The sequence below is a fragment of the Colletotrichum costaricense genome, assembly GCF_030867565.1.
Source record: "Colletotrichum costaricense strain IMI 309622 chromosome Unknown Scaffold_1.1, whole genome shotgun sequence".
NCBI lineage: Eukaryota > Fungi > Ascomycota > Sordariomycetes > Glomerellales > Glomerellaceae > Colletotrichum > Colletotrichum costaricense.
The window spans coordinates 3,568,315-3,785,163 of record NW_026848230.1 but is presented as its reverse complement, the minus strand read 5'-3'; the positions used below and the strand labels follow the sequence as shown (position 1 = coordinate 3,785,163).

Sequence of the window (216,849 nt, the reverse complement as noted above, 5' to 3'; positions counted from 1 at the left end):
GACCGAGCCAGCGTTGAGGCATAGCTCCATTTGAGCAGGGAAGCAGACACACTAATCAAGCCCTCCTACGGATACGCTACCTACCGTCAGAAGGACTAGAAGAACCATCGACTTCTTCCTCGGGAGCCCGCTGTCAGAGCCTTCTTCTCCCGCATTCGTTCCAGGTCAGGACACCCACGCAGCGCCAGCCTCAAATTCCGTGCATTACTGGGTTGCCCTCCCCTGCACAAGTGTACACTACACACACACACACACACACACACACACACACACAGACACTCACATACGCACACTTATACTCGCACACACACACTCACACACTATAAGCAGACGCTGCAGAACCATCAGAATCCACTTGTAACCCTCGTTCAGCCAGCCTTATCCAGATACAGGCGCAGACACTCCCCCGTCATTGCTCGTCAACGCGTTTCCAACACGTCCAACTCTCCATCCAAAAGGTTCGTGATTTTTCGTCTTTAATCTCCGTCTTTTCTTTGCTTCCCGTGCTCCCCGCCGCGTGTCGAATCTTGTTCAGCCTTTACGAATAGTCGTATTTCCGATGGGCTCCGAAATTGCATTTCGAGATGCATCATCTGAAGGCGTTGCTGTTCGGCGCCTATCCGTATGGGGCTTACACTACGCCCAAGCGCGTCTTTGTTTCAATTTCGGTAACGTCCCATGTTGCAGTCTGCGCATGAACATGGCCTGCACGACTCATCGCATCCCCCTTGGGCCTCTCTCCTTGTGTGATTGCCGTCAGGGGGGGAGGGTCACCATTTTATTGGGGCCCTCTTGGGACCCGGTCGCGTGTTCTTGACGCGGTCGCATGAATTTGCTCCGATCAAAGTTGGGAAAACAAAACACTTAAGATGCTGACTTGAGTCGATTTGCAGCAAGCTGGGATATCTTTGTTTCACAACGCCGCCAACCTCGGACACACCTGCCCAAGATCACGGGTTCAATCTTTGCTCAACTTACGCCCGCACCAGCAACGAACTGAAGTACACGGAACGCAGCGATCGCGACATTTAGACCAGTCTACCTAAGCACAAAAAAAAGTGAGTACGTACGCGAACAACAGGCATCTCCCAGTCGATTTCTTGCCAGCAAAGCGCTGGCCAACCTCCCTTTCTTGCCACGGATATTCCTGTTTCCTTGCCCACGCGTCCATCAGCCGTGATGACTTGATGGAAAAACCTTGCACCAAGAGGTGCGGGGAATTCAGCGAAGGTTGGGCATCAGGATGGGCCATCTCTCGGCGATCTCACCTCATGCCAGCCTGGCTGGTAAGGGACATCGAACATCCCCGTTGGGATGAATTGGAGTCTGTTCTGATTCCAGGGAGGCCTGGAAGAGCCTGGTTCAAGGTTCATTAGCTACAGATGACAGATGGCTAACCAAGACGCACAGAAACATCAATATCAACTCATGACTGTCAGAGCCATGGCGCAGAACAGGCAGCCCTCGGGTGGCTACAAGCAGGAGCCTGATCACGTAAGTCACGCCTTTTCCATTATTCTACAAACCTTTCCGTTTGGTCGTCATGTTACCGAAAGAAGTCGTTCTCCTGTGCTTTCCCCCTTGTCCCCATTTCAATTACTCAAGTTCGTTGGTCGCGCATAAGGGTGTCTGCCTCAGCTTGAACGCTTGCTGGCCCTAGCTGCCGGAAGACTCGTCACTCGGCTACATGCTTGGACGGCGAGTCGTGACAGGCGGTCCCCACGGACCTCGACTGAAGCTCTCAAGCGGGAGTTGCAGAAGAGGTCAAACATGGATAGGGTTTGAGCTACGCGCACAGTTGGCGTCGGCAAGATGAGTTTCCTGGGATTCCCGTGGCTTCCAGAAGATGGCAACGCTGTCGCAAGCTTGACCAGGTCAGGAATCCAAAAAGTCTGTGAGATTGGCAGGGTGGCTCCTGTTTCACCAATGACCGGGGCCGTCGCAGGCTCCATTTGCATGAGTGGGACCTCCCGACCAATGTACTACGACGCTATTCCCTTTTGCACCACTTTGATTTTATTTTATCTTGAATTTTCATTTTCGCTCGTCGAAGTTGGGGGAGAGGAAAGTTGGAGAGAGGGTGAGGGGACAGGCGTGGGCAGCCAGACCAAACCAGCCGGGGTTGGGCAGGGCAGGGCAGGGTGAGTGCTACCCAACCTGGTTCAAGCTCCGGGAGGCTGGGTGAACATTGGATACCTTGGGAAAGCTCCCAGAGACACGTTCGTGGTTCTGCCCTCTACGGAGTACGGTCGAGTCTTCGCGCGCCGTTGACCGGGGTCTCACGCGGAGGTGCAGCCTGTTGCCTCTCTGGCGCGCACCCCTTGCGAGCCGCAGCAATCGCGACATTCCTCTTGTTGCTGGCTTTTGGATTTGCGTTGTCTGTCTGTATCAGTATGTTTCCTCATGTTGTTCGTCGTCTTCCCTCTCACGCTGAATGGAGGTGGTGGTGACAAGGCGAGAATCGATGGCGCAGGCACCAAGCCAAGAGGTGGCTGGTTCGTTGGAAATGAGGGACACCACGCAGGGCAAAACGGCGGCCAACGGCTTCCCGGGCCTGTCTAGATGCCTAGTGTTGTCTCGAGCACAACGGGTACCGACCTTTCAGCTTTTTAAGCCTTAGTGAGGTTGAGCTACGCTATGGGACGCGCGCGAAAGAAAGCGTGTACTTTGTGCGCCTCCCCCTCGTTACTGTCCTCTTCCTTGGGCCCGTTTTCCCGACTACCTACCTACCCACTCACGTGGACTTTGAAGACGGGAGTGTCACGAGCTCCTTCTTGTCATAATGTACACGTCAGAGCGAGGAGAAAAAGAAAAGAGATTCCACAAGCTAGCCGAAAGAAATCGGCTGAAGGAAGAGCTCATTCTAGGTGATGAGCTCTGTCTGTGGATGTACGGCAACCACACTCGAGTCGAGGTATTCGTAGTGGTGTACTGCTCTGACGGGCCTTTCCCTGGCAAAAGCAAGATGAAGATGAGGTGACGATTGTGGAGATCTGGAGGCGTCCGGGTGGGGTGCACTCATCCTCTATCTCCCTCTCTCTCTTTTGCTCTGCGACACACGTTCTTGGTGGGGGCTGCCATCAGCTTTCCCCAATGACGGGTGGCTGAGCAATTGGGGGGGGGGGGGGGTGGGGGCGGGTGGGGGGGGGGGGGTCTTCATCTCCCCTCTTCCCTTCCTCTCTGCGCGCGGGGGGGCCGGGGCGGGGGGGTGGGGGCGGTGGGGGGTGCCGGGGGGGGGGGGGGGGGGGGGGGGGGGGGGGGGGGGGGGGGGGGCAATGGGGGTCGGTGCTGACCTAGCCGATGCATTCATCACTCTGTTCGTTTGCCAGAATGATTCGGAATCGGCTGCTGTTGGAGGGAACATCTGCGCGAGTTCTGAGTTCACTCTCCCCCATCGATTGCGCATTGATAGGGGGCGGAAATCGGGAATCTGGTGGATGATTGGCAAGAGAGGCAACGTCTGTCATGGCCGGTTGTTCTTGTTTCGACCCGCGCGCCGGCAAGGAGGAGAAGATGGGCAAAAGGCCTGCAGACCACAGTACTCCGTACAATCGTTTGCCATTGTTCCCACCAGGGGGCAAGGGCGGCGAGGGTGACTTGTGCTGCCGCTAGTTGTGGAGAGTCCAAACCAACGTTGAACGACGAGGGTGAAGACAGCCAGAACGCGTCCCCCGTCATCTTCTCTGAGCTGGTTTTGGGGGACGAAACGAACGTATCGATGACCTCGGAGCAGGCTTGTCAGGCGCCTGTTGCAGCGAGTACTGAGTACGGCGCTCCCGCAGTGCTGGGCAAGCAGAGCTCCGGGTTCCTGGTTGTGCCTGGGACGTGGGTGATACATGGGCCAGCGGCAAGGTCTCAAGTGCCAGTGCGAGTGCCATGCCCATATGCCCACCACCTCACTCCATTCTAGATGCCAGCAGCGCATTAGCAGCAGCAGGCATTGGAAGCCGGACCAGGAGGCCAGGAACGGTCAAGCAGCAAACGCGGGGGGAACATGCCAACGACAGCGCGGGAGTGAGTGCTGTGCCAGGGCTCCCACACCAGCCGGGTCTCCGCAGGCATATTTTCCCAGGGCCGTTACAGAGAGTACTTAGTTACCTACTTCTCTTCCCTCGTCTCTCTTTCTCTCACACACAGACTGTCTCCGCCTCATGGGTTCCCACACCGCCTTGCGCCAAACAAGTGCAAGATGTTGCCAGGACCGGGGGTGAGGACAGGGTGAGGAGGGAACCCGGGAATTGAAAGTGGGAAGCCTCTTTTTTGGGGGTCGGTGGCTGGAAAAAAGGTACGACCAGGGGGGCCAAGCAAGCAAAGTTGCAGACGCCATGCTTCTGGAGTCGTGTTTTTCACAGTTGCGGTCTGTCGCCCTAGTGGATGAGAGACTATGGTCCTCTGAGAAAGAGATGAGAGATGAGTGAAAAATCATCACACAAGAGAGAGAGAGAAAGTACTGCGGTACACACGAGAAAAAGAGAGACTTGAGAGAGAGTGGCAGAGAGAGAGAGAGAGAGAGCAAGATTGAGGGCCCGCGGCGGCATCCCGGTAGTATGCTGGTCTGCTGGCTAGCCCCGGATGAGAGATGCCTGATTGGGTAGTTGACCCTGCTCGGCCCTGCAAGCGCGTGCCGCCATTGGCCATTTAATCTACAATGCAAGAGACCCCTGTCACGTTTCTTCCATGCGCTGTCCCATACACCCTATTCAGCACTCGCACGCCCCTGTATCTATTCACACCCCACCTGCACCTTTTTTTTTCCTCTTTTCTTTTTTTTTTTTCCCTTCTTATTCTTTTCCCAGTACGTACCACACCTTCACACACCAACACCAACACCAACACCACACACCCAGAGCAAATCCCGCCTGTCTGCCGTACTGCGCACACGCCCCCTTTCCTTCCTCTCCAACACTACCCAGTACCTACCTACCTGACTGCGTAAGGTCATGTACACCTCGCCTTCACCTTGTCTCTGACTCTCTCTCCTCTCTCCCGGCTCTTTTCCACGCACGTTGGAACTTGGAGACAGAGAGAGAGGAGGCAGTCGCAAAGTAAGGCTCACCATGATACCCTCACGCCCCTACCTTGCCTTTTTTTTTTTCTCTCTCTCACAACGACACCAGCCCCTCTTGTCCCATCTTCACGTCTTCTGCGTCCTTTCCTCATCTTCCTTGCCCTCGTCCATGCCCACCACCACCACCGCCAATCCTCCTTCTCCTCCCAACACCCACGCCCTCCCCGGTCGTTATTATCCCCTGTCCGTCCTCCCACGCGCAGCTTCTGCTCTTGCTCTGGGACCTCTCTGCAAGTCGCAGCAAGAAAAGCATCGAGAAGCTCTCTCTCTCTCTCTCTCTCAGTCTTGCTCTCTCTTGTATGGGACTACTACTTGCGTACGCCCAAACCGAAAAGATTTCACTCATTGGTGCACTTTTATCTCTCTCTCTTCTTTCTCTCTACCTACCTCTCTACCTCCCGCCGCCGACGACGCCGCCGCCGTTACTAGTAAACGACTTTGCCTCTTGTCCTTTCCTGCACAAGTTACCGAGTAGCAAAGACCCGAAGGCGAATTCACACGCGCGCGCACGTACGTTCAAAACCCTGACAATTTTTTATTGCTCTGTTTTGCATTTGCTGTCTATTGCTGCTGCTATTGCCTGCTTTCTTGCTTTATCGTATTCTGCCTCCTGCTTCTTCACCTTACCTCTCACACACTTTCGCACGTCGTTGCTTGGGTGGCGCATATCATTTGTTGAGTATGTTCTGGCGCTGTCTTTCCTTCAACCGCATTCCCTATTACATACACCTACACACATCTCTTCTCTGACGTCGAGATATACACGGATATATCCTCCCGACCCTGGGCCTGGCTAGAGGTGTGTGTACAAGCGCATACTATGGTATGCCCTCGTCGTCTCGCCTCCAATTTGCCCCACGGCTTTGGTAGCGCGCTTACAAGGGCATTGCCGTCGACATCGCCATCTCCGTCGATATCTCGACTTTCGTCGTGCCGTAACCTCGCATCGGGTCCAAGGTCTCGAGGTACCGTGCCATTATATCGCCCCCCCTTGTATTACCTTACATTGCACTTTCTCTCTACCCCGAACAAGAAGCCGCACCGGTGCCGTATCAAGCTCCACCGCGTCTGCGCCCCCCTGACACTCTGCTTTCCTGTATCGTCTGCTTTTGGTCTGGCTCTGGCTATTGCGTTCCCATTTTTGCTTTCACCCCCGGTTGGGCTGCTGCGGGCTGGCTGGCTGATCGTGTGTACGTCTGCCTGTCTGTCTGGTCCTGGATCCTCTATTGTCGCTTCTCTTCACATTGCTGCTGCCTTACAAGTGAGAGCGGGAGCAGCAAGTGCGAGGTGTGAGACGGTAGAGTGAAGAGGATTTCTCTCTCTCTCTCTCTCTCTCTCTCTCTCTCATACTCACTCTGCGCGAGTGAGAGAGAGGAAAAGAAAACAGCTCTCGTACCAAGACGGACGCCTCCTGTCTCGTCCCCTGCCTCTTCCTTTGCTGCCCATCCCATCCTCCCCGATTCCCAGACATATCACTCCCCATCATAATTACCCACTTTGGATCCTACCCTGCTCCAATGTTCAAATAGCTACCCTGTTCCTCTCTTGTACCCTCACTCGCCCAATCCCCTCAGCTGCCCATATTCCTGCTGCACCCTCGCTCCGATCGCCATCTCTCCTCCGTCCTTCATACTCCCTTGTCATCTCATTGCACCATCCATCGTCTCTTTCTGCCTTCTGGCCTTCCGGTCGCGTCTCCAAACCAAGCTTGGGAAGAACCCGCAGTAGGAACCAGGACCGCAGTCTAAGTCGAAGGAGAAGAACCCTCTTGTTACTCTTTCGAGTACTTCATCTACACTCTACACCACTACTCTTTCTTCACCTACTCGTACCGCTTCTCCGTATACCTCTCCCACTCATTCTCCATCCTTCAACTTTTCGTCTCTCTGCCCCAGTCGCGCAAATCTGCCAGAGCCAGGCCATCGCATTCTCGAAACCACTCGGGTTCCGCTTCCGAGTATCCTCGTCGCAGTACCTGCCCATTCTCTCTCTTTACCCGAAGCTCGCTACTTTGCTTGGGTAGTTATTCAGGGGTAAACCAAAAAAATCCGCCCCTCCCATCTTGTTCCCAGATCATCCTTACCCAGCTTGTACACAATTCCACTGGCAGCTCACTCGCACTCTCTGTGGTGTGTATGTTAGTGTATGTGTGTGTGTCTATCCCCTGCCCTCGCTTCTCCGATCTGCCGGCGCCGTAGTACGGCGACCTTGCATCTGGTCTGGAGCCCATCCATCCATCCATCCTGCTGCTTGTCTATTCGTACCTTGCCTGCCTTGCCTTGCTCCTCTTCTTTTCCCCAAAAGAATATCCACATTTTCTTTTATCAGAAAGGGGTCCCGAACTGGGTCTAGCACGCCTCACCCGCCTGACCCTCGTCGACTCCCAGGACTCCCAGGGGCAGCAAGGAACCACTTCTCACCACACGCACCTGCCTGCACCTGGATGCCCCCAGTCCCCTGACAGTGTCAAGGTGCAAAAAATAAAAATACAGACGCGCCGCGCCTTGCCTTGCCTCACTTTGTTTTTTCCTCCTTCTTGCTTGTCACCAGTCAACTTAATACGTCGAAGCGTTTCTTGGACGAGGGACTAATGGGTCTTTTCTCTATGCAGCATCACCCCCACCATCAGCCCCAGGGTCACGCACCTACACAGCAGCAGCAGCAACATCTGCAGCAGCACCAGCAACATCCTCGACCCTCGAGCGTTGTTCATCAACAGCATCATCCCCAGGCCCAGTCGCAGCAGCATCCCTCCTACGCCTCCGCCGGACACCCAATTGCTCCCGCCTACCAGCAGCAGCAGAGCCAGCCCTCCAACGCCCAGCAGCAGCACTCCCAGGACGGCCTTCCCTACTACGCGCATCCGAGTCCCTACAGCACCCCAGGCGCGACAAGCGGATACACATCCGCTGGTGAGTTTTCCTTCTTTCCTTTGCTATCCTTACCTTGCTCTGCGTGTGTGTATGTGTCTGCGCCTGTCACAAGAGAGACGCGCCCAAAAGACGCGCCAGACACTGAGAAAAAGACGCGTCTTTTGCTGCCTTTTCTCTTCTCGCGCGACAACTTACTCTCTCTCGACAGCTTCAAAAGTTCACAACCGTTGACCACTGAATAGCAGACCAATCCGACATGATGGCCGCCGCTCAAATGCCGAGACCACCTTACCCTCCCATGTCCTACCACACACCGCAGTCGAACTCGCCCGCGTCGGTAGCCTCGCCTTCCCAACATGACCAGCACAGAAGCATCTACGGCCAGCCGCCGTCTCAACCTCTCCAGCAGCACATGTACTACCAGACGCCGCAAGCCCACTACCCGTCGATGCAGGCGCAACCCCAACAGTCTCCCTACGCGCAACACCAGGCCCAGACCCACCAGTCCATGTCTTCGCAGCCCAACATGATGATGTCTGCGCAGTCCCAGCAGCAGCAGCAACACATGCCCCAGCACCAGGCGCAACAACACCAGGCCCAGATGACCAACAGCCCCCGCGGCCAGATGAAGACGGAGCCCCAGGTGCCGCTGCAGCTCCAGAAGCCTCAGACGACTCCCATGCAACACCAGCAGCACCCTCAGAACGGCGCTGCTCTCAACACCCCCACAGGATCGACTCCTGGCGGTGTCAACCCCAATGCGGCGCCTGGACCCATTCCGGCCACTACGCCCTTGGTTGTAAGACAAGACCAGAACGGTGTTCAATGGATCGCGTTTGAGTACTCTCGCGACCGTGTCAAGATGGAGTACACCATCCGCTGCGATGTTGAGTCGGTCAACACGGACGAGCTCTCGGCCGAATTCAAGACGGAGAACTGCGTTTACCCCAGAGCCTGTTGCCCCAAGGACCAATACCGAGGCAACCGCCAAGTATACGAGACCGAGTGCAACACGGTCGGATGGGCTCTTGCTCAGCTGAACCCTCCTCTGCGCGGCAAGAGAGGTCTTATCCAGCGCGCCGTGGACAGCTGGCGCAACAGCAACCAAGACCCCCGGCTCCGAAGCCGAAGAGTGCGCCGAATGGCCAAGATGAACACCCGGAAATCGGTTCAGGGCGGCCCTCACCCTGCTCACATGGGCGGCCCCAGTCCGCCAGGGATGGCTCAAGGTGCTGGTGGCATGGGCCCCGCGGGTGCATCAGCCAAGATGCCTGGAATGAACATGGGTCATATGCCGCACACCAACGCTCCGGGTGGAGGGGATGAAGTCGGTATGTTTCACCAGATGTGATTAAAGAAGCCCTCCGCATCTGCAGCGTTTGCGAGCCCAGTCGTTGTTTGTTGTTGATTGTCGTTGCATCGCACATACACACCACTGCCCGGCACAACCCCCAAAGATCGTTGATTATGTGATACCTTTCCCCCCTTTTCATCATCACCAAGTCTTGTCGGCCGTGATCCTAGAGCGGACACGAGCTTCATCACCACCAAACACATACAAATTTTTTACCTCTGTGCCTTTATTACATTATTACTCTGCTAGTTGGTCAGACGTCTCGGGAATGGGTTCGTTGCACTTTTTTGTCATTTTCCTTGCGCTCCTCCTGTTGTATAGCGCCGGGCTTTTTCGGCCGCATCAAAGCAACTTGCCACCACGATACAGCAAAGCTCGCCGCGGGTCGAGAGGGATTTCCTTTTCTCTACGGCACAGATCTGTACATTACCATAGTTGCGCTGCACGCAGTTGCTGCTGTTGCTGTCGTTAGTCACCTGACCCGAGTTTGTCGGGCAACAAGATGCGATGCCTCTTAGAAGAGTCATCGGCAAAAAGTCGCATTGCTTAGCGTTTTTGGCATTCCATCCCCAATCCTTCTGCGTCCCAATAGCATGGCTTTGGATGAAAGAGGGGGGCTTTTGTTCTCGTAAAAGAGAAAATCGTCCTGCCTGTCCCAAAGACCTACTCTTATGCCACTCTTGTACCTCCAGGGGGAAAAAAAGCAACAAACCCATCCCGATCCTCCCTTTGTCGTCTTGAGCGTTTCGCGTTGCCGTTGGCTTGTGTTGTCAGGGTTGTCGATCAAACATGTTTACCCCTCCCACACTCCGCTCGTCTGCATACGTCCTCCCGAAACCAGTTTCCAATCTTTCTTCATTGTAACGTTGACTGACATTTGCTGTCTTGAAATAGGCGATGGCGAATACATGGACGAACACCATCACCACCACCAGGCCCCCGCTGGCCAGGAGGGCGGCGACGTCAGACAGTCGCAGGTCTTTTCCGGAAGCTACGGCGGTCACGGAGGCTACCCGGCATCCAGCTCCGGCTCGATGCCGCACATGGGCAGCAGCTCCCACGCCGGCGCCATTTCTGCCCGTCGCCACAGCCGCAGCGACAACGGCGAGCCCGAGGATTTGTTCCCTAACATCCCCGAGGCCAAGAAGCGTAAGTTCATTCTCGTCGAGGACAATGTCCGCGGTTCGCGTCTGCGTGTTAGAGTCACGCTCGACGGTGTCGATACCAAGGAAATTCCCGACTCCTTCCGCAAGGGCGCTTCCGTCTTCCCGCGGTCGTACTTCCCACGCGAGATGCAGAGCCCCCCGCCGTCTGCCACCGGCACCAAGTTCTTCCAGGAGGATGCCGATGAGGAGGACGATGGTGTTGAAGACACTGAGGGCCGTAGCTCCCGCCGAGGCCGTGGAAACAGCAAGTCCATGGTCAAGGTTCCGATTGGCGAGAACACCGAAGGCGAGGTCGCCATTCCCCGCATGAGGAAGAGTGTCCGAGGCAAGGAGGTCCGACTCAACGACCTCGGATACCGCATGGCCTGGCTGCAGAGCAGAGTCTTTGCGGGACGGACAGTCTTCCTCCAGAGAGCTCGTAAGTTTTCCGTGTTGAGTACGAAACAGAGATCGAGCTGACATGAGTTATAGTGGACTGCTACCGCAACAAGACCCGTACTGCCATTGAATCCATCATGCAGGATGTCAAGACGCTCGTTCCTCACTTTGAGACGCGTGTCGGCAAGCGGAAGTGGAACGAGAGAATGAGAAAGGGAGAGGCTGATGAGTAAACGTCTTTCGATGTTGGACTCGTAAAAAGCATTTACTCATCTACTCGACCTCGCGACTATACGTTTACTATTGTGGGTTTCTCACTACGCACATAACTGCATTCTTTTTTTCGCCATGGACCCCAACATTCAGCATCATCAAAGCGAAAGTCACCATGCCCGCCCGTCAAAACGTTTCCAGTGCCTTTCAACCTCGTTTTCGCGCATTGTTAATACCGACGTCTCACGACCACACACACATCGCACACCGCACACAGCTACACGCAACAAAAAAAGGGTGCCCATTTTGTATCATAACGTGCCCGACACTACGACAAGTTTATAAAAGAGAGGCTAGGACCAGGAAATGACGTAAAAAGTAACACCCTACTTGCAAAAGAGGGTAGATGGATTTCCTAGGTTGACGACTTGACGATGACAAAAAACAAAACTTTTCTTCTTTTCTACGATGGATGACCGATTTTCTTTTACTTTTCCTGAAGGGGTGGGAGGACGCTGTTTTGGTCAGAAAAAGAAGCATCTTGTCACGCAAAAAATTTCCGTTCCTTGACACAGCGAAGAGTATACGGGCTTTGCTACGACGCCTTGGACCCCTACGACAAGACATGAGGAGGCTTTCTACTCTTTTTTTTTTTCCTTCTCATGAGGCATCAGTCCGTTGATTTTTGTCAGTCTGTTGATCATTTCTGAGTATGAAAGGCGGATGGAGTGGAATGGAGTCTGCGACGCTTTTTCGACTGCCTCTCTCCTACTTCTCGGTACATTTTTTTTTTCTCTTTCCAAGGTAGAGGGGGGTTTCGCTTACCGCTTTCTTCCTTTTCCACGGTTCGATTTTTTCCTCGTCTTGTTTGTTCTTTTCCCGATGCTGAGAGGCGTCGGAGAGCGTACTTGCTGGTAAGGATATGCTTGTTTCCCGGCGGGCATTTTTGGGAAGTGCGGATGGCACAAAGTCGGATGATGAGGAATTTTCTTCGTGGATGGTGTGTTTTCATTTGGACTGTTTTTATCTCGGAGGGCAATGGGAATGAAAGGCAATTATAGAATTTTGGTAGTTAAGAATCACTTCTTTCGGTTTACCGTCTCTCTACTGTCTACTGTGAATGATGTTGGTATGAGATGTCAAAGTGACTATCGGGTACTCTCTCATTACCCTACACCTACGCATCCTTAACCCCCTCGTCCTCCTTTTTCAATGCCTCGTCCCTAGGCGGCGCCCTCTCCCCCCTCTGGAAAACAAACAACGCCTCGTCTTTCCCCGCGAAACTCGGCAGCGGAATCTGCACGACCCTCACCCACTCGGGCTGTTCTTTCGCCATGTACTCCGCCATCGTCATCCCCCGGAAGCCGGTATACCCGTTCCCGTTCTGCGTGCCCACGACGGCGATGGTGTCGCCCTCGTAGGCCTCCACCAGCCCGCGCGTGAAACCCCCCTCCGCGCCGCCCGCCACGGAGCCGCCCACGACGGGGTAGACCAGCAGCATCACCATGTCCCTCCCCCCCGCGCGGGACTTGAGGAACGAGACGCCGTCGGAGGGGATGGTGTCGGCGACCCAGTTCGTGCGCCACTCCGATTGGAGGTTGTCGACGGGGTAGACTGTGAGGTTGTAGAGGCGGAGCATGTGCGTCCAGTAGCCGTTGCCGGAGCCGATGTCCGCTATGGGCCGGGGGCCGGCGAGGAGGCGGAGGACGGAGAGGGCTTCGTGGGAGGGCGTGGCGCAGCCGAAGTGGTGCATTAGGATCGGGAGGACGTGGTGGGATCGGAGGGGGAGGTTGGGGAGGGGGCCGAGGTATTGGAGGGAGAGGGCGGACCAGGACCAGAAGTCGAGGGAGGGGTTTGGGGGGAGGGACGCGGTTGGGTTTTTGCACTTGGGGATGGCGGCGAGGTGCGGGAGGGACGGGTGGATGTAGCGGTGCGCGAGGAGGTGGGAGGCGGAGAGGAAGCGGAGGGAGGACTTTTTGGCGTTTGCGAGGTGGGATTTGAGGGCTTGTGGGGTTGAGGTTTTTGGGGAGAAGATTTGGATGTAGGATTGGATGTCTGCTTGGGGTGGGGGGTCGAGCTGGTGATGTTAGTCTTCTGATGTTCTATATGGGGTGGGAGGAGAGGGTTGGTGATGGCTGATGATGAGGGAGAGGGGGGGCTGGTGGTGGAGGCTCATGGAGACTGGTGATAAGGAGAAGGGGGGGGGGGGGGTTGAGAGGGAAAATTGGGGGGTGAGGGTTAAGATGAATGTAAGAAGGAGTGATGGCCGAGCACTACATGATGGGTGGCATAAGGAGGTTGGGGGATAGGGGAGAGACCTGTGGGAAGCGGGATAAGGGGGGGGGGGGGGGGGGGGGTGGCGGGGGGCGGGATGAGAGGCATGGGGGTGGCGGAGAGGAGGGCGAGGTGGGGCGTCGCCTGGTACGGAAAGGGGGGGGGGGGGGATGGGAGTGTGTATACGAGAAGACCGAGCTGATATAAGAGGATTCTGATATCTTGAAGTAGGGAAAGTAAGGAAATATGCAGAGCATAAAAGACAATCGACAACAGAGACCGCTCAAACATACCGGCTTCCCCTCCTCGTCGCGATACCACGCATGCAACCCGTTGACGCCGCCCATGCTGACGACGCGCTGGACCTCGGCGAGGCGGACGGCCGTCATGGCGTGGTAGACGTAGGTGTCGCGCTCGGGGAGGTTGAAGGTGACGACGGCGGCGGCGTAGAGGTCGTTCTTGGCCAGGTGGTCGAGGGCGCGCTGGCGGCGGGTCGGGTCGCTTGCGTATTCTTCGGGGGTGAAGGGCGGGTTGGAGCCGACGCAGTAGGTGAAGGTGCCGTTTGGCTTGGGGGTTTTTGGAGGCATTATTTTTTTTTTTTGGAGAGGGTTTCCTCTTGGGGAGGTGGGTGTGGATGATTGGATTGTGGGTGATGAATGAGGTGAGAGTGCGATGTTTTGTTCTGTGATTGTTGTGAGTGAGGGGTTCAGAGGTGAGGAATGAGAGATTTACAGAGGTTCGGGATTTGAGATTTGTAATACAGTCGAGATCGGTCTGAGGCCTGGGAATTCAAGGGTCTACCGGACGTTGAAGATTAGGATTTTCCGTTGTGACTGGGTCGGAGTGGGAGGACGTTGAATGGTGGCCGGAAGGATTCGAGATTCGGACCCCCTTGTCGTCAGCACTGGTGCCGAGTTTTCGGGGCCGTGGTCTCGGAGCGGACGGCATGACGTCGTTGGTTTTTTGGTTCGGTGAGTGCCTGGGTCCCGCTTTTCTCGGTGTGTATCGGAACGGTGTAATTAGATCAAATCAACGGTGAATGACACAGTACGGGGTTTGGTGTTAGCCGACCCGACGAGCCGACCAAGTTTGGTTTCTTCCATTACGAATTTCTATTTTCCTTAGTCTACATTCTAGAAGAGTAAGACTAATACCCAATGATCAATTTACTAAGAACAGTTGTTGAAATAGAAGTTGCCCATTAACCCCAAGTCAGCAACTGTCCCTTTTGGTCGCCAACTAGAGCCAATCTGTCGGGACGTCGGGGGCCAAATTTGACTGCCGGATTCTCCACGACGAGGAGGCGGAGAAACGCGGAGAAATGCTGTGGCTCCAGCCTGGCACCTAGGCTATGCATACCCTAGGTAGATAGCTTAGTCGAGTACTTCTTCGGCTCAAAGTCTTGATAGACTTGACTCGAGGAGCCAAGCCAGCACTGACAAGACTATTCATCAGAATCGATTTTGCTGGACTTTAGCCTAGTGAATCGAGCCACCAGCAGAGTGTTCCCTCAATGTAGAATTACACAGCATCACAACGCGACTTCTGAATGTTCGGCATGTGGAAATGGGCGACTCGGAACTCGAATGTTAAACAAAGCCAAACACCGTCCCGGCATCGCAACCCGTTCGTCTGGTATCCATGGTCCCCTCGGGAGTTGACCGCACCCAACATCCTGAACCATTCCTCACGAGTCTTGTCAAAACTTCTCTAATTCTCCCCCACACCACCCAACCCCAAATCCCTCCACAATGCTCCCCAAGTGCCAGGGTAGGGCCGATTCTTGCGGAGCGTTTGCGTCTGCGGGGTAGGCCAACCCAGCCCATTGGATCGGACCTGTCATGCCATGTTACTCTGTACCCATCAACGACAAATAAGCTACTGATTTTTTTCTTCTTGACCTTACCGACCACGGGCCTTGGCATTCACAGCTTCAATACCACGGTAAACGACCGCTTCGGACTTCGTCTTTCTCTTGACAAAGTGACGTAGTCCACTACACTAGCCTGGAGGCCATCCCCTGCCACCCCCGGCCGGCACTGGTCTCGTGGCATGACGCCGGGATCATCGTCCTCGAGGGGTCGAGCCATGGTGGACTTCATCTCGCAGCATGGAGAACAAAGCAGAGGTCCAATGTCCGACCTTCTCCCGGTCCCGCAGTCCATGGCTCAAGTACATAAAGGCCGAGAGCTGCCCTGCTCCTTGGTGACCTGACGGGACGACAGCTGCAGCGTATGCTCGTCAAGACATCGTCGGTCACCACAGCTTAGCTCCCGGACGACGACAACATGACCCGACTCAACCTGCTCGCCACCCTCTCCACGGCCTGCGCCACGGTGTCCGCCCTGGTACCGAGACAGGCCGTCCCGGCAAACACCACCACCGGCACCGTCCCCACCGTCGACCTCAAGAACGGCTCCTACTATGGCGTCTACAACGAGCCCCATGACCAGGACCTCTTCCTCGGCATGCCGTACGCCCAACCCCCCGTCGACAACCTCCGCTTCCGCGTCCCGCAACCCCTGAACTCCTCCTGGGACGGCACGCGCAACGCGACGGAGTACTCCCCGCTCTGCTTCGGCTACGGAAGCGACACCTGGGTCCTCGGCAACCACGTATCAGAAGACTGTCTAACCATCAACGTCGTCCGGCCTCACGGCGTCGCCGCGGACGCAAAGCTCCCTGTCGCGGTCTGGATCCACGGAGGCGGCCTCACCAACGGCGGCAGCGCCGACCCGCGCTACAACCTCTCCTTCATCGTCGAGCAGGGAGTCCGCATGGGCTCCCCCTTTGTCGCCGCTAGCATCAACTACCGCCTCCACGCCTGGGGCTTTTTGTGGAGCGACGAGATCAAGGCCGAGGGCGCGGGCAACCTCGGCTTCCGCGACCAGCGCCTGGCGTTGCACTGGGTCCGTGAGAATATTGCCGCGTTCGGGGGCGACCCGACGCACGTTACCTTGTGGAGCGAGAGCGCCGGCTCCCGCAGCGTGGCGTCGCAGATGCTGGCCTACGGGGGGCGGGACGAAGGGCTCTATCGCGCCGCGATCCTGCAGAGCGGCACCGGTCTCGGGACCGACTTTGGCGAGTTGGAGGCGTCTTCGTCTGCGGCCACGTGGCAGGATTACTACGACGCCATCGTCAATAAGACAAACTGCTCCGCAGCGTCCGATACGCTCTCCTGCCTTCGTGGCGTCCCGGCCTGGACCTTGAGCGACGTGCTCAACACCACGACCACGAACCCGGCCTTCACGGGCGTCGTCGACGGCGAGTTCCTCGAGGCGCCGCGTCACGAGCTCGTCAACGAGGGCAAGTTCACGCGCGTGCCGCTGCTGATCGGCGCCAACTCGGACGAGGGCACGCAGTTTGGCGTCAAGGGCGTCAACACCACGGCGCAATGGCAGGCCTACCTCCGCTCCGGCGGGGCGGGTAATCTCACGATCGAGGTGCTCTCGGCGCTGTACCCGGATATCCCGCGCCTCGGCACGCCGGCGACGCTGCAGGGCCGACCGAGCGGTGCGCAGGCGAATTTCGGCGCCATGTGGAAGCGCGTGAATGCGTTTGCGGGCGATCGCGCGCAGCATGGTCCCCGGCGGTTCTTTGCGCGCAACTGGGCTGGACCGAGGGGGAACCAGAGCGTGTACTCGTATAACTTCAACGTGCTCGTCAACGGTATGACGCCCGCGGAGGGGGTGAACCACTTCCAGGAGGTTGCGTTTGTGTTTAACAACACGGACGGGTTGGGGTACGAGACGGCGGTGGCGGTGAATCCGTTCGAGGGGAAGCCCGAGACGTTCAAGGCGCTGGCGGAGATTATGTCGCGGATGTGGGTTGGGTTTATCGCCAAGGGGGATCCGAATGCGAATGCTGGGGCGACGGGCGTGAAGTGGCCGCGGTATGATGTTGAGAACCCTGAGATTATGGGGTTCGATGTCAACGTTACCGACTTGGTTCATGTTCAGCCGGATACGTACCGCGCTGAGGCGGTTGAGTATTTGATTCGGAAGCTTTGGTCGTAAGGTCGTGGGGTTGATGATGTGGAAGCAAAGACGGTCATCTTCAATCAAAATAGATAATACATGATCACACCAAATGCTCACGGTATGGACAACACCCGAGCTTACTGAACGATACTTGAATTCACTATGACCTAACTCACTAAGCGTACTTAAGGCCGAATAGACTGCGCCAGCTGGAAAGCTGGTAAACAAACCTCCGGGTACACCATAAGTTTCCTCATTAACCTAGGCTTCATTACACCTGAGGAACAAACAAACGAACACCCATATTTGGCACTCCAACAGAACCGCGCTTAAGCTCTGACCTTGCGGAAGGTCGTCGGGTACGGCTTCAGGATGTAAGTCGGGGCGTAGGTCGGGTCCGCGGTCACGGTGATCGTGGTGGTGCGCGTAACAGCGCCATCGGGTGCGTTGGTGGAAGTGGAGGAGGATGAGGAGGATGAGGAAGAAGTGCTGGTGGAAGAAGAGGAGCTCGAGCTGGTGGTGGCAGTCGGCGTCACGGTGACAGTAACGGTGCCGGTGCTGGACGAGGTGGCAGACGAGGTGGTCGATGAAGTGGTGGAAGAAGTAGGAGTCGCCGTGCTGGAAGCGGTTCTGCTGTGTCTGCCCTTGCACCTCAAGCGACGGGTGCGAGGGGGCGGCATGGCGTAGTACTCATCATCCTTCTCCTCCGTCTCCTCCTCTTCGTCCGCAGAAGGCTCGGCAGTGCTAGTCGGCACGTACAGCTGCCTGGGCTCAAGAGTCTTGCTGGCCCACGGCTTGACCAGGCGTCCAAGCTCATGAGGACATTCTCCGTGCGTGCAGAGGGAAGAATCGGCGTACTTGTCCGCGGAGGGCTCGGCAGAGTCAGTCTCCACAGCCGGCTGCCTGGGCTCGAGGGTCTTCGCGGCCCGTGGCTTCACCAGACGCGCAAACTTATGAGGGCAGTCTTCGTGTGTACAGAGGTAGGAATCGACGTCTTCGCCGGTAGAGGGCTCGGCGGCGGCAGTCTCTACGACCAGCTGTCTGGGCTCGAGGGTCTTGGTTGCCTCCATACTCGCGATTTTGGCCTTGCGCGAGCGCCTCTTGGGACAGTCTCTGTAGGAGTCGGCGTCATCCTCGTCAGCGGAGGGCTCGGCGTCGTCCGTCTCCTGTTGCTGTCTGGGCTCGAGGGTGCGGGTGACCTCCATCTCCTTGGGGCACTTGTTATGCGTGCAGAGGGAGGAGGACTCGGCATTCTCATCCGCCTCACCGCTTCGCTGCTCGCGCGCCTGAAGGGGGGCAGTAGGCTGAGGAGCATCTCTCTTGAGAGCAGCGGTCTTGGGTGCCTTTGGCTTGATGATCTCGTGGTGTGTCTCGATGATGATTGGTAGAGAAGGGGGGCGTTTCGCCGGGTTAGTCTTCTCGCTTACTACTGCGGTCGTGGTCTTGTTCCCCTTTCCTTTCCTCTTCTTCTCCATGTTGATGATCTCGAGGATTAACATAGGGGGGAGATTCGAGAGGGAGGAGTCCTCGGCCACGGCTGTGGTTGTCGGACGCGGACCCCGAATGGTATCAGCGTTGATGAGGGAGGGGCCGACGGAGACCAGCAGGATGCCGGCCAGGAAGGTGATGCTTTTCATCTTGAGAGTTTGTTGTAAAATATGGTCTACAAGATTGATGAAATCACAGATGTGAGAAGTTGACAGAAGAAGCAAGGGAAGAGGGAAAAGTCTGGCAAAAGATGAGTTTATATACATTGGTGGGAAGAAGCAGGTTCAAGCTTTGGAATAGAAAATTCGTTGAGAAGTCCACAAGGTTGCTTTCCCAGATTCAGCCTTTTCAAAGGAGTTTCCAGGGCGGTGCTTAGCGGAGCAAGGCCGTCAAGGCTCTAAAATTCCATTTGCTACCTATCCACAAGCAAAGCTTCAGTTTTGAAGGACCATATATGAATGTTACATCATAGGACAGATCAAGGCATCCCGAGCGGAACATGACTATGGTAGAGAAAGGCTGTCAGAGGCATTTCGACGGGACAGGGATCTGCGGGACATATATCTTTCTTCGCTTCCATACAGCCAGACGGTTCGTGGCTTTCAAGGTAAGAGGCTGTCGATGATGGAGACCGGTTGACACCATTGTGACCACGATCATTTGAGTTTTGTGGCAGACACAATTCGTCAGATCATCAACCTCAACGAACTTCGTGGCTTGATTGATGCACTAGTGACTTCGTATCTTCAAGGCGAAACTTTATGTCTTCGATTCCAGGCTGTGGAAGTTTTTGCACCGCTTTCTGTTCCCTTCAACCTCCCGTTTTTGCCCGCTATTGAATTTACACATGAGCCGCTCCGGCATCAACCGCTATGGTTTTATCAACAGTAAGGGTACGCACTACGGGTCTCTAGCGATCCTAAAGAAAGATTTCCGAAATCCTTCGTGTGGCTTAACTGGAATTAGAGTACCAGGAGGTAGGGCTTAAAACCGAGGAAAGAACAAGGGCTCTCTTCGAGGCTAACGAGAGCTCACATCATTCTGCAGGAATGACCTTTTGGCGATACTGTACTGACCAAAATGGACCTTGGAAGATTCTGATATGTTGCTGAGGGACACAAAGGTCGACAAGGAGGCGCAAGGTTGGAAGAGGCCAGTAGAGCGGCTTCCTTGTGGAGTTGCATCATCTTGCTATGAGATTCCCCCGTTGATAGCTTCTATGAGGCCGGATCATGCGACAGGCAACTCGGTATAACTCGGGAAACGGTACTGACCACGAGGCTGGACATATATTTGATCCGGAAGGGTGAGAACCCTGCTTGAAGGTCTAATCTGAGGCGTGGTACTTGTGAATGAACATGGACCTTGCGACGGAAAATATCCTTCCACTACCTATATGAAACGAATCTCTTTACTTCTCAAGGCATACGATTGCGCGACTAATGCCGCGAATGCTCCGTTCCAAAACGCTGGTATTTGTAGTGAGCCACAACGTTAGCAGTTTCTGTCATCAGTGTGACTTCTCGAGGTATTTTGCAGATTCGACAGTGCTTTTCGTTTCGTTGTTTACAACGAATTCAGTGGCCAGAAAGCTTCTGTTTGACGCACGTTGAGAGCAATAAAGAGAAATCGGGACGCAAATCTCGGTCAGAAGTGGTCATCTTTCATGTAGTCTACACTGAATATATACAGAGTGATGCCTGGGGATGACTTCCATTGCGATCCTCGATGTTGTGGGTGGGTGAGACCCACTGGACCAATTTGGAAGCTCCGAGGGGGCTCGGATGGGATGTACATATGGGCCTCGTGCCACAACAATCCTAGCTAGCAATCCAACCTCCTACATACACATCTTGACCCCCCCCCCCCCCATCTGAGCGGCATCTTACTGATGTGAGCTGCGGCTAGCCACATCCGCAGCCACAGGCAAGGCACAAAACACATAGCTAGACAGACAGATGGAGAATACAAGCTTAGTTCACACCACACATCTAGCCCCTACGTGGCCTCGATATGAGTAAGCTCACACTCGAAATCATTGAGAAAGAGGAGGGGAAAGGGGAACAAGACCACGGCCACAGGGGTAGGCGAGAAGACGAATACTGCAAAACGGCCTCCTTCTTTGCCTATTATCATCGAGACCCAGTACAAGGTCATCAAGCCAAAGGCACTGAATACCGGTGTTCTCGAGGTATCTATTATATAGTGAACATCCGGGCCAACAACGATGTCAGAACGTTAGGAACAGCGGTTGCGGCATCAATCTTAGCTTATCAATAGGTTCCCTTACATTTCGAACAGTTTGATTGACTAGCTCAAAGTACACGAACAGGGAACCCTCGTTAGCTACTAGATCATTCAAGAACCTGTCTTCCCCTTTATCACGGCTGACGGTCGGATCGTGGCTTCCTCATATGCGTGGACCACACCAACCATGCCAGGCAGTCGACCAGCGATGACAAGCTTGGATTCCAGAAGTGTTTGGAATCTTCTACCATCTAGCGTAAGGTGATGTAGTGTAGAACAGCATTTCAAGCGACTGTAGAAGACGTTGTTTGTCAACCACCTATGTCGAATTCCTCAGCTCTAGCCATGAGAGAACAATTCCAATCACGCGGCTGCTCCTCTACCCTCTAAGCGAAGAGAAAGAAAGACAGAAATGAAAGCCCAGACGACCTTCCGAGGACCTATGAAATTCCTACGCATGTATGACACTCTTGAATAGCGATGCGAGGACTCTCCACGAGACTCCGCGCAGCAATTCGGTGGCGACCCGGCATTCCCCACTACACTTAACATGAGCCGGTGATAGCATCAAACAAGTTTATTGGCTATAGAGGGTATCGAGACGAGCGGGAGGGTTATATGTTGCGCGCGTGTGAGAGTGAACATAGATAGGCCTGGTGGTGACTCGGACATATGCAACTAGGGACCCCAAGGCGGCACCTCAACAGCAAAGCGGGCATGATTACTGGAAGATGTTAATTTCTTCTGCTTATAGTAAGGGCTGTCTTGTAACTTACTCTGCGTTCTTAACCGCCTTCTCGGGATCTTCAAGGGCAAACTGCTTGCAGTAGTCGACATCATACCCATAGTCAGTTGTCCCTAACACATCTCGAAAGTGCGTCGCCTCATGGATGATAGTACTATAAAAATCTCAGTCAGACACAATCCTTTGACTCACGATCATGAGAAGACACAGGTGCCCTCAAGGTCGAGACATGAACTCACTCCCACTGATTGCGATGCCGCCCAGCAGGCGGAAGCATCGCCTCGTTGAAATACACACTACAAATCTTGACGTCGCCGTACGTGCCGCCAATAGTCGCGTATACAGCGGTGCTGGTACACGAGCAATCGTATGAGAACGTAGTGGCCAAATCAGGCGCGAATTTCTGTTTTAAACATTGTTAACTCATATATCCATCGTCTCTCTCCCTCTAGGTACCATGAGACTGAAAAGCCCCGCCAGACGTACCTTGAAAGCCGTCAACACGCGATTATAGCGGTCGGTGCTGAACTTTCCGTACCACGTTGTCTGGACATCGCTACCATTGGGGTTATCCTCCAGGTGCTCAATCGCCGCAAACGACTTGTTGGTAGCTCGCTCGATGGCCGCTTCGAGGGTGACGATTTGCGCGGCGGTGCAGGACTTGAAGGTCGCGGCTAGGGTGCCGGACACGATGGACAGGAGACCTGCCAGGTGAGAGATTCTCATCTTTGCCCTTTGGTTTGTAGTCCGAAGCAGAAAGCTGTCTACGATGTTGAATCAAGTCTATCAGTCTTCAAAGGTTGAGGGTTCGCGAAACCTTTATTACGGGTAGAAAAGCGGATGTGGTGTAATCGCACCATGTCGCTAATTCTTGGCAGACATGCATTAGGAAGGTACAAGATTGCCGGCTTCCAAGTCCCTCTCTGCACTTTCCGTTCCAAGGTAGCGAACCGCGCAGGGATGCATTATCTCGTATTTTCGCTGTCGAGTTGCATGACGATTTCTGCATGGCTTTACTTCAACATCACCCTTCCATGACTCCAACTTTTACTTCCCGCTCATCAGTTGCAAGTATTCCGACGACTTTCTGGGCCTTGCGTACTGGAAGATGGAGTGATCTTTGATAAGTGGATGAGTTTCTCAAGGAAACGTGCCCAAGTTCTGTTGAGATCATACATCGTCGGAAAGCCGCTTCTCAGCGATGAAGTCATCGATGCGGATCGGAGCTTCATCTGCAAAAAGGTCCTCTCACGTCACCTCTGAAAAGTCAGAGTGGGATAATTGCCAGAGGGCTTCTCATGAGCACTATCGCCAATAGTAGTAGTCACGACGACATGCGTCTAAAAGCAACCGGCCGGCACGCTCAATCCCCTTCTAATTCCTCAGCCAGTCTAATATAAAGGCACGATTATCTCGCCGTGTCCGATCTCAAGGCCAGAAACCTGGAGTTTTTGAGCTGAAATGGCACCGCAAATTTCCTGGTGACTATCGAGTCTTGAAAGAGTGGGTTAATTAGAAAGAGAAGATCCATTACGATGCAACTTGTTGATGAAAAATAACTTGGTATCAGAGAAACGCCACGTCAACAGCCCAAACAGTAACAAAAGACCAAACAGATACGCCGATTGACTCAAAGCAAGGCCACGAGCCACAAACTAACAAGCTCCAACCCATCCCGTACCTAGTCAAAATTCTCTAGGCAGGATTCGCCTGTGCTATAGAAGAAGTTAAGTCGGGCAATGCGGATAACGGATCGGCGAACTCCTCTGCAAAGTGTATCCCGCGCCTCTCGGAGGTCCCGCGTCCGCACCCGTATATTCGTAGACCCACACCCGGCCGGAGGGCAGCGGGCTTCCCGGACAGGGACACTTTACCTTAAACCTCTTCATCTGGCGCTATCTTCATCTTGCACCTTGTCGATCTTCCCATAGACAATAGCTCCGGTGAAATGAATCAACAAGAAACATATGCGATGCGTCTGTTTCGCTACCTTTTACACGACTTCTAAACCCTGCTTTCCTTAATTACCGCCTTATTGAAGTAAATGAGTGTCAGGCGCCGCAACTCAAGGCAAGATCAAAGCAGCCCCCGAACTGGAACCAGCTAGACGATCGTATCTCTGAAACGATACTTTGAGAATGTTATGGCTAGAGCTGGTCAGTCATAGTGAGGCAAGGCACATTGACAGGAGACGCCCCCGTCCGACACGGATTAGATGAGCCCTCGAACCCCTTCTCCAACCCTACCAGCTGAGGCTCCCTCAACTGCTTTCCCAACCTCACGCGACCTCACTTAATGAAAACAATGAGAGAATACTCTAGCCTTTCAATCAGCTCAAAACAGACATGAGAAATAAGCAGATATAAGAAGCATAACAAATCGTTAAACCCAAAGTGACGTCTCTCAAGCTCATCCCGCAACGCCTCCTCCCCAAAGTCGCCCCAACTAGCCAGCCGGCCGGCCACACATCTCCGGACGAGACCGAGCACGAAACCCCTCACCCTCGAGGCTAACCTCCGTGCGTAATGGTGTTCGCGCCAACTCTAAGACCAGTTCGCGCAAACCACCTCACGGGACCATTATTTCTGGGTCCTTTACCCCCCAGAACCTCTGGTCTCACTCCTTCAGGACCCGATCCCCTTCCCAGAGGCGTCAATCGTTCATGGCCAAGCACGCACAAAGTGGATGGGATATATCATATGCAAATCCAATAGTGCTTTCTTTTTTCTGAAATTGACATGATAGCCGCTGGGCCCAATCACTCCACACGTAAAAGTCATAAATATCTCTCGCTTTCCCAAATCTGTGAAAATGATAAAAGATGTATAAATTCAATGTAGAGATTCGCTTCTCGCTTTCAAGGGCTCCTCGTCCAATGCTGCCGTTAGATAACCAAAGCTCCGCGCATACAAGTATCATCATCTCCTGCTACATGCTTCCTCTTACATCTGCCCCCGCCGTACTCATCAGCCCTCAATGGCAAGAGTCTCGCGGTCACGCTCTCGGTGGCGGTGGTGATGGTCATCACGTCGCCTCGAGTCGTCTTCATACTCGTCTTCGTCTCGACGGTGTCTGCGGTGGCGCTCTCTGTCGCGCTCCTCGTCGTACCGGTCATCATCGCCGTCTTCCCTCCTGTGATGACGGTGCTTCCGCTTGTCATCATCTTCGCCATCGCGGTCACGTCCACGGTCCTGGTCCCGGTCGCGATCGCCGCGGTCCCGGTCCTTACCAGTCTCTTCACGTCTCCGTTCTATTCCACTTGTTAGTCCATGCCAGAGCAAGTGCTTCTAGTTTCCCAACATACCTCTCAAGACCTGTGTTGCGGCGGCATAGGCCTGGATCTCCTCCTTGCTGAGAACGCGAAGGACAATGACGAAGTCGTCTCTGACTTCGAACCGCTCCTTGCCAACGGTCAAGGCCTCAGGATTTACGATCTTCCGGCTGATCTTGGTCCATCGGGCACCAGGAGGAACTTCCCTCAGTTTCTTGTCATCCTTGTGAGGTGCCACACCCTCACGAATTGGGTTGTCCTCTTCGGGATACTTCTTGGGTGCCTTCAAGATACCCTTGAGAGGCTTTGCGTCTGACTTGTCGCGAGGCGGAGACACGACGCGGACCTGCTTCTCGTCACGAGGTGGTGTGAGATCGCGGTCGCGGTCACGGTCGCGATGTTCATCTCTAGATGAAGTAACGATCGAGTCGGCCGAAGGGAGTGAGACGGGCGATTCCCTCTTTGGTGGCGGTGACTCCTTCTTGGGTGAAGGTGTGCGTTCCTTCGGCTCCTTGTGTGGCTCGCGGAACGGAAGATCAGCGTATGTTTGCTTGTCTGATCTATCATCTCTTTCAGGTCGTTCAGGCCTGTCCAATCGGTCGGATCGTTCGTATCTCTCAGACCGCTCTGGACGTTCTGAGCGCTCCAACCGGTCAACGCGGTCTGACCTGTCGACAGGAACCGGAACCCTTTCTGGCTTGTCATCCTTCATGGCTGCCAGTTGCTCCTTCAATTCCCGAATGTCGTTGGTGTTGGTAGGATTGAAGCCAATCTGCCGCTTAGGACGCCTCGACTTTTGCTCGTCATCTTCCGGGGACACATCTCGTTGTGCAGCTGTAGAATCGCCCGTGAGCTTGGCTTCAGCATCCCGGCGATTGCGGTCGCGATCACGCTCTCGGTCACGCTCTCGGTCACGCTCTCGATCGCGCTCCTTTTCACGCTCCTTTTCGCGATCACGGACATCTGCCTCTTGCTCGGCGGCGGCCCTGCGAGTTTCAACAATGACGGGTGCACGATCACGAGGGTCCCGAGACTCCTCCCGAGGCTTGTATCTCTCGGCAGCACGCGCTCCGGAATCCTCTTCATCGCTTCGGCGCCGGGGCTCCCGGGACTCCCGCTCCGACTTTTCGGGGCGCTCGTCCTTCTCTTTCTCCTTCTCCTTTTCCTTCTCCTTCACGGCTGAGCCGAGGCCAATCGCGGTGGCGGCAAGACCAAGTCCCGCACTCAACTTATCACGCAGGCGCTTCTTCTCGGCTTCGTCCTCGTTAGCTGTGCTAGTCCGCCGCAGATGGCGATCCTTGTCCGTCTCGAGGCGGGCTGAATCACGCTTGGAGCGATCCTTTTCGTCCCGGCGCTTAGATTCATCGTCGGATCCTCTCTTGACATCCGGAGGAGATGTTCGATGACCACTTCGAGACTCTGGTCGGGGGCCGCCGCGCGACTCTGGTCTATATCCAGTGCGCGAGTCTGGGCGATAACCATTTCGAGACTCGGGTCGTGCCTCTCTACGTCGGTCCTCGAAATCGCCGCCAACGGGAGCTGAGTCCGTACGGATACCGAAACCACGGCTGGTGACTCCATTATCGTAGTAATCACCACTGCCGTAAATGGGATCATACTTGCGATCAGGCTCCCGGGCCTGCCGCTGAGCCCGATCATCATCGCGACTTCGGTAGTAATCCTCGTGATGGCTGGATCGAGGGGGCCCCTCATTATACACGGATACAGGCCGCCGAGAGGCAGCCGCTCCCGCGACAGTCGCTGCCGCTACGGAAGTTGCTGCGGCGACATCCATGGAGGAAGGGATACCACCAGTGGAGCGTCGGCTGGTCGGGCTTGGGGGCACTGGTAGATGGATAGGCGCCGCAGGGGCTGCCGGAGGAATTGAGCCTTGGGCTGGGTCGTATACGTTCGTGGAAGAGCGATTAATCTTATCCAAGCCCCAGGTGGTGGGCGGAGGGCCTGCTCGCTGTCGACCAACATCATATGCACGACTAGTGCTTTCAGTTGTCGTAACATTAACACTCGGTCGGTAATAGCCACGGTCGATGCTCTCTCGCCTGCGTGATCGTGAAGGTGGCCGGGTGTGATCCAAATCGTATCTTGCCAAGTCGCTTGGAGTAGTGTATTCGTAGCCATCCGTGCCGCCAATGTCGACTGGGGCATTTCCATGGCGGGACATATTGGTATAAATGGCCGAAGACCTCGAAGGGCGGTACGAATCGTGCCTAGACGATGTAGGATCGAGGGTTCGCTCGCGCATGCGGGTGAATTCTTCGTTGTCCATGGTTGCGCTGTAAGAGCCACCGCGGTGATGGCTTCGGGAACGTATGGATGACGCAGGCTGCGTGTAAAATGTCGAGTCGCTGGAGCGATACTCATCGCGAGTCGGGCTGCTATGTCTGTTGCTCGACGAGTGGTGCGACGATGAACTGGCCTGCGGCGGTCGGGTCGTCGTGGTAACAATGACTGGGCGGGCAGAGGTAGAGTCGAGGGTCGATGAGCGATGAGAGCGATTGCGGCTCGCTTCTCTCAGGCCTGGGCCGCGGGCGAGGGGGTCTTTGGTGACTGCATAGGTAGTGGTCGTGGTTGTGGGCGTGCCAGAATGATGGCTTCGAGAACTGCCAGAGGCATATCTCGTCGAAGACGTGGGCATGACATGGATATCACCCCCGTACATGGAACTGTAGCCAATACTGGTGGGAAGCGAAGCCCTGGCAGGATTGAAAGTCGGCGACCGCGGCCGAGCGGTAGTGTACCGCGATGAGGAGTAGCGGTGATCCATGGCAACGTCCACTAGTCGAGTCGTCGACAAATCGTGCTACTTGTAGCTATCGCTTGTGGCCGCCGAGGTGCTTTCTCTTCCGGATGAGTTGAATGAGGCAGAATGCTCAGCGCCTCGAGGGTGCACGTCGAGGGAGGAAGATGAGGTGAGGAGGGGCAGTCGGGAATTGGGTTGGGCGCTGACCACCTTGAACAGATGGATATGAAGCGGGACGGCCGTAGCGGCAGGACGCACGTCGCAACCACGTGAGGAATTCCGCCCTAAGGAAATTTGGTCTCGTCTTCTCTCACTTTCCTAATTTTTTTTCTTTCCCCTCTCGGTCGCTTTGACTTGGAGGTGCTTTGGCGCCCTTTTTCGGGTTGTCGCTTGTTTGGGCGTCGATGTGTCTCACTTTGTTTTCTGATTTTGGGCGATAGAGCTACCAAGTGGACGGTCCCCTATTTGTTCGCTTTTTTTCCCCTTTGCACGGAGAGTGAAAGAGAGAAAGAGGAGGGGCAAGTCGTTGGGATACCCGCTGAGATGGGATGTGAGGTGGATTCTTTTTGGTTGATGAGAGATGGCGGGGTTCCAGTCTCTTCTCAGATCACTTCAGTCTGTTCTCTTCCCGTTCCTCTGGTCGTGTTTGTGGTGGAAGACCCCCGTCAAATGGGCTGGGTCAGGTCGGGTTCTCAGGTCGGGCTAGCAGGTCGGGCTGGAGTTGGGTGGACTCTGTCGTCGGATCGCTGTCGAAACGTCCCAGTCTGTCTGTTGTGGACTGTACTCCGTAGTGGAAATCCAACTGCATGCATCTGCAGTACCGTCGGAAAAGAGGGGCGAGTCAGCTTTGTTAGGAGACTCAAGTGAAAGTTGAATGGGCGGGCGTAGTCTCAAAAATAGGATGAATGAATCCATGCAAGGTCTCCATATGGTTCCATACACTGTGGATGGTTGTGCCGAGTATAGACCATATGCATAGCGTGTTTGTGCATACAAGAAAGATGAGGTGAAGAAGTGGGATGTGTGTATGTAGGAGGAAGGGAGAATTACTTACCAGATATTGTAGTACAGAGATAACGTCACTGAGGCTGAGGCATCTGAGAAACGCAAAGAGAGAGAGCCAGAAGAGAAGGGGGGCAAAACTTGGGCAGTGGTTGAAGACACTGCGACGTCGAGTAGTCTGGGAGGGGGATTATCCCGGGCGCAATGACGGAGGGAGGAGTCGACTGATCCCTGTCGACTCAGCAGCAAGGATCGCGGGGGGTTCGCTTTGATGATGGATGCTGATGAATGGATGCACCGGACCCTCTCCAGGCCGCGTATTCTTATCCCCTTAGCAGCAGAGAGCGGGAAGTCAGGGAGACAGTCAGCAAACAATGGGACAATACGACTGGTTGCCCGAGAGCTTGTCTTCGGTGTAGCGGGGAACCGGCTGTAGTGTATCCGTACAAAGTACGAATTACTGAAGGCGTCGTGTCGGTGGTATCGGTACGGGCGTTGGCGAATTCTGCGAAAACCAAGGACTTGGGTGATAAGGCCAAGGATGTCACTCGGTCGAATGGTGTAGTATACGGGTTACTCGAGGCGCACAATGTTCCTCCAGTAGGGGTCTTTGGAAGATGGCGAGTGGCTGCGGTTATCCGGGCTTGACGACGGCTGGTCGCTTCTCGTCGTGACAAGGCTGCATGTAGCGCAAATGCCAAAGAGCGTCTTCTTCTCGGGTGCTGACCTCTGGACGTGTAGTACTGCAAATGATCACCAAAAAGTATTTGGTTGTACCTTGCCCCAAGCTGACGAGAAATATTGGTAGAAGATGGGCGGACGTGCGTCAACGTCAATGCCAATGCCGTGAGGTAGCGTCGCCGTCAGTGATGGGGCAGCCAACGAGATGACGGCAGACTAATCACACCAGTGCCGGGTGGCATGGCCTTTACCTTCCACTGTTAGGTAGAATTCTTAGCCCACCACAGTGACAGTCAAGCGCGTCGACAGCTGGATTGACAAGCAGCCACAGAGCCTAAGTATCCACACCTTGGTTGAAGGTGCTCAGACTCGAGGTCGAAGAGTTAGGCCAGTCAGAGGGTACATGCAGGAGCAGTTTGCTTGGCTAGGGCCGTTTCGTCTGCAGTGTAGATGGTTCTCACAAAGTTCAGATGAAAACCAGGCGGACGTCGCATGAGACGGGGGATTTCTGAAGTTGACATGCAATGCCTATCTCGGTGTCTGCTTTTCTGTGGCGTGTGGTGCTCATTCAGGCACCACAGCAGAAAGCCAAATTTTGCTCGGAGAATTCGTTGTCAAGCTATGAATGTCAAAACGGATTGTGGCTTTCCGACTGGCAGAATCAGAAGGAGCCTGGCTCCGTACCGAAACATGCAATTTGTTGCAAGTGACTGTTGATTTGTTGGCAACGACGCTGCTTGCTGACCGCTGACGTCTCGGGATGCGCAATGTGGAATGTGTCCTCCAAAGACAATGATGATGATATTGTGCAGAGGACTACGGAGCAGGTACACAGAAGATAACATGGATGGCCGCCTCGATCCAAAGTGCAAAAGTGTCCCGAGACAAGGGAGAGACGAGGGCGCAGGTGCCGCAGAATGAACTCAGCCAAGATTGGTGTAATTATTCCGACCCAAGGGTCCGACCTGATGGCGTTGGCTCAGGAGAGTGAAACTTCAGGTAGCAGAGCCTTCCCGCGGAGGGATATGAGACGGTCTTCCGTACCTCAGAGGCGAGGCGAAAAACCCTGCCATTGGTGTGAGCAAGCATGCAGTTGACGGGTTGATGGCTGTTGGCAAGGTGTTGATGGTGTGCAAAACGGTCGCTCTCTTGCCGTTTTGGGAAGCCGGTTGTCGTCCATGTCGATCACGGCGATGACGTCCTGCTGGGCTGGACGTGAATCAGGACTGAGGAGCTAATGTGAGGCCAGGATTAGGACCGTACCGGACTGGTCAGTTGGCGTCTGGCGCTTCTCAGGGCACGGCGAAGTTTCCCATCCTAGATTTCAATCTTTCCAGGCAAGATATGGAGAGTTTGGCCTCGTTTCTCCGGTGCTTGGTGGAATAGTGTTGAATAACTCTATTGCCGATTGGTAAAGAGAGATCCTGCTGTGATAGCACATCGTCAAGAGGCGCCGCTCCAGGGTGCTTAATTCCGAGACTCCATTTGTCCAAGATCCTTCATCGACTCGAATATTGAAGTCGCAATTCGTCTCTTCTGCGGGATGAACGGAATATGGCCCATTGCCCTGGAGATTCGACGGCGCCGAACCGACTGCTGATGCCTAGGGCAGGGGAACTGCTCGGGGTCCCTGACTAACAGATACGGTCGGTGGCCAGTGACAACTAGAAAGGCAGGCGGGAATTTGACCGACGTCAGCGTCAACGGAAATGATGGTGACTGGACCTGAAAGATTGTGTTAGCGCGTGGTGACGACGGGGAGTTTGTGGCCGAGGGACGTCGACGTCCCCCCAAAGACCGTTCGGGAGACGGTTGGCGAATTATTGTCTTTGGCTAGGAATGGCCTGTACTGGGGCCAATGGAAGATGCTGTTTGGTGCATAAACATGAACACGTAGGGCGCCCACGGCTGCGTTCTCTCTTCCTCTCGATTACTTCTTCGTTTGCATCGATCAACCGGGTTGGATGTCACAGAAAGAAATTGCTTCATTTGCAACTTCAAGAGGCCAGAAAGTCTAGACCGCGCCGTTGTCATGGTTGAAGATGGGCCATCTTGAGAAGGCAGGAAGAAGGCAGGAGGAACTTCGGAACTTGCAAACTCGCTCTTGCCATTGGAATTTGAGGTACCTGGGTACTTATTACTTCCAGATTGCTTTGTCAGGAAAGGAGAGGTACGTATTCCTCAGTGGACTACGCAGTAAGTTTGAATGGAAGGAGAGGAACGTTCAACAGAAAACGGGAGGGCAGGAGCAAGCCAACGACATGCTGCATCGTCGACGGTTCGTCAAAACTTCAACGGTCAACCACAGCCAGAGAGACGTCGATGTTGCGCCCTTCCAGATTCCTTCAACATCGAGAAAGGCAATGTGCCCCTCCAAACATGCACTCATGAGCTTCAGAAAACCATACCGGCCTGTCGCTATTGGTTGCCTCGTCGCAGTCTCTGTTGCTTGCCACACGCTCATCCTCCACTTCTCAAACCTTAACTACCACGATCCCTTCCTCTCGCGGACATTGAGGCGCCCATTGTCGTCCAACGTCGCCTGTCGTGTGCTCCACCGAGCCGGTAATCCGACATTTGACTCCAACCATGTCCATGTTCAAGTGGGTGTCTCTGAGCGACCTTTCACAGCCCCTGGCCCGTCGGGCTCAGTCCCATACATCAGGTTCCAGTGCCAGTTGCAAGACTCTATACTCTGGTGTCTGCACTTCGTACACTGCGAATGCTGTGGCATTGTTTGGCCAGCGGCATATCCAACACCATGCCCCGTTTCAACCCAACCAACACCTCCTGCATCTTCGGCCTCAGTTTCCCTGCATCTACCCGCCTGTCGTGCCTCTTTCCCTGATGGTTGTCAGTCGTCGACAATGCAACCGCCAAGCACCAAGCCCAACTATGGGACGTGTCGAAAACTCTGGATTCCTCTCCGCGCCGCCGTCCCCCGGGCTTGAGTTCAACACCATACGACACTAGGCGTTCGGAAGTATGGATATCACTACCATTATTGACTGGGCGATGCCGACGGAATACAGCGGCCGACGGCAGACCACCCCGCACCACCTCACACACTTTCAACCCACCTCAACTTCTCGTCAACACCTTGGCTGGTCAGATGCCGCCACCGAAACCTGACTTCGCCCTTCCCTCTCCATCGGACTACATCTGCAGCATCTCGCCTTTCTGCAAGGCGCATACCCATATTATCTGCATACAAAGGCCACGCCACAGCGCAAAGCATACTACCAAACAAGCAATGACTTGCGTCTGCCCGCCCTGACTCGATCCTCCTTGGGCCTTTCTGCGTTTACAAACCGCAACTGCCGCGTGGGGTCAATGGGGCTGATCTTTGAGCCCCAAAGATGCGATGCAACTCGACATGTCTCCGTTGCTTGCTCACCGCTATGCTCTGGCGACACCCGGCTGTTGTCGCAGTATTTCCCTCACTCGCAGGTTGCGGCGTTTCTTGCAGAGGCAAGCCGCAAACGCATGGAAGAAGGCAACAGGTGCAACGTCCCCCAGGCTGCCTTACCTGTGAAAGGCGACGAACGATACTCAACACAAGGGATGGCTGTCTTGACAGCCACGCCGACGACCAAAAAGAGGCAACGGCGATACTCTTCCCCGGTTTTCTTCCGTTCAGACAAGGAGCATCCCATTTCAGTTGCTTCGCCAAACAGCCCTGCCGAAAGACATGATCCTAGCAGGCCTGTCGTTGACGGTGTACTATTCATTGGCCTTGCCAAATGGCTTGACTTACCCACCTGTTCAACGCGTTCCTTCGGTGAACAACCATGGAGACCATTTCGCTCTGGACACTAATTCCTCTGGAGAAGCTTTTACTCTCGTCTGCTGTGGTCCCCGTCAGACAACGTTGACACTTGGACAGGGGCAGTCCCGGAGACCCGCCAACAACGTCCGTTCCGGCGAAGCCCAAGACGGGGATTCCCCCGTCCTGACAATCCCAAGCCCCTAAACAGCGCCGTTGGGTTCACACCCGACCAATGTCGGGCACATCCGTCCAAAGGGCATTTGCTGTTCATTTCAGGCCGTTCCGCTTTATTGACCCACGAGTGACCTGTTCTAGCCTCCGGAGACCGTCATCTCGGTGAAGGAAAGAAAACTCTGAGATGCTTATTCTCGCATCTCGATCTCGCAACGTTTCATCCAGATCGGCCGACGATGGCGGACCTTGATGTGCTACGTGCGCGAGTTTGATACGAGATGATGCTCTCCACGAAGCTTGGAAGATGCATGCAGCAGACACAAGATTCACGCTGAGTTCTCCACGGGCAGGTCGATGAGGTTTGGAATGGTCTGTTTCCCACGTGGTTCACTACAGTGCCAAGAAAACACCGTAACGTCATCTGAATTGAGGCCATGTAGCCTCCGTAGATTAAACCTGAGCTGGCGACTGTGCGGCTGAGCGTGCTGACCAGTCGCGCAGATAATGGCACTCTATATATCGTTGGCGCTTCTAACCAAGTCAATGCCCCGGGAGCTGCATTGCCTAGCAAGACAGGCAACGACACCGACTACAGTGAATAGTCGACCTGAGCACTAATGTGCCCTCAAGCGGCACTTGGCCATGCGTGATGGAACTAGTTCTCATCCAAGCGTAGTCCGTTCTTCCACGTGCCGTGATTGGGCTCGATATTGTCGACCAGCTTTTGATCTAGTTCACGAAAGGCTTAGACAAGGCGCAAACAGATGGACTATGCGGCTTAGCTTCGCCTCTCTACCATCTCTCGTCATCTCATCAGAACACGTCTTCTGTTCTCAAGAGTATGCCTCAAAGTAAATGGCAGGATGCGGTAGGTTTGTGGCAGGTAGCAGCAAACTCAGCAATTGCCGAAGATGGCGCCAAATACGGACAAAAACTCTGCTCGTACGCAAGGGCCCGCAACCGGGACCCTCCTTCGCCTCACTTTTGTCCTTTTTGAGGCCAACAACCCGCCGAACCAAAGTATACAGAAGGCGTCCGGCCTTGGAAGATAACTTTCGCGGGCCGGGGAAGACACAAAAGTGTATAGCCTGTGCGGCTGCTTACATTACTGAATGGACCCTTTGTCCCGGACACCCGGACGAAACTGTTCTCGGTGAAGCGAAGTGGGGTTGGCCAAGAAAGCCTGTGGTGAAGCGGGATAATAACCCGGGGTTCGTGGTCGACCGCTCCGGGGAAGGTGTCCGGGTCTTCAGGCTGTGTCCGTCCCGGAGACGGTGTGCGGGGGCGCGTATGTTGACGTTGACTAGAGTTAGAGATGGAGCAGGAGTACAGGTCGACGGAAACTCTGACTGAAGTTGATGAATGATGAGTTGGCGTAGTCCACATTGTCCACTTCGTGCGTCGTTGGTCTGACGCCGGTCCGGATTGAGCTAGACGACCGTTGATGGCGCCGGACCCAAAAGAGTCTCCATTCCCATGCTGGGTTATCCCGTGGGCAAAAGCTGTCAAAACCACGGCCGCGGATGGAAGTGATGGCGTGCACATCTTTTGAGACTGGCTTCGGGTGAGTTGATATTTCGAAACGAGTAAATAGACACGCTGTCCTGCTGAGTACGTAAAAGAATCTAGACCATCGTCTGCATCAACCCCAGAAGAAAACGGGGAGTGGATGAATACGCCATCCACCAATCTCATAACCCCCCCCCCCCCGGGCCTATCTAACACGGCACACGCGGGATCTAACCAGATCTCTACGCCAAACTTCCCATGGGATCCCACAGCGGCAGCACAGTCGGCTCAGTCCCAATAACCCCGCGGACCTCCTTGCTCAGGAACCGCGGATCAACAACAGCCTGGTAGACAAACTCATCCATCCACGCGTCGCTCATGACGAACCATCCCTTATCGCCCGCGCTCTCGCCCCAGCTATTCTGCACCCTCCACCGCACGCTCTCGCCGGTCTCCTCGTCGATGTGCACGGCAGTCAGGACCATGGCGTGCGTCATGGCGCTCTCGCCCGTCCGGAGGCGGCTGGCCTTATCCATGCCCAGCAGGGAGACGTTGAAGCCGAGCTCGTAGTCGATGAGGTCGAGGTCCATCACCCCGGCGGCGGAGTTGCTGAATTTCCCGACGTCGGAGCCGAAGAATACGGGGAGGCCTGCTTTGATCATGGCTACGCAGGCGGATTTGAGGGTGGGCATGGAGACATTTACGTAGGTTACGCCGCGGCCGCCTACGATGTTGCCGAGGCGGTCGACGGTCAGGAGGGTGAGGGGTTCGTGGCGCGGGTCGTGGACGAGGGAGACCATGGAGTCGATTACGGAGGAGGTGATGCGTAGGTCGGAAGAGTAGATGTCGCGGGCGAAGGCCTGGGGCGTTGTTTTGAGGGTGTGCGGTTTGGAGGATTTGTCGAGGTAGGTCCAGGTGAATTCGTCGCGGGGGTTGGGGGGCGGGCCGAGGGCGAGGGTGAGGATGGAGAGGATCTCGCGCATCATTTTCTCTTTTGTCGCCGTGAGGGTCTCTGCTGTAGTTGACGGGGAAGATTGGACGAGCTTGCGGAGGACGAGGGCGTATTCGCGGAGCTTCGTCTTGACGATGGAGTTGAGCACACCAGAGTTCATGGCGTTCCACGAGTCCGGGTACAGCGCCTGCGGGACGAGGCCGTACTTTTGGACGAGGTTGTAGACCATGTCCCACTGCCCGCCGTCGCTCACGATATCGCCCAGCAGAGCCTGGACGAGGCGTCCGTCGAGGTCTTCGCCCGCGGCGGCGGTGTCGATGATTTGCTCGAGAAAGTAGTTGCTCTTCTCGAGCTTGTCCCAGAAGAAGAGGTAGGACTGGGAGAGCTCGAACGAGTCGAGGGCGTAGCGGCGCATGAGGGCGACGCGGAAGACGTTCGTGGAGGCGAAGAGCCAGCAGCGGCCCGAGGAGCGCTGGTTCGTGATGGGACCGCCTTCAAAGGGGATTCGGGTGTTGAAGATTTGGGGGTCGGCGAGCTTGGTTGCTGTTGAGGTTAGGACTGTGCGGGGGTCTGCTGTGCTCAGGGCCGTGAGGGCGAGTCTGCGGAAGACAATGAGTTAGCTTTTTTGTGTTCTGAGATACCTTATCGTGGAGAATGGGGCTTGGTGAGTGTGTACTTGTTCTTTGGGTCGGCGAGGAACCTCGACTGCCAAGACTGCGTCTGCTGGACGGGGAGGCCCTCTGGCTCGCGGACGAGTCTGATGTCTCGCTTCTCGTCATCGCTGCTGCTGGAGGCGACGTTGACGAAGTCGTCGTCGGTTACTTGGAAGCGGCGGAGGCGCTCGAGGAGAGCCTTTTCGTTGGAGGCGTCCACGGCGGGTTTGGATGCTTGGGAACCCATCTTGGCTACTCTATCTTGTGTTGCGGACTAGGTCGTAGTTGAGGTTGTGGTTGTGGTTGAGCTTGAAGCTGAATGTGAAGTTAGCTTCCTCACAAGCAATGTAAGGGAAGCTGAGCGCGGTAAAATAACGGGACGTCACGGATGTCGACGCCTATTGTTGCAGAAGAGAAACACGATCACGCAATCGTTAGAGGTCAGAAAGCTTGGGAGGTTAGATGAGAGCTCAAGTCCAGATCTAACTACCGATGAAGAAGGCTGGGCTGAGGTTGTGCTATTTAAGACAAAGGAGCTGGCAGCACGAGTCGTAGACTAGAACCCCCCGCGACCCCTCACACCAACCATCCTTCGTTTCGATCCGCCTGATACCGGCCTTAGAGAAGGGGGTATAGTTGTCTCTCCGGGTTGCTTCGCTTGTGCTTGCTAGTTATCTTGGTAGGGAAGGTCATGAACAAGCTTCCTGGGGTAAAGTTGGGTGTGTGGTGCCCGCACTTGCGCGTCTCTCTTCTCTGTCTCACTCTTTCTCTTATCAGTTGGAGTCGAGTCCGAGAAGGGATGGAGGGGTCGGCGATTGCTCTAACGTGCTTCATGGGGGAAATCCAGCCATACAGCGACGAGGGTTTGGGGAACTTTGGGGTTGGGTCGACAGGGATTAGGTGCCCACGAGGGAGCGATTGGAGAGTCACGCACTCGCAGGCCGGGGGAATGGGGAACCATCAAGGTGCTTACTCTGATACGGAATGTCGGAGAGAGGACTACATGATGAGGTGGGCTTGAGGGGACTGATTGGGTTGTTTGTCGTGTTATTTAGGATTGTGAGTTTTTGAGTGATGGCGACGATGATGCGGAAGCACGCCATAGGGATCCACGATTGTCAAGTGCAGAAACGCTGGTTTACGTGTGCATCTTTGTTGCAAGGTAGTTATCGCCTATGGGATCTGATTTCCAGATGAGCATCGGTTGCCTCCGAATCCTGTTGGACTTGTTTTTCGAAGGGGATATCTTGACCTACTCCGTCTTCCCGATGATGAAGTGGTGCTACCTCCTGTTTGGCGTTATCAACAGCCTAAGACACATAAGAAGCGGGGAGCAGCATTACATCTCTTCGAATTTGGGAAACAGGTCAAATTTGATCAAGAAACGCGTGGGAGATAAGCCCAGCACTGCAATCGAGTCCAGATTCGTGCGCGGCGAAACGGAGGGTCCACTGATGCGGGAGGACCGGGAGATGACCGGGAAAAGCGGGGCCGAAATACGGTGCCGTTTGAGGCAGCTATCACGACTGGAAGCTTGCGTTGAACATGAGCTGTTGATCCTTCGATACATCTTATGCATCCTTTGAGTCAGATTTCATCCACGCATCAAGGTGTTGGGCCTAAGTCGGCCAGAGAGTACGAGTGCGGAGGAAGGTATATGGTAGCTGCCAGGAGACGAGTAAGGTTAGTATAGAACAGGACTTGGGACTTTGACGGACGAGTAGAGCATAATACGTCTTGTTTTTAGGAGGGAGTGGAAATGAGATTCGTTTGCCTAGATGATCTTTGGATTCTTCATTCTATCTGAGAAGCCCTCCTCTGCTTTCACACAGATCATACTACCTCACAGTCACGAATCCCCTCACCTACTTCATGGCGGTGAGGAGCTTATGGGGTTTAACTCTGGTTATCTTTTGCTCTTGACTTGACCAGCTGTAACTAACCGTAAAATATACGCACTTAACCTATGATAACAAGTAGGATTACTTGCAAGGTAATGATGAGAACACACATTCGATTTAATGTGTTGAAGTAGACATGCCTTGACGGGATATGGTTGACTGCCATTGAAGCTAACCACCATGAAATTCCCTCAACTAACCTTCGCATATTGCGTACAGGCCGCAACCCCAATTTGACAAGCTGAATAAGTACCGCGACTCTAAACCCAACCATCTTCTTTAAGCCCAGTTGTGCTGGGATATCGGATGCAGCGTTTACTTTCCGAAGTAGATCAAGAGGCGGATCAGTCTTCGGAGAGGTGGTCGACGGGAGAGAATAAAACAAGTTGGAGTTGCGAGTCGTTCGGGAGGTTATTCTCTTCTAAATTAGAAAATGGAAGCCATTCGATAAGTTGGGGATGCGAATCGCCCAGGAGGTTATTCTCTTCCGCATTGGAAGATGGAAATATTTCCAGCAGATTATCCATAGCCCCCTTAAGTTTTCTCGACTCTTCAATCGTCTCCGGCGGCGCATAATAGGTCTCAGGTTTGAGGAGATCGTCACACACTAAGGCAATTTACTCAAATCAGCACTTCTGTTAGCCAATGGCTTTGGAAGTAAAACAGATTCACCTTTGACGAGACTTGATTTAAAAGGCTCCAATGCTTCAAGTGCATCATCTACCTTGGGTCTGAACGAAGAACCTGATAGCTGCTTGGCTCGCCATACCTCGATTCTATTTCGGACTGCTTTCCAGGTTTCATGCTCAGCCTCAATCGTATCTTTGAATTCGAACCATGCCGGCGGAGTCGTCTCCGAGCCGTGTTTCGTCTTGCCTTCGAATGTGGTATAGACTCGGTTGCATTCTTTCACCAGTTCTACTACCGTGCCAATCGATCTTTTCAGATGTATGCTCGCCATGATTGTGGAACGAGGTTATTACGATATCTCTGAGCTTTGAAGTTACGTGTAAATCGGTCAGGCCATATGGAAAGGAAGGAAGAGTGACCTATAAGTAGGCCAGAAGCCCTGCGTCAGCCTGCAAATACCTTACCTGACACAAAGAGACCAGCTGCATGAACCTAGCAGCAACATGGCAGAACCGACAGAACAGGCTTCACTGTCGGCAAACCAAACTTTTCTTCTTCTTCTTTGTCTACCCGGTTGTATGTTCACCTGGTCTTTTGGAAATTGGCAGAATCTCAGAACGTCCTTATCACTGGCCCCAGCCGCCTGTGGCGGTTTCCTCGTCCTTTGTACTTCAACCACGGGCCAACGTTCACTGTTCAAGAGGAAAAAGAGTATGACGAAACTCGAGTTATGGCTTGCTCAAATTCGCTGCTTCAGATTTGGTGACTCAGTGGTTGTAGTTGAACAGATGCCGGTATACGACTGAGGGGACGACTGGTGGTGTACTTGATGATTTGAATCTGAACCTCATGTGGCACTGTCACAAGCACGCGATAAAGAAACCAAGAACATCATAGGAGTTTCCTCCTGGGATATGTAAACCATCGGCCCGAAGACACATACAAATCACTGTCTCTGCTTTTCGTTTGCAGTCTTACAACAGAAAGAGGCCATGGAGGCTGACCCAGGGGGTACTAGGGGTGCACCTCATGAAAGATAAGTTCTTAGGCACCTGTTCAGTGGAAAGGAGGGGAGGTGAGGTCTGGGGTGTTTGAATGCTGGGCACCCCTAATGTCCAAAGCGAAAGCGTGTTTTGGTCCTTCTCAAAGAAATTTATGGAAAACCGCATCTGTGGGAATTATGCCTTGATACCTATGGGCACATCTTTAGCATCGCTCTCAGCGGCCCTTTCGGTGTTGGGTGGGGCTCGCTACAGGGACCGTCCCGATGAACCCCCAGGCCTAGGCCCGATATGAGCCGGGAGGGCTACGCCGAGCCGGAGAACCACCGTCGTGGCCATACATATGCCGAGAAATTCTTCCCAGTTCACTCAAAGCGGCAAGTAGTTGTATGGCGCTTTCTAGTCGTGACGACATGCATCGGCACCTACAGTACTTAAATGAACTTGCGCGGTCTCTTGCCGCGCTGAAGGTAGTGCTCCTCGTAATGCCCTCCGTAGAATTGCCAGAAAGCATCAACGGGGGTTATTATACTTGCATGCGATGTTGCTCTGCAATTTCCAAAGGAGGAATTTCTGATTTAAGCGTTATGTTTACTCACCTGTCTTCAGCTGCGAGCTACCAGCTACTACCTTGCCTTATGCTCAGGCCCTTCCGCTCTCCAGAGCCGGCGACGAGTACCTTAGACACTGGGTGCCATGTCAATTTTGACATCGTCGGCACGTACAACTAGAAGAATATCCCAAATCAGACGCTTCTTGTTGTAGCGTTAGGAGGCAGATAAAAGACAAAAGCAAAGAGCATGAGAGACGGGGTAAGCCAAATCTATATGCCGCGACCCGGGACCCCACCCTGCACGGGAGGTCCGGGCTCGGGTCGGGAAAAGAGGGTCCAAAAGCTACAACCGCCCGGGCCTTTGTGAGTTGCTTTCTCGAAAGCTTCAGGCGTGTTGTTGTATCGACATGACTTTCGCGAATACTAATGAATGATGCAAGAGTATAGTGCGCGCTACTCCGTACTTTTAATCGCTCATGAATGCACGGGGCGCCGTATTGTGTCGCGAGCATGCTCGTTCAATGCCTTACTCCTAATTTACCTTACCCAGAAGAGAAGCATCTGACAGGAAGATGGCAAGGTTTGGCTAAAGTCACAAGGTCGATGATCTGTCATCCTGATCGAGTGGCTTGAGCCGAATAGTTGACGGAGCTCATCAAGTCCCTGAACCATGGTGGCAATAACTATTCTAAGCGGTCTACACCTAAACATGCGCGGGCACCCCCCCCCCCCCAAAAAAAAACAAAAAGGGCGCTGGGCGCTGGGACTTCTGTCAGTACATACCTCACTCTTATATAACAGAGGGAATTACTTGATTTATGAAGGATGCTCGATTGTTGATTGTTGAGGAGAAAGCCTGCAAGATGCGACATCCCGTTTCGCGAGCCCTTTCCTGCATCTGGCGTCCAGTGTGACATCTCGATGCGTCTTTTTCTCATGAGCGGAACATATTATTTGATAATCATGCTGTATTTTTCAATATTTATGATGTTTTTCTTCTTCCTTTTCCAGAGCCCAATAGTTATAGCTATTTGTTGAATGAACGACAAGGTGAGCCACATCTGTGGTAAAATCTGTCCAGAAACCTTCTGACCAAATGAACGAGCCGGAAAGCGCCCCATTCTTCGTAGTAGCTCTGTTTGTCGTGTGCCTGTTTTTCCCAATTTCCGTGCATTCTGAGATGCAACAATCTTCCCCTTAGACAACAGACGACATTTATATCTGCGGGGCTGATCTAGGGACTGAAATTGGCGAGGGACATCGACGAGTCATCCTTAAAGGTAATGCCTCTGTCGGCGAGGGACATAGGTGAGCCTTCCCCAAGATTCAGTTCGATATTTTTTAGCGATTGGTATAACTCTGAATCGTGACCTGGCATATCCTCGCGTTCGACCTTTTCCCTGTTATTGGCTGCTCCCGTGAGTATGTCTCTCACTGCATTACCTCAATCAGCAATCTTTCTAATATTGCTTTTTAAATTTGGCACTATATTACCTTTTTTGAAATCGGTTATAATGTACTCCAACCTCGCCTTCTCGAGTATGTTGCACTTGTCTTCGTATTGAGTCTTTCGCGCCCTCAAGACCAGCCACATGTGGGCATATGTGTACCAATCCTCAGGGTAAGCCGCAGTGCGTTCGAAGATCTGTTCAATGACTTCTCGGCAATCATCTAAAAGAGCCACTGTATCTTCGCCGGTTGATGGAGGAGGTTCTTGTTGGCTCTCCCCGACGACTGCCTTAATTGCGATAGGAAGAGAGTTCATGGTAGAAACGTTGGTGGTGCGTTATTAGCCTAGATACCTGGGAAGCAGAAATGAGTCCTTTAATAGACTAAAACACGAAAGATTCATCTCATTGCTTCGCCCATAGACATTCAGGACAAAGAGGCATGTTCAGCGAATGCCCTCAGCCGACCCGACTCGTCGCGCCTATGACGATCGAGCTTGAACGCACATACTGGTCACTTGGCGATCCATTCTCTTCTTTCTCTTTGTCGACCAAGCATTGTACTGAGCAAGGCAAGAAGTCACAAGTCTACCGACGTAAGCGAAACGCTTATTTGAGATCGTCCGCGGCGGTTCTCCCAATCCTTTGTGCTTCGACCCAGGATCCCAGTACGACGTTGGCGGTCGGAATTCCAGGTGTCTGCAGTCACATGCAACGGTTCCCTATGGGCATAGAGATCTCACAATTACGAATATCCTGGAGTCACAAGCAAAAATTCGTATTAAGTGACTGCTGGAATTTCCCTGCCTATTTTAACCTCGATTTTCCTCCTTATTCATTCAAGGCAATGTTGTAAGTGCATTTGCGGTACATTAGTGACGGCGGCGTGACGGAGGCGGAGGAGGAGGTGGTGTTGGTAGGCCTGGCTGGCAGTGGCACACTTCCAATATAGTCAAACTTCACAGTCAAATAGAAGAAGCTTTTAATAATAATGGTCTTTTTTTTCCTTTTTCTAAATGTCTTTTCTACCTTTTTTTGGTCGTTGATAAATTGAGCTTCACGCGGCAGGGAGAGAACTATAATAATGCTGGGGAAATCTTCAAGAAACAAGATGCAAGCCGGATGAGAGATGGAACGTGTCCAGACCCACGTGAAGGAAAGACACCAGCCGAAAAGTGCCGCATTCTTCGTAACAGCCCAAAATTCTTGATTCATATTCTTCAAGTCCGGCGGTGCTGCGGTTGCATACCTTATACAGCGGTTACTCCTCAATGCTGATGTTGATCTCCTCACAGCTCGCTTGGTAACCCCGCGTTATGGTTGCCCACCGTTGAAGTGACACTACGTGCCCGCGTTGACTGTTGGAGATTTACGGATGGATTGCTTCAACCAGCAGGCGTTTTGTTTGCTTACTTTGCCGGCCGCGGGGATGGGTAATTTGGAGGGTCGATTCGCTGGAGAGCATCCTTTGCTTTGCTCTGCAAGTACTCCGGGGAGTAGGAGGGGACGAAGCTTTCCTTGAAATCGCCCGAGAATTCGGCATAGTGGTTCCTGATAATTTTGCAAAACATTGGAATCCTTTCGAACAACAAGGTGCCCAGTGTTGACTTCGGACCGAGGCATGCCTCAAGATCTTCCTTCCCGGAACTAGATTTGGAGTCGATCTTGCCGAAATCTTTCGTCGTAGGCTTCTCGCCCAAAATTTTGTTACCCACTGTGGGATTTGCCTTCAACATCTCGCGGACTGTACCACTCCCGTCAGCATTGAATACCTGAATATCGGACCGTCGCGATGAATTACCTTGGATGAGATCATACCACAGTAAATCTAAGCACATTTGGATTCTCCTACGGAAGTTCGGGTCTGCGTCAGGCTTCGCCAGGTTTTCGTCGAATATTTTTTCTCCCTCTTCTGACAAGTCTCCGTTGTCGTCCGCACCCATGATTTTGATAGCCCACTGCATAAAGCTATGCTGAAGGTTCATAAGGGCATCTTTGTAGCCAGTATCGGAAGTCTCCGTGATGGCGCTGGCGAACATCAACAAGCACTTTTCAACAAACTTTGATGTCTTCTCATGTCCAAAGCGGAATATGCTTTTTTCGTCTTTAAAAGGACTGTAAATCGGTATCTGAGCCATGATTATGGTGTAAGGCGGTGTGGTTTCGATTCGGTTGCAGAGATGTTTTGTGAGAAGTGACCAAGCAATTTTGGAAAATGAAGATGAAGATGACGTCTTATGTATTCCAAAAGATATTTAGCAAATGCCCTCAACCGGCTTATTCCATAACGGGCCCGCGATAACTGAGCCTGACAGCACCCACTGAACAGTTGGTGATTCAGACTCTTTATCTACCTTTGTCTAGCTAGTCATCAGTTTGAACTTCTGAGGATTGATGCAGTTCAAATGTGATTCCAGATACATTTACGTCCAAAGGTTGAATCCGACGAGATCGTGTGTGGCGGTTTACTCAGTGCTTTCATCGTTGTGGTACAACCAAGGACCGGGCCCCAGCATGCGAGAGGACAAAAAGCGCAACCGAGTTTTGAGAGACTGGCGGCATGTACTGTACGGGCACGTATGACCGGTAAGAGAACAACTGCTTTACTGCGATCCCGTGTAGTAACGCTAATGACAGCGATAGGAGGACTTGTTACGCAATCAAGCCTCGACAGTCTTTGGTTAGGTGGAACGTGTTCAATACGAGCTCGAATAGAGGCACTAAGGACAGCTCGTGGAATTTCTGAGGCGGTAAAACTGCCATTGAGAGAGGTAACCACGATTGAAGCCTCACCTGCAGTAGCTGAAAGAGGCCACAGAGGCATAGCTCCCATGGGGCTGGTGTTGCTGTTGATGAGGAGGGCATGTATGAATTTGGCACCAGTCTCATGATCCATTCACTTCCCGCGAGTTCGGGAAGCGAACAAGGTCGCCTGTTCAGTGGCTTTCGTTAAGGAGCACATGAATCTGGCAGCTATGAAGGCGGCGAATCGTAGGCTTGGTACTTTCTTCTATTCGATGTCGCCAGAAGATTCTTCCACAGCCATTATTGTAGGGTTCTCAGTGGCTCATACATGTCGAGTACATGGCGCTACCTGATTGCAATAGTTAAGCACTCACGACGTTGCGGCAGCATATAGTTACCTACCTCCAAAGTACAATTAATCCGGATGTGGGCATACAACACCATCACGCGGAGCAGACGAGGGCTCACATAGAGAAAGCGAAGCGCAACTGCGCTCTTGAACAATTGCTGGAGCAATGTCGATGGAGATCATGGGATGAAAGTCTAATGAGTACAGACGTGCCAAGGTCTGGATCTCAAAATCATAGTATAACGGCATCGTCGGAGAGCTCTGGCGTAGAGGTTTGATGGCCAACACGAGTCTTTAAAGGTTCCCTCTGGAGAGCTCAGCTGGGGGTTTCTCCCGGGCCTTTCCTGGCCATGACTGAGTTCATTCTGGGTATGATGGCGGTGATAACGATGACAGGCACTCAAAGCCCTGCTGAGGGATGTGTAGTGTGGCGAGAAATTATGGTGCCGCTTGACAAGCGCTGCCCACAGATGTGTCCCACAAGCTAAACCTTGTTATCTGGGTATAGCTGTTGAATGAAGCGGCCAAAACCAAATGAGACAAAATCAATCAATCAATACGAACGACTTGCGTCCGAGTGGGTCGGTTGACTGTCATCTTTGTACGGGTCGTAACATCTAGTCGGATCTTAAGTCCGCAGCGGCTTTTAACTCTTAGCTCCGTAAGGTAATCGAAGCATTCCACCTTACAGCGATGTAGTTTTCCTTCCCTTTCTTTCGTTATACTGAATGATTGGAATCAGTTCAAGTAATATCAAACGGCAATCTGGCAAGCGCAGCAATGGAAGGAGATCATTCAAACACAGTGTTGATCATTGGTGGAACTGGTAAAGTTGGCCGCCAGCTCACCAAGCTCTTTGCGGCGACGCCAGTTCAGGTCTATCAAGCCTCCCGCAAAGGGTCGACGACGACAGAGGCGGGCGCCGAGAACATCAAATCGATTGCCTTCGACTGGGACGATGAGAAGACATGGAACACGGTTCTGGAAGTTGGCGCGACGAGCGTATTCCTGGTGGCGCCACCAGGGGGTCCTTTGCCGCCGGTGGAGTTGTTCATTGATCAGGCGCGACTCAAGGGGCATGTGAAGCGATTCGTTCTGCTGAGCGGGAGTCCAGTCGAGCCGGATATCAATAGTCAGGGGATGGGTCGACCTCATGCCTATCTGAAGCAACTTGGTGAGAAGGGCGAAGCGGAATGGGCAGCGATCAGACCGACATGGTTCCAACGTAAGTGCGCGCCTATTCCTAGGTAGGATCTGGGGAAGTGCTATTGCTGATCGCTGGACAGAGAACTTTGCGGAATTAGAAAACTACCGCGACTCTATTGTGAAAGAAGGTGTTATCTACTCTGCCACCGGGGACGGAAGGATTCCCTGGGTTGCGACAGAGGATATTGCTGCGTGTGCTTTCCAGCTACTTACCCAGAAGAGTGCTCCAAACGACGAGTATCTGATTCTTGGGCCCGAGCTACTCAGCTACGGCGATGTAAGTGCAGTTGTCTAACTAGACCTTCTCGCAGGAGGAGTAACGATGTTATACAGATCGCCGAGGTCCTTTCCAAAACTCTCGGCCGCGAGATCACGCACAAGAACCTCTCAGTTGGCGAGCTTGTGGATTACTATGTTCGACAAGGTCTACCTACGCACATTGCGGAGATGCTAGGCAACGCAGACTTGGCTATTAAAAACGGGAGTGAGGACCGGATGAACAGCGTTGTTGTCGAGTTGACAGGGAAACGCCCATCACGATTTTGTGACTTCGCGGAGAAGAATAAGAAGACCTGGGCGTCACAAGCCTGAAGGATTTGTTGATCTAAACATGATCATCCAATATGAATAACATGAGATGGATGATTATTGTACGCCAACCGTACTTGAAGGGAGATGCGAATTTTCCCCCTATTTCACATACTGGCAGTGTACCGGAGTCGTGTCTCACGCACAGAGCCATCGCTACCGAAGTGCTCCTAATTGCACTAGAGGATATCCTAAAGCCAAATAGACGTGAGGCAAATCTTCCCTTGTTCGATGCCTCTCTTGCTCTTCTTTAAAGCTCATGTGCGCCGACTCCCTTAGTCTCTTCTTTCTCCATGACAAATATAGTAGTGTTTCCGCCACGCTCTATCCACTCCCATCCGTCGATGACATATGCGTAGCCGGATTCAACGATTCCTCCCTGTCCGTTGAGGGAAACTACGCTGGCCGTCAAGTAAAAACGCGAGGCCATCGCGTAGGCATTGAAAACCGACTCTGATGTTGAATACGTAAGAAGACAGGTAATCGGGAAGCCCGCATCATACACGTTCATATACCACGATTGATTCTGAGATAAGTGAAGAATTCTATTCCGGAGCTGCCTGGTCTAGGTAAACCAGCCAAAAGCAATAGTCGCATTCCTCGCAATTACCAGTGTTCCACTGTGTTTCCCAAGTCGCGATAGTACCGTACTTTCCCAAGGCCGACGATGGTTTCCTGGCAGCTGATTCAAGAAAGCCCGTCGGTATCGCTGTCTCCTCCTTTAGAAAGCCCCGACTATCGTTCCATCCACTTCTCTCTGCCTAACCAAAGGAGAAAAAGGAGATGGATGCATGGACTTCCGGGAACCGAACTTTTCGCAGGACTGGTTCAGTGAATATGCTGGTTTATCAATCCACCCTCTATGGCACCTTTGCTCACAGTCTCCGCTAGGTAAGCATCGGCTGCCTCATCATCCTTCTCGGAGAACACGAAAGACGCGGACTCGAGGAGCAAGAGGCGCATCGGAATACCGAAGAACATGTACCAGCCGAGGTCAGATCGTGGACCCAGCCTTATGTCGTAGTCTATCTCGATCGGTGAGCCTAGCGGCAAGGGATCTTTTCGAGTGGCTTCGTCGCCCCTCAGCCGGTTCTCAGCTCCGCGGAGGAGTATTGATGTCACTTGATTCGGTCGGTCAGTACTCCAAACCATTGCTATTAGGATTGGTGTGGTGATGTACTTTTCTCGAGATAGTGGTAGAGAACTTTCAGGTCGTGGACGAAGTTGGTTTTCTCGCGTTCGCCTCCCATTGAGATTCTCTCATCGATAGCTCTCGACCCGGACAAGGGCTCAGGTCGATCACAGTTCGTCTTAAGGTGCCTATTGAGCCAGTTCCTAAAATGAACCCACAGATGGTCGACTATGATCCCCGCTAGGTGATAAGGGATCTCGCCAGAATACCTCACGATGGATTTGAACACTTCGTCGCATTCCTGTATCATTTTGGAGGGCTGGTCGGCAAGGACCTGGGTGTTGAAATCACTAGGAGCCATGACTATCGTTTGGGATTCGGTAGTTTCGTTGCCGGGTACAGAGATGTTTTTGAAGAATAACGAGGCTATTTTGGATAGAAACATGGCATCTTTTATAATCCAGGAAACTCTACCACTCTTTGAGCATTCGTTGTGTCCCCGTAGGTATGACTCTGTTGATCATGAGTTCACGATCATTGAGCTTGATAGCATCACCACCGAACACGCCACGATTCATATTCCTCTCCTTCTTTGTCTATATAACGATCTTTTAAACCGCCCTACTCGGAGGGAACGATTGATGAAATCCAAAAAGTGTTCACGTCCTGGCTTAAAAGGGTGGGGGGACCACATGTGGCGGTTTCCCAGACCTCTGTGCAACCACACGATAAATTCACCAGTCTTTCGACACTCGCCTTCTGACAATAAATACGAAAACATTCATCCATTCACCACAACTCGAGCCCCTACCGCCACAGGATAGATATAGGCTTGAAAAAGAGGCAAAGTTCCCACACTCGCAAGTTCAACTGAGGCATTTCCCAAGATATGATTGACAGGTGACGACGCCACGACTTTGACGGTGAATGACGGTCACAATGACTTCTGTTCTTCTCATGATGAGGTGGTGTATCGAGAGGTCGAATGATGCCTGTAATGTGCTGCCCATGAGTAAACATCACTACAGGAATCACACAACGCTCTGAAGGCGTGTGAGATTTAGTGGATGAACATAGTCAATTGGTCCATGTACTCTTGATGACTGGATGGGAGACAGTAAGGAGGGAGAGCAGCAACTCGCGCATGTCTCTGAAGATGCCTTGCTGTACGACAAGCACGCACTTCCAACCACAACTCCTCGTCCCAAAGGCTTGGTCAGAAGTATGACAGAGGTGTGACGTACTGCTACGAGCTGCCATGCTGAGCTTGGGTTATACCAGGTATATGTAAGACTTAGTAAGGCACTTCTTGAGAAACGAAAACAAGAGCACAGAGCATGACCAAGATCACAGGGAGCATATTGAAGACAGTATAGTGTAGTACCCAACATATGGATTACAGATCATATACAGAGCTACATATCTACGTAAAAGACTCCTGGATCCTTTATCCGTTCTGTTTTTATCCAAAAATCGACTTCAATTTCTTCCATTACATCTGATCATCTGTAATTCGTACATGACATGTTTGCTAGATAAACCATTGACATAGCGTGATACGCTTACAGACGGGAGCCGTGGATGACCTTGACGTCGACGGCGAGCTCACGGCCAGCATCGTTGAGGACAAGGACGCGGACGGAGCCACGGCCGGACTCGAAGGCGTTGTTGAGGCGGGACCAGAGGTCGGACTGGTCAATGACGGGCAGGCCCTGCTTGACGTCGCCGGTCTCGGTCATGGCAGTGACGTGACCATCGGAGAGGTCGAGGACGCGGTACTGCTTGAAGACGGGGCCGAGCATGGTCTGGACAACGACGCTGGGGGCGGGGTTGGCGATGAAGGAGGACTCCTCGTGGAGCTGCTTGGTGAAGAGGTCGACACCGAGGTAGCGGTACTGGCCGGTGGCGGCGGAGGTGGAGATCTTGATGACCTGGCAGGGACGGCCCTGGAGCATCAAGAAGTCGCCGAGGCGGATGTGGTGGCAGGGGATGGTGACGGTGTTGGGAATGCGAGGGGCACCGGAGCCAGAGCCGGAAGACTGGCGGCGGGGGGCGGAAGCGGCGCGAACCTCGGAGACTTCGTAACGGTCAGCATGACCATGATGATGATGGTGGTGATGATGGGGGTGAGCAATCTTGTCCGCCAGCTTGTGAAGGCCTTGACGGAAAGAATGGTAGTGGCCTGGTGGTGCGAGCACCCTTCAGTGTCGGTCCATAGATTGGGGGGACGAACGGCGCAACCAAAACACACGCACGCGCACACACACAAAGCCCAACAAGCATTGGACGGACAGACAAGCCAGCAAGCACACGCACGCACGCACAAAAGGGGGTCAAGCAGAGCACTGGGGAGGGGGATTTCTCGACTTACCATCCTCGTCGTAGTAACCCATCTTGGAAGACTTGTGTTGGGGCTTGGAGACGTGAGTAGGCTCGATGGTCTCTTCGGTAACCGTGATGGTTTCCTTGTACTGCTGAGGACGGGGGCGCTCAGACTCGACGGTGTACTCGTCGACGTGGGAGTGCTGGTGGTGGGAGTGGTGATCCGAGTGGTGGTCGGAGTGAGAGTGGTGGTGGTGGTGGTGGTGAGGAGCCGGGTAGGTCTCGACGGTGACTTCCTCCTTGTGGTAGGTAGGCTGGAAGCGTTGACGGTACTGGCGTTCGATTTTATCAATCGGGTTTACCAGGTGCTCGTGGTGACGGGTGTCGATCTCAACGCGAGTGTCGTGGTGGTGGATGCGAGTGTCGTGGAACTCTTGCTGAGTGGTGTATTGAGAGGGAGCAGGAGCAGGAGCGGGAGGGGCAGGGCTGGATAGAAGGAAAAGAAGAGAGAAGTCAGTTGATGTTTTGATGGGGGAGCTTGATGGGGAAGCTTTTTCGCTCTGGTTGACATATTTGACGTGACAAGTGGTTACTTGGCCAACATGGGACTAGGGGGGCCGGGAGGAGGCGTCCAGGGTCCATGACTGGTGGCTCGTAATGGGCAAGGAGGGAAATTTGGCGAAATACCGGGGCCCGAGCTGAAGCGGTCCCGAGCCGGGGTGCCCAGTGGGAGGAGAGGTAGGGGTGTGTGGAAGAAGGAGGAGGATGGGTAGGTAGGTGAGAGACGGTTGCCAAGGGGAGGAGAAGGGGCGGTGACCGGAGTGACGCGAGTGGGTATGTGTTGTTTTGAGGTTGCATGGGAAGAGGGAAGCGGGAGTGAGGGGGGGAGGCTGGATGAATCGATCGATGCCATGCCATACATAAGCTGTGATGGGCACATCCGGCCGCAGGTAGAGAGAGAGGGTTGGGCAGAGAGAGGAAGAGAGAGTGATGGACAGATAGACAGAGAACGGATAGAGAAAGACCAAAACATACCGGTACTCCTCACGATAGTTGTGGGACTCGTAGTGGACACCGGGACGGTGGTAGTGTTCTTCGATGCGGACCTCTTCTTCGTAGCGGTGCTGCTCTTTCCGAGGGGGAAGAGGCTGCTGCTGCTGCTGCGGCTTTTGCTGCTGCGGCGGCTGCGGCTTCGACTCGGCGATGGTGGTGAAGGAAGAGTATTGACTTTCCTCCCGTCCGGGCTTGTTGGGCTTCTTCTCGGGAAGTTTGATCTCAAGCTCTTGATGTGTCTGAGTGACTGTTTGGGTCTGGGTTTGTGTCTCACTCTCCTTGTAGGTGGAGGGAAAGACGCTAAAGGGGACGGGGACACGAGCTTCAAAATCCAGATTGGCGGCTCTGGGGGCGCAGAGAGGAGAATCTTCTAAGCGTTCCTGAAGTGAGGAAGGCAAAGAAGAGTATCCTCTTGCTTCGTTTTCCTAGAAAAACAAAGGGGAAGAAAAAGGTGGAAGAAGCCGGTCGTTCGAGTGACACGCGCTTCTGCTTTTCTCTTCTCTTTTGGATTTGGAGGAAAGGGGGTGTGCCGACAGAAGGGTGAAGTTGGGCAAAAAGGGCGATTGAAGCTTTGAAGATGGATGGAGAGGAGAGAAGAAGGAGGGAGAAGAGGGTCGTTGGAGATGTGCGATGCGGATTGGGTTTTGAAGACGGGGGGTTTGGGGGGTGATGGTTGGACCGAGCAGCAGAGCAAGCGGCGAGCGAATGCAGTCCTGCAGAAAACGAGGGTTGCGAAGGGTTGCCGGGGCAAGGGGTGAAATGTTGTGAGTGTGTCTGTTGTGTGTCTGACTGTCTGTTGTGTGTGAGAGTGTGCGAGTGTGTCCTCTTGAGACTCTGGACTGGTATCTTGGATCCAAGTGGGACTGGAGACTGGGATCAGTGTCTTTGTGGGTGGATGGACGGCTGGGAGTGGATGCGGAGGAGGCGGGTTGGATGATCTGGATTGGACAGGATTAGATCGAGTGTGTCTCGTTTTCTGAGAGAAAGATATCAAAAGATGTGAGAGGAGAGGAGAGACCAACCGAGAGTCTGTGTTCTGTCTGATGTGGGTTCAAGTTGTGATGGATGGTGTGCGAGGGTGAGAGATGAGGAAGATGCCTGCAGAATGGCAGAAATGGCAAGGTACGGATAATAGTGAGAAAGACGAGTAATTCCCAGCAAGAGAGGTGGTCAAAGTGCGCCGTGTGTTGTGAGGGAATGTTGACATTGGCTCCCGTCTCCTGCATCAAACCAGCAGTGGATATTCCGTTTGTTTATTCCGCCCCGAAGAGGACTAGTCTGGGGGATGGGAAGTGGAGACTTGACATGGGGCGAACTTGGGAAGGAGAAGCTCGGAGCTGCAGCTCGAAGCTTTGACGCCCTGGAAATGTGTACATCGGTACAAGTTGCCTTGAACGCCTTGCTTCTGAGGTGTCCAGGCCAACGGTACCCAAGTCAGGCACCAGTTTTGCTCCGGCGCAGCAGGTACCGGGCACCACTGCACACTTTCCCATTCTCCATTTCGATGGCGACCTGCCCGACTGTTTGAGGTGAGGTGGAAACGTACTTTACCGACCAGTACAACGCTACGTTCCTGAGCTAATGGAAGGAACCTCGGATACGTACTCCGTACCCGCTGTCTCGTTCCTCCCGTCCTTCCTTTCCCATCTGATTCTGACTGCCCGTGCCCGCACATGTCGCACACCTCACCTCGAAAAGCTCTCTCTTCCGAGTCTCACCATTCAATCACTACGCCTAATCACCTCAATTGTCAGCCCGACAACTTCGATATGGGGTCAATTGATTCAATGGCCCATCTTCATGCAAGTAATAACTATTCGAGTCATTCACATGCGATGGAATGTCATCCTACTGCATGCAAGATGCTGCCGACTCGATGGACCACCACAGCATCAAAGCTTCCACAGAGCAGAGCTCGGCTCTCCCAAACCACGCACTAGGTACACATGCGCACCCACACATCTTTCCCTAGCGCTGCAAAGTGTGCCAGGCAATGTCGGCAGTAATCGCACCTCCAAGACGCCCGCTTGCGCAAGCTCCAGCAGTGGACCTGCCAGCATTGATTATTGACAACCGTCCTGGACAAGCTAGAGCTGCTGGCCCGACCGCCGCCGACCAGCTTCCTCCTCGGCTGCTCGTTTCTGGGTCCTTCCCTTCACACCAAGATTACAGGCGCCGTGGTCGATCAGCAACAAAATAACCCCAACTTTGCTGGCTGAGCTGGCCCTGATAAAACACCCGAGGCTGGACCAGAGAAGAGGAAGAAACTGGGACCTTGTGGTGCCGGGAAGAGGGAACCCCGGATTCTCACAATCGGCCAGAATCTGCAAATTATTATGGTATCCCATGGCCCACAGACATTCCCACTCAGGCGCCGTGATGGGCGCCACAAGTTCGAGAGGCGCCAGTCTATGGACTCATTGGCTGTGTTCTTGAGCATGAGGCGACGAACAAACACTAACGATGGGCCGTGTCGAATGCCTCCATGCGTCCAGCTGCATTGCTGACGGCTGTCGCGAATTGCGCTGATGCTCCCGACCTTACGAACTACGCTCTGTGTATGTCGCCTGTCACATCTGGCAGCTTGTTGACACGCTCGTCAAGTTACGGATACAACAAACAAAACACCGACTTGGGGCTGGGTACGAAGATCGTCGTTTCGCCCACGGCCCAAATGCCCGCTATCGACCGTCTGCATGGTCCGCATAGCCTGACCGCGGCAGCCCGGAAACTCAATTGGCCAGTCGTGGAGCTTCCCCAACCACTTTTCAGCTGCAATCGCCCTTCCCGGCCACTTGTTTCCAGGGTTCTCAGGCCGGCGGCTGCTGCTGAGGCCCTGCGAAAATCAGCAATCGACCACTTCTCAAGTTCTCACACCAATACGGGGGATCCAATACTGGGTCTCACACATCGTGGAACACCTCCATTGGACTGTCTGTCTGCAACCGCCGCACAACTCATGCAAGTCGACGGTCGCACATGCAAAACGAGGCTGGCTGGCGGCTTTGCTTTTTCCAGGGAGGCCTACGACGTGGCCAAGGCAAAGTACCCTACCTGCGGTCCTGCCTACCTCACGGATCCCGCCCGCAGCGCCCGAGTGGGGCTTCAAACCATTGATGGATCTCAGCAGTCAGATTCCCCATTTCCCCTGGATCCATCAGAGAGTCATGGAGACGCTGCTCCGTCCCAGTTTTGCTCTCCCATGAGACTCTGGCACTCTTCAATGGGAGAGGTTGGAGCTATTCATAATCACCAGCCTCCCCGTCCTTGGATCATCCCAATTGGCATCATATTGTCAATGGTTTCAAACCAAAGCCATCAAACCAGACGAACCGGTCGGGGCACACGGGCGGGAGCTCCCCTGCAAAGCACCTGGTTGCCGTGACGACTGACTGGCCCCGGCTCCCGCGCTAACTGTAATTGAGTACCCTTTCTTCGGCACTGGACGACCATCGCTCTCCGCCGCCGACGGGATCGAACAGAGGATAACAGATGTGATTATGTGGATGGATCACATGAAAGTCAAAAGAGCTTGGGAATATTTCTTGCTATTGGCGGTTAAACAACAGAGTCATGGGGCCGCTGTAGGGAGGATGCAGGAGATCGTCGCTGGAAGAGGTCAGAAATGGCAGTTGGTCAACGAATTTGAGGCCGAAACCTCAAAGTGAATGGCGATATCAGCCACGTCTCTGCGAAAGGCATAGCTGATATAGTCTATGCCGGCTGAATGTCCATGGCAAACATTCTTCCTCGTTGAAGGCCAAGACTGGTGAACAATGGCTTCGCTGCGCGGGTTGACGCATCTAGTAGAGTCCATGCACTGCCTGTGTTCAATTGTGATTTCGAGTTGCTTTAGAAAGTGATCGTCGACCTATAGATTTGAAGACCGCACTGGAAACTGCCATTATCAAGTACGCGCTTGACCGGTTAGGCATGGGCATTATATCTATCAAGTTCTTGATACTACTTTGCAGTCCTTTTAAGCTGCTGAGCCGCACCACCTATAGAGTGGCATGTCATAGTGGCATGCTGCCAAAACCATCATCAAGTGTATTGTCTTGAATGATAGCCGTCCTTTGATGGAAGGCGTATAGCCTATTCCATGATTCAAGGCTTTGTTGGTCCAAGCATAAGGACCCATGTGGTTCTGAGGAATCCATCGAAGATTGGCAAGCCTTGGACTGGCTGTATGATTAATTCACTTACAACGTTTCGAGTGAAACTTCAGAGACAAAGACCTTGTTGCATCTTATTTGAGTTGGCATATGTCACCACGAACCGGTGGCACGGAGCTCTATTTTAGTATGACAGCTCTTCGTCTTTGCTTGAAGCTCGAAATGTGGCGCTAGAAGCTCGGTGTGCGTCATCACGGCCAGCTCGGGACGAGAGATGAGAAATCATAGTGAGGCCAATTCCCATCAATGAAGCCTATAATCCTAATTGAAAGCACCTGAGTCTCTTATCATTTAGGAACAGTCGCATAAGACTGAAAAACTATTTGGATTTCCTAACAATTGGCAGAAAGGCCCGACGAACGTGGAGTGAAGTCCCCGGTGACAAACCAAGCACGTGACGTCATCGTGGCGCATTCCATATTTTCAAAGCTCTTCAGCCACGAATGCCCCGCGATTATTCATTTGCATCACATATTCCTGCCCCTCACTGGCAACGTATTCATTTCTTTGCAACACCAAAGCCGCCACAAAGAGACTGGCGCGCTCACTTTGTTAAACCGGCCCTATACCAAACCTCTACGACTCGCCTGCCGCAGACATGAAGCAGCGTTTCTCGTCCATCGACGTCAAAGTCATCGCCCACGAGCTCCAAGAGAGCCTGACGACCCTGCGACTCGCCAACGTCTACGACCTCTCCTCCAAGATTCTACTCCTCAAGTTCGCCAAGCCCGATAATAAGAAGCAGCTTATTATAGACTCTGGTTTCCGATGCCATCTTACAGACTTTACGCGCACGACCGCTGCGGCGCCCTCGGCTTTTGTGGCGCGGTTGCGCAAGTTTCTGAAGACGAGGCGGTTGACGTCTGTTAAGCAGGTTGGAACGGACAGAATCTTGGAGTTTCAGTTTAGCGATGGCCAGTACCGTCTTTTCCTCGAGTTCTTTGCTGTAAGTGGCTTGATTTATCTACCTGCGACAAGAATCAACCACTGACTTTGTCTTTACGCAGAGCGGAAACGTCATCCTGACCGATGCCGACCTCAAGATCCTCACTCTCCTGCGCAACGTCCCCGAAGGAGAGGGCCAGGAACCTCAACGAATCGGGTTGAACTACTCGTTAGACAACCGGCAGAACTTCAACGGCGTTCCCGATCTCACAAAGGAGAGAGTACGAGCGGCACTGGAGTCGTCAGTCAAGAAGAGCGCGACAGCTGTCTCTGCGGGGAAGAAGATCAAGACGAAGCCTGGTGACGAGTTGAGGAGGAGTTTGGCGACGACGATCACCGAATTACCGCCTATTCTCGTCGACCACGCATTCCAGATTACCAAGTTTGACGGCACCAAGAAACCCGCCGAGATTCTCGAGGATGAATCGCTTCTGGATGCGCTTCTGAAGGCGTTGACCGAAGCCCGCAGTATTGTGGAAGTTGCCACTAGCTCTGCCACGGCCAAGGGCTACATTTTTGCAAAGTACCGATCGAAGCCGGACGGCGCGCCAGCAGCAGAGGGAGAGGAGGCGAAAAGATCGGATCTTCTCTACGACGACTTCCACCCCTTCTTGCCTAACAAGTTTGCAAACGACCCCACTGTCAAGGTCATCGAGTTTGATGGCTACAACAAGACTGTCGACGAGTTCTTTTCGTCTTTGGAGGGCCAGAAGCTGGAGTCAAGACTGACTGAACGAGAGGCCGCGGCAAGGAGGAAGCTTGATGCAGCGCGAAACGACCAGGAGAAGCGAATCGAGGGTCTCCGGGAGGCGAAGTCACTAAACGTCCAGAAGGCTACCGCGATAGAGGCCAACGTCGAGCGTGTGCAGGAGGCGATGGACGCGGTCAATGGGCTTCTACAGCAAGGCATGGATTGGGTCGACATCAGCAAGCTCATTGAGCGCGAACAGAAGCGCCGCAACCCAGTGGCTGAGATCATTAAGCTGCCGCTGAAACTTGCGGATAACACGATTACCTTGCTGCTGGGAGAGGAGGAAGAAATTGAAGACGACGAGTCCAACTACGAGACCGACTCTGATGCATCCGATAGCGACGAGGAGGAGACCAGCAACAAGCAAAAGACCGCAAAGCATCTGGAGATTGATGTTGATATCACCCTTACGCCATGGGCAAACTCCAGAGGATACCACGAGCAGAAGAGAAGTGCCGCCAAAAAGGAGGAGAAGACGGTTTTGCAGTCTCAGATTGCGTTGAAGAACGCCGAGCAGAAGATCCAGGCTGAGCTGAAGAAGGGCCTCAAGACGGAGAAGGCTGTTCTTGCGCCAATCCGGAAGCAGATATGGTTCGAAAAGTTCACCTGGTTTGTCTCGTCTGACGGATACCTGGTGTTGGCAGGCAAGGATGCGCAGCAGAACGAGATGCTGTATAAGCGCTATCTCCGCAAGGGCGACGTCTACGTTCACGCGGACATGCACGGCGCCGCGACCGTCATCATCAAGAACACCCCCAGCGATCCCGGTGCGCCTATTCCTCCTTCAACGCTGGCGCAGGCAGGCACAATGGCCGTGTGCAGCTCGAGTGCGTGGGACTCCAAGGCAGGTATGGGCGCGTGGTGGGTGAACGCCGATCAGGTTTCCAAGTCTGCTCCTACCGGAGAGTACCTCCCCACGGGAAGCTTCATGGTCCGGGGCCAGAAGAATTTCCTTCCTCCGGCACAGCTTCTGCTCGGTCTCGGCATCATGTTCAAGATTAGCGAAGAGAGCAAGGCTAGGCATGTGAAGCACAGACTGTATGAGACCGCTGATGTTCCGGCTTCGGCGGCCGATAGCGCGGCACCAGAGACTGCGACTGATGCCGCTCAAGCTGATGATGACGTCCCGGATGATGCTTCTGATATTGGCTCCGAGGACGATCAGGAGGACGAGAAGCCGCGCGACAACCCTCTGCAGAATCTTGGACAGAGTGGACAGGATGACTCAGAGGAGCAGCTTGCATCTGAAGAGTCCCCTGCCGAGGAGTTGTCAAACCTCAAGATTGAAGAGGACAAGCCTGCGGAACAGTCTGCGGAGGATGAAGCCGAGCCGGCAGAGAAGGAAGATGAGGACAACGAGGAAGAAGACGGGGATGACGACGAAGAAGAGAGCGACAAGGCAGCTACAGGACAAACATCAACCCCGGCAGAGCCGTCCGGTGCACCAAGCACCGCCGCGACCGAGAAGCAACAACCAGCCAAACGAGGCCGACGTAATAAAGCCAAGAAGATTGCAGCCAAATACAAGGACCAAGACGAAGAGGACAGGGCAGCAGCCGAGGCCCTCTACGGCTCCGCGCGCGGCAAGCAACGAGCCGAAGCCGAGGCGCAGAGTAAAGCCGACCGCGAAGCCCAGCTGGCGTACCAAAAGGAACGTCGCCGCGCGCAGCATGAGAAGCAGCAAAAGGAGACTGCCGAGCACGAGGAGATCCGCAGGCTGATGAACGAGGAGGGCGTAGAGGTCCTGGACTCGGATGAGCTGAGCAAGATGACGCTGCTCGATTCACTGGTGGGTTGGCCTCTCCCCGGCGACGAGATTCTCGAGGCGATACCTGTTTGTGCGCCGTGGACCGCCATGGGCAAGTTCAAGTATAAAGCCAAGCTCCAGCCTGGGGCGGTGAAGAAGGGTAAGGCGGTGAAGGAGGTGTTTGAGCGGTGGAAGAGCGATTCGTCCAAGAAGGGCGCGCTCGACGAGCGGGCGCAGGATAAGGAGAAGATGTGGCCTAGGGAGGTAGAGCTTATGAAGGCGCTCAAGGCGGAGGAGAGTATCAATGTCGTGCCGGTTGGCAAGGTACGGGTTATGATGTCTGGTGGGAGTGGTGGTTCGGGGGCCAAGGGCCAGCAGGGCAAGGGGGGACGAGGCGGGAGGGGATCGAAGAAGAAGTAGAGACTGATGAGTTCCGAGGTTCGGCTGCGAAGATGTAGATCTAGGTATTCATTAATTATATCTATAGAGGGGTCCTCAGGTCTCTAGGGAGAATTTGAGAACACCAATGGCATCCATCCACGCGCTTCTTCTAGTCATGTCCGTCTGTCGATGAACCTCGCCCATCCACCACCCCCCATGTTATGAACCTATTTCTTTCCCCTCGCAATCTCAAAAGCCCTTAAGATGTCCAGCTTCTGATGCTCCGAAGTCCACTCAAAAACCCTCTCCCCACACCGATCAGCACGCACCTCCTCCTCCGTGGCCCAGACGAAATCGTCGTGCTCCTCGGGATCGATCTCAACCTTCACCTCCCCTGTCCCAGTGGCCTCAACTTCCACGAGGTAAGTATACTTTCTCCACGCATCTCGTCCCTTGAAGAACTTGTGCGAATCCTTCATCACCCCATCTCCCACACCCTCCGAAATCCCAGCATCATCAGACCGTCGTCCAACCTCGATAATCCCGACCCCACCCCTCGATAACCCCCACGCCTGGTCCCCAGCCACGGCCTGCGCTTCTTCACCGGCCCCGGCACCCTCCCATTGATAACATCCCACCAGCGCCGCGAATTTCACGGCGCGGAGGGCAGTTTCTTCCCAGAGTTCGCGGGCGGCGGAGGCGAGGGAGTTGGAGTCGAGGGATTCCGCTGCCCCGCCGGGGAGTTCCCATTTGTGGGGGAGGGCGGATTCTCTTGCGGAGCGTTGGAGGAGGAGGATTTTGGGGGTGGTTTGGGAGGAGGGGGAGAGGACTGCGGCGCCTACGCAGAGGCGGTGGGTGTGAAAGACCTCTTGGGGGTACGTTGACGATGATGGGGAGGTAGGCGGTGGTTTGTTGTAGGGGTGGAAGCGAAGGGTGTAGGGGAGGAGGGAGGGGGATGTTGTGTAGTTTAGAGGAGGTGTTGGCGCTGCGGGAGGCATTTTGGTGGATGAGTTCTGTTGCGGCTTTTGGAGTTTGGTTGATTTGAGGGAGCAAGAAGATGGGAAATGGGATTGACGCTTCGATGATGGCGACTTTGTAGAACGTGGGTGCCTGGATGGCGTCGTTAAGTTTAGGTGCCTGGTTGTGGTGGTGCGGGTGCCTGGTGGTTGGAATGTCAGACGGAAGGCGAGGTGCAGGTGCACTGATGTTGGGACCCGTTCCGAGGACGGAGGCGGTGGCGCGGGGGATCGAGTCACTTTGCCGATGTGGGGCACGGGCTCGGCGCCGGCGGCCGGGTGTCGGGTGACTAGCCGGATTTGGCAAGTAGTTCTTACAAGACACTGTGTGTTTGAATCACACTCCTTGGGTTTCTTGTGATGCTCCACGCGGCGATGAGACGAGTGGACTTCCTGTGGGACTACCGACGTGACTGATGAACATTTGCTAGCTAATGATGTCTCTAGTTGTGAGGTACTTGGAGTATGATCTTGAGCCATTTCCTTGGCTCATTCTCGGCGTATATTTGACCTCGTGGTGTCAACTTTTTGATTCCTCAACATCTTAAAATCCTTAGAGAATGTTTACAGCCTAGGGAATGATTTTCCCGGCTGTCCTTATACGCCTCATGATCCTCGTCGTCAACGTCCCCTTCGCGCTCGTCCCCATCGCTATCGTCCCCATCGCTATCGTCCCCATCGCTATCGTCCTCGTCGCTGTCGTCATCGTCATCGTCGCTCTCGTCATCGTCGCTCTCATAATATTCTTCCTCATCCTCATCGCCCTCTTCATGATCGCTCTCATCGCTTCCATACCCCTCCAAATCCACCCTAACCCCCCGCATCGCCTTCCACCGCTCCAAAACCCACAGCACAGCAATCGTCAACATCCCAACGATCATCCCAAAGAACGCCAACCCTCCGTACGCCACAGGTACATACTCCCAAACCACCAACTCCACCACCGCATCCCAAGCAGCCATAACACACAGATACATCATGGCCCGACTCAACACACTCCAACCCCAGAAGCGGAAACCATACCACAGTCTCCTGAGGCACTCGTACTTCCCGTCCTTGGGTGCCGTCTGGGCATCGAGCTTCGTTTGCCAAATGTGCTCCACAAACGCGCCGTTTACTTCGCGGAGAACGAGCAGTAGGGAAGCGTAGTGTCCCCACGTCATCCGAAACTCCCCATCCTCGTTGGAAGGAGTTGCCGAGGCCGAGTCATACGCGGCAGAGAAGTCCTGTTTAGGCGCCCACGGGGCAAGGTATACGACCGCATTAATCCCCAAAGAGATGACCTCCCACGCAGCAATCCACTCCCTCCTCGGAATCCGTCGTCTCCTCTCGCGAAAGAAGTGTACCGACACGATAAACCACAGCACCACGGCATCAACCCAAATCGCAGTCACCGACTTTACCAACCCGGTGATCACCATATCCACGATATGTTGCTTCGCGTATGCGGAGATTGAAAAGAAGGCAAAGATCAATGGATGGGGCGCGATCTCCGCAATCAAGACCAAGACTACCGTGGTGAAAAAGACGTAGCTTATAAAGGGTTTGATGAAGATGGAGGTGATGCTGTGGAGAACGATGTCGTCTAAGCAGCCGCAGATGAAGTTTTTCGCGCGTCGGGGGATGAGATTGGGGAGGGATTGGAAGTAGGTGTATACACCTCCCAGTTTGCCGGTCTCGTTTTTGGATTCGTCCATTGTCGATGGTCTTTTTAGTTGATTTCTGGTTAACTTCTGATTGATATTTGTAAGGGGGTTGAGGTTGACTTACGGTTAGATGATGCTGTTTCTAGTATACTGTTGCAGACTGATGGTGAAGTACAATTAGATGACACTGCCGCTGAGTTTTTGTCGTTAGCTCTAGTGTATTCGATGGTTCATAAGTCACAGCTGGGAAAAAGACCTACGGGAAACCTGATTTGACTTATGGCGTTGGCACTTTCCATCTCCGAAACGAAGATGATAGTCGCGAGGCACGGTGTCGGAGTAGAGTCATCGGAATGACCAACACGTCAACGGAGATACCTCAAGCATTTTACGGTTCGAAGGCCATTCTTGCTAGGGACTTTCCACTTGCGCCCGGAGATCGCGTGCAATATGGCCTATCATAAGCATTGCCGTACACTGGAGGAGGAAGAACAGCGGCAACCGCGTTCTTCTCAGGCAATATCATCCAAACCAAGCAATGAATTGTGTTTCTTAACTGGCTCCCATGCTTCTCCGGAACTGTAGAAATTATGAGTATATCTGAGAGATATAACCGTCATGCCGTCAAGCTCACGTACGGACGATCTTGGTCCCAAAATTTCGTGATGGGACGAGGGAGGACGTCTATAAAGGCACATGCGCAACCTGGGGCGCCACCAACGACAGAACTCCAAGGTCAAGGTGCCTGCACGATTTCTTGTACCATGGATTCACATATTATGTTAGGAAATATCTAGAAATTAGGATCGTGACCGCGCGCAAAGATAAGAAATGGAAATCCAACGACAAGCAGAGAGAATAAGAGAAAGGTGCACCAGAATCTCAAGCCCTCCAACTTCATGTTACCGGATAACCTCTACCGGAGACCGATAGAGAACAGGCTGCCGTCGATGATTCTATAGAGCCATTGACTTATTAACGTTATCATGTTTACACAGGTGCTTAAAAGCAGCAGATCATCATGGCTCAGCGTATCTTGAGCTCCCTCCGTTCCCACCCGAAAGCGTCCGGACATACGTGGGTCCTACAACCTACGAAACTGATCGTGAACATGTTCAATCTCTGCCAAGTCGACCCGCCATCGGACGACACCAATCCCAGACAATGGAGTTGACCGTGTACCCCATTGAAGCACGAACTAATGCAAAGGCAGAGAGCTCGAGACTCATCTAACAATTCATCCTGCAAAATGCCGTAGGATTCCCGTGCAATTTCGTCCAAGTCATCCAAACATGGCCAGTGAACGATGGCTCTCTTAAGGCCTGGGCTGGTGTTCGCCCATGACCTAGCCCTGGCAACATATTCCTCTCGACTAGACATGGACCACAACGCTTTGAATCCGAAAGTCAGTCCCGTCACAAGGATGAACTTTATGGTGCCCTCATCTCGGTCGTCCATCAACTTGTAGATCCGCTCCTTCGTCATGGAAGCCCACTTGAAGGTGAACCCATCCGCATACCGAAGTGAAACTTGTACAGTAGGCACAAAACTCGCATACTGGCTCCCATGCAATTCGTAGCATGGAGCCCATGGGGGACTTAGCGATAACTCGGAGTCCCGTGAGACATGCCATCCCAGCCACGTCCAACTCTGCCCCCCAGCGCGTCTTTGCGGCCGAGACGAAGATGCTGGCATTTCCCAAATCAAAGCCGACGAAAATTCGCAATCATTTCCTATCCTTACTCCACAAAACAAGACAGATGTCCCCATGTGGACATGGTTGTAATGAGACTGACATCCCTGAAATGCGCGAAAGACGTCTGCCTCGAAAGAAAGCTCCCGGGTTGCATAGCTTCCCGCGTGGGGAATAGAACCTAACGTATTCATACCATCCCATGCGGTCCCGTTCTTTGGGCAAAGTTGATTCGGCAAGCCTTCGATGTAGCTTTCTCCCTTCTTTCCATTCTCCAAAAGGGCAAAGTGGTCGGTGAAGTACAGTCGCCTCGTTGATAAAGCTGCCTCCTGACAAGTCCAAGCTCTCGTATTCCACTTGGAGTGCTGGATCTGCTGCTCAACCCATTTTGCATCGGTGGGCATTCGTCTGATGGTATGAGATCCGATTTGGAAAGTGTCAAGTACTTTTCGCAGTGTCTTCCCAACCCCAGGAAGACCGTAGTCCGGACATTGGCCTGCTGCAGCAACGATGGTGATGCAGGACCGGGCATAGATGAGGTTCATGTTGCAGATCTGGTCGTGGGCTTCTTTTGCACAATGTTGAGGGATACAATAGCGATCGACCCAAAGATACCGGAATCCTAGCGAAGCCGTTACAGTCTTTGCATCTTCGATGACTCGAGGCACGGATGCGGGCAGTTTACGACCAAGCCTTGGACAATCGCTCTGTGCGGACCCCCAGACATAACTCAGGGTAGCGTACTCGACTGCATCGAAAGACCCCGCCGACGCAACGCAATCCTCGAGGTTGACAATTTCGTCCGTGAAGCAGTCTATGACACTCCACCCAGGTAGTCCCCGTCGAAACAATGCTTCCCAATTCTGACCTCCCTCTGATTTGAGATGATGCCGGCGAGCCTCGCGCGCCAAGGCAGACTTGATGGATAACAAGTCTGCTGACAGTTTGGGATCGGGCTGGCCAGGTTGGACCAACTTGAAAGTGCGATCCGAGCGGGAGGTTCTGATGGTTCTCGCCGTTGGTTCGTCACTCGGCCTCCACGTACGGTTGAAATCAAACAATTGACACACTTTGAGCTGTGGACGTGTAACTTTCTTGTCCTTCATTCGTAGATCATACTGTTTTCGCGAAGAGTGCAAGTAATACACAAGGTAAGTGTGGCAACCTATAACTTGACGATCCTTGAAAACATCGTAACAGGGACAAGCAGAGGTTCTCTCGACGTGATCGACTTCAATGCCTACCATCTCGACCGCGCCGTTGTCATCACATATCAGCAGCGCAAATGGGGAGTCTGGAGAACCTAGTCCGAGATAGCGCTTGTCGATGTCGTGTGACGATTTGCCCACCACATTTTTGGCATGATGAATGAAGGCATCAAAGTCGATGGACGCACAGGCTAAGCAGAGGTTGTTTTCACTCCGTAAGACGGAGATGGCGCTTTCCGACATTGCTGCCACTGGAAACATTCGAATTTGGTGAATTTGGTGATAGCGGTGGGTTGATGGCGAACAATTGAAACCTGGAACTGAGCTCGAAACGACGACCAACAGTGAGGCTGTTGGATTGCTGCCTTGGCCAAGCACCAATCATGTCGCAGATGACTTCACGCGAAGCCTGACCTAGCCCCTGAGAGCTTTGAGTGGTCCGTCCCATCGTGTCGAAATGGTGATTCGTGGAAAGGAATGTTTTGATCATGATTTCGAAGGACGGGATTCGTCTTGCGTCAATTGATGCGCGAACGGTGTTCATCCGAAGACAATGGAGGCAACCATCAGCTGTCCGACGGCCCATCTTTGGACAAGAGGTCGATGGGCATAGCTGAAGCCTCGAAGGAAAGGATGCAGATCCAAATGCGAGCGAGAACTTGGTTGCTCAAGATCCAACCAACGAATCGAGGGACTAGAGAAGAATGGCCATTGTCGCTTCGCAAACCTGCATCGATGCAACCTTCCCCACCCCGCCCATCCTCCGTCAAGTCCGTCCGCAAGTCAACCAGGACGGCGGCTCGAGAGCCAGTCTAGGCCCCTGCAGCAGCGTGTTCGATCTGGGATGGGCCGCGGGCGGGACAGGCAACCTTGTCACATTGTTAGTTGTTGCGGCGCAGAGATTTCGCACCGACCAGGTAATTGGAGCTGAACGATCTATCTGTACTGTCAAGTTGCAGCTCCAGGGAAGGCCATAGATTGCCTGCCGTCTTGGCGAGGGGTCGAGCCTTTCCGTACCCACTGTGGGGGAAAGGAAAGAAGAAGGGAAAAGGCCTGGTTTGAAAACGATATTGAGGGCAAGCCACAAAGAGCAGGCCAGACCAACGGGCCCATGACGGATCACATTCAGACCTGTCCACCCAACTTGCATGTATTGGCGAAGTCAAGTAATTGACGCATGGGTGGCCTGAGCTGTCATTCCCTCCGTCATGCCCTCAAATAAAGCTCCAACGTGCTGTACTTTGGAGTTTCGCCAAGCTCCTGTTTGTGCGCCACGGCCGAGCGTTGGCTGATGGTGAATGACCAGTGCCTCGTACAACTGTAGCTGCAAGTTGCCTCCTTATTCGTCGCATGATACAAGTTCAGGCTGAATCTGCGCTTTTAAAGATCGGGCCATCTCCCAGAATACTCGTCAACTTCTTGATGCTCGAGTGGCACAGAGGCGACAACAAAAGAGTCTGACAACATCAGAGCAAGCTCTGATCGGAACTGACCGAGACTGAAGCATCGAAGCGCAAGGCGGTGGCCGTTCCTTACTGCGCACATCGTCCAATGACCGCAATGACGGGGCTTTCGACAGCAGATGAGCAGACAAGCGAGACGCTGTTGGCATCTGGTGGAACCGCTAGAACACCGTCTCTAGAAGAGCTCCGAGACAAAGAACACAAGGCTCATATCTCTATGGGCATCGGATCTGAGACACTTTCTGCGAGCAGACACGAGCTGCCAGCCGCTTTTGCGACGCGAGAGGATGATGGCATCCCTGGTCAGGCATGGACCTCAAAAAAGCAATATGTGGCGCCCGACGGTCAACTCGTGCTCCCGCAACACGAGGAGCGAAACCTCGGGCTCTCTTCTCAACTTGCAGAAAACACAACAGAACCCGCCATTGCGCATTCAAACCAGCAACGAGTGATCGACTCAATGACGGACGCGACAGCATCGGCGCCAGCTAAGAAGGAGAAGCCGCCCAGGCTCGATCGGCTATCCGATGACCCCGCGGCGGCCAAGACAGACACTAGCGAACCCGTGGGAAGGACTCAAGCAGCACCCGATGTGGTATCTGCCAACCGCAACGCATATGAGGCGAACCAACACCTGCCTCGCGATGTATTTCCTGCGCTGCGGTCGCCTTTGACGCATCCCAATGGCGTCCCGATTTTCCCAGATCTGTCGGCCGAGCAAGAGGTCACAGAATCGTCGGAAGCTGCAACGCAAGCCGAAAGCTCCATCGTGGCAGACAGTGACGACATGGCCTCGATTTTCGACGGCACAGAGTCGGATGGCGGATACGGAAGCGACAGTGCGACAAATGCCAGTACGTCCGTCACGTCATCAGTTCGAGATTATATGTACGAGAATGGGCGACGCTATCACCGCTTCCGAGAAGGACTGTACAACTTTCCCAACGACGAGGTGGAGCAGGAGCGTGAAGACATGAAGCATGCCATGGTGAAGCTCCTGTGCAATCAGAAGCTGCACTTTGCACCCATTGGCGAGTGGCCGCAGCAAATTCTGGACATCGGGACGGGGACAGGCGCATGGGCTATTGAGAGTAAGTTGAGAGACTCTTTTTTTTTTTTTTTTTTTTTTCTTTTTTTGGCAGAGTTGGTGAAGAGTTCGTGATGCTAACGACGATGTAGTGGGCGACCAGTTTGAGAGTGCAACAGTGCTGGGAGTCGATCTCAGCCCCATTCAACCGGACTGGGTACCGCCAAATGTCAAATTTGAGGTCGACGATGTGGAAAGTTCGTGGTTGTATCCAAGGAATCATTTCGATTATATCCATTCTCGACACACGGTTATGGCCATCAAGAACTGGAGAAACCTGTTCCATAGGGCATACGAGTAAGTCTCATGTCTACGACTTGTCAATGGCAGGCCTAATACGTTAATAGGCACCTGAAACCCGGCGGCTGGATCGAATTGCAAGAGATCCATCACTTCCCGTCATCGGCATACAACGCCATGCCGCCCTCACACCCGGTGGCTCAGTATTGGAGTTTCGTAACCCAGGGACTCACGAGCCTCGGCATCGACTTTAATGCTGCCGCAGGTGACCGGCTGCCTAATATGATGCGCGAGGCCGGGTTCGTCAACGTGACGGAGAAGATTTTCCACGTACCGCTTGGTACGTGGCCGCGAAACAGGGTGCTCAAGACAGTAGGCATGTACTGGAGGACGATTCTTCTCGACGGACTGCAGGCGATTGCCCTCGGCCCACTGACCAGAGGGTTGCTATGGACACCAGAGCAGATTGAAATGTTCCTCGTCAGCGTGCGGCGAGCGTATCACGATAATGCGGCGTTGATGTACATGCCATTGCGGATCATGTATGCGCAAAAGCCGGCGTATGGGGATTTCCCTAGGTATTCGTAGTGCACTGAGGAAGAGCTCCTAGGTATTAGTCCTAAGGCGGGTTTTGCTTCGAGATAGGGTCTGTGGCTTCGTGGAGGGCCATTAGCGTTCAGTATTGAGCGAGTGTCTGTTCTGGAATTCTGCAAGCGGAGTGGGTTTGTGCGACTTTGACGAGTTTGGTGATGTGTAGGTTCGGTATGGTCGTCATTACGGACGTATCATGTATGGGTTTCTGCTTGGCGAGGGGATGTGAAGAGTGACGAGACGGTCGGCTAGAAGGTGCACATGGGTAGCCGCATCGTGGTCGGGTCTTGGCGACAAGAGGCGAGATTGCAAGAGGAGCATAGTTTTCGTGATGAGGTGACATGGGCGAGCGCTAGACAACGAGCTTCTGCGGTGTCTGATGGAAGGGGAATAGGATCAAGTAATGTGGTGCAAGCCGTGGCTTGGGAGGAGGAGAAAGGAGGGCGGAAGACGGGCGGCATTGGCTGATGGAGCACGTTGCCGTTGCATTGCAAGAAGACGACCAGGGATTTCAGGACGCCATTTCCCAGGTTCGGAACCTCGGGTACCCTCTCTCGTGCTTTGCAGCAGGGGGGAAAGGGATGGAACTTGCATGGAAGCCGTCAATGGTTCAGTTGTTAGGTTCCTTCCGAAAGAAAAAACAGAGAGACATGTCCGTAGCGAGGGCCAGAACCACTTAATTCCCGCTGCAGTTGCTGGTTGAGACTCCACCTGACGGTAAGCCTCAAGGTATTGAACAAGTCCATTGGTCAATGGTTGGTCAGGTCTTTCCACGTTGTTGACGGGATGGAAAGACCGGGTTGTAATGGTGCTGTGCCGCACCTCCCCAACACTGTCAACTTGTCAAGCCCAATTGGAAAGTGCGCAGGACAGCCACGCTTGCCCCGTCACCGGTGTCGTGGAAGCCGCCCGTGGGAAGGTGCCCACCGCCTGTGTGGTAACGAGGCGGGGGATACCTAACTATGGTACTTCGGTAAGGTAGATGGAAGGGAAGGGACAGCCCGTTGTGGTGCACCCACACTGCAGGAAGTGAGTGACTGGCAACTGCACTCGTCTGCACCTTCCATGTTTTCCCCTCCTTGCCTTCCTCCCCGACTCGACAAAGCTCAGGTGTCACTGGTCAGTCTGCCATGCTGCCACCTGCCATGAGACGAGACGCCAGACGGGACCCGGGAGGATTGCCTTTCCTCCCTTTCCTAACCAGGAAACATCCCACACATCCCAGGCCGGCCGCCGCCTGCCATCGATCAACCGGAAACTTGACATCTGACCACGGCAACTATGCGAGAAAATGTGACCAGTCTCTTTCCCGTTCCTTCCTCTCACGTCTGTTCCGAACCCACGCCGGTCAATTGACGAACAGGTTCCCAAATCAACGGCACTGCAGAATTCCCCGTTCAACGGCGGGCGGGATTCGTCAACGAATTGATACGACGCTGCCACCGGTCAAACTACCTCGCCTTACCTCTCGTCACAGTCCTTACTGCGCAGGGTCCTTAACGGCGACCACCGCTTTTGTCTGCCCTGTCCCATTTGGTTTCAATTTACCCGTTCGACTCCCGGCCGGGCCCCTGTCCGTCTCGCTGATCCCACTTCTCAGTCATCAGTCATCAGTCCTCACACGGCTTCGGTCTCGGTCGACATTCAACTCTGAACGGAGAGCTCATCATGACATTTGTCGACGATGCCAATTCAGAACTGCTTCGCCACGGGGGCTTACGAGCTTAACAGCCATGCAGCTTAGCTTGGGGGAAGCTTGGGACCCTGAGCGATCGTCGATGGCTCCGCGCCGGCGCATGGCCTTCGTCCGAACAGACTCTTCTAGCCGCCAGCCACTCCCAAGCTTAAAAAGCCCAGCGAGTCGAGGACAAGGAGAGACTTGGACGCAAAAGGCACGCAACGCAGACGGCAATCCTAGCCCATGGCGTCGGATCCCAAAGCATGGACCGCCGCTAGCTAATGAGGTGTCGTCGCAATACTGAGCGATTCAGCGCCCATCCCAGTTCCTGTTCCGTCCAAGGCCCACGCTCGGTGAACCAAGAGTTCCATCCTCTCTCTACCTTGGTCTCTACCTCCCGTCAGTAACGTACCTCTTTGCCTCTGCCTCTGCTCATCTACCAAGTATTAGTACTCTGGGTCCCCTAGGTACCTTACCTTACCTTCCCAGTACCCATCGCCCAATGCCGTCCGTCGTATTAAACTGGGATGTATCCCTCCTTGCCGTCCCCTTGGGTCCCTCTGGTGTTTTGATGAGAGTTTTCGATTGTTTCCCCCCAAACTTCTCGGCGCTCACAAACTCATCGCCGCAAACTCACTGCAAACTTGTTTACCAGACAAACCGATTAGACCTCGATTTCCCGTGTCCGTACTTCACAGCCATTGGCGAACTTGGTATAAAGCCGTCACCGTTTCTTTTGCATGCCAGCTGGCCCTGATTTGTGTCAGTCGAGACCGAGTCCGTGTCCTCGGGTCCCTCTGTGTCACAATCGTTCCGAGCGTCGCCGCAACCCTGTCTGTCACCTCTATCCGCGGATTTGTCGCCCAACCTATTTCAGAGGATCGCGGGAATCGACTCCCGTGTAGTTCTGAGACATTGGAAGGTGTGTACAAGTGCCTTTCTTACCATCTTTTTCCCTCATATCGAATGCATCTCCAAAGTAGCCTCCCGAATAGTTCTTTGCCCCCATATCTTGTTGCCCCGCAGCTTCATCGTCTGGCGCGTCCCTTCACCATGTACCTGCCTTAGCCCAATCTAGCTCAATCTCAAGCTCGAGCACAGAGGGCTAATGAAGGCGGAGTCTGCGATCAACGATGCTAGTGCTCCTGTATCTCAAGCGGGTGAACCGCCCCCTTACCTGGCGCGTGCAATTCCCTTCACCCATGCTAACTAGAAAAGCACAAAGTCCTCGCGACACCCGCAGACCATCAACATCTTTGTTCTGACTGCCACCGCAAAGATGAACAAATTCAAGTTTAGCAACTGGCTGGGTACTAGCCCGTCACCCACCGCCGCAGAGGTTGAGCAGAAGAAGCAAAACCGACGATCGTTCACCCCATTCATTACTCGTTCTGCCGCCAAACCCAGAGACGATGTCCCCAATGGAGCGCCGATAGCAAAGCCCGCGCCTGTCGCCTCGGAGAAGCCTACGTACACGCCGTCGAGGTTAACGGAGCTTGCTAAGAAGATTGCATCCGAAACAGAGAAGCTGGAGAGGTACATGCAAGAGAACAATCTTCCAATGCCTTCCTTGGATCCAAATGGCCCCGGCGACTTTCCCAAGCTTCCCGAGGACATCCAAAAGAGTCGTATGGAGATTATCTTTGCGACGAGAGAGCTCGAAGCATTGGCTCACGGCCCGAGAGAGGACGTTCGGTGGAAGACGTGGAGTGTGAGTAGAGAGGTCTGGAAAATGGTAAAGGTCGTAAGCTGACTAGTTGGGCAGTTTCAAGACAGTCTGAGCCTTCAGCTTGTCAACCACTTCGGCATCGGTAAGCCCAAGACTGCGGAGCTGGGAGGTTTCTCTACCGTACCCGAGACTAACATTTCCTAGCCAAGCTCGTACCCATCGACGGCACTATCACACTGGCAGAGCTCCAAACCAAGACGACACTGGATCCCGTTAACCTTGCCCGTGTACTGCGTCATGTCATGACAAACCGTATCTTCCGCGAGCCGTCCCATGGAGTGATTGCGCATACCGCGGCATCACGCCTCCTGGCCGAAGACCAAGCTCTTCAGGACTGGGTGGGCTACAACCTCGAGGACAACTTCCCAGCGTCTGCGCACGTTTTGCAGGCTCTCAAGGCCTACCCAGAAGCCACGTTCCTCACACGAACCGGCTTCAACTTTGCATTCGACACCGTAGACAAGGAGCCAATGTTTGTCACCTTTGGCAAGGACCCTGCTCGCGCCAAGCGATTCGGCGGTGCCATGCTTAGCTTGACGGGCGGAGAGGGCTACGAGGTCAAGCATCTCGTCGACTCGTACGATTTCGAAGAGATTGACGCCAGGGGAGGAACCATGGTCGACATTGGCGGCAGCCATGGGTTCGTGTCGATCGACCTGGCCAAGAAGTGGAAGAACATGAAGTTTGTGGTTCAGGACCTCCCCAAGACTGTGGATTCGGCGCCAAGCCCGTTGTGTGACGACGCTCAGGTTGCAGAGCGCGTTCAGCTCATGGCGCACGACTTTTTCAAGGAGCAGACCGTCAAAGATGCCGATGGTGAGTTCTTTGTCTCTATCTTTCCCAGGATTGTGTTGTGGGGAACGCCCCAAGTCTAACTGAGCCGCACAAACAGTCTACTTTTTCCGCTGGATCATGCACAATTACTCGACGCCCTACGCCATTTCCATCCTCAAGAACCTCGTCCCGGCACTGAAACCAGGCGCCAGGGTAGTCATCAAGGACCACTGCCTCCGCGAGGCTGGACAGGAGACGCCCTGGGACGAGCGCATCATCCGCAGCATGGACATGGTGATGCTGGCGGTGCTCAACGCACAAGAGCGCAACGAGGACGAGTACCGCGAGCTCTTTAGGGCCGCGGACGAGCGGTTTGTGTTTAAGGGCGTCATGAGGCCCCCGGGCTGCAGGATGAGCATCATTGAAGCGGTGTGGGCTCCCGAGGCGGAGAGCGAGGGCGATGGCGAAGGTGGCAGGATTGAGGCAGATACCCAGACGGACGCGGGGTCCGCTGATTCTGCTGTTGTTGTGGAGGTGAAGTGATTGCGATTGCGATGCGATTGCGATACGATGCATGTATTCCTACCTTACCTTTGCCCGGATGCGCGGGCCTCCCCCCCTGTGTGCGATACCCAGTTCGTTTGTTAGATTTGTTTGTTTAGATTTCTCTTTCTGTCACAAAGATCCCCGATATGATCGATCTCGGGGATCTAATTTTAATGCCTGCACAAACAAACAAAAAAGCAATATGCGAGATCTTTGTCTACAAAGTAGTGTTTGTGTTGTATTGTTTGTCGAGGGGATCGGAGGATCGGACCCCACATCGTGGGGCAGCTTCCACTCCTTCGGAGAGCAGAGTCCCCACCAGAATGAGGTACATGAACTGTTTGCTGCGCTTTCTTTGTCATCAGTCAGCGTTGGCCTGCTGGCGAAATGGCATCGCGTCACATTTCGGCTTCTGTCTTAGTCATACTGTGAAGATTGTAGGTTCGATCCCTACGTAGGTCGCAAGAACTTCATTTTTGCATTTTCCGTGGTTCATCATGAGGTCGTTATTTAGTTGAGGATAGCGATTTGAACATGTTTATTTCGATTTTGGGGTACTCCAATACATAGTCTGGGTAACATCCGATCCTTTGAACTCAAATTTGGGATGGAAACTCAAGCCCACCAAGTACCCTAGACCACCACCACCTTACTTATTCATGCCTTCCAATACTTCTCCAACATCTCCCTCGCAGTCAAAGGCTTAATCTCTGGAAACAGCTCATTCAACGACCCCTTCCCGCCCTCGACTTTGCCCAATCCAGTCGCCATCCAAAGCTCAAAGATCGACAGGAACCACTGCAACCTTTCCTTGGGGAACTGCGCATACGACGCCTTGTGGCCGGGCAACTCTGAAATCTCAGACCTCTTCAACTTCTCCACGTCATCGTAGACCACACTGAACTTTTCACCCTTGATTTCCTCCGCAAGTCTGACGAATTCGTTAAAGGTGAGTTCGTCGCCCACGATGCGGAGTTCGTGGTCTGCGGGCCAGGTGGGCAGGTCCAGCGCCGCGACGACGTAGCGCGCCACGTCAAAGGTGTATGTGAATGTCACGGGGGTGTTGCCGTCGCCTGGGATCGCGGCGGCGGCGTGGGCGATGTCGAGAACGATTGTGCTGTGCGGGTGGTGGGATTTGAGAGCGGGGGGAGCAAAGTATTCTAAGAACGTGCCGTTGTGGACGGCGGCGTATTCGAGGTTTGTGTTGGAGAGGGCGCGGAGGGAGGTGAAGTAGTGTTCTAGGGGCGGGAGGAGGGCGACGCCGCTGTGATGGTTTGTTAGTTCACCGTTACGAAAGCACGATGTTTGATGAATAAGCTCACTCTTCAGGATACCGCATCGCGAACGAGCTGGGGATGAACCGCTTCGTCGCGGACGACAGGTCGGCCGCCTTGATGAGGTTCAGCTGCGACGTCGCGAGGGATGTGGCGGTGATGCCGAACGCGCTGATGACGGTGTGGATGTCGTGCTCTTCGAGGAACGTCTTGAGGGCGTCGACGTTGGAGTAGTCTACCTCAAACGTCGGTGCCAGGGGAGCCTCCTCTGGATTGGGGGCCTTGCGGGAGAGGATGAAGGCTTGGTGTTTTGTCTGCGTGGATAGGACTTCGATGAGCGTGCGGCCTACGGCGCCGGTGCCGCCTGCGATTGCGACGTTGACCATTGTTGCGAGGTTGGTAGTGTTAAGATGGATGAATGGGATTAAGGCGCTGTTGTGAGGTCTTTGGGGGAGTTGGTGATTTAGGACTTATATCTCGAGAGAGTGCCTCGACATTTGTCGTAGTGACATTACCATGGTATGATTTCCAACATGTAAATCATTGATCTGCTCACGGTGTTAACGGACGTAAAGCACGTTTGACGTAGTTTGCTGACATTTCCCCAGAATCGTCGGTTATAAGACGTGTTGAGCACCCCGTTGACGATTTGACTCCATTTTCTCGGCGGCCGCGGACAGCTTGAATTCATTTGTTTTCGCGGGCGGCGTTGAGGGGCGTTTCTTTTGGTCCGGTTGGCTCTTTGCTGTGAGCCCGAGCCCGGGTCCGATCTGACGGAATTGTGGGCATGTTGTTTCGCCGAAAACCTGCCTATTCTGGGTACGAGCGGGCGGGATGTGGGCGGCTTAGGAGAGCTGCTTTTGAACTACCTGCCATGTTTTGGAAATGGACGATGTGTGTGTGATTGAGAAAATGACGATAATAGAATTTTGGAGTTTCCAGAATATTGGAAGGCTTCGAGGATGGGGGACGGAATTGCTGCAGGTGATTGCTACCGACTCTTTTTTTCTAAACGGCCTTTAGAAACGAGGGGTAAGGAAAGAGAAGAGGCTCTATCTTCCCTTTCCTTCCTGCCACAAGCGTCGAGAGGAATGCGTTTAAGAGATTGTGAAGAAGCCATAGGTACGATCTCAACTTCCTCGGCCACAGAGATCCCACGCTTTTGGTTCGGTTCCTCCAAGGCCAGAATTCCTTCTTCTTTGGTCTCGTTCGGTACACGTAAGGTAAGTAGAGGGACATAGAGCGGAGGGATAGAACTCTTGGCCCGGGGTGCCTTCCCCTCCCCTACTCTGATTCTTCTCTTCTTCGCGATAGCTTTGTTCGGCGTGTAGTCGAGCCCCTTCAACGCGGAGCGTTAGGTGACGACTTTCAATACCTCAAATCAGCTGCAATTACGTCCACACTGGGTCTGAGCTGCTCCTACATATCTAAGCTTTGGGGGAATGTAGATCAAGCAGTTCCCAAACGACAAGTAAGCACTAGAGACGATGGTATCATTACTTAAGTATGATCACGGTCACAAGCACATGGTTCCTGATAGTGAAACGCAATGGTTCTTTTCTCTGATATAAAGGCAGGCCCTCAGAACCAGAACCTGACCCTCACCGGCCAGGCTCCGGCTCCGAGAGCCCGCAAACACGCAAACACCCCCCTTTCCCCTCCCCCCCCTTCCTTCCCCTCCTCCCCCTAGTATCCATTGCGCAGACACCTCCCCGACGATACCTAGCTAGCTATAATAGCTGCTAGGTATCGCCGGTGGTGTCTGCAGGGAATAGGCCGAGGCCCAGGACAAGAAGGCCATGGTGGTGGTGGTGGCGGCGGTGGTGTGACGAAGCCTCTTAAGCACCGAGGCGCTCCTTGACGGCGGTGGCGGCGATCTCCCAGAAGATTCTCTCCATCCGACCGTCGTCGGTCAAGTCCTCCGGATCGAGGATCTCCTCGAGATCGAAGGGCTCGAGGAGGTAGGGACCGTAGTCCTTGTCCGAGTCGCGATGGAAGATGATCCGAACCGAGAGGATCGCCTTATCGTCCTCCTCGTTGTTTCCATCCGGCTCCGTAGCGACGACCATCTCATCCGACTGAGCCTCGTACACCTTCTGCACCTCGAGACGGAAGGTCTCCTCGACCATCTCCTCGGCATTCTCACGGTCGTAGTCGACAAAGACGCGGTTGGTGCCGACGTTGTAGTTGACAATGTAGTTGTTGCTGTCGCCCTTCCACTCATTCTCAAGGCCACGGAAGATCACGGTGATCTGGTCGATGTTGGGGTACTTGAGCTGGCCCACGTCGATGCTGGCGACGGGCTTCTTGTTGAGGAAGTTGTGGTAGAGAAGCGGGTAGTCGTGTCCGTCGGTCCAACCGCGGAAATCTTCCATCACGATGCGCACCATCTTGAGCTGTGAGTTGATTTCGTGTCCAAGGTTGGGATTGATGAAGCTGGGATAGAAGGCGGGGCCGGGAATGTCGGTCTTATAGCCAAGAGAAACCTCATCGGTACGAGGGTTGATATAGATACAATCAACACCGGGAGCAAGGAAAGCCGCCTCGGCAAACTCGTAGTCCTGCATATCGACAGGGTCAATGAGATCAGGATGGTAGACAATGGGATCGTTGGGATGCTTGTCAATGCGAGTGTAGGCCTTGAGAAAGGCGTGGAAGGCTTCTTTGTTGACGAAGGCAAAGGCAGGGTAGCCAGGGCGGCGCGCATGGGCGTCCGCGTTCGGACCGATACCGACAAGCTGGCCAGAAGACTCGGCGACCATCTCCTAGATGACCGAACGGACTGCAAGCGGGAGGCGGTGGAGGCTGGTAGCGCTGGGAGTGGTGTCGGACGAGTTGTCGGCAGCCAAGGGGGAAGACGTGATCTCAATGATGGCGTCGGAAGCGTTGTCGGCGATGGCAACGTTGGAAGAGCTGTCGACCGAAGGGGAAGACATAATCTCAATGACTGCATCAGGAGAGTCGCCGGCGATGGCAATGTCGGAGGAGTTGTCAACGGAGGGAGAAGACTCGACCGAGATGACACCGTCTGCCAAGTTGTTGGCGGTGGCCAAGTTGGGCGAATTGCCAGTCGACGGAGAGGAAGCGATCTCAATGACGACATCAGAAAGGTTGTCGGGGATGGCCATGTTGGAAGTGTTGCCAATTGAAGGAGATGACATGTTCGAGATGACAGTATCCTCAAGGCTGTCGATGGTGGCGATGTTGGTTGAGATCTCAACCGCAGGGGAAGACATGGCCTCCATGACCACGTCAGATTGCTCATTGGTAGCGACCGCGTCAGACAAGTTGCCGACCATGGGAGAGGACATGGCATCAATGGCAATGTCGGAGTGGTTGTCGACGGTGACGTTGTTGGACGAAGTACCATCTGCAGGGGAAGACGCGGTCTCCATGACAGCGTCGGTAGGCTTGTCAACGGCGACAGCGTTAGACGAGTTGTTGGTCGAGGGAGAGGTCATGACGGCGTCAGTGGGCTTGTCAGCAGACTTGTCGGCAGCAACGTTAGACGAATTGCCAAGCGAGGGTGAAGACATGGTCTCAACGACGATGTCAGGAGGATCGTCGGCAGGGGGATTGTTGGACGCAAGGGAAGTTTGCTGAGCCATCGTCGATTGTTTGGTAGACTGTGATGATTGAAGCTCTTGGTGTCCCTGAGGTGTGGGAAGGAAGAGATTTTTGGAAAGAAGGGAGCTCAGTGGGAACCCAGGAGTAGATTTCAGAAGATATCCCGAGGGATGTCACATGATCAATGTGCTTGCTTAGTCGTGATGGCCTCCCGTCTGGTGTTGAGAAAGGTGCTTTGAATCGGGAACTATCATCATCGTGAGGTTGGGCGGGGAGCTTTGTTGTGAGGTGCTCTCGCCCTTGATGTGGCGGTTGCTTGCTGATGAGGTCGTCGGGGGGGATGGCCCCTCGTCCGGCGTTCAGACGATCACTTTCAGACGGATTCATACCTTCTGACGAGAAGGTGTTCGGACGAGTGAGATCCGGTGCTACTCTTGGCTATGGCTAAACAGAGTCATCCTCGATCAATCTCATCCTTGGCCTGAGAATAGCTTCGTCTGAGAGCAGCTTCGGTTCAGGCCCATACCCAAAATGAACTTATCAACACTAGATCACGCATTCATCTTCGCAAGATTTCTTCCAAAAAAGCATGCCAGATTGTTGTGAACTCGACAAAGAACCTCAAAAGACAGACTTGGGAGGGGGAACTATGTCAATGAGGTAAAGCACTGACAAGGGAACGCAAACAATGCAAGGAAATTTCAAAGTCTTTTGAACCTTTTAGTATTTCTCGTCCTTTGTAAACATATCCCTTTTCTGCCAGTTCTCTTACAGTCTCATATATTAGTAGTCGATCCAAGCGGAATTGGGAGTCATCGGTTGAATAGCACTGGTGGGGTGAGCAATGGATATAATATAATATGAGAGAGCTTGATAGAAGGCTTGTTGCTACATCTCAATAAGCAAACATGAAGGGTTTCTCTTCGGCCTCAAATCGAATGGAGGATCCGACACCACGTTTGAAGACATATGCCAACCGGAAGAGAAGCAAAATTTGCAAGCTCGTGTCGGCTTACGATACGACAGTTGGGAAAACATTTTAGGGTCTTCTTCGACTGGGATAAGAACATACTTTCACAAGCTAGGTCAAGAGACGGCGTGATAGTTGAGTGACGAAGCAGAGCGAGAGTAGGAGCATAGAGGCATCTGCCCTCCTTTCCGGAGAGAGCCTCGATCTCAGCTCGGAAGCCTTGAAATACTGGACAATTGATTTAAAAACGAGCTTCTCTCAGTTCAGCCATCAGATATAAAGTCAAGACCATTCGTGCCGAAATCTCATAACGAGTGGGAGGAGTTGGTGGAGGAGGAGGAGGCGATCCTAAGGGGTTCACTTCTGGGGGAAATCGGGTCATCGGTCTCCCTGTAGCATCTACGTAGCCACGAGGTCACAAATAACGCAGGAGGATCCATACCAGAATCGATTCAATAGAAAAGAGCTTTGGAGTCCTCCCAGGACATGCTCAGTAGTAGTAATGTGAAGGCTTATCTACTGAAACGCTGACTCTGAAAGTCCCTTGCGTACACACACGTCTTGCTTCCTAACAGACCGAAAGTATCCGCGAAGGCGTTCACGACACCAATCACCCATAACTTTCGCCCAGGCGCATCGAGACATATTTCGTAGCAATTTTCCAAGCAAGGTGCATCTTGTGGAATCCATTAACGGGTAACTAGGCGTCAGTGACCCAATCGAGATTGCTGTCGCGAAAGATGTCGATTCGGATACCAAAACCCGCATTCGAGTCGACCCTGAAGTGATCGTCAGAGATACGATCGTTCGGCCGTATACCTCCGAAATACTTACTGGGTAGAGTTGAATCGCGATGACAATAAAGCTCGTTGATTGGCAATACGTAGCGAAAATGAACTCCCATGCCACGCATCGACCATGCTGTCAGACCATGGTGCGCGATTATTGGTATTGGAATGCAGAGCAGAGAAACCAGGTGGATGACCTCGAGACATGGGAACTGAAGACTGGGAAGTGGAATGGGCCCCGCTGAGTAGGTACTGTTGAAAGGGCTGTAAGGATGGAGGTTTTCGCCTCTATCAAGTCTTCAGTTTAATATTCGCTGCAGGAAGCAGGTGTCGTGTGAACGCATTTTTCGAAGCCGCTTTTTGATATAGCCCGGGAAGGTTGGCGATGTAGTTAAGTCCCCCAAGTCGTCAACTTTTTCACGCCACTGAGGGCTGGCGAGCGCAAATCGGAAACCCCCTAGCCTGTCGACAATCGTACCGAGAAAGAGGGTGTCAACAGCAGGATTGAGGTAGACATGGTCTTTGACAAGCCAAGCAAAGGAAGCATGCCCGTAGACTCGCTGATCAGCCGAATGTACATGCCCAAGAAAATTTTGCGGCTTTCTCAATGAATAGCGGACATGGCGGGCAGACGACTTCTTCGAGCAAGCTAGTTACTCGGGCTACGACCACGAGTCGGTCTTCGAGGGCCTCGCGCCGTACTATGCGTCTGATTTCCTTCGGTAAAAGTTTGAAGATTTCGGATTCGACAAGTTAGGACATGATAAGCTGCTTTGAGTATTTTTTGCTGTGATGCGTGATGATGTGGCGATGAGACAAATGGTATTTCGAGTAGACTGGTATATTGGGGAGAAGAATAGCAATGATAGATGCTGGCGATCAGAGCCACGAAGGAAATATGAGCGCTGCCTCGCTTTCTTGTTGCTCTTACCCATAATTCCCTTCGGTCAAAGATGTCTGCCTGCCTTGCCTGAAGAGATACTACCTTCTCATGTTCGGGGAGCTATGTATCGCCGCTTCCTTTGGATGTGAATAGCCACTTGTCGTGCGAGTCATCGGCACTACCAAGACACTTGTTCTTCGTAACGCCCTTTCAGTATGAGATCGCTTCGTATAAATGGCCAAAAGAGTGATGAAGATGAACGTAACTGAAGATTGAATGAATTCTTGTTGGAGAGATCCGAATATCTAATGATGCCTTGGCCGCAGTTCCCTTGCGCGTCTATAGAAGCTGAAGCGCTCCCAGTGATCCATAAACTGATCCCTATTATTCGCAAATCGCCCACGAGGCTTGCCGCAAATGTAACTCTTTCCCAAATACCTCAACTCCAAAATCCAATGAACTCCTTTGCCTATGCCGAGCAACCGCTCACGAATCATTTCAAGCACCTCCATCGCGTCTCAGCTTGGGACCAACGATGACCCTTACGCCCTGCTTTCTATTCTTCTGCCGGCCCTTCGATACACCTCCACCAACCAACTCTCTATCGCTACCTTCATCGTCGTCTCCATCCTCGTCGTAGGAGTTCTTACGTTTCTTCGAAGCTCTCTTCTCCTTGGCTTCCTCAATGCTCTCCTTCTTGCTCTCCAGGGCCTTGCGAGCACGCCTCTCCCAGAAGCCCCTGGGGTCAATCTTGGCCTTGTCACTTGGCCAGTTGTATCTGCGTTGGATGCTTGTCTCCGGGATAGAGTGCTCAACAAGAAACTCTTCCCCGAAGCAGACACCAGCCTTTTTTTCCTTGTTCAATCGGCGAAGCAAGGCTTTCGAATCCCACAGTCTCTGCGTGTTGTGGTTCCAGTCTGCGCTAGTGGTCTCGAATACCAGGATCGCAATGTTAGAGAATCCTTGGTCCTCATATGCGACAGCGAATTCCACAGCTCTTGCGCGGCTGTTGGTAGCTGAGAGGAAGGGACTCGGTTCACGACAGTTCCCGCGTAGATGCTTCCTCAAGTGAATGTGTAGGAAGATTGGGTCGCTTCCCCGTCCCAGGCGAGACTTGATGCCCTGGTGAGGTTGCCCACCATGAATTGTTCGGTAAAGTTGCTCCGGGCGCTCATCTCCACCCACGGTCGAGACTTTTTGTGTGATTGAAAGTAGAGCAGTGCCATTCACGCAACCAGTGTTGCGAGATTGCTGAATGATGTCTAGGTATCCGGGGAATTGGTTTCTGAGAACTGAGACGTAGTCAGGAAGGACTCGGAGAACCCAGGGAATGTTGTGGGTCGTGTTTTTCGTGAGCCAGGCTTTGACGTTGCTGGAGTCGTTGTCAGCGATCTTCTCACTTGTGAGACTGTATCGCGCCACCACAAGCTCTTGGCTGGGGACATGAGCCATTATTGGGGATGGAAGCAGCTTCTTGCAGCTCAAAAAGCTGAAATTGGAAAAAATAATTGCAGGCTTTGAGCAATATGTGGCAGTGAATATTCTGTGAAAAGAGTATGGTAAAGATGAAGTTTGATAAGTGTATCAAGATATAATCACGAAAAACCGCGATACTATCGTGGCATTCTTGACTGGTGATGGTGAGGTTGAAGTTGGAAGTGAGGAAGATCTTGAGTTGAGAATTCATGAAGAGATTTTATAGAGCCTTGAGTGAGTTCTGAGTCCATCTGTAGGGAAGGAACCGAAGGGGGGGGGGGGGGAGGATAAGAAGAAGGAGTTGACCTCGTGAGGTGCTCTTTCCCCCTCAGAATAATATTTGAAAGAATCAAATTCTCGAATTCTCCAGTGGAAGGGCTATGTGGGACGGCGGTGCTTGCCTGGTGGTTCTGTGCGGATGTTCTGCACCTGAAATGCCAACTCATGCAAACACTATACCAACTCTTCATCAACCAGTTTGTGGTTTCGTCCTGTGAGCTGAAATGCTCAATCTATGACAAGAGATCTCCATTGATAGATCACACTGCTGCAATTATCGTGAGTGATAGGAACTCTCTGAAAGTAGCTACCTTCGTCATCATGGATGGTCCTTTCGACAAAGAGCGTATCTGAAGCCTTGTGATGCGACACGACGCTGCGGAAATTGAGTAGGGAAATTCAACTACTGAGACGGCCCTAGGCTTCAAGTGAGGGTCATCCAAAATTCGGCTGTCATTCAAGGTGAATGTTGAGAATACATATTGGCAGCTGGCGCTGGGCGCTCGATCGCCCGCTTATCCGCCCGCCCACCGTTTTCAAGAGTTCGAAATCGCGCGGAAATGGAGGCTACTTGGTTCACTTTCGAGTCTTATATTTCTCATATCCTATGACATGAACCTAATACTCAGGATATCTAGGCAAACGCCGAACGGCTCTCATCCCAGTCAGGTCTCAAAGACTTGCTGTCGAAGCTCATATCGAAGCTAGAAGTGTGGACGTAATCTGCCTGCCACTCAACATTCAGCGCAACACCCTCCGCAGCCTGACTCCAAACAGTTACGGCAATCGTGTTATCTCCGTTGTAGTTGAGAATACCAGTGGGGACAGGGAACTGAACCTGGTTGCCGATGTACGGGTTGAAGCGACCGTACTGGTATCCGTTGACGAACAGAAGTGCGCGAAGGCGGTTCGTATCGTCAGTAGCTGCAGTAAGGCGGAACGAAATAGAGACATCGAGGCCGGCGGGAACGTCGAGCGGGACAACGGTGCGGAAAATGCGGATGCCGGCGTCAGGAACGGAAAGAGATCCGTTAGCAGAGTCAAAGGACTCCCAGTCTGCGTCGGGGTAGCCGGGCAGATGGGCACCAACGCGCTCGGCGTACAGACCTCCTTCGTTGATAGGACCGCGAACGGGGTCAATGAGGTCGTTACGGCCAGCGGTGCCGGCAATCTTCCACTCGGAGAACTTGTAGTTCGCGGCGTCGGGGCCGAGCAGAGTCGCGTTGGTGATACCACGGGGCGCGAGCGCCGCCTCACGCAGGTCGTGGCCCGAGTTATCCATGATGACGACGAGGACATTGTCGCCGGTCTTGGAGAGAGTCGCGTTCTCAAAGGAGAAGGAGCTGGCGTCTGCTCCCAGGTAGGAGAGACCGAGGTAGGAGCCGACGTACTCGGAGTTGAGCCAGACGGAGTAGCCGAAGGCCAGACCGCCGGTGACGTTGAGGAAGACGCCAGTCGGGGCGGACTCGGAGGTCGGGAAGGTTGCGCGGTAGATGTGGTTTCCAACGTGGATGTCGTACTCGTCTACGTAGAGGACGGGATTGTTTGAGGCAGGCTTGACGGTGTTGGAGGTGTTTGTCTTGGTGGCAGCTGGAAGTTTGTTAGACCGTTTTCCCTCTTTAACGACACGACAAGATGTAACAGGTATCACTTACCAACCCAGCTGTCAGAGGTGGCTTCGTAATCAGTAGCGATCTCAGGCAAGCTGTCGTGAACCTTCCAAGGGCCGAGTGCGGGGACCTCGAACTTGGCAGGGCCCTCAATCTTGGCGGTGAAGACGTTACCCTCTCTCGAAAGGAGCTCGAGCTTCTTGCCGTTCCAGGTGATGCCGCAGATGGACTCGGAGGCAAAGACGGTGATGGTGGTCTCCTGGTCTGCGTCTCCAGAGAGCGCCAAGCTACGGCCAGTCTCGTTGAAGGCAGCGTGGCGGACGAGGTACGGTCCCTGGACAAAGACTGCACGAGTTCGTCAGTAAAATTGGAATCGATGCGTCAATAAATAAACTCACCAGTCTTGTTGGCCGGCGCAAAGGGGTCGTTGTCAAGCACGGGTACCCAGAAGAGGTACGCGGCGCTGCGGTCGAGCAGGACGGCGCGGGAGCCATCTCCGAGGTCGACAAGCGTAATGCCCTTCTTCTGCGTGTATGCGATGGTGACGTTGCTCTCGCCAGGGTAGACGTTGAAGTCAGCGACGTTGCCGTCGCCAATGAGCTTGGCAGAGTTGGCGCCAGTGACTGTGAACTCGCCAGCCTCGCCCTCAGGAAGCCAAAGGGCAATAACCTCTTGACCGTCGAGAATGGTGTAGCTGAGAACCTCGGCGGTGGAGTATAGGAGGGTCTTCTCGCCAAATCTGAAGTCGGTGACAAGGACCTTGGCTTGGTGGCCGTTGATGGCGATCGAGCTGCCGTGCTGGGGGATGGTGACTTGAGTCAAGTCAGCATTTTATACGCAGAATTTGATATTAGATAGAAGGAAGACTTACGAGCACCCTGAGAGGTGTTGACAGAGAGCTTAAAAGCCTCGTTGGTGTTGGAAGGGGAGTATGCGTGACGGGCAATGTAGAACGCCGCGTTGTTGTCGACATTGCGGAGCTCGGACACGGTGATGGCTGAGTTGGTGGTGTATCCAGTGCCCTAGGGCACGTCAGAATCTCACTTGACTTGCATCACTGCTTCACTTACGTTTCCGACTCTCTCAGTCTTTGTCAGATCCTTGGCCACTACGCAAATGTTAGAATTCATCTTGCATACTTCAGGGGTGAACAATCTACGAACCTCTGGTGAACAGAGTCAAAAGCTTTGTCTCGTGGAACTTGCTGCCGATGATTCTGTTCTCGGATACCGGAGAAGAGTAGTCGTAACTCGAAGCTGGCGTTGAATTAGCATGAGTCGATCTCACACATACCATACGATGGCGACATGGACTTACCAACAACGGGACAAGCGAGCCAGCCCCAATTGGTTCCACCGAACATCATGTAAAGGGAGATTGCGGTGACTCTCTGGTAGATGAGATCGCGGTAGAAGATGTTGGCGAAATCGGCACCAATGTCACTGGGGCAGCCGCCTTCGGGTCCGCCCCAGGGGTTGTAGGAACCACCCTGGAACTCTGGAAGGAAGTTGGGTTGTGACCTGTAAGATGATTAGAATTCTGATTTGAGCGTGTTTCAACTTGGAATACTTACGGCGACTGAACTGTGAAGTAGGAGTAGTAATCTTGAGTCAGCTGTGAATGGGATGATTAGCAAGATACAGTAGTTGTGGTGATTCTGAGTTACTCACATAGGGGATGTATGCTCCGTTTGTGCCGGTGCATTCGCTCAGGTTGCAACTCCAGCACGAAGGGTAGCTGTCGACACCGACGACATCGACGTTTCCAGTAGCATTGGAAAAGTCTTTGGACCAGGAAAAGCCGCGCTGAGCAGTGTCAGAAAGTGGGAGTACATAAGTCTTTGAACAGAGATACTTACCATATTGGGGGCGTTGTGAGACAGGGGCACGTCGATTCCATTCTCCCGGGCGCTGTCCTGGAGAAGCTGCATGTAGTTGGCGATGGGCGGGTTCAGGACTCTCTTGGAAATGTCCTTCCACTGTCCGTTGAGTTCGTTCTCGATCTGGGTTTCCACTTAGCAAATGCGCTCTCTCTAGTTCTTGGGAATGATCGCGTACCTGGAACATGATGACGTTTCCGCCGTTGGTGATCAGATGAGGCTTGATGATCTTGGAAATCTCCGACCAGAAGGGGGTCCACGCCGCAGTGTATCTCTCGTCGTCGTTTCTCAGAGAACCGTAGGCGCCAGTGGTGGCCCAGAGAGGGAAGCCGCCGGCGTTGGTCTCGGCGTTGACGTAGGGTCCAGGTCTGATGATGAGGTAGATGCCGAGTTCCTTGGCGACGGTCATGATGGAGGTGAAGTTGTGAGCGCCGGTGTCAAAGTCCAAGACACCGGGTGTGGGATTGTGGTAGCCCCAGTGGTTGTAGATGGAGAATGCATTGAAGCTGTCATCTGCGTGTTAGCCACGAAACGACCTTTTCCACTCCAGAGACTGTATCTTACCCAGCCGCCTTGACCTTTTCGAGGAGATCTCGCCAAAGTTCGGGACTTGAAGATATGTCAGTAAGCTTAGTACACTGCAGATGATGTTGTGTTGGATCACGAACACAGGGATACGCCAGTAGTGGAACTGCATTTGTTAGCGAGACGATCCCAACATGCGATACGGGGAAGTAGTCAGTTGCCATACCTCGCCAGAGAAGACGAAGAGTCTCTCTCCGTTGACAATGTAGCTGTGGTGATCCCTGCGTAGAGTTCAGTCAGTATGAAGCCAATGTTGTATCCGTGAACAAACTATGGGAACCTACCATTGGACGACTTCATTGAGACCGTTGTCATGGATCGGCCAGTCAACATCTTGAGCTAAGGCGCTCTGCGAGCCACAAAGCGACGCGGCAAGCCAAAGGAGGCCGCCGGCTTTCAGACCAAACCTCATCGTGGCGCTTTTTTGACTATGGCTGAAACTTGACAGATGCAACACGATAGCCGAAAAAAAGAGTCAAAAAGCCAACAGCCAATCGAGAAACCGCGCGCGCAAGAGGAAGCCATCGCGTCTTCTTTAAAGGGCATCCTACTAGCCTGCCAGTTCCCTGCCAACAACGGCCCCCCGGTCCCATCCGTTGTGCCCCGGCGCAGCGTAGCATCCGGACAAACGTGCTCGGTGTTGATCGAACCGACAAATGCGGGGAATCATGAGGGGGGAACCGGGGGCAAAGAACTGGAGAAAGACGATTTAGACGATCAACCACCCCCGGCCGCAACCCCCGCGATTCCTGTAGCCGCAGCAATCACTGACCCAAGGCACCTAAGATTGGTGAGCCTGATGTCATTGACTGCTTGAGGACTTTGCAGTAGCGTCTTGAAATTTTCGACGAGCCAATTTTAAGCGATCTTTTCACCGACGGGCATGGCTCCCGTTGTGCGCTGGACTGGATGACTGGTTGGTTTAGCGTGCTCTCGTGAGAGAACTGTGCCTTGGCAGCCAACACGGCCGGATATTACATCGCAACATCATGGGCCGACGGCCACTTTTTATGTCAATTCGGTAGGATCCGATCATCCGAGGTATGGTATAGAAGCAAGACATGCTTAAGTTCCCTGCCTGAGTGACACCAGAAACTGATCAATCTCTCAATGAGGAGTGAGTATGTTGGCAGTGACCGTCTGAACTTCTGAAGATGTTGGGTTCCAGTTCGGGCCGATCTGCCCTTGCGCGACATGCCGGACGAACACTCATCCATGATTCAATCCATGTTTGTTTTTAGCAAGACAATACATTTGACTTTGGCTGATTCCGGTGGGATGCAATTGCCCACGGGTTGTCTACTGCGCGTTGGTTCGAACGGTTCATGCAGTCAACTCGCATTACTCTAATGAAGCAGTGGTACAATAACCCACAAAGTCCATGGTCGGCCGACACTGCATTGCATTCCTTTTGGTCTCCAAACAACATCACGCAACAACCCCTCACAATATTGGAGATCGCGTGCGGAGATTTGGGGTGGCCATGTCTCCATCTACAGGAAGTAGTGTCCGAGTTGCCGACTTTGTGCAGCCTTAGTCTCTTTGAAGGCAACACTCTATACGTTTAGTAAAGCATGCATAATCAAGGAGATCATTCGCTCAAGGGAATGATTGCGGCTACGATTGAGTACCTATAGGAGTTGCCGCAAAACTTCTTCAATCCCCGAAGTTCACCTCATTGTAGCGACTCCTCACACCATCCACTACGCCACAATTCATGATTTTGAAAAGAGAACGAGACTCTAGCACACAGGAGTTGCAACTGCATACACAGTCCTGCACCCAATCTTGTTACAGACATCAGCCTCTTCACACTCAAGGTCGACGAACGCAGTTGAGAGAACAGGGCAGCCGCAAGACTTCGTGATAGACGAAGTGGTAGTACACTGCGCGACGAAGCAGCTTTTGCAGATGGTACCGGTAGAGGTGACCTTTGGACAGTTGAGAGCTGAGCAGGGAGCCGTGGTCGTTCTCGTGATGGTCTGAGTGACGAGTGCGGTGGTGGTTGAGACTTCTCGCAGCGTCGTTGTCGTCGGGCTTGTCACGACAGCAGTCGCCGTCGTAGTGGCGGTAGTCGTGGTTTCCCTAGTCTCTGTCCTCGTAACGGTGACGGTCCTGGCTCGATCTATCGTCGATGGAGTCAGCGTGATGACTTGACCGGATGCTTCCCTGCATTAATCAGTCAGCAGAGCCCTCGATCTACCATGCATGTGGGGTCTGACCAAGCTGTCCAGCAAAGGATCATGCTAAAGAGACGAAGCGAATGCATCTTTCGCTTCTAGGTATTCAGCACAAGATTTTGGAAAAGATGCCGACTCTTTGGGATTTGGAGTTTATAGCAGGCTGTGCGAGAGACTTCCAGTTTCCGAGAAGACCATGGCGACAGATTGGTTAATGATGCAATGCATCGTCTCTCTTATAGTTGAAAGTCATTCCAGCGACGCATTGGTGTTCACGAAGATGCTCAACCCCAATATACACCAGGTGAAATTAGGTGCTTTAGCTGCTCTTGTCAACCATACTTATCCGGCTTCGTGACTGCGGGAGTATACAATGCAGCCTTGATTGACTTGAGCTACGAGCCGAGCTGAACAGAGGCAGCCTATAGGAAAGAAGAACTGGAATTAATTCGTGTAGCCGAGCGTGCGTTTGCTTCCAGCCGGTATAGCTGCATGTCGGCTGAACGTGGTACTGCTCCCATGAGGGCGAATGCAACAGCAAAGATCCAATCAGCGCTGTCGTCCGAAACCCAACCTGCCGCATCTGGCAATTCGGAGCCAAGGGGCAGTGCGTGCAGATCGCCTCAGAAAACCACCTCCTCTACGTCGGCAAGGTCAGGCTGTGTTTGTGAGCCTCATTAGACGAATCGTGGTGCCATCTTAAATGTAATAATGCACGAATACAGACGCATTGGTTGGCAAGTTTAGATTGGGCTGTGCAGTACTGGTGCGACGCTTTGAAGGGCAGTTCAGAAGATCGCCCAGTAGCCCTGGAGCAAAGCAAATACAACTATAATTCAATTGCTAATTGTGGTATATATAAATGGCTGATTCAAAATTCAGCCGGCACTTTGGCCAGCTTAGCATCTCCAGGAGGTGATCTGGTTCTCGTACTCGACGGTGCGAGGGTCGTCGGGGAGAGCGACGGCCAGGTTGTAGTTGTAAGAAGAGGTCAGGCCACGGTCATCGCCCTTGTTGTTGCAGCCCTTGTACCTTTGGTGAATTGTTAGTATGTCTTGTTGGACAAGTTGAGACTTATTTAAAGACTACTTACTTGTAGAACTGGCACTTGCCACCAGTGTTGGTGGAGAGGGAAGAGACCTGGTCGTTGAAGCGGTCGCTGATCGCGGTGGAGTTGGCGGCCTGGAAGTTGAAGTAGGAGACTTCACATACGAGTCAGCACTTATTCATCTCATTACGATTGCAGATTACGGTTACTTACCACAGTCGCCGGGGCTGGCGCCGAAGACGAGGCAGTCACCACGGAAACCCTATTGATGTCAGTACTGCTTCATAACCAGTCAAATCTCTCAAAACTTACAGCATCGGTGCACTGAAGCACAAAGATGGTCTCGGGGTTCGTCTCGTTGCGGTTGGGGTCGGGCTCGCCGTCCTGGCGGGTCTGGAGCTGCTTGGGGGCCAGGACCTCGGTGTTGAGGAACTTCTCGTAGGCGGCAGAGTTGACAATGTCGTTGCCGATCTTGATGTTGAGGTCGGAGCCGGTGTTGCGCTGCACAAGGGGCTTGCTGACGGCGGCGGCGGAGACGGCGGTGGCCGCGAGAACGAGGGTGGTGAAGCTCTTCATCTTGGATGGAGTTTTGTTTGTTGTTGGAAGCGAACGTGTGTAAGTTTGTTGTTGTAAGGAATGGACTCGTTGGACGACTTGCGTTGGCTGCGGGAAACTTCAACGCCGAGCACACCAGGAGGCCAAAGTGAAGTGAGCCGGCTTTATTTATCTTGACATACTGTAGAACCGGATGTCCCGCAGTACCCAAAAGACAAAGTTTCGATCATAATAACCGCATACAACCTCATCCCAGCCTGCCCCGCGAGCGCCGATGCACTCGGATTCGGTGATATTGCTTTGTGGGTCTACTGATCATCTATTCTCGTGGCACAAACGGCCGCCGGAGGCATTCGAGTGGGAAAAAAGGGCGAGTTTTTGTTGGCCCGAGTGTTCCGTCAGGACCATTACTGCGTCCGTTGACGATTTAGACTTCGGAGAGTTAATATCGAGATGGGGCTCATCAGCGTCGCCAACTGCCGACATCCATGACAAGGTTTGGAGTTACCACATGAAAACAGTGGAAATTTCGAGGTCGCAAAGGGGATGAACAGTCTGAGGCGGACCTGTTCGACGACTCAGTGGGCTTCTTTAATCCGTTCATCTTACACAGTAGAGTGGTGTATATGTGCTGGCTCTGAGGTTTGTTTATTTGAATTAGGTTTTCGTCTGAACTAAGTCAACTGACTCGAAGATCGGACGGTTTAATAAGGATTCTCCCGCAACGTGAACCTAGAAAGGGGCCTGACTGCGAGGATGTTCACAGTTCCGCAGACAAGTCCCAGTCTTGGCTTTGGTCGTTTGGCCCCATTTTCTTCCATCACACCTATCCGTACGGACGCACTAGAAAGGAAAAGAATGCCTCAAATCGCGGGGAGAGGAAGGAAGTAGCGTCCGTGGATCTCGATGGACACTAACAAAAGTCTCCTAGGCTGGTGATCGTGGATCGTACTGCACTAACCTAACAGGAAGAGTATCAACCAGAGAGACATTCCAAGGATATGTTCCCTTGACTTTGGACCGCAGTCCAACTGCCAATCTGGGCAGTCGCTTTCGATGCGGCATGGATCTACCGCTCCGATAGACTTTCGTATTCAATGAACTTTTGCGCCCGGAGGGTGCCCGCCCGCCCGCCGGCACTGTTCTTCGTTTGCCGGCCTTGACGCGGCGGGAAAGTTGCCCAAACACGTCCCCGACAACGGTTCAACCGCCGTTCAAGCATTTCTTGGTAACTCGGGGGTTGCGGGACCATAGTCTATCATTAGCAGACACTGACCACTCGGAGGATTGGACTTGTAGTTGTCTTTCCCACGTTTGCATCCGTACTTGACAGTGATCGGAATGATCTTTGGTCGTTGACATCCCGGTCGCTCATCAATCAAAGACCCTGATGGTTTGAGCTACTGGATCGCTGCGCATTGAATGTGTAGACCAAAGTCTCCGTATACCATCTGTTGCTTGTTGCCTTTCGGACTTTGCTCCGTTGGCTCTCATCTTCAATCATACGCCAATCAACTGCCGCATTGTGTAGGCAGATGCCCAACCGGCTACAATTGTTCGAATACTCGCGCAAGGGGAACGGCATAAGGTTGGATTTACTCCAATCTGACCCACCAAATCAGAGTCTCCAAAGGCTACTATCGTATCTCGAGCTCCTTGGAGCCAAAAAATTCGAGCTCGGTACTTGATGTACGGAGTGGTCCATGTGCCCGCCGGGCTGTAGCTGAGACCACCAGCCCATTTCAATTTTTAGCTGGCCTTCCCCAGGTGCTTCTCCCCCTTTCATACACTTCACCATTTAGTTCCAGCAACACAATTCCCATTTCCATTCTATCGAAAGCCCATTTTTATCTCAATAATATGCGAGTCTTGAGGTTTCTCTAACTCATAGGCAGAGGCTTGGCTGCCTTTAGCCATCTCTTGACCACCAAGAACCGCACATGCGACCATGTCACAAACATGTCAACATATTCTACATCAAATGAGAGGCCCAGCGCATACCCACAGTTCTTTTAACGGTGTAAATATCAGTTCCCATTGTTTCGATAATTCACCTATAAGGCTTTGTGGCGTTGCTGCTGGGGTCGTGGTAAGGGAAGCTGTCAGTTTTTAGTGGCCCGCTAGTTCGTGAGAGTTGATAGAGTTGGAGGTTGAGTTTCTTCTAAAGAACAGCCATCGCGGCGATCTAACTTCTTGAGACTCGGTAAAGGACATATGCAGCTTAGGAAGAGAAGGATAAAGACGAGGACTGCCAGTGAAAAGTGCTGAGCAGGAGTTTCATTCACCCAGCTTAGTCTGTCCAAAGTCATCGTGAACTTTAAAGGATTCCGGCCGAGTCCCAATTAGGAAACACGTACTACAGCTCATCTGATTGGCTGTCGGGATCGCCTCTCAGAGCAACAGAATCCTCTGATTGGCTTGTTGCATCAAAGGATTATGATCCATGCTTCCCTTAGATCCTCGGGATCCTCCGCATCAACTTCATGAAAGAAGCTCGTTATCTCACCTAGGTAGTCAGGGGAAACGTCATCTTTAAGATATTCTCAAAAATCCATACCGTCTTGAGACTTCCGGCTTTCATAACTCCTGCTTGGTTCTGCTGATGTTGATGTCCATGTCCTATCTTACCTTTCGACATTGTTGCCACCGCGTTGAGCTACAGTACTTACCGATATCATGGGTACCAAAACCAGGTCACTCGAGCCTACATTCGTGGTTCGCAGCTTCCAGGGCGCGCGTTCTCAACTTCAATTAGAATCGCGCCCGATGTCGAGAGCTTCGTCTCAAAGTACCGATAAGGGCGAAACAAAGGCGTAAGTACCTAGCACGTGAGAGACTGGTCTGTTGGATGAGAGGTGTCCAGGGTTCATTGAAGCCGACGTCGTTGGTACGAGCGTCTGAAGCAGATCGACCAAGGAAGAGCACGTGGCTTCATAGCAGGGAAACGGGAGCATCTCCCGTTCATTTATGGACCAACAACTAATCACTTCGGGTCTTAGAACTCCATCAAACGGCCAGCTTCACGTCTTCTCGCTTTCGAACCGACCCAAGCAGAGCCGTGCGAGCGCGCCCAAGACCCGGAATGGGTGTAAAGAATGCAGGTACGTTTATGTCAACTCTCTTATGCTCGTCTTTGATTCGCCCCCGTCCTCGTTCCTCGTAACGGTTCCCACCCTTGATGAGGAGAATACGGGTCTCACGTGGTGTCGCACATGTAGGAGACGCCACATCAAGTGTGACTTGGCCAGACCACACTGCATGAAATGCGTCAAATCAAACCGTATCTGCGAGGGCTACCTCGACTCAGGACTGCGTCTCACGACACAGAGACATAGTCAAGTCCATATCACTTCCCGTCCAGCCGGCGGCGGCAGCTGTGGCGATGGCGGGCATATCACCCTTACCGCACAGCGCCGGACCCCCGACCACCGCGTCCTCATCACCCCGGGCTACGAGACGGCCCTCTTCCAGAACCAGCGGCAGTGGGACTCGTTCCAGTCCTTCATCGTGAACCTTGAGCAGGGCGCCACCGTGCTCAAGAACCACGTGGCGGAGATGACGCCGCAGTACGCCAACCACGAGATCGCCATCCGGGAAATCTGCTCCGGCATCGGGGCCCTTGGGAAAGCCTTTCACCCAGTCGTCGGCGACAAGCTCGTCAGCGCAGAGTACCGCGCCGCGCTGGAACACTACGGCCACGCTGTCAAAGCCGTCTTCAGCGTGAAGGCGACGACGTATACGCTGCCGTATATGGTGCTGACGTCGATGCTGTTCACCACGTTTGAGATGATGGCGGGGAACCCGGAAGCTGCGTCGAAGCATCATAACCATGCCGTGGCTATGATGGATCAGTTTATCAGTCTTCGGTTGGAGGAGGATGGCGTGCCGTTTGAAGAGGTTCGGCTTTCTGAGCTCGAGTCTGCGCTGTTTGATACCTTGCAAAGACTCGATACGCATCCGTGGGCACAAGGGTTCGGGCCAGAAGGGATCCGCGTCACGGCGCAGGCGCGCAACTTCCCGCACGGGTGCAGACACAGATACAGGATGGAAGACATGCCGTCGAGCCTCACCAACATCACCGAAGCATCGCGATGGTGGCATCTAACGCAGCACGCCATGATGCACTCTCTCCACGGTCTCAAATCCAAATCCCCCAACAAGCCCTCCGACGACCCCTCCAACGACGCCGCCATCTGGAAGGAGTCGGCTAACCTCCTCCAAACCTGGCACGCCAGCTTCTTCCCCCTCTTGCAAACCTCACGCCAGCAACGCGACCGCAACCCGCACCGCTGGTTCCAGGCCATGACCCTCGAGTCCCTCTACGTCGAGAACCTGGCTGCCATCTACAAGCGTCACAGGCTCGACGCCAACGTCCTCCCCGCCGTGACGCCGCTGTACCGCGACATGATCGGCCACGCGCTGCAGTTGACGCGGAAGGAGAAGCTCAACGGACTGGAGACGCTGGTGCTCGAGAACGACCTCATCCGGCCGATGGCGTTTATAGTGTACAAGTCGCGGGCGGACCCGGAGATTATGGACGGGGTGACGGGCGTGTTGCAGGAGCTTGTGGGGGGCGTTGGTATGGCGGAGTCGTTGTTGTATGTTTTTGGGTGCAGAGAGAAGAAGATTCCTGTAATTGCGCTCGAGAGGGCTTGGGGGTGGTATTTTACGTCGTCGGGGGTTTCGTCTGGGGCGAATTGTCTCGAGTACCTGACTTGAGCGAGGAAGTATGTCGTCCCGGGTGTTAAGAACACAGTTGGAACTGTACTTCTTCACTTGATACTGTTACCTTTTGACGATGGCAGAGGCCTTCAAGTAAGAGAAAGTAGAAGAAACAAATCATTGCTAAACTAAGAACTGGATATCATCTCATCGCGCATAACACATAATTCTTCCAGCCCAGCCTCACTCAGCCCATCACAGACGTCTTCATTTCTCATTCAAAATCCCAGCCCTTCCCCCTTTTCGAACCAACAACATGAAACTTGCCCAACATGACGGTTCAGAGATCGTCAGACAATCCCGAGGCTACCATCTTTCCTACTTTCAGGGAAGGTTGTTCAACTTAATGCTGTTCTGCGAAGTCGAGTCCTTGCCAGCGTTGTAGTGCTCAGAGCGCTTCGCGTTCTCCTCCATACGGGCAAGTCTCGAGTTACGCTTCTTCTGCTGGCTCTTGCGATAGAAGAAGAGCGCGGCACCAATCAGCAGACCAACACCAGCGACGGCACCAATGACGATACCGGCAATCGCACCACCAGAAAGCTTCTTGCTTCCGCTGCTACCAGAGCTAGAGCCAGAGTTGGAGGCAGCGTTGGTAGACGAGGCGGAGGGGGACGCGGTGGCGGCGATGTCGTCTTCGCCAGGCTCAGTGGCGTTGAAGCAGGGGATGCGAGTGTTGAAGTTGGCGGCCTCGACGTAGGTAATGTCGGCGCAGGCGTAGAAGGTCTGGTTGTGGGGAGCGTCCCAGTCGGCGCGGTAGATGATTTGGAGAGTTGCGTTGGAGCCTGCTGCGACGGAGGAGGGCGGGTTAGGGACGTCGACGCAGGTGTGGCCTGGGTTCAGGTCCGAGACGGACTGTTCCTCGATGATGGTGGTGAAGTCGCTGTTGGAGGTTGGTTCTTGAGGGGTTTGTTAGTCATGTTGTGATGGGCAATAGGGGGTTGACAAGGTTTCGTGAGAGTCAAGGGGAGGTCAAGTAGACTGAAGTGCTTTTTTGTCGAGTTCATACACTCAAACAGAATAAAATGGCGAGAGTTTCGTCAACATACCATTCTTGTAAGAGATGGAGATCTTGCTGTTGTAGTAGTCATCCTGGGCAACGAGAGCGACCTTTCCACCAACTGTTCATCGATACTCGTCAGTCAAAGGCTCACGCATCTTTTTGTCTTCATCAAGAACTTTCGTTCCGAGACTTTTGACTCACCCAAGGGGAAATTGGTTCTGTTGGCAGCACCAGACTTTGAACCACATGGAGCCTGGTTGTCCATGTCTCCGCTCCAGACTCTGTCAGCCGGCCACATGAAGGCAGCGGGACCCATCTCATCATCCTGCTTGGTGTGCTGGGCACAGGCAACCGAGGCGAGGCCCAGGGCCAGGAACGTCTTGAGGGAGGCGTGCATTGTTGCTGCCGTGATGTGGGCTTGAATCAAAAAGAAGCTTTTTCGATAACAAGACAAGAGACGGGTATGCGGCAAAACACGCGATGCCTTGGACCAACAGAGTGCGTTACGAAAGAGATGCGTACGACGACTGTGGAGGGGGTGGTGGGAAGAATTAAGAATTAAGGGGGCGGCTTAACTAGCATAAGATCCTTGGGAACGAACCGGATGGCAACAACGGTCAAGTTATACTACTGCAGGTCAACCTGAGATTTTCTTCTCTTCGCCTTTGCAAGCCGACTGGTTGCATATTGCATGTAACCTGGATGATGGATCTATCTCACATGGTCCTCTTTTCCCCTCTTTGGGTTAACCTTACACCAACCACCTCCGCTCACACATGTCAACGGAAAGAAGATGGGTTCACAGAAGTCACGAAGGGCGGGATATCCGCCCAGAGAGGGAGGATCCCGCCCAGAAGGTAGTGAGGGAAAAAAGGAAGTCAGGCACGAGTTCAGTTCAGGCTTTCGCCAATAGTGCCCAGACAACCCGCGCCCAGGACATGGCAAGACTTGGCTGGATCCCGTTGGATGGGGTGGTGGGAGGAGGCCACGGCCGCATGGATGAAGGGTGGTGGCGACCACGGAATTCTTTTGCATGGAAAAAGGTCTTGGGAAGTACCACTCAAGTCTTTCATAGATTCTGCCAGCATCCCGTAGATTGATAACATAAACAGCGGAACTTTTGGGGAGGAGTATGAGCAATAAGGTCTGGTATCTAGATGGATTGATGGCCAAGAATGTGGACGGACAGGGAAGACCGCCGGGCGGCAAAAATCTGGGAACGTGAATACGAAGCAGACAGAAATCAAACCCCCGCCCCGCCTCTATCGATTTTCTCTCTCTCGCTCGGCCGCCGAAGGGGCCGGATACGTTCTTTGTCACTTTGTGAGGGGATCAAGTGCCCAGGCAATTACTGTAGATACCATCGCGACAAGTTCCCTTGGCGAACAACCAGGTTGCAGAGTAGCGTAGGAATGGTTGCAACTCTAGGGTGGTGAGATAGAGGGGAACGAGGGATAAACATGCTTGAAGTTCATTTATCGTGTATGCCACATGTACCTCTCAACATGGATACAGTAAGTAAGGACACACACAATCAAAGTTTCGAAAACTCTTTTTTCCCCTTCACCAAGAACCATAAGTAGTTTATCAGATCACTTTGTCCAATCAAATGAAGCCATCCGGCCCGCTTGTGCCTCTTGGCAGCATGGAGCAATATATCCAAACAGGGAATGGTTCACCGGACGTGGATGTCTGCCATTGTCTGGGTGGCACATAGTCGACAATGGTTGGCAAAGATTGTTGGCTGATGGCTGGATGGGCTGTCGTTTAACTGATGTGATTGATAAGATTAGATGCATCCTCAAGATCCGCAGCGCTAGGTACTTTTTACCTTGCCTCACCTTGAACCCACAACCTACTCTCCGTCTCCTCCAGTCTCCTCCTCCTCTTCTGCCCACACCTGGTCTGGTCTGGGTCTGGGTCCTCCTCCGTTCTCCGCTTCAAAAGGCCGCCCGTCGGTTGTTAACCCTAATTAGCCCGGACGCAGCATGGATGGACATGGATGAATCCTCGCAGAACGTCGACTCTGTCCGACCTCGCCCGCAGAAAGAGAACGAGAGGCCCCAACAAGGATCGCGATTCATCCCACCACTCACGCAGCTCGCGCAAGGAATAAACGCCTCCTCACGCCACGGACAGTCATATCCCACAGGGCCGCCCAGCCATTTCTCCCAACTCCACACCTCCCCGATCCCCCAATCACGTACACTGCTCAAGGTGACTGGTCCCTGACTCCCAAGACCACAATAGACGAGCCCGTCGACGATATCGGTGAGGCACAGGCGCGCCGCCGCACATACGGACGTCGGAAAGGCACTAGAAGACTAATAAATAAAACGGTTGCCACGGATCAGACAGCCCGTTTTGGGAAGGCCGATTCGTGACGTTCGCTCCTCTCTCGGCCAAACCGCATGTTTTCAGCCCTTGGCATCAGCCATCAGGTCACCCATTGCTGGTATTTCCGACTTCCGGGAGGGACTCGCTCTCGGACTAACGAGAAGACATTACTGATGAGCGAGCAAGTTATCATCGCCATCAGTCAGTCTTTCTTCTCTGGAATTACCCGCTCTACCAAACGGTGAGAGTAATAGAGCAGCCGGGCAATGGCCGACGCCATCCGCTTCAGTCCATTCTCTCCTCCATCTCTCCCCGCCAAGATCCTCTTCTCTGCTCTTCGCACATACTTCGGGGCTCTAGATTCCTTCTGACTCCCATGTCCCATATCCCCAGTCTCCGAGCCTCCACCCCTCCTTCTCGATAACCTCTTTGTCAAAGGGGCCAAGACCCAAGGGTCGCATCCGTACCATGTATGTACACTTAGAGTTGCGTTGGTTCGGCGGGGTACTCTCCTCCTAGCCTCCTCTCTCACCCAGTCATTGCCTCCTCCTCTCGACCTCCACTTGAGCTGCAGTTGCCCATGCCATGCCAACGACCACGCATGACAAGGATCTTTTGCCTTGTCTTTTACCTTTGGTACGAGCTTTTTTTCTATTCGGCATCCCGCAAATTACACTATGAGCGCGTTGGGTTTACTTCGGCGATCCGGGGCAAATCCGAGCTTCCACGATCGGATACTTGCTCTTCGCCCACTGGGCTCTGCTAGCTATCCCATCATCCATGAAGTCTATACGAATAGTCCCACGCTCTTTCAAGTCCCGCGCGCGCTACCCTGCTCCGCGGACCGTTGACTTTGGACTACCTTATGTCATTGCCTTGCCTTGCCTTGCTTTGACATGCCTTGCCATATCCTGTTCAGATCCCGTCGTATTAACCCCCCTTACACGCCCGTGGACCATCGCTCTACCCTGGCCTAGGTCTTCCAGCTGATGGAGACTCTCATCGGCCAAGCTGGGCCACGGAAGAGGCCGACATGAGTATCCATTCCCTGGGGTTTCCACATTCACAGGCCGGGAAAGCCTAGACTGAATCTGATGCCTGCATGCTCGCCGGCACTCCTGTACCTGATCCTGTACCTGATTTCCCGTGCCTGACTTTCCCCTATTACTTCGTACCTCATGTGGACAAACAACAAAGCCATCATAATCTATAATAACCTCTTTCGCCAACCTTCTTTCAGCTCGTTCCCACCCCCTTCTTCCCTCCTCACGCTCGCTTCCCCAAATCCACAACTTGACTGCCATTAAGACAATTCTCCTCCCCATCCAGTCTTCCTCCCACAAAGCATCTTCGAGTCCAACAACTTACCAAACTCACCCCTAATACCAACCTTCAAGATGCGTTCATTCGTTACCTGCACCGTCCTGGCCACCGTCGCCTCCATGGCCGTCGCCCAGGTCCACCCTCGCTTCGAGTACCCCGACTCCGTTCCCGCCGTTGAGAAGCGCCAGGAGCCCGGTACTCCCCGCTACCAGTGCCACGAGGACTGTGGTAAGTCTATACTTATTTCCTTCTCCCTTCTAAGTAAAGTACGTGACCCAGGATACTGACAACCACCAGGTCTCCTCATCACGCTCGGCCGCCAGGACGGCTTCTGCACCAACTCGGAGTGGAACGAGCGCTACGGCCGCTGCATGAGCTGCGCGAACACCTACGCCATCTGGATGTACTACTCCTCCGGCGTCACCTCCGCTGCCGCAAAGTGCGGCCTCTCCCCGACCCCCAGCCCCTCCGGAGGCGCCGTCGAGACCACCGCCGCAGCTACCAGCGCCGCCCCCGCCCCGGCCACCACCACTGCCGCTCCCGCTCCCGCCACCACCACCGCTGCCGCGCCTCCGGCTGTGTCTTCCAGCTCTGCTGCTGCCGAGTCCTCGGCCCCTGCTGCCTCTACCTCGGCCGCCGGCGCTCCCGCCACCACCCTCTCTACCGCCGCCTCTGCCTCTGGCTCCGCTTCTGCTTCCGCTTCCGGCGCCGCGACTACCTCTGGCGCCGCTGCCGGTACCTCCGCGGCTACCGTCACCCGCGTCACTTCCATCGGAACCTCTGTCGTTATTGTATGTGTCGCCTGGGCCTGGTCTATGATGTAAATGTTTTGGTGTTCTTTGTTTGTTAACGTGGTTTCTTTTTCTTCATTGTAGCCTTCCGGAACCGCCACCCCCAGCACCCCCGTCTTCGCCGGTGCCGGCAAGAACGCCGCTGCCATGGGTCTCGCCGCCGTCGGCCTGGCCCTCGCTGCCTTCTAAGGGAACTTGTTATCCTTTGGGAACGATTTGATGGAAAGAAAGCTTTTTTGAGAGGAAAATGTACATAGGCGAAGGATGCCAACCCAAAACTTTAATATTCACCGGAGATATGGTCATGTTTATGGATGTATGATAGCGAAGATCTTGTTATTATACGATTGGAGATAGTATACTACAACCTAATGAGTCTCCATTACATAGTGTGCTGATGTGGTGTGTTGAGTGGTAATCGTTTGGCTGTTATTTGAGTGAGACTTCCTCGTAGACCAAATGTCAACATGAAGCGATTCATGCTTAAGACAGATGAACATGGCCAAGACGGGGCCAGTATACGTTGAATCCAGCTTGAGTCAAAGGCACACGATGAGACATGTCTCTTTGCATAATCAGATTGATAAATGTAAACTCAAAATCATTTCTCCATATATGGCGGTGTGCATATATGTTTGTTCAGGTATGACAGGTATTTATATGCATGCGTATATAATTTTGTTCGCTCAGATGACGTTTACTCATCTCGGTTTCCCGCATCGGAACCAGAATCCTCAACGTTCGACTGCTTATCAGATTCCAAAACACCGTACCTAGTCTCACATTAGCACACATTCCAACCAAGGGAGAGTTCTCGTCATAGAAGCAAAAGACATACCATGAAATAACAGCCAGACCCATAAACGCAGCCACGCAGCTGAAAAACATGGCAACGTAGCCTTTGGGCGTGAACCCCTCAGGCAAAGGTCCCACAGGCCTGTTCTCGCCCGTGAGATCCAGCACGTCCTTGGTGTTACCAGCCGCATTACCCTTAGTCGGCACTCCACCGGCGCGGCACACCTCAAGATGGTCCTTAGGCACCTCCAGCCCCTGAAGGACATCAGGTGCCTCGATAATGGTCGCAATGAGTCCTTGGTCCATGTGCCACTCAATATGGCAGTGGAAGAGCCACACGCCCGGGTTGTTCGCCTTGAAGCGAATGACAAAGTTACCGTTGCCCTCGACGATGAGGGTATCGCGGCGAACCGGGTAGCGGGGGAAGCTAACATCGCTATCATTGGAGAATGCGCCGGCGTCTTCCTCGGAGCGGTGGACGACCTGGAACTGGTGGCCGTGGAGGTGAAAGGGGTGCTTGCCGTCGTCTTCGTTGTTGAGGACGATTTCGATGATTTCGTTATGCTTGAGGACATGGGCGATAGAGTTTGTGCCGTAGACGCGGGGGTTCGCTGCGTTGTCGGCGCCGACGGTGAGGGCGCTGTAGAGGGAGGGGACCTTGGGGAGGACGTAGGTTTTGTCGTTGAAGAAGGCGCTGAGGGGGTGTTAGTTGTACTGTTGTTTAGTATAGAATTGTTGTAAACCTACTAGTTTGCGCCGTCGGCGAGGTTGTCCATCTTGACGGAGAGCTCGAAGGAGTAATCGACCTTTTCGTAAATCTCCTGCTTGTCATAGGGAACCAGCTCAAAGTCGTCAAAGGGGTCGAACTCGTCGACGGTGGCAGGCTCGGGCAGGGGCTTCTTGTCGTCGTAAACGAGCCAGCCGGTGACATTCGAGTCCTGGCCGTCGGGGATGACGTCAAAAAGCTCCTCGTCCATGGAGCCCACAATGGCAAAGTTCTCCGAGGCGTCCTTCTTGGTGGTCAGGAGCACGCTATAGCGCTGGGCGGGGGCGATGTAGAGCATCTCGGCCTCGGCCTCGTCGGTCCAGACGCCGTCGACCTCGACGACGCGCAGGGTGTGGCCCTCGAACCAGATGTACTGGGAGGCGAAAGCGCCAATGTTGACCATGCGGATCAGGTAGGTCTTACCCGGCTGGACCTTGACCTGGAGGTTCTGGGTGTCGTTGAGGAGGGCGGCGTTGGGGACGGGCTCGGCGCCGGTAGGGTTCTCGACGCTGATGAGCTCCTTGATGAGGGTGCGGGTGGACTGGTGGTACCAGTCGGAGAGAGTCAGGACGAGCTCCTCGTCATACTTGCCCTCGTAGGGACCCTTGGGGTCATGGATCAAGAGAGGACCGCGGAGACCTTCGGGGTAGGTTCCGTCGTTGTGCGCGTGGTACCAGTAGATGCCGACTTGATCAAACTGTAGATGGCATGGGTATAGGCTTGTGTAAAGAGTCTATAAGGAGAGCTTACCTTGAAATCATAGGTAAATGAGGAACCAGGGGGGATGGCGCACTGGGTGACACCGACGGCGCCGTCCATGTGGTTGGTGCCATTCTGGAACAGGCCGTGGAAGTGAAGACTGGTGCTCGCGTTGCCGAGGTGGTTGTGGACGGTGAGAACGAGCCTATCGCCCTTTGTTGCCTCGATGAGAGGCAGAGGCCACTGGCCGTTTACGCCAATGGTTGGCTTATCAAAGGCGCCGTCGGGGTTGGAGAGAACCCATCCAATGTTCCAGTCGAGCTCGATGGTCTTTGCCAGGGCGGTTGATATGAGAAGCGTGAGGGCGGCGACTCGGGCCAAGATGGCCGATGTTGAGGATGAAAAGGCCATGGTGGCCGGGGTTGCTTCCGGTGTGGTAGTCCGACCTTATTCAGTGTACTTATTTGATAGTGGTGGTGGTTGTGGTGCCCTTTTGGCGCGGCTCAAAATGCCCTCACAAGTCTCAACTCAACACTAGACTCTAGACACTAAACACGAGCTGAGTCTATGTTGCTTCACTTTGGTTGATATGCAGTCTCGCACGGGCGTCCAGATGCGCGAGAGGTGGTCGTGATTCATAGACTCGTTGGAAAAATCCCACAAAAAAAGCTTCTACGAACCGGGCCGAGCGCGGAGGAACATTGGACGTCCGAGACTTTTTGACAGCGGGCGGCGGCGATCGAGGGAGGGGTGGGCAGCTGTACTCCGCAGTATAACTGTACGGAATACACCAGACGCGAGGGCTCGGAGAAAAGAGCAAGTGGAAGCGAGGAGGGGAAACTCGCAGGTGAGGAGGGGAGTGAAAGATGAGTTATTACTTGACCGCGTGGTTGGGGGAGTGAGTGTGAGGACTGAAGTGAGAGTGAGAGTGAAAATGAAAGTGAGACACACGTGAAAAGGGTCGTGTCGCCTGATTGAAAATTGCAAAAACGAATGGATTGAAATCTTGGCGATCTGATAAGGAAAAGCCGCCGTTGCCTGCCCGGTCTTTCCCTGAAGAGTACCCGCTATTTGGTGGGGGACTGCCTGAAGTGTGTCGCCGGTGGGCGGATCGAAGGGGAGGTACTCCGTTCTGGGGGGGGTTTATCTGATCCTGAGGATCGAACACGACCACTACAGCAGTGTTACAGCGTGGTGCCCCCTGGGTGAAGCCTGTCAGAGATGCGCCAGCACCGACGCCAGCGCACCCGTTCCCATGGCCAGGTGGCTCAGTCAGCAGGCAAAACCCCCCGAGGACCCCTGCCCCACTCACATCACCGCACTCTTTGTGCCAAAAGAACCTGAAGGATCCAACCTGGAAAACCTAAGACTCGGCTTTACGACGCCAGCCGAGATCGCTGGCGCGATAGACGACGGTGAAAATCGGCGGGGGCCAAAGTGGCAGAGAAAAAACTCGGAATCCGCACTCTCACGCGACACCATCACCTCGGCGCCCCGAAGCCACCACTTCCTCTCTCTCTCCGTCTCGTTGATCCTCGACTAAGCCCCGCCCGCGTGCCCGTCCCGTGTGCGTGTCATTGCTGGGTATTGTCAGTGTCAGCCGCGACTGTTTCTTTCTCGGCAGAGCCGCTTAATCCTGCCTCAAATTCATTCTCGGTCACGTCCCTTCCCACCTCATCGTCGCCCGATATTCAGCACCACCACCATCACCAAATATTGCGGCTCTCAATCCTGCAATGCCCTTGAGACGTGAAGCAACGCTATAACATTATCGCCGTCTTCCATCTCACTGAAGAACTTTCATCCTGCTCTACACACTTAAACGCTACAGCCGCATCTTAAGCGCAGCCGCGCCTCATTTTCACTGGGACATTATCTCTCATCTCATTCCACACCAAGTCGCCACTCATCCCAACCTCGCTCACACACTCAACGAGCACATCATAACCACAAACTCACGATGGAGGACCTATTCTCACTCCCCAGTACGTAACCCCCTATCTTTGTTATCCTCACCATCACAAACTTACAAAACATAGTCTTCTTCATCACCTTCCGCGAGTCCCTCGAAACCGCCATCATCGTCTCCGTCCTCCTCGCCTTCATCAAGCGCACCCTCGCCACCAAAGATGACCCCGTCCTCCACCAAAAGATGGTCAAACAGGTCTGGCTCGGCACCGCCGCCGGCCTCGTCACCTGCGTCGTCATCGCCATGGCCATCATCAGCGGCATCCACTCCCTCGGCGCGGAGCAGTTCGCCGCCGCAGAGAGCATCTGGGAGGGCATCTTCTCCCTCGGCGCCTCCCTCATCATCACCGCCATGGGCGCCGTCCTCCTGCGCGTCACCAAGCTGCAGGATAAGTGGCGCGTGAAGCTGAGCAAGGCCCTGAACGCGAGCGAGTCCCACTCGGGGCCCTTCCGCGACCGCTTGAAGTACCTCGGCGAGAAGTACGCCCTGTTCTTGTTGCCATTCATTACCGTCTTGCGTGAGGGTTTCGAGGGCGTGCTCTTCATTGCTGGCGTGGGTGTGAGCGAGACTGCTGCATCCATTGCCATTTCGTCTATTCTCGGTCTTGCGCTTGGTGCCTTTGTTGGCTACTTCATCTACAAGTGAGTTTCATCGCGGTAAATCTTGACGTTGTGCTGCATCCGTACTGACTTTGTGGAAAATAGGGGCTCCAAGACGGCACCGATCCAAATCTTCCTCATCGTTTCCACCTGCTTCCTGTACCTCATCGCCGCCGGTCTCTTCTCCAAGGGCGTCTGGCACTTTGAGCAGAATGAGGTAAGCAACCTCCCGTCCCTAATCACAGTTGCTAGGTGATACTAACGCAGAAATCCAAAGTGGAACAAAATCGTCGGAGGTGACGCAGCAGAACTCGGCTCCGGCCCCGGCTCCTACGACGTCCGCAGAAGCGTCTGGCACGTCAACGTAAGCCCCCCCTGACCTCGCCAATCGTTACTATCAACATACCAAATTCTGACACAAAACGCAGTGCTGCAACCCCGACCTCAACGGAGGCGGCTTCTGGGGCATCTTCAACGCCGTCCTCGGCTGGCAGAACTCGGCGACCGTCGGCTCCGTCGTCTCCTACAACCTCTACTGGGTCGCCGTCGCCGCGGGCTTCTTCGCCATGATTTGCAACGAGAAGGGGTACTGGCCGTTCGCCGGCAGCAAGGCCAAGAAGCTCGCCGACGAGCACGAGGGCGACGACCAGGAGCCGCTTCTTAGCAGGCCCGCTCGGTAAGTTTTCCGACTCGATTCGGCCCCTCGGCGGGCAAAAGTTGCGAGACTTCTGAGTTTCGCAATTCCCAATGATGCACCGAAAGAGGAGATGTGACTCCCAAAGGCGACTTAGTATTTTGGATTATGTACAAAGTGGTGAAGCTCCGAAAGCGCCTTGATCCAAGAAAAACTGGAGATGATAGTTATTTATCGTTGCTATATATTGTATATACGACTACTTATGTATCCAAACCTGCAAGTGTTGATGACTTGGCCCTGACCTGACATTTCTCTGTAGACTACTTTCATTTGGATTAGATGCGTCTGCCGGCCCAGCAAACAGACCCAAGCTGGCCTGATACGTCGTGCTCTCCAACGAACAACTCCTTCCCCGGCACTATATTCACAGACGGCAGGTGATTGTGAAGAGTAATGTAATGATAGCGCTGTGATTGCCCCCATCTTCTTTCTTCTTTTGTCCTTCTGTCCTCGGCTCAATGGCAATCAGGTGCCAGATTCAGGACGCAGTGTCGTATAATAGCTCGTAATTCTCATGTGTTCGTCCATGTATCATTACTGTATCACCATGTCTTGTAAGTCTCTCGACCATACCTTCTCTTTCGCCATAGCACCCTTTTCCCTCATCTAGAGTAATAGAATTTTTGATTCGCAGGCGTATCATAGACAGTCCTCCTCAAAGGACTCTCAAACAACCCCCGGATCGCATCAATGTCATACCCAGCATTGACAGCGAGCTGAAGCATAATACGCGCCTGTTCGCCGCCGAGGTAAGTCGAGTAGATCCTAATTGCAACTTATGTCAGCGGATATCCGAGAGCAAGTTTTCTCAGAACTTGGAGGAGGCGCAACCGCATGATTGGCTTCAGTATGGTGAGACTTAGGGGACTTCACGTACAGCGGCCCGGGAAAGGGACTCGGAACGCCGGTGCCGGTGACGGGTCGCGCGACGGCGACGGTGGGTATCCCCCGCTGCTCCAGCAGGTCCGCGGCCGCGGCTCGGGCGCTGGGACTCACGGCTGCCGCGCCGGGTCCGAGAATCACCAAACCCCTGATAGCGTGGACATCAGCTTCTAGTCGGTCTCAGCGATGTCTGCTCAGGGATGGACTTACTTTGCGCCGTTGGCGACAGCAGCATGCATCAACGAAGCATCAAATCCCTCTACAAAACTATACTGTCAACTTTCTTTTCTTGCTCCATGTACCAAACCCTCTCCTCGTGTGTGGGAAGTTATCGGGCAGACTCAAGATTGAAAGACAACTCACGATGACCGTAAACAGTAATCACAGAAGGCAGCTCCGTCACACCCGTGACATTAAAATAAGGCCCTTCTGTCGGGTACGCCGGGTCAAAGAAGTAATACGGCTGCCCCGCGAGAAAGGCTCCGAGATTCCCTTGCTCGAGGGCCTTGAACGTGTCTGGTGTGTTTGCGTTGACTTTGGTGGAGTAGTAGATTGAGGTGATTCTATTTCAGGTGTCTTTGTTAGCCGAAACTGATTTCCCTTCAGCCTTATTCCTTGATGAAATGCCTCTTCCGGCTGATCAGGGGCTGTGTGCTAAGTGTAATGGACACGTTTTTAGAGAATTGACCTGTTGTTGAAGGCGATTAGGCCCCCTCGATCACGCGAAGAAGGCGAGGCAGCAGCCGCAACAGCCTGGTAGAAATTCGCGTGTCCGTCAGGGGAGACATACGTATCAGGTCTCATGGATCCCGTGGCGACGAACGGCTTGGAGCAATTAAACGTCAAATCCACGCCGAAAGCCTAGTATCCTCTTCATCAGCCAATATCCCCCACAACCCACAGACATGGATCACAAACCGTCTCTTCCAACGTATTCGTTCCATGAAACATAATAGCACCAGCTACATCACTCCCCTCGGCACAGATCTGTGCGTTAGCAAGCTGGCTGATATTCAGATACAGCGACGAATTCAACCCCGCGCTGCCGCCGGGGGCATTGAGTTCCACGACGGCGAGCTGAGCGACCTTGAGGGCCTCGGAGACGTTTTCGATGAGGTCGTAGGGCGTTGGGGAGGCGCCGGCGCCGTAGGCTATGTTATCTAAGCGGCTATAGTTTGAGGCGGAGAGGATTGTGCCCCCTGCGTTGTAGATGCTGTGTTGGGTTGGTTAACTGGGTGCTCATAAGAGTGCTTGTGGGAGTGCTTATGAGGGTTGGGAAAAGACTTACATCACTTTTGGGAGGGATGAATCTGTTGATATCCAGTCCAGATCCCATTCATTTGTCGATGAAGACCTGGTGATTGGGGAGGCGGACGTTACCGTGGCCAAGGCCAGCGCCGTGGCGAGGAAGTTGGGTAGCATTGCTGTCACGGGCAATTGCTGTTACGAGGACTAGGCTGGGTCACTACAACTACTTTGCAAGTTGGGAAGATGTTGGAGAAGGTAATTCCTCCACGGTATTTGATGGATTCATGGCTGCATTATACTCCGCTATCCAAGCCGACGTATCACTCTCGTATGTACCAAGACTGCGCGGTTCTGATGGAATATCATCTATGCAGCGTGCCATCTTTCAATTGGTTGGTAGTCTGGATCTTTTGGAGCCCTGAGAATCGCCAATGATGAGTCCCTACACGACGAAATTGGGTATGATCTATCAGTAAACCCATAATCTTATCTCGGCTCATGTCGCCGACGGCATCACCGGGACTTTGTGGGGGGTGATACTCCAAATCAGCGGTGGGAGGATTTGGCAGATAGGCTGACACTAAGAACCAGATCTGTTTTTCTCTTCTCTCTTCTCGCTTGTATACATGTAGTCGAAAATATATATAGAACCTTGAATAACGCTATCAGTACCCATGTCGGGCACATCAGCCGGCTGCAGATATGCTTATCCCGGAGAAGCATCGGGCGCCGTCCGGGTGGCGTCACGTTGCGGGGTAGCGCGGGGTCCTGGGAGCGGGGGCACCAGACGCCTGGATCGCGCGGGAAAGCTCCGAAAGCCTAGGGTTCACGGCGTGGGTTGCATATCATGCTTCTCTGCTTTTATGTGGGATAGATACGCCTTTAGGTTTCTCTTCCTCGCTCTCAGGGAAAGAGGGTTCGCGTTCTCGTCGATGCAGCAGCGGTGAGGACGTAGAGAGACAACCCATGTTCAACCCGCAGTTGGGTCAGGATGTGAGCATGGCGCGAACAACCCTCCCATCGTGCTAACATCTCGAAGTTCACTTGGAATATACGACAATCATTCGAGCAAAACAAATATGCTATTCGCTAGCATCAAGCACAATCTACTACACAAAATAACGCTTCAAAACATGGATCATACTTTCGTACCCGCCCCTTCGAAACCTTCAAGCAGCACCGCTCTTCTTCTTCTCAGCCTCACTCGCAGCTCCGAAACCCAGTGCCTTGTTTAGAAGAGTATCTACCGTGGATGATAACTCTCCCTTTGGCTTGCCCTTGCTGCGAGTACCACCGGCGCTCTCGCCGCTGCTTCGATTCGTTCCTCCCGAGCTATTCGTGTCTTTGGTCTCCTCGGAGAGGTTTCTGTTTAGTCTGACCGCTATTTGTCAGCATGGAAAGTTCTGAAAATCTCCGTCTCCTTGCTTTGCACTATTAAAGGGTTGGTTTACCGTGTCTCATTGCGTTGCTCCATCTTCGCTACTACGGGCGCTGGCGCTGGAACTTGCTTGATAGTGGGTGGTGATTGTTTGACAGAAGTAGCACGAGCGTGTCTACCGGCCCACGGATCGGTTTGTATGAAATTTGCGAGGGAGTCAGGCACCTTAATGCTCACTGCCTTCATGAAAAGCGTATCCATTGTGACGTATATTGAGATGTTTGACAGCTTCTTGATATTCGCAGCGTGTGGCGGAATAAATGGGCACGGGTCCCGTAACTACGTAACATCAATACAAGAAATCATGCCCGGGCCATCATTCCCTTTTAAACTCCCCATGAGAATTGCAATCAATTGTACGTCATTCAGGGTCCGATGTACGCTGATCCAACAATGGCACCACCATCGGGCTGAGAACAGGGATATATAGAGTATCGGGCTGTCTGGGGATTCTGACCGTACCAGGGATATCGCAGTTGCGCTTCGTCACGCGCCATATCATCAACGCGAGCTGTCAACTATATCCTTTTCTCGCAGATAATCTGCCCCATGAGTCCATAAGACCAAGCCATCTTTGGAAGTTCACATGGCTCATCGTGGCCGTCGTCCTGCAATACGAAGCTCGGCTCTTCATCATGACGCCGGGTCGTCATTATCACCCTTTCCCCCTTTATACTCGTAAATGAGGCAGCCGACTTTCTTCCTTCCACCAACACCGCCGTTGCCTTTACCTACATGTCAGAAAATAAGAGCGTCAGTAACATTTTATAATCCGTGATCATAAGTAAGATAGACTCGCAAACACGCCTTGGCAAAAACCCCAAATCGTAGATTGCCACGACAATCGGGGTTGCCCAAAATAAAGAAAACTCACACTCATAATGCGTAGACCCCATGATCTCATAACACCCCGGCGTCCACACGGGGCCCCCTTCCTCCCCCAACGGGCGCTGCACGCTCTGTTTCCCGACGGTCACCCTGCAGCCCGCCTCCCACCAAACTCTAAAGTCGTGGTTGACTCCGTGCCAGTCCCGGTACCGCCAGCTCGCATTGCGGGCCAGGCGGCCGTTGCCGTCGTGGTAAGCGGGGTTCGTCGGGTCGTCACTCGCGTCGAGGACCTGCGTCGTGTCGTAGCGCTGCTGGCAGAACTTGTAGACGCCCTCGAAGAACAATTTGGGCTCAATGTCGGCGTGGCCGCGGAATTCGGCTTCGTCGTGGCATTCAACTGGGTACATTTCGGGTTCGCGGACGGGGGTGAAGTAGGATCGTCGGGCGTTGTTAGGGGTGGAGGTGTGGTTGGTGACGGGGACTGGGTTAGCTAGGAGGCTCGTGATCAAGGTATGTGTAAGAAGAAGGTAAAGATTGATAGAATGCATGATTTATGCGGAGCTCAAAAGAGTGATGCAGGACGTTGATACATGAGAATTATGATTTACAGTTGGGAGAAATGAAGAGCTCTTCATGTTGGTCCACGTTGCCGGACGTTTCACTTTGTGGTTTATATGAGCATAAAGGCAGACTGTCTTGGAAAATTGATGAAAAGAGTTGATTCTTGATTCGAAGGGAGCGTCTGGCTCACCGAAGAAGCTCGTGATACGAATTCATAGTATCAGCTACAATCAATGGGCACTTGGCGAAGCACAAGAGCCGTTTGCGACATCCTGCGCAAGTCCCAGTCTGGCAACGATACAGAGCCCTTGAAAGACTCAGCGACTTGAGCCAAGGCTGTCTGCCGAAGCCCGGATTAGACCTCATTGTTCTCGCTTTCTTGACGGGCTCGCCCTTTCGTGACACCAGGCGTCGCCCATACCACCCTCTTACATAAGGTGCAACTCTCACTGAAGCGAATTGATGAGCGAGAAGCTCTGTATTTGAAAGTCAAAGGCCAACACGGACTCGAATGCGGCTTCTCCTACGGCCTTGGCGCAGCTGCTCAATTGTGTTTATTCCTTTGCATCATGAAAATGTCCATGGAGTTTGTGGGGCATCCGACTTGGTGCGTAAACGCCTTCACTTAATGCGATATCCTTCGCCAAAATCATCAACCAGTGAGTCGCATCATGATGTACGCTGCTTGCGACTCAGTAATCATGAAATCAACAGACTGCACAGTATGAGCGGTAACTCACTAGCCAAGGTGGCATGTGCTGAAATTTCATCTTCAATGTATCACCTCTCAGGCGGGGGTCGTCTCATCTTTGCTGATGATGCACCCCTACACGTCATCTTGTGAGCTTTCTTCTCATCTCAAAATTACAGCGACCCATTATGGGAGCTATGACTTTCTAGTGAAAACGTCGCTGGACATGTGGACAAAGTGTCTTATGATGACCAGATCGCCTTAGGTAATTGGAACAGAGAAATGTAAGCTGCTATTACCTCGGCCATCGACGACATGAAGTCGAAGTAAGATGCATCTCCGCGGAGTGGGCGACCGTGTTAGTCAGCTTGCGGCTATGTGAGCAAAAATACTTGCGAGCGTTCAGTTCATTACAGTCGTTTACTATTTTTCTGCCCTGGAAAGAAGTCAATTACTTGCATTATGCAATGATAAACATCGGAAACTTGAACCGACTCTAATCAGATCCGTGAGAATAGATGTAGTATAGGATTAAGGCTCGTACGAAGTTGCGAAACTGTTGTCCAACTAACAGCCAAAGGACAACCAATTCTACTAGTTCGGAAGAGATCGCGGGGAACGGGAGGATCCCCGGTACTTCCGCCGCATTTCCGACAGAGTTGGCTTAATATCCTGGCAACTCATCGGCATCCTGGTTGGCTCGCCGTGCGGTTCCGGTCCAAAGGGCGCCAAAGGGCGTGTGAAATTTGCTACTGAGATTGAATAAGTCAATCACCGAGCGGTGCCAATTGTAGTTCTCAATGACTAATTGTCAAGTTTCAACTTCTCACTGCCGCCTCTAAGTAATAGTTTCGCGGGGCGCTGCTATTCATTTACCCTTACCACACACACCGCCTAACCTCGGCAAAGACTGAGTGACGAACTAGGGACTTTTGCCCATGAGTCAAAGGAGAAAAGGGATTTTAGTTCTAAGCGCGAAAGCGCGAGGAAACTGGTTCAAACAGAGTCTTTAAGCTGCGCGCTCCCCGCCATGACTAGCATACGGGAATGAAAAACCGCTTATTCCCAGGACACAACACACACGATCAATGTCCATCCAGGTCTATGACGCCACCCTCTCGACATCAGAACGCATGTCGCCCAACAACAGACTGTGATGATGGATAGCAGCATAGAAAAGGAGACGAGGTCCGACTCGTCGCGGAACGAAGGTGGTCTGGTAGGAGAAGAGACGCACCGGACAGGGAGCCGCGTTGGGCGCGTGCTGAGCCGCATCGCGTCAGCGCCCACTGCGGATCCCGGGCCGCCGCCTGACGGGGGATACAATGCTTGGATGGCCGGTGAGAATGAGATGCTGCCTTTGCTGAAGGAGTGGAGCTGACGGGCGGTTATCATAGTACTGAGCGCGCATTTCATCTTTATGGATACATGGTGAGTGAGACAACAGCGCAACAGGACCTTGAAGATGAAGTGGTTTGACATGGCGGGCAATGTAGGGGCTTCGTCAACTCTTTCGGCGTCTTTCAGACATATTACGTCCAGCAGCTGAAGAGACCACCGTCAGACATTTCATGGATCGGATCCTTCCAAGTCTTCCTGCTCTTCTTCATCGGCGCATTCTCCGGCCGTTTCACTGATGCAGGGTACTTTCGCCATCTCTATTTCTCCGGCTGTTTTCTCATCCTGCTCGGCATCTTTGCAACGTCGTGGTGCACGCAGTACTGGCAGATTTTCCTCTCGCACGGCGTCTGCGTAGGCCTGGGCTTCGGTCTGGTGTTTTGCCCATCCCTAGCGACGCTATCGACTTACTTTGACAAGAGAAGGGCCATCGCCATCGGCATGGCGGCTGTAGGAAGCGCGTCAGGCGGCTTGGTGTTCCCGAGTACGGTTCGACAGTTGCTGCCGCAGGTTGGGTTTCCATGGGCTATGCGCACGCTTGGCTTCATACAGCTTGCGACGCTGACAGTTGGGTTCATCTTTCTGAAGCCGCGCATACCGCCGCGCAAAGCGAGCAAGATGGTGGACTTGGCGTCGTTCAAGGAACTGGAGTATACTTTCTATACTGCGGGGGGGTTCTTTGTAAGTTCATCTTTCGCCTGTTGAAACTGAACGTCACCGCTGACTTGAATTTGTCCAGTCCTTCATGGGGGTGTACTTTGCCTTTTATTACCTGGCCTCTTTCAGTCGAGACGAGCTCGACTTCTCGTACACGGACTCGCTGAATCTCCTACTGGTTCTGAACGGCATCGGCTTCATCGGGCGTCTAGGCCCAAATTTCCTCGCCGACAAGATCGGCACAATCACAGTCTTCACACCCATGGCTCTGATCTCTGGGCTATTAACCTACTGCTGGATCGCTGTCAAGTCCCCATCGGGACTCTATGTCTGGACCATTTTCTTCGGCATCGCGGGTAACGCCATCCAGGCCCTCTTCCCGGCTGGCGTCAGCGCCTTGACGACGGACCCTAGCAAGCAAGGGACGCGCATCGGGATGGTCTTCACTATTGTTGCGTTTGCGGTGCTCACCGGCAATCCAATCGCCGGTGCCATCATCTCTGCTACCGGCGGCCGATACCTCGGCGCCCAGGCTTTTGCTGGCAGCTGCTTGATGTTGGGAACATTCTTCTTAACCTTGGCGCGAATAGTCAAGACGAAGAAGATTGGCAAAGGTTGGTTTGTCAAGGTTTGAGCCTCCTCATTGGTAACGGTGGAAGGAAGAAGGAGGAACCTATACAATATTATATAAAGCTGAGTGTATATATTCAGTCATCAAATTACGTACTCGTATGCTGGCAAAGATTCTCACACAATTCAAATCGTATCAGTCACGACGGTTGTTTCTTCGCTAGAACGCAACAGACCGAACCCGAGAGAGGGCGCGGCTGACTGATTCCAATTTCCTGAGCTAGCTTTCACTTTATAAGCCAATCTGAAAAACAATCTCTAACAGAGTTGCATTGCAAGCTGACATTACCTTGCGATTCAGCGACACGTGATAGAATGCTTAGTCGACTTGGCAGGGGCTCAAAAGAAGTGACCCTTTCCGTTTAGGAAACCAGTTAATTGGGCAGCGCTTGGCTCGTCACTTTGACAGGCGTAGATAATACTACATAGTCGTCTTGAGTCGGAGTAGGCGCCGTGGTGCCGGTAGCCGCGTTCCCGGCAAGAACAAGGTTCAAGGCCCCGATGGCATTCTTGATAAACATCACGCCACTGTCAATTTGAGACTGAACGAATATTTTAGGAAGGTTACATATAGTGACCAAGCAATAATTAGCCGCTTGGGTCGTGCGGGTGTCAGCTAAAATGCACGTGGCTCACAGGATCGCACGCAAGGTTCGAGATGCATAGAGAACGATTAGTAGGCTAGATGTGAAGTGTATAGTCACCACGAAGTTGTAAAGAGCATGATCGTCATCATGGTGCATTTTGGTAAGCTTTGTTCCTCACTTGGAAAGATGCCCTGCGCAGCTAGACCACACACTTTCGGAGGAATTTCAGCATGTTTATTGCTTCATCTGAATCATTTCAACAACTGCCGAGGCCGGATCCGCCCAAGCTTGATGGATTTGTTGAAATCTGACTCGCCTGAGCTCCACCCCGCCATGGTGGACGGACACCGATACCAACAACAACCATGAACGAGAACAGCCCAGTTCTTGATTCAAATAAAACGGGAGCCGGACAGATTCTAGTACCTACTGTGTAAGTGGTGCCCGTGGTGATCAAGATCCACGTGCCCGGAGCCGATTATCTGTTTGTGGAGAGAGCATCGTCCACCATGGTCACGTAGCCCAGTTTTGTCATTGCTGACACGACGCCACAGAGGAAGGGATGTTGTCGACTCTTTAGTCTTCTCGCACCCAGTGCGTGGGCCGAAATGTGGCAATGCTAAATTTAACTTTAATGTTGATAGCCGATATAGATTAAAGGTCCCATCTCTATCCCAACCCCGATTGGCCACGCCAACATCTTGGCTCTAGAGCTGCCCCGTTTGGAACAACGGCGCTCTGGAAGCCTGTAAAGGCGGGTGTCATGCAACGTGGGTGCGTGGTTCGGACCAACTTTTTTGATGGATATTCGTTCCTGTTTGAGAAGTAAGAACCTAGCGAATAGTTCACCCGATCCCATTGCATCCCATCTACTTGGAACTGCAGAAGCTTGGTAAGGGTGTATTCTATGGATCTTGTTGCCGGCCTCGACCAATATGCTACACACGATAGCCTCCCTCAAAGATGGATAAACGGCCCTAACCGAGAACAACAATCCTTGAGAATATCGGCTCCGATGGGCAATCTAGAAAAGGGATACCTACTCTCTCCGAGTCTCCACGGCAGCCTGCCGCCTTTAAATATTCTCCTTCTGCCCTACATGTTCAGTAAACATATAATCTATGATGGCCGGCTTCAAGTTCCGCGGAAGGATCTCGTTTCTCAGAAAAGCTTAAGGATTGTGGTATCGAACGCTGTTCATCCGGTTACAGTTGCTATTACAGTAACATCCAGTAACAGACGTCATGGCCGTCCTTAAGCACTGCGTCTGGCTCCTCTTTGCCGCCGGCAACGCTGCCCTTACCTCTGCCAAGACCACAACCCACAACTTTACGCAGACGGCGATCGACAACGGCGATGCCCTTACCCAGCTCTCAGCGCAGGCTCTCGAGGCCTCAAAGGCGCTGAACCAGCGGATGGGTATCAACTCGACCTGCACGCCCGACAAGCTGCGCGTACGGAAAGAATGGTGAGTTATGTACGATGACCCCGTTCTTCGATCACAGCGTGCTGATATTGGGTCTTCAGGAGAACAATTCCTGCCGAAGAGCGCAAGGCGTACGTCGCTGCGGTCAAGTGCCTTCAGTCATCCCCTAATTTGTTGAACTCCACGGAGCTTCCGTCTGCAAAGTCATTATACGACGACTTTGTTCTGACCCATCTCAACCAGACTGGAATGATTCACATTACGGTATGTCAAGACGGGTACTACTCGGAAATTCAATGGGGCTGACTGAGTGGGACTATCCAGGCGAACTTCCTCCTTTGGCACAGATATTTCACATGGACATACGAGGAAAACCTCCGCAACGTTTGCGGCTACACCGGTTAGCACTTCTCCATTCATCCACAGGATTAAAACTCCAATCTAATTGCCCGCGTAACAGGAACCTTCCCCTATTGGGAATGGGGTTTCGACGTTGAAGACCCAGCTAAGTCGCCCGTCTTCGACGGCTCGGAGACCTCCATGGGAAGCAACGGCGCAGCCATCGAGCACGAGGGCATGCACCTCCTCCAGAGCTTCACCAACACCACCATCATCCTCGAACCCGGCTCGGGCGGCGGCTGCGTCGAGACCGGACCCTTCTCCGATATGGTCGTCCACGTCGGGCCCCGGCTGCTGTGGCAGTACGGCACCACGACGCCGCTGACCGTCGATAAGCCGACAGATGACCACCCTCGCTGCCTGAAGCGTGACCTCAACAAGCATATTGCTGCCCGATACTCTTCGCTGCGCAATACCACCGAGTTGATCCTCGGTAACGACAACATTGAGTGGTTCCAGGCGGTTATGCAGGGTGATGACAGGTATACGCCCGGCAGCGAGGTAGGCATTCACGGAGGAGGCCACTACACGATAGGAGGTAAGTTTTTAAAAGACTTTTGCGCACATCTTGGCTTCGACGGCAACTGACTTTGCGTATAGGCGACCCCGGCGCGGATCCCTTCATTTCTCCCGGCGAGCCCGCCTTCTTCCTGCACCACGCCCAAATCGACCGCGTCTACTGGATTTGGCAGATGCTTGACTTTGCCAACAGACAGGTATGTCGGAACCCCCATGAAAGAAGCTTTGAAGTCTTACTTGCATCCTAATTGAGGAAGTACTAACAATTGCTTTTCTGAAGGATATCTTTGGCACCAGGACATTGCAAAATAACCCGCCGAGCGCGAACGCCACTTTGGATGATCTAATTGACATTGCTCCCATTGGCGGATCGGCCAAGCTCAGAGACCTGATGAACACTGTTGGAGGATCTCCGTTCTGCTATGTCTACGAGTAAAAAGCGACTTTGCTTTATGAACAATTACCTCCCAAACAACTTACATCTCTATATCATCTTCTATTGTACATAATTCAGCTGTAAATAGCACCCCTGTACAACTATCTGGTCACGTTGAATATACAGACTACAGCCTTGTTGCACCAAGTGTCATTGATACTGCCATGCTAATAGATTGGATGGTTCACGCCGAACGGCCGGTTGGTGCCGAAAGATCGGAATGGCACACCCAACGGATAGCGACTACAACCTCGGCCGTCGCAATTGCAACCTATGTGGATAGAAGATTGCGGTGTCATGGATTCATGTATAACTTACCAGGCAGTCGGCAAGGCAAATGATACGACGTTTCCTAAAGCGGTCTAGGAGAACATGCAGAGTCAAGAGTGGCTGACATGATGAGAGAAAAGCATCTCGTCTTATTCGATCCCACTGAAACCGTCTGCCAAGGAGCGTTCATCTTATGAATCTTGTCATCCTAAAGAGTATGCATCTGAGCAGCATGGATGATGCAATGGCGTGAAAAGGGGAAACAGGGTATTGTTGCGACGAAAAACTCTAAACGTGCGGATGATACCCCGGCCGCGGAGGATGACCGCGGCAATTTAAAGGGTGCTGTTAGACTTGCCATGGTAAAGAGGGGTGCTTTCTTCTGCCCTCGGCTACGGAGAATGAGAACCCTGCCTGGGGATCATATGTCCATCTTGAAATATTTCCTCCGAATAGAGTTCGTCGTTCTGGAACACGACATTCGCGACAAGTTCGCTTCAAAGACCCGATTCTGAAACCCCCGCACCCAAACTCCAAACCTGCGGACAGTCCGGAGAAGCTTTCAAAAGCCCTCGAAGCTGGCAAGCCGGGTGCAGAGGATGGCCCTCGAGTCAACAAAATACTCCGGTCTGGTTTCGGTTTCGGGGCTGTCAGTCTGGTCTGGTCTAATTCAAGCTCAGTCCCAATGACCCTATAACAGATGACAAGACCGCTCAGTCTCTTTCTTCGGATGATGGTCGAATTCTCTCCTTGGCTGTGATTAGTTATTGGTGATGATTGTGTTTAGTCTGTTCCTATTATCATTTTAATCTAAGTCTGTCACTTCTGTAATAATGCCTTCCCTAACCAAATCCCTCGTTTCTCTTCTTTCGGCCGCAATCATCGGCCGGGTCCAGGCGGTTGACCCGCTTGTAGACCTTGGCTACACCAAACTCCAAGGAGTCGCCGAGCAGGGCGGTGCGACTCGCTGGCTGGGCGTCCGGTTTGCTGCGCCGCCTGTGGGTCAGCTCCGGTTCGCGGCACCGGTTGATCCCCCGAACACGACTGATGTTGTCGATGCTTCGAATGTAAAGACGTTTTTCCAAGGTGTGGGATAGCGGCTTTGATTTGCTAACGATTCTGCCAGTTCCGCCCGATATGTCTAGCCCGAAGTGCCTCCGACTTCACCATGAAGCCGAACAAGCGCTTCACGACGGACGAAGACTGTCTCTATGTCAACATCTTTGCGCCATCGAACGCGACACCGGAGTCCAAGTTGCCAGTCATGTACTTCATCCAAGGCGGCGGGTTCCAGTCTCTTTCCAACGCCAACTTCAACGGCAGCGATCTGGCCAGGTTCGGGAACATGCTAGTCGTTCAGGTGAACTACAGAGTTGGTATGTGATTGAACAATGATACATGTCGCACCGCATCATGAAGTCGCAGAGAAGGGGCTAATATTCACTGCAGGGCCCTATGGTTTCTTGCAGAGCAAGGAGGTGGAGGCTGGCGCGAGTATGAACAACGGCCTCAAGGACCAAATCCAAGGGCTGAAATGGCTGAAGCAACATGCCGCTGCTGTGAGCTTTCTTCCAACCTTCTCTCCTACCACCCCTTTGCTGACTGACCTCTCAAGTTCGGAGGAAATCCCGATCAGATGGTAGCTGTAGGTGACTCTGCTGGCGCAACCTCAGTAGCCATGCTTCTCGCGGCCTTTGGTGACAACGACCCGGGTCTGATCAAGGGAGCCATTATGGAATCCGTCTCCGTCGCTACCGTCCGCACTCTCGAGCAAGGCCAGGAACAGTACAACTGCCTAACCAACGCCACCGGCTGCAACAAGCAAGCTGACTCCCTCGCCTGTCTCCGCGGCCTCAACGCGACGGCCCTGCAGACGGAGGACTGCCAGTTCAACCCCAACCTCGATGGCGACCTCGTCAAGGCGCCGACGCTGCAACGCTTCGCCGAGGGGAAATATCTCAAGGTCCCCACCATCGCGGGAACCTGCACCGACGAGGGGACCAAGAACGTGCCCCAAAAGACCGACACCGTCGAGGAGGCCTTCAAGAACATGAACAACCAGGCCACGCAGTCCCTTAGCAACGCCTCCCTCGCCCTCCTCAAGGAAACCTATCTCGACAAGCCGCAGCCGGTCTTTCCCAACTCAGGGAAACTCTGGCGCCAGCTCGCGACCGCCCACGGCGACTACAGGGCGCACTGTATCACGAAAATCTTCCAAGACGCCATGGCTCGCGATGGCGTGACGACCTTCAACTACCGCTACGGGCCTCTCGACGACGAGCAGGAGGCCCAGGGCTTCGGCGCCTACCACACCGTCGAGCTCAACGGCGTCTTTGGTCCCAACAACACGGACGGCGCCCCGCCAAAGAGCTACTCGACTACCAATGCGCCCATCGTGCCACTGACGCAGGCCTACTGGGCCAGCTTCGTCCGCAGCCTCGACCCCAACGCCGCGAAGATCCAGGCGGGTATGCCGGTGTGGGCGGCGTGGACCGTCGACGGGAAGCAGAGGCTGCTGTTTCAGAACAATACGGGAACGATGGAGGGCATGCCCGCCGCGCAGCAGGATAACTGCGCCATGTTGGCGCCCATGATTCCCTTCATCGAGACGCCTGCGTCGGATGCGCAGAAGGCGTCTGTGAATTTGCAAAAGGTGTCCGGAGCTACGGCGCCGCCGGCTGGGCAGCCTGCCAAGGCTCCAGCTGCTGGTAGTGGTGCCGGTATGAACATGGGCGAGTCCATGTCTGGCAAGCAGATGGAGATGGAGTCAGAGCATGGGAACAAACGCAATGGCACTAAGCACGGCGGAGGAGAGGGCGGCGGCAAAGGTGGTGGTAAGGACAAAGGCAAAGGGAAGGGCATGGGACATAAGAACGGTACGAGCCCTGATGCCCCGAAGCATGGTGGAGGAGAAGGAGGTGGCAAGGGCGGCGGTAAGGGCGGCGGTAAGGGACGCAAGAACGAGACAATGCCAACGCCCGGAGGAGGCGGGGGTAAGGGAGGAGGCAGAGGAGGTATGGGAGGCAGAAACGGGACCAACTCTACTCCTCCTAGTGCACCTCCTCGGGTTGGTTCTGCTTCCAGCATGGGGTACGGAATCACTGGAGTGCTGTCAGCTACGGTGGTGGTATGTCTCGGGCAGTTCCTTTTGGCTTAAGCTTGCAGAAGCAAAGTCGAGATATGTCCGTCCTTGGAGAGAAAATTATCAATGTTACAGTTTTCAATGCCCAGAGCTGTGCTTTTGACTCGACACTGATATCTATGCTTGACCCTCAAATGTATTCTAAAGCCGCGACTTTGGCGGTCCAGGTTGTCCTATCAGGGCATTGTCAAAGAATTGCCCTTGATGCGTCGGTTGAGCAACCAGCCAACCCTCAATGGCAGACACCAAACCTTCCACCTCATCGACAGAGTTTCCGGCATGGAGGCAGATCCTCACACGCTCGCTTCCCACCGGGACAGTAGGCGCAACAATCGGCCTCAGCATAAATCCCCGCCTCTGGCAGTGCTGTGCCAGGCCCCGAGGATCCGATGTGAAGAGCGGTATAATGGGCGATCTCGGCTTCCCAGGTGCCAGGTGCATCAGGTTTCTATCAGGCCGGTGACGTTCCAGCATCATTAGCAAAAGTTCGTTTGTCTGGCTGATGAGGGACCAGAGATGGCGAAGGAGTGGTTCAGAGTGCCCGTTTGCGATGAAGTCGTACGCCGTCTTGATACTTGCCAGAGACGTGAAGGGCATGGCGGTGGTGTAGATGAGACTCCGGGCGTAGTTGATGAGGTATGACCGAGTGATGTGGGAGCATAAGATGATTGCTGTTTCAGAGTAAGCTTTAAGCAGAGGAAGAACCCGGGCTGTAATATATTGAACATACCCCCTGAGCAACTCATCGCCTTGCCGAACGTGTGTACTCGAGCCCACACCCGATCCTCAAGACCAAGCTGACAAACGAGCCCTCGCCCTCTTGATCCAAGAAGCCCCGTCGAATGCGCCTCGTCAACAATAATCAGGCCGTTGCCGCGGGGAAGCAGCCGTTCAACACACTCAACCACTTTCTTGAGCGGCGCCACGTCCCCATCCATGCTGTAAATCCCCTCAACAGCAATAAAGATGCGTTTCCGTCCCTCGCGTACCAGACGGCCTTCCTCGCCATCGGTTAACCTAGACAAAACCTCGCTCAAGCTCTGTGGCCACTGCTGCTGGGCTTCGGCGGGATCTACCGTGTTGTGCGCAAAAGCAATCTTCTTCTCCGCTCGGCTCAGCTTCATGCCATCGTGGACACTGGCGTGGATGAGCTCGTCATAGACGATGATGTCGCCCGGTTGAGGGGCGCAGCTGAAGAGCCCGACATTGGCGTCAAAGCCCGAGTTGAAGAGCAGGCCGGCCGGGCCGCGGTGGAAGGCGGCAATGTCTCTCTCGAGGGATTCTGCAAGAGACACGTTGCCGTCTAGTAAGCGTGAACCACCGGAGCCCAGGAGAGATGCGCTGTGAGTTTGGCTTTTGCCATTGCCATTGCCGTTGCCATTGAGCTTAGTAGTGGCACTGCCATCTCCAGCATCAATCATCCGGGATGGGGACGGTGACTGTGACGTGGACGGCTCGAGGTGGGCCTTGATCCGGGACAGGTACCGAGCCTGAACTTCGGGGTGGGTCGACAGAGAGAGGTAGGCGTTGGATGAAAAGTCGGCGCTGCCGGCCGGAACGAGGGTCAGCCGCCGGAGCTGGCTCTTTGACTCCCGGCGGGCCAGGAGCGCCGCATAGACCTTGTCCAGACGGTCGCTCGCCGGCATAGTTGAGATGAGCTTGGTTGTCGGATACTTCCCGAGAGACTTTCCAATGAGAGTTGTTGGATGTATCTACGGAGTAATAGTTGAAGGAGGGAACCACATCAAACCTCGGCACTGGGACTGTGGAGTATGGAGCTGTCTGCGGTCCGGCGTACGGAGTAGAGAAACAAACGACTTCTCAACGAGTGAATTTCAAACCCCTGGCCCTGGCCCTGAAGATCTCTCTCAAAGTCCCGCATAGCCGAAAAGCGACGCGAGATGCAAGATCCATGCAAGGACGAACCCGCCCCTGGCCGCGCGCCGAGCCACCGATGGCACCGTTGAGTAAAGCTCAAAAAACCCGCCGTTGAAAATAAAAAAAAGGATAACACTAACACCAACAGAAGCTCAACAACTTTGGCCTTTGATAGCCGCTTGGCCCCAGTTTCTCGGCACAACAAATCCCGCAGCGCTAGAACAGGTACGGTAGTATTACGGATACTTTACCCCGCCTGTTCTAACTTCTGTGTCCTCTTCGGTCATTCTTCCAGCTCCCTTGTAAACCTGGGGTGTTAGTAATAGGCATTGTGACTCGTTGGGTCACTATTTGGGAGTGCATGCTCTGACAGCAAGTGAGCAAACAGCCAATACGTTTCAAAGAAACCAACCAATTGCTCTTTTGTCTTCGCTCTTGAGGTTTTCATTCCACATGGGAGCTTGAACCAGCTCCAAAAGACCTCAATGGCACCCGTCGGCGCTCTGCTCTGGCGTTCGCTCAGGACATACCAGATCTATGGCGCCAACACCGATGTCGGCAAGACCGTCTTCGCCTCGGCCCTTTGCAACGCGGCCCGCAACTTCTGGCCGCAGGACAAGACGGCTTTCTTGAAACCCGTTTCTACGGGTCCGGCCACCGAAGCCGACGATAGGTGTACGCTGCAGTCAACTCCACTATCGTTATGATCTCTTACTCATAAGCTAACACAAGAGAAAACAGAAACACGAACTCCTTCGGATTTAATTCCGCTCTTTGGCCTTGCTAATCCTGCTTCCCTTCCCCAGTCATATCTCAAGGTTTGCACCTGGCATCGCGAGGAAAACGCTGTTTCAGTTTGAGATTCCAGCAAGTCCCCATCTGGCCGCTGCAGCCTCGGACCAGGTAAGCTACCAATCTTCTCATTCTTTGTCACCATACTAATCAATTCACTGAAAGCCGACCCCGTCAGACAATGAAGTACTAAGAGGTATCTACAATTACTCATCCAGCCGAGCGGTCGATGGGCCGGGCTGGCTCTTCATCGAAACCGCCGGTGGTGTCCACTCCCCGGCTCCATCCGGCACCCCGCAGGCCGACCTCTACGCCCCGCTCCGAGCTCCGGTCATCTTCATCGGCGACGCCAAACTCGGCGGTATCTCCCAAACCATTTCGGCCTTTGAGTCCCTCAAGCTTCGAGGCTATGATGTCGAAAGCATTTTACTCTTCCGAGATGGGTACTACCAGAACGACACCTACTTGGCCGACTACTTCCGCCGCGGACACGGCATCCCCGTCACCGCTGTAGAACAGCCGCCCACTCGTGCCAAAGATGAGCAGGCGGACGCAGCAGCAATGTCTCGTTACTACACCGAATTGTCGTCTAGCACAGCCATCAAAGACACCTTGGACCACTTACACGCCCGCCACCTCGCCCGCATCGCCCGTCTGGAAACCATGTCTCGCGACGCGCATGATATCATTTGGTACCCCTTCACACAACACAAGGGCCTGACACCGGACAAGATCACGGCAATTGACTCGGCCCACGGCGACAACTTTCAAACCCTCGTCCCCCAGAGCCAACAACAACCCGGTGACCAAGCCCTTCTGCAGCCATCCTTTGACGGGTCCTCATCCTGGTGGACGCAGGGTCTAGGCCACGCCAACCCGAAACTCACCCTCGCAGCCTCCTACGCCGCCGGCCGCTACGGACACGTAATGTTCGCTTCCGCCGTCCACGAGCCCGCCTTGGCCCTTGCCCAGACGCTGCTTCAGGGCCTGCGGAATCCCCGCCTCTCCCGCGTCTTCTACTCGGACAACGGCAGCACGGGCATGGAAGTCGCCGTCAAGATGGGCCTCCGCGCCGCGCGGGTGCGTTACGGCTGGAAAGCCAGCGACAAGCTCGAGATCCTGGGCCTCAGGGGCAGCTACCACGGCGACACCATGGGCGCGATGGACTCTACGGAGCCGTCTGTGTTCAACGAGAAGGTGGAGTGGTATGACGGCAAAGGGTTCTGGTTCGAGTACCCTTCCGTGATGTGCAAGGACGGCAAGTGGCAGGTCCGGGTTCCCGGTGTTCTAAAGGAGGAGCTGGGTGCTGGGCAGGAGTTTGAGAGCTTATCTGCGGTGTTTGATGTCGACGGTAGGGAGAGGGCGGGACAGGCGCAGGTGTACGAGGAGTACATCGTTAGCGTCTTGCGTCGTCTCCAGGACCAGGGGCGCAAATTTGGTGCTTTGGTTATGGAGCCCGTTATTCTTGGAGCGGGAGGCATGATTATGGCGTGAGTACAGACAACGCTTTGTGTGACCAAGCATTTCTTGCTAACTAATTTCCAAACGCAGCGATCCTCTTTTCCAAAGCACTCTCGTCAAGGTCGTCCGACAGCACCCCGAGCTCTTCGGAACGGCAACGCAGTCTCCTTCAGCGGCAGACGAGAACACCTGGACCGGCCTCCCAGTAGTCTTTGACGAAGTTTTCACAGGTCTCACCCGCCTGGGCCGCTTCTCCGCCGCGTCATTCCTCGGCGTCGACCCGGACGTCGTTTGCAACGCCAAGCTGCTCACGGGCGGCCTGGTACCCCTTTGCACCACATCAGCTTCCGACAGCATCTTCCGAGCCTTTGAGAGCGACGAGAAGAGCGACGCGTTGCTCCATGGTCACAGCTATACCGCGCATGCGGTCGGATGTCAAGTTGCCCTCGAATCGCTGCGAGAGCTCCAGAGAATTGACCGCGACGGGGAGTGGAACTGGGCCAAGACGAACGGGTGGGGAGCTTCAGTGACGGCAGGCGCTACCCAGGTAGACTCTGGCAGCTCTGCTGAGGCCTGGTCTGTCTGGTCACAGTCTTTTGTTGACTGGGTTTCGAAGCAGGCTGATCGGGTAGATGGTGTATGGGCCCTGGGTTCTGTTCTTGCTATTCATTTACAGGATAGTGAGGGTGCTGGGTACTCGAGCAATGCGGCCGCGAACCTTCAAAGTGCCCTGCTTCAAGGGGAGCATGGCGCCGAGGGTGAAAGATGGAACGTCCATAGCAGAGTTCTTGGAAATGTACTCTATGTGATGACGAGTCAGACGACGAAGCAGGAGGATATCGAGAGGTTGGAGAGTTTGTTGCGGAAGTCCCTTGTCTGAATACAGAGATGTACTATGAATGAGGTAGATGTGTAACTTACAACACTAAAAGTGTGGCAACAGCCCTGGGACCATCTGAAGCAGCTTGTTTCTTGATCTAGTGACTTGGTATTACAGGCGCAGGCACCTCATGTCTGCTTCCATTATGTCCTCCTTGATACGAAGTATCTAGAAACGTATAATCTTGTCTTTGCAATAGCTCCCTAGAGCTTGTATGCAATGGTGTCCCACCAGGATGCACCAGTTGCCCCATCCCCGAGTATTTAGACGCCGTCATTGGCGGATTTGGTGTACTTCCCCCCTTCCACGGTCCACAAGTACAGCATCTAGGTCTATTGTTAGAGAAATATGGACCACCGCTGTATCTACGAAGGTTGTTTGAGAAAAGGCACTTACATAACACTAACGATGAAGAGGAGACCGACACATCCGCAGCCGACGCTTACACCTACCCGCTGCTCATTTGTAAGATCTTGGGCTGTCAGTACAAATTTTGATACGAGGCACGCTGGTAGAAAGTAGTATTACCTTGCATTATGCCGCTTCCGGGTGGCGGTGCTGGCGGCTTGTCCGATGTAGACGGGGTTGCTTCTGGAGGTGGGCTGTATGACGGAGGAGATGTTTCGGTTGTAAAATCGGTGGTCGGAGGACTATCTGGAGATGTACCTGAAGTCTTGGTGGGTGGGAAGATAGTAGTGATCAGCGAAGAGAGTGTTGACGGAGCGCCGGTTGGCCGTGAGGTAGGGCTGACAGCAGAGGAAGTGAAAGACGCAGAAAAGGACGCCTCCGTCGAAGGCAATAGACTAGAGGTTGTCCGTGAGGTTCCCTGAGTGCGTATTGATGTCCGTGAGGTTCCCTGAGTGCGTGTTGATGTCCGTGTGGGGTCTAGTTGCGCCGTCGTCGGTGATGTGGCACAAGAGAAGGCCGTCTGCTTGCCTCCAGGCCAGGTGAGTGTTGCGCAGAAACTTTCTGTTCCCGTACTATAGAGATCATATTAGAAGAGCTCTGTGCATCATATTGGCGTTTACATATTCATAAGAAGTGCATGTAGCAACTTACCATATCAAAGTACCTGAGTTCGCTGGTGTGGGCTTCTGCGGCCCAGGAAAGCATGTAGTGTAGATTGAACAGCTCTGGCCTTTCTCATCGCAGCATCCGATGAAGCTGTCCTTGTCGGTCCTGCAAGAGCCGTTGTTTGGGCATGCGAGTGGCTTGTCTGAATTAAAGTCAGCAGCGTGACCCCAAACATCCAATTGTATAATATCTACTTACTCGCAACATAGCCGCAGATGTTCGGGTCTCGTAATTGCCTGCCGAGAATAGCCCCGGATTGAATCGCGGTAGCAGTCATTGTCATGTTTGCCTTGTTGATATTTACTGTCACAAGACGAGGTACCTGAGCAGCACAGGCGAACCAGGCAAAGAAGAGGCCAGTCAAGAAAAGAATTATCATCGTGAAATCGAGAGGGGAGTAAAGAAGTGTGTGTAAAGTTCATCTGCTTTGGAAATCCTGAAGTGCATCTGCAAAGCAACCGCGTAGTCGAGAATTTGAACTCTGCCCGTGAGCATTTTAAGAGTCTTTATCTGTTTAGAAAGCATCGCTACCTACTACTTAGAGGCACCTGAGTCTTCAAATTGAGTAGGAACATTCATGGATGAGACTGTGCTACCTCATGCTCATCTGGCAGCCTTACTATTGGAATGATCAGTTCGCGACTCAGTTTGCCAGGAACGCCTAACGACATGCTTTCGGCGGGAAAGACACAGGAAAATAATGATTTCTCCAAGATTGCCTGCTTGACCAGGCTGAGTGGCTTGTTTAGCACTCAGACATGAGGCGCATTGAATATTTTCTACTAGCTTCTCGTCTGCAATCTGAAGAGGCTGCCTACACGTGAGTTCTAAAGCAGCTAAGATGAGGTCTTGGCAATGATTTGGAAGACAATGCTACTTCCTTCTTCCCTTTCGGGACATCACTCTCCTTGCCCTCTATCTTATATGCTCGCTCGTCGACTTTCTCAGATTTTGTCTACAACGCATAGTTCCCAAAGCTCTTCCCTTGATCACTGCGTTTGTATAGTTCTCTCCTCAAGAAGATTACACAGAAGAGCTCATGGTCAACATGACTGAACGGTGCGCCAGCTTAAAAGACCTCAACGACTTCAATCTCTACATTGATCAGCTTAAATCGGCGACAAGCTTCAACATCACCGAACTTGTTCGATGCAAAGAAGAGATATGCGGTGCCATCTGGGGCGATGCCAATCCCGACATTTCGGGAATAGGGGTAAGTACGCTTCACTTATCTCACACCGTTTGCTTTTCAACAGTACTGATTCATGACGGACAACAGGTCTCCATCGGTTATGCCGTCGAATTAGCCCTAGGCTTCGTTCTGGCTTCCCTTATCATAATGATTCGACAGAGATATGGCCCAAGAGCAGAGTTCTTCCAAGTCGTCCTCAAAGCCGGCTTTGACGCCTTCTTCGAGTTTGCAATCTACTTTGCCATCGCCATCGAGCTCGCAGCGATAGTTATGCTCGTCAATAAGGATTTCGGTATATCCACAGCCGGCTTCGGCGCCAACGAAGCTCAAATCGCCCTTGCGGTTTCCGTCGTCTGCATCCTGCCGCTGCTGTACCCAGTCGCCCTGTTACCCCTGGAACTATTCCACCCGGAGAGCGATAGACAGGCGCGACAAAATAGGAAAATGCGGCAAGACCAGAGACGACGGGACTTTAGTCTGATGCTCTTCGCCCTCGTTTGCGTCTTGTTTTTCTACCCGTTCCTCTCGCAGTGCATTCACAACTGGGCACCGGTCCGCGTTGGCGAGGGCAAAGGCGGCAATGGGAAAACATACGTCACGGATGAAGAGTGGGAGAGAATCCGGAACATGTGCTTCGGCGAGGTCACCAAATTCACCATCAGCGAGCACTGGGCCCTCGCCGTATGCGAGATGATGGCCTCGTTACTCATCTTCTTATTCATGTTGTGGCATGCCATGGAGCTTGGCGTCCGCAGGCTGCAGACGCAGGATCGGTACATTGGCAAGGAGCGCCAGCGAACCGTCACTCTTTCACGGACACGACAGTTCGTCGAGCGGGCGTGGGCGAGTCAGAGTCTGGTCCAGGCTCTGCTGCTGTTCGTCCCGCTTTTCTTGGGTTGCGTGCTTCTGTGGTGCGTCTTCCGTCTGAGGAGCATTCAGGCGGCGGCGGCGAGCAACATGGGAGGTGAGTATGCTGGGGACGACTGGGGGTTTGGGCAGATTGTTGGCATCATCATCTTTGCTCCTGTTCCTGCAGAGATGCTGTTTGCGGCGTGGGAGGCACGGTCTCTTATTTTGAGGAGTGATTACGACAGCGTGAGCAGTCGGAGTTAGCTACTTATTTTGCCTACTTGAGGTATTGTTTGATATTGCGAGTCTTCCAAATCGATGCCTCGAGAACTGCCTGAACAACATGGCAAGATCTTTTGTGGATATGTGGGCACACACGCGACGTGCCAAAGCTCAACAATAGAGCAAGTTCTTCATCGATACGTCGGTCGTGGGATATAGGCGGTTTTTCGAAGAGGAGAGATCTTCGCATGGGGCCTTGCCAGGGGTCTCTGCTGTTTCAATGCATCGAATGCATATAGAAAAGTCTACGGAGTAGATGAAGCCACCAACCGGACCTTTCCCAGGGAGCCAGTTAGTTCAACAAACCAGGGACGGAAGGGCCAGAGCGCGACAGGCGACGAGGACCTTTTATGCGGCCGTCCATTTTAAGGTGCTGTTTCACCCGGAGTTAGTGATGGGTCTTGGCTGCAATTCCCGGATGAGTGCCTTCGTAGTATGAGTGGTCGCCCTATGCGAGAACGAGGGTGGAGTTAAGACCAGAGGTGCAGTTGATGACAGATAGCACGGGAGGGAAGAGTACGACGCAAGATGATGAGATGGGATGAGTCTAGTGAGTGGCTAGGGTAGCTATGTGAAGTTATGAATGGTTCAAGTCTCTTCCCGGCCGAGAGATGCGCCCGAGTCTCATGAGTCTTACGAGTCTCAACTCAAGTGAAGATTCAGAGTATACTGCTCACATAGTCAGATAAGCCGAGGCGGCACGAGACAAGTGCGATATCCCCGTGTAGCATGCGGAAGGAATTGAAGGATTCTCGGCGCTATGAAGTGAATATGCCGATGTCCGGTCCGTGTCTGTGTCTCTCGATCAGTGATCAGCGTAACAGAGTAGCATGTTAGTGCTACCTTATTTGATGTAGTGCGTAGTAAGGGTCTTTTGCCAAGTTCAGACTAGAAGACGAATTGGAAGCTTCTGTCGAAGAGATTTGCGGGGTTTTAAAAATCCTTCACCCAATTTGTGTGGGTGTTGTGACAGTGAAAGTGAGAGTGAGAAGGGACAAGTGAAAGTCACAGCGAAAAGTGAGTTTGTGTGAGTGAGATGTGAGGTCATGGGCTGCTGACGTATGCGCCACTCGACGCCAAGCTCTTCCCCCCGGCCCCAACTCTGATGATCCTCTTCGTCCCAGTCCACCAGACACACTGACACAACCACAAATCACGACTACTTTGAACCAGTTAAGATGGAGAGAAGTTAGTGCAGCGGCCCCAGGTAAAAGGGAGGAGATCTGCAATCTAATCTGTCCCGTGCGCCGCCAAATGCCGACCGCTTCCCGCCCGCCCTGCCGCCGCGCCTCAAATGTTCCGTTCCAGTGCGATCCTACGCTTTTTTCAAGCTTTGCTCAGTCATACTCGCAGAAGATCACTGATCCTGGTCGGGCTAGCCGTCTTTCCGTCCCCCTTTGTTCTGCAGATTGCAGACTGCAGACTGCGGCGCCACTCTCCTTCAGATTCGAACAAGCTGTGGAGATGCCTAGGCCAAACGAGCAGGCCAGTAGAAGCTTGAGAAACTCAAAAGATGCGAAGAGATCGGGCCCTGATTCGGCTATGGATACGGATACAACTCACAGCCATTGGATCGAGTTCCCACATTCGCACTTCTCACAAACCAATGTCTCTCCGAGCCCTCCGAAGGAAAAAAGCGGATATCACGGCCCGTCCTAGCATCAAAGCTTGACTTCGTTCCACCCCACACACGCGTACGGTAGCGTCTGCAATGTTGAGGCACTCTTGCAATCTTGCAGACGCAGTCCTGTCATTGTGAGGCATATCCGGGTTGTCAGGGGGTGCCAGACTGAGACCAGCCAGGCAGACCCAAAACTCGCCGGTTTGCTGCCCAGTTCGTCAACGGCGAGCCCGCGCCTATGAGAAAGAAGTCAGTCAAGAGATCTACCTGCTCTCTTGATATCTTTCCGTACATGACTATACTCTCATACGGAGGACCTACGAGTGTGAAGCAAGGAGGACCCATCCAATAGGTCTTCAACATGCCGTGAATGCCACCCGAAGTACGGTTTCGCAGTCGCAAACTGCAGTTCGGACTCGAGCGAGAATACCCATGGCCCATGGTCCATGGATGAAGCGCAGGAGATTCACCACCCCCGTTCGCCCCCCTCTATGCCCCTTTTGACGGCCGAATTCCGTCCTCAACTCCTCCGTCCGCTTCGCCCCACACTGCCCGTACGTGCCCCGCTAGAAACCGGAACCTGTTTCTGGCAGTTTGCGAGGAAAGACAAGCACACAATGTGGGCAAAGACCGCACACACCGGTGACACCTTACACTAGCTCGCGGCTCGCCCCTAGAGGACGACCGATCTTCCTACGTTAGAGACCCGGCTTAGTTCAGCAATGGGCAATAAACGAACTCGAAACAAGCCTTTTCTTCCCTCCTTGTCCCTCCTCCCTCCTCCCAACTTCAGCGTTGCTCCACTCGCGGCGCCGGTACACCTTTGAGCGCCGACCGGCCGATAACGGTCCCGGGCTTTGTTGCAGCACGGTGGAACTGCTGCCATGTAGACATGACGTCTTCATCTCAACTCCTTCGCCGAGCTATGTCCTTCTTCGCTGAGTAGGTGTGCGGACTTGAGCATCATGAGAAAATGCCGATGCATGGCTAGGGGCCAGAACTATGCTGGACCCAAAAGTATGTTTTGCTACCTTAGCTCAGAAGAGAATGGAGCAGAGCTTTCTCTCTTCTGAATATATAAACACTCTGGCTTGGCCCCGTGAACTTGGGTTTCGAGACCACACACTCATACATATCCCACTCTCACAAGCCTTTTGACTATCGTCTACAACTGCAACACAATACAGCTTATACCATTTGATACTTTCAACCCTCGAAACACTACCATACGATACCAACTTAGTATCTCACTTTTGACAAACTAGCATTACACTACTTCAGCATTACACTACTTCAGCATGGCACAGCCCCAGTACGGAAAGCGCTTGATTCCCCAGGTCCTCGACGAGGTCGCAAAGTCAGAACCCAACAGAGAGTTCATCTCCGTCCCCCGCTCCTCCAACCCCCAAGATGGCTGGAAGCCCATCTCCTACAAGCAGATCGCCAACGCGGTGAACCGGATAGCCCAGAGAATCATCGACAAGCGCGGCAAGCCCGAACCTGGAAGCTTCCCAACCCTCACCTACATCGGCCCCAACGATGCCCGCTACATGATTATTATGATCGCCTGTATCAAGGCAGGATACAAGGCCCTCCTCATCTCCCCAAGAAACTCCTTCGAAGGCCAGATGAACCTGTTCGAGAAGACAGACTGCCACATCATCTGCTTCGACTCGTCCTTCAAGGATGTCATCCAGCCCCTGCTGGAAGAGCGCCCCATGGGCGCCATTATGGTCAGCTCGGCAGACGCATGGCTCTCGGACGACGAGGTGCCCCATTTCCCCTACAACAAGACCTACGAAGAGGCAGAAAATGACCCCGTCGTCGTCCTGCACACGAGCGGCAGCACAGGTCTGCCAAAGCCCATCGTCGCCCGTGTCGGCATGATGTCTGTCGCCGACGCTTTCCACAACGTCCCCGATTTCATGGGCTCCGAGAACTGCGTAAAATCCATCATGCACGGTACCCGCCTCTTCCTGCCAATGCCCCTCTTCCACGCCGCCGGCTGCTACATGTCAACCTTCGCCACGATCTACTGGGGACGGCCCGTCGCGCTGGGCTTCACGGACCGGCCCCTGACGCCGCAGACCGTTATCGACGCTGCCCAGTACGCTAAGATCGACAACGTGATCCTGCCTCCCGCCATCCTCGAAGAGATGGCCCATATGCCCGAGGGCATCGCGGCGCTCCAGAAGTTCAAGCGCGTCAACTTCGGTGGTGGCAACCTTGCCCGCGGCGCTGGCGACAAGCTCGTCAAGGAGGGCGTCCCCGTCTCGAGCGTCATCGCCTTTACTGAGGCGGCCCCCTTACCATACTACTTCCAGAAGAACCTCGAGCTGTGGCAGTGGTTCATCGTCGACTCGGACAGACTTGGCGTTGACTGGCGCCAAGCCAGCGGTGAGGACGAGGACATATACGAGCAGGTCATTGTTCGCAAGGACAAGGCGGACCCCCTCCAGGGCATCTTCTACACCTTCCCCGATGTCAACGAGTACAACACAAAGGACTTGTACCGGAAGCACCCGACGCTGCCCAACCACTGGATGTACTACGGCCGCTCCGACAACATCATTGTCTTCTCAAACGGCGAGAAGCTCAATCCTGTCACCATTGAGGAGATCGTCACCGGTCACGCGAGAGTCAAAGGCGCCGTCGTCGCCGGCGCCATGCGCTTCCAGCCCTTCCTCATCCTCGAACCCACCGAACCCTTGACTTCCGAGGATGACATCCAGCAATTTATCGACGACGTCTGGCCTTTGGTCGTCAAGGCGAACAAGGAGACCGTCGCTCACGGCCAGATCGGCCGCGCCTTCATCGGCGTCACCAACCCAGAGAAGCCCTTCCCCCGTGCCGGCAAGGGCACCATCCAGCGACCTATGGCCCTCAAGCTCTACAAGGACGAGCTTGACGCGTGGTATAGCAAGGCTGAGGACGGCGCCGACTCCCTGTCCGTCAACATTGACGTCTCCTCCCAGCAAGGAATGATCGACTCCATCGAGAAGCTCTTCCAGCAGACCCTCGGCAGCCGCGCCCTCTCCGCCGACTCGGACTTCTTCAGCGCTGGCATCGACTCCATGCAGGTTATCAACGCCTCCCGTCTCCTCCGCAAGGGCCTCGAGGCCGCCGGCGCAAACATCACCGCCGATGCCATCGCAACTCGCGTTATCTACGCCCATCCCACCCCTCGCCAGCTGGCTGCCTACCTCATGGACCGCGTCAGTAAGAACACCTCTTCAGACAGCAACGGCGACAGTGAAAACCATGATATCCACGCCATGGAGGCACAGCTGCAAAAGTACACCCGCGACCTCCCCAAACGCAGTGCTGGCTCCAAGCCCGCGCCAAACGATAAGGGTCAGACCGTCCTCGTCACCGGCACCACCGGCGCCCTGGGCTCCTACCTCCTCGACTTCATGGAACACAACCCCGCCGTATCGAAGGTCGTCTGCCTCAACCGCAGCGATGACAGCGGCAAGCGCCAGGTCAAGATGTCCGCCGAGCGCGGCCTCGCCACCACCTGGAAGAAGGCAGAATTCCTCTGCGTCGACATGTCCAAGAGCAATCTCGGCCTTGGGCCGGAAGTCTACGACCGTCTCCTGAAGGAGGCAGACCGCATCATCCACAATGCCTGGCCCGTCAACTTCAACATCTCAGTCGAGACCTTTGAGCCGCACATCCGTGGCGTCCGTCACTGGGTCGACTTCTCCCTCCGCGCTGCCAAGAACGTGCCCATCGTCTTCGTGAGCTCTATCGGCACCGTTGACACCTGGCAGGGCCCCGGCCCCGTGCCGGAGAAGAGGCTGATGGATTTGTCCCTGCCGAGCACCGGCTACGGTCGCTCTAAGATGGTCAGCTCTCTCATCCTCGATGAGGCGACGCAGGTTTCGGGCGTGCCCACCGCTGTCGTCCGTGTCGGACAGGTCGCCGGCCCGCAATCCAAGGAGGGTGTATGGAACCGCCAGGAATGGCTCCCTACCATCATCGCTAGCTCGAAGTACCTCGGCGCACTGCCGCGTGACCTCGGAGCCATGGCGACCGTCAACTGGACACCCATTGAAGGTATCGCGAATCTCATCCTAGAGGTTTCTGGTATTGCTGCCCCCGTGCCATTGGAGAAGATCAACGGCTACTTCCACGGCGTAAACCCGCGCACTGTACCCTGGGAGACACTGGCTGAGGCCGTCAGGGAGTTCTACGGTGACGGTGTCATCAAGAAGTTGGTATCCTTCACGAAGTGGGTTGAGCTGTTGGAGAACAGCACGGCGACCACAGATGACGTTGACAAGAACCCGGGCATCAAGTTGCTTGACTTCTACCAGGGTTTGGCTATGGGCGAGGGACAGGGTGTCGAATTCTCAATGGAGCGCACGACAAAGAGCAGCCAGACGATGAAGGAGATGCAGGCCGTGACACCTGAGTTGATGCAAAATTGGTGCAGACAGTGGGCGTTCTAAACATTGATAGACCTTGTTTTGGGATTTGGGAAAGCATAGACTATTACCTTAATGCTGTACATAGACTGATATATGACAATTAATTTCAAGTTATGATAAGCTTCGTTTTCTTTCCATATCATTTGCTGGCATAGTAAGACGTCCAATAGTTCGGCACAGTTCGATTGCCCTCGCTCGCCGTCTTGTTAATTAAGGGCCAGCCTGGTAGCCGCCCCCCTTTGTAGCGAGGCTATATTTGAATGGTCCCATTGTGATTTACGCGTCAAAGAACAACCAGCTTCCTGTCACACTCCATCCACCATGTTCAGATATCAAAGAACGAACAGCGGCGTTTGGCTCTCTTTGAGTGACCAATGCAAATCTGAACTATATAAACATGATACATGGAAGTCTTGCGGTCTTGGATGATAGTTTCATCAAACATTGCGCAAGAGTTTGTCTTCAATCGTCCTCACACTTGGAAAACGTACCTTACATCTTAATTTCGATCAATCCAGGTGTCACCAGAGAAATGAATGAACGGAATGATGACAGACCTGAGTGCAATATGCTTGCGTCGTCCAGCAAGAAAGAGAATGAGGAAGAGAAGTGCGAAAACAAGTTCCACTGGTATTTCTACTGGGAAGGCGATACATTGGTGTACCCAATCCATCCCGAACCCAGACCGCCGGGCTACAAGGCACCAATCAAGACAACTCCACTGAAGGAAACGGAGACAACGTGCGATAATCCAATTCATTGCCATGAGAAATATCACTGGTCTTTGTACCGGAAAGGCGAGGAATTGGTACAACCCATCCATCCTAAAGGCAAAAATGTCCCAACAGATTACGACAAGGGACCAGTCCCTACAGTTGACGGTCTCATACTCGGTACCAGAGACATCTGCCATGTAAAAGACAGTTGCCCAGGCGTTCATTTCATGGAAAGACGGGACCCGCGCAGTGAGGGGAAACAGCAAAAGTTTCAATACAGTTCAAACAGAGATACGGCGAGACTCCTGATCGAAGCGGAGCTTGCATCTGATGCCCTAAAGCCAACATCAGACAATCTCATAGAAGACGAGCTGGAAGATGATATGAAATACCGGGGCTCAGAGCCTTCTCGGAGTTCTGAATAGAGTAACAAGACTCCTGGGAATAGATCAACGGGGAGTCAATTAGGCTTCTCATCGAGCACAATACAATAACAAAACATTGACAACTCGTGTTGCTGATGAAATAACGATGATATTTCGCGGTCGGTCCTTCCTGTGAATTGCTGATGGAATTGCTGATTAGCAATGGGTCCTATACGCTCAAACACATCAGCCTGGCCTAGATCCTTCATGCTGTAAGTTAGAGAGTGAAGAGTTGATAGCCGTAAGGATTAGCAGGTAATCACAGCTTTCTTCAATGATGTGATTCAAGTATAAGCTTAGCTAGTACTTCGTGACTATCATTGACACGGGAAGTTTATGGCGAAAATGAAGACCAAGTGTAATTATACTACTCTGTTATTCATCATAGAACTCGATGAAATCCATCGCCGTGTGTAAATTTGAAACCACTATCCATGCCAGGCTGATGTATCTTACAGGACCCAGTATCAAACACGCAATTCTTCAGGTGCTACAAGACATTGGACGGTCTGACACAGTTTGTTTGCCGTTTGGCCCTCTTGAAGCTGTTCCTGCGTCAAAGAACGAAAAGCTGTCTTTCCCACTCTCATCACTTTGTTCAACATCAAAGGACAGACAGCAACATTGATCTACGAACTGAACTCCAATATACATGAAGCCGATCGATAAATAAATCTTGGTTGCATAGCATGCTTACATGTGTAGAACTTTTCCCAGACGCTGTGCAAAAGTCATCCTCAATCCCATCGCCTTGCGTGAGAAGACATCTCAATCTCGACAAGAAAGTTACCAGAATATGGGGCAATGCTTCGTCAAGCCAGGGAAACGACCGTCATCGTTCAACCCCTCCCAATCGACAGGCCCATCGAGTCGAACCACTCAACCAGGGCGAGCTGGACGTACGCAATAGAAGACATTCCCCAGTTGAAGAGTAGCATGACCCGTATTCATACTAGCGGGAAGGCGACCCCAGAGGTTGTACGAGGACGGAACTCCGTAAGCTTGAAGCCGGAACCCAGAAAATCTATGGCGAAGATGCCGTGAGGCCGTAAAGACCCCCGGGGATCGAGGCCACCAAAGAGCGCTTCATGGGGTCTTTCCAGGTTACATCGATAACAAATCATCCGAGTTCCTCACCGAGAATGAACTAGAATCGAGATATTGAAGCTATGGGTATTGTTATGAGGCTTATAGAGCGAGGCGTTGAGTTCGTGTTGTTGGATGGGCTCTAAGGCATTGTAGTTTCAATTCAGTCATTGGCGTTGTTTGTTGGATGTGCAGCAAGTTGTCCTCACTGGCAAAAGTTTCAATTAGAATACGAGTCCATGTTTTGGTAATGCCTCAGGGGAAGATGGTGACCACAGCCCTCCGCTCCTTTGCTTTTCATAAGCACCTTGACCAGGAACCGATTGAGGCTCTAGGGCCCAAGTCGCGCTTTCGCCCGTAGCCTAACTACGGTCATTATTTCCATGTAGCATTTCTCCGATGTCGCAGGCATTCGGCGAGTCCGCTCAAACTCGTGGAGGGTCAGCCGTGATCTATATATCATCAGCAAGTGCCACGGTCAGGAAAGCAAGGTGGTCGGCGAGAACTGTCAAGACAAGTCCACGATGTGGGATTGCGCATCGCGGGTATCACGAATCCATGGGAGTGACCTCAAGCCGGCAGCGGTAAAGTTCTCTCAGAGAAACGACATGTAATTCCAAGTACCTTTAAAGCTACGTTTTTTCCGCTGTCTACTTCTACATCAGGAAGACTGACGGTCCGGCATGGTTTATTTGCTGTCTCGCGAGCCTGCTGCTGTTCAGACGTCAAAGACGAACAGTTGCCTTTCGCCCTTCAGCTGTATTCAAATATCAAAGAATGAACAGATACTTTTGTCTCTGAGTTGCTGATCTAATTCACCTGAGCTAAGTACATATAAACCCAATATCAAAAGGCGTGTCGGTTACACAGCATAGGAGATATCCACGTATTTTCATCAAACACTGCACCGAAAGAAACGTTGTCAATCGCCAACACGGTTCAGAAAACAAGCAAATCAGTGCCAAGCACCTTGGAACCTATCTGAAAATGAGTCAACACAACAACGGCGAAACCGACAGCCATACGTCTAACGACAGGCAAGACGGTCGTGATCCATCTCGTTGCGACGGACAGGCCCATTTGGCTGAGGATGATCCCACTCCGAGAGAACTAATGCGCGCCCCTCAGCTTAGTCAGATCGGACTAGAAACAACGACAATGAAGTGCGAAGTCTGCGGAGAAGCACGCTTGTGGACGGGTGGGAGAGATCTCACTTGCTCAACACCGTGCCGTGACCGGCTATTTAAAAGAGCAGACGAGCCGCAGATGGAAAATGAAGGGGGAAAGGACCTCGAGACGTCGGCGCCATACACAACCTCCAACGGGAAACCGCGGGAACACTGTCGAGTCCCTGAGGATTGGGTACCGACGGAAGACGACATGAAGGTTTACAGCATCTCCCATGATGGTACGAAGGACAGACTCGAAGATCGTGCAAAGGACTGAAGACCAGGACTCTCTCAGAGTCCGGATGAGGTCGCTTTACCGCCTATAGTGCACCGAGAAGCCACCTGAGCTTTTCATCGAGGAGAAAACAATATTGGTACGTTGGAAACTTTTGTGAGGTCTGGATTAGTCTTCCGGGAGCTTGTGGGGCAACATAATAACAGTTGATCATTTGTATCTTCTGTAATCCTATAGCATCCACTAGAGTTATGAAGTACAGCCAGTTTATGAGTGATTGTTTCGCAGTGGAAATCGCGTTCATCTATTGTTGCCTTAACTGTGAGATCCCCTGGCTGTCCATAATAGCATCACCCAAGTGTGTTTCCAAAAATACGAGCTAGGAGTAGTTGCAGAGTCACTAAGTGTCTCAGGCCCGAATGAGGTCCGATCATTAGTAGGCAAGACACCTCTTATGTCACCACCCGCGTCTACGATGTCTTACGCGCTCTGCATGGGAACTTACGGAGTCTACGACAACACAGCACCATCATCGGCACTCTGCCGCGATCAAGATGAGCAAAGCGTGTAGCAGAGATGGAGCTCTTCGAACTAGTGACGATCGCTAAAGTTGGTGACGTACTTGTTGGGCAGGCAATTCACTCTACTGAGATTTTTCTCATCAACGCCAGCCGCATCGTACGTCTAATACTTACTTCTGCCATCCAGATCATAGCGAGCGGAACGTGGTCATGAGGAATGTTTCTTTTTCTACATCAGCTTCATCGCTATTCAGGGAACCCCGCGCTCCCTCCCTATCCCAGAGCGAAGTCTCGGCGGGTCGTAAGATTGCTCAACAGAGAATTGACTTGGTTGATAGATTACGGGAGAACCAGCTGGTCATCCAACTTCCTGTTGTCGCCGCCGCCAGTTCGAAAGTTGGGGGGGAAAGGCTGTCTAACATTCTAAGTTCCATAGCCGATGCCAAGTCTCCGTAGTCGAAGCATTTTCATCATTTGAAGAAGGATTCGTTTAGTGAGTTGCTCCTAGTGTGTACTTATACATGATGTTCGACTAGCTCGAGTGCTCAGGCATGGCCCCAACCGCGAACAGCGTCCTTGGCCAGGCCTTTCTTTCTACCGCTCCCTTGACAATGTTCAGATATCAAAGGAAGAACAGCCTGCTTTACCTTTGCACTATCAACGTAAGGCTAAGAGTGAATAGTAATGAGGATCCTTAGTCTTGTCGAAAATAGTGTAGGCGGTCCTACCCAAATTACCGCATGACGCCAATAGCCAACTCACTCAAGAAACTACCTTCATCAACAAGAAAACTTCTGAAGATGGCCCAATACTGCCTGCATCATGAGCCCCCGTGCATCATTTCCCCAATACACGGTGGGTGTACCGACGTCTCCTCAAGAAGGATTGATCAAGATCGCAATATTCGGTGCCACAGCTCGGGGTACACAGTCGAACAGCTTTTGCCGGACACTGCAGGACGTGATATCGACTCTGTCTCCTTAGCCCAATACTACAGCAACCCATTCAGTCCCACCAAGCACAGGTCCAACAAGCACCGACCTAACGTTCTCGGGGAAATAGACGAGCATCAACATTGGCGCAGGCCCCGTCTCCAATTGCGTCACAGCAGCTCGACGCTCTCCATGGAATCAAAAGCAACCGCGAGCCGTGGTCCTCAGAGACAGCTCGAGCACCGAGAGCGGGGGCCAGATACCATCGAAGAAAGCACAGCTTCTGGAAAAATCACACGGCGAAGCACGCAAGCCCTAGAAATTTACGGGATGTCCGTGGCCAACGAAGGAGGGTATTCTAAAAAGGGGAAAGGAAAGGTCCCATCACATCAACAAGAAGAGAACCCCAAAGTTCACCGCAAGAGGAGTGGGAAAAGTGGTTCTACAATGGTACGAACCCCGTCGAATTCACGACACGAGATTCTCCTGGTCTCGTCTAATGAGGATGAAGGAAAGCAGTCTAGGCCTGGAAACTTGAATGCGTATGTAGAGGATGCGGTAGACTCAGACGCCAAGTCAAGGATCATCTAATGTAACCGTCAAGAGATACAAGAAATGAGAGTTTGGCAGGGGGGGGAGTATGTAGATACTCTTGCTCTTCAGAAGCAAGAAGCACAATGTATGCATAGATATGTCTCCAAAGGTTATAAGTATGTCCAAGTATACCATCGCGTGCTGACGAGCGTGTGAAACGTACGCTCAGAAGCAATTGGAGTATTGGTTTCAGTAGCAAGTGTCACGGTAATGAGACATAAAGCCTCAAAAGAGAAGCAAAATGAGACGGGAGAATAGGTAAGCAACGTAGGGTATCAAGAATATATGAAAGCGATCTCGACCCGAGAATTCCGGGGTTTTCTACAGTCTCTTCGAACGCCCCTTTATGTGGCACATTACTCACTTGCTCTGAACGCCGAACGCTATCCAATGCCAGAAATGCAACAATGAGGTGACGTTCAGGGTACCGACCTCACGACCCAACATCCGCCCATCAACCAATACACTCCCTTCACATTCACAAAGCCCGCCTCAACCTGGCCACAGGCCCAGCTCTACCAGGATTCTCCCGATGAAACTGCAACACCCACGAATCGCAGCCTTGCAGATCCCTCGCCGGCTGCCACGTCGGCTCAGCGTACTCCCACTCGACGAGATACTGCAGCCCCGTCCGCGGCGTCTTACCGGACCCGGACCACCGCGAGTCCAGAATCGAGCGGAACGCCCAGCGCTCCTCGTCGGGCTTCGTGATGTCGTGGTACTTTACCACGACGCGGCCCTGCTTTTCGGGTTCCGGCTGGGTGATGTCCGTCACGACTATAGCTTCGTGTCTCGTGTGGCAGTCTGGGAAGGGCGACAGCGGTACGGATGTAGGTTCTGGATTCAGCAGCTGGATCGCGTTAGTTTGTCTGAGCCAGGGGTCGAAGAGGAGGGACCAATCGAACCAGATCTCGGGAGTGAGTCTACTCTGCGGAGATGGAGCCTCAGACTCACATACACCGAAGCGCTTAGACGAGAGAAAGGAAGGCAGAGAAGAGGCACCAGCCCGCGACCACGAGGCATCAACAGTCGGCGCCTTCACCCACGCGTTGCAAAAGAGGCCTACGACGCCCATGAAGACCTGGATCGTCGAGCGGCGGGACCCAAACGCCCAGCGATTCCAGCCCTCGAATTGGGCGCAGAGTTTGACGAGGCAGAGGATCAGGGCTCTATCTGCGAACTGCGGGCCCGGGCTCGTGACCTGGTTGAGGTACATACGTCGGCCTGCAGGATCCGTGTTGGAGACGATGTCGTCTACTCTGTCAAGGATCGCGACTTCGTCTAGCTGCGGCGAGGATTGCGCGTCAGGGTGCTCTAGTTCGATGAGGAGGGTACGGACAATGGCGCGGACAGGCGGGAAGCGCATGAAGTTGTGCAGGGCGTTGATGGGGATGTCGAATCTTCTAGCCAGGTTGACCAAGTCAGTGTGTACCGCTACATTTGGTGTGACGGATGGGCGGCGTGGATGGATAGACTGAAAGTGGTAGTCGCTGGGCCAGGTTGATCTGGTTCTCTTACATGGTTGAGCAAAGTTGACTTCAAGAATTGTGGCGTTAACCTCAGGCTCGTCGTAAGTCCACCTGGGCAGGATGTGTCGCTCTTCTAAAGCCGAGTTCATGAGCCGGGTGAAGTGCTCGTCTGTGCCATTGTTAAGATTGATCTTGGTGTCGCCGTTGTGCCCAGAGACCAGCTTGGACACAATGGTACTACGCAAACCCATTCTGGCAAAGGTATTGTGATATATGCTGGGTGTTGTGTGAGAGTATTCGACAGAGGTAAATGACACAAAGGTATAGTGATACTGTACGATAAGAATGTTTGATTTGAAGTGAAGAAGGTCTACGGTCTGCAAAACGAAACTTTTCTCTCCACGAGGACTCTGCTCGAACATATAGTCTAAATCACGATTGGAAGGCATCGAAATATGTTGATGGTCAAAGAAAGGCACGACATTGTGTTTTCTGCCGGGCCATTCGTCTTTCACCTAGGTCAAAGATATCACCACAAATTTGGCATTTGTGTACAATGGACAGCCAAATACGTTGACATGACTACAAAGACCGTGTCTTCAACGGTTTGTCATTCCAGCTTTGCGCTCTTGAGACGCGAGTCCGTTGTTGAATGACTTTGTTGCTCTGGTCCTACCAGACGAAGACAAGCCATTGTTTCGCTGATTGCACTGCCTACTTTGAGCAACTCAGACCTTTCCCACATGTCTCACTTGATGATGTAACTCGAATTTGCAGAGAGAGGCTGAGTTAGCGAGCAAGATATTGCCAAGCGAGGATATAGCAGTGCGCTCTGTAGGAAGATTTCGCAACTTCCTTCACACAGGTCGTCACATCATAGAAGATGAGACGTTGACACCAAGTGAGTACGGCAGTGAGATGCGTAATCTAGAAATATTGGGTCACAGATCCGGGTGACTAGCCCAGAAGCGAGTGTGCCAAGACCGGGTAGATAGTGGCACAGCTTGTCTTCTCAAACACAGCATGCGGCAGCCCTGCAGTAGACGGAATTCGGTCTTGTCAAACGGGGAAACGCGGCTTCTCGACGACAACGACGATGAGCGGGCCCGAGCTCCTGACATTACCATGTGTTGTCCACTTTTGTAGGGCGTGACACATGACATCGTGCTGGCGCTCCTTGAAGGAGATTCGCGTTGGGTTGGGTATGAGGCTCTACTGTAGTGGATAGTACGTGACAGGTGACAGACAGAACAGTGCCAGTGAGCTGCTCACATGGACGTGCGGGGTGTACCTCTCGCGGCCACAGATGGCATGGAGCGATCATGAAGGGAAAGAAAACGCTAAGGATGGGTTACTGTGCTCTGGACTGCATGTCTGGGATTCCTCCCGCAATAGGCGCCGAGTAGAAACAGGCACGTCCAATAAGGGGCGGTGCCTGGACAAGCCGCAAGCACCTCGACTTCGCCCTGTGACTGACAGCGCTGGCCAACGAGATGATGCTTATCAGATGAATTATGGGCAGCTTGGAGGCGAGGTGGCAGGTCGAGAAAAGGAAGAAACAAGCGCGACCGAATGCCACTTAAGTTCTCGGCCAGGTGACTACGGCAGCAGGGGCAGATATTGCGTGTCTTTGAGAGATGGCTAACAAAATCACTGCCCAACGTTGGGTGGCCATGGAACTCTCGAGACCCTTGAAAAAATTCAAGATCAGAGCTCGACAGACTTTTTCTTCTCTCACCGGGCCCAGCGGACGGGTAAGATGCGGTCAAGATGCAAGGAAAATGTCTGTTGTAGGTGTTCTCGACTCGTGCGGGATGGGTCAAGCAGACAAGGGGAGAGCCTGCAGACGTTGGTTGATCTCTTTACCATGGGGGAAGACTGCATCCAATTAGAAAAGAATCAGAAACCGGAGCTTAGACTGCGACATATCCACAAGCTAAGCGATGCCGCCATGTATGTTCCGCAACCGATGAGTGGCAAAGAGTTGTGTTTTTAGTTAAAGAAAGCTCAGGACGGGCTGAACCCGACAGTCGGGTAGGTATGGTGATGGTACCACTTGTGCTCAGGACGTTGGGTACGACTCGACCAAACTGAAAACGCCCAACTAACTGGTTGCATCGAGTGCCGAGTGTCGAGTGTCGAGTCGGATCAGGTCTGTACAACATCGGGGGCGTTGGTCGCTTTGCCCCGTTGCAGCTTGCGTTGCGTGCCCTAGGCCCTGGCTATGTTGCGCAGTACCTTGACTAGCCAGGGAATAAGTCTCCCACGGGGCGTCGGTGGACTTGGCCATTGGGCCATCGGTACGGAGTAGAGAACTAGAACATGTCGTAGATGGATTGCTCGATGAAAGACGGCCGGGTCAGCAACGTCCAGGGGATATCGGGTTTCTGTTCTTGCTAAGAGATGAGGTCAGCTTTCGGGTCTTGACAGATTGTATCCGTTTGTTCGACTCCGTTCAGACCTGACTGGAGGCACTTGAGATAAAGTAAAGAGTCCCCACTGGCTTTCCCGGTGGCTAGTGACGATATGATGGCATGCGTCAACGAGAGAGCAAGGTATGATTGGTTCTGCCGGGACCTCTCAGTAAGGCAAGCCGGTGTGGTGGACTTGGGGGATCCTTCAGATGGAAATTCTCACAGGGTATGGAGTATCGCACGCCAATTCTTGGCCATGAAGGTGAGGAAAAGTGTCTTAGCTGATGGCAGACGGCAGGGGTTACGAGTGAAGAGGGGAGACTGCGATCTGAGCTTCTTATCGATAAAGGTAGATTGGACAGTCCTTATCTTATCTCAGAGGCATCTCCCAGTTCATTTTTATGGAATGGAAATGCCTGAATGCGCCCAGAACGGGCTTGGAAGACGAGCCCAGTCAGTTGTGAAATGTCTCGATGCCAGCCAGGCACATGAAAAAGGCTGCAATATTTATGAGTCGATATGACCGCATGCGATAAAAGCTTCATTACTGGCTATTTGACGGATAGTGTTTGTTGGCGATTTGATTCACTCGTAACTAGGTGGTACCTTGGTTTGTAAGGTCTTGCTTGATACAGAGGCGATGTTTCCGTACCTTACATAATGTGTACTTCGTACATACGGGTGGTCAAAGGAACCCTTGGAAGGATGGAGAGCAATATCATGATGGTCTACAGGCTGAGATGGCATCTTCATCTCATGTCGCTCAGACAAACCGGAGGCTCGGTAATCATCAAAGTGAGGTCTTGTCTCTTTGGGTTTCTGGAGACTTATTAACATGACTGAGATGATTTGACTGTTCTTCACCGATTGTTCTCTCTCAGTCGCTTTCCCCTCCCTCACCCCGGTTCCGAACTCCATGTTCCACCCCCACCATCTGCCGTCACCAATTGCGGTCGGCGACTCGGTCGCATCAGCTGCTTGTCGCATTCAAGTTCTCTCCCGCCGTGTTGCGCCCAACAACCCCATCAATGACGTCCTCAGCTCCTTGTAGTGCGGATTCGGGCCAAGGTACCTTGCTTCACCTCACCTTTGCGCTGTTCGACGTGTATGTACACACAGAGAGAGAGAGAGAGGGCCCTGATTGATTCAATCAATTCCTTACCTTCATTGCCGCAACTCTCGACTTTCGACTCGAACTGAGACGCCACTTCTCTGATTGCCCTGTTCCATTCCCCGCCATCCGTCCATCCATCCATCCCATTGCCTTGTGCATCCCATCAACCCCCATCCCATCCCATCCCATCCTGCCCCCCTCTGCATCCGCATCACCTCGCTCGACCTCGCCGTGTCTTGCACCTTCTTCCCGGTTCTTACTTACCTTAGCAGCCACCTTCCTGCGTTGGCTCACCCTCAGCAATACCTTGCCTCCTCCAATCAGAGCTTCGTGCCTTGCCTTGCAGATACCTCACCATCACCCCAATCCCGCCAACCTCCTCTACCTCTATCTAACACGACAGATACCTAATTACCACCCTTTACATGAACGCCAGCCGCCAGCGTCACCCCGACTACCGAACCTCGTCATCTTCCGGTCGCTCCCCATATCATCCAAGCTCAGACCACGCCTACCCGTACCTAAAGACTTCGTATCGCGATCGGTCTTGCTCGACTCATCCCCAGCTGTCCGTTTTCTCTCGACACTGCACGCTGTCCACATACACTACAGGGAATAATCCAAAGTCGCACTCCATATTTCTACCAATCACCCGCGCTCCTGCTTCACCCGCTCGCGCCTTCCGTCTTGGCCACCTAGGCGCAACAACATCACCGCCCTCCGGATTTCATTCAGCTCGATTCACCAACACAACCACGAACAATAACAGCAGCGAGACTACCTTGGCTTTCCTCACGAGGACGCAATCGCCTGATCACGTCGCAGCCACGAGCCACAAGCCATAACCAAACACTCCACTTGGCTCTCGAGAACACCACAATCACGACAACCGTCGACGTTAGGATATCGCGCAAGTCTAAGGGGTCCCCAAACACAAACGACCCTGTCGCATCCCATCTCAACACAGCGCAACACATCTGATGAATCGCTGTCGCAGACCCGCGTGCTGCTAGTAACTGGACGCACCTTAGATCCAGTTACACACTTTCTCTTTGCTCCTCCGTGGAGCCTGTCGCCACGCTCTCGGTCGCCATCGCACATCGACGCTGCCGCTGCGCCCCTCTCGCAAAATCCCGCTCGTCATTTTTGGTCTTCACTCCCCCGCCTCGACCTCTCCGGCTCGTGTCTCTTGACCTTCTCCCTCACCCCACCAAACTACTGCCAACGACCGGCAGCCCGACTTGTTCGACTGTCATCTTCTCGCGGGGACTACCTGCATCGACTGTCAAGTTGTCTGATATCATACCAATCGAGGCGCGAGGCTAGCCATCACAGACGGGAATAGCGGATTGACACTGCGCACAGCTGCTTCAAGTCGCTGCGCTGCAATCGGACACCCGAGTTTAGTCTGCTCACCACAGGACGAAGCATCACCAATCCAAGGCCGTCACAGCGGCGCGCACCGCCGCCCTCGAACTGCCAGTCTGGACCCTCGAGCTCGACTTATCCCCCCAACTTGTCCCCCACACTACCCGACCCGGACGACACCTCGCATTCCAGCTTGCACATTCCACACAGCCCATCATGAACGGCACTCAACAGACCCAAGACGCTGTCGCACAAGAGCCATTGCAGCCAGCAGCCGCCAATGCTAATGCTGCTGCGAACGCCAATGGTTCGTCGACGGCGGCTAAGAAGCGCAAGAAGGAGAGTCTGAAGCCCATTATTACCACCGAGACACCACCGTAAGTTTGACCAAGAAAATTTTCCTTTTCTTTTCTTGTCTTTTGCTTTGCTCTGCCCTGCACTCTTCATGCCGCATTGTTGTTTTATTTCCGTTACCGTTGATGGCGGGGAAGTTGCAAATTGCTGGTTTTCATTACCTCAATTTTGTTGCCATTTAGCGCCCCAAGCTTCATTTACACAGGACATTATCACCCTTTCAACATCCTCCACCATCCACACTGTTACCCCTCTATCCTGTCTTAAAAGCGCCGCGCCCGGTGCCGCACGTTCTTCCCTGCGCTCCATCCGTATGGCGGGGCGAAGTACGGGGGGCCAAGCAACACAGACCAGGCGAGTTTGAGCCTGTCAAGTCCGACAGGCCCTGTCCAAGTCCAATTCAGTCCAGTCCAGTCCGGTTCAGTTCAGTTCATATCCAGTTCAGTTCGGCCCAGTCCGATTTGGCACACGGCACAGCGAAAGCAGAGGGCAGTGTCCAGTCAATGTGCCCAGCACCGCGCCGCGCAGTTTGTCTCACACCCGGGCATCTGGACATATGCAGAGCAACGGACCGCCTTCGAAAGATGCTGCGACAGCACTGTCAAAGACGTGGAAGAAGAGCACGATGAGACGACAGACAACGAATAGATGCTCAGGGGGTCCATCCAGTGGGACCAACGCTGATACCCGACGACATGGTGGCTCTGGATTGGATGTTACCGTTGCCGTTGCACAGGGAAGCCATTGGCCGAACCCAAGATGGACGTTTGTTTGGCGCGCTGAACGTCAGCCAGAAAGAATGGACGGCTCCTCCACACCGCAGATATTACGGGTCGCCAGCTGTCGCCACCACCGCCCGGTAGCTCAGCAGCAGCAGCGTCAGCAGCAGCATCACCACAACCCTAGAAGCGTAGCAAGCACTTGGAAGTTGGCGGTGCATGTTGTTGATATGCCTCGTACTGCGCTCCGCCTGTGCGACGGCAGATACCGGAACGTTTTGGAGGAGAGATGGCCAAGACTGCGCTCCATGCTGCGCAAAGCATCATACTTAGTGGTGGTGGTGGCATGTTGGCATACTAGGTGCGCCGACCGGCGCGGGAACGTTTCTGGCGCCACCACTTTGACGAGCGAGACATGACCGTCACCGTCATCGGTCATCTTCAACAGGACTAACTGGACTCAACTGAACTGGACTGGTTTGGTCTGCTTTGCATTTGACAGACGCACTTGACTGTGAATATTCACTGTTGGAGACTAGAGGTCGGCATACCAAGCTGGTATCATCCTCACATGGTGGTCTGAGAGAGGTATCACGAATCCTCAACTCGCTCACCCAACACCCCAACTACCAAGTTGTGGCTTGGGGGTAGGTGCAGGCGCGGTAAAGGTATCCCAGTGCCATGCTTGCTTGCTTGTTGGTGGCACTGGCAGGTTGTTGTTGCTGCTGCTGCTGACGCGACTGCGAATACAACCTGAACCCGACGGGAGGACGATCTGCTCTGGCTTTGAGGTGGGCAGTCCCCGCTGACCCTCACCGTCCACCCTGACCCTGAGGTGACGCTACCCGACCCTGGCCCAAGTGGCCCAGGCCTGGGATTCTTATTGCGTCGCCAGACCACCTTCTGACCCCCCGTTCCTGGCCTGCTGTTCCCGCCCGTTCTCCTCACTCACATCACTGACCCCTCCTCTCCTCTCATTACCTGCTTTTTTCTTGCTACCTTACCGACTGGGGGTGCCCTTTCTGTGCCTTATCCGTCCAGAGTGTCCCGCTTCCAGTGCCTTTTAGTTGGGGATACCGGAGACAGAGAGAGAGAGAGAGTGTGTGTGTGAGAAAGAGAGAGGAACACAGAACACACAAGAAACGAGCAGCAGCACCAACGGCACGCACGCATTGTATCTTTCCTACGTACCTGCCTTACGGATACCTGCCTCTTAAAAAAAAAACCTTCTTTGCTCACTACCTACCTACCTTATCGGCCTTAACCACGCTGGCCTGCTGTTCTTATTTTTTATTTGCCTTTTTTCTTGCTGGCTGAACACATCCCGCGCCTCACCCGCCGCCTCGCCTCGCCTCGACCGCTTTCCACCTACCATCCTTTCCCTCCCATCCATCTTCCCTTTTCAACCTTTTCTTTATCCACCCTAGTCGGCCTTCGACTGGACTTGCCGCTGTCACTTCATTCTACCTTTTCACTTTCCCATGTTGTGAACGGCACCAGTTTCGCACTGGATCTTGTCCTGGCTATCATTTCTGCCAAATTTCCCTTTTTTCCGCTTGTTGTTTCGATCTTTCCCATCGCTCGGTCCTCGGCTTGTTCGATCCTCTTTTTCGATCCATTCCTTTCTTTGCTATAGGACTGTTCGCGCCGGATGCGCAATGTTGCAAACATGAGCTTCCTAAAGACAAGGTTTCTGCTCTTCCTTCTCCTCCCGTTGTCGCATTCCGTGGCCCGTCTGGCGGCTGCGAAATCTTTGCCCACCGACCTGCTATTCTCCACCCCCGCCATTTCAATCACAGACACGACGCCGCTTGTTGCCAATTTGCGCGCCATGACCTGAACCACTGCTACACAGACTGGCACTTGCGACATTGAAGCTAACTCCTTTTCCTCTGATAGAACCCATCAATTGTCCGCTGCCATGCAGAACTCGCCGACTTCGACATCATCAGGCGAAGACCCCGCCGAGAACACAGCCGATGAGGAGGATTCCGAGGATTACTGCAAGGGCGGCTACCACCCCGTCCAGATTGGTGAAAAGTTCAAGGACGGAAAGTACACCATCGTGCGCAAGCTTGGATGGGGCCATTTCTCCACCGTCTGGCTTTCTAGAGACAACAACTCTGGCAAGCATGTCGCCTTGAAGGTTGTTCGCTCTGCCGCGCACTACACCGAGACCGCCATCGACGAAATCAAGCTCCTCAACAAGATTGTCCAGGCCAAGCCAGACCACCCCGGCCGCAAGCATGTGGTCAGCTTGCTCGACTCCTTTGAACACAAAGGTCCCAACGGCACACACGTCTGCATGGTGTTCGAAGTTTTGGGCGAGAACCTCTTGGGTCTCATTAAGAAATGGAATCACCGAGGTATCCCTACGGCTTTGGTCAAGCAAATCACGAAGCAAGTGCTGCTCGGCCTCGACTACCTACATCGCGAATGTGGCATTATCCACACCGATTTGAAGCCCGAGAACGTCCTCATCGAAATTGGTGACGTTGAACAGATTGTCAAGAAGGTCGTTAAGAGCGAACCTGGCGACAAAGAGAACAACAGAAACGGTCGCAGGAGGAGACGCACTCTCATCACAGGCAGCCAGCCGCTACCGTCTCCTCTGAATGCTAGCTTCAACCACAACAACCTCTTCCCTAGCACCAACTCCAGCCTCAGCCAAGTGCTACACGAAGGTACTCGTCCCCTCTCAACACCGCCACTTCGTTCAAAACGGGCCTATCGCCCCACGGACTCTTCTACTCCCATCATGTTCTGCTTAGCGACCGCATGCTGACTCTTGCTGCGATTTTAGATGGCAAGACATCTAGCAACGCTTCCCCCAAGCGCGACGCTGACCAAAAGACGCGCGAAAAGACAGCGTGAGCATTACCCCACCTGGCCAAATAGTAGAAGAGGTTCATCTGATACTGACCGCTCTTTCTCACCACAGTGATCTCCTCACAAAGGAAGTTTCCGGCATTTCACTCGACAAGACCAACTCACCATCTTCAGGGGATAAGCGCAAGGCGGATGATGCGCATGCATTCGATGTTATCAGCGTCAAGATTGCGGATTTGGGCAACGCCTGTTGGGTCAACCACCACTTTACCAATGATATCCAGACCCGGCAGTATCGGTCGCCTGAGGTCATTCTGGGCGCGAAATGGGGCGCCAGTACCGATGTTTGGAGTATGGCAGCAATGGTAAGCATGACCTACTCAGTGCTATACCCATCTGGGTCGTAGCAGGTACTTTTGATCTTTTCCATCTAACGATAAACTCTCAGGTTTTCGAACTCATCACAGGAGATTACCTCTTTGACCCTCAATCCGGAACCAAGTATGGAAAGGACGACGACCACATTGCACAGATTATCGAGCTTTTGGGACCCTTCCCCAAGTCACTTTGCCTGTCTGGCAAGTGGTCCCAAGAGATTTTCAACCGAAAAGGCGAACTGCGAAATATTCACCGCTTGCGCCACTGGGCTCTGACAGACGTCCTCCGTGAGAAATATCATTTCAAAGAGGAGGAGGGAAAGCGCATTGCCGATTTCCTCACGCCCATGCTTGAGCTGGTACCTGAGAAGCGTGCCAATGCTGGAGGTATGGCTGGGCATGTGTGGCTCGACGACACGCCGGGAATGAAGGGTGTGCGAATCAATGGGCTCGAGGTTGGCAGCCGAGGCGAGGGCATCGATGGCTGGGCGACTGAGGTGCGGAAACGGTAGGGAGAGTCAGAAACGATGACCGCTTTGAATGCAGGGGTGCCACCAAAGATATTAACGTAATTTATTTGAACGGTCACGGGCTCCCACTCCCCCTGCATTGCATCATCAGCATTTCTGCATCTTTGTCGCCAGCGTTGTTGTACCCTGACTTTGGCTTGATGTTCGCAACCTTTTTATAGCACAATGCGCGAGGTTCCGCTCCTTGCAAGTGCCTAACACAGAAGCGCTTTGTTCGCTGCTATACACCCAAAACTTACAACTTGATGAAAGTACTGCAATTGACAGAGGGGAAGGAGAGGATGATGATCGAGGGAGGAGGTAAAGAAGGAAGGAAAGGAGAGGAAAGCAAAGGAAAATGGAAGGCAATGGGGGGGGTGCATATAAGGGATGGAGAAAGCCAGGCCATAAGTGGTGAAGCATAAACAGAGTTTGACGGTTTTTGTCGGACACAATGAATAGAATCTAGGAGAATAGGAAAGGATGGGACAAATGGGAAGCTCTTACCCTACAATGAACATACATGATTTGTGTGCCGCGAACCATTGTCGGGTTTCCTTTTTTTTCTCTTTTTTTTTTCCAACAAGTAATGTGTGCCTCGAACGCACGCCTGTGATTTGTAAGTGCTATCTTGATGATGGATGTACTCTGATGGAGAAGGAGATGGAGAGAGACGTATGTTCAATGGAAGGAGGTGATGCGATGTTCAGAGGCAGTCGCATGGGCGTTCCTTTCCTTCATCTTGCTTCAATGCGCTGGATCCTGAGTACCTGGATGAACTTCAATGTGAGCCACGCCACACCCTTCTTGACGTATACCTACTTTTGTGCAGGGCTTGAACAGAAATATCTGGTGATGTCTCACAATGCCAGAATCGGAAAAAAACTAAGGCCTCTTTACTCAGTTCCTTGAAATGTTTGCATTCTTCTTGTCTCGATTCCTAAAAAATCTCTTGCTTGTCACAGCCCTCGTCCCCGGAACGCCAGTTTGATGCTCAAATAATACAAGTGTTGAGCTCTTCTTTTTCATCAAGCCCAGTGAAGGAAAATCATCGCCCCTCTCCCGGGACCCCATGTTGGCTAATCTCCAGCCTATCCTGGCAGCTACTATGCCCTCTTTGTTGCCTTACCGCTTCTTGCGGTTCTGAGTCATCTTTCGGAACGCCTCTAGACCACCAGCACCGATGGGACGATGCTCGGGCGCCCGCGAGACATCGTAGGTGCTCTTGGGCGCGATGGTGTAGCTGTCGGGGAGACCGCCGGGACGGGCACGGTTCGACGTGGCGACGGGTGCGAGCATGGCCTCGCGCTCCAATTCTCTGGCGGATTGGGACGGGCGCTGCGTGAGGGTGAACTGGGAACTTCCAGCCTGGCGCTGGGACATCTTGAGAGCTCTGGAGTGACATTGTTAGCATTGTAAGTAGAAGGCGATTCATGATTATGACGTACTCATAGTCGAACTCGCGCGTCTCAACGTGGCGCTTCTTGTAGTCGTCGGTCCGCTTGAGGATCGGTCGGCTCCAATCACCCAGAAGACGCTCGGCCATGCGCTTGATGCTGGGTTCAGGTCTCTTGGATCGGGTGTAAAAGTAGACAACCTTTCCGATGCCACTGCTCAGCAAAGTCTCCTTCTCAATTGGGAGTCTGATAAGAGTAGTGAAAATATCGCGCTGGATATTGTATGCCGGAAGACTGCCGTCGTTCAAAGGTTCGAGGAAGAACTTGACGTGCTGAAGGAAGTTGGTATCGGGATCGAGGATGGCGTGCTGGATGTTGTTCCTGTTCAGGAGACCGGTCACTGATGGTAAGAGCTTCAGCTTGTGAACGGCTGGCTGGCCAGCCTCGCGCGCCGTGTTGTCAGCTTCGCAAGCCTTCTCCATGGCAACCTTGAGATCGGCAATCTCCTCGTCGATTTCGTCCTCGAGGTCCTGCATTGTCCACCGTTAGCTAGCACTCCCAAGACCGCAAATAACGCGATGGCACCCACAATCTCGTCCTTCTTCTTCTTGCGCTTGGCCGGTCCCTTCATGGCCGCGTCTAACGCCCGATCAATCGCTCTCCGTCTGCGCTCCTCGGGGCTGAGATGGGACTCGTCATCAATCTCAGGCTCGGCAGGCTTGCTGGGCCGCGGCTTCCTCTCGCCGGCATCGGCCTGGCGTCTCGACTTTCTGGCCGGGCCTCTCGAATCGATATCCATATCACCAGAAACTTCGTCATCGCGTGATCTCTTCTCTCGGCGTCCTTCCTTAGGCTTCTTCGCTTTTGCGCCATCGGCAATCTTGCGCTTCGACGCCTTGAGCGTCTTGGCCACATCTTCATCAACAGCTACTGGGCGATCCTCAATATTTGCCGTCTCTGGGTCGTAGTCCTCGAACTGATCCTCGTCGATTTCTGAGAGTAAGTCGTCGTCGGAGACGTTGGCGGCATCCTCGCGGCGCTCATCATCGCGGTCGGGCGCCGGAGACTCGGGGAGGGATTCGATATCCGACATTGTGGCTGATTCAGATGCGCGCACGCTATGGAGGAGTATTCGAAGCGCGACTCTGGGGGTTGATGAGGGAGAATTAGGTTGGATTCAATGAAATGGATAGTGTAAAAAGAGCCGCCTTGCCTCGCCGTCGTCGCCCTTCGATTTTCCGATGGCCCAAGCTCAAGTCGTAAAGGAACTGGGAAGGTGTCACCAGCCACAGGGTGCCCAAATAGTGGATCGCCATCTTTGCCCAGCTGTGGCTAGTGCACGAAAATGCTCTTGGCTCACGTCGGTACGTACTCCACAAAGTCCCAAAGAGCTAAGATCGAAGCCACCGGGAGGTTCCGTTGCCTGAGGCACGGTTTGTTTACTTTGATTTCTAGAACTGTGGTTTGTTCTTGACAGCAGCTACCTCAGAATATTTCGACCCTTGGCCGCCACCCCCGGACCGATCGCGACGAGAGCTGCTAGGCACTTCCCACCCACATCACCACTTCACTTTGTCTTCCCAGATTGTCGCATGCAAAGAAGTTCACAATGGATCGCCGAACCTACGAAAGTCCCATGGAATGGGAATATCAGGACCGAGGTCCCCTAGATGCGACCAGTCCATTTTCCCACGTTGCGAGAAGTAGCAATCAGAATAGTGAGCTCACACCCCAGTCACGATATCCCAACCATCGTCATAGGTCATCCGCTGGCCTCTATTTCGAGAATGTTTACTGACTTTTCTGCCTTTACTCAGTCTTCAACTCGCCCAACAAATTTGCCACAAGCTCCAAGCCGAACCCATTCTCCAGCCCATCCAAGCCGAACCTCTTTGCGAACACCCCATCTAAGCCGCTTCCAGCTTTACCACAGACGTCTCTCTTCTCGCCTCGAATACAAAGTAGCAACACCGCGCCGCCATTCCGAAACCCTGCCTTCACTACCCCGCGCAAACCGTTCGACGAGAGCGCCTTTTCGGAAGCTTCAGGCGCAGAGACTAGCCCCGCCTTGACGGAAAATTCGGAATTTCCAGACGACACGCCCGACGTCGATCGATTCGGCGACATGAACATGGGCACCATCACTCCGTCCAAGGTCAACAAGAACCTTCGCTACGGTAAGGCTGGCCTTCAGTCATTGAAGCGCCATGTGCCCGGTAAGGGCGAGATCCCCCGAAGTGGACGAGACTACCCCGCTATAAGGAAGCGGAAGCGACACAACATGGACAGGGACGTCGGCAGCGTCCGGTTCCACGGATCACAGGATTGGGATGAGTCGGAGGAGGACTCAGACGACAGTGGATCCCGCTCGGCAGGTGCGCGTGGTGGGAAGGGCAGCAGAAAGACGAAGAAAAACCGCAGCTGGATCAGCAATCTCTTCCACACATTGGAGGAACACCCAAATGCGCCCGAGAATCTCTACCGCTGGATTCAACTTCTGATCAACTGCGCCATTGTATCGGGCTTTGTGTTCGTCTGTTGGACCATGTTCGATTCTGTGAGGTCGGATATTCGAAACGCCAACGATGCAGCTCGATTGGACATCGAGAACAGGATCACTCAGTGCCGGACGGAATACACTCTGAATGAGTGCATCAAAAAGGACCGTCCTGCTCTGAAGGCCATGTGCGATGAGTGGGCCGAGTGTATGATTCAGGACTCATCAGCCATCATGAGAGTTAGGGTCACGGTTAAGCAAATCGCCGAAATTCTCAACGAGTTTGCTGGTGCCATGCAGATGAAGGCTTGGGTAAGCAATATCTCCTACTACTATCTTATGGCAACCCAGCTAACAGTCACAGCTCTTCTTCTTTGGCGTGGTCTTCCTCAGCATCATTGCCAACAATCTTGCTCTGGGTCGCATGGCGAATAATGCCGGCCCATCCCGCCCTACACCATCACATCGCGCTTCGTCTGGCATGGCTCCCGAGCCATCAGTGATACCGGAACCCTCTCAGGCGTACATGTGGGTTCCCGTCCAGACGCCATCGCACCGCCGGCACCTGCAGTATGACAACGATGACACCGATACCGACGGTGCATCGCCGCCAAAGATGAAGGCGATCATGCCGCCTCAGACTCCTTCAGGGCGCCGTAGCCCAAGCAAGGGTGATCGCGATCGCCTGCGAAGCCCCACGAAATACGGACGAGCCCTGAGCCCCGTCAAGGGTTACTGAGACAGCAGAAGTAGGCTTACAATGAGGCTCTCAAGGATGTTTACTGTCCTACAGAGGAGTGAGCGCACACAGCAAAACAGGGGTACACAATGCATGGGATTGGAGTTGCAAGGTTTAATTGTATAAAGTACATATTCAGGAACAAGGTTTTGGGGGCCAGATGCGGCGTCATCTGGAGGCTCGGGACGAGATGGGGTGGGCTTCGGCTACTGCGTCCACTGGCGATCAGGATACGTTATTTTGCAAACACACAGAGACTCGCGGGAACTTGATCCTTGCGACTCCTCACAATGCTAAAAAGTTCATTTGTCAATACCCTTCATTGTACGACCACGAAGGCCGCATTTACTACCTACACCGAGCCCAGCTTACCGTTCGGTAAGGTACATGAGCAAGAAATCCGTATGGAGCAGCTTAGGACTTGCTCTTATCGATAATCGGGCTAGGCCCAGTTCGATTTTATGACGTCAAAGAAATGGCCTTTGGCGGAGAATTCGGCCTTGTTAGAATTTGTCCCCACTTCTAATAGACAGGACCATTCGAACTGGGGATCCCTGAATCGCGGTATCGCATTCTTTTCTAGCGCTAGAGCGGAGGAAACCCGAGTTTTTGAGGCTGAACTGCTGAAGCCTCGTAAGAATTCTCAAGGTATCTGTCCGCGGCAGATCTCAACATGACCATAATTGACTGTCCGGTAGCTACCTGTTTCATATACCTCATCCTTAGAAAGAGCGCATCCAGCTCATGCGACGGAGTATATTCCGTCACCCCTGAGCTTTGCCACCCCGAAGCATCACCTACCTGTTGGACCCCCAAAAGCTGCCCTGTTTTCGGCAGAGACACTCGCTTCCGATCAAGTTGGGGAAGTTAGAATCTGTCTCGGAGAAGAGGGGTTGGGGAACAAGCGCCGTGGAATGTTCGGCGACGATAGAGCGCGTGGGCGAGTGAACGAGCTAAGCGTTGGTCGCACAAGCCACGATGTCGCGAGCCTTTGCGCACGGCATAGATGGGATGCTTAGTGTGGCTTAATTCTTTCTTCCGGAAGTGTACTGTATTCCCGTCTCTTCGAAACGCCTCAGCATGGCGCATGTTCGGGCTGGGACTTGGGTCTCGTTCAACCGTTCAGCCCATATGTGCCCGGGACCCGGGATTGCCAGACAAGGAGCTCCATGTCATCTCGTCCTCACTGTTCTCTCTTTTCACGCGTGGATATATGTCTACGTAAGGCCCCGGAACAAAACTATACAAGACCAACGGCCTCGTTGTCTATTGGCGCGGGGGCAGCAAAAACCTAATTCTCTTCACACTTCAGACTGCTCCAGTCGGAAGAATCCATCCATCCACAACTAGCCTCGGGACGCCTAGGTAATCACGATGAGAGATATGCCAGGACACCGTCGTATCGGAGCTCCAACTTGGCAACCACCTCAGGTACCTCTGCTCTAGTGGGCAAGGGAAACCCCTGACGCAGTGAGGGTCGCCGACCAGGGTTTTTGCTAGAACGCGTTATGCTCGATGCCCCATAATCGCAGTTCAGCATCGCCAGAGTGGACTACGGCGGAGGAAAAGTTCCAGCCCGGTCTGAGATCGTGATATCGGTCTCGAGGAACCCCTTGAGGAACCCCTCGTGCTGCAGAGCCTGGAGTTGTCAAGGCTTGAGGTACCCGAAGCATCACAATCTCACTTTGAAGTAGGTCCTCACGCAATGAGATGGTGTCTGAGTTGGGGAACTCTGGCTTCCAGAAGGGTCGACTGCCGGGCTCAGAAGCAGCCAAATCAGGATGACCTACGGCTCTCCTCTGGTAGCGGCAGCAAGCTAATGTGCGTTAGCCTGTCGGATCGCCAGTTGAGGTAAGGTACACGTAGAAAACGGAGGAGATATACGGGCACCTTATCCATAATACGGTGTTGCCTTGAGGCTTGGACTGAGAACCTGCGAAAAGTACGCTTTACTGGCGCTCGGACTTGTTGACGGGCAGAGTGACGTAGTGCCGCTTATCTGAAAAGAACCATCGCAACTTGCTTGGCTTTGTGCTTCTTGAGATGAAATATTTTCGGGTCATGAAGGGTATCGGGGTCTTAATATAAAGTGACGAAGATGAGAATAAGCAAGAGAGCCACATCGTGGATGCTTACTATTCAGGGGCGGTAAGGTAAATTGGCTGCATGAAGCTCAATCCTCACCCTTACCAATCGAAGCTCCGCGTATCCTACCTTACTTGCTTACCTCAATGCGTGTGCCTTGCTTGCCTTTGTCACCGCTAGCCAGTCATTTCCAAGAGTACAGAAAGAAAGATAGGTACTTGATTCAGCTGAAAAGAAGCCAGTCTCAACTTCTTTCAGGTTTGCCTGAGGCGTCCCAGCCCTGCCTTGGAAGCAAAAAAGTTTCACCTACCCCTCGCGCCTCAGACGGGAGTACCGTACAATTTCAGGTAGCTGGACCTTGCGCGGCTGGAGGCCCGGGAATCTGGGGAAGGAGCTGCCCTGTCACGTATCCGTACCTCCTCCTTCCCAAGGAGCGAGGACCAAGGCCAAGGTAAGGAAGGTACTTCACCTGACGTTCCGTGCTTCCTTCCTTCCCTTTCCAAGATTCCTCAGTCTGTATTCGTAAGATACCTCCTCCGTAAGGAATACCTGCCTTAATTACGGGATTGCATCTTGTGTGTCTGTGCTTCATCTACCGTCTTTTCCTCCTTCCGTCGCCTCGTCCGTCTTCTCTGACTGGGGACCCGACCTGGCCGTTCGCTGCACACTGCCATCCTTTCCCGCCTTTTCCACCACCTGTTTCTTTCCATCACGGGCTGCCCAATTTTTGCGCTCCCTGCCTCCCATTCTCTCCAGTCACTCACCACCCGCGCCATTTCCCACGGGCCCAATGACATCCTAACGGTTGGCGCGCAAGAATTCTCAAGTCCTACTTACATTTGCTCCACAGGATAATTGCATATCCAATTGTACACCGAGCGCATGGTTCGATAGCAAGTGCCTTTACCAAAGAGGGGCAGTTCTCGCTGTCAACCTGCCGTCCTCCCGTCTCTTGACACCGCTCGCTTGTCCGCCGCTCGACGACAACGATAGCACCCACGGCTAGCCAAGGTCAATTCACCTGCTGCGCAATCCGGCCTTTCGTGGTCACCTCCCGCGATCTGTCCGATTCTCACGCGGGACGCCTTTCCTGCGCGCGCCTCCTCCTCAGCTCTATACCTAGCGCGATCCATCCAGACACTCAACGTAGCTACTGGGTGGCACTTTCCCTAGGCCATACCTGTCCGAAGGTTTCTGTTCTTTTCTCGGATCCATGACGACCAGCTCCCGCCTATGAACGGCCTCATTATGTCAATTCACAAACAAAGTCCTAAAAGTCGAGTTCGCCCTGTAGACTCGGCTCGAGCCTACAACCAGTCAACCTGAAGCGCTCAATTCCTGCCGATATGGAGGAGGCACCCGATAGCCAACAGCAGCCACAACCCGCTGCCGGCTCTGCTTCCTCCGCGGGGGCACCACCTGCAACCGCTTCCTCTTCAACCTCCGCTCCTCACAATGCGCCTACGCCGTCAAGCAGCTCCAGTGCTGCTAACCTGCAAAAGAGGAAGAGGGGCCTAGGAGTGGTCACGCCCAATGCCTGTACCGAGTGTCGCAAAAAGCGAGCAAAAGTAAGCCAGCAGCAGATGGTACCCCCGTGCCCGCCTACGCTTTTCTTTGCGCTGACAGTTTTTCGAATAGTGCGACGGGCAAAGACCTTGCGGTCGGTGCAAGGGTCAGAAGGACGTAGAATGTGTCTACGAGGTCCCAGTCCGCCAATCCAAGGAGAATCTCCGAACCGAGCTCGAGAATTTGCGCCAACGCCAGAAAAGTAGCGATCAGGTCATAGCCGCCCTCGTTCGCCCCGATATGTGGGAGGATGTGTTGCAACGACTGCGCAATGGGCAATCGCTTGAATCAGTCTCGGACTGGATAGGCGGTGCTGGTGCTGGTGGTGCAAGGACTTCCTTTGCACGCCCAAACGAACAGTCCAGCGATGCGAGCGCAGGCCCAGGGACTCGGCCAGGTGGATATCCGGCGCCCATCAGAACCAGGAACCTAGGAGATCATGGCTCCGTAGCCATGAGTCCGATCACTGGGCAGTCTGGCTTGCGCCAGGAGATTGATCCGAACAGTCCTTGGCACCCTTCATCACACAGCCAGAGCACCCGAAGTAACTCTCACCCCGACGCAATGAACTGGAGCGCAGACACCAATAGGCCGCCACAGGGACTGTTCGACACCTGGGCTGAGTCGGCGAGTAACACGGAAGCCTCCGAAGGCGGCTCGAAGCATCAGGGCGCCGACCAGGTGCTAGCCCCGCTAGAATTGCCTGACATGAAGCTGCCCCCCGAAGAATGGACAAACATTACGGAAGATGGTTCGTTGGTCCAACATCTGCTAGCCCTGTACTTCTGTTGGGAGTACCCAACCTTTGCGTCTCTGAGTAAGGAGCATTTCCTCAGAGATTTCCAGAATGGCGTCGAACGCTATTGCTCCCCGATACTCGTCAACGCGCTCTTGGCTCTCGGGTGCCGTTTCTCCAGTAAGCCGAGTACTAGAGCGAATCCCAACGACCCGTACACCTCTGGCGATCACTTTTTCAAAGAAGCACAAAGTCTATTCTACAAGGAGAAAAACCACCACAATCTCACCACCATTCAAGCCCTGGGTATCATGTCTATTCGAGAAGCCAGCTGTGGCAGAGACTCGGAAAGTTGGTACTATGCCGGGCAAAGCATTCGTCTTGCTATCGAGATGGGACTTCATCAGCTCGAGGAAGATGGAGACGATGACGAGTTTGCGGTTCAGGCTGCAACTTTCTGGGGCGCATTCGCTCTCGACCAGTGAGTTTCTTGTATCGAAGTCTGGCATCGTGTCTTGCAACCTGACTGTCTCCCAGTGCGTGGTCTTTAGCGACCGGCTCACTTCCGCAATGTTCCTGCTTTCCTCATCTGCCGCCAAAGCCTGCCATAATAGATGACATAGAAGCCTCTCTTTGGATCCCTTACACTGACGATGGTAAGTCTTTGATAAACTTAGGCGAGGCTTCAGGCTCTCCAAGCGACAGAGGCTCAGGTTCATCGATAGGCGCACCATTGCAGCGGTCCGCCGAGCAGCCATCCAACGTTCGATCTGTTTATAAGTGCTTTTGTGAATTGAGCGAGCTCGTGCACCAAAGCCTCTACGTTTTGCACTCCCCGGGGCGCCCGCTGACCAGCCGTGACCTTCTCGGCATTTATACCCAGTATCTCAACTGGTATGACAAGATACCAGAGGTTCTGAGGCTGGGGCACAACTTCACACCAGCGGTCCTGTTCGCGCAGTAAGTTTTCTCAAAAGAGATACATGGCTGCAACACGTACTAACCGGATATCGCCACAGCATGTACTATCATTTTGCGATCCTACTTCTGTTTCGTCCCCTCATCAAGCTTAAGATCATTGGCTCTAAGCTATTACCCCGAGACGTATGTGGGCAGGCGGCAGATGCCATCCAAGGTCTATTGCGATCTTACTCGCAATTGTACACTCTACGGCGGACGCCATCATTTGTCCCGTACTTTGTACTCACATCAGCCATCATGCATCTAGCCATCGGTGCCACAACCTCTTCTTCACTGCCATTGCAGAAGGCCTTTGAAGGGCCAGGCCAAAACACGGATCCGAATGATCCACCCTCATACCCGCCTCGCGTTGTAGAAGCTATCCAGCAAGGTATTCGGGATCTGGAGGAGATGGCACCGTGCCACCATTTTGCTGAACAGGCGCTGAACATACTACGGTACCTTGCCAAGAAGTGGAACATGGACGTCGATATGGGCGGCGAAGTAGCCTCAGATGCCGAGTACGCACATCTTGTCAGGCCGTACACGAGCAGTCTCAACTTCTTTGCGCCCAACGTCATTGAAGATGACTTCATATGCGCTTGGGGAGGCAGCGCCGATGCAGCTGACGTACCGAACCCGGCGGTAGCCATGGGCCTTAAATCCACGGAGCCAGGACAAGCATCAGTTGAGCGGGCGGCCAAGGTGATGGAGAACCCTTTGTTTTGGCCGTTCCCGATGCAGGGACGGCCGATGCTCCCTACTGGAGTTGAGCTCGCAGATGCTGGATTCGAGAGAATCTGATGTGGTCGAATAGAGGACTCGAACAATGCACCAAAACGAGATGCAGTCATATCGAATCCATTCAACTATGAGATGGACCTCTACGTATGAGTGGACTTGGGTCGGGGCCTCGTTCTGCCCGCACAGGAGTTTGGCCTCGGGCAAGGCATTTTGTTTTTGTGATACCCTACTATTTCTATTGGAGACGAAGACGACATGTGCTTCAGAGCAGGCTGTCTCGGGCCCCTTCCATGTACTCGTTGCAGCTATGTTGACGGGCTGTCAGTGTGGCACAACAGTGCCAGGTCGCGGTACTGCGAGGATCTAGAACGCAAATACTAATCGCTTTGTGCAAATATGAAGATATTTCCAGGGGGCCAAGGCCTGTAAGAGTGTAGTGCGAGCGAGGTTCGTTGTTGGTATCGTCGTGAGGGTCACTTGAGGTCCGTAGGGATATGTCAATCTGAGTATAAGTACCTAGAGGCAAGTACGGTAAGGAAGGGCATGCAAGTAGACGGGCTATGATGCGGTAGGGATTGCCCTTACCGAGGCATGCAACGCAATTTCATTGGCCCAATGCATTGGACAGGCGGGTGATGATGCACTTTCCTATCTCATGCCAGAGACCCAGCGTACTTGCCTGAGGTGGCAGGGCCGAGAGGTGGCAGGCGACGCCGTGACCTCGGCTTACGGTCGGTCGCCCGCGGGCTCAGGTCAGATCAGCAGGAGCACAGGAGCAACAGGCGCACTCCACGTCAGTCGCGATGAGCGTGCCCACCGAGGTCCCTGCAACTTTCCGTCATTAAACCATCCACCATCCCGTCTGCACCTACAGATACACCTGTACCACCTCGACTCTGGCGTTTGTGAGATAGCTTACCTACGTTAATACCTAATTCGCACTTCCGCCAACCACTTTCACTTCCTTCACAAATCCCAACGTCGCTGCGTTGTCATTTACAACCGCTTCATCTTTGACATTTTGTCCTCTTCTTCTTCTTCTTCATTCTCTTCGTGCTGACATCACCGCCGCGCGCTTTCTCTCTGTGCTCGTTCAATCCCACCTCTTGTTTGACTATTCTTTGCGCAACCTTCGCAAACCTTCGCCACGCCCTAATGATTTGAATCCTCCACCATGTCGACTTCCGCCGATATCCCCAACAAGACGCGGCTATCGCATCAGCCGTCCAAAATCCGCGCCGTTCTTTCATTACCGCCGCAATGGCTTCACATGTACGAAGAGTTCATCACCAAGAACTCTAGTCAGGTCTCTCAAATAGAGTCGGCTTTACGGTCCCTCACGTACATCATTCCTGGTAAGGCACTTCTCCATACAAGAACTGTGTTCGCTATCGCCCGTCTAATACTGGCTCTCAAAGGTCGATTCCGCGACGCCGAGATTGCTTCCGAAACTGTCCACTCGAGTGTGCAGCTCCTCTCTCTATATCATGATACCCTTCTTATGCGCGCCCTGTCGCGCATCCCGATGGCGCGATTGCCATCCCCTCATGCCCGATATACGAAATACTGGACTCAGCGCAGTCCCATGTACCGGCGCATTGCCATGTTACTGCAGATGGTCACATACACACAGCTACTATGCGAGATGGCTGCCAAGAGACGTGGCGGCGAGCGCAGTCGATGGCGCGTCGTCGTGCTCTTGGAGGCTATCAAGGCCGTCTGCCGCCTGCTACTATTGCGCGTGACGCGCTCTCGACCTCTTGTGTCGCCCGTCCTCCCGGAACGTGAGCCTATCCCTGAAGAAACCGAGGCCGAAAGTGATGCCGCTTTGAAGGATATTCTGGAAGAGCCGACCAATGGGCACGCACCGGAAGACAGCGGTGAGGCCCAGAAGCCTCATGAGAAGGACTGGACGATGCCCAGAACGGGCATGAGCCTTCCCTCGCTGCCCAATGCTGGTGATATCAGCGGCTATCTCCTGGGCAAGGTATTGACGGCAGAGGATATCAAACCAGCTGCAAAGCTGCTAAATCAGCTACAGGGCAGTGCACAGGCAGCAGAGGTGTTACACATCCTCGCCCCGTTGGTGTATGCCATTGCTTTGTCGAAAAGCAAGAATAAGAAGTCATGGACACCGTGGCTGGTCGGTCTGAGCGTCGAATACGCAGCACGGCAACTCAGAGACCGGGGCTTCAGGACAACGCCCCTCGAACGCGACGAATGGAGCAAGAGAGGCTGGGCCATGGGTTGGTGGACCATGCGCGGAGCATTCTACGAGAACATCATGAAGGGTGTTGTCGGCGGCGTGCGATCCAGAGTACCCAACCTGGTCGGTGGCATTCTGGAGGACTATGAGTATCTGTGGGAGAACTATTACTTCAGCACCAGTGCCTAGATGTAGGCTACTCGGCGACTGTTCTGCGCCGGTGTCAGTCGTAACGATTGATGTCGTCTACAAGTCAGCATCCGCCTAGCTTTTGCAGAGTATTCCCTGCATTTCTATGCAATTCAGGAGTTGATCATGGCGCCAAGAACCTCCCAGACCGCCTCAAGCCACCGTCTAGGTCCCTCATGCGGCCCAGCAAGGACAGCGAATCAGACTTGCGAAGGCTTTCTTTTTGCCGTCACCACGCAAAATGCCAGGTGTTTGTGCAACTCGAGCTCCACGCATATCCCCCAACGTAACACCGTGCGTCGAACCCGAGCATTTCAGTTTCTTTTGACGGACATCGTAGAGTGAGTGGAGACACGCTGAGAGCTTGACATGCGGCTCTTGCGGGAGGCCAGGAGCCAAGCCAAATCGTCATCGACAAAACGTTTCCGATTCGAATGTGCAACGTGCGCAAAGGTACCCGGTTTCGTGCAAATCCTCCGAATTGCTACAACGTTGTCAAGAGGATCCATTGGTATCATTCAAGGGGACACTCGGGGAATACGCTCTGGGGCCAATTTGGCCAGGCTCAATATACGTGTGAGGCCGGAAGCAAGGAGGCTGCGACTCTGCGAGCCATGCTTCCTGAAATACCCAATTTGAGACACTGAAGCCATCCGCATAGCAAAGGAATGTAGTTCCAGTGCCACAGCAGTGGCGCAATGACGACTGTCGAGATATGTGCATCATCCGGGTGCTCAGCCGTTTGCTGGAGAAGTGAGGATTGCGACCCTGATTCTCCGTCTCTTGTCTCGCCAAGTTCGAACCGAGAGCGGCTATTTTCACGCGGTATTTCAGGGCTGGTAGTTCGTATGACACGCGAACCCGACTGCCGTACAAGGGGGTGAAGATGGTCAATGTTTGAACCCTAGACTATGGAACAGAGACCTAGATGATGGGTATCGGATGTCGGTAGGATCAGTATGACCAGCTAGCTGTTCAGCCACCTTTGGACCATGTTAGGCATCGGCAAAACGAACAAGTGTATCCCTTTTAATGCTCCCTTGTGTATCTGTATCCGTAGCCTGCAAGATCCTTGTCCATCCGAGCGCTGCTCCCGAGTCCAGCTCGACACCAGCTCGACCAGGTTTTCTGCCGTTCAGCTTCCCACATCCCTTTTCTCGCCCGTTGAGCGTTTTATGTTATTTGCAGAAAGAAAGAAAAAGCCAAAAACCCACCAACGCAGCACGCACGACACACCGCTGATCGTCGAAGAGAGCACATCCGACGGCGTACTTACTGTACCTAGGTATCCTATCTGCAGAGAGGCAAGGAAAGGTACGGCGCCCCCCCCCCCCCATGTCTCTCTTCTTGGAGACCTGTGCGGCGTGCCCTGGCTGGCTGGGAAAGCGGGCGTCCGGCGCGTGGCTTGTCGATCGTGGTGGTGTCAGTTGTTGGTTGTGGTGGTCCGGAAGTTGATTCCGTGGGACCCGGGGACGCTGTATTATTGCTTTTTCGAGTGCTCCTACGGTTCGTTGTCGTCAAGGACTGCTGTGTAGGGTTTAGCTATGACTTAGGAATTGGAGCTGCGGATCACACTGGGCACTGGACATTTCGATTCGGCGCTAGCTAGTTAGGTGAAATAGGGGGTGTGGTGGAAGATAAAATTCTTCACTTGGATCGGAATTTATTTTGTGAGGGTTGATATGTTTCGTGATGGCTGGAGATGGGGATGTACTAAGTAAAGTAGGTTGTCACGTCACGCTGAAGCGAGGCTAGGGATGGGGAATTTGGGATGGGTGGGAAAGTCGGGAGTCGGAATCGGATAGTGAGACTGAGACTTGGAGAGACTGGAGTACAATATCCGTAGGTAGGGAGAAATCGTTGGATCACACCATGATCGTGTTGTATCTCGGATCCCTCAGCCTGAATACGTTGATTATGATGGTGTTCTCGGTCTGAATAAGTACAGCTGTGCAACTGACTAGACTAGGTATGAATACCTGCCTGCCTGAGGTAGTCCATCCATCCATCCATCCATCATCCATGCTGGCCAGCCATGGTCCGTCAGCATTTCTGTCAGGCTCCAGTCCGTCAGCACCAACGGAACGGGGCTGCTGCACGTCGGCAACTTTCTTTGGCTCCTCCCAAGCGCAATCGTCAGGCCCAGTCGATCGGGTCGTCATTCGTCACATTTTCCTTTCGGGGTTGACGAGAAGGGATTGCCAGGGGATGAGGTGGGAAATATCGGTAGCAGTCCAATAGTCAAGGTGTTTGGACGAGTGCCGGCGGTGGGATATGTCACTGGGCACAGGCCGTTAGGTTTAGTGTTAGAACGGGCGTTTTGCCCTGTCGTTCGAAATTGAGGAGAGCCAAATGTGGGATTTTGTGGTCGTGTATGATTGCGAGGCGTTTCTCTTTCTGGGTTCTTTTCGTATCAGTGATCAGTTGTGTGTTGGTGTTGGGTAGCAGAAGGCATGATGGTGCAGAGCCGAAACTGCAACTTGACATATACACATTGAGCTCAGGCAAAGAGCTGAAGCAAAGAGCTCAAGCAAAAGCTAAGCTCAGGCAGAGAGCTCGGGGCAAAGTAATCGCACAATCAACTACTATGCGCATGCTGCTATACATTACAACACAACACGGCAGTCAAAAACCCGAGCCCACGAACCCACGGGAAGCGAGACCAAGGCAGCGGGTAAAAGGGCTTTAACAGGCCATGTCCACTAACCATTCCGAGGTTCTTGTCTTTGACGCGGTTTGCGAGATTTGTATTCATCGCGGATCCATATTCCAGCGGGAATGGGCCCGAAGGAGGTTGACTTGTTGATGAGGGGCAAATACTTTGGGAAAAAGCAAAAACAGACTCTCCACAACTAGGCCAAAACCTGCTAAACCGCTTCTTAGAGCGAGATGCAGCACCTCCTTTTACGCCACTCGACGCATCGCCTATTGGTCCGTCTTCCCCGGATCTTTGCCCATAGGTAGACGTCTCGGAGGCCTGTCCCTGGAGCTCCTCCTGTCGACTATCGACTTTTTGACAAGTCTTGCTTCGTCTATCGATCGGAGAGTTGTGGGTTTTATCTTAGTGCCGCGGATTAGGGTCCCAGTTGCGGATAGGGCGTCATGTTTTTTCGACATCAACCACACAAAACTAAACAAACCACTGACAACTTATACGGGTACTGTGCAAATAAGTACACGGGAATATAAGCAATCCCTGGGAAAGAGGGGTCTCCTCGTGCCGAACCAATCCCAACGTGAGGCAGGGGGGCTTGCTGAGATGCTGCTGGTCATGCTGAACGAGACACAAGTCTCAGAGGGAATCTGCAACTCATCTATCTTTTTCCTTCTGCATACGTCCGTACCGGGGGAGGCGTTTCTTCGTGTTCTCAACCGCAGATACAGATGCCTACTTGAGTACCTACGCAACTACTTTGGGTACGCATACACAAGTACTCTGCGTGGGTGTCTGCGCATGTGTAAGAGTGACGATTATTATGACACTGACAGCACATCGAAGCGGAGTCTGGACAAAAAAAAAGCCAAGCCGCAGCAGCACGCAACGCGCGCAGCACATCAGCGCACACTGCAGATGCAGATTGTGGCAGCGGCATGACACCCACGACATACACGCGCGCAAACAGGGGTGTCGGGGATGTCTTGATGCTCATCCAGGTGCAAGGCAACAGATATGTACCCGCGATGATGTCTCTCTTGAGGGAAGCATGGAACCCAACCTGGGAGCCACGAGGTTGCGCCCAATGTGTATCCGTATTATGTATCCGTAGGTGGTGGCCGTGTTGGCCCAGGCCCTTTCCGCCTCGTCTGATGATGTTTGATGACCTGCAGCATACCTATCACAACGCAACCCGGCAGCATCCTGTCCTGCCTTCCCGTGCCGAGAGCGAGCCCTACCTATACCTATACATAGTAATATGTCTTCTGTATCCGTACTATGACATAGGAGTCCAGCCTCGGATCTTATCCTTTGGGTATCCGTACGGACACAACACTGGAGAATGAGATAGCACTGCAAAAGAAGGTTCACTCATATCGAATCGATCTCGGCCCTGGCCCAACCGCCCGCTGCTGCTCCCCTCCCCCCTCCTCTTCCGGATCACCCCCCTCCCCTTCCCAGCCCCTGGCTGTTCACTTGATCCTTGCCTTTGGTCCCCTGGCTCCTCTCCCTGACCCCGGCCACTTTGGACTTTTTGGGCTCCAGTTTGGCAGTCTTCCCAAGATTATCTACTGCACGCTATCATTGTGTCGTACGTACGGATACGTACCCGTAGCCGGGTCTGGCTCTCCTGCGCATCCGCTACGCCTACGCGTCGGTCTGCAGAAATTGGGCATCTTCCGTCCGCTGGAACCCGCCCCAGGTTCACCAGTCACGTTGCAAGGCGCAGACGTACGCAGTATAGTGCGTGTGTATGTGTGCCTGGGTAGCGACAGGGCCGTCAAAGGACGCGTTGAGCGAACGATGACAAGGCGGAGAGGGAGATATACTTACTGAAAGGGTGATGGGGGCCACACAGAGACTTTGAGAGACAGAGTGTGTATGTACTGCGTACACTAGGTATCCATCCGTAACGCGCATTGCTTTTTCCTTCTCGCGATACTCTGAGACTAGGGCCAGCCACCCTGGGGGGTAGTTTCTCGCCTTGCCCTTCTTTTTCTTTTTGATTCAGGTGAGCAACCAGCGAGAAAAAAACCGCTGGGTGACCGAGGGCTGGTACTGGTGGTACTGGGGAATTGCGATTGGGTTCATTGGGTGGTACCTTGATTCTTGAGGGATTCCCCCCCGATCCCCCGATGCCCAGCCCAGCGTCGGAAGTCGTCCAGCCCAGTGAACCAGAATATCGTGAGCGCAGGGGGGGTGTCATTCAATCAGAATCTCCTCCTACATCTCCCGTCCTTTCTTCACTGCATTCACTTCCGCTCAACTCTTTGTACAACTCTGTACACAACTTCCATCCACTCCCAGCACGCGTTGATTGTCTGAGATCTATCTCTCCGCTCCATCGTACATGACCCGACTCGCTTCCGCCCGTCCCTTCTCTTCGCCTCTCTCCGTACTTTGTGTTCCCTTTACCATCTGCAGTTACCCGTGGGCAAGCAGCAGGCCAGCATCAGCAGCATCAATCAAATCACTTTCACAGCTGAAGATCCCGTGAGAAGAACAAGCTGTCAGATACGTAAACGCCCCAGGATAACAGGAAACCAGAACCCAGGAACCAGGAACCCAGGAAACGAAGCACAACCGGGCCAGACCAGACCAGACAATTTGGGGTCCTTTTCGTCCCCGGCTCTGCCGCCTTTTTTACTTCAAGCACCCTCCAGGAGCACAACATCTTTCCCCCCGCGTAACATGAGCCTGACAGTCTCCAATCGATTCGTCGGGCATCAGAATTCTCTCGGGGGAGGTGATTTCCATCCGTTTCCCTCGCCACATCATGGGTCTCTCATGTATAGCCCACAATGGCCACCAACACGCCCGGCTGCCGTTCAGGCCCAGCCACAAGAACGAGAGCCGCCTGGAGTTGCTGCTTCTTTGATACCATCGCACAACAGCCACGGCGGCGGCAGTGGTATTAGCAGTAGCAGCCGCCAAGGCACGGGACCTCCCCGCTTTGGTAAAGCACCGGATGTCACTGGTGGTCCGGCCTCTGCGGCCATCACGCGAGGAGGTGCAGCAAGCGCCGGCCCCGGCGGCGGCAACGGCAGCGGGAATATTCACAGCAGCCAAGGCGGTACCAACGACGGCACATATCCCGCACCAGCGGCTCAACAGCCGTCTGCTCCGGGTCCGCCTGCCGGGATCATCAACCCGTTCGACCTCTCTGCCGCCGAGCCCTCGCAGCCGCGTCACGTTCTCGTTCGCGTAGACGGTGACACGGGGTTTTATCTCGGCAACGCCGTGGGCCGTCCGGCGCCACAGGAGTTTTCTCTGCCGACGGAGGTGGACGGATCGCGGTCCGTGGCCAACGGGGACCAGATCCAGACCGGATGGAGTATCGACTACTACGGCCTCTCGGGCAGCCGCCACGAGTACGGTAACGGCATTGGGTGGCGGTGTCAGGAATCAGAGGCCGTGGCGGACGCGCAGGGGAACTTTGGGTGGCCGAGGAAGTACGTCTGTTCCATGTGTTGTCTGCGATGGAACGCCATGCCTCTGCCCGCCAAGGTGATTCGGGGCGATGTCAGTCAAAAGGACCGGATTGAACTAAGGATAGTACGTGCCGCCTTAACATATTCGGCCCCTATTCACATAATGTCCGTGTGAGAGCAACACACGCTTACAAGACGCGCAGCCAAATCCGGCAGATGCACGGAGGGATCCCGGATTCTCTCGGCCGGGATGCTCAGAGGTACGTTCTATGATGCGCGCCGTTTTGGGTTTAAGACGAACCCGTCTTTTAAGGCGAACTTTATGAGTTGACAGTACCGGGGACCCCCAGTTACACTACTACCTCGATCATGAAGGACCTGGAAACGAGCCGTGCGTCCGTGGCCTTTGTCAAAAGTGCCGGCCGGTGTCTTTCTTGCCGGACTCGCAGCCGACGACCCACTGTTGTCCGCCCCCGGTGGCCGAGCCGGGCTACCTCAAGGAGATTTATCGGTGCATCATGGACAACTGCCCGTTCCTTACGGACACCCGGCGAGAGATGAAGGTATGAGGACAGCCGATGACGCCCACTAACGCGCACCATCTTTGAACCCAAGGAAAAAGGTCTAACAAACTATCAGGCCCATCTCCATTCTCCAAGAAAGAACGGACACAAATCCTACTTGACATCCCTAGCAGCTCGCATCGAGCACGGCCAACCCCTCAGCGCAATCGACAAGGAAATCGCCTCCCGCCTGATGCTCATGTTCAACGACCGCGACGCCCGTGGGCAGAAATCCATCTCTCAGCCCATCAACACCGTCCTTGGGCCTGAGGACGTCAGCAGCCCGGCCATCCTGCGCGAGCACACGCAGTGGATGTCGTATCTAGGCCTTCACACGCCCGAGCTGCACCGACGGGACTTCTGGGATCCGCGGACAGGCGGGTGGTATTACCGCGAGTACAACATGGACGACGACTTTGAGGATGCGTGCGAGAATGTGAGGATTATCTCGCATGCTACGGGAAGGCCGGTGAAGCCGTCAGATTTCCTATGGCGTTGAGATGGGATTTCGCTTCATCGGCTTATGGAGAAAATCACCATTGTACCTCTATTTGAAAACGGTTGTTGGCTCAAACAACATGCACGACTTGAGTAGGGGACGAGAAGGACAGAGGAGGGGCGTATCACGACTTGATGCTTTGTAATGACCGACAACAGACAACAGAAAACAGACGACAGTATCTTCAACCCAGCAAGGGTTTCGCAACTTGCTCTTTAGACGATGGAACGGACGGAGCATACCCAAGGCTGTTAGGCCGCGACGAAAGGGTGCATTTTACCATGGACTTCAGGGGCGTATCATCATCTTCTTCTTCTTTACATTACCGTCTTCATGAAAGGGGAAAAGGGGATTTCTTTATTGAAATTATGAGGTGTTCGGAAAGAGCTACTAGGCTCTCTATCTTTTTCTCTTGGCTCTCACGGCGAGAGAGAGGGGGCTCCGGCGTTTTGAAGTATTCTGCGGAGGCATCTTTTTCGATGGGGAGACTTTTGGAAATACCCTTCATGAGCATTAGGACGGAGCGGGGTTTCGATGGGAGGTACCAACAGGAAGGTTTCTTCCTTGGGGGAAGGAGAACTTTGTACTTTAGGAGAGGTCAGAGGCTTGATTTGCCTTGGCTGTCGGCATGGCCCGGTTTGCACTATGGAATGATTCGGTCGAATTGAGAAAGGACTCAGTAGACGAGGGAGCCTTGTGATAGAGAGGTAGAAAATCAGTGATATGATTCAGGTGTCGAAGTTTCTTTTTGGGAAAGGAGTCAGAGCAGACTGACTATTGCCCCTGCTTGCTCCAACTAGGTCGTCCGCTTCTACACTTTGCGAAGTCGATATCTCGGCGAACGATGCGGCCGGCTGGAATGGTGACATGTGAGCTGAGTAGAATGCCTCATCAAAACTTCGCAGGCTCCACCAATCTCAACCTCAACAATGTTGCGGAAAAGCAGAAGAGGCAATGGCTACGATACGAGTAAGCATCTCAGGAAAGCTCCATTGCCCGCAAATTAACACTCACTATACATCGGTCTTGCGGCTTTGCTCAATCTTGCAAGTCTGCAAAGGGATACGATAAGCGAGGTGAACCCGGGCTGATTTGCAAGCATCTAGGAATATAAACTCGACGGCTTTAATGCCAGAGTTTGGACAAGAATATTCGCATTAACTAATAACTTCAACGTCTTGGTATTGGCTATCTTGAATGAGGTGCTAATCTGGGCCAGCCCCAAGATAATACATATTACCGGGGTGGGCGAGTTGATACCGTGCTTACTTCTCCTCTAATCACCTCTCCGTTGACCATGCTCCCAGGGCTCATCTCGCGTATCTGCAAGCTTTCCCCATGGCGAACTGTCGGCCGGCGTCTTAGGGCCCTTGTTCCTCCATCGCCTTCAACATATTCTGGCCGAGGTTGCCGGCCCGATTCGCGCGATTCCGAATATGGATCTTGAGTCCCAGGCGGCCAGGATGCCGGATCCTCGAAAACCTGGCTATTCTGTCCTGTTGAATCCGATCTGCTTTTCTGCCTACGCTGTCCTTTCTGTGCATGCTGTCGTGTATCGTGGTGTTGGGTTGGAGGCGGTTGGAATCCCTGATCCGGGCGACGCGGAACACTTTGGTTCCTTGGAACCGGTTCATACTCCTCTTCGGGGTACGATTGTGAATGGCGATGATCATTCGGGGGAGTCTGAGAGTTCTGGCTCCCTAGAGACTCTACGCGGCCCCTTCTGTATGGGGCATATACATTCGAATGTCCTTGATTCGGAAAATTCTGACTATTCCGGGCCCATACGTAGCCTGTCATTGGTGGGGCATCATCTCGCATCGTGCTCATCGGGATACCAGGCATATGGTGTGGGAGTCCAGGCATATGGTGTGGGAGTCCAGGCATATGGTGTGGGAATACAGGCATATGGTGTGGGAATACAGGCATATGGTGTGGGAATACAGGCATATGGTGTGGGAATTCAGGCGTATCGTGTGGGAATTCAGGCGTATCGTGTGAGACAAACCCTTGGTTCAGTCTAGTATCCCAAGTTGGTTCTGTTCTCAATGCATAGGGGTGTATCTCTCGATACTCTTGTAAGCCGGCTGCCGACATTGGCTGATCCTTCATGTGTGTTCTCGTGGCGATTCGAGCCCGGCTTCTGGATTGGACCTTTGGTAACATGTCCTCCGGGACACCCTCGTCATTCAGTATCACCGGATTCGATGCATGTTCACGTACTCGCTGCTCGAGTTCTTCGGGGCTGAAATGGTCTGGGTGCTCGCAACCTGAAGCTCGTCCATTGCAGTGCGGCCGTCCGTTGTATGTTGAACTCGGGTCTCCCAAATGAGATTTGTGAGGGCAGTTTTTTTTGTTGCAGTGGTGGTAGTCAGGGTACTTGGTAGAGCTAGTTTCACCTCGAAGTGGTGAATTCATCCTTATGATACTATATTATGCCGCTGACGATGAAGATGCTTCTTGCAAACGATTGCAGTTCTGACGATTCCTGTCCAGTTCTCAACAAGATTATTCATATCACCCTCAACATACCACTTTGTAATAACTTTATATAGATGTCTATTCAAGTCCATGCATCAAAGACACTTGTTCACTCTTTAGTATTTGAACAACATGAGGGGTACTTGAGAGCATAAAAATCGGCCTCGACTCCTGTTCAGGTAAAGCCTTTTTGGCCGAATGCTTTGCCGGCTATGATGTCTTGGCCGCCTGAATTCAGGTGTGTTTTGGGTGGACCTCAGTCCTTTGTCCATACTGATTCTCGTTCGTGGCCTTTGGGGTCGCGAGTCACTGCGCCGGGGGTCCCTGGACCCGAGTTCAAAGGACGCTATAGAGGAACCAAATCACTAGATCTCAAGATCCCCAATAGACCACTGCAAAATTCAGGCGGATATCCTACTTCTGCTCAGATGATTCCACATATAGCACCATGTTCCATGTTTAACGATGCGGCTGTGACTCAAGGGTAAGCAAGTAGTGAGAAGCCTGTGAATAGACATTCAACCATGGCGCTAACCTTAGCTTTCTCGAGTCTATAGGGCCGAGCCTTTTTGCGAAGAGCAGAAGCCTGTGATACATCACGCTCAGTCGATATAATATCAAGCCTTGAGATCAAGTTTGAGGACTTGGCCTTTAATATAGTGGTGCGGCTCCTAAGCAAAGCGAGGCGTATAACGAGTAATCGCTTGTAGACAGTATCACTCCTAGCTTCAGTAGAACCCCTTGAGATACGCTACGAACGGTGGCTCTTGAACCAGCTCAAGATAAATCCCGATGTAGACGGAAATTTTCATAGATGTTCTCAGAGTGATGCTCGACATCCGAGAGGTAGTCGTGGATTCGAGGGCCCTGTCGTTGTCATGAGTTCCACCCCTAGTTCAGAAGTTGAGTATTAGGAGTCGTTCTGCTGTTCCTGTTTACACGTCTCTGACAAGCCTTCGCCACGGATAACTATCTCCATACTTGTCGAGACAGGCTCAGCAGCCAATGACCAAGGCAGCCCGATAGTACTGTCAGCATCGAAAGAGCTTGCACTACGCGTTAATGTGTTGTAAATTGCTATATGATTGCTATATGAAGCAACGGACCCACCTCGCCGCGAATTCGTAGACTTCTAGGAGGTATAATTCGTCTTTGGACAGCCCTCGAATTGCTCTTGAACATGACTCAAGGCTTCCCTCTGTCATGGCGGAAGCTCTGGCAAACGCTGCTTTTCTTCTAAGCGACAGGCTCCCGCTGATAATTATCAATGGCTTCATCGGGTGAAGTCGAGCGGCTTGATCCTGAACCGCGTCGCCTGGGAGCCGTCGGCCTAGTAACAGAGGAGGCCCATTCCGAAAGGCGTGACCCTCGAGGGCCTCTGCATTGTTCTTGGGGAATTCTCCCCATCTCTCCTTGAAAACGCCTTTCTCTTCCTAAATCTATTGCTGTTTCCTGGCCCCCACCACCTTTTTCAGAACTTAGCATCTGCTTTTGTTCGGAATGCCTTTCTTCCCTAGTTTGAGGCGCGCAAAAACTCGCCTGCTGTCGCCATCCTTCTGCTGTGTCCAACCTGGTCCGGCTGATGTCCTGGTAACTCCAAAGAGGTCCCTTCTCGCTGCTCATGGCGCGATCTCGAGGATCATCGTGCTCAAAGCCCCTCGATTTCCTTGGGTAATTTCGAGAACTCTGACCAGACCGCTCCGGCGGGTTTCTCAGTCTATTCTGGGCCCAGTCATTGGTGTATTGGAAGTCGCCTATGGCAGATCTGGTGCCTCTGTCATCGTTCAGGGAGTCGTTCTCCCTTTCATCAAAATATACTGCGTCCTCGTACCTGTTACTTGCAAATTGATCTGAAGGTGGTCTTTCAAATGGCAGAGGTTCTTGGGCTGGCTCTGTGCGAAAATTTGGCCCATGAGGTTGGAAGATTGGCTTAGGTCCCTGGCTTTGGTAATAATCTTGAGGATGCCCAGGTGATACGTTGGGTATAATGTATTCAGGCGGGACCACGTAGCGTGGATCAGTCTGGGGATGAAGAATATGGAGACTCATAGGATGTGCCTGAGAGTCGAAGTGCGACGTATTCATCGGAGGTCCCTGGAGCTGAGACGACAGACGGTCCTCAAGAGGTGTGAATGGATCCTGTAGGCGATGGCTCTGAGGCATTATGGTGTGTGACGGAGCACGGCCATCGTTGTGAGGAAAGGAGTGCGGAAAACTCATCCTCGGAAATCTTTGAGTCACTCTCGATGAAGATATTTTTTGAACGAGATAGAGATGGGCGACGGTCCTTGAGAAGATCATGGCAAGACTGACCGTTGTATTTTCGAGAAGACACATCCCAGCCACGATAGAGGACGTCCAAGGTAGATGGGTGTGATTTAAGAGATGAGGGGCGGGCCGCTTCACCTTTGCTCATTGACACCACGAGAAGTGCGTAAAACTGGGCGGACTGCGAGACCCGGCCGCTGTTCAGGGACAACGTCTTTAACCAGTATTGTATCTGAAGAGGCATGTTCAATTGGTGAGTACGTTTGAAATGAAGGGGTACCTCTGGGCGGTCCTGAGTTCTTTGTTCAATTTGGCTCCTGTTCGTCTTCCCTTGAATCGGGGGTCACCGGACCCAATGTCAAATGACGCCGTGTTTTTGTGGGCCCATCTGCCGTCCGGCCGGTAGCTCGCTGACGGGGTTGCCCGTTGGCACTAAAACCGAGGGGAATCTTCCTCCTATCATTATGAGTGCAGAGGTCACTGATGAGGAGACAGACAATACCAAAACATAGCTTAGTCAAGTGCTATTTCCTTGCATGCTTACATAGAGTGAAATGAGTTAGTAGCTACCTAAATACCTTGATGATTACACACTGACGAGCCAAGTCCTGTGCGCTGTGGGCGGCTATCTACAATTTCGGCGCTAGGACAAATCCTTCCCGGTGGATTGCCTGAGCTGGTGTTCATCTGGATAGTAATCGCACGGCTGGTCAAATGGCGTGGCGGCATCCCATGGCTCGGGCCCAAGACCGAATTCAAGATGGTTGCTGACAGTGAGACTTATGTGAGCTTCTTTCTCGACTTTTGAGAGCTATGGCAATTGAGCTGCACTGGGCAAGTGGCATGTGATGCTGAGAAGAACCCGTTGGGAGTACCTAGCGCATCGAAGGATGAAATGCAGGTCGAGGCTTGATAGGTATTGATCGAACCTACGGCAATCTCAGGATTACAGTTGGTCGCAGTCGATTGGCTTACCTAGAACACAACGACAGCCACACCGACGGCCGGCGGCACAATCGGGTCGGCTGCCGGATTGGTTGACAAGGTCTTCTGCATGGCTGCCGAAGAAGCTAGAGGTAACGTCGCACGAATGACGAAGTCCATGTCCATTTCCGAAATCTTGCGGAGAAAAGGAAGTATGGCTACACGATGATGAGGGGATGGGCTTCATTGGCGATTGATCACCTAGCTTGAGGTACCCCGAAAGCCTCGGTCCAGCGGCATTGGGGACCTCAACAACCCACCTCCACTGAACTACAATCTGGAACTTCCCAACCTTGAGAGGTTGACGGATATTTTAGTAGGGGAAGGGACCTTGGTAAAGCCCCTAAGGTAAGTACCTAGGTCCTAGCTCCGTTAGCCGAATCCCCAGAAAGTGCCTAGGCACTTGCCCAGATAGGAAATAGTACATCTGACCTGCCGCTTATCGATAAGGAACCTTCCGGAGATACGACGCGGGGGTCGCGCGCGCATTTTGTCGCTGAAGGGGGAAGAAAAGGAGGGGGGTAACTTGAGGTACTAATAAATTGTGAGGTATCACTTGCCTTGCAGCTTTATCGGCCCAGGGTCCTAGTCACGTTCAACTGAAATTCGTCGAGTGCGTTCCACAATCCCAAAGCCCTCGACAAACACTCCTCTCTCTGCCCTCCGCCGAGCTTCTTTCCCCCCTCCTTCAACTCCGAAGCGAACTGACGCCCAGCGCAAGGCGAACCCTGCGCCGACACCAGTCCAGCACCGAATAACCGCAACACCGTCCGACGCAACCTCCCCAGCCCGTCCTCCGTGCTCCTCGCGAACGGCTACGAACATAGCTCTTGGACCCTTCCCAAGTTCATGACTTGCGCCGTCCCAAGCCACCCGACCTCTCTCCTTCCGTCTGGCCCTCCGCGCGCCGGACAACCACACACACTTCCAAATAAAGACCGAGCATGTGCCCCGCGCCTGATCATGGAGGCTCTGCCATAGATGATTCCCGACCCGAAGACAACGACAACACTCTCGACAACACCATCGACAGCGAACACAACCCCTCCGAGCCTGTAGTCTTGGCCGGCGCCGACATCCGCACCAGAGCCCGGACAATGACGAGCACCGAGGAAATCGACAACACCATAATCCGGCCGGGCTCCGTCCGCATCAATGTCAAGGGCGCCTTCATCGTCGATCCGGACTCGAGTTCTCCGAGGAGCAATGGCCGAGGTTCCCCGACCCACCACGAGACGAGCGATATTCGCCTGCCCAACCACCATGCCGTCGTGAGCCATATCGCCGTTGACGTATGCGACTCCCTCCTGCCCTTGCCTGCTTCCCCTTCTTGTCTAGTAGCTAATCCCCTTGTTTGCGCAGATTGGCGGCTCCTTGATTAAGCTCGTCTACTTTACGCGCGAGGCGCACTCCACCGAGCCCGGCGGTCGTCTCAACTTTCTCAATTTCGAGACCGATCGCATCGACGACTGCATTGAGTTCATGCGCCACCTTAAGGACAAGCAGCAGACCCTCAATGGCTCTCAACCGAACGAATTGAGCGTCATGGCGACGGGAGGCGGCGCTTTCAAGTTCTACGATAAGATGCGGGATGTCCTGGGCGTAGATGTGTTGCGCGAGGAAGAGATGGAATGTTTGATAATTGGTAAGTTCTCGCAAACCACTCGGCGCATGCTCGACGGTTGCTAACGTACCTCCAAGGCCTCGACTTCTTCATTACCGAGATACCCCGCGAAGTCTTCACGTACAGCGAAACCGACCCCATGCACTTTGTCTCACCTTCAGAAAACATTTACCCCTACCTCCTCGTCAACATAGGTTCTGGCGTCTCGATGCTAAAGGTCTCCGGGCCCCGCCAATACCAACGTGTAGGTGGAACCTCGCTCGGCGGTGGTACGCTTTGGGGCCTGCTCTCCCTCCTGACAGGCGCCCGCACTTTTGATGAGATGCTCGACCTGTCAGAGCGGGGGGATAATGCCAAAGTCGACATGCTTGTTGGCGACATCTACGGGGGAGACTACGGCAAAATTGGCCTCAAGAGCACCACAATTGCATCGTCGTTTGGCAAGGTCTTCCGCATGAAGCGCACAGCCGAGAATGAAGCGGAAGACCACGGTGGACTGCACAATGGCGATAACAAGAACACATCTCCGCCACCGGAAGCCTCAGCTGAAGATGGCCCTCAGGGAGCAGCAGAGCACTCTTCAGAAGAGCCCTTCTCTGGGGCAGATGTCTCGCGTTCGCTGCTATATGCGATATCCAACAACATTGGCCAGATCGCCTTCCTCCAATCTCAAATCCACAACCTGGACCACATCTACTTTGGAGGTTCCTTCATTCGCGGGCATAGGCAAACGATCAATACCCTCAGCTACGCCATCAAGTTCTGGTCTCAAGGCAAGAAGCAGGCCTACTTCCTCCGTCACGAGGGCTATCTGGGCTCCGTCGGTGCTTTTCTCAAGCGCCAACCTCGCAACTGGGGCCGTCGTGGTTCTCTTGAACAAGCAGAGCCCATGGAGAAGCGCATCCAGAATCGCAGGATACACGACGTTGAGATGCAAAGCCTCGTCGACGACTACGCTTCCGACTCTGGACGCGAATCAGGACGCGACTAGCCAATAGCAAAGAAAGAAAGGAAAAACAGCATTACATTCATAAAAAGGAGCGAAGGTAGACGAAGTTGAATATCCCTGTTTTCGGGCGTTGTGCGGGCAGGCGGCGCGGTATTTTCTGGCATTTACGACGCTTGATAGCAGAGCATATGCGAATTTAGTGGGGGAGGCGAGATTGAAAGACGTCACGCCAACTTGGTGACCACTTAATCGGCACATACCATTATATTTTTGACTAAATACTTACCAGTTTAATGTTATCAGTCATAGCTCGGCTGGCCTGTCGAGACGGATCGGCCCTGGATTGTCAGCAAACATTACAAATATCATAACATTTCAAACAAAGGATTACCTTCTTAGCCCTTCTTCGTGTGAAAGGTGTCAAGTAAGCAGCGAGAGTTTTTCTGGACTATTCTGTCAATCTTGGAGGCTCCATGTAACCGAGGGCAGTGTTCCAATACATGTTTGTGGATCTATGGTCACCTGGCTCAGTGGTATGTCAGTCCAGGTCACCAATCTTTTGACTTATGATCATGGGCTTTCTTCCTGACCTCAAAGCTCCTTTCGAAGGCTCTCGAATATTGCCATGTCATCATTTAGCTAACGCTTGCTGCAATAAGTCTTCAAACTGATCGACAAACCCAGGTCTCTTAGTATTTCCTCTGAAGCTGAGGTTGTCGTTACATCAGATACGTCATGCTACCCTTCGTCCTCCACATCATACATATAGCGTCATGTCCGTCATACCGTCCTCCGCACCACCGGATTACCTTTGGGCACATGGACCCCGGACGAAGCGGACGATCACATGTACTCCGGACTCAACGGATGCGGTCCATAAATTCTTGGCACCTCGGAGTAGGGAACGTGGCCGGGGTGCGCATTGAAACGTATATGGGCCGTGGAAGACTCGGGAATCGTCCCCGGTAACTTTAAACGTTATGCGTATTTTTCTCTGGATCGGAAGACTAACCCTGCGGTACGCTCCACTGCTCGTAGTCACTTCCGGAAACCGCTAGTGAGGCTTTCTCTACCGGTGATTACTTAACTTAGTAGAGGTCAGGGGTTGTAAAGACGACGTATGGTCTGATCTGCGTTATTCGAGTTTGGGATTGATTAGCTGAATATCATGGATTCTTGGTGATTGCTGATGTAATGGGTCATGATGAGAAGGTCAGTCAGAACAAGAATCACTGCTCTACTGCAACTTTTCGGAACAGAGTGCCTATAGAGTCTACAACACCGCTTCGTAGCCGCGGATCTATGCTATCATAGCCATCACGACTAACACTACATCGGCGCCGGTCCAGATCCCGCACTCCTCGGCCCAAATCAACAGACATAGCCCGGTACTAAGCCAGCCCTCTTTACAGAGTTCACAGAAACGTCACCGCCCCGCCACCGCAAGCCTCACGACGTAGTCGTACGGGGTCCGGTCTAGAAGCCGCAACAACGGAACAAACTCATCTGAACGGTGTCTTCCTCTCTGCCCAACGTCACCTAACCCAGGATAGGGAAGCCTCTCAAGTCGGGAAATTCCCACTTTCAGCTGTTCGCACGAGAAGGCTTGACCCGAGGCAGTGGTTTGTGTGGTTCTCCACCATGACCATGGGAAGTAAAGCCCGACGACTTGGATACTGGAACTTCTTGCTATAGTTGCCCGTTTTTTTCTCGTTTTCGTCTCAAGTATAACTCAACCAGCCCACGCGACGTCACAGAACGACCCGCAGTAAGAAATATATGCCGAGGTGCCAGCCGCAAGTTGTGTCGTCTGATGTTTCCTGCCTTTGCATGAATAGCGGTAGGTAATCGGTAGGCTATGCACGGACTGCCGGACAGCGCCTGTATGGATTTACACCCAACAAACTTCCTTCTAGTTGCCTAATACGGAAGCCGATCGCGAGAAGGTATTCGCTTACTACTACGTAGGAGGGAACCGCAGGTCATTGATCCGGACCCGGCGGAGTCGGCGGCACGCAAATCGGGAGACCTTCCAAGGGAAGACCCCGGACGACCGTAGCTGGATCCGAATACGGAGAGCTGAAGGCAATCGGTTGGTCCCCACTACGATCTTGAAGCTTTGAAGTGAGAGCGAGAAAGAGGGAGAGGGAGGTCGGGGCATTACATCATTGCGGTTGTCATTGCTGTCAGATATCCCTGTCTCCCGTGAAGTGACGTCCGGCACACACACTTACCCACGCATTTGGCTGAGCCCTGCGGTGGTCTGGGCATGGACTATGCGTCCTGTAGAGGCAGGGTTGCACGTCCAGCGTTCTCCTACACGGGCGTCGATCGCGGTAAGGCAGGTGAAGGATGTTGGGTCATGAGAGGTTTGCGAAAATCTATATAGATGAGTAGAATTCCCACCTCCTCCCCTGGCTTTGAATATCAAACAATTACACATCAACAAAATAACTATAACTTCCAAGACGCATTCCACACATCAACATTAAGTAGCCTTCAAACTACCAACGAAGTACTACAACTCGAGAAAAACCATCAAGCAGAACCTACATACCTACGACACTTACCACCTCCTATCGCCAACATGCAGTTTTCCACCGTCTTCGCCATCTTCGCCGCCACCATGGTCGCCGCCGCACCCACATCTCCCATGGACTCAACTCTTGAGGTCAGAAAGGACCCCGGTGCCATCGCCGCCTGCGAGACGCAGACAGCAGCCGACCAGGTTGCCTGCATTGATAAGTGCAACAAGGACGCCGCCTGCATCACCGCTTGGTAAGTCAGAGTCAAAAAGCGCTTGATGTCAGAAGAATGATACTAACTATGCAATAGCTCTCTGGATGCTGCCCAGAAGTACACTGCTTGCGCCACGAACTAGACTCAGAGTGATATCAGCGGTTGAATAAGTGTAGGCTAAGAGAGTGGGAACATGAAGCATTAGAGATTGCATAGCAAGCGACCAAACTGTAAGATTATAAGGAGCATTTGTTTGGACTTAGAGAGAGAGCGAAAGGTCTAGCTTCAATGAATTATTAGATTCTTGTGTAACCAAGCCCGTCATGGAGTGAGGTCTATTGCGTGAAGAAAAGCAACGCCAAGGTCTTGAGAACTCTTATGTTTGCAGTACAGCGTAATCCTGCAATAATCTTTACATTATGCCTCATTTGAAATCTTTAGCCTCCAATATATCTCGAGAGGAGGGCGAAAGTGACGCCACATCTCAATGTATGGTCTCGAACCATGCTGGGGGCGCAGAATATGAAGTGCTTAGCATCAATGCCGATGCGAATCGACAAGATGGACCATCTCCTCCGCCAGAAACTTCACAAAGACCACATCCTCTGCTGAAGTGCACAACAAAGTCACGCCGTATACTCGTCATTCACTGGTTACTGATGACTCGGCATGGAGCCACAGTGGATACACAACCCCCCTTCCCTGAGACACCGATCTCGCCAGCATGAGCTGGCTTGCAAAAGTCTAACCGGGCGTCACGGCACCATCAGATGGCTTGGTGCCAACTGAACTTACAAAAGCAAGTACAACAATAGCACACGATCAAGTACTCAACCAGACTCCAAATTTCAAAGATGGATGACTGGTTTACTGCTCCTTGGGAGCTCCGGCGCCGGGTTTCGGCGAGGGTCCTGCCCCGTCCACTGGTAACTACGACCGGGTCTCCTCGTTCTCGGTATTGAGACGATTCAACTTGGAGTCAAGGCGGGGCCTCGGTAGTCGGTCGATTGATCACACATGGAAATGACCAGGAAAATGAAAGGCTACGACAAGAAAACGCCATTCGTCTCGCAACATAGCGCTCAACGCTTTATCAAGCACAGTTCAGGGTGAATCTATTGGCCTTGTGAAAGTATCAGGTAAAATGGGAACAAGTCGACCACATGTTGTTTCGACGGGCGGTCTTGTTGGACGGGCTGAGGGGAATGACTCCGAGGCATGTGCAACGTCGTCTCCGAAGCCGGGACCGAGGCACCGCAAAAGTGGGGCTACTACCGTACTTCTCGGGCCGGTGCCGACGAACGAACGGCGAATGAACATTGTAGCACAGATCGCTTTAGCTCTGCCGCAAGGTAGAGCTGGATATTCACTGTAGTTCCATATACAGGCTCTTCAAAGGTCCGATGGACCTATAACGACATCTAATCCCGCACGGCGGCTTCTACATTATGTCATTCATCACACTTCATCTCGTAGCTCAAGCATTCTAATTTATACTTATATTCCATCAAAATCATGAGAATATTGATTGGGGCAATAAAATGTGGGTGAGATTTGATAGCTCTGAAGTGATTGGCGAAAGTAAGAATCTCGGCGATCCTTAACTGTTGAATGGAATCGAAGGCCTTGAGCCCAAAGAAGACGCTTCCGGCCATCAAGTCGATAACTTTGGGTAACATGATCGACCGTAGTGAAGAAAGCTCCCTCGATATGAAGCGGCTGTCAAATTCCGGGAATATCACCTTCATGAGATTCAATAGGTAGGCGTTCCCGACTCCTCAACTGGTGTTCTCTCTGAAGCTCTCCAAAATGGGTGGATGTACGGTGATGATTAGGTTACCTGCCTCATTCGGTGGCCGAAAAGCGTTTCTCAGGACGTTGGGAAAGACTTCTTCTTGATGTCGCTTTCAATTTCACATCGCTACAGCGGTACGAATTCCAGATAGCTGCGCCAGGTGATCAACCCCGGTAGTAGGGACTTGTTCTTCGATATGGCAGAGGTTCTGACTCTGAAAATTTTTTATTCCACTTTGGATTATTTCAGTAATGGAAATTATCATATCGTCCGCGTAGATGGGAAGAGTCTGGTAAGTTTATCGCCAACAAACCTATCAACGCAATCTAGCCTGAGACAAGTAGGTTACGAGGTTGAACCAGACATTCCAAATCAGTCATTCTTTACCTTACCTCCATCCATACCTGAACACAACTTACGTGAGTGTAGGCTATATCTCAAAAAATTGTGTCATTCGCTGTTGAGCTAGGCTCTCCGAATGGGAGATCCAAGTCCCCAAGCCCCGAACTGAACCTCAAGCATAGCCGGAACTCTTCCGCAGGTCAATCCAGCTTCTTCGATTCCCAAACGGAGTCCATGATGGTCAGATAAATGGCATTTCAGAATCACTCTCACGAATCGTCAACTCTACAGCAGTATAATGGGAACATACAAACTTGCAACGATCTAGCGCCAGTGTATACCCCATCCTCGACCCAGACCCGACCCCAAGCTCCTCAAGTAATGGCGATACCTAGAAAACGGACCCTCAGCTAGGCCGACGGACGCCTATTCTACCATGGTTGTCGAAACCCCTCAGACGGATGACCATGGTTTCTGCCTTTTGTGAAGAGAGGGGAAGGGGAAAGGAGGGGGGTTCATGGTCAATGCTCCCCCGGCGAGCCCGTGAACACTCAATCAACGGGCCAATGTACAACATGATTATGGGCATACGTACTTCAGATGGACTTTATCAAGTTGGTAAGTGAGCATCGATTCAACACGGAGAGCCATGCGAAGACGAAAATGAACTTTTTGGCTCCCCCTATCTACCTTATGTCATACCAGTTATGGGACAAAGGGGAATCGATCGCATTACAACGGCTCATTTCCGGGGTCGTCTCAACTACAACGTCACATGACTCAGTGCGACCTTGACAGTAGCAGCAGCATGCCCGGACTCACGTAGAACAGTCAGTACGACCAAGCTCGAACCTAACAGATTTATTAGAAATGTCACTTGAGTACTCGGAGGATTGGAACACATCACAAGGCAAGAGGAACCAAAACGTCATTGTAGAGCGCATTTCTATTCCTCTCGAAAGGAACTAGCTAATTAAGTATTAATCCAACAAGCCAAGGGGTATAAAAAATCTTCCAACACCCTTTTTTTCTGATGCGCTCTAAAAGTTCGCGGCCAAGTTGAGATAAATGTGGGAATATAGAGCCTTTTTAACACCGAATGTTTCCAGACCTATAAAAAACCACCTATGCAATGTGTTTGTTTCGTAAGGATCGTAAGAATGATATGTAAAATTGCGGGCTTGTAGATTACAGATTTGTGTGTGCGTGCAGCGACTTGGATACAGTAAGGAAATTTTGGGGGGTAGCATCTCTCCTCCGCGCTCAAGTAAGTTTCATCTTAGTAGAGGGGAGGGGAGAAAGCAGCCATGTTACCCAGCTTAGAATGCAGCGAGGGCAGCAATGGCAACAACGGCACCGAGGCCGAAGGTGGTCTTGCCAGCACCGGCGACAACGACGCCAGTGGTGGTAGGGACGGCAGCACCGCCAGTGCCGACGGGAGTGGTCTTGCTGGCGCCAGCGGCGGGGGTGGTAGGGTAGGGAGCAACCGGGGCCTGGGAAGAGGCAGTCGCGCCGGGGGCAACGGGGGTTCCGGCGGGGGCAGAGGGAGCCGGGACGGGAACGACGACCGAGGCGGAGTTGGTGGCGAAGGAGACGTGGGGAACCTCGAGAGTGGTCTTGATGATGGCGGTGGTGGAGGAACCGGGAACGGTGGTGCCAGAGGTGACGCAGGGGACAACGATGGTCTTGTCAACGGTGACGGTGGTGTACTCAGCAGGGTTGGTGGCAGCGGGCTTGGTGGCCGAGACGGTGATGGCGGTGGTGATGGTGGCAGGGACAGTGACGATGGCAGGGTTCTCAGGGATGTGAGCAGCGCAGATGCCTTGGAAGAACTGAGTAGCCTTGGAGATGATCTCGTCGCTGGCACCGTAGGAGTAGATGCAAGAGAAGACGTTCTCGACGAACTTGGAGTCGGGGCAGAAGCAGTTGACATCAGAGTTGTCAGTGCAGCCGGAAGAGAACATCCAGGTGCTCAAGCACTGGGGAACGACATCGGGGCAGGGAAGAGTCTCAACGGGGCCAGCGGGAACAGTGACCGAGGCGACAGGCTTCTGGGAGGAGACACCCTGGGAAGGAACACCGGCGGGCTGGGTGGCAGCAGGCTTGGAGGGAACACCGGGGGTGTGGACGAAGGTCTCGGTGACGGGGCAGATGGTGGTAGAGACGGGGACGGTGACGGTGACAACGGCGTGGGACTTGGCGGGGCAGTTGGTGACCTCGGGAGCGCAGGAAGTGACGGTCTCAACGCGGGTGGTGTAGACGGTGGAGGTGGTGTCGTAGACAGTGGTCTTGGTCTCGGGGACGGCGGGGACGGTCGCGGGGACGGTCTCAGCAGGCTGGGTGCCATTGCCGGGGACGGTGGGAACGGAGGCGCTGGGGAGGGCAGCAGAGGTAGTCTCACCGCCGACGGGCTTGGTGACAGACTCGACAGGCTTGGTGGTCTCCTCAGTGGGCTTGGAGACAATGGGGGTCTCGGCAGGCTTGGTAACGGAAGGAACAACAGCAGTGGTCGAGTCCGCGGGGATGGAGATGGAGGGGAGGGCAGCGGAGGTGGTCTCGCCCTTGCTGGGAACGGGAGCAGTCTCGGTCTCCTTGGAGGGGCCGGTGGTGGCAGGCTTGGTGGCCTCAGTGGTCTCCTCAACGGGCTTGGTGGGCTTGGAGACGGAGGGAACAACGGCGGTGGAGGTGGCCTCGGCCTCGGAGGTGGTCTTGACGGGCTTGTCGTGAGTCTTGGTGCTCAAGGTGGTGGCGATGGCGAAAGAGCTGGTCTTGGTCTTGGGAGGGACGGTGGTCTGGGGAGGGCTGCAGTCGAAGCTGATGGTGTGGATGCCAACACCGCAGGTGGTCTTGGGCTTGGAGGGCTGCTCAGGGTAGACAATGGTGACGTTCTTGGCACCACCGCACTGGGAGTTCTTGACAGTAGTTCCAGACTTGGAGCAGGCAGAGCGGTGCTTGCAGCTGGAGCCATCGGGCATGTCGTAGTGGAACTCGAGGTCGCAGTCGAACTCGACGGAGACGTCGAAGTGGACAATGGAGAACTTGTCGGGGGAGCTAGTGCCGGAGCCACAGCCGAAGGAGGGAGAGGTCTCCTTGGTGCTTCCGCAAGAGCCCTCAATGACCTTGCCCTTGCCGAAGGTGCGGGGAGCGAGAACATCGCGCTTGGAGAAATCGCTTCCGCAGGTCCAGCCCTTGAAGTCGAAGCCGCCATAGTTGCTGAACGATCCAGTGTTCAAGTCACCCCAGGAGAAGCCATCCTTCTGCTTGTCGTCACACTTGTTGTCGGTGTTCTCGGGGCAGGTGAAGGAAGGGAACTTGTTCCAGCCCTGTGAAGCTTGTTAGTGATCACCGACCAGAAGAGTAGACGAGATCTCATGTGAGATTCGACTGTGGAGATGTTGTTGTAAGACTTACGGTAGCAGTGACCTGGCTGACGCCGGCGGCAAGGGCCAGAAGAGCAACGCTGTTCTTCATTTTGAATGATGGACGAGGATTCTTTCTTTGAAGTGAGAGTGAGAGATACTTTGTTCTAGTGAAAGTAGAGGAAACAAAAAACTAAGTTGGTATTAAGTTGAGAGTAAAGAAGCGAATGACTTTACACTCAGAAAGCGAATGGACTGTTGTTTGATAGAACGAAAGTAGGAAAGAATGTTCGATGAAGATGAGAATCGAAACAGTAAACATGAGCGGGAAGAGGAAGAGTCTATATACAAGAACGACGACTCCTATCACTGGGGATGGTTGGGTGTGAGGTTCCCAGTCCTCACCCTCACCCTCACCCTCACCCTCACCCTCACCCTCACCTGAGCAGGCGGCTTGCCTGGAGGGGGGGTGGGAGACTGACAGACTGAGTGACTGACTGAACAGACGCAGAGAGAGGACCGAACGGGGATGAGGGACGGAGACGGGGTGGATCCAGGCAGGAGGTGCAAGTGCAAGGCCGTGCTGCACGGACTAGGTACAGCGGACCCGTGGCATGGCCATGGATGTGGACAGCACTCGCACTAGGCATGGGGGCTTGTGGACTGGCTGATGGATGGCCGTGGTGCGGTGGTGGGCGCAGATGTGGATATGGGATGGGTGGATGGAGGCTAAAGGAGGAGAGGTCACCGGAGGGCATGGCAAGCAAGGCAAAGCGAAGCCGGGTTTGATGCCGGCCTCTTCGAAGGCCATGCTATCCGCCAACAGGGGTTTGGTTCTCCAAGCAGACTTCTGGATGGTGCTACGACTGAAGACTGGGCTGGGAAATGGGGGATTGCAGGATGGGGCCAGAAACAGCACTGCCTTCTTCCCATCCGGCACCTGAGCGGTTGAACGGTTCCTATTCGAGCAACTTGTTGCTCGGATCGGAGCCAGGAACAGACGGAGAAGGGTGCATTTGGGCACTGCAGCCCCTGGACAACCTCTTTGATCCTTGAGCATGAGGACGGGACTCTCTGTGTGTGTCTCCATCCCAATGGTTGAACAGTGGCCTCCTCGCTCAAGTCCCGGAGGCCCTCTCCATAAACTACATGGAGGTTACGGCACATGGTTGACGAATTAGAAGTGATGGATGTTGAGATTGAGTGTGCTCAGCCTTCCGGAACAAAGGTAATGCTCATGCTCGTAGGCCAGGCTGAGTTTCATGCTCATGCATAACCGTGTGATGGTGCTTAATTGGAGAGATCCGCAGTTGCTTTGGCGGTGCCATAGGGTTTAGTCAGATTAGGGGCAAGATGGGGATGTGTGTTCTGTGAACAATGACGATATGCTACGGCCGAGGGCAAGATGGAGAAGTGTTCATGAATAACAACACGGACGCCATGTGGAGATGGCGGTTGATGCAGGACCGAGACTAAAGAGCACCGCCTGTTATGCTCGAGATGAAGGTGTCGACGATCCGTCAAAGCCATGGGCGGACGGAAAGGACGGGAAGCGAATGCAAGACAAGCCAGACAGCGTCGGTGGGTTGGACTTGCTTGGTGAGAGTGAGAGTGAGAGTAAGATGTTGAGTCGAGTCTGTGAGTTGCGGATGGAGATGAGATGAGGTCGGTGCGTACGCTTTGGTGCCGCCGTCTGCGACTTTCAGATGACTGGAGGGAGCGAGCGAGCGAGCGAGGGGCAGCAGGTTGTCTGTCTGTCTTAGACATGACGGTAGCCTAAGTCTGACTGTCTGTTTCTGTGCATTCTGTACCCGAACAGGAACCGTGTGCCATGGATCGTGGATCGCAGAACCGTGGGCGGTGGTGAAGGATGCAGACTGCAAAGTTGCCATCTGCCAGTTCTGCGCTTTGTTTTGCCGCCGCCGTGACGCTTGGGCGGTAAAGTGAGTAGTCGGGTACGTACCCTTGGTGACCTTCCCCCTTGCCATCCAATGCTGTCCCGTTCAGGAACAGGAAAGAGCATGGACAGGGGCTGCCTACCTAAAGAGACCCCGTCGCCGACGACGTGAGAAGGCCCAAGCTGTGAGCTGCCTCTCTCTCTGGCCCCCCTGCAGTCTGCAGACTGTCGACTGCAAGAAAAGACGGATGCACCTGTTGAGTGTTCATTCAGTGGCAAAGTACAAGTAAGGTGCGGATGCATAGGTAGCAGAGACGAGAGTCTGGAGTGCAGTTCTAGGCTGGCCGTTTGCGCTATCCTTCCCCAGAAGCTTGCTTTTCTCTCGCCGGGCTTGGTCTGAAATCTAGGCTTGACGCCACAGGGAATCTGAATCTCCCCCAGCAGAACAGAGTACCTACTGCGGTAGAGACTGGACGCCTTTTTTGATCTTTTGAGGGGACAACGGGCGCCTACCCCGATCTAAGTGACCCCGTGGCTTACCATCTGCGACTCGCTGTAACTGTACCTTATCCCGCATTGGGAATGGCTCATCGTTAGCCAGTCTATTTGGTAATCGCTCTACAACTTCACACACTTTTGATTGTCGGTTGCGACTCTGCTCACAAAACACTGTAACCCCAAGGGTGCACCAATTCTTTCCCATCGGTGGGTGGCTTTTACTTTAGTCAGGGGCAGAAAGACCTTACCATAGTAGGTACTCCGTACCCGCCCCGCCATCCATCCATCCAAAGACCCCACCACTTCACATCCAGCCAATCGTGGATTATTACGGGCTGGAGTCTCTGGGGTTGAACTACGGCGAATCTGGACGTCTCAAACGGACTCGCCGCCGCCTTTCGCCCTCCAATAAACGGCGTGGATTGGATGCCCCAGGATGCCTCGATACGCTGGCCTCCGCGCCTAACGTCAGCCCATCCAGCACTTTGGGGCTCTTTGGAAGATCAACACGGCGGCAAGGCACATATGGAGGCACCGAATGCTGCACGTAATCATTACCCGTGTGTATTTTAGGCCTAGCAAAAGGTCACCAAAAGTTAATTTGAAAGGTTGATAATGTTAACCGTGTTCCAGCCTGCATCCGTGTCCATCTCAGCCTCCCTCTATGGAGCGTCTCAAGGATCACCTTAGCAAAGTTTGAGTTGTATGTAGTGCAGACAGATACAGACAGTTAGAGACGGGAGAGACTGTTAACTCTTGTTATCGATTTTTTTAATCTGCAGAATCAATTCTTGGTCCATCCTACCCTAGCCCTCCAGATAGATGGAAGTCGATAATACGCGGACCACTCTGCGTACCCGTGTATTGGCACCTGGGCCCATTGGTGTACCTCCCGTCGGACCTCCCACCTGAAGGACGGAAGCATTGGACGAAAGAAGCTCATGGCGGTGGAAAGGGGCTAGCCAATGACAGCTGGCAGATCATCTCAAGTCACCCTCACAAAGTTGAAAGAGACAACAGACAATTTGGTCGCACCTATCTTACCTGAACTCATTCCTCAAGAAGTAAAGACACTTACTCGACGAATCAACTCAACTTCCTAGGTAGTTCCCTGCCGCCCATGACCCTTTCTGTCCTGTCATGCTCCGAACAACGGCTCTTTTGAGGCCCAGAGGGTTGCTTTGGGCTGCTTTCTACTTGTCAGTTGACACAGACACTCATTACTTGCATCCCGACTCCTTGCCGCCTGTCTGCTCCTTTGAATTGTTCCTAGCCTCTCGAGTCTTCTACAACCTCTCCTCTGGAGACTTCTCCTACCAAGCGAGGGGCTCCTTGCCCAGTCCAAGTTGAAACGCTCAGCCACAGCGCCAGCTTCTCCGTTGCGCTAATGCAGGAACAGCATCTCGGAGCCAATCAATGACCAGCGGAAAGGAAACCTCTTGGGAAAGGGCAACCCACGACGTTGCCTTGGATCCCTGCCATTTCTCCCCCCTGTCTCTTGCCTTGCCTTGCCAAAAGGAGGGGATTCTTCCTCTCCCCTGCTCCTTCTTCTTACCCCTGCTTGCCCGGGGGCATCCTCTCCACAACTTTTCACTTCCACTTCGTGCCCCTGGCGCCTTGTTCACGGCGTGGCCCTTCCGCCACTCCTTTCCCCCTGGTTCACCACTTCAGCATCCATTCACCTCGAGGCTCGACTCCATCACCCCCAACTCTGCAAGGAAAAAGCATCAATCCACATCCAGATGGTCATACACTTGCATCCAAAGTCCACCTCGATCGCATTCCTTCTCCATCCTGCTACCCTGGACCCCTTGCTCCCGAAGAAAAATTCTGTCAGCAAGGGCACGCCGGAATCTCGAGAGGCTATGCCCTTCAGAGGAGAGCAAGAACACCTGGGATCCCGGCCCAAATCCTCGAAGCACGCTTTACCCGATCATGACGCGACCTGTCGGCCCTGTTGCCCAAATCCATCGACATTGGTTTTCATCCTGGTCGACGATGCTCAGACCTTCTGGCCAGAAGCTCCACGATAGCTCTTGAGCGTTGCTCCTTCCCTCGCTTTTGCTCCCTGCGCTGCCACGCCGCCTACACTCTTCCGAGAAGAATAGGCTCGCTTCAAATCGTTCGATCTAGGACCCAGTCTGGTCGCCACGCCTGTCAAGCGATATTATATCGTGTTGGGTATATTCAATCCCACCGTGTTGCCAAGATATCGCGGCTCGGTCAACCGGCCCAGATCAACCAAAACGAACGGGCCGCTGCTAGTTATCGGGAATGTTTACTCATCCGTCTAAACCTCTATTTGCTTCCGAAAAAGGCCTGCTCGCCAGCTTCATTCTGGCGCATTGTACGGATATCTTTAGGGCGATGATATTCTGCCACCAGCTGCCGCTATTCTGCCACCAAGTGTGGCTACGGCCGCTACACGACCGCCGGTCTCGGGCACATATATAAGCTAGGCTCTGCGTAGTTAGTATTTAAATAGATTAAGCTAATTAGAGGCCGTTAATTAACTTATAGTTAATTAAATTATTTTAGTAAAAAGTACGGTAATTAACGAATTAGCCTAATTAACTACTTAATTAACTACCTAATTAACTACTTAATTAATTATTAATTACTTTATATAGCCCATAGCCCGTAATTTAATAACTTCCTTTATTTTAGCCTCGTACTTTACTTTAACTTCGTACTTATTAATAAGTTTGTTTATTTCGTTTTTTATTATAATATTAATATTATAAATATAATCCTTATTAATTAGATCTTATAATACGTTTAATTATATAAAATTACTAATTAATTAAGATCGTAACTTTATAAATATTAGTAACTAAAGAGCCCTTATAAAATTAATTATATTATTATTAACTACGTTAATTACTTCGTTAATAATAGCTTATTAATACCCTTATTATATTTTTATATTAAGCTCGTACGTATTAAAATTATATATAATCTCGAGGCCTTATTAAGTAAAAATAGCTTTATTTAGTACTAGAAGTATTATTAATAGTAATAGTGCTAATATAAGTACTATTTTTATATATTTAATAACCTTTTTATACTTAAATATAAAGGGCTCTTATTTAAAAAAATATACTTAAATTAACCGCTAGCTTTTTTAATTTAAATATTATAATACCCGCTATATTTATTATAATACTTATTATAAAGCCCTATAAATAACCCTTACCTCGGACTTATAAAAGATCGAATAGGGGGATAGAGGTATTATTATTAATAATAAGCTTTAAACGTTATTAAAACTAATATAAATAGATCTTTTTTAATAATATCGGGGTATTATCCTTAATATATTATTAAAAAATATAATAATAAAATAACTTATAAGTAGTTTAAATTAAATAAAGTATATACTTTCTTAATAGCTTTTTATATAAACCTAAATTTAGTTATTTATTTAATATATAGAGTTCTTATAAAAAGTACTTAAGGGTATTATAATATATATATATATATACCTTTTTTAAAAATAATCTTATAATAATACTTAATACTTTAGCTTAGTAACGGGTTTAATAAGCGCTAATTATAGCTACTTAACCTACTTAAAAAATAACTAATTTATTAAATATAACTTTAAAGTCGCTTATATAATAATAGATTCGTGTTTTAATACTTATATATAAGGATTTAATAATTAATATAGTTAAGTAACTAAAGTATTTAATTTAATTAACCTAAGTAAATACGATTTTCTTATACTATAGCTTAAGCTAAGTATTAATAACATAATTAATTACTATTATAAAATACTTAATAATCTTAAATTTAAATAATTAGTTATAATATATAGTTATTAATTTATTATAGAAGAGATTACCTTAATTTATAAAAAATTATTAAAAACAAGGGTTATATATAATTACGCTAGTCTCGTCCCTCGTAACTAGACTAAAGTAGTACTAGGTCTTAGTTAATATATTAAAGTTAACGTACTAATAATAAAATATATATAGTATTATTTTAAATTAAATATTATTATTAAGGGTATTAAATAAAATAATTTTACGATTTAAATATATAACTTATAAAAATGGAATATCATAGGCCTAGAATAATATTAATAACTAGTTAATAACTTAATAATAATTAGCTTCTTTTTTACTAAATAAAAAGTAGCTCGTAACTTAGAAAGTATAATTATTATTTATAGCTCTATAAATATTAAATAGTAATATATTAAATCGATTAGTTTTATATATAAAATTTATTAATAGAATATCCGGATATTATTAAAATAGGGAAATTATAATAATAAGTATAATAAATAAGCTTATAATATAGTCCATATTATCGTATTAAAAGCGGCACTAATACTTTATAAAATTGCGTAATTAGTTAAATAATTACTTAATAAGGGATCTATTACTTAATTTATTATAATAATAAGTAGCTAGTATATTAAGTATATTACGGGTAACGATACTATTATAATCGCTACTTTTTAATTAAAAACTTAAAAGGATTTAAATAAGTTAAATACCCTTATTTTATTAATTAATAATTTAGTCCTTTTTATTACGTAATAATATATAATAATAACGTATAAAAGTATTAATATTACTAAATAAGTAGTTATAGTAATTATAAAAGTTATTAATAACGGAATAAAAAAGCTAGTTACTATTTAAAAAGTTAATAACGATTTATTAATAGTAGTTTATAAATAAAGTCGAGGATTTATAACGCTTATTTAAATAAGTTAATTTTATAAAGTATTATTATTTTTAATTATAATACGGGCTATAAATATAATAATAAATAATAATAATTAGTACTTTAATAAAGGGTTTATATTAAACTATTTAGACTATAAAGCTAGCCTCGTAAATAGCCTTATTAAATACTACTCTAACTTTAAATAAGCTAAAGAAGCGCTAATTATAAAATAAATAGTCGTATTTTACGTAACCGTATTCGTTATAATTAATAATATATTAATAAATAAAGGGATCGTTAACTTCGTAATTATTCTTATTTTATAGTATATTAACGTTAAGAATAGTTTTAATTAGTAGTAGTAGTAATAGTAGTAATGGCGAGGTTAATAAAGTAGTAGTCGTAGGTAGGTAGGTAGGTAAGTAGGTAGGTAAGTAGGTAGGTAAGTGGGTGGGTATGGGCAGCTAGGCTCCGTAGTCAGAGGCAGGGGCGGTCGTAGCCACAATTGGGGGCAGGATATCGGCAGGTGCTGGCAGAATATCATCGCCCTATCTTTACTAGTTATCGTTATCGCCGTGAGCCTCGTAGACCTGTGAAAGGTCCCTCCTCGCTGTGCGGCTGTGCGGCTGTCTATCCTCGGGTCAACTGCAAAATCACACGTCAATAGACGTCACAATGCTTGGCCTTCGACCGGTCCAGAATAACAGGCCAAAGAGTATTCCATCGTGTCTTGGCCTGATTGCCATCTCAAGAGCTCGTTCCGAGGAAACGGTTTGTTTCACCAGGTCAGCCACCCGAAGCCAACGAAGCCGAATGTGGGCTATCAGTCTACCTCTTTCTGGAAGTTGGACCCAATGATCAGGGCAACACAACGGCTTATTGCAACCTCAGCGACAACGTAACGCCAGCGGTGGTTTCGCTCTTGATTTGCAGCCACAGCTTGTAGGCTACTCGGCGGCTCGCTCAAGCGTGTGGATCGCCAAACTGCAACCTTTTCTCGGTTTAGATTTCGTTTTAGATTTAAGCATCCTTTTCTCTCTTCGGTGGGTGGCCGAACCGCTGCAAGAATGGCCGGACCCGTATCGGGCCTAACTAACAGGCCATGCAGTCTGCAATCCATCGAGAAGCGCTGGCCAGACCGCGCGGCACTATGTGATGGCTGCGGGATGCCAGGCGCCTTACCGAGACACGGGTTTTCACCGCAACCTGTCGAGTCTTTCGCAAGCAAGCCTTTACCTGAGACGACTCGTCAATGGCTAAAGGCAACGTCGCCAACTGTTGAGAGCCAGGCGGCTATGCCCAGATGCAATTACAAGCCCAGTTGTTTGGTCTACAGTGCACTTCATCCAGATCCTTTGCCCGGCGGGTCATGTTTTCCACCATTGTCAAAAGCGTCAAAAGCGTCAACACATACAACTCTAGGTTGCTCTGGCGCCCAATCCATCATCTATTCGCAACCGACTTTACAGAAGAGTGACTGATCCTGCCAGCATGACGTCGGCCTTTTGCCCTATCCAATGCCCACCAGGCCAGAAAGAGCCGAGTCAGCCGGGGGGCTTTGCCTAATCAGGCACGCTCACCTGAATCTGAGAACACGAGCCATGCCAAAAGTCGCCGGCAATACAACCGTCTTTCCCTCGTTTTAGGTCCTCAAGATATCCTCCAATTTCCACTCGCGTATGGCTGAAACAACACTCTTTCTTGCTTCAGAGCTGTCAACTTTTTCGACATCCATATCTGTATTCACAGTCCGGGTGACTGTTTATTTCTGACGAGTAGCCCCAAGACAAATAGTGAGGCTCGAGCGGCATGTCTTGAGCCGATACCGCCTGAGGACCGTGAGCCTGGGCCCGACGGTCTGACCTAACCGGGGGAGATTGGATGACATACTACGCAACTGACCGCAGTGGTCCCCTAAACTCCGACCGCCCTCGCAGACAGCGGCGCCATGGGCATCAAGACCCATCCTTACCGTGGAAAGTGACTCCCGACAGGCGTCCCTGGACATTGCGACCAGCTGTATATCGTTGGAACCCGCGCTGGCTCTACTTGAAGATCGGCCAGCACTGCCGTCATGAATCGTCCGAGACCTCCAAAACTCAATACCAAATCTCAAGTATTGAGTTTTCATCTTCCTCCCCAGGCCGGTATCCGAGAAGAGGATGAACACCGTGCCATTCATCTCGTTGCCAACGCTGTGGTCGCTATCGAGATGAAATATTGAAAGTTCAATCAATTATCGACAACTGTATCCGTGAACCGAAGCTTTCGCGGCCTTCCCCAGAACGCACACTATCTGCCCCGTCTTCGCCGTCGATCATTGATCCCGCAGATTGGTTCAATACCTGGCTGGACGAAAGAGGAAATCAGACCATCCAAAACGGGGGTTTGCGAGAGAGAACGCAATCACGGCTCGGTCCCGATCATGAGATCGCCTGGTTCCGTTGGCGTGACCTGGAGTCTTGTCTCTAGCCATATGGTTCACTGGGTTTCTTCCCTCTTCTCATTTCCCAAGGCCCGCCTGAGCTTCTATTCTCAGCGACCTCTCTTGTCAAGGTTGCATTTTGTTTCCTCGGCACTTTGAGGATCTTCCAAACAAGACAGTTGGGTGCAAGGGCCGGCCATCTTCACTTTCGAGCATTGCTGTTCCTCCGATGCACCTCCGTTGCCGGGCTTGCCTTCGTTAACAAGGACCGGCGCCCTTTCGCGGCGGACAGTTCACCCCGAAAATTCAGCAACAACCGCGACTCCGCGATGGATGGCCTGCTGTTCGCTTCCCTTGCTGCCCTGTCACCTAACGGAAGACAGGCCAGGTCCGTAACAGGGACCACCCCTTCCGGTTTGCTATGCTCCAACGGGTGTCTTCCACGGTGCAACCCTGACGGTGATGGCTGGGGTCGTCGCTGAAATCCCAAAGAGGAACTCAATGGACCGACCCCTGCAGCAAGGTTACCAAATCCCCGAGAACCTCCTGTGGACAGCTGTCGAAACTATTCGTGCCAGCGCGGCTCACTTTCAGCCACTGGTTGGTACTCAGTCAACAGCAGCATGCGTTGGGCTGTTGTTCTGCATCCTCCAAGTTTTGAAAGAATGGAGTGTTATAATACCGATTGGGTTCCTCCCATCAAGCACTAGATCAGTTCTTCGTTGCCAAGTTACTCGATATTTCAACGCCACCCTGCGAGGTAAACGGGAGGCAAGGTCAGCGTAACTCCCGCGAAGTCTATCGTCCTGATCCCTCGCGAGTCAAGATCCTGCTCAATAGCCGCGTTTAACACCATCCTCTTTGCCAGTGGCAGTCGAGGCAGTCGGGGGTATCCCATTCATCCCATTCAGCTGATGTCAAGCTCTTGACCACTTCATCCGAACTCTTGCAAAGGGGCGAAGGGAAAAAAATCTCCTAGGCCTCCGATCCCTAATTGTTTCGATGCCATACCCCGCCAAACATGCATAATGGACAATCCGAACTCAGCATCGCGTTCTTTATGCGAGCCTTACCGTGACGTATAGGGTGGCTGTGAAGCTGGTTCGTCGAGAGAAGAAAGAAAAAACCCCCCGGCAGTTCCGCACAAACGCGATTCTTACGGCAAAATGTTGGTCGACGGACGGGTCTTTTCTTCGATCCCCTCCTCTCTGCCTGGTTATCCCCTCCCTCCCGTTGTGGGGAGAGATACGGATATCGAGATGGATATCATGGGTTTGGCAGAGAGACTGAGCGAGTTATGGTAGCGATGGAAGAGCCGGCCAGTGGGGGCGGGGATGGTTCGGTTTCATGACACGAGGCTGAACTGTGTTGGTCGCGGTATCCCTCCTCCTGCTTACCAGCTCTCCCTCTTTCTGGCTCGCTCGCGGCTTCGCTTCGGCAGACAGGGGCATTAATCTAGTTTTTTCTCTTCCTTTCTAGCCTCTAGGTCCTGGCTATAGTACTCTACGGATACGGATACACTACTCTCGCGGGGCTCGAGGAGGTGGCTGTGAAACGGAACGCTGTTTATTTTGCTCTTGCTAGTTTGGCCAAGTGTGATCGCCAACTCGACTATGGCGATCTGCCGTAATGAGGGCGGGTACGGATACCCCGTGCTGCCGGCTTTTCGAGATGCCCATCACTGCCCCGTGTAATAGACTGGACTCCTGGAGAAGGGGGGTAAGGGCTGTGTTTGTGGTGGGTTGGATGGGATCTTTCACGGTAAGATGGTATTCGGTATCGTTCATGCTTGTAGCACGAGCCTGTGCTACGTTGACGAGTTATTGGTCGAGGGAGCTTATTTCTCGGCTTCACTTTGGACGTGCGATAACCGTTGCATGAGCGTGAATGTCAAGATGTCAGGCTACGGAGGCCGCGGGGGAGAAGGGTTGTCAGGCTCGGTGAGTCGGGTCTCGTTGCGTAGCCGTTGCATTCATCACATGCCTCTGCAACGTTCCCATCAAGCCTGAAGTCCCTTGGAAGGTCGTTTGGGATCTAATGCAGGTACCCGACCGTTTGTGCGGTCCCTTTCGGGAATACCTTTTGGGGGAGCTAAAGTACGATTCTACGGCAAGATCGGGATCGTAAAGGTGGGTGAACAGTGAACTGGTGGAAGCCTTGGGAAGGAAATGTTTTAGAAGAATAAGCAATGAGCGGCTTTACGACCTCGTACGTTGAGAAAAAAGCAAAACTTTTGCGGTCGTTTGCAGGTAGGTATGCCTGTATGTGATGCATTGACGTTGACGTTTTGTGGAGGGGCGTTGTGGTTCGGTGTGTGAGACAAGGTCGTATAAACAGTCGAGACTCGGAGAGGAGTATTTGGAGAGGATACGAGATGTAGTCTTTTTGTTCCGCGAGATTAGTCTCTCGCGATGGACTCTGTTTGTGGGATGAGGTGTGTTTCGGGTGGTGAGAGACATGCCTAGTCTACCGAGTGATGGAGAACATTACGGGTTGGTACGCAGCTTTGGACGATTACGGGGTGTCGGCCGAGGATCGGGTGCTGGGTGCCATTAAAGTTCGCTTGAGAGAGGTTTCGATGCCTTTTGCGTACATGGTGTTTTGGAATACGGGTCGATCTATCGTGTAGTTGCGGATTGTGGCTTTGCAAATTCGAAAACTTGTCTCGAGTTTTCCTTGTGAAACATGAGCCTTCACGACCAAGGGTTCTGAGATACGAGGTAGTATGGCATGATATTCACAGGATATCATGAACGACATGACACAGGCTCCTGTAGAGATTGTGGTTCTTGATAGCGTTTGACGTTCTTGTCGGATGTTGAAGTTCAAGGGCTTTGGTGTGCTGCTGCGGCAATGCCTGTCCGTAGACTGGAGCGAGACCAAGGGTCCCCGTGAAAACATTCACAGCCTAGAAGCAAATACATACTTGTTTCCCAGAGGGACGATTTGTCTCGGTCTTGCATCTGGGTATAGATGATGGCGATGGCAGGAACGCCTCAACTTGGCTGTTGAGACTGAATCCCACTGCGGCCAGATGACGAATACCAGTTGTCTCAGCTTAGATTCATAAATCCTCCTCTTGGAATATCCCCTAAATCGTTCGACTCTGGGTGAGGTTCTCAACGGTTGACAATGTTCGTGTCGCTTGGCTCACAGACTGTCTTCCTTGATACAACATGTAGACGGATGTTTCCGGGGCTAGTGGTGGTGATGTTGAATGTCGAGAGTAGGGTATCAAGTTCACGTTGGATCTGGCTGGCACGACAGCATACCCTCCCAAAGAGAAATTATGTTTCACAAGAAGTGGAATAGCTGTGAAGTTTTCCATGATCACAGCCGAGAGATGTCGTCGACTTGCCAGCATAGCATGTTTATTATACTTAAGCCCGACACTGTGAGTTAGATTCAAGGCTACGAAGATTAAATATTATCCAGTGGACCTTTCAGAGCTCCGTGACAGCTAAACACACACTGATCGCAACCCTTAGAAGGTCTATGTCTCGGCACCTATCATGTCAAAGCGAAGACGTTGGAACAAATCCTGCCCAACAGCCATTGCGTTGTGCACGAGAGCATCGGGACACACTTCGATATGTGCTACCCAACCATCAACGCAGCAGACAGAATGATCAGACTCGACAGGAAGGAATTCCTGTACGTCGGTAAACATGTTTCTTAGTTCAAGTGTCCACGGATAGGAAAGTCATCCATATTTATGCCACCGTTCGGGAACTTCAAGCTGCCGGAAGGCCGGGCACCGAGATCGTGAGTTTGTATTTCTCGAGACCAAGTCGGGATCTGCCCTCTCCACAGCTATTGGCGTAAACTATGGAGATATGCCATGGGAACTGAGGTTGAAAGATAATTTGAAGATTTATATTTGCTTGTAACGAAGTTACTGGTTTCTATACAATACCAGTTTTCATACCTGAATGTGAACAAAATAATTTCAATTGGGGAACGTTTTGAATCACCACAATCCAACAACCATCCATATCGTACATGTTCGATATCATTCACCAGAAGCCAGAGAATAACGTTTAGCGCAGCCGTGTCATCGCTTGGTCTACTATAACTAGCTCAATTGTCAATGGGCCAGAAATTGTTGTCAGCGCACTCGGCGACCATCACGACTATGAATTATTCTGCATGCGCTTGAGGCGCTCTTCGGCGGCCCTGGCTCTCCTCTCTCGGTCGAGTTTCATTCGCATCTCCGGTGTGAGGCCCCTGGCTTCTTCCACTCTCTTCTCTTGTGCCGTCTTCGTGGCCGCTATAGCCGCTAGACCGCCAGACTTGGGCTTCCTGCTATCAGCCTTGGGTCCTTCGACCCGTAACCTCTCTTCCTCGGCACGCCTTCTTGCCGTCTCCTGCTCATCCTTCTCCTTTCTATCTCTCTCGTCACGCTTCTCAGCATCCGCCTTGCTAAGAGGTGCCGGTATGCGTGCGGTCTCCCAATCCCACTTATCCTCGCCGAGCTCTGATCGCGCAACCCGGAAGGCGTCTCTTGTTGACCTGTCACCTGCAAGTTCAAACGCAGTCTTGCCGTCTTTGTTGGTGATCAGAGGAGATGCACTGCCGCGTGTGATGAGGCCTAGAACTAGAGGCGCAGCATTCTGATGAGCAGCCAAGTGGAGGGGTGTTGGTGAGTGGTGATTCTGGTCTACCGGCTGAAATTGGAAATCGGGAGATACTTCATTGGTCTTGAGGTAGGATAGTAGGGCTGGAAGTTTCGAGCGCCGGATGAACGCTTGAATCTGTGTGGTATGCAATAACGCAGTCTCCTCTTCCTCTGTAAGCTTTGGCTTCGTAGGCTTCGGAGCGGCGCTCTTCGCAGGTGTGGGCGTCTCGGACTTTGGTTTAATCTCGTCTTCCGGGTTGATTTCTCTGACTTTTAGTCTCGTGAGCTCAATGAAAGACCTCATCAACTCGCTCTGTGTCGCCCTTCGTGTGCTGAACGGGAACCCTCGTATCCTCGAATCGTTGTGTTTCAATATTTGCCCATCGTACGGTCCGAATAGCGTTCTTCGATTCGTCGCCCCCGTTGCTCGAATAAAGAGCAGCTCAGACGTATCAAGAAGCCCCTTCCATTCCTGGAGAAGATTGCGCACGTCGTCCACCAAGGCTTGTTCGTTGTACCGACGGATGCTGGCACCGGCCGAGTGGGCATTTCCCTTGGAGTTATCATTGGCTGATTGCGAACCACCCTGCTTTCGTCTAGTTGTGTATCGATGGAATGTTTTGTGAGCAAGTACGGTTGCTTCGCGATTCATTGCGCCTGCGGAAGACTTGTTTTGTCGTGGCGGCAATGCTACGACCATGGCGGCGAAGTGGCCACCACCAATCATGCACAAGAAGAAGTGAGGACCTTTGTATGCCGCTGGCGGCGGTGCTGCGCCGTCTTTAGAGACTTTTGGCGCGGCTATTGGGTCCAACTGCTTCTTTCTAACGACTTCCACCAGCTTTGTCTCGTCGCGCAGCTCTTCGGGGCTAAGGATAGCCCTATAGAGGCCAAAGTATGTGTTTGATGGGAGAACTGGTGAGCTGAACCAAATGAGAGGCGGATTGCCCTTCCCCCTGCGTCGTATCGTGTCTTCTTCTCCGTCATTATAATCTGCGGTTGGCGATGCGTACTTGTCGGCGAGCGTCGCCTGCTTCTTCAGCAGTGCTGTGAGTGTGGTATCCTTCTCTTCATCCTCGGACTCTTCCGAGTCTGATCCCGACAGACTCTCGTCAAGGTCCCCGATTAACTTTTCGAATTCATTCTCGGATACTGGCTTTCCGCTGCGAAGCTTCTGCTTCAAGTTGTAGTGGTGCCAATCGGATTTCTGATGGCTTCGCTGGTCGATAACGGTGGGAAAAGTAATTCCGCAAAGGGAGCAGGCTTGTGAGCCGACGAGATCGGAGGAGGCCGTATCTTTCGAGGGAGGCGATGGAGGGGCTTGTTCGGGTATATAGGCGTCGGGCTTCAAGGAGAGTGTAGACAACACTTCTTGGGGAAGATCATAGACTGTGACTGGGTCAGTTGATGATGGCGGGGTAGTAGTTGCAGAGAGGACAAACCGTAGAGGGGTCTCTTGAGAAGATCTGGCGCATTTTTGGCAGCCATTTCGAACTGTATAACAAGCCCTCGCAGCTATTCCAGGTGTAAATTGTAGAAAGAGGGATTGACAAAACAGTGTTGGCCCTCGTTTTGCGCCGTCGCAATGACTTAAAGCTCGGGATGGCGGGGCACCAATATTCAATTGATGACGAAGAGCTCGCTTTCGGGGATGACTCAGCCGGTGAACATAAACTGACGCAAGCCACAGAAGTTCGAACAGGTCACCGCCACAAAGCCCCGCGATGTGTGGCTTGACGGGACTCGGTGGGGTCCATCTGATTTGAGGCTGGCAGCCACGTGACATAACGGAGGAATGAACGAAAAGGACAAGCTTGGCGGGGTTGAGCAGGGGCCATGGACGAAGCCAGCTGAAGTGACAGTAGGTTGGCGACCATCACGTCACCAAGCGTGGATTAGCTCCGTGGACCATGAGTTTGCCAACACTCCTTGGCTGAAGTGCTTGTTTGGATTTCTTGGCAAACCGCAGAAGCGACTTGTTGCTGCATTATTTGGACTGTCTTACCTGGGCTTACAGGCTTATCTTGTTCCTCCTCTGCGACCTTGTTGCACATTGAAGTCGAGTATCGGTACTTGTACCCTCGTCATCGTCTGTCTGAGGTCTCTTTGTATGGCGCAACGTGCAAGCCGTGCTGGCAGAAACTTGGCCCGCGTCAGTGCATCCCTGGCCAGCTGATGATGTAACTCCACTTAACGTGTGGGAAGCTGCGAGCTGTATCGCGACTCCCAATCTTGTGCCTCCTTGCTGCACCTCAACTAGCCTTTGCCAAGACCAGGTAGGACAGGCAAGATGATGGTGCCCGCCTGCTGGATGCAGCTAAGATAGGTGGTAAGGTACTCGTTCTGTTGCCTCTGGTCTAAGCCACTATCGTCTCCCGATGGTCTCCCCTCACCTCCCCGCCCTGGTGACGGTTCCCTGTCTCTCTTCCTCGTGCGACCTTAGTCGAACTACAAGTAGCCAAGCTATCCCATTCTTAATCCCACTTTGACCTGAATTTATCTCTCCAACTTGAACCGAGCCTCCAAGATCCACCGTCCTAATCCACGATTGAACACCACTACACCTATTCTACCAAGTCAAAACAACCCATCTTTCATCATGGACTTCGTCAAGAACCTTGCTGGAGGCAACAACAACAACAACAACAACAACGCGGCCTCTTCCGCTGACCAACCTGAGAAGAAGGAGTCCGGCGGCTTCATGGACAAGCTCAACGGCATGGCTGGCGGTGGCCGCGAGAGCGAGAAGCAGGAAGACGGTCTTGACAAGGGTGCGTAATTACTCTCCATATCTGTAACGCATGATCACAAGACTAACGCCACCCTTAGCTGTCGACTTCGTCCAAGAAAAGGTCCTCGGTCAAGGCCCTCAAGATAACGAGAGCGCCGCTGAGCAGGCCAAAGACGAGCAGATCAGTGATTTCATTCGCGGCCAGTACAAGAACACTACTGGCAAGGAATTCCCCATCGAGGACAAGGACAAGAAGTACGGCCTGTAAATCAATGGATCCGTCAATCGAGCACCTCATAGAAGAGGAATGCTGCATTGCGCCCGAGTTCACAAATAAGGCGACCTGAAAATGGCGGCTAAACAGCCTGAACTTGAGGAGTAGCGGTACTCAGCACAACGCATTTGGAAGAGGACCCTGGAATGGGACTCTGGGAATTGTACCTACCTAGTAATACTACGAAATCACGACGTCAACGATTACAATCTATGGGCTCTGTGTTGTGACACAATTCCCTTTTTTCGATTTCGATGCTCCAGATACTACTTGAAGAAAAGCGAGACTTCGACCGGCTTGCCGTTGGCCTGCCTCGGATGAAGTTGGAATGCAATAGTAGATGAGGCGCAAGAGGTGCCTGCCTGCTGTGAAGCTTGTAGATTCGGAGAAGGATGACCACGGATACCTCGCCTACTCGGAACAAAGCTTTCAAACAAGCACTTGAAGACACTGTCTAACTAAGGTGGGGGCTACAATGCCAGGTACCTATGTTCTTCGATGTTACCCTTTGTAGTGGCTCTGCTGTTCCTCGTGGAACAATGGCACCGTCCAAGTGTCACAAAGCCGGCCTTCCACCATCAATGCTCTGAGATGGGGCACCCCCGGTGCCTGACCACGAACATATGATGAGTCTCATCTTGCAAGAGATGCCTTAACAGAATTGTCGATACTGTATTTCTACGTGGCCTCTGACCCGCCATGTCCAATCTGACAGTCCCTTCAGCGAAAACGAAGACGACGAAGTTCGCGATAGACCAACTTCAAGGCAGGTCCTTTCCGAAATTATCAGCATTCCAACATGTGCTTCACACAGAAGACTATCCACACAGTATGTGCCCATTCCGCGGTAGAACTGATCGAGTGCAGAAAGTTTATTGAGAACAAGGACAAGACTGACCGCAATGCTTGCATTGCACCTCTCTGCCAGCACACCCAGGCCTTGGCCACCGTCCTCGGCTTCTGCCAAAACTGCGAGGCATTCTATAGAGACAGTGACGTTTCCTCCGTCAGCTCTTCGGAACTGCTCGAAAATTACTGGCAGTTCAAGGCTGTAAAGAAATGGCACCACCCCGTCGAACCTGTCATGATCCCCTCCTCAGCCCTTACAGAAACGAGCATGAAGCTATCCTCATCATGTTTCACCTTTGTTCGAAATGAAAGGGAAGTCAGAAAAGATATGGTGATGGCTGCTTCCGTGCAGTCACTCGTCCATGCTCTTGGCGAGCCCATCACACACCCCTCTTGCGATCTGTGCCGAAGAAACCATCGTACAGATGTCTGTCGGATGGCAGTCGGTGGGCAGAGGGCGACCGTTAGTTGGGCCTCACGTCTCGCTAATGCCGAGGACATCTTCAAGACGTACGAATTCTCGCATCAGTTGAGCCATACTAGCAATGCGGAAGACGTGAACCGAGGTGATTATGGAAACGAGTCGGCCTTGTCTTCTGAAACGGTTCAGGCACCACGGCCAGTCGCTTTTATCTCACCAGCGCTTCCTGTTCAGAGCCCTCCTTTGCGTCGCCTGAACATCCACGAGCGCCGCGAGATTGAATTCCAAGAACGGCAAAAACTGTTTGCAGAGCTCGCAGCCAACCATGAGAAGGATATTCAAAGGCTCAGGGAACAAGCAGAGCTTGAGATGAGAGCAGAAGAGGAGTTCCGAAAAGCCATAGCAGCCTCTAGTGATGCTACTGGTGTCACCGCTTCTTCTAGCTCGGTAACCTCGCATCACTTACCTGGTTCACCGTCTTCTTCTGCAGACATCGCGAGTGCCTTTCCCAGCTTTAGTGGTGTTCATTGCCCGTTGATTGACAATGACGAACACGGCAAAGATCACGCTTTGCTACGCACTCTTGACTACGATGAACCTGCTTATAAAGCTCTGACAGGCGGTATCCATGAAATACAGGATGTACTGGAATTACGCCAGGCCGCGGTAGTGAAGCCGGAGAGTAGCGCAACCTTGCACTCATGCTATGGCGAGATAGGTGATATTGAAGAAGAGAACTCGGGCGATCCGGCAAACTGCCATCCTACAGAGGAACGAAGCGACACAATCGATGACCATATTGATCTCTACCTCAAGTATTTTACTGGTGACGACGACTCAGTCAGCAACGTGAGATTGCCAAACATTCCCCCTCTTTCTCCCTTTACAATTGCCGGCCTTAATGCACCAATCGAGAAAGTAGTACAACGTTCTAAACCTCGCCCTAGCCCTGTCATGCTGATGAAAGTGACTGAGTTTTCGCAGCCAAACCACTTCCCTGAGAGCAACGGCCCCGGAAAGGAGAACGGCAAGGGTGAGAACATCGACGGCCCCAGTCATCCGGAATCGTTGACCTCAGTCCCACTCTCAGGACCGGAGATCCGTCAGAGAGCGCCGCCGCGCCGGCCACGTGGACCCATGTATTGCCCAGAGCACGCCGGTGAAAGAGACCCAAAGTGTCACGGATGTCAGGCCGGTTGCTGGGTTGAGATTGGCTTGCCGCCCGGCGAACGCGTTGAGGAAGTAGAGCCAAAGCTGATTTAAAATAAAGGAAGCACGACGGAGTACGGACGCAGGTGGGTTGTCGACATTAATGTAAGTGCGCATGCAGATAGCTAAGAAGAACGTTCCAATGAAGCATCCGAAAAGTCTCAGTGCTTTTGTGAAGTAACTCGAACTATGATGAATCTCGCGATGTGCTTTCACTTGTGTTTCGGCTGATGCGGCATGAGGCACTGCATGCCTGTGGACCATGTACGCACCCAAGCACGCCGGAAAGGCGACCAGATCTCGCTATCCGACTATGGCTGCTTTCTGGATGAGAATTAAATCCATTGCTTTCAAAGTTCGCAGGGCCAAAGGTATTGCCGTCGTTCTATCACAAGTTGCTGCTGAGTCACGACTTAGGGTTTACGACGTCAGAGCAAGAGCGGGGACTAAATCTAAAGCCCGAGAGGACTTACAAACTTATTCTTCTTTTGTTTAGACAACTTTACTAATCCTACGGTCTTGCAACATTATTGAGATCCTCCAGTCACATGAATTCAATATAAAGTACGCCCGAAGGTTACGATAACAATGGACGCACTTGGACAAGATCATCGAGATGAACTCAGGGATCGTTCACACAAAGGGACGCGTGCAAATCAACACAGGAACAGCAACGCGCCAGTTGCAGATGGCACTAGCCAGCACCGCACTGCTTGCTTTACGTGCCGCGCAGCTAGACAGAAGTGCGACCGGCATACTCCTTGGTGAGCTCTCTCTACACACCCAAGCCCATGAGCGAAGTGATCCAAGACTAACGTCGCTTGCAGCTCACGATGCGCCATTCAGGGGAACACTTGCCGCTACCCGCTCAAATCCAATCGAGGTAGGAAGGAAGGAAGTACAAAGTGAGTGAGACTGCTAGGTAGCCATTCAATGGTCTCATGAAGAGGCTGACGGAGAAACAGCAAGCCAGACACCGTTCAAAAGCTGTTGGACCGCATCAACGAGAGTCCTGTTCGGGACCAAGTGATCGCAGCTATAATCAACTCATCTCGAGCTCAGACACATCCTGAATCGTCAGCCCTAGACTCTTTCTCAAGTTTAAGAGACAATGTGCCAGCTCATTTGGATGCGCCGGGGACAGAAGAAAATGCTGTTCCTGCTCTTATCGAGCAAAGTGAAGAGTCAGAATGTGATGGGCCGCCGGACTTGACTCGTTCCCCGTGTCCGTGTTCAAAGCTGAAAAGGGAGATTTTCGTTGTGTCTCCCCTTCATATCATGGCAGCTGCTTTTACGAAGAAAGATACAAGTTTTGCAAACCAGAATGTCGAAACAGCCGTGCCACATCTGCCACTCGACGCAGTTGGGCGACGAGGCAACGAGAGCTCGATAAACAAACGGCTGATAGAGTACTTCAGTAAGCCGACATCGGCTCGAACGTTTGTTCTTACAGTCTGTCGTATACTGACTCATTATTGCCTAGCACCTCGTCTGACGCATGATACGGATTGGCAAGTCCTGGCTTCTCAGTCGATCAACAGCACACTGAAGTTGGAGACCACCGCTTGCGACCCTGTAACTGCGCGCCTGGCGGATCAAAACGATGTCTCATTGTACTTTCACCTGTGCGTATTACAGAACCCGTCTTGATGATATACTTACCGAGAAGCCTCACTTCTAGGTTCTTCCAGACGCGCAATCCGCATATAGGGCTTCTAGACCCAGATCTACATACCCCCAAATACGTCCGTCACGCATCCTTTACCCTCTTTTCCGTCATTTGCGCTCTGGGATGTGCTATTTCGACACGTCCACGGGATAGAATCCTGTACCCAACTCTACTCTCCCTGGCAGAAGCGAATCTCGCGTGGTCTATCGCGGTGCCAGTGAGATCACTAGAGACGATTCAAGCAATCCTAGCAATGAAGTATTGGGCACCAACGTACCAGAGACAGGGGGATGATCCCCATTGGCTTCATATTAGTCATGTGAGATCACAAAGAACGAATCCCAAGGAGACCATCATGTGCTGACTTCATCACTCTTATTCCGCAGGCTGTACAACTTGCCAAAGAACTCGGAATCAACAAGCCCTCCACTATTGTTGAGCTTGTCAAAGCTTTGGCCCCCGACGACACTGTTGAGATGAGAGAGCGATTCTCACGCAATCTTGAAAGAACCTGGCTATACGTGTTCATAGCTGACAAGAGCTTCGGTATCGTCATGGGCCGCTCCCCGATTGTGGCTTGGAAAGAGCTCCCGCCTTGTCCATGTCAGTGGTGGCGAAAGTCGATGACAACATCTCTTGATCGTATGATTAGTGGTATCATTGAGATTAGGGTTCAGTTGGTGAGTAGATATATCTCTTGCTATTGCTATCTCTCCTATCTCTCTCTTTCATCCAGTGTCTGTGTCAACACACCATGTCACAAGGCTGATAGTTGAGTCGAACAGCTGGAGTCCTTAAAGCAGTTGGAGCGTATGAAGAAGACCACTGCGTCTATCTCGAATTGGCATGCAAAGAACTATGATGTTCTTGATCGAACGTGCAAAATCAGGTGCTACGAAAATGACGGGTCGTCCACACCGACGTTGCCTATCCTAGCTTTCTACATGAAACACAGTCTCATGATTCTCAACGCGCAGGCTGCAAGGGAGTTAAAGAGACTCGGGGGGGCAATAGCCTCGACTATTGCCTCGGTCGATAGCAAGGCGTTTGAAACCGCACATCAACTTCTAGATCTGGTTTTACATGATCAAACGGTCATCGACATTGGATTGGGGTGGCACAACAACCAGTTTGTAATGGTTGCCCACGCCATGACTGAGATTGCCCAAGTAAGTGTTATAATACCATTGTACACTATCCTTGTAGCACCGACTTATACCTCTAGGCTTTGAGTCGAGGAAGTCTATCTTCTGTAGACCACGGAGCTGCGGCATCCCAGATCCGGGCCATCTCTACATGGCTTGAAGAGAAAGCGCAGTCGCTTCCAGCTACATCTATAGCTAGTCTCTACTCCGGTTTCTCTCAAATACTGGTTTCCGAGCTAGATGGAGAGACCAGCAACGACACGCAGAGAAGGCAAAATCACACTTCTTACGAGACTCCAGACAGTTTCATGACCGACTGGTCACGGGCTGTTGACGTCACCTCTCTGAACCCAATGGATTGGCTTGATATGAGTTTCCTAGGGAACGAAGACTCGTTTGTTGGCCTCGAGAATGTGGACTTCAACGACCTCGACGATGATGGTGCTCTCCGGTTCCCATGAGTCTTTCACCTGGAAGAAGTTCGGAGAAGGTGAGCTCAGCCATCGACGCCGAAGGCTTGGGCCGGTTGTGGATCCTGGCACCCACAAATTTCAAATCTCTAGAGACCGTAGCTGTTTCTCGAGGCTCTCGACGAGGATAGCAGGGAGGGCCAGCCGTGATCACCATTACCATCGATGGCATCCGTTGGACTCTTCGAGTATTAGCAGTCTCACAACCTGAACCTAGCACATACGACCATACCCATTGGAAAACTCGGGATCCCGTCCGCTCTCCCATAGATAAGCCAATGAGGGCCGGATTAGTAGTTGGGTCGGTGACGACCAGCGAATACCTGGTGTTGTATGTTTTTGCATTTCTTTTTAGGTAAATGAATCGTCGTGGCCTTGTCGTGGAGGTGGTGATGCGATGTGAAATTTAGGGAATCGGTAACCCTTACCTAGAAAATTAATCAACTTTTTTTTTATCCGCTAAGCGTATAATTAAAGGGGACCGTGAGTACCTTATTTTGCTTAGAGAAAAGTATAAAAAGGTCTCGGAACATTTTGCTAATGCTAGGATAACTATAACTACTGTCTCTATTGCCACTACTGCTTCCCCTTCTGCCGTTGTCGCTCTTGGTCCGATCTCCTTAATGTATGCTTCGCCGAATACTCTAGGCTCTTAGCACAAATACGAACACAAGCAGACGATAATTGGCAATACAAGCACGCACTGTATTTAGCCATCTTGTCTGCGACATCATGTTCAACCTCGAGCTTTTCGCCGACGCTATGTATGGTAAGTGGAAAGAGCATCCGCAAAGTGCGGGAACTCAAGAACATCATTACGGGAGGCCCTGTGAAGAGGTTTGGCCATGAATGAAACTGGGATCTGGAACGACCGCGAGCCAGGCCGGTACAGCGGCAGCCTCGGCCACCCAGAGTGTGCTAGAAGACCAACCTTCATGGTCTCGAGATGAGAAAAGTCAAATCGGATTGATAGCTCAATGGCTCACCTTACATGGCCACCCCGCATGCAGCGTCCAGATCGAAAGTCTCTTACCTATTCCAACTACACAAGCACTATCAGAACAAACCTGACATGTTTACGGATATTCCACATATCTGGCCTTTCATTCCACGATAGTCGTATACGCCCATGCAGAAAGATTTATCTTCTCACATCGATCTCTTCGTCGCCGAAATAACCCAAATCTTGGTCTCCCACACCATGTCTTCTTCACCAGTCGACAAGAAGCAATTGGATATAAGATGGGATAACCTGCCCAGAGAAATTCGACTTCTTATCTTACAAAAAGTGATGCAGGATGATTGCCCACTAGCTCCCCTGGCCACGGTGTCTCAAGAATGGCAAACAGGCATCGAGCGACACAACTTTGCTCGAATCCGACTCACACCGTCACGCCTTGCCAATTTTCTTGCCATGGTCCAAAGAAACCGAACTCTCGTCTGCTACATCTGGTTCTGCTTGGAACTCGACGAGTACGACTGCACCACGTGCGCCCTTTCGCCTGGAAGAACAACTTCAGATGAGTTTGAAGAGGCATTTGCGATCAGTGGCACAGATAAATGTCCCATCACCGCGTTATTCTAACACCTTTTTCTCGATTCTCAGCAAATGGGAACCTCACGGCGATTTGACACTCGATATTAGTATATACAGTATCAGTATGATCATCTGATATATCCGAAGGAGTATCGGGGGAAAACGACTCAGAACATTGGTTCCCATATCTGACCTTTTCCCCCGATACTCCTTCGGATATACTAGATGATTATACTGTCGAGAAGGCGATGGCAAATCGAGACTAGCACGACCCTGACCATGGCTGGTTACATGGCTCTCGACACCTCGTCTCACCTCCATGGGGCCTTAGGAAACTATTCCATCTGATTATGGAGTAGGGTCCGTTCGACAGTGACGATGAAGAGCTCGAGTGGTGGGACAAGCTCCCATTAGTTCTAGCCGTGACCAGTCTACTTCTCCGACAACAGAGCCGCCGGAGGTGGAAACCAGAGTCACTGGCACACATGTTTTCCCGGCTTCCCAGAGTCCAGGAAGTCCACTACGAACCGTGGAGGGGATGGGATAATCCGACGCAGAATTTAACAGACAAATGTGAGTTATTACTGCACAACTCTCCCCGGTGAACTCTTGGCGTTATTGCTCTCTTTGATTTGCGAAGTTCAGTGACCATGTATTGATAATTATCAATTTCCCCGTGCTTTGGATTATCGAATTCTTTTACACTCTATCCGACGTTCCAACCACAGCCTCAAACGACTCGTCATCTTCGAGAACTTCAACTAATAATACCCAGCCAATATGCGAAGACGCGAATTCCTCGGGGGAGAAGATGTCGGAACACACGCCCTTCGCAAGCCTATCCGGGATATCGGCCAGATGATCGCGCTCATCAGCCTCGGCCTCGAACATCTTGCAGCATCCTACATCGCAGACGCCAGCCACTTCTTCGAGATCCGTCTCGACTGGGCGTGGCCGAACCTGAAATCGCTTGCTCTCACTGCAAAAGTACTCATGCCTCATGAAGACTCAAACGAGATTGAAGCCCTACTACTGGCAGCGGCGGTAGCAGCTAAGGATATCCCCCAGTTAGAAACAATGGAGATTTGAAACGGGCGAAAGGGTTTGGCAGGGCTACTCAGGTATCAAGCTTTCCGTCCCAAGCGGGAAGCTGTTCTTCTTTGGAGAGGCACCTGGAAGTTGGCCATGGACTCATTCATTCACGCCTGGGACACCTTAAAGCATCAGTATGATATATTGAGACTCAGGGTATCTGAGTAGAAGCTGAATGAAGCTGATATCAAGTCTCACGGGGATGCAATCCAGCACTTGAGGCTTCCGAGCCGGGTCATTCGCCCTGTCTCGTTGCAGCAGATCCAGATAGAACAGAAAGCCTTGGAAGGCGTAGCCACAGTTGAGTGGGAGCAGAAATATGAGTTACGAAAAAACTACTTGGCCCTTAAACAGTGGCGAGTAATGGGAGGCAGCGAAACTTAAGTTGAGGAGAAGAAAGCTAGGTTGGATGTTAAACGAAACGGCTTATGCGCAGCAACGTGCAGACTGCGTCATTTAGATTTCAGACAGGAAGAGAATTAAGAGTGATGCTATGACATTGAGGTTCTGTTTAGCCCATACTCCCCTATGAGTCCCTAGCACCATTAACGCTTCGAATGCGCGAGGCCGCTGTCATCCCGTCGTCATCCAGACCAACAAGTGTCTACCATGACCTCGAATCAGAACACCCTAATTATCATGTCAACTATCCAAAGTCTTAAGTGCAGTCTCTCAATCTCATAAACATATTGAATCCTCAAAAGCGACAACCAAGGGCAAGAGCGATTTTCAGGACTGCGACTTGGCCCAAGGATCAAATAGACTCAAGCCACGAGAAGATATCTCCATCGAGCATGAGAGACCGAACCGAAAATGATAGACAACTTCGAACAAGTATGTATTCGAGTTATTCCATCTCCTCGGATGACATGAAGTATAGCAGCCCCATGGCGACATCGATGATATTGAAATACTCTTCTACTTTACTCCGCGACTCATCCACAGATCGTTCCGTGGGACCAGGAACTTCTCTGGGCATATTCAATACTTCAATACAAGCGAGATTGCCTGAGCATCGATGAGCCGCGCTGCGCGCAAGGACCACAGAAACTCACCAACTTGTCTCATTCCAACATCATCCGATTTGCAAGCCAACTACTCTCATTTGCCATAATTCGACTCTGTCTCTGCAAACTTCAAGGTACAGGAGAGACAAAACCACCCATTTCATAATGCTATCTGTATCGGTTACAAAAATCAAATCCATGCTTCACCGTGCAATTCTAAGAAAAAAATCGCAAAACCTCAAGAGAGTACTCGAACCCTCGCAGTCGCCAAGGCTGGAGATCTACCCCAGATCAGCGATAGTCATGTGATACAGGTATTCGTACCACAGTACTCAATTTCGATCTACAGTTGTGCTGTAAAGATTTGGATTAGGGTTTGGGCAACCACACATGTGATGCGACTTCACCTTCGGCGAAAACGCATCATGATCTACGTGAGATCCCGATTCACGCTCACGGCCCATGGACTCCGACTCGTCACCGCCTCGAAACCTTGCGAGATCGACTTCTGAACAATTCGATGAAAGCTCGAGGGGGGAGTCTCCGCCTCTCAGAGTGGACCGACGGGAACGCTCCCAGGCTGTGGGAGCTTCTTGACGTCATGCCCCGATACTAAGTCTTGACATATCGTGGAATGTTTCGCAAGTGATGCTAGGCAAGGTTTACGTGGCGACATTTACCAGTACCGAAACTCGTTAATTGATGAAAGGGTCACATTCTGAAAATCAACATGTGAGCCGCGCGGTGTCAAAGCTGCCAAAAGGGCTCGAGCCAAGCCCGACAAGTCAGATCTGTGGGCGGGAACGAGCGTTGTAAGGTTGTAGACAAGTAGATCGCCGTTGCCATGCTCCTGTTCCACTCGTGCGAGGAGATACTAGACCCGACCACTCCGACTACAAACTAGGCAGAAACCCTGAGGGAAAAAGAGGCAGAAACACTTGTTGATCTGTTTTGATGCTTGCTTTTTGCCACCGGGCAATCCGCATCTACAGTTTTCGTGGTCTGCGATTGATCGAGTGAGGGAATACCCGAGCCTGGAAAGAGATCAGCAAAGCTCGGGGATCGTTACCCCTGAGGCTCCATAACATTCAATCGTTGTCGTGCTGTTCCTCTTTTGAGGAGAAGGGAGGGGGGATCATCTTGGAGTCTCCGGACTGCC

The 216,849-nt window shown here is 52.6% G+C and overlaps 82 protein-coding genes across 82 annotated transcripts; 44 read left to right on the top strand and 38 right to left on the bottom strand.

Moving 5' to 3' along the window:
- Positions 1 to 2,148: 2,148 nt before the first annotated feature.
- Positions 2,149 to 2,346, bottom strand: CCOS01_01316 (uncharacterized protein; the record flags this gene model as incomplete). Its single annotated transcript, XM_060449512.1, has 1 exon — positions 2,149 to 2,346. One exon carries the CDS (start codon positions 2,344 to 2,346, stop codon positions 2,149 to 2,151), a length of 198 nt encoding a protein of 65 aa, XP_060320950.1.
- Positions 2,347 to 3,381: 1,035 nt separating this feature from the next.
- Positions 3,382 to 3,678, bottom strand: CCOS01_01315 (uncharacterized protein; the record flags this gene model as incomplete). Its single annotated transcript, XM_060449511.1, has 1 exon — positions 3,382 to 3,678. One exon carries the CDS (start codon positions 3,676 to 3,678, stop codon positions 3,382 to 3,384), a length of 297 nt encoding a protein of 98 aa, XP_060320949.1.
- Positions 3,466 to 4,094, top strand: CCOS01_01314 (uncharacterized protein; the record flags this gene model as incomplete). The annotated part of the gene is made up of 3 exons (XM_060449510.1): positions 3,466 to 3,545; positions 3,613 to 3,825; positions 3,911 to 4,094. 3 exons carry the CDS (start codon positions 3,466 to 3,468, stop codon positions 4,092 to 4,094), a joined length of 477 nt encoding a protein of 158 aa, XP_060320948.1.
- A 1,083-nt stretch (positions 4,095 to 5,177) lies between these two features.
- Positions 5,178 to 5,543, top strand: CCOS01_01313 (uncharacterized protein; the record flags this gene model as incomplete). The annotated part of the gene is made up of 1 exon (XM_060449509.1): positions 5,178 to 5,543. The coding sequence occupies one exon, from the start codon at positions 5,178 to 5,180 to the stop codon at positions 5,541 to 5,543; it is 366 nt and encodes a 121-aa protein (XP_060320947.1).
- Positions 5,544 to 7,658: 2,115 nt separating this feature from the next.
- CCOS01_01312 (ribosomal protein L24E) lies at positions 7,659 to 9,292 on the top strand (the record flags this gene model as incomplete). Its single annotated transcript, XM_060449508.1, has 2 exons — positions 7,659 to 7,980; positions 8,184 to 9,292. 2 exons carry the CDS (start codon positions 7,659 to 7,661, stop codon positions 9,290 to 9,292), a joined length of 1,431 nt encoding a protein of 476 aa, XP_060320946.1.
- A 674-nt stretch (positions 9,293 to 9,966) lies between these two features.
- Positions 9,967 to 11,072, top strand: CCOS01_01311 (uncharacterized protein; the record flags this gene model as incomplete). Its single annotated transcript, XM_060449507.1, has 2 exons — positions 9,967 to 10,879; positions 10,933 to 11,072. 2 exons carry the CDS (start codon positions 9,967 to 9,969, stop codon positions 11,070 to 11,072), a joined length of 1,053 nt encoding a protein of 350 aa, XP_060320945.1.
- A 1,157-nt stretch (positions 11,073 to 12,229) lies between these two features.
- On the bottom strand, positions 12,230 to 14,274 carry CCOS01_01310 (uncharacterized protein; the record flags this gene model as incomplete). The annotated part of the gene is made up of 3 exons (XM_060449506.1): positions 12,230 to 13,129; positions 13,620 to 14,008; positions 14,133 to 14,274. 3 exons carry the CDS (start codon positions 14,272 to 14,274, stop codon positions 12,230 to 12,232), a joined length of 1,431 nt encoding a protein of 476 aa, XP_060320944.1.
- A 1,340-nt stretch (positions 14,275 to 15,614) lies between these two features.
- On the top strand, positions 15,615 to 17,342 carry CCOS01_01309 (carboxylesterase; the record flags this gene model as incomplete). The annotated part of the gene is made up of 1 exon (XM_060449505.1): positions 15,615 to 17,342. The coding sequence occupies one exon, from the start codon at positions 15,615 to 15,617 to the stop codon at positions 17,340 to 17,342; it is 1,728 nt and encodes a 575-aa protein (XP_060320943.1).
- A 293-nt stretch (positions 17,343 to 17,635) lies between these two features.
- Positions 17,636 to 18,943, bottom strand: CCOS01_01308 (uncharacterized protein; the record flags this gene model as incomplete). The annotated part of the gene is made up of 1 exon (XM_060449504.1): positions 17,636 to 18,943. The coding sequence occupies one exon, from the start codon at positions 18,941 to 18,943 to the stop codon at positions 17,636 to 17,638; it is 1,308 nt and encodes a 435-aa protein (XP_060320942.1).
- Positions 18,944 to 20,500: 1,557 nt separating this feature from the next.
- Positions 20,501 to 21,306, top strand: CCOS01_01307 (uncharacterized protein; the record flags this gene model as incomplete). The annotated part of the gene is made up of 4 exons (XM_060449503.1): positions 20,501 to 20,527; positions 20,790 to 20,805; positions 20,876 to 20,985; positions 21,148 to 21,306. 4 exons carry the CDS (start codon positions 20,501 to 20,503, stop codon positions 21,304 to 21,306), a joined length of 312 nt encoding a protein of 103 aa, XP_060320941.1.
- Positions 21,307 to 21,719: 413 nt separating this feature from the next.
- On the bottom strand, positions 21,720 to 22,512 carry CCOS01_01306 (neutral protease; the record flags this gene model as incomplete). Its single annotated transcript, XM_060449502.1, has 4 exons — positions 21,720 to 21,765; positions 21,818 to 21,940; positions 22,026 to 22,189; positions 22,273 to 22,512. The coding sequence occupies 4 exons, from the start codon at positions 22,510 to 22,512 to the stop codon at positions 21,720 to 21,722; spliced, it is 573 nt and encodes a 190-aa protein (XP_060320940.1).
- A 2,240-nt stretch (positions 22,513 to 24,752) lies between these two features.
- CCOS01_01305 (uncharacterized protein) lies at positions 24,753 to 27,842 on the bottom strand (the record flags this gene model as incomplete). The annotated part of the gene is made up of 2 exons (XM_060449501.1): positions 24,753 to 25,036; positions 25,091 to 27,842. 2 exons carry the CDS (start codon positions 27,840 to 27,842, stop codon positions 24,753 to 24,755), a joined length of 3,036 nt encoding a protein of 1,011 aa, XP_060320939.1.
- Positions 27,843 to 29,184: 1,342 nt separating this feature from the next.
- CCOS01_01304 (uncharacterized protein) lies at positions 29,185 to 30,022 on the bottom strand (the record flags this gene model as incomplete). Its single annotated transcript, XM_060449500.1, has 3 exons — positions 29,185 to 29,250; positions 29,409 to 29,563; positions 29,905 to 30,022. 3 exons carry the CDS (start codon positions 30,020 to 30,022, stop codon positions 29,185 to 29,187), a joined length of 339 nt encoding a protein of 112 aa, XP_060320938.1.
- Positions 30,023 to 31,762: 1,740 nt separating this feature from the next.
- CCOS01_01303 (uncharacterized protein) lies at positions 31,763 to 32,452 on the top strand (the record flags this gene model as incomplete). The annotated part of the gene is made up of 1 exon (XM_060449499.1): positions 31,763 to 32,452. One exon carries the CDS (start codon positions 31,763 to 31,765, stop codon positions 32,450 to 32,452), a length of 690 nt encoding a protein of 229 aa, XP_060320937.1.
- Positions 32,453 to 35,195: 2,743 nt separating this feature from the next.
- CCOS01_01302 (peptidase C1-like family protein) lies at positions 35,196 to 36,805 on the bottom strand (the record flags this gene model as incomplete). The annotated part of the gene is made up of 2 exons (XM_060449498.1): positions 35,196 to 36,504; positions 36,582 to 36,805. The coding sequence occupies 2 exons, from the start codon at positions 36,803 to 36,805 to the stop codon at positions 35,196 to 35,198; spliced, it is 1,533 nt and encodes a 510-aa protein (XP_060320936.1).
- A 5,072-nt stretch (positions 36,806 to 41,877) lies between these two features.
- On the bottom strand, positions 41,878 to 42,408 carry CCOS01_01301 (uncharacterized protein; the record flags this gene model as incomplete). Its single annotated transcript, XM_060449497.1, has 2 exons — positions 41,878 to 42,077; positions 42,138 to 42,408. The coding sequence occupies 2 exons, from the start codon at positions 42,406 to 42,408 to the stop codon at positions 41,878 to 41,880; spliced, it is 471 nt and encodes a 156-aa protein (XP_060320935.1).
- A 1,092-nt stretch (positions 42,409 to 43,500) lies between these two features.
- On the bottom strand, positions 43,501 to 44,229 carry CCOS01_01300 (uncharacterized protein; the record flags this gene model as incomplete). The annotated part of the gene is made up of 2 exons (XM_060449496.1): positions 43,501 to 43,835; positions 43,944 to 44,229. 2 exons carry the CDS (start codon positions 44,227 to 44,229, stop codon positions 43,501 to 43,503), a joined length of 621 nt encoding a protein of 206 aa, XP_060320934.1.
- A 1,736-nt stretch (positions 44,230 to 45,965) lies between these two features.
- Positions 45,966 to 46,982, top strand: CCOS01_01299 (AFUA_2G17970 family ergot alkaloid biosynthesis protein; the record flags this gene model as incomplete). Its single annotated transcript, XM_060449495.1, has 3 exons — positions 45,966 to 46,410; positions 46,472 to 46,668; positions 46,725 to 46,982. 3 exons carry the CDS (start codon positions 45,966 to 45,968, stop codon positions 46,980 to 46,982), a joined length of 900 nt encoding a protein of 299 aa, XP_060320933.1.
- Positions 46,983 to 47,807: 825 nt separating this feature from the next.
- On the bottom strand, positions 47,808 to 48,556 carry CCOS01_01298 (uncharacterized protein; the record flags this gene model as incomplete). Its single annotated transcript, XM_060449494.1, has 2 exons — positions 47,808 to 48,100; positions 48,160 to 48,556. The coding sequence occupies 2 exons, from the start codon at positions 48,554 to 48,556 to the stop codon at positions 47,808 to 47,810; spliced, it is 690 nt and encodes a 229-aa protein (XP_060320932.1).
- Positions 48,557 to 49,673: 1,117 nt separating this feature from the next.
- CCOS01_01297 (uncharacterized protein) lies at positions 49,674 to 53,987 on the bottom strand (the record flags this gene model as incomplete). Its single annotated transcript, XM_060449493.1, has 4 exons — positions 49,674 to 50,188; positions 50,483 to 50,919; positions 51,469 to 51,866; positions 53,949 to 53,987. The coding sequence occupies 4 exons, from the start codon at positions 53,985 to 53,987 to the stop codon at positions 49,674 to 49,676; spliced, it is 1,389 nt and encodes a 462-aa protein (XP_060320931.1).
- Positions 53,988 to 54,160: 173 nt separating this feature from the next.
- On the top strand, positions 54,161 to 54,871 carry CCOS01_01296 (uncharacterized protein; the record flags this gene model as incomplete). The annotated part of the gene is made up of 1 exon (XM_060449492.1): positions 54,161 to 54,871. One exon carries the CDS (start codon positions 54,161 to 54,163, stop codon positions 54,869 to 54,871), a length of 711 nt encoding a protein of 236 aa, XP_060320930.1.
- A 1,388-nt stretch (positions 54,872 to 56,259) lies between these two features.
- CCOS01_01295 (uncharacterized protein) lies at positions 56,260 to 59,524 on the top strand (the record flags this gene model as incomplete). Its single annotated transcript, XM_060449491.1, has 2 exons — positions 56,260 to 56,607; positions 56,669 to 59,524. The coding sequence occupies 2 exons, from the start codon at positions 56,260 to 56,262 to the stop codon at positions 59,522 to 59,524; spliced, it is 3,204 nt and encodes a 1,067-aa protein (XP_060320929.1).
- Positions 59,525 to 59,712: 188 nt separating this feature from the next.
- CCOS01_01294 (NUDIX domain-containing protein) lies at positions 59,713 to 60,483 on the bottom strand (the record flags this gene model as incomplete). The annotated part of the gene is made up of 1 exon (XM_060449490.1): positions 59,713 to 60,483. The coding sequence occupies one exon, from the start codon at positions 60,481 to 60,483 to the stop codon at positions 59,713 to 59,715; it is 771 nt and encodes a 256-aa protein (XP_060320928.1).
- Positions 60,484 to 60,944: 461 nt separating this feature from the next.
- On the bottom strand, positions 60,945 to 62,198 carry CCOS01_01293 (uncharacterized protein; the record flags this gene model as incomplete). The annotated part of the gene is made up of 2 exons (XM_060449489.1): positions 60,945 to 61,012; positions 61,070 to 62,198. 2 exons carry the CDS (start codon positions 62,196 to 62,198, stop codon positions 60,945 to 60,947), a joined length of 1,197 nt encoding a protein of 398 aa, XP_060320927.1.
- A 1,033-nt stretch (positions 62,199 to 63,231) lies between these two features.
- Positions 63,232 to 65,291, bottom strand: CCOS01_01292 (uncharacterized protein; the record flags this gene model as incomplete). The annotated part of the gene is made up of 3 exons (XM_060449488.1): positions 63,232 to 63,304; positions 63,343 to 63,713; positions 63,948 to 65,291. The coding sequence occupies 3 exons, from the start codon at positions 65,289 to 65,291 to the stop codon at positions 63,232 to 63,234; spliced, it is 1,788 nt and encodes a 595-aa protein (XP_060320926.1).
- Positions 65,292 to 66,608: 1,317 nt separating this feature from the next.
- CCOS01_01291 (methyltransferase) lies at positions 66,609 to 68,426 on the top strand (the record flags this gene model as incomplete). Its single annotated transcript, XM_060449487.1, has 3 exons — positions 66,609 to 67,602; positions 67,691 to 67,895; positions 67,946 to 68,426. 3 exons carry the CDS (start codon positions 66,609 to 66,611, stop codon positions 68,424 to 68,426), a joined length of 1,680 nt encoding a protein of 559 aa, XP_060320925.1.
- A 2,814-nt stretch (positions 68,427 to 71,240) lies between these two features.
- On the top strand, positions 71,241 to 73,153 carry CCOS01_01290 (O-methyltransferase; the record flags this gene model as incomplete). Its single annotated transcript, XM_060449486.1, has 5 exons — positions 71,241 to 71,267; positions 71,333 to 71,818; positions 71,873 to 71,918; positions 71,981 to 72,652; positions 72,729 to 73,153. The coding sequence occupies 5 exons, from the start codon at positions 71,241 to 71,243 to the stop codon at positions 73,151 to 73,153; spliced, it is 1,656 nt and encodes a 551-aa protein (XP_060320924.1).
- Positions 73,154 to 73,813: 660 nt separating this feature from the next.
- On the bottom strand, positions 73,814 to 74,816 carry CCOS01_01289 (uncharacterized protein; the record flags this gene model as incomplete). Its single annotated transcript, XM_060449485.1, has 2 exons — positions 73,814 to 74,420; positions 74,479 to 74,816. The coding sequence occupies 2 exons, from the start codon at positions 74,814 to 74,816 to the stop codon at positions 73,814 to 73,816; spliced, it is 945 nt and encodes a 314-aa protein (XP_060320923.1).
- Positions 74,817 to 76,268: 1,452 nt separating this feature from the next.
- CCOS01_01288 (uncharacterized protein) lies at positions 76,269 to 78,038 on the bottom strand (the record flags this gene model as incomplete). Its single annotated transcript, XM_060449484.1, has 2 exons — positions 76,269 to 77,168; positions 77,214 to 78,038. 2 exons carry the CDS (start codon positions 78,036 to 78,038, stop codon positions 76,269 to 76,271), a joined length of 1,725 nt encoding a protein of 574 aa, XP_060320922.1.
- Positions 78,039 to 80,212: 2,174 nt separating this feature from the next.
- CCOS01_01287 (uncharacterized protein) lies at positions 80,213 to 80,302 on the bottom strand (the record flags this gene model as incomplete). Its single annotated transcript, XM_060449483.1, has 1 exon — positions 80,213 to 80,302. The coding sequence occupies one exon, from the start codon at positions 80,300 to 80,302 to the stop codon at positions 80,213 to 80,215; it is 90 nt and encodes a 29-aa protein (XP_060320921.1).
- An 834-nt stretch (positions 80,303 to 81,136) lies between these two features.
- CCOS01_01286 (uncharacterized protein) lies at positions 81,137 to 82,090 on the bottom strand (the record flags this gene model as incomplete). Its single annotated transcript, XM_060449482.1, has 1 exon — positions 81,137 to 82,090. The coding sequence occupies one exon, from the start codon at positions 82,088 to 82,090 to the stop codon at positions 81,137 to 81,139; it is 954 nt and encodes a 317-aa protein (XP_060320920.1).
- Positions 82,091 to 83,027: 937 nt separating this feature from the next.
- On the bottom strand, positions 83,028 to 86,879 carry CCOS01_01285 (glycosyl hydrolase family 35; the record flags this gene model as incomplete). Its single annotated transcript, XM_060449481.1, has 15 exons — positions 83,028 to 83,983; positions 84,049 to 84,348; positions 84,402 to 84,815; positions 84,875 to 85,025; positions 85,074 to 85,111; positions 85,167 to 85,259; positions 85,321 to 85,523; positions 85,577 to 85,617; positions 85,674 to 85,808; positions 85,862 to 86,005; positions 86,061 to 86,388; positions 86,447 to 86,491; positions 86,551 to 86,573; positions 86,634 to 86,688; positions 86,752 to 86,879. The coding sequence occupies 15 exons, from the start codon at positions 86,877 to 86,879 to the stop codon at positions 83,028 to 83,030; spliced, it is 3,054 nt and encodes a 1,017-aa protein (XP_060320919.1).
- A 1,330-nt stretch (positions 86,880 to 88,209) lies between these two features.
- On the bottom strand, positions 88,210 to 88,617 carry CCOS01_01284 (uncharacterized protein; the record flags this gene model as incomplete). Its single annotated transcript, XM_060449480.1, has 1 exon — positions 88,210 to 88,617. A coding segment is annotated over one exon (408 nt), but the record flags the coding sequence as incomplete, so codon positions are not given.
- A 929-nt stretch (positions 88,618 to 89,546) lies between these two features.
- On the bottom strand, positions 89,547 to 90,271 carry CCOS01_01283 (uncharacterized protein; the record flags this gene model as incomplete). Its single annotated transcript, XM_060449479.1, has 4 exons — positions 89,547 to 89,679; positions 89,741 to 89,849; positions 89,909 to 89,957; positions 90,008 to 90,271. The coding sequence occupies 4 exons, from the start codon at positions 90,269 to 90,271 to the stop codon at positions 89,547 to 89,549; spliced, it is 555 nt and encodes a 184-aa protein (XP_060320917.1).
- Positions 90,272 to 92,926: 2,655 nt separating this feature from the next.
- CCOS01_01282 (uncharacterized protein) lies at positions 92,927 to 94,969 on the top strand (the record flags this gene model as incomplete). The annotated part of the gene is made up of 2 exons (XM_060449478.1): positions 92,927 to 93,063; positions 93,250 to 94,969. 2 exons carry the CDS (start codon positions 92,927 to 92,929, stop codon positions 94,967 to 94,969), a joined length of 1,857 nt encoding a protein of 618 aa, XP_060320916.1.
- A 327-nt stretch (positions 94,970 to 95,296) lies between these two features.
- Positions 95,297 to 96,369, bottom strand: CCOS01_01281 (uncharacterized protein; the record flags this gene model as incomplete). Its single annotated transcript, XM_060449477.1, has 3 exons — positions 95,297 to 95,868; positions 96,019 to 96,090; positions 96,174 to 96,369. The coding sequence occupies 3 exons, from the start codon at positions 96,367 to 96,369 to the stop codon at positions 95,297 to 95,299; spliced, it is 840 nt and encodes a 279-aa protein (XP_060320915.1).
- A 1,690-nt stretch (positions 96,370 to 98,059) lies between these two features.
- On the top strand, positions 98,060 to 98,356 carry CCOS01_01280 (uncharacterized protein; the record flags this gene model as incomplete). Its single annotated transcript, XM_060449476.1, has 1 exon — positions 98,060 to 98,356. A coding segment is annotated over one exon (297 nt), but the record flags the coding sequence as incomplete, so codon positions are not given.
- Positions 98,357 to 98,511: 155 nt separating this feature from the next.
- On the bottom strand, positions 98,512 to 98,895 carry CCOS01_01279 (uncharacterized protein; the record flags this gene model as incomplete). Its single annotated transcript, XM_060449475.1, has 1 exon — positions 98,512 to 98,895. A coding segment is annotated over one exon (384 nt), but the record flags the coding sequence as incomplete, so codon positions are not given.
- Positions 98,896 to 99,706: 811 nt separating this feature from the next.
- On the top strand, positions 99,707 to 100,612 carry CCOS01_01278 (uncharacterized protein; the record flags this gene model as incomplete). Its single annotated transcript, XM_060449474.1, has 3 exons — positions 99,707 to 99,860; positions 99,930 to 100,423; positions 100,508 to 100,612. 3 exons carry the CDS (start codon positions 99,707 to 99,709, stop codon positions 100,610 to 100,612), a joined length of 753 nt encoding a protein of 250 aa, XP_060320912.1.
- A 508-nt stretch (positions 100,613 to 101,120) lies between these two features.
- CCOS01_01277 (multicopper oxidase) lies at positions 101,121 to 103,094 on the bottom strand (the record flags this gene model as incomplete). Its single annotated transcript, XM_060449473.1, has 4 exons — positions 101,121 to 101,196; positions 101,262 to 101,912; positions 101,966 to 102,681; positions 102,735 to 103,094. The coding sequence occupies 4 exons, from the start codon at positions 103,092 to 103,094 to the stop codon at positions 101,121 to 101,123; spliced, it is 1,803 nt and encodes a 600-aa protein (XP_060320911.1).
- An 844-nt stretch (positions 103,095 to 103,938) lies between these two features.
- CCOS01_01276 (uncharacterized protein) lies at positions 103,939 to 104,226 on the top strand (the record flags this gene model as incomplete). Its single annotated transcript, XM_060449472.1, has 1 exon — positions 103,939 to 104,226. One exon carries the CDS (start codon positions 103,939 to 103,941, stop codon positions 104,224 to 104,226), a length of 288 nt encoding a protein of 95 aa, XP_060320910.1.
- Positions 104,227 to 104,643: 417 nt separating this feature from the next.
- Positions 104,644 to 105,931, top strand: CCOS01_01275 (iron permease FTR1 family protein; the record flags this gene model as incomplete). The annotated part of the gene is made up of 5 exons (XM_060449471.1): positions 104,644 to 104,668; positions 104,723 to 105,293; positions 105,357 to 105,468; positions 105,529 to 105,615; positions 105,680 to 105,931. The coding sequence occupies 5 exons, from the start codon at positions 104,644 to 104,646 to the stop codon at positions 105,929 to 105,931; spliced, it is 1,047 nt and encodes a 348-aa protein (XP_060320909.1).
- Positions 105,932 to 106,550: 619 nt separating this feature from the next.
- CCOS01_01274 (L-asparaginase) lies at positions 106,551 to 108,252 on the bottom strand (the record flags this gene model as incomplete). Its single annotated transcript, XM_060449470.1, has 7 exons — positions 106,551 to 106,713; positions 106,826 to 106,978; positions 107,041 to 107,089; positions 107,194 to 107,393; positions 107,519 to 107,691; positions 107,749 to 108,043; positions 108,119 to 108,252. 7 exons carry the CDS (start codon positions 108,250 to 108,252, stop codon positions 106,551 to 106,553), a joined length of 1,167 nt encoding a protein of 388 aa, XP_060320908.1.
- Positions 108,253 to 109,247: 995 nt separating this feature from the next.
- CCOS01_01273 (uncharacterized protein) lies at positions 109,248 to 109,717 on the bottom strand (the record flags this gene model as incomplete). The annotated part of the gene is made up of 2 exons (XM_060449469.1): positions 109,248 to 109,452; positions 109,530 to 109,717. The coding sequence occupies 2 exons, from the start codon at positions 109,715 to 109,717 to the stop codon at positions 109,248 to 109,250; spliced, it is 393 nt and encodes a 130-aa protein (XP_060320907.1).
- Positions 109,718 to 110,149: 432 nt separating this feature from the next.
- On the bottom strand, positions 110,150 to 110,892 carry CCOS01_01272 (uncharacterized protein; the record flags this gene model as incomplete). The annotated part of the gene is made up of 2 exons (XM_060449468.1): positions 110,150 to 110,247; positions 110,391 to 110,892. 2 exons carry the CDS (start codon positions 110,890 to 110,892, stop codon positions 110,150 to 110,152), a joined length of 600 nt encoding a protein of 199 aa, XP_060320906.1.
- A 1,860-nt stretch (positions 110,893 to 112,752) lies between these two features.
- Positions 112,753 to 114,285, top strand: CCOS01_01271 (major facilitator superfamily transporter; the record flags this gene model as incomplete). The annotated part of the gene is made up of 4 exons (XM_060449467.1): positions 112,753 to 112,936; positions 112,994 to 113,027; positions 113,093 to 113,675; positions 113,734 to 114,285. The coding sequence occupies 4 exons, from the start codon at positions 112,753 to 112,755 to the stop codon at positions 114,283 to 114,285; spliced, it is 1,353 nt and encodes a 450-aa protein (XP_060320905.1).
- Positions 114,286 to 116,112: 1,827 nt separating this feature from the next.
- Positions 116,113 to 117,648, top strand: CCOS01_01270 (tyrosinase central domain-containing protein; the record flags this gene model as incomplete). The annotated part of the gene is made up of 6 exons (XM_060449466.1): positions 116,113 to 116,336; positions 116,396 to 116,558; positions 116,619 to 116,694; positions 116,755 to 117,231; positions 117,294 to 117,409; positions 117,493 to 117,648. 6 exons carry the CDS (start codon positions 116,113 to 116,115, stop codon positions 117,646 to 117,648), a joined length of 1,212 nt encoding a protein of 403 aa, XP_060320904.1.
- Positions 117,649 to 118,751: 1,103 nt separating this feature from the next.
- On the top strand, positions 118,752 to 121,075 carry CCOS01_01269 (carboxylesterase; the record flags this gene model as incomplete). The annotated part of the gene is made up of 4 exons (XM_060449465.1): positions 118,752 to 118,985; positions 119,045 to 119,294; positions 119,368 to 119,477; positions 119,534 to 121,075. The coding sequence occupies 4 exons, from the start codon at positions 118,752 to 118,754 to the stop codon at positions 121,073 to 121,075; spliced, it is 2,136 nt and encodes a 711-aa protein (XP_060320903.1).
- Positions 121,076 to 121,201: 126 nt separating this feature from the next.
- On the bottom strand, positions 121,202 to 122,706 carry CCOS01_01268 (aminotransferase class I and II; the record flags this gene model as incomplete). Its single annotated transcript, XM_060449464.1, has 2 exons — positions 121,202 to 121,731; positions 121,791 to 122,706. 2 exons carry the CDS (start codon positions 122,704 to 122,706, stop codon positions 121,202 to 121,204), a joined length of 1,446 nt encoding a protein of 481 aa, XP_060320902.1.
- Positions 122,707 to 123,423: 717 nt separating this feature from the next.
- Positions 123,424 to 126,071, top strand: CCOS01_01267 (onanonoxo-7-onima-8-eninoihtemlysoneda; the record flags this gene model as incomplete). Its single annotated transcript, XM_060449463.1, has 4 exons — positions 123,424 to 123,611; positions 123,745 to 123,841; positions 123,896 to 125,220; positions 125,282 to 126,071. 4 exons carry the CDS (start codon positions 123,424 to 123,426, stop codon positions 126,069 to 126,071), a joined length of 2,400 nt encoding a protein of 799 aa, XP_060320901.1.
- A 263-nt stretch (positions 126,072 to 126,334) lies between these two features.
- CCOS01_01266 (uncharacterized protein) lies at positions 126,335 to 127,428 on the bottom strand (the record flags this gene model as incomplete). Its single annotated transcript, XM_060449462.1, has 5 exons — positions 126,335 to 126,397; positions 126,479 to 126,543; positions 126,600 to 127,051; positions 127,131 to 127,287; positions 127,344 to 127,428. 5 exons carry the CDS (start codon positions 127,426 to 127,428, stop codon positions 126,335 to 126,337), a joined length of 822 nt encoding a protein of 273 aa, XP_060320900.1.
- A 756-nt stretch (positions 127,429 to 128,184) lies between these two features.
- CCOS01_01265 (uncharacterized protein) lies at positions 128,185 to 129,450 on the top strand (the record flags this gene model as incomplete). Its single annotated transcript, XM_060449461.1, has 2 exons — positions 128,185 to 128,358; positions 128,425 to 129,450. The coding sequence occupies 2 exons, from the start codon at positions 128,185 to 128,187 to the stop codon at positions 129,448 to 129,450; spliced, it is 1,200 nt and encodes a 399-aa protein (XP_060320899.1).
- A 1,312-nt stretch (positions 129,451 to 130,762) lies between these two features.
- On the top strand, positions 130,763 to 130,969 carry CCOS01_01264 (uncharacterized protein; the record flags this gene model as incomplete). Its single annotated transcript, XM_060449460.1, has 1 exon — positions 130,763 to 130,969. One exon carries the CDS (start codon positions 130,763 to 130,765, stop codon positions 130,967 to 130,969), a length of 207 nt encoding a protein of 68 aa, XP_060320898.1.
- A 1,418-nt stretch (positions 130,970 to 132,387) lies between these two features.
- On the top strand, positions 132,388 to 135,543 carry CCOS01_01263 (thioester reductase domain-containing protein; the record flags this gene model as incomplete). Its single annotated transcript, XM_060449459.1, has 1 exon — positions 132,388 to 135,543. The coding sequence occupies one exon, from the start codon at positions 132,388 to 132,390 to the stop codon at positions 135,541 to 135,543; it is 3,156 nt and encodes a 1,051-aa protein (XP_060320897.1).
- Positions 135,544 to 136,054: 511 nt separating this feature from the next.
- Positions 136,055 to 136,663, top strand: CCOS01_01262 (uncharacterized protein; the record flags this gene model as incomplete). The annotated part of the gene is made up of 1 exon (XM_060449458.1): positions 136,055 to 136,663. One exon carries the CDS (start codon positions 136,055 to 136,057, stop codon positions 136,661 to 136,663), a length of 609 nt encoding a protein of 202 aa, XP_060320896.1.
- A 1,920-nt stretch (positions 136,664 to 138,583) lies between these two features.
- On the top strand, positions 138,584 to 139,195 carry CCOS01_01261 (uncharacterized protein; the record flags this gene model as incomplete). The annotated part of the gene is made up of 1 exon (XM_060449457.1): positions 138,584 to 139,195. A coding segment is annotated over one exon (612 nt), but the record flags the coding sequence as incomplete, so codon positions are not given.
- A 2,483-nt stretch (positions 139,196 to 141,678) lies between these two features.
- On the bottom strand, positions 141,679 to 142,920 carry CCOS01_01260 (uncharacterized protein; the record flags this gene model as incomplete). The annotated part of the gene is made up of 1 exon (XM_060449456.1): positions 141,679 to 142,920. One exon carries the CDS (start codon positions 142,918 to 142,920, stop codon positions 141,679 to 141,681), a length of 1,242 nt encoding a protein of 413 aa, XP_060320894.1.
- Positions 142,921 to 147,781: 4,861 nt separating this feature from the next.
- CCOS01_01259 (uncharacterized protein) lies at positions 147,782 to 148,567 on the top strand (the record flags this gene model as incomplete). The annotated part of the gene is made up of 2 exons (XM_060449455.1): positions 147,782 to 147,942; positions 148,375 to 148,567. The coding sequence occupies 2 exons, from the start codon at positions 147,782 to 147,784 to the stop codon at positions 148,565 to 148,567; spliced, it is 354 nt and encodes a 117-aa protein (XP_060320893.1).
- A 47-nt stretch (positions 148,568 to 148,614) lies between these two features.
- Positions 148,615 to 148,782, top strand: CCOS01_01258 (uncharacterized protein; the record flags this gene model as incomplete). The annotated part of the gene is made up of 1 exon (XM_060449454.1): positions 148,615 to 148,782. One exon carries the CDS (start codon positions 148,615 to 148,617, stop codon positions 148,780 to 148,782), a length of 168 nt encoding a protein of 55 aa, XP_060320892.1.
- Positions 148,783 to 150,289: 1,507 nt separating this feature from the next.
- On the top strand, positions 150,290 to 152,356 carry CCOS01_01257 (uncharacterized protein; the record flags this gene model as incomplete). Its single annotated transcript, XM_060449453.1, has 5 exons — positions 150,290 to 150,327; positions 150,538 to 151,322; positions 151,442 to 151,508; positions 151,580 to 151,832; positions 151,916 to 152,356. The coding sequence occupies 5 exons, from the start codon at positions 150,290 to 150,292 to the stop codon at positions 152,354 to 152,356; spliced, it is 1,584 nt and encodes a 527-aa protein (XP_060320891.1).
- A 212-nt stretch (positions 152,357 to 152,568) lies between these two features.
- Positions 152,569 to 152,736, bottom strand: CCOS01_01256 (uncharacterized protein; the record flags this gene model as incomplete). The annotated part of the gene is made up of 1 exon (XM_060449452.1): positions 152,569 to 152,736. The coding sequence occupies one exon, from the start codon at positions 152,734 to 152,736 to the stop codon at positions 152,569 to 152,571; it is 168 nt and encodes a 55-aa protein (XP_060320890.1).
- A 742-nt stretch (positions 152,737 to 153,478) lies between these two features.
- Positions 153,479 to 154,843, bottom strand: CCOS01_01255 (uncharacterized protein; the record flags this gene model as incomplete). Its single annotated transcript, XM_060449451.1, has 3 exons — positions 153,479 to 153,746; positions 153,802 to 154,280; positions 154,340 to 154,843. The coding sequence occupies 3 exons, from the start codon at positions 154,841 to 154,843 to the stop codon at positions 153,479 to 153,481; spliced, it is 1,251 nt and encodes a 416-aa protein (XP_060320889.1).
- A 516-nt stretch (positions 154,844 to 155,359) lies between these two features.
- CCOS01_01254 (Di-sulfide bridge nucleocytoplasmic transport domain-containing protein) lies at positions 155,360 to 156,986 on the top strand (the record flags this gene model as incomplete). The annotated part of the gene is made up of 3 exons (XM_060449450.1): positions 155,360 to 155,468; positions 155,568 to 156,559; positions 156,612 to 156,986. 3 exons carry the CDS (start codon positions 155,360 to 155,362, stop codon positions 156,984 to 156,986), a joined length of 1,476 nt encoding a protein of 491 aa, XP_060320888.1.
- A 3,431-nt stretch (positions 156,987 to 160,417) lies between these two features.
- CCOS01_01253 (fungal specific transcription factor) lies at positions 160,418 to 163,137 on the top strand (the record flags this gene model as incomplete). Its single annotated transcript, XM_060449449.1, has 5 exons — positions 160,418 to 160,639; positions 160,710 to 161,854; positions 161,911 to 162,029; positions 162,099 to 162,333; positions 162,393 to 163,137. 5 exons carry the CDS (start codon positions 160,418 to 160,420, stop codon positions 163,135 to 163,137), a joined length of 2,466 nt encoding a protein of 821 aa, XP_060320887.1.
- A 1,114-nt stretch (positions 163,138 to 164,251) lies between these two features.
- CCOS01_01252 (peroxisomal membrane protein) lies at positions 164,252 to 165,472 on the top strand (the record flags this gene model as incomplete). The annotated part of the gene is made up of 2 exons (XM_060449448.1): positions 164,252 to 164,432; positions 164,496 to 165,472. 2 exons carry the CDS (start codon positions 164,252 to 164,254, stop codon positions 165,470 to 165,472), a joined length of 1,158 nt encoding a protein of 385 aa, XP_060320886.1.
- Positions 165,473 to 166,464: 992 nt separating this feature from the next.
- Positions 166,465 to 167,007, top strand: CCOS01_01251 (uncharacterized protein; the record flags this gene model as incomplete). The annotated part of the gene is made up of 1 exon (XM_060449447.1): positions 166,465 to 167,007. One exon carries the CDS (start codon positions 166,465 to 166,467, stop codon positions 167,005 to 167,007), a length of 543 nt encoding a protein of 180 aa, XP_060320885.1.
- An 839-nt stretch (positions 167,008 to 167,846) lies between these two features.
- CCOS01_01250 (uncharacterized protein) lies at positions 167,847 to 168,161 on the top strand (the record flags this gene model as incomplete). The annotated part of the gene is made up of 1 exon (XM_060449446.1): positions 167,847 to 168,161. The coding sequence occupies one exon, from the start codon at positions 167,847 to 167,849 to the stop codon at positions 168,159 to 168,161; it is 315 nt and encodes a 104-aa protein (XP_060320884.1).
- A 582-nt stretch (positions 168,162 to 168,743) lies between these two features.
- Positions 168,744 to 169,067, top strand: CCOS01_01249 (uncharacterized protein; the record flags this gene model as incomplete). Its single annotated transcript, XM_060449445.1, has 1 exon — positions 168,744 to 169,067. The coding sequence occupies one exon, from the start codon at positions 168,744 to 168,746 to the stop codon at positions 169,065 to 169,067; it is 324 nt and encodes a 107-aa protein (XP_060320883.1).
- A 765-nt stretch (positions 169,068 to 169,832) lies between these two features.
- Positions 169,833 to 170,048, bottom strand: CCOS01_01248 (uncharacterized protein; the record flags this gene model as incomplete). The annotated part of the gene is made up of 1 exon (XM_060449444.1): positions 169,833 to 170,048. One exon carries the CDS (start codon positions 170,046 to 170,048, stop codon positions 169,833 to 169,835), a length of 216 nt encoding a protein of 71 aa, XP_060320882.1.
- Positions 170,049 to 170,915: 867 nt separating this feature from the next.
- CCOS01_01247 (uncharacterized protein) lies at positions 170,916 to 172,621 on the top strand (the record flags this gene model as incomplete). The annotated part of the gene is made up of 4 exons (XM_060449443.1): positions 170,916 to 171,683; positions 171,776 to 171,819; positions 171,894 to 172,122; positions 172,199 to 172,621. 4 exons carry the CDS (start codon positions 170,916 to 170,918, stop codon positions 172,619 to 172,621), a joined length of 1,464 nt encoding a protein of 487 aa, XP_060320881.1.
- A 1,361-nt stretch (positions 172,622 to 173,982) lies between these two features.
- CCOS01_01246 (uncharacterized protein) lies at positions 173,983 to 174,294 on the bottom strand (the record flags this gene model as incomplete). Its single annotated transcript, XM_060449442.1, has 1 exon — positions 173,983 to 174,294. One exon carries the CDS (start codon positions 174,292 to 174,294, stop codon positions 173,983 to 173,985), a length of 312 nt encoding a protein of 103 aa, XP_060320880.1.
- Positions 174,295 to 176,338: 2,044 nt separating this feature from the next.
- On the bottom strand, positions 176,339 to 177,265 carry CCOS01_01245 (uncharacterized protein; the record flags this gene model as incomplete). Its single annotated transcript, XM_060449441.1, has 2 exons — positions 176,339 to 176,554; positions 176,669 to 177,265. The coding sequence occupies 2 exons, from the start codon at positions 177,263 to 177,265 to the stop codon at positions 176,339 to 176,341; spliced, it is 813 nt and encodes a 270-aa protein (XP_060320879.1).
- Positions 177,266 to 179,298: 2,033 nt separating this feature from the next.
- On the top strand, positions 179,299 to 180,969 carry CCOS01_01244 (uncharacterized protein; the record flags this gene model as incomplete). Its single annotated transcript, XM_060449440.1, has 3 exons — positions 179,299 to 179,646; positions 179,717 to 179,999; positions 180,056 to 180,969. 3 exons carry the CDS (start codon positions 179,299 to 179,301, stop codon positions 180,967 to 180,969), a joined length of 1,545 nt encoding a protein of 514 aa, XP_060320878.1.
- Positions 180,970 to 183,514: 2,545 nt separating this feature from the next.
- Positions 183,515 to 183,808, top strand: CCOS01_01243 (uncharacterized protein; the record flags this gene model as incomplete). Its single annotated transcript, XM_060449439.1, has 2 exons — positions 183,515 to 183,705; positions 183,763 to 183,808. 2 exons carry the CDS (start codon positions 183,515 to 183,517, stop codon positions 183,806 to 183,808), a joined length of 237 nt encoding a protein of 78 aa, XP_060320877.1.
- Positions 183,809 to 187,122: 3,314 nt separating this feature from the next.
- Positions 187,123 to 189,274, bottom strand: CCOS01_01242 (adhesin protein Mad1; the record flags this gene model as incomplete). Its single annotated transcript, XM_060449438.1, has 2 exons — positions 187,123 to 189,126; positions 189,215 to 189,274. 2 exons carry the CDS (start codon positions 189,272 to 189,274, stop codon positions 187,123 to 187,125), a joined length of 2,064 nt encoding a protein of 687 aa, XP_060320876.1.
- Positions 189,275 to 192,973: 3,699 nt separating this feature from the next.
- CCOS01_01241 (uncharacterized protein) lies at positions 192,974 to 193,597 on the top strand (the record flags this gene model as incomplete). The annotated part of the gene is made up of 1 exon (XM_060449437.1): positions 192,974 to 193,597. The coding sequence occupies one exon, from the start codon at positions 192,974 to 192,976 to the stop codon at positions 193,595 to 193,597; it is 624 nt and encodes a 207-aa protein (XP_060320875.1).
- A 6,966-nt stretch (positions 193,598 to 200,563) lies between these two features.
- Positions 200,564 to 200,677, top strand: CCOS01_01240 (uncharacterized protein; the record flags this gene model as incomplete). Its single annotated transcript, XM_060449436.1, has 1 exon — positions 200,564 to 200,677. One exon carries the CDS (start codon positions 200,564 to 200,566, stop codon positions 200,675 to 200,677), a length of 114 nt encoding a protein of 37 aa, XP_060320874.1.
- Positions 200,678 to 202,801: 2,124 nt separating this feature from the next.
- CCOS01_01239 (ankyrin repeat and zinc finger domain-containing protein) lies at positions 202,802 to 204,774 on the bottom strand (the record flags this gene model as incomplete). Its single annotated transcript, XM_060449435.1, has 2 exons — positions 202,802 to 204,675; positions 204,729 to 204,774. The coding sequence occupies 2 exons, from the start codon at positions 204,772 to 204,774 to the stop codon at positions 202,802 to 202,804; spliced, it is 1,920 nt and encodes a 639-aa protein (XP_060320873.1).
- Positions 204,775 to 205,885: 1,111 nt separating this feature from the next.
- CCOS01_01238 (uncharacterized protein) lies at positions 205,886 to 206,285 on the top strand (the record flags this gene model as incomplete). The annotated part of the gene is made up of 2 exons (XM_060449434.1): positions 205,886 to 206,057; positions 206,116 to 206,285. The coding sequence occupies 2 exons, from the start codon at positions 205,886 to 205,888 to the stop codon at positions 206,283 to 206,285; spliced, it is 342 nt and encodes a 113-aa protein (XP_060320872.1).
- An 805-nt stretch (positions 206,286 to 207,090) lies between these two features.
- CCOS01_01237 (uncharacterized protein) lies at positions 207,091 to 208,824 on the top strand (the record flags this gene model as incomplete). Its single annotated transcript, XM_060449433.1, has 1 exon — positions 207,091 to 208,824. The coding sequence occupies one exon, from the start codon at positions 207,091 to 207,093 to the stop codon at positions 208,822 to 208,824; it is 1,734 nt and encodes a 577-aa protein (XP_060320871.1).
- Positions 208,825 to 210,048: 1,224 nt separating this feature from the next.
- CCOS01_01236 (uncharacterized protein) lies at positions 210,049 to 212,045 on the top strand (the record flags this gene model as incomplete). The annotated part of the gene is made up of 6 exons (XM_060449432.1): positions 210,049 to 210,187; positions 210,254 to 210,395; positions 210,452 to 210,656; positions 210,826 to 211,119; positions 211,225 to 211,608; positions 211,665 to 212,045. 6 exons carry the CDS (start codon positions 210,049 to 210,051, stop codon positions 212,043 to 212,045), a joined length of 1,545 nt encoding a protein of 514 aa, XP_060320870.1.
- Positions 212,046 to 214,371: 2,326 nt separating this feature from the next.
- CCOS01_01235 (uncharacterized protein) lies at positions 214,372 to 214,680 on the top strand (the record flags this gene model as incomplete). Its single annotated transcript, XM_060449431.1, has 1 exon — positions 214,372 to 214,680. The coding sequence occupies one exon, from the start codon at positions 214,372 to 214,374 to the stop codon at positions 214,678 to 214,680; it is 309 nt and encodes a 102-aa protein (XP_060320869.1).
- Between the last annotated feature and the right edge of the window lie 2,169 nt (positions 214,681 to 216,849).